The sequence below is a fragment of the Seriola dumerili genome, unplaced genomic scaffold (assembly GCF_002260705.1).
Source record: "Seriola dumerili isolate Sdu_G_001 unplaced genomic scaffold, Sdu_1.0 BDQW01000025.1, whole genome shotgun sequence".
Taxonomy (NCBI): Eukaryota; Metazoa; Chordata; class Actinopteri; order Carangiformes; family Carangidae; genus Seriola; species Seriola dumerili.
The window spans coordinates 9,958,132-10,246,489 of record NW_019174280.1 but is presented as its reverse complement, the minus strand read 5'-3'; the positions used below and the strand labels follow the sequence as shown (position 1 = coordinate 10,246,489).

General features: G+C 40.3%; 17 protein-coding genes across 36 annotated transcripts in view; 7 read left to right on the top strand and 10 right to left on the bottom strand.

Annotated features, from left to right (window-relative positions):
- The window catches only part of LOC111216439 (failed axon connections homolog), an 8,032-nt gene extending 3,562 nt beyond the window's left edge, over positions 1–4,470 (bottom strand). The window contains exons 1-4 of the mRNA XM_022737970.1: positions 4,046–4,470; positions 1,195–1,330; positions 643–839; positions 231–448 (exon numbers count right to left, since the gene is read on the bottom strand). Of these exons, the coding sequence (XP_022593691.1) occupies positions 231–448; positions 643–839; positions 1,195–1,330; positions 4,046–4,305 (811 nt within the window). The 5' untranslated portion in view covers positions 4,306–4,470. The remainder of the gene's footprint in view (positions 1–230; positions 449–642; positions 840–1,194; positions 1,331–4,045) is intronic.
- A 6,530-nt stretch (positions 4,471–11,000) lies between these two features.
- ccnc (cyclin C) lies at positions 11,001–16,979 on the bottom strand. 2 transcript variants are annotated; one of them, XM_022768605.1, is made up of 12 exons: positions 16,851–16,979; positions 16,380–16,486; positions 16,057–16,141; positions 15,291–15,360; positions 15,082–15,133; positions 14,900–14,955; positions 13,657–13,692; positions 13,473–13,564; positions 13,286–13,353; positions 13,095–13,174; positions 12,705–12,834; positions 11,001–12,271 (listed from the first exon to the last, which is right to left on the bottom strand). In XM_022768605.1, the coding sequence occupies exons 1-11, from the start codon at positions 16,880–16,882 to the stop codon at positions 12,712–12,714; spliced, it is 801 nt and encodes a 266-aa protein (XP_022624326.1). In that variant the 5' UTR covers positions 16,883–16,979; the 3' UTR covers positions 11,001–12,271; positions 12,705–12,711. The 2 variants fall into 2 exon arrangements, with proteins under 2 accessions (XP_022624326.1, XP_022624317.1); XM_022768596.1 differs by having other exon boundaries at positions 12,716–12,834.
- A 580-nt stretch (positions 16,980–17,559) lies between these two features.
- LOC111216405 (glial fibrillary acidic protein-like) lies at positions 17,560–21,530 on the top strand. The gene is made up of 11 exons (XM_022737925.1): positions 17,560–17,756; positions 18,156–18,321; positions 18,579–18,728; positions 18,862–18,981; positions 19,121–19,216; positions 19,578–19,712; positions 19,952–20,062; positions 20,143–20,253; positions 20,370–20,494; positions 20,684–20,992; positions 21,103–21,530. The coding sequence occupies exons 1-11, from the start codon at positions 17,566–17,568 to the stop codon at positions 21,194–21,196; spliced, it is 1,608 nt and encodes a 535-aa protein (XP_022593646.1). The 5' UTR covers positions 17,560–17,565; the 3' UTR covers positions 21,197–21,530.
- pgm3 (phosphoglucomutase 3) lies at positions 20,405–27,639 on the bottom strand. Of its 3 annotated transcripts, none has more exons than XM_022737924.1 (13): positions 27,592–27,639; positions 26,041–26,249; positions 25,595–25,779; positions 25,191–25,258; positions 24,921–25,054; positions 24,583–24,778; positions 23,859–24,016; positions 23,685–23,768; positions 23,499–23,597; positions 23,286–23,405; positions 23,020–23,142; positions 22,424–22,597; positions 20,405–20,488 (listed from the first exon to the last, which is right to left on the bottom strand). In XM_022737924.1, the coding sequence occupies exons 2-13, from the start codon at positions 26,245–26,247 to the stop codon at positions 20,441–20,443; spliced, it is 1,596 nt and encodes a 531-aa protein (XP_022593645.1). In that variant the 5' UTR covers positions 26,248–26,249; positions 27,592–27,639; the 3' UTR covers positions 20,405–20,440. The 3 variants fall into 3 exon arrangements, with proteins under 3 accessions (XP_022593645.1, XP_022593643.1, XP_022593644.1); XM_022737922.1 differs by lacking the exon at positions 20,405–20,488 and adding an exon at positions 21,610–22,273; XM_022737923.1 differs by lacking the exons at positions 20,405–20,488; positions 27,592–27,639 and adding exons at positions 21,610–22,273; positions 26,623–26,840.
- Positions 27,640–28,250: 611 nt separating this feature from the next.
- Positions 28,251–51,527, top strand: LOC111238225 (clathrin coat assembly protein AP180-like). Of its 8 annotated transcripts, none has more exons than XM_022767671.1 (23): positions 28,251–28,827; positions 28,944–29,216; positions 35,434–35,576; positions 36,073–36,148; positions 37,292–37,394; positions 37,593–37,686; positions 37,786–37,897; positions 37,984–38,090; positions 38,179–38,220; positions 38,780–38,853; positions 39,093–39,098; positions 39,736–39,748; positions 39,837–39,964; positions 40,572–40,645; positions 40,902–40,916; positions 41,516–41,686; positions 43,181–43,234; positions 46,209–46,280; positions 47,908–47,979; positions 49,142–49,203; positions 50,293–50,376; positions 50,493–50,604; positions 51,350–51,527. In XM_022767671.1, the coding sequence occupies exons 2-22, from the start codon at positions 29,087–29,089 to the stop codon at positions 50,577–50,579; spliced, it is 1,719 nt and encodes a 572-aa protein (XP_022623392.1). In that variant the 5' UTR covers positions 28,251–28,827; positions 28,944–29,086; the 3' UTR covers positions 50,580–50,604; positions 51,350–51,527. The 8 variants fall into 8 exon arrangements, 7 of the variants coding, with proteins under 7 accessions (XP_022623392.1, XP_022623384.1, XP_022623369.1 ...); XM_022767663.1 differs by having other exon boundaries at positions 47,893–47,979; XM_022767648.1 differs by having other exon boundaries at positions 43,181–43,279.
- Positions 51,528–51,627: 100 nt separating this feature from the next.
- LOC111238268 (serine protease 23-like) lies at positions 51,628–57,598 on the bottom strand. Of its 2 annotated transcripts, none has more exons than XM_022767709.1 (2): positions 57,517–57,598; positions 51,628–55,571 (listed from the first exon to the last, which is right to left on the bottom strand). In XM_022767709.1, the coding sequence occupies exon 2, from the start codon at positions 55,565–55,567 to the stop codon at positions 54,134–54,136; it is 1,434 nt and encodes a 477-aa protein (XP_022623430.1). In that variant the 5' UTR covers positions 55,568–55,571; positions 57,517–57,598; the 3' UTR covers positions 51,628–54,133. The 2 variants fall into 2 exon arrangements, with proteins under 2 accessions (XP_022623430.1, XP_022623425.1); XM_022767704.1 differs by lacking the exon at positions 57,517–57,598 and adding an exon at positions 56,233–56,396.
- A 1,823-nt stretch (positions 57,599–59,421) lies between these two features.
- LOC111240467 (leukotriene B4 receptor 1-like) lies at positions 59,422–61,310 on the top strand. Its single transcript, XM_022770493.1, has one exon. The coding sequence runs from the start codon at positions 59,469–59,471 to the stop codon at positions 60,387–60,389; it is 921 nt and encodes a 306-aa protein (XP_022626214.1). The 5' UTR covers positions 59,422–59,468; the 3' UTR covers positions 60,390–61,310.
- Positions 61,311–77,377: 16,067 nt separating this feature from the next.
- On the top strand, positions 77,378–82,101 carry LOC111216343 (protein FAM46A-like). Its single transcript, XM_022737846.1, has 2 exons — positions 77,378–78,490; positions 79,623–82,101. The coding sequence occupies exons 1-2, from the start codon at positions 78,065–78,067 to the stop codon at positions 80,436–80,438; spliced, it is 1,242 nt and encodes a 413-aa protein (XP_022593567.1). The 5' UTR covers positions 77,378–78,064; the 3' UTR covers positions 80,439–82,101.
- Positions 82,102–117,686: 35,585 nt separating this feature from the next.
- Positions 117,687–125,933, top strand: LOC111239212 (elongation of very long chain fatty acids protein 4-like). Its single transcript, XM_022769044.1, has 7 exons — positions 117,687–117,952; positions 119,757–119,848; positions 120,543–120,730; positions 121,548–121,628; positions 122,624–122,795; positions 123,000–123,127; positions 124,585–125,933. Exons 2-7 carry the CDS (start codon positions 119,782–119,784, stop codon positions 124,864–124,866), a joined length of 918 nt encoding a protein of 305 aa, XP_022624765.1. The 5' UTR covers positions 117,687–117,952; positions 119,757–119,781; the 3' UTR covers positions 124,867–125,933.
- A 2,267-nt stretch (positions 125,934–128,200) lies between these two features.
- LOC111236620 (protein SOGA3-like) lies at positions 128,201–136,953 on the top strand. The gene is made up of 10 exons (XM_022765433.1): positions 128,201–128,332; positions 128,663–129,460; positions 130,118–130,342; positions 130,722–130,880; positions 131,280–131,348; positions 131,832–132,101; positions 132,184–132,567; positions 133,049–133,711; positions 133,844–134,173; positions 136,860–136,953. Exons 1-9 carry the CDS (start codon positions 128,201–128,203, stop codon positions 133,952–133,954), a joined length of 2,811 nt encoding a protein of 936 aa, XP_022621154.1. The 3' UTR covers positions 133,955–134,173; positions 136,860–136,953.
- Positions 136,954–150,880: 13,927 nt separating this feature from the next.
- LOC111240317 (E3 ubiquitin-protein ligase rnf146-like) lies at positions 150,881–153,347 on the bottom strand. The gene is made up of 2 exons (XM_022770281.1): positions 153,189–153,347; positions 150,881–152,582 (listed from the first exon to the last, which is right to left on the bottom strand). The coding sequence occupies exons 1-2, from the start codon at positions 153,194–153,196 to the stop codon at positions 151,505–151,507; spliced, it is 1,086 nt and encodes a 361-aa protein (XP_022626002.1). The 5' UTR covers positions 153,197–153,347; the 3' UTR covers positions 150,881–151,504.
- Positions 153,348–154,414: 1,067 nt separating this feature from the next.
- Positions 154,415–156,115, bottom strand: LOC111236610 (R-spondin-3-like). Its single transcript, XM_022765422.1, has 4 exons — positions 156,067–156,115; positions 155,458–155,649; positions 154,720–154,866; positions 154,415–154,611 (listed from the first exon to the last, which is right to left on the bottom strand). Exons 1-4 carry the CDS (start codon positions 156,113–156,115, stop codon positions 154,415–154,417), a joined length of 585 nt encoding a protein of 194 aa, XP_022621143.1.
- Positions 156,116–160,093: 3,978 nt separating this feature from the next.
- cenpw (centromere protein W) lies at positions 160,094–161,785 on the bottom strand. The gene is made up of 3 exons (XM_022737853.1): positions 161,606–161,785; positions 161,388–161,501; positions 160,094–160,301 (listed from the first exon to the last, which is right to left on the bottom strand). The coding sequence occupies exons 1-3, from the start codon at positions 161,690–161,692 to the stop codon at positions 160,275–160,277; spliced, it is 228 nt and encodes a 75-aa protein (XP_022593574.1). The 5' UTR covers positions 161,693–161,785; the 3' UTR covers positions 160,094–160,274.
- Positions 161,786–162,092: 307 nt separating this feature from the next.
- Positions 162,093–165,214, top strand: hddc2 (HD domain containing 2). Its single transcript, XM_022767283.1, has 6 exons — positions 162,093–162,173; positions 162,874–162,995; positions 163,254–163,356; positions 163,456–163,524; positions 163,604–163,742; positions 164,187–165,214. The coding sequence occupies exons 1-6, from the start codon at positions 162,099–162,101 to the stop codon at positions 164,345–164,347; spliced, it is 669 nt and encodes a 222-aa protein (XP_022623004.1). The 5' UTR covers positions 162,093–162,098; the 3' UTR covers positions 164,348–165,214.
- A 97-nt stretch (positions 165,215–165,311) lies between these two features.
- tpd52l1 (tumor protein D52 like 1) lies at positions 165,312–181,573 on the bottom strand. Of its 7 annotated transcripts, XM_022767227.1 has the most exons (10): positions 181,486–181,573; positions 179,309–179,407; positions 175,450–175,470; positions 173,611–173,729; positions 173,347–173,495; positions 171,984–172,085; positions 169,974–169,988; positions 169,146–169,184; positions 168,654–168,714; positions 165,312–167,990 (listed from the first exon to the last, which is right to left on the bottom strand). In XM_022767227.1, exons 1-10 carry the CDS (start codon positions 181,499–181,501, stop codon positions 167,868–167,870), a joined length of 744 nt encoding a protein of 247 aa, XP_022622948.1. In that variant the 5' UTR covers positions 181,502–181,573; the 3' UTR covers positions 165,312–167,867. The 7 variants fall into 7 exon arrangements, with proteins under 7 accessions (XP_022622948.1, XP_022622956.1, XP_022622965.1 ...); XM_022767235.1 differs by lacking the exon at positions 169,974–169,988; XM_022767244.1 differs by lacking the exon at positions 175,450–175,470.
- A 5,012-nt stretch (positions 181,574–186,585) lies between these two features.
- Positions 186,586–195,877, bottom strand: rnf217 (ring finger protein 217). 3 transcript variants are annotated; one of them, XR_002664903.1, is made up of 8 exons: positions 194,881–195,877; positions 191,354–191,575; positions 190,997–191,161; positions 189,901–189,998; positions 189,720–189,823; positions 188,293–188,364; positions 187,313–187,612; positions 186,586–187,223 (listed from the first exon to the last, which is right to left on the bottom strand). XR_002664903.1 is itself a non-coding variant. In XM_022737813.1 (7 exons), the coding sequence occupies exons 1-7, from the start codon at positions 195,847–195,849 to the stop codon at positions 187,533–187,535; spliced, it is 1,710 nt and encodes a 569-aa protein (XP_022593534.1). In that variant the 5' UTR covers positions 195,850–195,877; the 3' UTR covers positions 186,586–187,532. The 3 variants fall into 3 exon arrangements, 1 of the variants encoding a protein (XP_022593534.1); XM_022737813.1 differs by having other exon boundaries at positions 186,586–187,612; XR_002664904.1 differs by lacking the exons at positions 186,586–187,223; positions 189,720–189,823 and having other exon boundaries at positions 187,598–187,612.
- A 4,883-nt stretch (positions 195,878–200,760) lies between these two features.
- On the bottom strand, positions 200,761–277,155 carry nkain2 (sodium/potassium transporting ATPase interacting 2). Its single transcript, XM_022769067.1, has 7 exons — positions 275,674–277,155; positions 236,844–236,981; positions 235,874–235,954; positions 221,244–221,444; positions 210,979–211,039; positions 205,677–205,758; positions 200,761–202,886 (listed from the first exon to the last, which is right to left on the bottom strand). Exons 1-7 carry the CDS (start codon positions 275,725–275,727, stop codon positions 202,877–202,879), a joined length of 627 nt encoding a protein of 208 aa, XP_022624788.1. The 5' UTR covers positions 275,728–277,155; the 3' UTR covers positions 200,761–202,876.
- Positions 277,156–288,358: the final 11,203 nt, after the last annotated feature.

Below are 288,358 nucleotides of genomic sequence, written 5' to 3'. Positions count from 1 at the left end.
TTTATCTGTTTGCAGGTTAAACAATGTGAACACACAGGTGACAGAAATTGTGACAAAGTCCACAAATGTCTTTGGCTAAACAGTGGACTCATAAACACAAAAGAAAATACAACTGTGCTGCACTGACTTTTATATGGCCAAATGTAATATATATATGTAATAGATTCTAACCTTCCAAATCATGAGCATCAGTATTTATGAATTTAAAAAATAACATCTCGATTTCTCACCTAGCAGAGTGGCCAGGGTGCGCATGTCCTTCTCCATCAGGGCGTAAACCTCCTCCCTAGAAAACCGCCCGATCCCGTGCCCGTACATCTCCCTCTTGACAATCCCACCAGTCAGGTGACTCAGGATCCACTTGAGCAGATCACTCAGTGGCCCGCTCATCGACAGCATCTTCTGGGTCTCCTCCAGGTTGTCCACCCACTGACAGTAAGCTATGGTCCTGGGACACAAATACACAGACATATACTACCAGTACTACCGCTGTTACTGCAGCCAAGACTGTTAAGAAGAACCTTTGGCTTGACATTTCTCAGCCAAATAAAATAAATACTGTAAAAGTAAACAAAAAACACACTCTGAATCTATATAAAGAAACAACAATACTGAAAGAAAAAAAAACCACTGGTCCCTTACCAGTAGAAATGTTCCTCCACCATTTTGGTGATGGCACGGGACATGGCCTTCTCCTGTGGCGTCAGGGTCTTGTTGAGGCTCACACCCAGTCTCTCCTCCAGGAAGTCGATGATGAATTCGGTGCCACACACCTGCTCCTGGTTGTACTCAATCCACGGCATCTTTCCCTGCGGTGAAAGCTTCCCATCAAAGTAGTTCTGCAGGAGAAAATGGATTCAGGGAAGGCAGGGGGAGGAAAACCATGATAAAGGAGAAACAGAATAGAGAAAGTGGTTGGTGATAAGTATTAGGTGAATTAAATTGTAATTGGATCAAGAGAAAACATTTAATGGAAATTTTAATTATCCCTTGCAGGAAACTGAGTGATTGCAGACAGCAGCAACTTAGAGTTTTACAATAATTAATCACAGCAAAAGTAATTAACGCAAAAGAACAAACTAAGGATTTTTCCACAAAAAATGGACACTCACTCTCAATTCTAAACATACGCTTTTAAAGAGACAACATAGTAATGTTTTATATTCTGTCACAGACATATAAGCATCGTTTTACCTGGTAGGGCAGGTCAACCATGCGGAGGTAGGTCTCCATCTTAAGGCAGAAAGGGGACAGGGACGGGGCGCCAGTTTTGGGCCTGGAAAACTGGTGGAGTATGATGGCATCTTTAGAGTCCAGCTCTTCCTCCTTTCTGTGTGGAGCAAAGAATGACAAGGCAGCACATCAAGTAGGAAGAAAGGCTTGTAAAAGCAAACTCTTTCTCTCTCTCTTTCTCTCTGTCTCTCTCTGTGTTTTTTTTAAGTTTATTTACTTATTTGATAGGGACAATGCAATTTAACATAAAACAGGGTACTAATGTGTTGCACAAAGAGTTTATAGCTATTGCTAATTCTCGACTCTAGTTGGACTTTTACATGTGTAATGGAATTAAAAGTCAAAAGAAAAAAAAAGTGTGTGTGTGTTTATATACTTGCATTACTACTGCTGTATTTCTGTTCACAGTCACATTATGGGCACTTGCCTCCCATTTGGGGACAACAAGCCAGTTCCCACAATGTTAACCATTCAATTAAAGGCTTAAACTTTAAAGTTGGGGTTCAGGTCAGGTATCTTAAGGTAAAGCTGGATTACCAACAATGCAAAGCAGCTGACCCAGGGGCCACAACATTCTCAGGTTCATTGTTCATTATTTTGGTTAATATTGTATTCAAGTGGTCTGTATATTCCTAAATAAAGTTGTATCTAATCAAATTAACATAAATTAAGTAGTATTCTATTATAGGTGTACCAGTTGCACTGAACTTAATGGGAATTTGAAGACAGCAAAGGACGTACACATTGTAATAAGGCTGATTTTCCTCTGGGCTAACTAACAGTTTAATGCAGCCTGAGGCTTGGGTAAGTCTCTAGGGCATTAATGGAAGTCACACAATATCCTCCTAAGTGACAAAAACGAGTTAGTGTGTGTGGGCTCTCTATGAGAGCCAATTTCAGTTTTAAACCATCGCAGCATAGTGAGGACATTTTGGTTAGTCTTTATTATTTTTCAGACTCATTTTAAAACGAATGGTTAGAATAAGATTTGGGATTGGCTAAATGGACTGCCCTTTTCTAGTCTTATCAACCACTCAAAGCACTTTTCACTCTATCACACACACACACATACACATTGGGGGCAATTTGGGGTTCAGTGTCTTGCCCAAGGACACTTCGACATGCAGAGGAAGCTGGGGATCAACCAACTGACATTTCAAGTAGTGGACTCTACCACCAGAGCCACAGCACTGTAATGATTAAATGAGGGTCCTCACAAGTATAGAAGTGTAGTGTGCCTGTGGGTGTGTGTGGGTAAAATAGGCTATCATATGATAAATCAAGTGATTGTGATTGAGTGAATAAATCAAATGATCTGCAACCAAGGTCCTTTAACTGGCCCTGAGTGACTGTCAGCCCTGGGCCATTTGCACTGGCTGCCTTATTATTTTCACACTGCAGTGTGAAAATAATAAGGCATACCCTTCAGAAAGATTATGGTGCATTCACGTGGATAGTGTTGGAGATGCACAGCTACTTAATGGACAAGCACGGGCCTACAAATGGCAACAAATTCACGTGGGCACAATGCAGAATTACAGGGAGCTGTCCAATGTGAAAGGTGCTGAACCGTAAAAAAACACAAGCAGCAGCCTGAGAGCAGAAGAGCTGTCTGTTCCACTTTGGTGCTGAAATGCCCGCTGACTCAAAGGCAGTTTTTAATAGGGTAACGTAAAGAATGCATTGCTGTTTGATACAAAAGCTAGTATATGTATATATGAATATATCTGCAATATTTCACTGCACAACAAATGGCCTGTATTTCCGCCATGTATAAAAATCGATTAACAACAGCTATAAGGAAACCAGTCTGCTGCGTGTAAGGCCGACACACCAGAATGTCTCTCGTTGTCAGCAGATGTAAAAATCACATAAATATCAGTTTTAATTTTCCTAACGACTCCAAAACTGCACCGCCTCCGTATGACTTTTGTTGTGATATCAAGTGTCCTTCTAAGCTGTGTTGTCGTACAGCTGTAGGCCTGGACTGCAGTTAACCCGAGACAGACTCGCTCTATCAAACCCCCAGTTCTGACAATGAATATTCAATAAAAATGAATGCAAATATAATTATATCTGTCACATAACCTTTTACTTTACAACTACCATACCTGGCTTTGGTGTTTTAATGTTTACATTAGAGGTTGTAAAAGGCTTTTTCCCCATAACTGCAGTGATTTAGACTGAAACCTAACACTGGAACATGTGTATGAAAGCTGGGGGGTCACGATAAAGCAAACAAAAGGTGAACCTACACCATGTCGCCTCGTCCTTGAAATACAGACAAATGAAAGTGACCTGCTGTCACAATCTGTAATGTCAGTTCATGTGAGAAGGGAGCTGTGTGTAATAGGCCCTTGGGCTGGCAGGCTAACCACTCAAACAAACAGCATGGGAAATGAGCCATTATAATGGTTTTATAATCGTTATAATTTTTGAAAGACCGACGCCAAAATAAAAGCCCATGCAGTAGATCAAGCTCACGTCATTAATTCACAAAAATAAGCCAATAAAGATGGAAATCTCCTGATGTGTGTGTTTGGCTGGGGGGTGGGGGGTTCCGTTACATCATAACCCACCCACTCACGATTCCTTATTTTCCACCGACTCCGCTCTCACCCCGCCCAACCTGTCGAGATTAAGTAATATCAAACCCCAGTGAAAATACAGCAGAGCTGGGAGATCTGGAGTGACAATATGAACACAATACGATCCACAGAGTATGCTCTAGCCCAAGAGGCCTGACAGTGGGAAGTGATGAGCTCTGCAGCCTCTACAGTGACTCCTCTGACAGCCTCTGTGTTATTGGTACCTGATGGCCAGCAGTTCGTGCAGCAAATAAGCAGCGGCAGCGAGCAGAGCCCCTCCAGTCAAATACAGCGTTTTCCGCCACCACGAGTCCGAGCCCAAAGCTGACATTATCCCGCCGTAGTCCTGCAGTGGGTAGGCGATAATGTACCCATAAAACGAGAGCTGCTCATCGGAGCCCAGCAGGCCGGAGGAGAAGCTCTGGTTCTGGCCAAGATCAACCACACACGACCGCGTCCAGGCGAACCCGACGCGCCAGTACATGCTCTCTGTCTCCGGCCACTTTCCGCCTCACTCTAGCAGCTCGGGGCTTCATCAGCGGGGGCTTCATGGGTGCCGAGGGCCGCGGGTACTGGGCGACTGGGTGAGCAGAAGCCGACTGGACACAAACATCCCGCCCGGGGCTTGTCCCCGCAGCGGGGTCGACATCCTCCGCAGCCCGCTCGGAGCTCGCTGGTTGTGGCCTCCCTCCTCTCACTGTCAAGGCAGTGAAAAGACACAACACAGCTTCCGGTTACTTCTTACAAAATAAAAGTGGTTTTAAGGATGGCGTTTTGTAACGTTCTTGGACATATGCCAAATAAAAACATACAGATAAATCTGCAAGTGAAAACACCTGTTTCTTGCTTCCTACATGTCCTATTCAGAATTTGTATTAGATATTACGGCAAGGCAGATTTACCCAAGGGTGTATTGGTCTCAACATTGGTAGCGACACAGCAACCCCTCCAGACCTCAAAAAGAAAGTCTGTCAGCTTATAGAGATATGTTACATAAATATATATCCATCCCAAAGCCTGTCAGTATATGTTCATATTATATATGTAAATATAAAAGATAGACATATATGTTAAAATTTAATTAGAGTCATATACAAACATATAGAATTTTAATAACCATGTTTTTTTGATCAACTTTACTATGAGTATTTCACATATGTTAGAAATTATATCTTCATATACCCAGAGAATGTATATATGTCATAATAATATATCCTTTTATAGGTGACATATATGGTAACATCACTTATGATATAGGGACATGTAAGCCTATGTCATATGTCATAGGTCATAGTATAGTAAGCAATGAAGAAAATACCACAGTACAATAAGGCATAAAAACATCAACGTATAGTAAGGGATAAAAAGACATAGTATAATGAGGCATAAAAAATTATAGTATATTAAGGCATAAAAATGACATAGTATAGTAAGACATAAAAACTCAGTAAGGCGTTAGAAGTCATAGGATAATAAGGCATAAAAATGTCATATTATAAGAAGGTATTAGAGTCGCCAATAAACTGAGTGCTCATCATGTCTTTGGATTGGGGGAGGAATCTGGAGTATTCAGAGAAATACCACGCCGGCACCGGTAGGACATGCAAATTCTACGGAAAGGCCCCAGGCCCAGTAGTCAAACCCAGAAGACTCTCACTGTGGGCAACCAGTTTTAACCACTGCATCACCGTGTCGCCACATAAATGAATCATCATATATTAAGGCACGAAAACGTGATAGTACAGTAAGGTATGAAAAAACTCATTGTATAGTGAGGCATAAATTGTAATAGTATAGTAAGGTATAAAAATTTTTTAAAAATGTCATAGTGAGTAAGGCATAAAAATGTGAAACAACGTCATACTATAATAAGGCATAAAAATGTAAAGAAAATGTCATAGTATAGTAAGGCATAAAAACTTCATAGTATAGTATGTCATAAAAATGTCAAATAATTTCATAGTATAGCAAGGCATAAAAATGTCAAAAAATATCATATATAATATAAACTCATTATAATAAGTCATAAAAAGTAATAGTATAGTATGTCATAAAAATGTGAAAAAGTATCATAGTATAGTAAGACATAAAAATGGAAAATAATGTCATAGTATAGTAAGGCATGAACATGTGAAAAAGTGTCATAGTATTATAAGGCATAAAAACATGATAGTATAGTATGTCATAAAAATGTGATAGTATAGTATGTCATAAAATTGTCAAATAATGTCATAATATAGTATGTCATAAAAATGTGAAAACGTGTCATAGTATAATAAGGCATAAAAATTTGATAGTATAGTATGTCATAAAATTGTCAAATAATGTCATAGTATAATAAGGCATAAAAATGTGAAATAATGTCATAGTATAGTAAGGCATAAAAATGTGAAAAAGTGTCATAGTATAATAAGGCATAAAAATGTGATAGTATAGTATGTCATAAAATTATCAAATAATGTCATAGTATAATAAGGCATAAAAATGTGAAAAAGTGTCATAGTATTATAATAAGGCATAAAAATGTGAAAAAATGTCATAGTATAGTAAGGCATAAAAATGTGAAAAAGTGTCATAGTATAGTAAGGCATAAAAATGTGAAAAAGTGTCATAGTATAATAAGGCATGAAAATGTGAAAAAGTGTCATAGTATAATAAGGCATAAAAAGTAATAGTATAGTAAGGCATAAAATTGTCAAATAATGTCATAGTATAGTATGTCATAAAAATGTGAAAAAGTGTCATAGTATAATAAGGCATAAAAATGTGAAAAAGTGTCATAGTATAATAAGGCATAAAAATGTGATAGTATAGTAAGGCATAAAATTGTCAAATAATGTCATAGTATAGTATGTCATAAAAATGTGAAAAAGTGTCATAGTATAGTAAGGCATAAAAATGTGAAAAAGTGTCATAGTATAATAAGGCATAAAAATGTGATAGTATAGTAAGGCATAAAATTGTCAAATAATGTCATAGTATAGTATGTCATAAAAATGTGAAAAAGTGTCATAGTATAGTAAGGCATAAAAATGTGAAAAAGTGTCATAGTATAATAAGGCATAAAAATGTGATAGTATAGTAAGGCATAAAATTGTCAAATAATGTCATAGTATAGTATGTCATAAAAATGTGAAAAAGTGTCATAGTATAGTAAGGCATAAAAATGTGAAAAAGTGTCATAGTATAATAAGGCATAAAAATGTGATAGTATAGTAAGGCATAAAATTGTCAAATAATGTCATAGTATAGTATGTCATAAAAATGTGAAAAAGTGTCATAGTATAGTAAGGCATAAAAATGTGAAAAAGTGTCATAGTATAATAAGGCATAAAAATGTGAAAAAGTGTCATAGTATAATAAGGCATAAAAATGTGAAAAAGTGTCATAGTATAATAAGGCATAAAAATGTGAAAAAGTGTCATAGTATAATAAGGCATAAAAATGTGAAAAAGTGTCATAGTATAATAAGGCATAAAAATGTGAAAAAGTGTCATAGTATAATAAGGCATGAAAATGTGAAAAAGTGTCATAGTATAATAAGGCATAAAAATGTGAAAAAGTGTCATAGTATAATAAGGCATAAAAATGTGAAAAAGTGTCATAGTATAATAAGGCATAAAAATGTGAAAAAGTGTCATAGTATAATAAGGCATAAAAATGTGAAAAAGTGTCATAGTATAATAAGGCATAAAAATGTGAAAAAGTGTCATAGTATAATAAGGCATAAAAATGTGAAAAAGTGTCATAGTATAATAAGGCATAAAAATGTGAAAAAGTGTCATAGTATAATAAGGCATAAAAATGTGAAAAAGTGTCATAGTATAATAAGGCATAAAAATGTGAAAAAGTGTCATAGTATAATAAGGCATAAAAATGTGAAAAAGTGTCATAGTATAATAAGGCATAAAAATGTGATAGTATAGTAAGGCATAAAATTGTCAAATAATGTCATAGTATAGTATGTCATAAAAATGTGAAAAAGTGTCATAGTATAGTAAGGCATAAAAATGTGAAAAAGTGTCATAGTATAATAAGGCATAAAAATGTGATAGTATAGTAAGGCATAAAATTGTCAAATAATGTCATAGTATAGTATGTCATAAAAATGTGAAAAAGTGTCATAGTATAGTAAGGCATAAAAATGTGAAAAAGTGTCATAGTATAATAAGGCATAAAAATGTGAAAAAGTGTCATAGTATAATAAGGCATAAAAATGTGAAAAAGTGTCATAGTATAATAAGGCATAAAAATGTGAAAAAGTGTCATAGTATAATAAGGCATAAAAATGTGAAAAAGTGTCATAGTATAATAAGGCATAAAAATGTGAAAAAGTGTCATAGTATAATAAGGCATAAAAATGTGAAAAAGTGTCATAGTATAATAAGGCATAAAAATGTGAAAAAGTGTCATAGTATAATAAGGCATAAAAATGTGAAAAAGTGTCATAGTATAATAAGGCATAAAAATGTGAAAAAGTGTCATAGTATAATAAGGCATAAAAATGTGAAAAAGTGTCATAGTATAATAAGGCATAAAAATGTGAAAAAGTGTCATAGTATAATAAGGCATAAAAATGTGAAAAAGTGTCATAGTATAATAAGGCATAAAAATGTGAAAAAGTGTCATAGTATAATAAGGCATAAAAATGTGAAAAAGTGTCATAGTATAATAAGGCATAAAAATGTGAAAAAGTGTCATAGTATAATAAGGCATAAAAATGTGAAAAAGTGTCATAGTATAATAAGGCATAAAAATGTGAAAAAGTGTCATAGTATAATAAGGCATAAAAATGTGAAAAAGTGTCATAGTATAATAAGGCATAAAAATGTGAAAAAGTGTCATAGTATAATAAGGCATAAAAATGTGATAGTATAGTAAGGCATAAAATTGTCAAATAATGTCATAGTATAGTATGTCATAAAAATGTGAAAAAGTGTCATAGTATAGTAAGGCATAAAAATGTGAAAAAGTGTCATAGTATAATAAGGCATAAAAATGTGATAGTATAGTAAGGCATAAAATTGTCAAATAATGTCATAGTATAGTATGTCATAAAAATGTGAAAAAGTGTCATAGTATAGTAAGGCATAAAAATGTGAAAAAGTGTCATAGTATAATAAGGCATAAAAATGTGATAGTATAGTAAGGCATAAAATTGTCAAATAATGTCATAGTATAGTATGTCATAAAAATGTGAAAAAGTGTCATAGTATAGTAAGGCATAAAAATGTGAAAAAGTGTCATAGTATAATAAGGCATAAAAATGTGAAAAAGTGTCATAGTATAATAAGGCATAAAAATGTGAAAAAGTGTCATAGTATAATAAGGCATAAAAATGTGAAAAAGTGTCATAGTATAATAAGGCATAAAAATGTGAAAAAGTGTCATAGTATAATAAGGCATAAAAATGTGAAAAAGTGTCATAGTATAATAAGGCATAAAAATGTGAAAAAGTGTCATAGTATAATAAGGCATAAAAATGTGAAAAAGTGTCATAGTATAATAAGGCATAAAAATGTGAAAAAGTGTCATAGTATAATAAGGCATAAAAATGTGAAAAAGTGTCATAGTATAATAAGGCATAAAAATGTGAAAAAGTGTCATAGTATAATAAGGCATAAAAATGTGAAAAAGTGTCATAGTATAATAAGGCATAAAAATGTGAAAAAGTGTCATAGTATAATAAGGCATAAAAATGTGAAAAAGTGTCATAGTATAATAAGGCATAAAAATGTGAAAAAGTGTCATAGTATAATAAGGCATAAAAATGTGAAAAAGTGTCATAGTATAATAAGGCATAAAAATGTGAAAAAGTGTCATAGTATAATAAGGCATAAAAATGTGAAAAAGTGTCATAGTATAATAAGGCATAAAAATGTGATAGTATAGTAAGGCATAAAATTGTCAAATAATGTCATAGTATAGTATGTCATAAAAATGTGAAAAAATGTCATAGTATAGTAAGGCATAAAAATGTGAAAAAGTGTCATAGTATAATAAGGCATAAAAATGTGAAAAAGTGTCATAGTATAATAAGGCATAAAAACATGATAGTAGAACCTTCTTACTGTGAGGAGACAATTTTTACCACTAGACTACTGAGTAAACGCAGTATTCAATGTTTGGAGAATAACCATAAAATGGTCATACTATAGTGAGGCATAAAACATCATAATATAGTAAAGTCACCATTTTTCTGGTGACTTTAGTTACCACTGTGATATTCTCACATGACCTGAGCCTTCAGATAGCCATTCATAAAATGAATGATTGTAGGTTTTATTTTGAAGGACACATAATGTAGCTTGTGGTATTATTTCCGCTGCTCTCTGTGTGCTTCATGCAGCTACAGTGACATCACGGGGACTGACTGTACCTATGGTAGGAACGCCTAGAGGCAACTACTGGTAAATACATCCTCTGATACCATTCAATCATTAAACTTAGAATTTCCCAACCATAAATCCTAAACAAGAGAAAAGTGTGTAATTTTATTATTATTCATTTTATTAGTAGTACAGACTTTTAATATCAAAACTTATGTGTACCATTTTACATATTCTTTGAACTCACCACTAGGGGTCCTACCACAGCCACTGTATTGAAGTGACATTGACGTTAGGTAAAAGGACTGTATAGGACTTCTATAACATGCTGGAAGATTCCCCAAAGTCCTTTACATAATATATGAACATGAAATAACAGCAGTAACCCACTTTGTTTTGCACATCATAAATTTTATTAGCATAATTGATCTTCCAAAAACAATAAACATAAATTTTCAAGTAAAACGATTTTGGGAAATGTTTTCATCAGAACTAGTAGGAATATTTGAGTGGGGTGAAGCCCTTTTATTTTCAGGCCCATTCATGTGAACAGTCATGTAACAGATGGAGCTTGCCAAAGGGGAGTAAAACAATAGAACAAGGCTGTATGGAACCTGCCTCAAAGGATTCAATGTTTCACCTCTGTCTACTCACTCAGTGCAAGAAACTGACACAGGGTGGCGTTTATCACAATGTTTTTATCTCTGTTTTGGGGGTTTTCCTACAGAGAAAAGTGTACAGGAAGCCACTGAGGGAAAAATGACAATGAATCCAACTGATGCAACAACATTAACCCCCTAAAATACATTTTACAGTTCACGTGAATGGGACAATGTGCTATTATGAAAGGTTTTCTCTGTAACCAGCAGCTTTTATTTTGTAAGGCTTTCAAGCACCTTGTTTTTGAGTACAGCCACACACACAGCTCCCACTGCATTACATCACAAAAATATAGAGACATCTACAGGTATATGCACACATATATTGCCACAATTCAATGATTAAATAGATGGCAAGGTAAATAAAAATAAGAATGTACAACCCAAATTAAAAATAATTGAAAAACTGTTTTCCACAAGACATTATTCTACAAAGAAAGCAGAATAAATGAACAAATAATTACATTAAAAAAGAAGAATGAGCTTTGCAGCAGGCAAAACGAATCATGACAGTGAAGCTAAACTAGCTCATGATTTCCATCAGTTTCCTTAATTAAGCAAAAACATGAAAGATACAATAAATGAACAGAATTATAAGGCTATTTACAAGTGCGAGAGGGAATGGGAGAAAGGAGGTGGAGTTGTCATGATTCAAAACAGTAAATTCTTGTGGACAAAGCTCATTTCTGCCTCAAAGAGGAGCCATCAGAGGGCAGGGGCATCCAATCACGTCACAGTTGCACAGGGTGATAGCCAATCAGATACACTCTTTAAACAGCACAGGATCAAATTATTTTACAGAGTAGACTACTGTACTATAGTCCCTGAGGAATGAAAACCCACCCAGACTGACTGCTCACATGTTGTACACACACAGACACACACACGCATACACAGTACTTGTGATCAAGTTTGCTCGAATCCCACGGAGCTCTGCATCAACTGCTGTGCTCATCTGGGCTGTTCAAGGATGTCAGGATCATCACAATGACAACTTTCTACCCCTGCACTTCTCCCATCACTCTACTGCAGTTTACAACATTCTTGGCTTCCCTCTCCCCCTCCCCCCGCAATGTTCCTCAGTTTTAGCTCATTTCAAGTCTATAGCAGAGTAGAGTGGACTCATCGAGACAACAAAGCTGCTGTCACCGACCCGCTGTTCACTGCAGGCATTTCAATCAATGGCTGCTTGCTCAATCCATAAACCCTTATTGATCGGATAAGGGGAAAGTGAAGACATGGGTCTCTGAGTTTGTTGGGGGTGTCAGTCGAAGATGAAGGGACATCTTGGTCAGATGAAAAAGTGATTTTCCAGACTGACATCGCAAAGTTTGTGCTGTGACATTTTAAAAAGGTCCATCCTTCTCTACATCAACATTATGGATCCCCATGGAAACAGACACCACACTAAGACTGGCTGTAGGAGTTGCTTTGGTTCCCGTTGGAGCTCTGGTCGCTCTCACTAGAGACAGGACAGAGAGAAAAATGGAAACACTCTATCATATGTGATACTTTATCTCTTCGAAGACAAAGTGAAGTTAACTGCAGTTGGGAGGAAATATAACTGCAGAAAAAAAGTACAAAAAGCGATGATCTGAAGTTACTTAATTAACTCATTAGCATGTCTGCATTTATTCAAAAACGACATTTCTGTAAATATGACTTAAAAATGTGATATTACGATTAGACAGTGAAGTACACAGAATTATGTTAAGAGTACTTTTTTTCTTTGTTACACATGGGAAAACCCACTCCAGTACATTCAGATTCAACATGACACCAGAAAAATGCAGCTTTATGCTGTTTGCAAATGGTTTATTGTACTCACTCATAAATAAATTAGCCACGCCCCATCAAATAAAAATGTACTGATTACAAAAGCAGGGTTGACATACATCAGATTTACCTGTTAGGAGGAGGTTTGGGCTTAGGCATCTTGTTTAGCACAGCCGCTATCTCCTTCCTGTCGTCAAAATTTTTCCACTGGTCGTATAGCTTCAGAATGACACGAATAATCTCCAGGATCTTGACAGAAAACACAAACACAAGATAACTCATCGTGAACCGCAGTTGACACCCCATGAAGATAAGTAGCACTTCATGGTGTAGAGACATCAAAGCCAGGGGAACTAGGAGATGACTATGACACTTTTGCTGCCTTGAAAGTGAAAAGTTGCATAATGTATATATAAAGGGTGGTAATTGTTTTGATAAAAAATGTTTGATTCTTCCTCATCAAAAATACTAGAGGCAACTTTAAATAATGCAACAGAGGTCAGTCTTACTTTGTCCATGTCAACAGAGAGCTCCGCAAACCACTGTCTGGCATCTTTCTGTTGTACCACACAGGCGACATGCAGACAGGCTGTGGGCGGAAAAGACAAACAACTGATCATGTTACATCTAATAAAGCTTGTTTTAAGTCTGTAACTACATTACATGGCAGCAATGAGAAATGCTTAGGGTCAGATCTTACCCAGGGCAATCATGAAGGGAGGGTAGAGCAGACACAGATCTGTCCTGTATGTGTCATTCACTATTCGCCTGGTACAGACACATTACAGCACAGTGAGTGAGGCTACCAAAAACAGCAAAATCTAGTTCTTTTTGCATTTAAATATCAAAAATTCTATGGCAAAAGCAACAGATAAATGCCCACAGACCAGGCCAGAGGCAGCAGCATGTCCTCCTGTCCCATGTCCTGCACATACTGCAACAGTGGTCTGTAAGGGTGGTACACGATCAGGCAGCAGTCCTGAAACATAAGTTACATCAGTGATAAGTCATCCAGACAACCGCTCAATTAGGCCAAACTCAGTAGCAAAGATAAAGATCTTTTCTACTCACCATCAACTCCAGAAGGTAGAACTCACATTCTAATATCTGTAAAGACACAAATTAAAATTGTATTGTTAGGCCATTAAACCGAATTAGTTAAAAATACAATCCATGTTTCAAATATAAGTGGAACATCAAGCTGGTTTGACGCTGCATGTGTTTTTAAGTAACCACCTGCAGTGATGCTACATTTGACAGCTCACACACACTTCCTCACTGAATGATACTACATTAAATATTAATATAAAGTAAAATCTACATTTTGCCTTTGATTATTTTTTGTATTGCCAGATGAAGCACCACAGATAAACACTTGTGAACAACCCCTATAACCAATGTTATCAACTATTGCAAAAACTATGTGTATATGTCCAGTCTGTCCCTGTGCCACTATCAATCACTTTTACTACATCTGCAGAGTGGACATGAAAATTAATGTGTAGGAGTTGCAGCACCCCGCTAACTTATTCTATACTATGTGAGCCGCTCCCTCCTTTTGTCGCTTCATGGTGGCTCACTATAAATAATAGTTAACACAGCTTTCTGGACAGGCAGTGTGTCAGGACAGCCCTTGTGACGTCCTGGCAACTCGGTGGAAATGATGGATAAATAAAATCCTGCACTTGACACCACAGTGAGAGATGCTGTGCAGAATGAATGCATGCACACTTGTGCACAGGTGGCCATGGTCGAAGCTTTCTCTCACAGCAACAGAGATTTCATCATAGAACTGCGAACATTAGTTGTGGAATCTCACGTATTGATAGACACTAATGTGGCAACACTGTGTTGGTATGCTGTAATGTAGCACAGCAGTGCATAAATAACTTTGCAGAGGAAGCAGGAAAACAACTAGCATACATGATCCACTGGCACATGGCTATTTTAGTGGTTTAACTAGTGAATTATGTCAAGCTTTGTTTTACTGTTTTAGCATTAATTTGAAACACAGTCTATGTCTATATGTAGACCTCCACTCAAACCTGACCCTTGTTCATACATGAATTAATGTCATGCCCATCCTTCAAACACACACAAATATTTCAATACTCTAATTAAGCACTTTATTTGTCAGTGTGTTATTGGGCTGCAGGCAAGGTGATTACTCTACTTTTACTTATTATGTTGTAGCATTTACAGTTTCATGAATGTTATTTAATGCTTATTTGCACATTGCACTTACAGTAATTCGCACTGTTTAACAGCAACTAAATCCGACAAATGTAAACTGTTACAAAGACTTTTTACTTACATGATTCATTCTGTAAGGGAACTCCTTTGGGAAGGCATAGGAGAACCTTGTTTTCACTGTTGGAGAGTAAAAAAAAAACCCAAAATGATTGTAGGGGAAAGCACACTTTGACCGATATGGACTGCAACAGTGGTGCTATACTCACAAGTTTAGGAAATATATTAATGAAAGTTGACACTTACACACAGATGTTGCTGCAGAGATCAGCCTGGTATTAGATACAACTCCAAATTCCTGAAATGTTTAAGATAAATCATGAAAACTCATGTCAAAAATCTAATGCAGGCCATAGACTTGTATTTTGCTCACTCATCATTTCCCATGGTCTAAGACGCTCAAAATGTGTTAATGTAAAATTATCATGTTGCAGGCAACATAGAAACTTCCATACCTCAACTTTGGAAGCCAGGAAAACACAGGTAGGAGCCATGAGCACCGGGTCTATACTTTTCAGGGAATACCTGCAAACAAGAAGAGATAAGTAATGATCAACTTTTCGATCCTAAGAGTAAGACTTAAAGACAAAAACATGAGAAGAGACAAGAAAGATCTTACACTTCAAAAGCTATAATAACCTCACATAAAGGGTTACAGGCAAAGTGCCCACTAGCTTTCAACTATTATATTATATTATTGTGGGTAATGCAGTGGTGCATTTGCGATACTCTATACTACTGCTTCTACGCAACTGCCTCACTGAATAGATGTGTTCAGTTTTCTCTGCTTTGATACTCTATACTAGACACATTACTAATAATTTTGACTCGTCACAGCAGAAAAAGCACAGGTATAGTTTATACTGCTAACAATGGCTTGGATCCATTAAATGTGAGCCAGTAAACCTTGTCAGTGAACCACCATAGACAGTGCCAGGACCCTGTAACTAATAAAGCTAAATGGTGTGCAGCCTTTATTGATTTTATTGAGTATACCTGTGGTTTTCCTGCTGTGTCATGTCAAATGTATGCTGTGAAAAAGGCCTACATGGATATAATGGCCAAGCAGATGATGTCATTCACTGTTTAGATAATGTTGTCTTCTAAATGTTGTTCACCCTAAGGAGACAACATTAGACTGTACCACCTATTACTATAATAAATACATATTATGAGATTTGAGTTCTGAATTGCTATATCCAAGCTCTGCCTACTCCTTACCTGGCATAGAAGCGTTTGAAGTAGACAGTTGCAGTGGCAATGACCTGCTGCCGCAGCTTCAGGTGTTCCCCTAAAGCCTGGATGACTGAAAGAGATGGAGAAAAATGTTACAGTTCTTCTGTTTTTATTGAACAATATGTGAGTGTACAGGGAACATGTCACATACATGCACGTACATACATGTCATTCTCAGTTATGTATATAGGGTATTATCAATACTGTATTAGCAGATGTGGTGCTGTGTTATTAAGTGTAAAAGAATAACAGACATTTAACTAACGCTGACTTCAGGCCAAAACATACGATGACACAAATATAAATACCATTGGCAAAGAAGATCTGCAGCTTCCAGTACTCCTCTTCTGTGAGAAATTTCAAGTCCTTCTGTCGCTCTTTCATCAGGTCCTGTTTATCCAGGACCCACTGCAGACTTTAAAAGATAAAATAAACATCATTATTAAAATGTAATCACACTTACTGTGAGCAACCCAGCTAGCGAGTAGCACAACAACATCAGCACTTACTCCACTGTGCTAGCTAAATACGTTGCGGTCGCGAAGCATGAAAACTATAAAAGGAAGGTAGTCTAATTCAGCTTTTAAAAACGACATATCTGAAAAACGTTTCTCTCTATTTATGTATGTCAGTGTATATTTTTCTTACAATAGCAGGAGTTCAGGAGAGACAGCTAGCGTCGCCGTACGATGCCGCACAAAACACAGCTAGGCCTCACAACAAAGACAGCGATTTACAAAATAAAGACATAACATGTCAAATTGTTAGTAAAAACTTACTAATGGGAACTCTGCCAGAAGTTACCCGCCATGTCGTAGTAGTTGAGGTAGAGAAGAACACTTTAAATTGATATTACTTTCGCACAAAGAAGTGAATACCACAGGCAAAATAGTTACGCTAAGCAGACACTGGAGTAACACGAAAACTCTTTCGGAGCGTCAATAGAATGGTTCCGGAATTTTAGTTCCACCCGCAAAACTTCAACACGAAGGTTTAATTAAAAGTTTATCATTTTCCTTGGTATCATTCTATTCGAAATACACATTTTCGTCAATTTTATTGGAAAAAAACAGATGTGTTTCCCGGTGCAAAATATTTGGATGGAGGCATAAATTAGTGGCTGGATGTATTGACAAATTCATGGAAATGCAACGAAATGAAATACAATATGAACAAAATATCTAATAAAACATTATGAGCGAATGTGCAGTTAATGTGGGTGAAAAACGCATTACATTACATAAAATGGGATAGTGTAGTGGAGAATTTCACGATTATAAAATTGAGATTCTTTCAACCGTCTATAATAAATTAATTTCTTGACGTAACTGTGCTAAATGTTTGTAGCCTGGGGTTAAGAAGGTTCAACATTCCTCTGCAGTGCTGAGGGGAAGGGCTGAGGAGGATATAAAGGCGCCACCACAGCAGCTGAAGGTGTGAGTGACCAGTTTCCAGTCTCTAGTTGAAGTTGCAGCAGTTACAGGAAAAGTCAACATGAGCCGCAGTCCAGAGAGGATGTCATCATATAGACGTCATTTCGAGGGCTCCCTGGCCGCCCCTCCCGCCTACCAGCTCCGGGTGTCCAGTCCCTCTCCCACCCGCAGGGAGACCCGCTCGGCCAGCTTCACTCGAAGTGGTGGAACGATGGGGCGTAGGTCCCTCTCCAGTAAGGCTCGCCTGACCAGGTGGGTCACCTGTACCATTGAACCTCTACAGGCTCTACTCAGATTTTTGTGCTAACTGATATGGATGTTTCAGAAACAATGCAACTATTAAATACTTGAAATTAAATACAAATCACTTGATATTGTGACCTCAGGTTTTCAACATAGCTACAGCAGCTGTAGAAAAAAAAATCATATTGATATCACAGTGTGAATACATAATGAGTGCTAAGCATCTTACCTAGGAGTGCATAAGTGCATGAATATGAAGCAGCTTATAGATCAGTCAATCTTTAAAATAGAAAACATACATACATACATACATACATACATACATACATACATACATACATACATACATACATACAAATCAAAACGATGATTAATCTTTTGGATACTCTCTTCTGCTCCTATCTACAGCAGTGTGAGTATGGGAGCGCTGTGCTTTGGTATGTCCATGGGGCTCGGGCCAAAACTGGACCTGGATGCAGCTGCAGCAGAGAACCAGGCCTTTATGACGACTCGAACTAATGAGAGGCAGGAGATGGTAGCCCTTAATGACCGTCTGGCAGCTTATATTGAAAAGGCAAGAGGCCCCTCACACTATACACAGACACACATTTGTATACTGGTGGTCATGTATACTGGAGATGTCTCACACATCCCAGATATATGTTTTTACTTGTTTGTTTTTCTTTTTTTTTCTTGACATCTTCTTCACCAAATATTCTTAAACCAAGCCAAATAACTAGTAAATGGAAGTGCAATACAATGACAGACAGTATTTTTGCACTTTCAACTTGTGATCATCAAGTTTGTCAGTTTGTTGCTTCCTTCCTGTAGGTGCGAACACTGGAATCGAAGAACATGGTGTTGGAGGCTGAGATTGAGGCCCTGAAGGGTCGCCATGTCAGACCATCAGGCCTCAGGCAGCTGTACGAATCTCAGTTGAGGGAACTCAACAGGGACACTGAGAAGATGAGAGTCCAGAGGGTGAGAGGCTGAACACAACATATGATCATGTCGTGATGAGTGTTGCCGTTCTTTTTGGTAGTCTTATTAGTGCCACCCTATTATCTGCTCCATTTTAAAAACAATTTGACCACTGTATCCCTTGTCTGTACAGGATATGTCTTTGGTAGCCAAGGAGGCAATGTTGGGCCAGTTGGACGCACTGAGGGCCAAATATGATGAAGCTGTGGAGGCCAGGAAAAAGACGGAGCACGACATTGAAGCACTACGTCCTGTAAGACAGTGGAAAGTGTAGCTTTTCCCAGCTTTGAGTTTAGTAAGAATTCAAAGCTGTAATGTAACAGATCATTCATGCACAGATTAACTTTTATTTCCCTCAACCATCCAAAACCTGATGTCTCAATCTTTCCCAGGATGTGGATAAAGCAACCTCAGTCCGGATTGCTCTGGAGAAGCAGCTGGAAAACCTGGAGAGTGAGCTGGCTTTCCTGCAGAGAGTTCACAAGGAGGTATGTGTGCCTGCTCACCCGTCTGTCCCTCCACAGCGTACCGTGTATATGAGTCAGTGTCTGGTGGCTGGTATGCCTTTAATTTTTATCATTGATGGTTTAATGGGCTGGTAATTATTGCTATGAAAGGTTATACTTAAATCAAGAGCTTGTTGATGGATTGAGTGAGTAAGACCATAAACATGGCAATTATCAGTGTGGTGTGAAGGGCTCATAAAGTTAGAGGGGAAAGCTGTAACTAACTTGTAGTATGGAGTGGTGCAATGAACCTTACTTAATGACATTGCTTCATACTTCTGAGTTATATTACTCAAGAAAAGTAATACAGACCAACCCCGGGTTGTTTTTGATCCACTGAAAGGAAATTGAGGAGCTCATGCAGCAGATCTACTCAGCAGCCACCAAGGTGGACCTGACGTTTGGCCTCCCAGACCTCTCCTCTGCTCTAAGACAGATTCAGTCTCAGTATGACAACATCGCCGCCAAAAACCTACAGGTAAGGTGCAACAGTGACGCTGCAGTATGTTCTGACTTTGAAGAGTTTGCCTTTCTTTGTATATTTGGTTACTTTCTATGCACAAAACATCATAAAACATCTAAAGGAACTGTAGAAAATACTGAGATGACGAAGCACATTAGTGTTTTGTATTCAGACACCATGCAAGTAGAAGCGTGTGCAGCTATACAGAGGCTTTGTAACTTATTAAAATTCTTTTCATGTTCGTTGTTCTGCAGGAAATGGACAGCTGGTACCGGACAAAGTTTCAGGACCTGAGTAACATCTCCTGCAAACATGTTCAGAGTGTTCGAAGTGTGAGAGAGGAAATCGCAGGCTATAAAAAGGATGTGAGTGTGGTTTTCTCTTCTTGTTTTTGGCTGGCACTACCACCTCTGTGTGTAAGCTTTGTGCACATGTGTGTGCTTAGATCCTCAACAAGGAACGTGAATTGGAGGCATTGAAGAGCAGGAATGAGTATTTGGAGGCTCAGATCCGTAATGCAGCCGTGAAATACAAAAAGGAGGAGGAGGACCTACAGGTATGATGTGGCATTGTGTTTATTTATATTCATACATTCTCATTATATATTTTCTTGCCATTCTGTCACTCGAAACACCTTAAAATAAAGCTATTCTGTTCTATCTATTGCAACAGGAGCGTATAGAAGCCATTAAACTGGATCTAAGGGTGACCAAGGAGAAGATAGCGCTGCTGCTGAGGGAATATCAGGAACTACTGAATGTCAAGATGGCTCTGGAGATTGAGATCACCACCTACAGGTGAACAAAAACACATTGGCATAGGTTAAGGTAAGGTGGTAAGGTCAACCCGAGCAGAGCAGATCACAATTCCATTTCCTCATATGTAAGAATTTAAAATAAGTATAAGATATAAAATGGAGGAATGTGTATGTATCTCTTTTTGTCAGTGTTTCTTTTTAACATCATTTCCCTCTGTTTATTCGGCAGGAAGCTGATTGAAGGAGAAAACAACCGTCTGAGCACCATGGTCCATAACCTGTCTCTGCATCTCACTTCCGCTGTTAGCATGTGTGCTGCCTCAGCCTCAGCCTCAGCCTCAGCCTCAGCCTCAGCCTCAGCCCCTGCAATGTCTTCAAAGCTGGATGACGCCCCCACTGACAGCAGCAGTAGTGGGGCAGAGAAGGCTCCAGGTGCTGGCACAGCCCGAGTGGAAGTCGCCTCATCAGACACTCAGACAGACGGCAGCTTAGAGGAACAGGCTACAGAGATGTCTGAGAGGAAGACGGTCCTGATCAGGTAGACGGGTCTGCTGCCTCACATCTGTGATAGTTCTCAGTCAAATCTCAAACAATACAGTTATCTTTCTCAATCTTTTTCTTCTACCTGTTGCCCCTTTTTTTTCCCAGAACAGTTAAGACACATGAAGACACTTATGAGAGCAACACACAGGAGTGCACCATCACCATATCTGGAGCAGCTGATGACACAGATGAAGAATAAACCATTTGTCTTTCCCAAATCTTACTATCTGACTATAAGCTGTACGCCATTTCATGTCATGTTAAGTCAGATTTTTTTTAATGCTTTGAAAACCTTCAAATTGTAAATTTAATTCAAGAGAAAACACAAGGTACTGCAGTCAGAGGAATTCCAACTTGTACTCCAACAGCATGTGCCCATTCAAGGGTTGTGTTCATCAAGACTTCACACTGTGTCCTGTCGCTCTGCTCTGCTCTGCCTGCTTCTAACTCTGTCAGCCTCTCTGCTCATTTAACCCTCCTGTGTGTCAGGGACGTGTGTTTGAAAGTAACAAAATAAACAGCAAGAAAGCATAGTTGTGTTTTTTTTTTTAAATATAGATAGATGAGCAGGAGTCGTTGGCATTATTTCACTCATTTACTGAACATTACACTCATTGCAAACTGTTCTCTGTTTTCCCATTGTTTATTTCGACTAGAGCAGCACAGTCTTTCCATAAAATATTCAAGGAAGTACAGCTGATACAATTCCCTCTGTAAACTTTTGATTTCAATGGTTTGAAAAGCAAAGAAATTACAGTGAATGTGCAGTGTTACATCATAACTAAACATTAACTGAAACCCTCTCTCTTAATTTGTTTGTGCAGACAACTGATGTTTTAATTATGGCATACGTATATACAGCTAAGCAAATTACATGGAAACCCATAATTAGGCACATGGCTGCCTGTTGGAGATACAATAACAAGTCGAGAGCAGTGTTATGTAAAATTGCATAAAATCCCTTCATTGTCTCCCCCAGTGTGTTCCATGTTCATAATGACAGAAAAATATCAAGAAATAGAAAAGTAGAGTAAAGTACCTAGTGCAATTCGGAGTACAAAATAATTTTCCCCCTTCCCCAAAAACAGACAATTTTGATAAATCAGAGTTGCATACAATGATGTACAAAAGATTTCATTCAAAAAGCACCAATTTAGACATGGATCAATATCATGTGAATGTGTTTCTAGTGCAATGGTTTGGGTTCATCTCCCACTCCCCCCGCGAGGCGATAAACTACAAGGCTGACCTCATGTGCAAGGGCATCAGCACTCTCCTAAAACACAAATACAGCATGGACAACAACAACATTATTCACAATACAATTGCATCCACTGTGGTTTTTACACAGTGACACCGGCATGAGAGTCAAGGACAGAAAAAAAAATCTCCCAAAAAGGAGGAGAATAAGAGTATGATTTCTCACCTGTGTGTCTGCCTCGGCGTAAACTCTCACCACGTCCTCGGTGCCGGAGGGTCTCACAAACGAGCGCGCCAGTTTGTGCTTCTTCACTAAACTGTCAATGGCCTCCTGCAGCCCTGCTGGGCTCACCGCCCGTCTCTCTGCATCAGTCGTGTCTATCACTCTGCGGTCTGAAACCTACAGAAAATACATCATACACAACCACAGTTATGTATAACTGAATACACACAATGTACTTGTGTGGAACTGGTACTGAGGGGTGCTGATCACACTACTCACAATGTTATGGTTAAGACATGTTGTTCAAATCAGACAAAACATGTCATTTTTCGCTCATAAAATTCTAATCTTGTAATTTGAAAACTGTTAACATTGGAAACCAATATCTAGCAGAAGTAATACTTCTGGATGTTAAGTATTGATACACAGATACAAAATCTTTACAACAAAAAAATAATATATGCATTCATTTTTAAACATTTTCAATAAAATTCAATGACTTTCAAGGCCTGAGATGTAGAAACACTGACACTTCTGAGAGGGGCAAAGGATTAACGATCAGAAATATGAGACATGATAATACATAAATTTGGGTGTACCTTGACTTTAAGCTGCCTGTTAGGCAGGTCAGTGTAGATAGCATCCCACTGCTGGACAGTCATACCCTTGATGGCTAATATAGCTTCAATCAGCAGCATGTCGGAAATGGCGTCACCTACAGTCTGTAGAAGATGAAAACACAAAAATCATCAACATTAATAATATTAGCAAAAAAGTTTTTCTACTGTTAAAAATAGTTCCAGTGTTGGAAAGATATACGCGATACATATCCCAGTCCAATATGTGTGTGTTGGTGTGTGTCTACCTGGTTTATGACGTTGATAGTGTTCTTCAGCAGGCGAGCTGCTCTCTTCCTCTCGTCGTTAGTGTTGGGGTCCTCAGTGAGCTGCTGGATCTTCTCTTCAGCCGCCTTACTGAACAATGTCTACAGTAAAAACAACACAAACACACTATGATGCAGACTTTAACCCTGATCATACACATATTTTAAGACTGTGTCTCTTTCTGATAAACTCACAGTTCCATGGCCATTGGCCTCAAAGTACACACCAACATCAAACTCCTGGGCTGCATGGTGAAGGTGCTTCACTCCAGTCTTAGTACACCTCACTATTACCTAAGGGACAGCAAAATATATAAGCACTAACTTCTCCACAAAAATATAGAAATAACGGGAAAATGCAATTTGTGTGTGTTTGCTCACCTTCATCGTGTCCTCCAGATAGTGTGTGGAGCTGCCGTTAGCATAAGCTGTTTGCACCACCGCTATCTTCAAGTCTAAACCAGCCTGTATGTCCACAAAGAAAAACTATTTATGAAGAGTTTGTGTGGGCGTGTCTGCTTATTTGTTGTAACATGTGTGTATATGAGTATGTACCTGTGTGATCAGCTCTTTAAGGAAAGTGACGATGACAGTAGCTATCTTGTCTCCATCCAGCAGGTGAAATTCTCCCTCGGAGTCAGTGTAGTAATAAACTATTCGGTCGGCGTCACCGTCAAAGGAGCAACAACGCTCCCCTGGGTTGATCTTAATACCTTTGCAGAGAAAGAAGGTGGAAAAGTGGTAAATTAAAAACCGCTTCTTTTCTTTTCTTTTTTTTTCCTTGGTTTCTTTTTTGCAATATAATTTCATCTAGCACCTCTCTAATATAAACTACAATTCTAGAGACACAGAAATAATCACGAGTGGTTTGTCTTGATGGATTTCTAGAAAATTCTGATCATTTTACATCAGTCACGATGCAGACATCAACAAAAGACTTTAATTTTAACAGCAAAATAGTGTGAGTTTAAGGCTAAAAATTTGTCATTATTGTGGTAATTTTCTGATTAACAGTCTCCATTTTGTGGTCAACCACTGCATCTATGATTTCACATGAAATAACAAAACAATACATCATATTGACTGTTTTGCTATCACTCTAGATAGATATCATGCTTAGTAAGAAGGGAAATAGTTGTCTCCAGTGGAGATAATCAAAAACATCTATTAATGTATTGCTCATTTTCATTTGGAGCACCTCATTTAAAAACTTTCTTGAGCGTTCTCTACACTTTTTAACCATATGAAGGACTGACAGACTTTAAAAGCCATGTTTTACCTGTGGGAGGTTTCTGCTGCACTTTGACAAAGTCGGCCCCACACTGGTGGTTGAGCTTTCCTTTGCTGCCGTCGTTGAAGAGAGAAATCTGCAGCTCACTCTTCAGATGACTCTCCATCTCAAGCACCTTCAGAGCCCCGATGCCGTTAGCACCATCCACACACAGGTGCTTCTGGTCGTCTGTACAGTTGGTAGCCTACCATGGTTGAAAAGACGGAGGGAAAGGAGAAAGGAGTGATTGCTTGTTGAGTGGACAAACCGAAAAAAAACACACACACACCCAACAGGATGTGCTCGAATGAAGTCACAAGAACACATGGCACACCCTGTTCTCTTACATTCTTGATGAGCTGGATGAAAGCCTGGCACAGTTTGCGGTAGTATCCTTCCACTGTGGCCTCTCCATATTTGCCCTGTGTGTTCTGACAGCAAACCATGTAGTGGAGCTGTGGGGTGGTCACCAAACCATAGTCTGACAGGACAGAGGGAGAGGATTAAAAGACAGAAAAGGTGTGAGAGGAGAATAAAAAAAAGTTGAGAGGTTAATGAAAACTAAGCAAAGAATCAAACAAATTCATATGAGAATATATGACTTTAATTAACTGTACCTTTACTGTGACCACCGAGAGCAGACACTCCATCCAATACTGCCTGTGACAGGCTGGCACTGCTGCCCCTGAGAATGAAGGACAAATATTTAATTTGAATGAGAAAGATTAATCCAAGCATTACAAGCAGGTTTTTTAGCTCCGCTGTGCCAACTCTGGGGAAAATAGGTAGGTTAAATAGCATATTATGGTCAGGACCTAATATTTCTAGTTGATTTAAAACTCAGTTCATGCAGAAGGAGCTCTCAAATGAACCAGCACAGGATTTTTAATGATTTTATGCTGGGATTTTTTTTAGTTTTGACTTAAAACTTTATATTGTAGATTTGAAAATATCTGCTGGCCCTGTCTCTATGTCGGCACAGTAAAGACTAATACACAACAGAATAGTTAACATCACGTACCTGGTATCTTTGCCCACAAAAACATTAGCCTCCTGGCTCATGTTTACAGCCTCCTTTTCTATAATGTCTTTCAGAACATTGAGTAGATCGTCCTGCTCTGCGTTAGCCAGCTGGGTGGCGTAGCCCTCCCACGACGGTGTCACCATCTCTCCCATGGGGTCAATGAGCTTCACCCCATTGTCTTCCTACACCAGTCCAAATATAAAGGCACAGGAAAGAGGGTGAAGGGGAGAGTTATGATTATGATGTGTTTATAGGATTGCTTAAACTAGGGATATCAAAAAAAAATAGCTAAAAGACACAGAGCAGTAGACAGGCTGAGGTGAAACCTGCCAATTTTCTAATAGCATCAAGGAAAGGAAACAGCATCATGTGGACAAATAAACTATAAACTTAAAAGGTGAATGCCACAATAAAAACTTTAATCCAAATTCTTATTACACGACCTCTGGGTTGTGTGATGCAGTGACCATGACTCCGATGGTGGCTTTGGTCTTTTTCGAGCGGAGCGTGGCCAGCAGTCCCATCCGAAACATGATGTGGTACAACAGTTTGGCGCTGGTCCTGAAGCCAGCGGTTCCATACTGCAAAACCAACCCTGCCGGTTTTGGGTGCTGACTGGACTGCTTTGATACTTCCTGGAACTGGGCCATTACTGAAACACATAATGATGACATGAAACACAGACCAGTCGATGGTGGAAGAAACACTCAGGTCTTTTACTTAAGTAAAAATAGCAATACCTTTGGGCTTAATCTTTCCAATGCTTGTTTTACAGGGTAAATACAATGTAAAACCTTGAACAAAACTTCTTTATCACTAAAGCTGTATTTATGTTTGATACAGCAAGCTTTTTTTCCACAGTAATGTAACCTGGTTCAAAGCATGTGAAATAAGCCTATAAATATCTCCAATAAAAATGTGCACAGAGCTAGCAGTGTTAGTCTTTTTGTCATTACAGTTCCTTAAAAATTGACGAAAACAAGTGGGTACTGCATCACACATATTGAATAAGAATATGATCATGCCTTGTCATTAGTGGCCACTGTACTTTGTCCCTTCAGTGGAAATGCAGATCACAAAGCACTGGAGGAACTTTTACGCCTGTGAAAGTTCTTGGACATCATCTCTTGGGAAATTAAAGTTCCTCGAGCTAATGGTGGAACCTTAAGAAAGACTTGCAGAGAGAGCTTCTTAAAAAATATCTTTTTTTCTGGGATAAGCATTCTGGGATTCTGGGATATATCTGGGAAACAAAATACACCATTTAGTTCTTTTAAGAAAACAGATCAATTAAAATATAACAAACATATGTTTTTCAGGCTAAAATGTGAAAACAACTTAATCATATCGACCTTTATATACGACGTCAAAGGAGAAGGGAGAGGGGCAAAGGTTACAGCAAACTACAGCAGCAACTATCGCCTGCTAAAAAGATAAGCTCAAATAACTGAATCATATGATCTGAATGACTGGACTGACTCAGTCAAACTTGCTGTGATAACGTAACGTGATGCTTTCAGCGATGAACGTAAAAGTAGTTAACGATGTAGTGACTTGGGTTCAACAAAATAAACCTAAGCCACAGTGAGGGGCTGCTACCGGGATATGTAGTTGACGTGTCGTCATGAGGTGGCTCCATTTGATAAATCAAAACATCCGACTTGTGCTTACGATTACGATGTATTTATTTACCGTGTAACAAAACAGCCTTTAATATTTACTCACATAGGTTGTACCAATAACTTGCATGAAAATAAACAAAAAGGCGTAAACATTGAACTCTAAACGGCGCCGGTCAAACACTGTGTGCTTCTCCCCGGTAAGCAGCACACCTGAGGAGTAATTGCCTCTTCTTCTACTTATACGTTTCATGTGTTGCCATTCAATACTCCACCTACTGTGGCAACCAGTGCATTACTTTAACACACACACACACACACACACAAATATACAAATGGCTCTAACACACGAAGTTGTTTTTTAAATTCACTTACTGTGTAGTGTGTCCTACTCATGGGAAGCTTCCTGCTTTTCGGTTCTTCCGCTACGTGGCAACGTGGCAATATCTTGCGTGTAAGTCACGTGACGCAAGTACGCTCAGCGTGCCTGTCAGTGAGCTTCTCTCCACCAGTGACTTTACTCTGATGCAGGGATCCATCCTGAACAACACAACCACGCCAAATGACCGTATCGCACTTAAACACAAATTCACTTTGTTAGTTATACACATGTTCTTAAATAAATAAATAAATGAAAATTTGGTCCCAAAACTGTTTTGAGTGCAAATAAGTCTGGACACATTTTTGTATTGTGGACTGTGGGCCGAAGCACAGTTCAGATCTAATGTCCCCGTAGATCATAACCACAAAGCATTTGGGCAATTAGAGGGTCTGCTTATCTAGAAAACGTTTCACCTTCATCATCTGTCATTCTTCACGCTGTGCGTGCAAACCTGTGTGATGCATAGCCTATATATGCAGCAGCGCATAAGCTACAGTCACGCTCCTATTTTAACCCTTTGGCGCATCGTGACGTGAGTTTCTGCACAGTGACCCCATGTCGACTCCCCTTTAAGAGACTTGGGCTGCGACGTGTGTCATCCAACCCTGTGCAATCACCCGTTGGGGGAGGAGATTCTAGATGGACACATAGATAGGCCAAATAAATAAACAAACGACAGGGGGGGAAGGAGATAAGGAAATTCCTGTCTGTCTTTTCCTCTTCCCGAGCATCTTGCGCTGCGCAGTGTTGGCCACACCACCGGGGAGCGGTGCGCATTTTCTGTCAGTCTGAAGAGAGGACCAGCGCATCTGAAGCGGCATTTCTGAGCCGAAACGGACAGATCAGAGAGGGAAGAAACACCGCAGTCTGACAACCGAGGGGACCATTGCGGGTCCCTCTCTTATTTTGAAAGCTTTTTTTAATGCACTCACGCGGGAGGAACAGCAGCCAAACCTGATGCCCGCTCCAAACAGGATATTTGATCGGCCTATGGAGAGTTGATTTAGGCCGACATTCCGTAATTTTCCAAAAACATTTTTGATGATTAGAGGAGCTTCGCTTGCGCAGCGTTTTCATTTGTCTATTTTCGAAATAATAGCAGGGATTGAGAAAATAGCCTTCACTGCCAGCTGAGTGTTACATAACCGAGTGGCTTTAGCTGTCCGAGGTGCTGAACTGAACGGCCAGAGCCTATAACGGGACAAGCCGTGGGGAATTCACAACCTTGCGTAAGTCTACTCATGTCACCACACATATTATCAACGTGACCGCACGATTTGATGCGAAAATAGCATTTATCTAGTGTTTTGGGCTAATCGTGTGTGTTTTCTTTCCGCCCACACAGAAGGTCACAGGCCTATCAGTCGGGGAAGAGGAAAGCACGGGATCCGCTCACTGAACCACTGGCTGGGTTTTATTCAGATTTCTTTTTTAAATCGTCCCGTGTTGAGATACATTTCCTGAGGTGGTCGATACAGCGGAGAGAAAATGTCGGGGCAAACGCTCACGGATCGCATTGCCGCTGCGCAATACCAGCTAACGGGATCAGATATGGCCCGGGCTGTCTGCAAAGCCACCACTCATGAAGTGATGGCGCCCAAGAAAAAGCACCTGGAGTGTGAGTGTAGTCCTTCATCTTCTTTCCTACTGCATGGGCTGGCTTTATAAGGGGGAGGCAAACAGGCCTCACACACCACACACCAATGCAGACACAGGCCACATGCCATCACAATCTTAAGAGCTAGTATGGCCAGTCACATATAAGTCCCTTTGCTTAAATGGGTGTGGTGCCATAGTGAATTGATGTAGCCATGGCGATGACCCCTCTGGTGACCCTGTGTGTCTGCCCCCAGCAAAGATGATGGAGACTCAGAGAGAGAGCGAAAGTGGGAGACAGAGAGGTAGCGAGAAAAGGTCATATTTTAAGGTAGACTGACAAGTCATCCCATTTAATATATTTCTGTGCTCCTGCAAAGTCATTTCCCTTAACTTCACATTTAAGATTCAATTGTAACGGAAGAGGTCTGCATAGGCTACTGAAGTAAGTTTGTGAATCATGTGCACACACATAATATTAGAATTAAAATTCCAAGTTATAATGCTGTCTAATCAACATGTAAAAAGACTTATTTAGGTTTCATGTTGTCTGTAGGTCAGTATTGGACCATAGAGTTACAGCTGAATAAAATTATCAAACCTCACAGCTTTATTGACACATCTACAGATGACTTATGATAAATCGTGATTAATCACCATCATCTACCACAAATACTGAGTCAGACCAAAGCAGTGGAATGGCATTGAGTACAAATGGTGATGGGTACTCTAGTTAGCCCTACATGTCCTCTGGTTTTATGTCTGTCTGTCTGTCTGTCTGTCTGTGTGTGGTCGCTGGGCAGGTCTGGTCCTGTGTCTTGGGCTGGGACCTTATATCTTGCGATCCGTTCACCTGCTGAATAATTTAATAATCAGCCAATGGCTGCCTTGCATTATTTACACAGCCAAAGGTGACAATGCTAATGCCAGAATGCGCCGGAGACCATTACTTCCCCTTTTTCTACTATTCTTTTGTGTTTTTGTTTTCTGTGTCTTTAACTTTGGACAGCACAGACTTGGACTCGTGTAGCTGCTGAGCAAACATTCATTGGTACAAGTCATGACCTAGGAAAGACCCCTTGTTTCCACAAACTATGCTTGAAAGGATTCCTATATGCATTAATGCCAAACTAGTTCATCAAGATATACAGCACATATGGACATGTTGTCTTCCTAAAGGTTTTTAGTCTTTGAGGTTATGCTGTATCCATTTCTAGGGCAATTCAACAAGCTCCCTGTATGTAGGCCACTGTGCTTCTCTTGCACGTGTATCTTGGCTGGAGGAAATTCCTAACCTCAAAAAACTGAAAAACATTTCCACTGAGACCAAAAAGAGTATATTGGAAACAGACATAACACACTCAAATAATAATAAATTAGTAAGCGTTCATACAGTTGGGCTGAAAATAGTAACAAATAGACTCTACGTCTCTAAGTAACTGCAATTTATTCACTAAAAAGTGCAAGTAAAGGCCACCTACATGATAAGCCTTTCAGGAGGTTTGATTTATTTGACACTTGATATATATGTACCGTATATAACCTGTCATATATATTTCTTTATCATACTGACCACAGTCTCTGACCCTTGGGGTGGATGGATGTGGGTGTGTGTTGGCGGTGGTGCAGTGCAGTTGCCATGGCAACAGATTGAGAGTGCCAGGGGATGGCACTGTAATGACAGAGGGAGATTGTGAGAAGGAAGAGGGCAAATGACAGGCCTGTCTGCTCATGCTGCCTGGAGTGCAGAGACAATCAAAATGAATGTAGAGTTCTTTAACCAAACCAAAACACTGAATGATCGTGTTGTTAAATGTATTTGTACTTGTGCATTACTAAATTTCGTGTGAATTTTTAGGAGGACAAATTATTTTTTATCGCATGTCGACATGTGATGCCTGTGTTTGATTTCTTGTCAAATGAGGCCCACAGTGCAATCAGGGAATAAAACCCAGGTGTCAGAGATGGGTATTTCTTGCCATTGGCTGTAAAACACTAAACACATTGAATTTCATATTCCAATTTATTTAGTCATGTATTTAATGAAATGAATGCTGGAGGGCATGTGTTACAAATGTGAAGAGAACATTTGCTTCACAAGGTCAACTGAAAGTGTACAGTTTGCTCAACACCAAAGGCAGTAGGTTCAAATTCATCTGAGGTCATGTTGTAAATATACTGGATGTAATGGGTGCAAATAATGTATCCAGTATACTACTTTGTGTCTTTGACTCACTGTAGCAGAAGCCAGCACAGATAGCATCTCTAGATGTCAAGTGGAAATTAAACTAATTACTCGGCTGTAGTCTTTAAAAGTATTGTTTAACAAACACTTATTTGCTTTCCTGCTGAGAGTTAGATGAGAAGACTGATACCACTCTCATATCTGCACCCAAAATTTAAGGTTATACAGTTAGCAGCTGGTTAGCTTAGCTTAGCATAAAGCCTAGCCTAGTTCTTTCCAAAAGTAACAAAATCTGCCTACTAGCACAGAAAAAGCTCAGTATTTAACATGCTATATCCTGTTTGTATAATCTGCACAAAAAGCCGAAGTGTAAAAATGAAATCTTGCTGTTTCACAAAGTGTTATGTGCCAGACTGTTTCTTTGCCGGGAGTGAGTTTAGTGAGCTTTGGAGTTGCTGGCAGGCTGATTGTGTTTCCTTCAGACACAGCCAGGCTAGCTATTTCCCTGTGTTTCCAGTCTTTGTGCTAAGCTAAGATAAGCTAAGCTAATGATCTGATAGCTGTAGCCTTATATTTAGCATACGGAAATGAGAGTGGTATCAATCTTCTCATCTATGTATAACCATTTATTTAAGATACCTCATCTGTTCTGCTTAGTGATCGAGTCTCCCCCAGCAAATTCTGAGTGTAAAGTTTATATGGTGGGCTATATTAGCGCCCAAAACAATTCCAACAATGTAGTATTGTGCTTAAAGTTCCACAGTAAAATTTGTCACACTTTATAAATGTGAACATTAACACCTGCATAAGTTTTTGAAATCTAATTTTACTGCTCACAATTGAGTATGTCTGTCTTTTTGAGTGTCTATTATACAGGAAGTAGTGAATGAGGAGTGATTTTGGACACAGCTAAGGTGTAAATTGGTGTGAGACAACCTCAGAAGCTCTGTCAAGATGACACTAGTTGATAGCTGACAGGAGTTAGACCATGTGGACGAATCTACACATTAACACCATGACAACGTGTGTGTCCTGTCTAAGTTTATCTGGAATATTCTGGCTAACGCTAGAGTGACTTGTTGTGTAACTATAAATCACAGTTATAGCAGATAGACTCAGACACTGACTAGAAAAAGACACAGTTAACACAGACACAGTCACACACAAACATACACTCGCACAGTATGAGGCCTCACAGTTCATTCTTAGATCTCTCCTGTAGGCTGTGGATTACCGTAAGAGTCTTTATATAGCTCAGCCAATCCTCATTAGACACACACATACGCATTGCTTGTACATGATTGTGTGTATGTTTCAGGTAATGATAGCACAACTAGATTAAAGCCTATGATATGGCCCATATGGCAACATATTAAACACCGGTAAGCAGATATTATGAAATATCTACATTCACAGTTTATTAGTGGGTATTATGAGGTATACATCTGAGGAAATAGCTGTGGATAACACTGTTCATGACACTAGTATGGATATTAACTTAGTAGCTATGCCAGTGACATGATAATGTTATATAATATAATTATTATATATATTATATATTATAATAATTTCAGCCATTGTTGACCATGTCTCTGTGTGTGTGTGTGTGTCATTAGAAAAGGCTACAGGGGAGTGTAACCTTCAGCCCTTTCACAGAGAAGTGAGGTTAAAAGACAGGAAAAAGAGACTGAAATCAAAGATAGTGGATGGAAATAATCAGATACTTGAAAGAGAGAAAATTAAACTTCAGAATAAAAACTCAAATGTGTTGTAGAACAGATAATTTAATATCTATAGGAGCCACTGTAGGACATCAGATGAATGTTACTGCAGCCATCATTAAACATAGAAGCAACAGACAGGGCTGTTGCTGTGCGGCTGTTACCATCTGGTCAAACTGTACAGATGGATTGCAGCAAAATTAGCTCCACAAAGATCAGACGGAGATCAAGTCTATTACTCTATTCATTTAAAACCAGATAAAAGACATTCACAAATTTCAAAAAATTTTAATTAATTTGCCACTCATCCTCATTTTGATAATTCAAAGTGATAATGTGTATTCCATTTTTAAGATAATTAAATAAACCTGAATCATTATACTCAACAGCACTGGTGACAAAAAAGCAAAAAAACAGAGATGGTGTGAAACAGGTGGTGGGAAAACAGGTGTGTATGTAGGTATACTGTACGGGGGATGGGCAGTGAGGCAGACACCACAGAAAGACTAGAACCGGTGATTAGTAATAATCTGTTTACAACCCCCCAACCACCCTAGCCTTCCCAGCTTGTCACCCTTTTATGACCTTGAACAGCTCTGACTCTCATACCTCTTCATTTCTTACACACTCATGTCAACATAACTGATTCTGAGCAGACTCACTGCCGTTCTCCTGAGTGTCTGCTCTCTCTCTCTCTTGCTCATCACGTAGCTGTTCTGGTCTAGAGTTTGGTATCTACCTAGAGCAAGGCCTGTTCAATATAACGGCCTTCCTCTCCTTCCATTATTAGAGGTGCCTGCCAATATTTGCTGCATTCCTCTCTGGCGCTGTATGGATACACTCAGTCCTGTCCTTGCTCTTTAGTCATCAATGTCAGGCTCGGAAATGAAATTGTTATCCTCTTAGTATTTAACCACCACGGTGCCCATAGCAAATGAACACCTGTTCTTGTATATGTATATTTATATCATGTAAGGCAAACATGTTTTTCTAATGCATATGGCATTGTTAGCAAATATCCTGCAATACTTGATTTAAAAATGCCATCCATCTTCTCTCAAAGCATTGCCTTTCTTTGCTTGATCAAATCCTCTTGCTCTCGCTTCATATTTGGATTTCTGTTTCTGTGGCCATCTGTCTGCCTGACTCTCTCTCTCTCTCTCTCTCCCTCTCTCTCTTCAGAGAAACAGCACCAATAGACACTCCCACATCAGACAAAGACTGAATAAAATGTTAGATATATTAATATTTTAATTGAAAAAAGCAACAAACATTAATGATATAAAGCTGCGAGAGTGCATCAGCTAATCGGGGACCTGTTTAATAAGCCTATTTTGAGCACTGCTTACACACAGATTTCAAATGGCAACAGTGTCACATTTCATTAATCATTTTGATTTGGAGATTTGGTGAAATGGACTCCATGTAGACAAAGTGGCTCATATAACTGTAGTTTAGAGCTGACACAGAAAGTAAATCATTCAATAGTTATCAATTGATATTTTGTTGTATGTCATTTTTCAGGCAAAAATCTCATACATTCGTTGAGTTGAGTTTTGGTATTTTTGTCAGACATTTTTCACTATCTTTAATTATTAAAAATCTATTTGCTGTTCAAATTTTCCCTAAGTAGCCGTTACCAGTGACACAGCAATTGACACATGGAAGGAGAAAAGTAAATTTTTTTTATACTTTCCAGCAGGAAGAGAGTTCAGGAAATAATAAACATATAAGAAAATATACTTGAAATATACTGAGAAATTATCTGTCACACTTTCCTGAAACTTACATCTCTGGGCAATTCCTCAATACAGCTGTGGTTCAGTGTTTGATTTGCAGTCTACACATTTTTCTCTATAATTAATGTCTAAGCAATGTGAGATAGAAGGAGTTATACATATTCACATCCCACCACACCTGCACAGCTTGTATTCGACTTCATGCAACGGTCTGGACACTTCTGAACTGGCAGCCAGGGCAGGGGAGATGACAAGGCATTATTCTCTCTCTGCATTGTCAGCGTGTGTGTGTCTGCATATGTGTGTGTGTGGGCTTGTGCACCAAATTCATTTTGTATTTGCATCAGGTCTCCTTCCTGGATTAATATTCTGATGGGTTTCTCCAGCAGCTCTGAACATTTAGCTTCCACACTTAATCAAAGTTTAATCAGAGCAATTGAAATCATCTAGGTGTTTGTCTAAGGATCCTAACCGGTCTGACTTTCCTCTTACATACCAAACTTATATGAAACTTCCCGAAATGCAAACCTCTGCATGCCATCAGATTTCAAGGGACAGTTTTATCTAACCGTTGTGTGACTGTGCTCTTTGCAGACCTGGTGTCAGCCACCAACACCACCAACGTGAACATCCCTCAGATGGCTGACACGCTGTTTGAGCGAGCCACCAATGCCAGCTGGGTGGTCGTCTTCAAGGCCCTCGTCACCACTCATCACATGTGTGTCCACGGCAATGAGGTGAGCGAGAGCAAATATAGTTCAAGCATGACTCTGTTCCACTTTTATTCAGCAGTACTGGATAAATACGAAAGCCACATTTAATCTGTTACTGTTTCTTTTAGAGTAAGTAAAGGCCCTGACTATGAGTGGATTTGGTAAATAATAAATGTGTTGGTAATTAACATGTGAGGTTACCACTTTGGAGAGCTGAAATTGGTCCTCTGAGTGTAGTAAAGGTTGTGAACGGTGCTGATAGAGCTGATAGACAGATGAATAGGAGGTGTGACCACAAACAAATAAAAGGAGTCCTCTGGGTCCAGTGTACAAGCAGCCGTCCATGGAATCAGATATATAACAGCTGATATATGATACTGCAGAATGAAACATCAGCAAAACAAGTCTTTGTTACAGATCGTAAAGTGTTTGTTCTGTTGTTGGGCTCTGCTTAATATCTTTCCTTCGCTGCATTTGACAGACACAGGAGTGTTTACTGTGTTTTCTGTCTCTTTCTCAGAGGTTCATTCAGTACTTGGCTTCCAGGACCTCCCTGTTCAACCTCAGCAACTTTATCGACAAAACCGGCTCTCACGGTAAGAACACACAAGTCTGATCATTTGGTGTGTGCAGTCTTCATTTTGTATGTGTGTGTGTGTGTGTGTGTGTGTGTGTGTGTGTGTGTGTGTGTGTGTGTGTGTGTGTGTACGTAATGTATGTGCGTAGATCATCTGTTCTCCAGATGAGAACACTGGCACATAACTCAACTTTCTCATTATCTGGGAATGCACAAAGAAACAGGAAGAGATAGCTACAAAGAGAGACATCTGGCTAATAGAAGAAATGACACAAATTACAGGAAGGCCACACATGTAATTGTATATACAGCTATATACACACTCTCATACATCATTCTCTCTCTAATGTCTAATGCCATATATAAAATGAAGCTCTCATATTCAATCATTATATTACTATGATTAAAACAAAAGCAGCAGGTACAGAAAAAAAATTAAAAATGAATGTATGACCTTATTCCAGATGTACTAAAATAAAACTAATTTAAAGGTGTAGCCAAAGAAAACACAGTTTTTCTGAGGGATTTTAAAATGTACAGATAAATGAATCTTAAATGTCAGATTTGCCATATAATTGGGAGTCCATGTTTATGCTTTTCTACCTGTTTTTCTTTTATGCTCACCGTTATTTCATTGACTTTGAGCTAAAACAGAATGCTAATTTTCGAAGGAGCAGTTTAAACAGACTTTTGCCTCAAGCTTCTGTCCCACACTTCCAAAATTTCTTGTTTCTGCAAGAAGACACTGTTCACAGCAGTTTACACTCCTACAAAGTGCTCATGGGCAAATTATTTTCATAAAAAATGAAACTTGGTCAGCAATACATCTCTCTCAGAATGAACTTCTAGAAACCAGGGTTGTCATGATCGAAGGAAATGCTTAGAATATGCATCACATAATTAGCTAAAAATGCAAATGAGATGGTGTTTATAGTACAAGCACATGTAATCAAAACAGATCCTAGTTTTTCAATCAATGGTTCAAGTAGTATTTGCACTAAAGGTGGTATTTTATGAATATGCTATCCACCCAGATTTTAGTTTTTTTCTTTTAAAATCTGATTCACATAATTTTTTCAATTGGTATTTGAAATAATAATTTAAAAAAAAGCTCTGCATGTTTTTGTTGAGCACTCTCTGACATAAACTGAATTCTGTGTAGGCTACGACATGTCTACATTCATCAGACGGTATGGACGGTACCTGAATGAGAAAGCTTTCGCCTACCGTCAGATGGCTTTTGACTTCACCAGAGTCAAGAAGGGGTATGTTGACCATGGTTATCATAGTCTGTGCTGAAAGGCTTTATTGGCTCATCAGTGAGCCCTTGTCATTCACCAGTTCACCTCCTTGGTCGAGGGCAGTTTTTCACTTATTGTCCCTTATCTTGTGCTATGTCCTCCTATATGGCTTGTCTTATCCCTGTGGAGCATCTGATCTTCTGTCCTGTTGTTTCCCCTCAGTGCTGAGGGCGTGATGAGGACCATGACCACTGAGAAGCTGTTGAAAGGCATGCCTGTTCTGCAGACTCAGATTGACACACTCTTGGAGTTCGACGTGAGTCCGACTTTGCTTAATTTCTACTCTTATTTTAATTCAATTGAGTTTTTACAGACGTCTGAAAGGCCTTCTCGTCTCTGTCCGTGATCCTCTCAGGTCCATCCCAAGGAGCTGAACAATGGGATCATCAATGCTGCATTTCTGCTTCTCTTCAAGGACCTTGTCAAACTCTTCGCATCCTACAATGACGGCATCATCAACCTATTAGGTCAGTAGTCCACGAGTACCTCTCGCTTGGCAACTCAAAGATCACAGTGAATCTGAACCTGCAAACCTCTTGTTTTCCACACATAGAGAAATACTTCAAGATGAAGAAGAGTGACTGTAAGGAGGCCCTGGAGATCTACAAGAGGTTCCTGACCAGGGTGACAAAGATTGGGGAATTCATGAAGCTGGCTGAGGTAGGACAGCCCTTAACATTACATTAATGACATATCATGACGAACCAGTGTGGTAATGTGTGATTCTGAACTGTTTTTCAATCAACAGACAGTTGGAGTTGACAAAAATGACATTCCTGACATCAACTATGTAAGTAAACACATCTCATGGCTCCCATATCTTTTTTATTAGTTCAGTGGAAGGACTGGGACCATGAATATGATGCACATGAATGCCACCCACCCCTCCTCTCTCTCTCTCTCTCTCACATACACACACACATGCAAGACACAGAAGCACTCATGTCTCACCCACCACCATCTCCCCAACCCAGTGTCTCCACCCGGGGGTAGTGGTGGATCTAGCAGACTCAGACGACGAAGACTGTCCTTTTAAACCTCTGGAGGACCCGGTAACCACAGAAACACAGGGCGCCCTGGCTGAGTGCCTGTTTGCAGGATGGAGTGTCAGCATGTTGATCCTAATTTAATTTGACAAACACACAAATCTCACTTGTGTGAGTGTGTTTCTACATGCATGTGGGTATTGCAGTGAGATTTTCCAAAGCCCTGCCAATCTCAACGCTTTAACGCTTTTTCTTTTTTTTTCTCTGGAAATTGAAACGTAAACGTGGACTAAGAATGCAACTTGGGAGGCGTTTGGAAAGGATAAATTATTGATTTCTCCAGTTTTTGATTGTTTTTGTCAGGCTCCCAGCAGTATCCTGGAGTCGCTGGAAACACACATGAACGGTCTTGAGGATACAAAGGGTGGAAAGAAGGGGTAAGAAAGTGTTAAATAACATTTTTTATATTTCAGTTTAAGAACTTCTTACTCTCAGTACGACACCCAGTATGAAGCCAGAACTAAAGAATTAGGATCACATAACAACAAAAGTTAATGAGGCTGACATGAGAGAAAGAGAGTTGTTGAACACAGGCCTATATAGGTGCCATATTTCTCTCATTTCCGTTAACCCTTCCTCTCTTTTATCCCCCTTTATGTTCATTTGGAATCACCAGTGAAGGGTGAGCATATACTTTATGTTTTGTTTGGAGTTTACTTACTTTTTAGAAAACTGTGCGGATGTATTTACTGCCGTTTCCCCCTCGCAGGTAAACTAACACATTATTCACATGTGAATCACAGTATGAAGGTCATGTGAATAGAAACATTATGCACATTATACTCCACAGCTACTGTAACAAGGTTCACATGTGGCAATGTGTGTATTGGTGTGATCACATGTGTGAACTCTGAAAGAGACACATGTGTTGATAAACAGTAAGTCACCACATGTGTATTAACGCATCCTGACATGCAATGTGAATCAGTATATGAAGGGTTTTGTTCCAAAGTTAAAATGATTAGTAGCACAAAGTGAAAATATCAGAGTATCAGTAACAATTGGCTGCTTCAGATGATTTCTGTCTTTTTTTTTTAATATTGTGTGTGCATTGTACATGCAATATATCACTTTGGATATCAACTCTTCATATGATCACATATGATACAATCTGTCTTTCATATATGTCTGACTTCTTGAGTTTAGATGTTTAGACATCTGAAAATAGTTCCATCAAATAGTTCCCAGTCTTTACAACACAGATCGCTCCTTTTCAAGCAAAAGTCCTTACGATTCCTTCTCCTCTCTCACTCTTTCAGGTCTCCAACAAAGGTAAGATGCACATTTGATATAGTCTTTTTTTTGTTGTTGTTCCAGTCTGGCACACCACTTAAACAGGGCTTCCCTTTCTGTCTTGCAGGGATCTCCGACAAACAATGTGTCTCCAACATCGACTCCAGCCAAATCTTCTAACGCTGTTCCCACACTGCAGCCTCCTCCCGGGGAGAGTGCTGCTGCTGCCCCGGCTGCTCCTGAACCTGCCGAAGAGTAAGCGATTGTTTCTCTCATGCCTTTCTGTGAACTCAAGTATTTGGAGTGCCTGACATCATTGCATCAAATATTTGGTTGTGGTCCTTTCATTTTGTAGCAGTAGATAATGTATTTGGATCATTTATTTGGTCAGACCACCACTTTGATCTAGACTGAAATATCTCAACAACTATTCAATGCATTGCCATGAAAATGTATACACATATTCGTGGTCCCCAGAGGATGAATTTTACTGACTTTGGTGATCCCCTGACTTTTTCTCTTGTGCCATAGGGTTGATCTTTTTGGTTATAAGTGAAATATGTTGACAAGTATTTGACTGATTTCCCTGAAATTTGCGAAAGATATTCCCTAGAAGATAAATTCTAATAACTTAACTAATAACTAATACTAACAACTGGCAATCCCTTAACTTTTCCAGTTGCACCATCATCAGGTCAAATACTTTGTCCAATACAAAATACTTGTGAAGCTAATGATGAATCAAGCTGAAACTGGGTGCTTAGAACAACAGAGAGTAAAAGCATTACATCCTGCAAAAGTGAACGTTCTCTCTCTCTCTCTCTCTCTCTCTCTCTCACTATGTTTCTGCCCAATTCTGCAGTTCCTTGTTGGATCTGGATCCACTGTCCTCCTCGGGTCCTTCAGCACCATCAGCTGCCCCTACATCTTGGGGAGGTAAGTCTAACTCCTTCAAATCAAATCAGCAAGTGGTTCATCTGAAAGAATGCACATTCACTATCAGCATTTCAGGTACATTGATCCACTGTGAACGCAATACATTTTTTATTTTCTAATTGGTTTGTTTGTAGGAAATTTGATAGCTGAGTTTGTCATTTGAAATTCTTACATTTATATTGATTGTTGAACTAATACATATGAATGACGTTGAATAAAACATGTATTTTCCCTGTCCACATGTCTGCTTCCACAGACCTTCTTGGATCAGGTGAGTGTTACTCTTTTCTTCACTTCACCTCCAGCCTCTAGACTAGACTAGTGTAAGCCTTGAATCATCCTCTGGGTTACCTCAATGTAACTGATGTTCATTTTCAACAAACTCTGATCTGTAATTGAGGTGACCTGGAAACAACATCAATGTCTTATTCCTAACTGAGCTTTCAGATAAACTTTAATGTATCAGTGTCACATGGTTACCTCCCTGTTTGTCTCCTCAAGCTGTTTTCTTTAGGCTGAGTAGTCTCTTTGTTTCTCTCTACCTTCCTTCTCCTCCCTCCCTCCACATACTCCATTGTCTGTTTTTGGTTTTCAATGGGGGCTATTTTGGTTGGTTGTTTTTTATTTGCTGATTATGACCGGATGGTGTTGGATAATTTTGCAACTTTGATTTGGTTAAAATTTGGATTTTGCTTTGGTCGGTCAATTCCAAATTATGTTAATTGGGTTTGATTTGAATTGGACCTTGGTTTTGGCTTTTGTTCACTGTCTTTTTGAACGGTGACTCAACTGGTTATTTTTTATTGCTTTTTGGGGGTTTATTTTGGTGACTTACTTTGGGGATTTCAAACACCCCGTTGGTACTCGCAGAAATGGGCGATTCCTTGCTTTCTGAACCCACCCTCACGGCAGAACCCGCCCCCTCCCCTGCAGCAGCAACGCCCACTCCTGCAGCGGCAGAACCTGGAGTCTCTCTAGCTCCTCCCACTAGCACAGCAGCCGCCACCTCCCCTGGTGCCGCCAATATGGATCTGTTGGGAGGTCAGTGAGCTTCCAGAAAATTCTCTACGAAAGAATCACTCTGGGAAGCTCAACCCTAAAACCATCACACAATATGATAACACAGACATGCATGTCCAAACACCAACAGTATGTAGACAGAACTTTGCTGATTTATAAATGATATTGTCTGTATCTTGCAAGCAAAGTTGCATCATCAAAAAGAAATCTTACCAATGCATTGATGCACACCTCCATCATTTTCAGCTGCCTCAAAATTATGGAGTCCCAACGTATTCAATATGAAATGAACAAATAAGTTATTATGAAATAATATGAATAAGTTGTGTAAAAGAAATACATGAATGAATGAAAATGATTGAATTGTAAAATAATTTCAAAAACTCAAATATGCAACTCAACACATTATTTCCCGGCCAGCCAGACCATTTGCTGCATGTCATTCCCCTACTCTCTTTCCCCAAGTTTCCTGTTTGTCTTCACTATCCCTCTGAAATAAAGGAATAAAAATTCCCAATGAATAAATAAATAATAAAAGTGTTATTTGGAAAAATGTCAATATAGAATAAGTTAAATGTTAAACTAAATGAACTCCAGTAAAAATTTAACTCTTAAAGTAAGAAGATAAATTTCACAATAAAGAGCTGAGTTTAATAATTTCTTCACAAATTATTGGGTTATTTATAAGTTTTATACAATTAATGTATGCGATCACTTACTTATTTAATAATGACAACCTTGGGGTTGTCAAAATAAAGTTGGGTTGTCTATAAGTTTTATACAATTTATTCATGTGATTATTTATTTCATGATGAATTATTTATTTAATATTGACAATATTGGGGCTCCATACAAAATACTGTAGATCCAGCAGGATGATAATATACAACAAATAACACATTATGTAATTTTCTCTCTTACACACACACACACACACACACACACACACACACACACACAAACACATATATGTATGTATATATAGAGAGACACAATATTCCTCTAAAAATACTTAACACAATCACGGGCATTTCTGTAAAATGTAATTATGTACAGCCACGCACTCATGTTCGGCTTGCACATAAACATACTGCAACACCCATTCTCCACGTGCGTCTTGTTTGATAGGCAGACATGCTTTTCTTTGACCTCAGTGAAAAGCAATTCTATCAAACCCTGTCACATGGCTACAGCTACACATGGCAGCTGTAACACTTGTAGATTTCAGTTTTATTCTGCTCATTGTGCAGTAGATTAATCCTTGCTGTAATGCCTCCTGTCTGTATTCCCATTTGTCTATTCACCTGTCAGTCATTAATGTCACATATCAATGCTGTATGCTACTGTTTCTTAGAGTTCAATACTGAATGTAACAAGCACTGATTACTTTCTGTTGTCTACTTAAATCCTGCAACCTTACCTTTATTTTCCTGATGTTCAGTTTTCATCTTTATTTCTTTATCTGTCTCTGTCTCTCTGGGCGTCTCTCTTTGCTGGGGTTTGTGTGAACCTCAGATGCCTTTGCAACACCTGTCCCTGCCACTGAGGCCTCTGCAGCAGCAGCTGAAGGTGGGGCTGCCGCTACGCCTGCCCCAGCCGCCACCGCTGGAGCTGGTGGGTGACTGAGTCTGTCTGTGTGTATGAGTGAGTATGTGTTTGAGTCAGTGGTGGAAAGTAACTAAGTACATGTGTAATTGTAATTACACTATTTCCACGTAATCTACATGGATCATGAACTGGTGAGGATGGTTTTTGCCTGAGATATGCAGCTTTAGCCTCAATCTTTTAGCATGATACCTTGTATGTAGCCATCAAGTGCACATCTAAGACTCAAAAAATCTAAAAATCCAACTGGAAATGGAGGTTTCAGCTCCTTGACCTAACGTTAGATTATAACCTAGTTAGCTAGCTGCAGCAGAAGTGCTGTGCAAAAACAGAAAGCTTTGTTTTTAGGCTACTTTATACTTATGCTCCACCACTGGTTTGAGTGTCATGACCATGAACGAACAGTTTGTGTAAGTGAGAATGCTTGTGTGTGTGTGTGTGTGTGTGTGTGTGAGAGAATGTTTGTGTGAGTGAGTGTGTGTGTGTGTGTGTGTGTGTGTGTGTGTGTGTGTGTGTGTGTGTGTGTGTGTGTGTGTGTGTGTGTGTGTGTGTGTGTGTGTGTGTTTGCTTTTATTGTTGGTCTCAAGTTTTAATCAGGTTTCATCTCAGGGCTTTGTGTAGGGACAGTAGGCGTACAGATTCACTATTCATTACTGCTGGTGTCTGGACAGTGCTATTGTTGTTGCCATGGTGACTGAGGACAATGATCGTACTTGTTTCTTATCTTTTGGCTTCAGAAGATTTGTGCTTTGTCTGTCATGGAGAAGGTTGCCTGTGGCAATTGTTGGTTTTAGTTGTAGTTAAGCTGCGGTTTGTTCCTTAGGATTATATACAGCGAAGGACTCGCTTCAGTTCTTTGTCACTCTTTTTCATCTAAATGCTGTTTTTAGCTGTAACTGTTTCAACTGGCAGCAGGAGTGTGTTGGAGCTCTGCACATTTTCACCTCCCATCACTCCTCCCATGTGCTTTTCCATTTCTCTCTCCTCAGCTTTCATGATTTTAGCAGTATTTTCATCACCACCACATTGAACACACTGTGTGTCTGCCCTGTTTTGTATTAAACTAATTGTCTAACATTCCATCTTCCTCTCCATGTGTTACATCTCCACCTCACCCTCTCCACCCCACCTCTTCTCGAAAGATCCCTTCGCTCCCTCAGATGGTAACATCAGCGCAGCGTCTTCAGGTGTAGACCTCTTCGGCCTGATGACACTGGAGAATAATAACCCCGGTAGTTCACTGGATGCCTGTTTTAGCTCTGTGGTGCCCCAGCCCTCCCCCTCCCCTTCCCCTTCACCGCTCTTCACCTCCACATCCAGCACCATCACCACCATTGCAACCATTTCAGCTCCCATAGCCCCCAGCGCCGCCAACCCAACGACTGACCTTTTCAGCGGTAAATGTTAGAGATTTGTGTGTTTCAATACTAATCTCGCTGTCTTGTCATATTGACTGGCATCTTCCTGGCTCTCTAGTCTGCTTGCCATCCTCTCCGCTCTTCTCTCATCACCCCTCTTTTGTTCTTCTTTATTGATTTCATCAGGCTAATGTGCACATATTGAAGGCCTCTTTCACTTCAGCGTGGCTGCTGTGTGTGAGCATCATCACCATTTTAAACTGTTTGAGAGTTTTAATATTCCTGTCTCTGGGTGCGCATGTGTTTGTAGATCTCTTTGATTCCATGCCAGACAAAAGCTTCACCAAAGCAGACCCCGCTCCCAGTGTTGACTTGTTTACAGCAGGTATACCCTACTGCACCCAGTCTGCCATCTCACGTGTGCTCCTAACTCTCATATCCTGTCTTGCCGTGTCTGTTTTTTTCAGCTTTGTCCTTGGCTTTGATCAGGGAAGGAAAAAAAAGGAAATGAGATTGCTCCCTCATGGGTCAGCTAAAAGCTATTGAGCTGTCTGAAACGTTTACTAAATCACTATTACCCCCTCTGCCATTCCAGCATGTACTGCGTGCACTGCATTTGCAGTTGATAAATGTGCATTATAATGAATCACAGTCAATAGATCGTGTGTATTTGTGTGTATTCGTGTGAGTGTGCTGGGGCTCTAAACACCATCTCCACCTTGCCCTCCCCAGCGGATGTATTCATCTCCCCTGCCCCCACCCTCTCCGCCACAACCCCATCCAAAAGTGACACAGGAGCCTTCATGAGCCTGTTTGGCGGTGGGTGACTCACATGACTGCCTGCTCTCCCTCTGTCTCCCCTGTTCATGAACACATCACCAAGGAAGAGGAGGACAAAAAATGAAACTATTGATATTGATATTGATATCAGTACTGTCAGGATTTTCCTCTACAGTCACAACGGCAGAGTTTTTTGCTGCATATCGTACTTTTCCTATATATTAGCTCCATCATATTGTGTTCCCAATTAGAAATCATAGATTGCCTTCTTTGTGGGTAGATCATGGAAGTATTACAAGCAGATACCTGAAGCTTGGTCATGTTTAATAGTCAAATTATTTATGAGCCACAAGTAATGACTTTGGCTCAGGAGTTTTGTGTTTACTTTGTTTTTTAGTTCTTTATATCTTGCCTTAAAGTGTTTATTCAAGGTTAGAGTCGTTAGACATGTGTCCACTGAAAATGAACTGGTATGAACACGTGTGTTTTGAAAATGCATGGGGATGCTTTTCTGTGACTGCTGAAAGAGTATGACATTATGATAAGACGTGTGTATGTGTTTATGTGTGTGTGTGTAAATTCCAAAAGCAATGTTTACCAGTTTTGTTAAAAATGAATGTGATTCTATATTTATCTCTTCAGCCTTCCTCTCTAATTCTCAACACTTTGGTTTGGCATTACCAGTGTGACGCTGAAGGCTGATTATTACCCCTTCTTTGCCCCTATGCTGCAATGGAAATGGCTCAACCTACTTTGACCTGGCATGGTTTGGTTTGGTATGTGTTGCGTTAACCTGCCAGAGTCCACAGGAGGAGATGCCTCAGCTGCTGCAGCTGCTGCTCCTGCTGCCCCCGGTGCTGAGCTCATGTCAGGTAAAAACCCTTAAATGTGAAGTGCCAGCCTGCATGCATATGCGTACGGTCGAGAGCATACTAACATGTTGCATATTTCCATTTCACTGAAACATGCCGCCTTATTGTCCTTCTTTTCTAATGGGGTATATTGTTAGTTAAAGCCAATTTAATGACATCTTTCATTTAATTGTTAACAAGATGGCTGTTGCGTGGCCACTGTTTCTATTAACTTTGGTAATGGTTAATGAAATAGTTTGCTGTTCTACATTTTATTTGATTTATACACTCATCCTTACACATTAAATTAGATTTCATATTTTTTATTTTGTAAACTTGAGTGTGATTTTTTTTGCTTGACTTCTTGTTGGATCAGTGTCAAAGTAAAGTCACTTTTGAGCCCTAATGATTTGCACTATGACCATATATGGTCATGTTAGCATTATCATTGCATTGCCTGTTTTGCATAGTCCCACTGTTATCAGTCTTTGGGGAAATTCCCCCAGTCTTCCCCACATTACATGAGCGTGCAACTGTTATCTATGCTAACTGTAACCATGGTAACATGGGCCCTGCTCACCTGGTTCCTGGTCATCTCCTGTCCTGTGCCATTGGTCTGCATGTTATGTAACTGATGGTCTGCAATACTACTGCTTTAAGGCTTAACTCTTTCTTTCCCCCCTCTCTCTGTCATTTGCGCAATAACCTCTCATGGTTTCACTGTCACTCCCTCCTTTAAAACCTCATTGCATTTTCTCTCTCTCTCTCTCTCTCTGGCATCTCTCCTTTTTATTTTGCTCTCTTTCTCTCCTCCTTGCTCTCTCTCTCCATCTGGCTCTTGGGCTGGCTCATTGCTTGCTTCCTGCCATTTGATTGGGTGAGTTTCCTTGCTCTTTAACACGCTAATTTCCCACAGTGCACTGCTGCATTGCAGTGGTGAAAGGAAAGCTCAGCTGCACTGTCCCTTCCACCAACAGATGCATGATGGTTGCAAAGTGTGTGTGAAGTAGCAGTATTATTTAGTGCTTCTGTAGCATTTAACCTGGCTTCATTTTAGCTGCAGTGCTTTTGCCCTCATTATAGTTCCTGCTGCACTCACACACATACAGTAAAAACCTCAAGATAAACACTGAAAATATACAGTATTCTTGACACTGTGTATGATGTTATGATGGTAGATGTAGTTTGTCACATGTGGTAATACATTCAGATTTATATTTATCCCACATAATTACACTTAGATTAGACATATTTTCAGACTTGCAATAGTAGTGAGCAACTGACCTGACAGATGTCTCCTGCAGCAGATATGACTATAATATAAACAGATTCTGTCCTAAAATGACAAAACATTTCAGGATATAAATACGCTAAAATTGGCAATTTTAGCGTATTTCACATCTTTTTTATGACATTAACTTACTCTCTAGTATTTCACATTCCAGTGCTCCTCTCTTCTCTCTGTTGTCATGGAGACACCTATTGGTTGTCATGGTAATCCCCAGTAGTAAGGAGGTCTACTACTGAGTGTGAGGATAGCTTGCACTGAAGAATGCTAATATCTCCCTCCGTCTCCCCTCATCTCCTTCCTTGCCCCCACCCCACCCCACCCCCCAACCCCTTCTTCCTGTAGTATTTGATGGACTAGGGGATGTAATGAAGCCCACTGTGACCCCTCAGGCGGGTGATGTTGACACCTCTATGGCTAACATGGCAAGTAGTAAGTAGTCATTTAGATTAACTGAGACAATATCATAGATACTGATTGAAGGGAATAGTTCAGCATTTTGGGACATTCGCTTTCTTGGAAGGAGTAAGATGAGAAGATCAAAACTTCTCTCATGTGTGGGCATTAAATATAGATTTAGAGCAGGGTGGCGCTTAGCTTAGCATAGCATACAGACAGGAAATATGGGGAAACAGCTAGCCTGGCTTTCTCTGAAGTTCTAAAATGCTCCTACAATCACTTCTAAAGATAAGAAATTAACATGTTTGTTTCTCATATGGCTCGATGAATGGTGGTCGGTCACTCTGCCACTTTGATCCAGTCTGAAATGTGTCAGCAGCTATTGCCTGGATATAGCCATGAAATGTTGGTACATAGATTCATGTTTCCCTCATTATATGAACTGTAATAACTTTGGTGATCCATTTACTTTTCATTTCGCACCATCATCAGGTCAAAATTTTTATTTGTCCATTACTTTGGTTTAAGTAGTGGCATTGTCATCAACCTCAGCTGTGCTTTGTATTTAGTGCTAATTAAGATGGTAAACATGTTAAACATTATACCTACTAAGCATCAGCATTGTGGACATGTTAGCCTGCTCATGTTAGCATGTAGCTCAAGTACAAAACATTTGGTGTTTTATGAGGACTTATGTGCTGTAGAATATTTTTTGGCAGCCAGGCAAAGTGACTTCCCAAAGTCTTTTCATCGCACAGCCAGAGACACTGCACAGAAGTGCTAATACGGACATATTGTTGTTCGTCTGGAAATAGATACAATTGAATTGTAGTTTTTACATAACTTTTTTAGAATGAATTAAACAGAGATACAACGTGTTCATCAGTGAGGTTTGGAGGGGTTACTGTGCAAATAATTTGGAGAAAGTCGGGCTAGCTATTTCCCTCTGCTTCCAGTCTTTCTGCTACAGTAAACTAATCGAGCTCGAGCTCCATACTTAACTAACAGATGTGACTGGTATGGATCATCTCCTCTAACTCTCAGAATTAAAGCGAGTAATCCATTTTCCCAAAATGTTGACCTACTGCTTTAATTCAACTTGTAATTTGCAACTTTGTAACAATGTCACTAAGTGAAAACAGTGATTTTGCAGTCTCTTTTTTCCTCTCTCTCTCTCTCTCTTTCTTTGTCTCAGATCTCACAATGGGAACCGCAGCGGCCCCTCAGGTAGCTCCCCCCAGTTGGGGTGCTCCCATGGTAAATGTTGTCTGTGTCTTATAGCATGGAGTGGAGCTGCATGGCAGCGACAGACAGGGCATACCTGTAGCAGCAATCACAAGCATTGCCTTCATCTGGCTCTCCAGGTTCCAGGTCCAAACACAGAGCTAGGAACGTGTTGCAGTGAAGCAAGGAAACAAGACTTATAACAAACCTCAATCGAACTATAACTTACTGGTGGAATTTATTTAAATGACACATGTCATAGGACCTCTAACAGAGCATGTGCAGTGTGAGTAAATATATAGAAAATTGTCAAAAGCAAGGGCAGAAGTTTAGGCAGTTTTAACATGAAGGCTGGTTCAAAACATGTTTTATATTCATGGAATATCTACTGGAGAGTGATGAAGTGGCAAATGATTGAGTGCCAAATTCAGAAGCTGTTGCTTGGGAACAGCTTCTTCTTCTCCTAAGTTTGTATTTTCTTTAAAGCCTGATAGCGTCCAGGCAAGACACCTGGTTTTCCCCCTCATAGCTGAGCTCACTCCTCCATCAACACATTTGCTTCTTATGGATATTTCAGTTGTCTTTTTGGCAACAATAGATCTGACACATCTGAGGACTTACTTCAGCAAGCTTCCCCTCTACTCTCAAACTCCTTGTGCATGTGTAAATAAATTATACAAACTCATAGGTTAAGTTAGGGTTTTTGTTGTGCCATGTCTGTCTTCATTCGGTGTGTGCCAGTCTATGTGTTTTCACCATTACTTTTGTATGTTGCCAGAAAACATTCTAGCATTGTGTACCGTTTCTTTTCCTATGTGTGTACATTGTCTTGCAGTGTGTGTCTGTCTCGTATGTAGTGTAGTAACATCCCAACTCCTCCTCTCCCTCCCCTCCCCTCCACACCTTTAGACCGTACCCATGGGTGTCCCTCCTTTTATGGGGACTCACCCCAGCTTCGGCATGGTAAGACCACCAGTCCACTCCAGTAATGTCCCTAAACCAGTCTGGACATTACTGGACATTGATGGACAATGACTCCCTTTAGGTGGCCCTCACACCCATCAGAAAGCCAACATTGTGTCTTACTGTCTCTTTTTCTTCTTGTCTGTCTGTCTGTGTAAGCCCGGAGCACCAGGTGTTGGAGCTCCCATGATGCCCATGGTGAGGCCAGGGTTCCCTGCAACCGGAGCAACCCCCGGAGCACCGGTAACATACTCATTTTCAAATGGATTATACTCACAAAGTTATGACACATTCATATCTGAAGGTCACATCTGCTCTAACAAAAGTAGTTGAAGTGCTAAAAGTAGATGTGTCTGCAGATGTCTCCTGGAATGGCCCAGAGTCCCAGAAAGCCTCCCCCACCCAGGAACGCTCTGGATGACCTCAATATTAAGGACTTCATGTAGACTGACTGACCCATAAACCCCCAAGGTACGTGTGCTGTAGTGAGGGTTATCTGTTCATCTGGAGCCTGACATAATAACCTCTGATGATTTCATAGTGATGTCATGAGTGATATCTCAGCTTGGGCTTGGAGACTACAAATTATTAACAGGAGGTCTGTGTTACCAACTGTAGGTGTTGAATTTGAAAGACGTGGAGATTTGCCATACTATTTGTTTTATTATGGAAATGTATCTCACCATCTACTGCTTTAGTTCTCACCATTCCTGTCCCCGTGCTTCATGGAAGTGCAACAATGAATTGCTGCCCCTTTAAAGAATCACAAACCAAAAAGCCTGGGAACCACTGCATTAGAGTTGTTGATGTTAAGGACAGTTTTGAAAACTGATTTTGTGAGCAGCTAGACTGACACACCACTTCAGAAATGTTATTTGCATTAAGATATCTGACCATTTTGGAATGTAGCTCCTTGTAGATTTTTGACTACAATAAAGTCTGACAAGAGTCTGAGCATGGTTTTTGTTTTAGTGTATCTGAATCTTTGTGTCTGTCTGTAGTGGGCCAACAGGTGTAGGGTGGAAGTTGAGGATACTTCTTTTCTTCTTCTTTTTTTACTTTTTGAGTAATCTAAGTAATATTTAGTGTGTTGGGTGGGGCTGGTAGCTGGTGTTCCCATTGGGACCCCAACTTTATTAGACCTGACCTATTTCTCTTGAGAGCACTTGCTTTAATCAAGTCTCCATCCCTTATCTCTCTGTGTCCCTCTCTGTAGGTTTGTCATTGTGTCTGGAGCTCCGTGGATGTGGATGTCTGCACTTTCCCACTGCCTCTCCTCAGTCATGCCCCAGCCCCTCAGCCAACCAGCCATCACATCTATGATCTTTGCCCTCTGACCTCCTACCAGCCACGACCGCCCTAAAAAAAAAAAAACCCTGCCCCCCCTTATCTAATGTTGTAGCACAACTGTGAATGTGAACCCTAGATACAGAAAACAAAATTCCGTTTATGTGTGTGTGGGTGTGGGTGTAATTCAGTGTTAACCTTTACTTAATATACTTCTGAAAAATGAAAAAAAAAAAAGATAAATGTGTATTTAGATTCACTCTGGATTTCTGCGTATCAGCTGACTTGGAATGGTGGATATATGTTGGTTTCTTTGCGCATCTCCCCGACGAGGACTGTGTTGTTAAATGTGGACTGTGTTCGGTGTGTGTAACTTCACTGGCCAACCCCCACTCCAACTCCTTTACCCCTGTCGTCCCAACTAATACTGAGCTATGTTTATGTCATTAAAGACTTGGTTGTTCCTATATCTGCTTGGCCATCCATCCTCCCACCTGTCTACTTCAAGTTTTTGGAGATCGATTCTTAATCAAAATGTACCTGAAAACCACTTGCACTGCAAATCGGGACTTATCATCGAACACATCACGTAGTGTTCAGTTTCATTTTTACTTTATCTTTTTGTAGGGATTGTATGAACATGCAAAAATTTGTGAAATGTGTTCAAATTGACATATGCATTTTAGACTATTTTAAATGATAGATTATACATATTTTCTTTAATCTTTATTTTGAGAGAATAAAAGTGTATCATATATTTTTAGTTACATCAAATTATATCGTTGAAAAAGAAGCAAGTAGACTCAAAAACGTCCCTCCTTTGTACATACATCTGTAATCAGAGGCAGTATTGAATGGAAACTTTGCTCTGAGTGTTAACTGTTGCGCCCTCTGCTGGTGTGGAGTGATACTGCATTGTAGCATGCAACACAGGTCAATTTGAGATGCAATCTGCATAATATTCTCTAAGAGCTCCTTTCTTTGTCTCAGTCTCCACACGAAATGACGTCATGTTAAAGTGGAAATCAAAGAGACAAGGAAGCATCTGTGTACGTGATTGGAATGTGGCCTCAGTACTCTTTGGGTCATTTGTGACGCAGCAGCGGTCAGTACATTTGTTCATGTACTGTCACTGGAAGTCTTGGGGACTCTCACCGTAAAGTACTCAAGTATACGCTGGATGTTCTGTGTGTTGTTTATTTCCAAAAGTGACTGTATCTTAATCCATTGTGGCATTAACAAAGTGTTGAAAGAAAAATAAAGATGACTATGATACATAAAAACAAAAAGAATGTGGATAAATAATGTTTGCTAAGTATTCATATGAAGGCTGTGATGTTTTTTTTTTCTTTCTTTTTTTTTCTTTTTTTGGGTTATTATCGATGGCATCGCCCTCCCTCCCTCACCCCCACCTGCATGTGAGTCCAAATGAGATGCAATAAAAGACAAATACACTGATCCAAACAATCCTCACGGCTCATCACTTATCTCTGGTCTGCTTTCGTCAGCTTGTTTTGTCAACATGAATTATTTGCGTTAAAAGAAAATGTGTGGCCAGGTCAATAACAGGCAGAATTACAATACAACACAATATGACACACACACACACACACACACATATATATATATATATATATATACACTGTATGTGTGTGTATGTGGTGTGTGTACACTCAGATTTTTCTTGAAGTGTAGTGAATAAGGACCAACAGGCTATCACCAGTACTGCAAAAACAAACAAGAACAAGCAAGAAGTTTACACTGTTCAACATGTGAGAAGATAATAATATTTTGTCTTTCCCTTTACATAATTACAGTTTCAGTTAATTACAGTGATATAAATTAAGTGTTTCAAAGACAGACAAACAATTGTGGTCTTTAGAAAAGGTAACAATGAAATTCTGTCAAAAAACCAACTCAAATTTAGACACTTTGCATGTTTTTAGCCATTTTTGAGTCATTCATAAGCATGTGATTTCGACAGTCTCTAAATGAACTGATAAATGACTGAACAGGTTGCAGATCCAGAATCAGGGACATTTGCAACAGTCATGGATTACAGGTTTGCTGATACGGCCTGACACTGAAGAGGTGAGCTGGTTTCACATCAGGTCGGCACTCCTGGGCTGGTATGTATAAAGCTGCTCAGAGTGAAATTTTGGTTTAAAGGCATCAGATTTTTTAAGAAGACCAAAAGGTCATTTTGCTTTCATTTTACTGCTCTCTTTTAAGCAATAGTTCATTTTTAGGTCAACGCCTACTATGACTACTTTGGGCTCATTTAAGATTTGTATGATAAATATCCCATATATTGCATATCGATATCGTAACTATAACTGCACAAAAAAATCTTTTATGTGCTTTCTTCTTGTATGTTGCAATATACTGAAACATATAATGTTGGTTACAGTGAATGATGTGACAAGATATGCATGGGGGCCTCTCTATTGGCTGTTTCAGTGCTTGAGGGCATTTTGGGAGGGAGGACATGATTGTAGTCCTTGTTTTACAACAATTAGGAATCACTGCAGTCAGCATTTAAGCAAAGCATCTAAGTCCTACTTTTTTACCAAAAACGTTCTGACTCAGAAGTCAGAGCTTTGACCATCTTAAGACCAGTTCTTTGATGTTTTATACACACCAGCCCTGATCTTTGAGTCTAGTAGAAAGTGACAACGGATTTATTCTCTTGGAGATCCATTGCTCTGTAAGTTCAGACCTCTTCACAAAAACTTGGATCTCCGTGGATCCAGTGACAGATCTGGGCATACTTGGGAGGAGTGATCCTCACAGCAACATTAAAGTCCCTCAGCTCACCTCCGTCCGCCTCCACCAACTGATGGCCTGAGAAAACCCCGATTACCCTCCTCTGCCACTTCCCTTTCCTGTCTACATCTCCCGCTTCCTGTCTCAGACGAATGTAAACACCTGCACCTGTCGCGCCGGACTGCGCGTCACAGTGCTGGTACAACAAATCGTCAGACTCCTTTGCCACAGAGCAAAAACGATAAACCACCTTCTCGTCTCCACGCCCGTCCAGCAGGCTTTTGTCAGCATCATAGCCTGAGAAGTGGATCCGTGCCAGGGAAGCATCAGAGGGAGCCACTCCGAGCCTCATGTACTTTTGTTTGATTTGTCGTTTCAGCTCCAGAAGGGCGTAATTGTAGTCAGACGAAACTGAGTTGGTGGAGCTCTTGGCTTGGATCCATCCTTGAGGGATTCGGGTTTGTTTAACCCGCGTCCAACGGAAGACCGGCTGCCTTCTGGGTTCAACACTGCGCCGAACACGGCTGAGACGCTTTCGTTTCCTTCCTCTTTCAAACTCATCTATATTTCCATCATCAGCCAACACATGATTTTTCTCTCTTCTTCCTCTGGGTCTCCTACCTTTGCCTCCATTTCTTCCTCTCACTACATCTCCATCTATACTATTCTGCTCCTCACCTTCCTCCATTATCTGCTCTTCTTTCCCCTCACCTGTCTCCACCTCTCCTCTCCTCCCACCCCTCCGCCGCCCTCCTCTCCTCCTTCCTCCTCTTCTTTTTTTGGTTTTGAGCTGCAGCACTCCTACTTTAAGCCTGCTGGCACTCTCTAGGTAGTCACTCCCATCGTGGATGCAGTGTGCTGCCGTCAGCACATGTTTCGGAGACACCAGGACTCCGGAGCAGCCTGTGGAGAGGCGAACTGCAGTCGAGAACGGGTAGTTGGTGATAAAATGCGTATCAGAGATCACAAAGCGTCCATCTGCTCCGTAAATCTGTCGTTTCCTCCGGGTACTTGTTTGTGAATGGGCTGGTGTTCTTGCAGACGTCTTATTAAAACCCTGCAAACTGATATTTGTGTGTGTGCGCGTGCCGTTCTCATACATCGTCTCATATCCCAGAAGCCTCTCTTGCTCAGTCTGGTCGATAGGTGTTAGGCCGCCCTGACACTCTATCCCACAGAGTGTCTTTGCCCTTCCTTTCTCCTCATCCTCCTCCTGCCCTCTGAACAAAGGGGTGTTTAAAAGCTGCGTGTGTGTGTCCAGCAGCACCGGGACGCTCTGCCTGGTCCACACGTACGCCTCGCTGTTCCCATCTTTACCAAAACCTCCAGAAACTGTCAGGGAAGCTGCACAGAGCAGCAGACACATGTGTTTGAGGCCCATTCCACTAAAAAGAAAGAGACAAAGACAGAAATACTTAGGTGTTGGAGAGAATTGACCTCCTTCCGGACCTCATGGATCCTTCTAGAGATGGAAAAGATTGAAATGGTGAAGAGAAAGTGAAATGGTATAGAGTGTCAAGTTTGAGAGAGAGAGCCTCCACACTTCTCTCTCAAGTAGCATTCACGTTGAGTTTCCATATTATTTTGGCAGCAGAGGGCGCACATGCTCAAATTCTAAATAAGTCTCTTGGCAGAAAAGTGAGTGATGTCTGTGATATTTTTGTTTTATATTGACACGAGGCGTCTGCAGTTGAATTAATAGGATCAAAACAGAGGCAATGCTATGATTAGCAGATGCAACAGTCTAAGTTAACTGTCATTTAGTTGCACAAACAGTTGAAGCGTGTATAATATTATCTATGTATAATATTATTCTATTAGACTATATAAACATCTTAGAAAAGAACTTAGACAAGTCTGTAGCGCAGGATAATTAGGACATATTATGTGAAAATAGGAGATACACACAAAAAAACATAGCTTTTGTAAGTATCAAGAGGAAAGCTAGTGATGTGAGATTTAATTTTTTGTACTTCGTGCCTAATTGATACAAAAATGCCGCTTGAAAAAGAGACGCAAAGAATACAAATTCAAAAATGTTCCTACCTGCAAAACATCCAAAAACACTTCAACAACTTCCAGTCAATGTTCTCCTTCTCATTAATAAAAAATCCCCTCTATCCAAACGGCTTCCAGCAGACTGGGATCCATCATTTCCTGGGCTCAAAAAAAAGTGGAACGCAAATAGAAGCTGCGGAGCAAGATCCTACTGGAAACCTAGATCCCACTCTGATGCAGAAAAAAGTGACCGCCAGACAGGCAGAACGTGGGTGGGAGTCGGCCAGGAGGATGAAAGCATGAATGAGGTTTTTTATCATGTGATGACATTGCACTCAAAAGTCAAAAGTGGAGCCATGTGGACATGAATTCTGCAGTATTTTTCTCTGGATTCCGCAAATATTTTTATTAGGCAGGGAATACGCGGGGAACACTGACGCTTTCAAGTGTAGAGAAATGCTGACAAAATGTTGCTTTTGAGTGCGTGTTTATGCGCTGCTTTTGCGGTTAAAAATGTAAGTTTAGATTTACGTCAGGTGATCGTTTGAAGTTTGTCCAGACACACACACACAAACACACACACAGAGATACACATGCACACAACTCTACACCTCTCAGATCTGAAGAACCTGTGCATTAACCCATGTTGGTTTATTTTGACAAGTATGTCTCTGCTCAGTGCAACAAGAGTTCATTCAGTGCAGGATGCCTCCTTTTTCCTTGATTATCTGTTTTAACACCAACACACACATGCACCTACAGGGACACACACACACACCAATCAAAGGCCCACTAACTACTGATGTCATACTGACAGGTGATGTTTGTGCATTTGCAAGAATATTGCAGGATTTGGTTTGAATAAATCGTGTACCGCTCACACTGTATTAGAACATCAGCTGTTTACTTACAGGAGTCTAGAGGACACATCGCAAGTTCAGCATCACACTTAATTCCTTTACTCGCCGAGAGCTGTCTCCAGGGACACGCTGATGTTAACTCTTGTCTCTATCAAGTATTTTCTCCCGCTGAAGTTAGCAAACTAACAAGCTAGCCCCGGCCCGTCTCATCACTTTCCGATAACGACTCAGTAGTGTAGCCTCCAATCTGCCCTGAAGACATAGTGTTGCTCAGAGGACGCACTATAACCTCTTTTCTTGTAAACGCAACGACGGCAGAAGGTTTTGTCCGGCGACAATCATCACCACCCGCTCCCAGCGATACGCCATGTTCAGCAGTACAGAAAACATACAAAGCCATAGCCACTTTCATAAAACTACTGTTCCTTTATAATGTTGAGGTACTTAAAATAACTATGGGGCACATCTCTACCTTTACTTCAGAACAAAGGTCCAGGGGACAGTGTGTTGTCATGGATACTGTCAGCCTCTGAAGACTGTCTCAGCTGTCATTCACTCAACATCAAACTTCATCACTGGATGCTCATTTATAGCCATGTCACAATTTTGAAGTCGTTAAAATGTTTAAAGTCTTCTCCCTGACAGTTATGTTGGACCAACACCGCAGCTCCTCAAGGTGCAAGCTTAGGCTTTTTTCAGTTCTGTGCACTGCAGCCTCCTTTCACATATGGTGAAAATATTCTTCGGAATCACATCTGAACTTATTTTTAACCGGCAAAGGCCTGTTTGCCCTCTTCATATCCTCTGTTGTCTTCTTTCAGTAGCCTACTGAGTCTGACTGCTCTGGTTGAGTGGAGAGAAAGGACTCACTTCACGGAATTTCTCTGTGCAATTTCTCTGCCATACCACAGCGACAGAAACTGTGAAGAAATGTGACATTCACAGGGTTTCATCACATTTTGGCCACAACTAAAACGATAGTACAAATGGCAGTGACTGAACACCCTCCCCAAGGAAAGGCCCCAAACAAAGCGGAAGTAAAGTCACCAGAAATGAAGCAAGTGCAAAAAATTTCAAATCAATCAAGTCCAATTGTAAATGAACATACAGATACAGACATATCAGCAGCACTTAAAGAATCTAGGAAACGTGATACTGTAAATGCTAACCCACATCCTTCAAAATAAAAGTCTGTGTTTGGGTTTGATCAATACAAAATTCCTCCAAAATGTACAATGTCCTATATAGCGCAACAACATCACACTACTATATTTACATTACCCCCTAATAACAGGTACCCAGTAGTTAAATAATATCTACAGTAAAAATTATCTCTTAGTTGCATGCATAGGCTACCCTGTGGTTATACTTCTACAGTATAAATTCTTTGTAAGATTCCAAATTGTTACCTCATTTTTCCATAATTTTACAGCTTGTTCCTCAGTACCTACATAAATACTGGTATACCATTAGGACAAAAGAATACACCATAACTCTTCTCACATTGCAGGATGCAATCTAGAGCGTTGAAAAGCATGAAAAATGGTGTTACCAACAGGGGTTAAACTAGAGCCCACCGGAGCTGATCTGTGTCCTTCAACATCATATCAAACTTCTATTTTTTAAAATGTCCCACTAAACATAATAGCATATTGGCCTCAATGAGTAATTCTCTCGACTCCAAAGCGAGATATATGAGGTGATTTCTACAACCAAACCAATGTTAACAAGGAGCTTTATAGGTTTCGACGGACAGAAAATAGTGCAAACAGCACCATTTGATATTCAAATAGTCAAATAGTTTTGCTAAGTAGTTTTCAAAAGAAACTGTCTGAGTTAGCTAACATTTTATGTGTATATACTAAGCTGTGTTGCCTTGGTGAACTAGACATAAGTTTCTCTAGTAGCATTCTTTAGCTTCCAAATAGGACTCAATAGCAAGACTCTGCTGTCTTTCCTATCTATCTGCAGACTACATGTTCTGCTGAACTCTAGTCATGATGTGGTCATGACCCACGTCTTGACAAATTTTTGAAGATAACAAATATTATATTGTATTATAAATGATATGTTGAAAAGATAACTCTCTTTCTCTCTCTCACACATACACATAGACACACACACACACACACACACACACACACACACACACACACACACACAATGCTATTTGGAAGCTAAAGGAAAATTAATAGCTAATATGTGAACTGATGGCCAGATGCTTTGAAAGAAGTTGACTATTTACAGTAAAATGTAAAACAAAGGGCTCCCACTCCTTACGAAACCCAATTTAACCCCTGGTTACTATTTCTTATTCCTTCCTCTTTGACGCTGTTAAAGGGGAACATCGTGTTCCTCTGAGTGCCTTCACATTTACTATCATCACCTGCTTGGTGCAAAACATTAACATTTTCTGCCAGCAGTATGGAACAACTCAACTCCACTGAGGTCACATCTAACAACTCCTCCTCTCCTGGACCGTCACCTCTCGTCTCCTGGGACTCCAGCACTCTGGCTCCTGTGGTGGTGCTGTCTTTCTGCTTCCTGGTGGGAGTTCCTGGAAACATTGCTGTGATCATCCTCAAACCAAACTGGCAGCACTTGTCTAGTCTGAGCCAAAATTTGATGCTGAATCTGGCTATATCAGACATGGTCTGCCTGCTGCCCCTGCCCCTGTGGATTTATTCTTTCCTCTACAACTGGATCTTCGGACTGGTGGCCTGTAAGCTTCTAGCGTACCTCGTGTACTGCTGCCTTTACAGCAGCCTGCTGACTGTGACGGTGCTGAGCGTCCAGCGGTACCTGCAGGTGGTCTACCTACATAAGAGTTTACATGATGTAGGAAACAAGAGGCTGCTGGTTCTGCTCTGGCTGGTTGGGATGATCCTCTCCATCCCTGCGTTACTGGTTCGACAGCCAATTGAAGAGAAGCACATGACACTCTGCCAAGCTAAGTACTCTTCCCATGCCCAGTGGGTGGCTGTGCTGCTGTCAGAGTCCCTGGTGGGATTAGTTTCATTTTCTGTAGTGGCATTTGCATACATCTGCCTCCACAGAAGGGTGAACCAGACAGCTTTTTTCAACCACCCAAAGACGACCAGACTGGTAACCAGTATCATCGTGACCCTTTTCGCCCTATGGATGCCACATCATATCATAAATTTGTTGGGTGTGGCAGCTATTTCTGTCAAAAACGAGGGTCTGTTGAGCTTTTGTATCGACAGCTGGAACATTGTTGGAGCGCTGACATTTGTGAATAGCTGCCTGAATCCTCTTCTGTACGCATTTGCTTCTCGCAGCATGTGCACTGTGTGCCAAAAACCTGAAAATAAATACTGTTGTTAACACAGAACCTCGTCATTTGCAGGAAGTCTGTCTCGTCGGTGTATTACCAAATGCCAGCAGATATCAGTACAGATGCAGAACCGTGCGGATGATAATGCTGAGAGATGTTATTTTTGCTCTTGTGGAACCAAACAAAGCTGTTTTCAGTCAAAAGATCTCATCTCCCTTGTGTTACTCAGCTTGATGGTGTGATACTATATTTGTCAAGAGAGGGAGAGATGGGAGAGACCCGGTCAGAGGAAACAATTAATGAAAAGATTGAATAAATGTTTGTGCTGGAGTTCATCCAACTAGATGAGTGACCATTTGTCTCCATTGTTTAGGAACAGACACAGAGACAGACGAGGAAAGATAAAGATAGTGGGAGTGATGTACTGATATATAAGAAGATATGTAAACCCATTCATTTATTCATTCCTTTGTCTATGATCAGTAGAATCGACACAGACTATTTCAGCTCTACCTGTAAGATGAATATTGTTTATATTTTTGCCTATACAATAAACTGTGCTTATACATCAACTGTATGATAAAATATGATGTATTATCTCTAATTAAATGATGACCACTCTTGTGTCTGAATGATGAATATAGTCTGAAGCTTCTTAGCTCAGCTTAGCACAAAGACTGCAAACAGAGGAAAACAGCTAGCCTGGCTCTGTGAAAAAAGAATAAGTAAATAAAAAAAATCTGCCCTAAGGCACCTCTAAAACTCATGTATCTTGTTTTATTCCATACAAAAACCAGTGTTTTTTTCGTTCGGGACCAATTGCTCATGAAAAATGAGCACAAACTAAACAACTAACATTTGTACTTGAGTACTTAAACTTCACGTATCCACTTTGTAATTTGTTTGAGTTCACATCATAATCACTTGATAGTGGTGAATGTACAGTGCTCCAGCAAAGTAGCAGCGTTATTCCAAAGACAACTGCAACAGAACTTCTCTGTTATTATTAAAGGTTTCATTTAATTTTCTCTGTGATTAAATTTAGTCATTGTATAAATAGTTCTCAATAAAGCTCAGTGGTGTTCTTCTTCTGCTGATGTGTCTCGTGATAGTTGTGTCATTCATCCAAGCACCATTTTATTTTTCTTTCTGCTCTGTGCGGTCTTCACCTTTTGAGCTTTGTTTTCACTAATTTCGGACAGGAGTGGAACTGACACCAGCTTGATATGTTTGGTGAACCAGGAGGTCCAGGGGGTCTTCCTCTGTGTGCGGGGCTTTTTCCTGGGGTAACTTTGCTGCCCTCACCATCTTTTATGTTCACTTCAGGCTGTGAGGACAGCAGTCTAGATTGACTCGTGTCCGTTTTTGTCTAGACACCACTGTTAATAATAATTGAAAAAAAGCAATCCAGCCAAAAGGTCAGGACTGCTGTGGGAGAGTGTGCACTTTTATGTATGTGTGTGTGCTGTTTGTGACTCAGTATTTCCCCCAGCTGCTCCTTTGGGCCCAGGCAGGGTTTTCTCTGGCCGGTTCTCAACAAAGAAAGCATCCTTTTCTCATGCAAGGATGTCTTCTCCTCTAAATTCAGTGTATGTACTCATGCCAAGATGCTCGCCTACAGTTCATTTTTTGTAACACACACTTTTGGTCTTCAAAAGGGGGGTTATCTTGACCAGTGGCTGACAAAGGAAGAAACCATCTGAAGCTGAATCACTTTCAAATGAATACGTGTGTTAAAATGACCTTCAAGTGAATTCTTTTTGTTTTATCCTTCCTCTGCCAGTGCACCACATGAAGCTTGCTGAAAAGATTCAGTGTTAAGTCATACAAAGTGTAAATTCTGGTGTAATTACGGTTATGATGTCTATAAATCACACCCAGTGTGCAGATTGCACCATGATAAATTCCAGCTTGCTGCCAATTTAGGGAGTATAACACAAAGCTTCTGTTTTTGCTCAACATGGATAGTTTGACATTTTGAGAAATATGCTTATTTGCGTACTTGATGAGAATTAGATGAGAAGATTGGTACGATTCTCATACCTGTACACTATAACTTAGCTACTCCAAGCACAAAGACTAGTAAAACAGCTAACCCAACTAAGTTATTAACACATATTTCATTTGTTCAGTATCAAGTTATTGTAAGCCACCAGTCAGCTTAGCTAAGCACAAAAAAAAAGGAAAAAGGGCCAAACAGCTAGCTAGCTACAAGTTACTGTTCCCAGCCAAGAAATAGTCATAGCAAGGTGACATTTTAATGCTTCACTTGTATAGCTCAAACAAACATGTTTAAAGGTGTTGGTAGGTGGATTTTGTTACCTTTGGACTGAGCTAGATTGGCTGTTTCCCTTGTTTCAGATCCTAGTGCTAACTAAGCCAACTAACTGCTAGCTGTAGCATGATGGTATCAATCTTCTCTTGGTAATAAATCAAATATGGGTATTTATCAGTATGGTGAACAATTGCTTTAAGTGAAAATGTACTGTAGCTTTTGAACTTTTAAAACATAATTAGTTCAGTCTATTTAGGCTACAAATAAAAAAAAATTTAATCAAAGATAACTTAATAACTGAAGATTTGTTAAGCAAGCTGTGGGAAAGAAGTTGATATTTGGGCATGATGAGAATTTTTTTAATTAGCTGGGTCAAGTCTGTGGAGAACTAAAGATAACAGTAACATTATTACCCTGGGATGGTAGATGACTCATTTTGCCTGCTCATTCTTCTTTTCTCATGCATCTAGGATTTACTGTCCTTTCCCCCTCCCCTCATCCTTCAATTACTAATCTGCCCTGTTCTGTCCTGCCCTTCCTTTCACTCCATCTAGTCTATACTTTCTTTCTATTAAAGTGCATGTTTTAATAAAGGAAAAAAAAATCTTTGCTTCTTTGTTTCTTTCTTTGTTTCTTTGTTTCTCTTTCTTTCTTTCTTTCTTTCTTTCTTTCCACACTGGCAGTATACACACAGAATCCAGGTGCAGAGACATCAGCAAGGACACAGAAAAAAGAGGAAGCAGGTTTATGTTGGCTCTCTACACCTCCCCATGTCTTGTAAAAGAGCTTTACTGGTTCCCGTCCAACCATAATATTGAGTTTCATTTGAATTCTGCAGTTAAGTGGAAAGTTACCCCTCAGCACCAAACTAATTAGAATATTCAGACCTGCTGAGTCGGGGTTGTGACATTTTTGATAATGTGACCTTAGGATGCTCTGATACCTCCAGCTGCAAGTATGAGTCATCAAACATATGTAAATACAATAACTTGCTGTAAATCAGCAGTGTTGAGATCATGATTGATCCTCTTTTCATTTCAAAAGACTGTTTGCAGAGAAATATTTGTGAGATGTAACAATCTGTATGCCTGTTTGATTAATTCTTCATGTGCATACATGTTTTTGGATGAGATGTATTATTTAGACAGAGCATTCCAAGTGATTTGCTTAAGAGTCATAGAAGCAGTAAGGTATTAAAGTGCAAGCACTAAAAGTTATAATTACACCATAAAATTAAGTAACACCATAACACCGGTTGAGATACAGTTACAACATTCAGTATTGCACCACTTGCTTTTGAAAAAGATTGGAGAAAGTGATTACGGACTCTTCCTCATTCCAGGATGTAAACTCATGTAACCAGTGAAGCTCACTGACACAGACACGAAGCAAACTCATGTTGATGCACTCGTCAGTGCTGCAGTTGGTGGCTACAAGCAGGTGACAATGCAAGTGACTGAAGTATGCAGGGATGACACATGCACAACGACAGGATGCAGCACATCACATGCAGGCAGATCAAACTTTTCTCATTTAGAAATGATTAAAGGCATCTGTGTGCTTAAATTAGGAAAATACATGTGATGCACAGAATGCATATGTATACATTTACATGGGGTTTATTTACAGTCACATGCACAGACAGTCACACACACAGCACCAAGTGTGAAACATAAGCTCATTAGACCTGTGCATTCATATTTAGAAACTAAATCAACTCAAATTGATTATTCAACCTGTTTTATGCTTTAAGCTTAAATTAGCTGACTGACCCTTTTTTTATACTACAGTGTAAAAGGCTTGCAAGAATGCATGAGACTGAAATAGTCCAGATAACAGAAACTTGCCAAGACCTCTCATTTGAATGTGAGCTGAAATTCCTCAAATGTCAGTTCAGTAACATTTAACTTGACTTTGTCAGTAATACAAAACAGGGAAATTCCCTGTTCATTTCAGAGAGAGACAAACAAATCAACCACAGCTCTGAAATGAATGAAAAACATTGGTGTTATGGACAATTTGAACTCACTGTGTTCTTCTGCTTTCTGCAGTCTCAGTGGATGATTTATTCTGCAAGCCAAAGGAATGGCTGTTCTCTAGAAAAAGCTCCATTCTTTTTCTATTTAATAGTTCTCATATTTTATAGTTTTAAACTTTCCGAATAAAGTTGTGCTGTTCAATAAACAAGGATGGAACAGTTCTCTGAAGGAGACTGTAATCCATCAGCAGTTCTGTTGAACAAAGAGTTAAAGACGTTACAACTCAATATAATGTAATCATACTGTAATTAAAAACCCCTGATTATTGTAAATGAGGTTGGGTACATGGATTCCAAATATGTGCCAAAGTTTTATTTGTAGGAGTTTTACTTGTTGACCACTACAGCAGATACCAAGTATCCCATGACTAGATATTTCAGGCGTTTGTTGGTTTTGCATTGTTGTGTTGTATTTAACCAATATTCAAGGCGAGTAGGAGGTTCAATGTACTTGAAGTGTCATTAATGAAGATGCAATGGGATTATTTTCAGTAAAGTTATTTTTTAGTGTAGATTTCAATTCATTTAGGAAATGACAGTGATTTTACAAAACAGTGTCTCGTAAGGGTGATTTTACATGAGGACAGCTGGTATAAAATACCCCCCCCCCCCCAAAAAAAAAGACAAAAAAGAAGAAAAACCCTGCAGCTGTTGGCAGGATGTTAAAGGGATGTAAGTTAGATGGACCTTGGCTGGGAAACATAAAAATCAACTGATGAATGTGTTTATTAAGTTATGTTGTCAACTTTATTTCTTTTTTCTTTTGCTTTATAGACTTTGCACACATTGCAACTGCCTTTTTATATACTAGTTTCATTATGATCATTAATATAATGTAACATTAGTGGTAACATTGAAAGTTATTTTAGTGGTCACACACACACTTGAAGGTGACCTTAAAGTCTAAATACAAACAATGAAAATATGTGATGTCAGTGTCTCACTGCTATAATAAACAAAGTCTGTGATAAACACGCTGACGTGTGCGCTGACTGTCATCATGCCATCACTGCAGCAGGAGCAGGAGGTTTTGTTGTTCTGTTTTTCCAAATCAAAACAGATGTGTGTCTGTGGAGGCGGGTGTTTGTGGGACTTGGATGTCTGTCCTGCTAATGGTATGTTTGTTGGTGTGTCCTCTGTTCGACTATATGTGTGTGTGGTCCATACTTTCTGTTTACAGACTCTCCACCGTGATAAGGGTCAGTTGTTTGTGCTGTTGTTGTATTTACCCTTCCCTCACTCAGCGCTACGCATCACGAGTCTGACTCGGACCACCATGTGTTTACCAGTTGAAGACCTGTAATCCTTGAATGAACCTGGACATTGTTGCGTGGCATGACAGTCCATTCCTCCCTCAGAGGAGCCAGGTTTAAGGCTGTTGTGAGTGACAAAGTGTCTATGAATAAAGCACTGAATTCCTATCAGTTCCAGGGGCGTATGTGTTTGAAACTTCACTGAGATTTCCCCATATTTAGCAAAACACTGCTTCCCAACCTTTTGTATTGTGTCCCTTTATAGCCGTGTAATGCATATGCACAAGCAGTTATAACAAAATGCATATAGACACCACCACTGCCCTAAAGTGAAAATGAGCAAATTACAGCAATTAAGCTAATATGAGTCCAGTATGTTTTTAATCTACACTGCGTGGCTAGAAATATGTAGAGCCACATTTTTGAAAATATTTCGAGCTTGGGCATTTTTTCATGGTGCGAGCCTTTAATTCTAATTATCGAAATCTTGATATGATACTATGATGACGTGACAACATGACAATAGACCAGTGCATAAAGTGAGATCCATAAAGAAAATATTTTCCCAGTTTGTGTGGTGGAAGAACTTGACCGGCCTGCCCTCATCCAGTACCCTTGGGATTTACTGGAACGCAGGCTATGAGTCAAGACTTACAGTATCATCCACCGTCAGTGTTGGACCTCACTAATGCTGTTGTGGCTATAAGGAAAGTTTTTTCCCAGATGAGTGGAGGCTGTTTCACCTGCATATTCCATTGTTTTTGAATGATTTGCTCACAGGTGTAATATGCAGGTATCTGTATACTTTTGGCCATGTACTGTACGTCCCTCCCTCTCCCCTTCCTTGTGGAGTAATGGCTCTGTGAGTGTTTGCTAAAAGGTGAAAAAAGCTGATTATGCCTTCATCACTATGAAGACTGGAGTCATGGGCAATTTACTAACTCCTGCCCTAAAATTCAAAGTTAATTAAATCCATATTTGTCTGTAGCTTAAATTCATCAGCCGAGGAGTTGTAGTCTTGGTATAATTACAACATCTGACATCTTGGAAAATGAATCAGTGCATTATATTAATACCATCTGTGGTAAATGTGTTCAATAAGTCAAATTTTGGGTAAAAAGAAGAGTCTGTCAGGAGCTTTCCTTAGAAACTAATCTGGGCTGAAAACTGCTTACTTTTTGTTTTTGGCTTTTCGGACATAAGATACAGGCCAATATTTTTTCTTGGACTGTGTAAAAGAAAGACTTTTCTAAACTTGGTTTGGTCTTCAGGGTGGGGTGCAAAATAACGTGTTGTGAGCACGATTATGAGGATTTAGTACGCAGAAAAGTGTCACTACCTTATATCATGTGTGCTAAGCCAGCATCAGTGTAAATTAAGTGCAATTTAGCTGCATAGTCATCTCAGCTCAGACACAACGCCCTTAAGGTAGTGACACTCTCGGGTCAGGAAGTGATTTAGCAGAAGTTCGACACATCCACTTCACATTTCCACTGAATGTTGCTCCTGTTTCACTTCTACACAAAGAACAATGACGTCCATGAATTAAGAAAGGTAGAAATGAAAAAAAGATGGTTACCGTGAACTTTCTTTACCAACACACAATCTGCGCAAGTTGAATCCATGGCAGTGACTGAACATGCTGCATGGTCACATTTATGTGCAAAAATGAAATAAAACAATTTGAGTGCAATCTACCTGGTTTGAAATATGACTACAAACATGCTGGTTAACTGTGAGAAGATACTGTACAGTCATTCTCTTTTGTTATTTTTACTTCCTCCTTTCCCCCACGTCTTTGTTTCTCTCTAATGTTTTTTTTTTTAGCTGTTGTCAGCCATTTTTTTCCATTTCAAGCCATTTCATTCATCTTTACATACAAGCAAAACAATACAGAAACATAAATATGCTGTTTTCATTTTCATTACAGTAGCTTAAACTAATAGACATAAAAACAGCCTCTGACATCTTATGACTAAACCCTGTGAGGAAAAGGTGACACATTTGTTCACCCATTCAAGACTTACTTGTGTAACGTGTGTTAAAATTATTTATGTACAGTTTTTTACCCATTTCTATTTTTTATTTAAATGATGTGATTGCTTCATTTTATTATCTTGTGTTTGTTTCACTGCTGGGCAACCAGTTTCTCTCTGGGAATGAATCAGTCATTACTGGACTGGACAAAGGAAGGAGAAAGAATTAAAAAGGAAGGAAAAGACAGCGATGGAGAGAACAAAACGCCATGTTCTTTACGCTGCTGACACAGATCTTTGAACTGTAGCTGGCACAGGCTTTTTAGGAAGAATAATAATAAATAGAAATAACATGCAGCTGTTGATCTTAATCTAGCTTTTCACAGACAAGCCTTTCGAACATTCCTATGGCTGGGTTGCACAAAACCACAAAAGAAACCCTCATCAGCCAGCTGGCAGGAATTTTGAAAAGCTGATACTCTTCAGAGTGACCCAAACTCCAACAAACTAACGTGCTGTCCTTTGCTTTAATATTCTGGGGCTTGACAAAGATAAGATGGCCTAATTGCTTGCTGAGTGATGACTAAAGTTAGGCTTAAAAATAACAGGGAGGATCACTGAGTTTGCATTCAATTCAGCTGTTGGAACAGAAAGTGAAGGTATCGGTTCAACTCTGCATGTCCAGGCTACATGCCGAAGTCTTCTACTAATTATTTTTGATGAAAGATATTCCATCTGGTGTAATTCTTCCCATTTCTTTCCCACTGCACACATGCCACCAGAACACGCGTACACTCTTTTCTCTGACCAAATGAGCCTTTAAGTGGCCTCTGTTCCAAACAGGAAAAGCTGTGATTATAAACACACAGCAATCATTTATGGAGGCAACAGCAAAGTTGTTGCACATTGGAATCCAGCCCGTTGAATACATCTGATAAAACACAGTCCAGGAATGAATGTGATCAGAGATAGAAATAGTTGAAGTAAGAGCTCATCATGAAAAGCAAGTAACCAGTGGAAGCTGTTGATGGTCCCTTGGCAATGTCAGATTTTGCAAATGATATGAATGTAAAGAAGGAATGTAGTCACACAAAAAGAAACACACACACACACACGCGCGTGCTTTGAAATGAAAAATAACAACACAAACCTGCTAGCATGACAAACTACAGAGGCGTTCCAGAGCTCCAGTTTGTGCCTAACATGTGAGACCATTATATCAAAGTCACTGAACTGAGCCTCCAACTTTATGAAAAACACCAAACACCTGGTGATATTTGGAAAACCCACATTAGGCAATGTCTTCCAAAGTTTGCCATGTGGTAAAGAAATGCCACATACAAATTACATCTAAAGCCATTTTTGTGGTTTCCAGCAAGTTGCTATTTCTAAATACGGAAAATATCTGTATATAATAAGAGTTTTCTAACCCCCTGAAGCACATCCTGGATATTTTGGACTATTATTTTATAGAACACCTGCCTATAGACCTTAGTAGTAGACAATATACTGGACACTGTTTCCCATAAGCCCAAGATGGTCCTGGACTAAATGAGAGACAGAGAATGAAATGCTTAACTGTGTGACTCAAATCTAATGCTATTATATGAGATGCACAAAATGAGGCTGTAGAATACCAGTCTTCATCAGGTCTCTCAGGTGTTTGGGAAGCTCCTTTAACAACATTATTTACTGATGCAATAAATATTTTTCTTAAATGAAAGACATGAGCATGTTGGCTTGGCAGAAAGAGAAAAAAAAAAAAAAAAAAGGTAGAGAAAGATCAAAATGGCAAACAAAGTAAAGAGGAAGCACGGGCCAGTGTGAGAAGTAGGTCGTGGAAGGAAAGCACTTTCGGGAGAGGTAAATAGAGAAAGCTGTGGTAGTGACATCAGGCTTGGATGGGTCCAGCTGGCTGGATGCTGAATGTGAGGCGCTGACGTGGTCCTGGGGGACTTGAGTTGGCAATTTTATTTCAGGCGCTCCATCATCTATCCTCCTCTGCTCTGCTCTAATGTTTTGTTTATGCCTTCTAACCCCCTTCCCACACTTCCCTGATGTCCAACTCATCATCGCTCCATGCAGTCTTCACTCTCTTCCCCCAGAACCTCAATTATATACCCAAAAGTATTTTTCTCTTTTCATCTCTTATTCACTTTCCTCTTCCCTCCCATCAGCCACCACTGTTCTGCTCGGTGGGAGTGCAAGAACACCTCACCCTAAATCACTGAGGTCATACTCTAAAAGACGTCGAGACAGACAAGCAGAGGAGGAGGGCTCCACCCTAAACCTTTCATGACAGAGCAAAGCGCCAAATGGCTGACCAAGGCGCAAAATTACTGCCACATCACCTGCAGCTGCAGCTCATGCAGGGCTTCACCAAACCAAGCTCTTACCGCTGAGATCCGGTGTTCCTCTGGAGCACAACACGTCTCCATGAAACCAGTCATCAACCTGATCTGAGCTGTGAGCTGTCATATGTTGATCCTAAGAGCAGATTGACTTCTGTTACCAAGAGGGTGTGACTGCATGTGTGTGTTTGTTGTTCTGTGCCATTTCAACATACCGTATGACTGAGGCAGCAGAATATGTTTTCTCACTCGTTATGGTAGCTAACAGGGCGCAGATGCTTTTAAAGGAAGCACAGTGGAAATGTCATCTTTCATGCTGTTTACATGTGCACATGCAAAAGATATCAATAATCAATCCCCCTTATAGTGGTTTCAGAATTGTGCACGCACACACACACACACACACACACACACACACACACATACACACACACACACACACAACTTTGTCAGACGCCTAAAAGGCATTAGTTTCTGCTTTTGCATTGTTTGTGGCCATAAATCATTCCGCAGCGTCAAAACAAAGCTGAGCCTGTGCATTCGCCGCTGCTGCATATGCAACCAGTCATTTGTCATCTGCCTCACAGACAAAGTTGTGATGCGTTGCTGGGGAAACATAATAATGCTGACATGGATCTCAACAACAACAAACTAAAAAAAAAAATGCAGAAATCAATAATAATGTTCATCATCAGTCACGCCAATCCAGATCTGACTCTCACACAGATTTCCCATAGCAAACACTTACTGGCAGCATTATTTTAAACAGAACAGGGGCTCAGTCTCATTGTAAATCACTCTACATATATGACTGTAGGTGATTTGCATGATTGATAACTAATGTGGCTGATTTTGTCACAGTTGCATGTATTTGATTAGTGCATTTTTACTCGTTCAGCTTTTAATAACAGAATCATAATGCACCCCATTAAAGGATGAAATGACCTAACTTGGCTTTTGGATGACACTGTTTACCCAACACAGCTGTACAAATACATGTGTTTGCATTTCAGTGCAGTCTAAAGTGTGGGAAACTGCGAATAGCAGAGAGGAGAAAAGGGTAAAACACTGTACTGTATAAGCAGTATGAAAAGAGTGCCATCTAGTGATGTTTCAACAGAGTCAGTACGTCTCTGGTGAGTCTGGTACAACATGGGCCCGTTGCAGTAATGCAGCAGATGGCACTGTAGTACCTTCATGCTGTGTGAGTGTGACCTTTGGTGAAACTATTCAGGGGTTTTCCAGTTTCTCCATGAAAGTGGAAGAATGATGTAAAGGAACATGAAAGTAAATCTAACGAAATTAAGTTTACTTGCCATTTTAGTTTTTGAGACGTTTCAGGAGGAGGCAGAAAACTGATATCAGTGACATGAATACAGGTTGTAGACTTTCAGGAAATAAAGTAAGTTTCTTTGGTTTAGTGCAGTGGTTGCAAACCTTTTTGGCTTGTGATCCTTTGAAACAAACCAGTCTCTACTTGTGACTTGTGACCAGCTTCATACGGAGTATGAACAGCCAGATTGATCTGCTATGGGGAACTCAGATTTACTGTGGGATCATTTGATTAAATACATTACCATGCAACATATACACACTAAACTGACATAACAAAATATACACACTAAAAAAATCACTGGATCACAAATTACCTAGTACCCATGTGTAGAAAACCACCCAAGACAATAAAAAAAAATATGTTGAGTTATATTTTAGGATTACTAAACTATGTGCAAATGACATTTAAAACGACATATTATTGACAATAATTAACAAGTGGTGACATGGAAGTTTTAAACACTAGATTATAACAGTTCACAACAATATCATATTTTAGTTTAGGAAAATAACTTGACCCACTGGTGTCGGGTAAAGGTCTTCTAGTCTGTTGTTGTTATTCTAACTCAAACTGGATCAACCTTGTCCCTGTGGTTTTTAGTGTGAATTAAAAATAGATTCTGACACAGGAAACTGAAACAGATACTCTCACAATTATAATAAAGCAGGACTCAACTTAAAACTCTTATTGTGCTTTACAGGCACATATTTCCAAACATTTTAACTAAAGTAGAACAAACCAAGAACACAGACAACCTGGAGATTTTGGGTTGGTTTTGGATTTTGTATATGTATATGTTGTAACCAGTTTAGAAAAAGGATTTTTTTTTTCACCTTGTTAGTTTGAATAGCTTTTGAATTGTTAAGTAATTCATAAGGGAAAAAACATTAAAAAATTGCATAATTCTGTGTTGCAAAAACATGTTGTTCATTCTGTTTTATTTCCTGTTAATCTCAGATCCATTCTGATTTATCTTGCTGCAAAACCCTGTCTTATAAAACTAATTTTTAGTCAGATTTGAGAGTCAGGAATGAATTTTCAGTGCAGCTACTAACAATCTCTATTTCAATTTCATTTTAAGTTACTGGACCAGCAGGGAGGCATGTTTGTGCATGTGTGAATCTGCCTCTATCTTTTTTTCATGACAATTATCATGACAGAATATCAATGTGGTCTTGACATCTCTGACCACAGTATCAAAGAGGAAGCTGAGTCACAGATAGAGAAATTCACTTCCTGTTTGTTTTGTCACAGCAGTTTGCAGTCTTCAGTCATGACAGGTCAGCAAAGTCTGTTAAAAAATGGAGAAAATATTGACTTAAAAAACAGGAGACTGAATGAATCCGTGGGGCTGCATTAAAAGACTGTGTCTGTGTCTGTGCATGTGTTTGCTTTTGTTTGAGCAGCACATGTCTGTGAACCTGTTGGCATGGCCAAGTAGTAAGACAATCAAGTGTGTTCATTCGACATAAACTCAGACGCAACATCCTGCACAAGTTAAATTCAGAAGATTTCTGCAACAAGTGTGTATTTTCTTGTAACTTCTGCCTCAAGTTCTGAGGAAGGCTGTTGCAAAATAAACCATTGTATAATTTCAATTTCACTGCTCTGTCTCCTTTCCTTTTTACAGTATCGGTCAATAACATACTCATACTTGGAGCACCTTCTAGGAGCGCTACAGCTTGGCTTACAGTGCAGGGCACGTCAGCGAATCTCATTAGAGGCTGTGGAAGAGTTTAGTGGGGGCTTACACTACTGAGCGCACTCTTCAAGGTTGATTCGGGTCAGCAAAGGTCCCTTTCTGAGGTCAGGGTTAAAACTGATCAGAAATACTGTTGAAGTTAGTCTTTGCCTGGATACACTGCCAGGAGCTACATTACCCACCATGTGCTGTACATCTATTGTACTATAGCCTATATGGGTCAAAGGGCTGTGGGCCGGAGTGTGAATTTCATGCACACTAGCAGGAACAGGAAGGTTGGTAATTGTTTGCAGCTGATTCAGTAGTTGTGCTAAAGTGTAACATCACAATTTCAACACTTATTATGGGACAGCCAGCATGAACCAGTATGATTACAATTACTTCTGCAACCATGATGAACTACTTCTGCAGATTCTGATACTGGAACGGGCTTACTCGAGATAGATGAGAATTGTAGGTTTCCAGCTTAAAACACAAACACAACATGTTCATGTTTTACGGTTCCTGATAATAAAATACACAAGAATATTGTAGGATACAGTCATGCAAAGAAAATGATAGTTTAGTGGCAAATTGAATACTTCTTGCTGTTGCTGTTCATTAAGAGCAGCAGACCTGGGAATATAGTGTTAGTTATAGTGTTTAGTTTAGGATGGAAGACAGGAAGAGGGCAGGTATCTTGGTTCTCAGTCATACCGTGAATATTAGCATCCTTCAGCCTTTTCTTAAGGTGCTGTAGTTAGAAAATACAGATATCCGGTTGTGCTAATGCTAAAACTGTCTATGCTACCGCCAGACCAAACCACACACAGTGAACGAGGTCCAAGCTAACCAAACAGTTGATGCTAATGGTGCTAGCTGGCTACTTTCTTTACAAGTCAATAGCAACCTGTGAAGATGGTGAGGATATGTTTTTTTTTCCAGAAAGTGGCTATCCTCCTCTCTTAAAATAAAATTTGACAGTTCATGCATTTGAACTCAACATTAACGCCAAATGCTGAAATGCAATAATTTACTTCCTGTACACCAACTGACCTTATAACATTTAGGTTTAAAAATACAAGAGATTTTTCCGGGTCGTGGGTTTGCCAGGTTGTGATAACAGATGGGTTGAAATTGTGTGTATGTGTGTGGATTGTGTGTTCCCGAGAGAAATAAAACGGGAGGGTGCCGGGATATTTCCTTGAAATACAGGAGACTCCCTGGAAAAATGGGTATGACCCCAACCAGCTCATATTTTCTTCACTACACCCTCTGCTGTCATGTGGACTGAAAAAAACCCCAAATTAGCTCCCCAAATAACTACTAAATCAGACAGCATTAGCTTAAGTCAGCTAAGGTTAGCTAAGAGTAGATAGCCACAGTGTGTTTATGGTAACTGGCCATTAAAATAGTCATACCATAACAGCTGTCAGCAGCTTTGTGCGCCAACCCCAAGACAATAGAGGTTTAAAATTTGAAAATAATAATAGAAAAGATGTGTTTTGTTGTTTTTTCCAAACAAGTCAACTTTTAGTCAACTATTAGCCTCCACCAACACAAACAAACACCGATTATATTCCCTTTTATCAGTCACGAAAGACTTCTTTTACTCTCCAGTCCACAACAATAGAGAAATGAGGGAGTAGTACTTGGTAAGTGAAGTAAAGAGTGCATGTTGGGACAACATTGTATCAAATGAAAACTAATGAAAATCCAAAGAATAAAAATAGTAGAGGGTGTTAAGGGAGTGATGTGGGAAAAGGAAGGAGGAAGAACGTGGAGGCACGTTCGGCTAACGGGCTCACTGTAATCTCTTAATGAACTTTTACGTGTAGGAATGGTGGAAAAGGGGATGGAAAAGAAGATGAGCAAAAAAACGGGAAGAGCGGAATAGGATGGAGGGAGGGAATAAAGGATTAATAGTGAAAGATGCAGAGTGAAGGTGGGGAAAGAGATACTTTAGATGTGATCAGCAAGCAGGACGCCCATGTTGCCCTGTGTCCATGTCTGACTTTTTGAATGAAGCTCTTGGTTTCAGTTACTCTTTCCTGGACATAACCGCCTAAGTGTGAGCTGTATACACATTAATCCTCACAGACATAACACACGCATGGGGAGATGCACGTATGCACACACAAATTTGTTTCCATATGTGGCAATTGGTTTGACAGCCTGGCAAAGGGGTCTATCGGAAATCCCCTCGCCAATCCTCTGATGTCGTCAGACACTGGAAATCAATCCGGTGTCATCCACTTGACAAGTCAGAGGTCAGGTAAGTAGCTGCTTCATGGTAAGTATCCACGGCTGTAAGCCTGACATTGAGCCAGTTGGTGAATGGGGAAAGTGACGATTGAGACTGACCTGCTGTCTTTGTGTGAACCTGCGGAGCTGCACTGTCTGCAATCTGGAAATGTCGATACAGTTTTGTCTGTAACTCAGCTCTAATAACGTTTCAAGTCTGCATTGCTCTGAAGTGTATTGTCATTTTAAATTTTCCATAATCTGACGTTTGTTTATTGTTACACTTAGTGGCCACTGTTTAACCAAACGCAGACGGATAAGAAGCAATACCTAGAAGTGAAAACAGCTACCACACACTTCAAATGAATCCCTGTTATACTGAAACTTGTTACAGTAAACATGAACTGCATGCTTCGTGCCATATTGTGAAATGATGCAGTTCATTTATAGGAATGCATGTGATATCTGAGCCTTTGTCGCTCAGAAGATTGACGGATAAAGTGTTTTCACATACAGAACACAAATATCCAGATATCTTGAAACGATATGTGAAAGTGTGAAGGTTTTTTTTTTCTTTTCAAAAATAGCCCTTCAGTTTGGTTTTTGTGCAACTCAGTTATTCAACCAGATTGCTCAAATGTTTATAACACATTTGTTTGGCAGTTCTGGTTTTGTGTTACATTGCTTAAAAACCTGCTGTAGCTTGTGACACACATTACATTTTACTGTCTGCTTTCAATGTACTCATTAAGCACTCATTAATACCTTAAAATTGCAGAAGGGGTGCATTATCTACAGAGGTGTGTGTACATGCACAACTCTCTTCGTACATGCCTGTGTGCGTCTGAGTGTGTGTGTGTGTGTGTGTGTGTGTGTGTGTGTGTGTGTCTCCGCACATACAGGGTAATCTGTGGTAAGCTGGTTTATGGGCTCGTCTGCAGTGACGCAGATATACGCGCCAAGCTCTGTTCTTATAGATTCGCCATGACAACTAGCCTGCGAGGCTCTATGGCCTCTACCCTACTTACTGACAGACTGACAGCTTATTGAACATCTTACATATTAGGAAGGATATCCTTTTAAATAGACGATGAGATATACTATCCAGGTTATGCACTTGCACAAATTTACTGCAATTTTTCAAAGTAACCCAGATTGAAGAGTTGCTGCAAACAACAAATACCTGAGGGGGCCAAATGATGAATGGGTGAGAAACCACCTCTAGAGGGCGTTCAGAATGTGTGCACTCCCCAGTCTCACCCGTGAATGATGAGACCTCTGAGAAACTCTAGTTTAAGACTCAAATGATTTACATTTGTAACGTCTGTGATGCTGTTACTCAAAGTGAACTGCAATAGATTTACTGCTCAGTAGTCATGACTTTAACAAGGACATTGTGTAGCAATCATGTGATTGTCAGATAAGATAAAAGCCTTTTCTCCACTTCAAAATATTAGGAAATAAAGGGGCATCTTCTGTAGTGTTAAATAAGTTACACACCTTTCTGAGTGAGTGTATCCTCACTGCAGTGGTCAAACACAACTGATACTGGATCGGTCTTGTTTGGTACTTCTATTGATAAAAGACAATGCAGGAAGAATGGGGGGTGGCTGCTTCTCTGGAGTGATACGAGTGATGGCAGAAGTGTGCATTTCAGGAGAAGGAGTGCAAAAGAAGTCGAACCTAAGCGAGAAAGGGTTTTGGTCGAGGGTCAGCGTCCAGCCGGACTCTTTCTCTTCATGTGTAACGCCCATTCTCCAGATCCGCCTCAGTCTCCGGGACTGCAGCCACTCAAAGTAGCTCAAGCGTAGGAAGTGGCGGCAGCTATTAGTAAGTGGGGGTTGTCAATCAAACCGACCCGCCCCAGTGCTTGACAGACTGGAAGCACACTGTTCACAACTTCTCCAGCAGCTGTGGAGTGGGACCTCTGTGGCATCACGCAGTATCACCGAGCGACAATCGGCCAAAATGTAAAGGATAAGCAACCATACACCACTTTCTGAAAGTAGGTGTGGATTTGAGAAGTGCGACAGTCTTAAAACGACGCGTAAAGTTGTTGTTGCGCAGCAGGGACGCGCTACAATCTGTGCGTAAAGTGAGCCAAAGAGGACAGAAGTAAAAAAAAAAAAAAAAAATCTGCGGTGGATCAAACGTTTTCCCGGATGCGATGGATGCGTCAGTGAGCCTTTGGGACGGAATGAAAAACTGACGCTGTGAGGAACAATCGTTTCAACAGTTGGTGTCTTCTTCCTAGAGTTTGGCGGCAGAGCCGGAGCGGAGCGCGCAGCAGGGCAGCAGATGCCGGACAGTGACTAAGCCTTATGGCTGGAAAGCTCATGAATTGAATTTGTCTGGAGCGCAGACTTTATGTAAGAAGTAGGACAAGAATTAGGCTTCACCGCCCAACTAGTTCTTTCCGCCATGCGTAGAGATGCCGTGTCGTCCAGCATCTTGATGTTATGATAGAGTTTAGTTCCAGAGGGGCAGTTTTACAAAAAGTTGCAGCTAGCTGATGCCACTGCTCCAACAGGAGTTAGTGGAAAGTTTTGTCGTTTACTACCTCTGATCATCATGGACGAGAGTGTGGAGTGTGCTGCGGCCGACAGCTGCTCGGACGGGGAGAGCATCAATCTCAGCGTGCTCAACTGGGAGCAAGTGCAGAGGCTTGACACTATCCTCACCGGCTCCATCCCCATCCACGGCCGATGGAGCTTCCCGACTCTGGAGATGAAGCCACGAGATATCGTCAAGGTGGTCCGGAGCCGCATGGAGGAGAAGCGGATACATGTCCGGGAGGTGCGCCTGAACGGCTCCGCGGCCAGCTACGTCCTGCACGAGGACAGCGGTCTGGGATGGAAAGATCTTGACTTAATATTCTGCGCCGAGCTGAAAGGAGAGATGGAGTTTCAGATAGTGAAAGATATAGTTCTGGACTCTCTTCTAGACTTCCTGCCCGAGGGCGTGAATAAAGAAAAGCTCACACCAGTGACCTTAAAGGTAGTGTATGTCATTATAACTCATTTACAGAGTATTGGTCATATGATTTGCAAAGCAGAATTGACATTTCGCCTTTCAAACCTGCCAGGAAATATTGCACGTTGCTGTAGACCTCCTTTTCCCTCTCTGTCTTATTTCCATCTGCACTCACTGTAATTACAACGGCTGAAGTTCTTTGTATTTCCCAGTCAATGCACGTCTTTTTGCAAATGCTCTTAAATTTAATTTAACTAAATCTTAAAAAACCTAGATTGAGATTTGCCATGAATCCATCCAACCACCACAGAGATATAAGCCTTCAAATAGTAAAAAGGGTTGGTTTCCAATTCAAAGAGGATTCTGTCTAATCCAATTGGAGTGAGATCCACATCAATCAGTCGGCCCTCAGTTACCTGGATACCGAGGACTACCCAGGCTACTAATGGCTCACCAACAGATGTGATCAGCAAAACATAACTAACAGACCAAATGTAGATTTTTATCTGCTGCAAATAGCATTAATCTCTGGTGGTTGGAGCCTGCTCAAACAAAGGCTGGTTTGTAATATTTTTTTTATCCAGACAATCTCTATTTAAGACCCACAGTGCAATCTTTACTAAACCTAATAATGAAACCAAACGACTGTCTGATGATTTTCAGAGGAATAGGACTACTGCTGGAACTAAGGCTGTATTACAGGTGTGAGAGGAAGGAAAAGACAAGGAGGAGGAAGTGGACATCTGGGTGACTGGAAAACAAGTCTGACATATATTCTAAATATGACTTGATGCTGAAGAATCAAAAATATTTCTGGCCCAGTTTAGCCTGTAGCTCATATTCTGCTGCAGTGTCTTTTGAGTGTTCTGCAAATGACAGATAGAGTATAAAAAACAAAACTTGATCAATTTTCTGGATGTGTAATGGATAAAATGCTGTAAACATTTAATGGTTTTCATGATTTTAGGCCTGTGTGTTCTATGGTTTCAAGTATGAATATAAAGGGGGTAAATCTAGCTGTGAACTCCCTTTGTTCCAACAGTGTCTTCACTTTTGTGACTTCAGTTTTCACTCATGGATTCACTGACTTAAACTCTGCAAAAACATGAGATGCATTCGGTGATGACACCTAATTCTTCACTTGTGTGTTTTTTAGGAGGCCTATGTGCAAAAGATGGTGAAGGTGTGTAATGACTCTGACCGCTGGAGTCTCATCTCCCTCTCCAACAATCGTGGTAAAAATGTGGAGCTAAAGTTTGTGGACTCTCTTCGTCGGCAGTTTGAGTTCAGCGTGGACTCCTTCCAGATCCGGCTGGACTCACTTCTCCTCTTCTATGAGTGCTCAGAGCACCCAATGGCCGCCACTTTCCACCCCACCATCCTAGGGGAGAGCGTCTACGGCGACTTCCCCACCGCCCTCGACCACCTGCGCAAGCGCCTCATCTGTACGCGGAGTCCTGAGGAGATCCGAGGCGGGGGCTTGCTGAAGTACTGCCACCTCCTGGTGCGGGGTTTCCGTGCAGCTCGTGATGACGAGATGAAACAGCTGCAGCGCTACATGTGCTCCCGCTTCTTCATAGACTTTCCTGATGTGAGCGAGCAGAGGAGGAAGCTGGAGTCCTACCTGCAGAACCACTTTGTAGACCTAGAGGACAGGAAGTATGAGTATCTGGCCACGCTGTACGGCGTGGTGCAGGAGAGCACGGTGTGCCTGATGGGCCACGAGAGGCGTCAGACGCTCAGCCTCATCTCGTCGCTGGCGCTGCGGGTCCTGGCAGAGCAGAACGCCATTCCCAACGCTGCCAACGTCACCTGCTTCTACCAGCCGGCTCCTTATGTCTCAGATGGCAACTTCAGCAACTATTACATAGCGCAGGTTCAGCCTGTCTACCCCTGTCCTCCTTCGCCTCCTCAGCAGTACCTTACTCCTCCGCAACATCCCATGTATGCCACCTGGTTGCCCTGTAACTAAACCTTGTGTACATTCATGCACTTTTGTGTAACTGGTGGAACACATGCCCACTTATAAGGGATGAAAGATCTATTTATCTCTGCCTATCTGATGGGAAAAAAATCAAAATCAGACAAAGAGCGCAGATAAAAGATGAGAATGAAGGAAGGAAGGGAAATGAGGACAAAGAACCTGGATCATGGCAGTGGGCCAGAGAAAGGCTTTTCCCCAGTGTAGGGTGCCACAGCATGGAGGAGCTGAGCACACAGGGAGAGATGCCAATGAAAGAGGCTGACCCATCAGTTTTATGGTTCTTTCATCAGGGCTAAGATCGATTGGGTAGAGCAAACCACAAGTTGAGCTCAGCCTCGGAGTCTTTAACAGCCTGGATGTGATGACATTTTCCCCCTGTGTTGAGTTAGGGCTCACAGGAACTCAAATTTCAAACGGTGAACATGTACACTATAATATCCACATCCGCTTCACATGATAAACCAAAACAGACACTCGCATACAGCACGGTCACGGAGAGGAACAGAAGACACATGATGCAATGAAGATATTGATTCATGGTCAAACAGCAGCAGCCCTCCAACCTTTTACATGTGCTGTGTTGTGTGTGTGCATGCATGCGTGTGTGTGTGTGTGTGTGTGTGTGTGTGTGTGCGTGCATGTGTGTGCGCGTGTCACAGACAATGCAAAAAGAGGAACTGGATACTGTTTACAAATCCAAAGATCTACTTTGATACTCAAGTTTATCCGAACTCTGAAAAAAAAAAAAAAAGAAACAAAACAATGCATGCTTTATTTCTGTACAGGAATAATTTTCTTTAAGTGCCTAGATAAAGCCTAAAGGGAAGAGATATTTTTGTGATTCTTTATCGTAGAGAACTGTTGAGTTGTCTCATTGACATTTTCAAGGTGATAATGAATGTACAGAGGATCAGAGAGTTTACCAATGCTGAGTAAGGTCTTTTACACCGAGGGAGCTGTAGGACCAATATTTGACAGTGTTTAGTTAAAGACTCTGCTCTTATCTGCAGTCCTGCTGGACGAATGCACATCCTGATTACCAAAGAGGAAGTAACAACGTAATCTCATCATCTGTAGAAAGAGAAAAGCTTTTCCCAAAGCGCATTTCAAAATGCGATTTCACCACATGTAATTCTTTTGAAGTATATCAAAATGCATACATGCTGAAATGTTCTACTGGTCTTTGGTAGACATGAGTTAAAATGCATATTAATTAACCAATTTATGCTACTCAAGCTTACTTAAAGATGCCCTGTGGAGTTTTCTTGTAAACAAAAAAAAACTAAAGTTAAGTTATATTCAGTTTTTGAACATTTTAAACCATGCATTATTTACATCCGTGTTTGTGCTCTTCTTCTTTACTGCCGTTTTAGTGGGATACAACACACCCTGCCCGTATGGTTGCATGTGCACCCATATATGCAGGCACCATACAAACAAAACAAGGACCCACTCATGAAAACACTGCTTCATAGCGCTACTAGTGGTCATAAACTCTACAGGGTATCTTTAAGTTTCAAATTTATTTTATACAAAGTAAATCAGATATGAAATGTGTTTGGAATTTTGAAAATTACACTGGAAAGTTTTAATACAATTAAAATATTTATACCTTCCTTCTTTCAAATATATAAAATGTCCCCCACCCCCCCGAAGACATTTTGACAGTGTGTGTACTAAAAGAAAAATGTTCTCTCCATGTGCAAAAAAAAAAAAAAAACAGACACCAGAAGGTTCAGGATATGCATCCCATGTATTGGTGTCTGCAAATATCTGCAGACCTCACACTGACACAACAAGCTGTGTGTTTGTCAGAGGGGTGGAGGTTGGATTGTGCACGCAGGGATGTTGCAGCAATTTACAAGCACAAGTGTGCAACTGATAGAGTCAGAGACCCGGCAGTATGCATGAAGCCAGAAAAGCTTCAGAGATGATGTAAGCTCAATGAACATTGGCCAATGTACAGTATTTCATCCTCACTTTTATAAAAAAAAAAAAAAAAAGAAAAAAAAAAAAGTAAAAGTTGGAGATGTCAGGAAATTTGACTGCATTTATCAAAAAAAATAGAGTACACGATAAAGACAATCACATGAATATTTGAATGGCAATAAGGCAAATTGGCTCAGCTATGATGATTTTGTGATGATCATGAAAATAACAGGTGTAAATTTTCAGCTTTACAAGTGCAAGAGACTCAGTATATTCTCTCAAACATGTCAGAGCTATTTTTCTATCAATCTCTATTTTTGTACAGTCTGTGTTTGGCTGGTGTAGCAGGCAGATTCAAAGCTGTGTCTTTGAGTCAGAGTTTTTTTTTTTTTTTTTTGTGGTGTATGCAAATTTGTGTGTTGTTTTGGCCGATGTGCAGCAGTGCAGTTGGACGCAGTGGCTACAATGATTTAACATGGGTTCATTGGATGTGTGTGATGAGCTGTTACATATGGATTTGTGTTGCTCCAAAGAGATTTTTTCACTGTTCCACATGTGTGTTTAACTGCCGTCCTGTATGGACATAAAAGTAATGATCTGATAATTGTGTTCAAGTTTACTGACTTGATAATTAAAAACAAAAAAAGACAATCTGATAAGAGTTTTTCAGTTCACTTTTGTCATCACTTGTCTCACACTCACTACCAACCACAAAAACAACCTACATGATGTTTCTCAGACGCTTTACCTTACTGAGTTACTACAGTTTAGCTGAGGTGAAAGAGCTTTGGCATTTAGACTTTGGTGCCAACTCTTTAACAGACAGAGGAAAAGTCTTCATCAGGTCAACGTCCTGAGGTGCCCACATGATCCCAGCTGGCACTGTCGTTGCTGCCAGCAAGTGACAGCTGAACGTGACGGATTTCCCCTCCAAGAGACGTCACCGACGAGCGTCAACAACCGTCAGCGACCGTCAGCGACCGTCATCGTGCCGTTTGCCAGACCTCATTAGGTGTGTGCTTGCAACAGCAGGTAGATCATGAATACACACAGACCTTACTACCAGCAGAGCCTTAGTCTCCAGGGACACATGGTAACTGACTGAGTAGACTGGCTCCAGGTCTGCATCACTCTAATGCCCGTAGGCCTCAGCCTCCAGATGTCACTTTCCCTGCTGACACTGAGAATAAATATTTTACTTCGTCTCTCTCTCTCTCTCATGATCTCTTTCATCTTTTTTTCTTTCTTCTGTCTGTCTCTTTGTCACCCTACCATTTTCTCTCCTCTTTATCTTTGCCTTCAACCTTATTTCTCTGACCAAAACACTGCTTTTAGTAAGCTTTTGATCTGTGCAGCTCTATTGTTACTTGTATCTGGTTAGTCTGTTTACTGACTGTCACTGTGAGTACACAGATCAAGGCCCTCTATATTTTTTGTCCTCATTTATTTCCCCTTCATCTCTGCCTGTATTGGCTTCTTGATGAATTTAAGCAGAGAGAGAGATGAGCTATGGAGTGGAAAACAGGGCCAATGTTATCCCTTGTTAAGAGGGAGAGAGTGGACACTAAATATAGGCCCCCCCCTCTCAGCCAGTGTAAGGACATTAACCCATCTGCAGAAAGCTGATTAGCCTCCCTCCATAAGCATGTGCTCAGTGCTCTGGTGTGGTTACTGTGGAGAGATTTACCAGCTATTGTACTGTAACATATACCTCCCCCATCTCCCTTTTTAGGTCACTCTCGCTGGAAAGGACAAAAAAAAAATTCAGTTCACTTCCTTATCAGGGGCTTAAAGGGAACTGAGAACAAGGGATTGAGGCGTTTAGTGTGTTGCACAACAAGGAAAAGAGCTAACCCAATAACACAGGCCGCTTAGGAAGTGTGTTACTATGGTGCTTTAAGTAGTGTAGCGTCTGAACAGGTGGGCTGAGCCCAGGAAGTGTGTTACTGCAGTTCTTGGGGTGACTTGCAAATTGAAAAACCGCTGGACACCTTCACCATCTATTGGGGTTACAATTTCTTGTCCAATATGGCTCAAAAAACAAGCTTATTAATGTCGATATACAGTATGTCCATTTTGTTTTTCTTCTCTATTTGCTAACTGATAGTGTTCAGTCTCAATTCACCCTATATTCAGCTAAAGAGTGATGCAGTAGAAATTTAAAAACTTAGTTCGACATATTTGCTTTCTTGCAGAGAGTTAGATGAGAAGATTGATGTCACTCTCGTGTGTGCGCGCTAATTATGAAGTTGCAGCTAGCAGCCCATTAGCTTAGCTTTGCACAAAGACTGGAAACAGAAAGAAACTGCGAGCCTGGCACTATCTGCTCACTTATTAACACGTCATATCTAGTTTTTTGTTTGTGAGCTTAAGATGTAATGGTTGGCAAATTTTGTTACATTTGGACACAGCCAGGCCAGCCGTTTCCCCTCGTCTCCAGTCTGGTCTACGCTAACTGCTTGCCAACTGCCACATATTTACCATTCAGATTTGAGAGCAGTATCAATCTTCTCATGTAACTTGCTTCAAGAAGTTGGTAAGCAACATTGTATGTATTTATTCAATATTTTGAGACTGTATGTGTGAAGCATAACTAAAATGGAGGGAAGCCAACATCTGTTTAAAAACTCAAAGCTATGGACTGCCTTCAAAGATGGACTTGAAGGCTTATGTTTAGCAAAATACCACAGATATGACTTTAAGAAAAGCCATCAAAGAAATATAAAGAAAAAAGATTCCTCTCTGACTTATCTGTTCAAAGAAGTGCTGACAGATTTATTTACTACAGATTAACTTATTTCTTAAAGTGCAGGAGGATATAAAATCTATAGCCACATTGTTTTGTTTTAGCCTTTCATGCACTGGTTCAGATTGGAGACAGACACCCTGATAGACCAATATCATGCTGAAGTTTCTGTTGATGCACAAAATTAGAAATAATGGAACAGTTTTGTATTGAAAGTTAAAATGTGAGGTAAATATAAGTACTCAGAGGATATGATCTTTTAAATGAAACGATAGTCAAAATTGCAAGGGCCACCAAGAAGAAGCATCTCCATAATCTAACATAAGATAGATGGCGTCTGAGAACAAAGTCTCAACAAATTCAAGACACTTTATTTACATTATTCACTTTTTTGGTTTAAAAAGAATCATATGATGAAATAAATTAACTAGTTAATGCAATACTCCTTCTGTGTAAGGTAGTTTTTTATCATCTGGTGTTTTGTGAACAAAAGTCTCTCCTTTCTCACCGTTGTGCTCTAAGGCTCATGTGTGGGTATTTTCACAGGCCAAGGTCGGATGGAGTCACATCACTGTTGCCATCTTTAATTGATTTGGGCTTCACTACAACAGGAAATGAATAACACCAAAAGGTCATTTAGCAGCTTGTAAAACACTGGAATTATGGGTGTGGTGCTGACAAGAGGTTTTCATTTGTGTTCATGAAGACTTTGTTTAGTTTAACTTTTATTTAGAAGCAGCAGGGAGCTCAGGCATGAGCAGACAGAAGCCCAGTCAATAATACAAAAAATATGATAGTATAAAAGCAGGTTTGTTATAATCATACAATTTTGGATGACAGAGTGACATGAAATATTTTACATACCTTGATTATCAGTTAGAATTCATTCAATGTGAAGATGTCTGTCTAAATGGTAAATGGTCTGGTCTATAGCTGTTCTCATCTCAGAGACCATTCATAGCCTTTTACGATACATGTCACATTCACCCATTCACACACACATCCCATTCATACACTGATGGAACAGCCATCAGGGGAAATTTGGGGTTTAGTATCTTGTTTAACGACATTTCGACAGACGGATGGACGGACGGATGGACACACACACAGAAGTCCAGTGGGGTTATGTTGGAGATGAACCAGTTGGCGCAGCAGCAGGGCCAAGAGTCCATCCAGCTTAGCCCAGCCAGGGTCAGAGGTCACAGAGTAAATCAAACAACCGCAAGACGAGACTGTGAGAAACAGCGATTTGTGTGTGTGTGTCTGTGTGTAAGAGAGCAAGAGATAAAGTGAGATGGAGGGGGAAATAAAAAAACCATGTGGGCATGCATGTCCACATTTGTGTATTTATACTGTCTGTGTATTTGTGTTACAGGAAAACTTGAGTGAGTGTCTACTTTTCATCGTGAGACATCTGCAGACCTTGTTGCTTTTAGAGATTATGAATAGCGGCCATAAGCAAAACTCAAGCCTCTTGATTATTAGACAACACAATAATAATAATAATTCATACTTGTGGTACAAACCAATCACAGAGAGAGTTTTTGTGACATCAGATGCCAAACAACTGGCTGGCTGGAGAAATAAATCAGATTCATCCCTAATCTTAAGTGTTTGTGCCTGGTAGAGTAAATAGTTTGGCCAGCTGGACCCGGGCCGGCGCTGGAATACCGACTGGCTTGTTGCAGAGTAGAAACCAGCAACTAACAGAAAAGGAGAGACTGAGTGGTAATTTGACACATAAGCTGTGAAAATTATTGGCTTGTTATACTCAATAGAAACAGGAGTCACCCTGGTATAAATCCATGCATAGATCTGCAGTCTCTCACATGACTGCACGTTTGTATTCATGCATGTAGCTGCAAAAAATGTTGCAAATACATTTCAGTTTGATGCTGTTAGTTAGTGGTTCTGAGTAGCTCAGTTTGGGACTGTCTCCTCCACTGCGTGGGAGACAGCCCTGGAAGTTCCCATAAAAAAGCTCTGGGAAGCGGCTGCATTCTTCTCTTTAACTGAGGTGGGGCAGTTAACCAGACATACATTTGCCAAAACAACCATTTAGTCCTACAATAAATGTCACCTTTGTATCACTTGTCAAATTTTACCCCGTCACACAGTTGTTGTTACCATCGTCAAAGCTTATCTGTTTACCCTGATTACACATATGTGGGTACCTTGTAAATGACAGTCAAAGGGCCGACGTGACCTAACCCAACCTGAACAGCAGTTCAGAATTTTTGTCCGAACCCAGCCTGACTCGTCGGCTCCTGGTGGGTCCCTTACAGTCCCACTGGGTCCCATTGGGCTTGGGTCAGGTAACCAACCTCCACTGCAGACCTGTATAACCTAATATCGTTCACTGAATTTCTTCACAGTGTCCACTAGATTTGGTAAATTTGCCCTATTTCTGGTTTCTGTAATAATGCAGTTTCACAGGAGATGATTGTCAGCCCACAGCCAAACCCCAAAGTGGAGGACCAGGGGCTCACAAGTTGTCTGCTCCCTACCCTTTGACCAAGCTGCAACTTAAACAAGCAGGGAAATAGGACAAAGACAGGAAGTACAAACATCAAGAGACACACAAGGACACTAACTACAAAATGAAACAGAAAATGACAAACGTCCAAACAAAATCTCAAACATAAAGTGTCCGCCATGCCAACCCATGACTCACTTCTTCGAATGGCCACTTGAGAATGGCTCCAAACTGAGTCAGTCCCCATAGACTCCCTTGTTTAAATGCCAAACTTTAAAACAGAAACAAACATGTTTACAGCCTGGTACAAAAAAACAGATGTGGTCTCTATATTGTTATATATTGATATATATACGTGTATATATATAAAATTCACCTGTTTAAACGCTATTAACACATTCTTCATAAACCTATGGGTGAAATCACAGAATCATCTTTATATACAGTCGATGCCTTTGACCTGTTCAGCATGGGTGTCCCTTCAAAGGAGTACAAGACTCAAACCTACAAAGATCAAGGGGTCATAAAGACTCGCGAACCACCCCACACACAATAAGGTGGTCCTCCCTTCGATATGAGATTTGGTAATAATTCAGTTGAAAATCTTAGTAATCATAAATCACAATCATGAATGCTTATGGGTTTCTCACTTTCTCGTAAGCCATATAAATGATTCATTACAGCTACTCTTCATGAAGAGTACTTTCTCAGACAATCCTTGACTGCTGTAGCCTCAGAGATAGTTCTATTTTACCACATCTATGTTGTTACAATTCTCCTTTTTACAACAGGCCATGAGAGGCTCATCTGCTGTCTCCTGCAAAATAACATCTGGTACATTGCTCTCCAACACACACACATACACCAACACGCACCAACCCACGTAATCCCACTAAATTAGCACTTAGCTAGCACAAAGAGCGAGAAGAGAGGAAAAGACAGAGCATAATGGAAGTAGATGGGACAAGCCCTTAAATTGTCACATTGTGTGTTAAAGTATTCGATGTATTACCATTTAAGTGCATGACTTTGAAAACATTATAGCTACAAAATACACAAAACAAGCTAGTTAAAGTGCAAAAAGTCAGTAATAATACTCACCTAAAATATGCCTGCCAAGCCAATCGGGATTCAAATCATCGCAATTATTATCATCATTACCATAAATTAGATAAAAACAAACATTTCTGGTGTTATGAGAGCAGTCAGTGCTTATCATTCCATATCATTTGCCTTGGCACCAGAGTCTGGTCATTAAAACATCACTTTAATAATAATGCTTTCTTTGGAGCAGTAAACTGGCTGCAATACACCCAGGTCGCAAAGAGCGTGCGTGCGTGCGTGCGTGCGTGTGTGTGTGTGTGTGTTCCAAATTAATGAAAAATAAACGTGTTAGCCCAATCATAGAAAACCAAGCAAAAATTGCATTTTGCCGATCCTTACTTTTTGGAAACTGTTAAAACCTTGATTTATTTTTGAAGACAGGATTAGAATTAGTTTGAAGGGTTAAAGGTGGTGTGGAGTAAGGAAGTAAGCATAGCTTAATGTAATGACTCAAAGATGTGTGCTTTTGTGTGTATGTGGACGTGTGAACACATCTGCTGGTTTCTGTTGACAGCACCCGAGAAGGTACTGAAAAGCCATGATGGATTTGCCCCAGATGGCGAGGCAGCAGAAATAAAGAGCAAGCTTGAGAAAATATCTGTTTGTTTTCTACAGTTACCTGGATCTGTGTGTGATTGTGTGTGATTGTGTGGGGATTGTGTGGGGATTAGTCATAACTCAGTTTGATTTGGGAAGACATGTTAATCCATGTCATGTAAACATAAAAACTTTCTTCTAGTTTTACACAGATTGCTGATTTTAAATGGAAAATTGTGTTTTGTACTAAGGTCAAAAAATAAAAAGATTATTTAAGACTTATAATAACAGTAATAATAGAACTTTATCAGGTGTAAAATGGCTCTGAAACATCACATGTATAGGTTCAGCCTTCCATAACATATGCACATTATATACAAGTAATTATAGTGTAAAACACTAACTTGCACTTTATCTTCAATTAAATAATGGTAATCTGTAATTGGCATTTATTATCAGCACTGATAACCACTGAAAGGGTTCATTTGGAGCTAAATTTAAAACACCAAGGTGCTAATTTGTGTGATTTTCTGTTTGTGTATCTCTTTCTCACTGTTGTGTGCACTTCTGCAAATGTGTGTTTATGGCTATGCATGTAGGGTGTTGAAATGCCAGTTGTGCACTCACATCCTGGTAAAAGCATTATTGCTTCCCTCTCTTCTCCATCCCGGCCTCCTGCTAACATGCCTGTTCTTACCTGGGCTGTAATGATAGTCATTATCACTTTGTAATAGCAAGCACACCTGCCAGCTCGCTGCTCGTGCCAAAAACACACCTGTATGTGGTTAAGTATAGCTCTGCCACTATATAGGGAAACGGAAAGTTATAACTGGCCTCAAGAAATGACTGTGCATTCTGTATGTGGGCATGTTTAGTATTCAGCTTTATAGCATCGTATATCATCAGATCTATCACTCTGTACGGCATTGATAATTTATGTGTTAGCACTTCCTGAAGGCTCTATGACATCAGTAATGTCTGTCCCTCTTTGTAGAAAAAAATATGTTTTAGTGACTGTTTTCTGGACTTTTGCGTAATTAATCACAGAAACTGTCTTAGTCAAAACAGCTTGTCTCCAAAGAGAAACTGGGGCAAATGTTTAGAGGAGTTATGCATTATTAGAGCTGCTGGTCAGAAAAACATGAGCAGACTGTGCTAAGTCTGCAGACTGAGTTTGTTGGTTCCAGCTTCACAGCAATGTTCCCAGCTCGTCAAAGGCAAAACAAACTTATCCACAGTTTCACACAGCTGCTCATTTTTCATGAAATTCAGCTGCTGCAACAACATGACACATTTATAATACAAACAGACACAGAAGCCAGACACATTTAATAAGATAAATCACAGTTAACCAATACAACTTTTAAAACCTGTTAAACCGGTGTAAAGACTGATACTACTAAGCTCATGCTTCAATTTCATATACAGTGATAATGTGAAATGCGTGACAACCAACAAAAGATGAGTCGACACAAAGATGACAGTTGTCAGTGTCTTCCAATACAATCCACTGACCATCACAAAAATGAATCACATTATAATTTTCACATCTGCCACCCCTATGGTTAGGGTTTGGCACCTAAAACGACTGGGTAATAGTCAAGGAAAGATCATGGTCATGGTTTAAAGAACCCAATAATGTTGGGAAGAGATGGGAAACAAACTGTGGTCTCTGGCGTCAAAGTCAGACACTTTAGTACAATCAACCATCCACCCAAACCTAAGAGGTTTAGCGACTCTGTCTGTCCGTGATTGCTGGTTGGTCAGTCGACCACTTTGCTCCAGGCTGAACTATCTAAAAAAAATGCTGGATGAGTTGCCATAAAACAAAATTGTGCAGACATTTATGGTCCCCAGAAGATAAATCCTGCTGACTTTGGTGATCCTTTGACATTACCCGTGGTGGCACCACAAGGTTGACATTTTTGGTTTTTAGTAAAATATCTTCACATCTAATGGATGGCTTGCCATGCAATTTCAGTATGAACATCCATGGTTTTGAGAGGATGGATAACATTGGTGATTCCTTGATTTTTCATCTAGCAGGACAAAATTATGATACCTAATACTTTAATTTATGACCAAATACCTGTAAAACTAATGACATTGACATCAGTTTAAGCTATTGTTAGCTATTGCTAATGTTAGCATGCTAACATGCTAAAATAAGATTTTAACAAACCAAGATTTTTTAATTTTTCTGGTTTTGTTTTGAACAGATTTTACTGCTGCTGGCAAACAAAAGCTGCAACCTGAAAAGCTATATCCAGTGGATTCATGGATATTTCTTTATAGGAGAGTATGTGACCCGTTTGTGTATTTCGCTACACCACACAGGTAGATATAGATTTAAATAATTTTTACGGTGACTCTGATATACCGAACATTTCCTCTTAGTTATACATAGGCAATCTTGGAAGTGATGCATCAAAGTCCTGCCTCTGACCGAGAGCTAGCACATGTGGGCATGTCAGTGTGAGCCTCATGAACTTTGAACTCTATCAATCACAAACTGGAAGGGAGCTTGGATCATCTTTAGCCTCCTTGGCTCCGTGTCTCTTTTGCTGCCTCAACAGCTCTGTGGATGTATATGGAAGTGTTCAAGAGAGGTTTTGTCTGCCACCATTGAGCCAATAGCAGGATGATGATTTACTCTGCAGACACACAATGTTAATTGCTTCATGAGCTGCCAACATCAGCCAAAAGCACTGTTCTTAATCCAACTCTTGCTAGTCTACCATTAGTCAAATGTACTGGCTAATCTCAAACCCATCAATAAGAAAGTGAAATGACAAGCCACTTTATTAAAATCATTAGCTAATGAGAGGAGAGGAGAGGAGAGAAGAGAAGAGGTTATATTTTTCCTTCAGAGAACAGAGGAAGAAGTACCTCCCACTTCCTGGTCTTCGGCAAGCACCAGCATACATGGAAAGCGTGTAGCGTGCATGACCATGTCTGTGTATGATTGTGAGCTGGGTATGCTCAGGTTGCTGCCGCCGCATGTTTGCACAGCGAGCAAAGTGATTATCTTAAGTTGGAGATGATGTCCCTACTCATTAATCAAAAGCAACTACTTGACTTCCAACATTCAAAATACAGTGCACAGATAATCACCATGCTGATAGATGAATTTAATGGGTACATACATCAGTAATCTGTATTAGTCACACTAACAGGTCGTAGTTGAGAGCCAAAGTGATTCTACTGTAGTAAAAAATGTCTATTCCTGATTCAGTATACTCAGTATATTAAAGCCGTTTCTTCCTGTTTCTCTTCATTCTTTGGCTCATATCATTCCAAAACAATTACTGACTCTACATTCATGAAGTTTCTCAGACCATTCATTTGTTACAGATGGTTCAAGTGCCAATATCAACATACCCTTTCTAACTTGTTAGACAAGCCTGTGATTCCAATCCAACCATTACCAATCGGCACAAAACATACTTCCTTCTCCGATTGTCTGCTCTGACGTTTGCTGTATTCAGTGCCTTTCCTTTGAAAATATACCTAAGTGCTTGTTTGCAGAGCGTTTACAAAAGCAACATCTTTGAAAACAGACAACTAATTGCATGGTAATGTGTATTTTAATTGCAGTCAAGGAAACCATAGCCAAGGTATGACCACAAGGGTCAGATGATATGCAGTCAGCCATAGCCTGCTAACCAAGTTCACCAGCGTGTTTGCATTTCTATGAAGAAATAACAAAATTTACCCAGACTGTGAAATTTCAGCCCCTGTCTTTTTCTCTCACTCTTACATTTTCTCCAATGCTTTAATTTTTCTGGTTCCTTTTCCCACTTTCTACATTATATTTCACTCTTTTGGTGTTCCTCTTTTTCTCTCGCTTTCTCCTCTGCTTTCCCGCTGTCATTTAATGGGTGGTAATGGCTAATGACGGGTAGTTTTAGATTCTACCAAGAAGTTATTTTTTTGCTTTGATTTGTTTTGGTTCGTATATTTTTAACACACACATATGGCATGGATGCCTCAAGGAGAAAGAAGTGTATGGGTTTTTTTGTGCTCATCAAGTGTTCCTTTCTTTAAATTGGCTTGTTAGATGTGCAGAGAGGAAACTATGTTTCGTGGTTCATACTTGTTAGAAGGTAAATGTCAAGAACAATTGGCCTGATGTTGAAATTGCTGCACAGATTTAAAAGGACTTGTTTTGTGGGGTTTTTACTGAAAGTTTGTACCCAAACACAAAGGATATGAAAATTCTCTGTTCAAAATAACACGCTGTGAATTCTAACAAGGACTCGTAACTTTTCACTAAATCACTCCAGTGTTTGTCTCCCTGCACTGGCTTCCCAACGTACTCCTTAATAAATGAAACTGTAAATGGTTTTTGCATGTCTTCATGTCATTATGAGCTAAATAAAATGACTTGACTTGAATTCCAGATGTATATGTGTGAGTGAATTGAATGTTCATAGAAAATGAGGATATCAGTTTTTCAATTCCCATTGAGGGGAGTATTGGCAAGGTTGAAGGAAAGTTTCTGCATGAAAATTAAGTGCACATCCCACAACTCATCCTTCATAATTATCCTTTTCATAACACAAACATCATTTATTCATTCTCTCGTGCAGGACAAATGCCTCTCTGGTTTCCACCAGCTGATGGATGCTACTGTTTAAAAACTGAGGTGTCCAGTGTCAGTGAAGGTGAAGTAAACTCACTGCTCTACTTGTCTTCCAAGCGACAGATTTATGTCCTTCCACTGTGGGCTCTCAAATGACCCCACCAAGGGCTTTGAGGTCAAAGGTCAGGGGTGAGGGTGGAACAAAGTGAGACACGGCTGAGAGGAGGGCATGAAGTAAAGACCAATGTGTCAGCAAAAAGCTGTAGATCTGACCAAACACTTTGTTCTTTCATGTCTGGATTAATTCTCTCGTGTCCTGATTGATGAAGTGACCAGACTGTTTCTCGTCTCAAACTTGGGAAAGCCAGGGAGATTGTCAGGAGGAGCTGGACTGGAGTACTATGGGAAAGTAATCCTAATGTGCACTCACACACGGTCTCTCTCACACACACATCGAAGTATTCTCTCATCTCACGCTATAGCTATGTTTACTCATGAGGCCCACCATCTTTCACATCCTGTGAAACCTGTTCAGTCCATCCGCTCCATGACCCCCCTTTCACCTTTTTTTTTTTCCCCTTCAACCCCTCCTTTGCGAGGAACTCAACTCTCATACACACACACACAAACACTCACACACCCGCTGACCCCAGTAGTTATGTCACCATCAAAAGTCAATCAGAGGGAAACCCAGCAGAAGGTCTGGTCACAGTTTACTCAGGGTCAGAGGGGCTGGCAACACACCGTCCTCCCTGTCACCATGGCAACAACACAGTCTGGAAACACAAATTGCCATTTTAGCAGTAAAATGTGACAACTGAAGCCAACTGACAATCTGCTAAACTCCTCCCCTAAACAGTCATGTCCTAGCAACCGTAACTAGGCATGTCAGACCCATCCAACTTTAAATTTCTCCACATGTTGCAGTGGTGCGCTCGGGGCTCTGGTCAGAGTCATACAGCATTTAAAGCTGCACACATTAGCATATCTGGATAACCAGCTCCAGTAGAAACCCAGCATTACTACCAAGGTCAAGAAGCATTTCATAATTTGTTGGATTACATTTAAAAAGCTGTGATCACTATAGCACACCCTGTGTAGGAGCCCATTCTGGATGCTACTACATTAGAGTGAAGGCTAACATTAGTGACTGTCCTATTCTACCTGGAGAAGTTAACTGTCCAGCACCTCTGCCTGCGAAGCCCCCTGCTATGTCATCAAAAGATTCAATCTGAAACAGCTTTTGAATCGTGGAAGATTTATATAAAAAAAATACATCAAGCACACATTTCTCAAACATAAACTTATAAATCAGATCTAATTCTACAAATAGAAAGAAAATACTGATTGAACTTTAATAAAGGGTATTTAGCCAACCCTGTTTTTACCACAAACTTTCCTCATTCTCTGGGCCAAAAGCTGCAGTTTAATCACTTTCATATTAGTCACAAAAAAAAAAAGAGAAAGAAACACTAATCCGATTAGAGCACAGAAACAGCCAAATTCCTGACCTTCTCTGACCATAACCCATGTTTGTCTGCAGTCACTCGTGAGTTAGGGGCATCTGTTTCATATTGATGTGGTCGCAGTGAGTGAAAAAGATGTGGAAAAACGAGAACAGAGAGAAATCTTTAAACCCGGGGACAAAAGTCCCGGATCCCTGCTGCAGCAGGTCACTCAGCGACACTCCATGCATGTATGTTTGCATGCGCATCTGTGCGGGTGTTTGTGTGCGCGCACACTCTATAAAAACCCATCCTGTCTGCTCCTCTCAGCCATCTGAGCGCAGCTGGTGAGCAGACATCTGGGAAGAGAGAGAGAAGAAAGAGCAGGACAAAGAAAGTTAGACAGAGGGAAAAATAGAAGAGGGGGTGATTGCCAGGACAAAGGTAATTCTGGGTGAGACAGACTGAACTTATAGAGAGAAACATTATGGATGTGTAAATTTGAGTTCAAGCATGGCCGTGACATCTGGAAATGATTACAGCTGTGTTTGGTTTTCTTTCAAGCTTCCTTGATCGCATGCTCATTGCTTAAAGAATGATATATTTTGTGCTTATTGTCCTCAGTTCCTCTCAGCTTTTGGTCTACGGGGATTAGAAGAGAGCACATATTCAGGTTTTTGTCTATCATTGTTTTTCCCCCCGGATAATTTTTGAGTTCTAGTTTGTTTAGTTTCAATAATTAAAGGTTTGCTCCATGTCATGTAAAAATGCTCTGCTATGATTAATATTTTGTTTAACATGGTTTTCCCCACATAAAAATTGAAAAAAAAAAAAAAAAAAATTGAAAACATCTATGCCTACTTCCTCACTGAAAAATTCTGGCTCAGGCCTTGTGCCCCGCCCACCACTGCTGCTGGCCAGGGTTGACTAATGAAAGAGTCTCAGCCACACATTTGAGCCTCATTCAGGCCCAGACTCAGATGAGGAGTTTGCTGTGCACCAAAATTGGCGACTAGCAGACGTATCAGAATGGTAAGCATAGTTAGCATCTTTCAATCATTTATGTTGTTTGTTAGCTTGTAACTGGAAGTGGCTGAAACTGCATTAGTGGTTGTGCCAATGCAAACTCTCCCACAGGTTTCAGGTTTCTTTCTTTTACCCTCACCCTGTCTGTCTCTTCTCCTGACAGTTTTGTTTATGTTGACATTATTTTAACTGGAGGATAAAGTGAGCAGCAATGGCTGCGGCCTAAATTCTTAACAATAATCCCCACAGATATGCAACAGCAAAAAGCTCATCTAAGGTCTAGACCAAAAGCCATTATAGAACCATTATCAATGGTCATAATGCTTAATTTAATGAATTCACAACCCACACACACACACACACACACACACACACACACACACACACACACACACACACACACACACACACACACACACACACACACACACACACAGATAACACACACCTCAGCCAGTGAAAAGCTGCTGGCTATACTGGGTTTGTTATGGATTTAGTGTGCACGCTGTGCGGTTACTGCCATGGAAAACTTCAAACTGAGATCCAATCCAAAGTCTCGAAAAAGGCAAAAATAACAGAAAGAGGATTCAAAAAGATGGAAAGAGAAGGAAATGAGCTCCTGTCTCTGGAGTTAACTGATTACTGTCCTACAGCGGGAGGGAAGGAGAAAGAGGAAGAAATCACCAGAGACAACTGAAGAAGATGAGCAGAGTTTAGCTTCTAGAGATGCCAGCTTTGTTTATCAGAAGAAAAGGAGAGACTATAAAGGATGATTCATGGTCTGAAAAGGCAGAGACAGTTCTTTCCATTTTAATGGTTGAAGCAGTAAAAACAAACCATCGGAACTACACCATTTTCCTCTTGCAAAGACAGACTGTGTCAAAAATGCATGACAACACTGCAAATAATAAAACTTATGAGGCGAGATGAAAATTCTTGTTTACAGTACATTCTGTAACACAATACAGTTATTTACATCTTGTTTACAGTCACTTATTTTTAAGACCATTTGAAATCAAATAAAATGGTTTTCAAAATAGAAGGCCCCATTAAGATGAATATAATTTCTAATTTACACTGACATTTTTTGAAAACAGCAGTATTGAAAACAGCAGTACATTTCTTAAGTACTCTGGAAGCCACTGATTTTTCATGTTTTGTTTTTCTACTTCACCCTGAATGGTCATGAAACTCAGTTACCCATACAACACGCTGCTATTCCCGGGTTTATGTTTAACTGGTTTAATGCTCACAATATCTCAAGCTACTCAGATAAAAGCCTCCGCTTTGGAAACTAATTCCACCTGAATATGGTGAATTTATGCAGCACTCAGCTTGTGTAGCATCTTCCACAAACAATAAGCAGAACATAATTTAAGTGTGTCTAAGAGGGAAACTTCCTTCATTTACAGGACATAGGGGTAGTGAACAACATGCACATAAACTGAACTGACATTTGACCTATAAAAGTAAAGTATTTGCAGCTATTCCACTAAGCCCGATACCCCCACACAGATGAGTGCATAAATAAAAAGGTTGAAAGTTTGTAAATAAATCATAATATGATAACCAGTTCAATACACAGAATCATTTTTGTTTCATATATTATATGGAACAAAAATGATTCTGTGTATTGAACTGGTTGATGTAAAAAAGGGGAAACTATTTATTTCTTTGTGGAGATTTAAAACAATGGACTCAGGTGAAATTTTGAACAGTCTAAGATAACAAATTAACAATTTACATTTATTTCATTTCATTATAATTAATTACGGATAAGGGTGGTGATATTCTATATTTCTCTTATAGTCAACATATCCCATGAAAAGACCAAAACCAGCAACATTTTGTGAAATGATCCTACTAACAAGTGTTGTCTGTGTAACCAAAACCCAACTGATTGTATTCATTTATGCCAAAAACTATCAAAATCACAATGAACATGGCGTCTGTGGTGTGCTTCGAGTCAATCTCACACGCACCATCCTGCTGCCAGAAAGAAACTCTCTAACTCACAAAATGTGTATTCATCTGCAGCTGAAAATAGTCCCCCAACAAATGCACTGTTTACTTCTATATGAGTAGTGTTTGCAAAAAATTACAGTGCTCAGCTATTTTAGAAATCTTCTGAGCCTTCGCAATAGAAAAAAAAAAAATGTCACAAAAGATATTTGTCTTTGATAGGAATGATTGGGTACTGAGAGATAGAATACAATATGTTAGTTTTGGTCCTTTCATGGGATTGCTTAACATTTAGAAACATCAACAGTCTTATCTTTTAACCGTTTCCATCTTTCTCTCTAGCCGTGAGGCTCATCCAGATTGTGATATACAGTGGCTCATCCCATTCCTACTGATGAACACTTCCAAATTTCATTTTACATCCCTGACAAAAATATCCTGACCCCTCCCATGTGCCCTACTCTGACAGAACCATAAATAATAGTGATGGCTGTTGTGAAGGGCCATAAAAATATAGCAGTGATTCCTCTGCTCTTCCAAATTACAGCCTTTACCTTCCCTCAGCACATGGTCACAATTTGTGCTGTTGTCTGTCAGTGTAACACACATAATCTATTGCTTCAGAGAAGTTAGCCTTTCTTCCTTGCTTTGATGAGGATACTGGGAAATCAGACAGGTGTCTTGATGTGATTACCTGAGGGTGAAAGACAACACTACAACAGAACACGAATCACTTTAACCATTTGTTATATATATTTGCAGCTAGGGGCTACATCTTTTTAATCCTGGATAATCTCATTTGTGTAAGCAAAACTGACACATCCAAAACCAAAATGGTTGCCCCAGGTGGAGCATATGCCGAGGACCACCACAAATCTGTGACTTTGGGCAACTGTAGTGAGCCAGTTCACCACAAAACACAAGATCTACATATAATAACAGATTCTTTCTTTTATTTGCTTAGTCTGCTTCATCTGGTTCTCATTTAGAGATAAGTGATGTGGCTCAAACACGTGACCTGATGTTACTGGAGGAGCCCGGACCTGTATCCCTATCTGACTTTTCGTCATATGCGAAGCTTTACATCTTGCAGAAGGTCTTAGAAGATTTTGAATATTCTGATGCCAAAATGACTTTGTGCAAACTCACCCAAAACTATGAGACAGGGGATATGAGGTGAAATTTGAAGTGCTTAGCAAAGTTACTGATGTGGAAAGGCTGCTGATTATATTGCTCCAAAGGATTTTTACTTATTTATTTACATGTCTCACTAAATAGAAAATGACTGCAAGACATTTCATGCATTTTACTAAATTGTTTTAACAGGCCCAGAATTACCGTCTGTCCCCATGCTCTAGCGGCTGATCAAACAAACAGACATACTGTATCTCTAGTTAGGATCTTTAATGTGTTTTAAAAATGCATATTTGATGAAAATTTTTTTTTTTTTCACACAGGCTCAAGTTTGTTTGTTTAAAACTCACAGTCCTAACTGCACATACCACCACTTGTCTGGTAAATTATCAGAAAGAAGAAAGGAGTTTCAGTGATGAGAGACATCTGCAATTCAATCATCTCTTATTTTAGCACAGGCTCTTCCAGATGAGAGAGAGTGCGTGTGTGTGTGGTTTTGTGCATGTGTGGGTGAGAGAGACACACACACGACCATGCACACACATGGGGAGAGAGAGAGAGAGAGAGAGAGAGAGAGAGAGAGAGAGAGAGAGAAAAATATAATGGGTAGAGAAGTATACTTGTGTGGAATATGCACAGAATATACAGAATACTTGAGACTAACAGTGTTATTTGTAACTTAAATATTCTTTGTGTGTATTACTAAAGTTGAACAACAAAATGCAACAAGGTTTCCGGATATGACAAGTGTAATTCTCTGATTTGAGTGCATTCAAATTCAGTATTTCACTTTTTAATCCATTCTCGTTGGCTTACACTATTTGTCTCAGTAGACTTTATAGTTACTATTCATGTTAGTTTATATAGTATTTGTTGTCGTGTACTTTAATTATTTCCACATCTTATATAGGTTCATAATGTATATGTATATTTTATCTATGCAACTGCTCTTGCACTATTGACACTTAAATCTCCCTGTGTGAGATAACTAAGGTTTATCAACTGGTCAAAAGGTTTGTCCCAATTTAATAGAAAATTGGATTGTGAGTATGCATCAACGAAGCAAAATAGCCTCTACTCTTTTACCTGATCCTGAGGCCCTGTCATTCATTTTATTTTGTGCTGATATGTTGCATATTACTAAATTAATGTGTTTAATCAAATAACCACACAGCAAATCTTGGGAAAGTTGGTATTCCAGCATTAAAAAAGAAGGAACAGTTTGACACTTTTGGGGAAGCTTATTCACATACTTGACAAGAAGATTGATAACACCTGGAGATGGTTAGCCTGTAGCATAAAGAGTGGAAGGAGCTAGCCTTCCTATGTTTGGTTATAATAATATATTATTTTGGTTAAATAGCATACAAGCACCTCTACAGCTCACCAATTAACACATTATATTGTATCTTTCTTTTTAATTCACACAAAAACTAGCTAGCTAGCTGTTTTCATCTGCTTCTAGTTTTTATGATAAGCTAAGCTAACTTTCTCCTGGCTGTAGCTTTATATGTACAAAATGTCCAAGATATGAATCCAGTATTCAGTTATGCATCTTTGGGACAGGGATAAAGAGTACAAGTACACAGTACAAGATTTGCTCAAACAGTAAGGAGTTGTTTACAGTTAAAACTCAAAGTCTGCTTACACGTTTCAGAAAGTAGGCTACCCCTACATGTGAAATAAAGTTTTATAAAAAAAAAAAGGAAGCAAGCTTCGGGCACTCTGATCAAGTGATGTCACTCGGGTCAGCGTGGGTTGGGGCTGAAGACTACAAGTTGAAAACAAATCTGAGGGTGAGGATGTAGAAAGAGCTCAGCAGAGCTTACCAGACCTCTGTAGCTCACTCCTCATTACATCTTGAGGTAGTAGATGGGGGTTTTGACAAGGAAGAAGAGCACATGGAATAAAAACCAAAAGATATCTCTGGTTCTACAGCATCAGTTTTGATATTGGTTTTAAACTGGCCTGTCCAACAATGTGTAATGGTAAATCAGGTAATCTTTTATAGATGAGATCTGTAATTTATATCCAGGCATAATGCAGCTGCTGAGTCACTGTAAATATGTTTTAATGTCACATATGACATTAAGAAGTCCAGTATTGTTTCACTAGAGAAAGAAACCTTTCACTGACTTTGCAACCACAGGGAAAAATTGTGGGAATGAAGGAAACTTTGTGATGACTCAGCTAAACGCAGCTCCTTAACCTATCAAGTCCCATGTGGCTATGAGGATGGAATCTGAGCAAACACAGAAACACTGGTCACCATTAACCACATCAGCCCCCGGCTGATTCATCCCCTCAGAGGCATGTCTGGATGGTGTGCATGTGCATCTGCATCTGCATGTGTGGGCATGCGGTTTCTGCGTCTTCCTCCGTTACAGGAATCCCTGTCTCTTTGGTGTTTTGGTCAGATCTTAAGGGCATTTTTATGTCGCTGGCGGAGTCGTCTGAATCTTGGCATTTGTGAAATTTCACTAAAAGCGATGAAATACTCGAACAGTACTGCCAACTATCTCCCTTTAGACATATTAATCTCAGTTGTCTGCCCAATATGTTCTGACATTTTACACACTCATTTAGAAAACAACCAAATCCAGCATTTTTGTACTTTACATTTGGTAAGAAAAACATTTTCTTGGGATTAAAATGAGAAATTTAATTCAAAAACACGGCCAAGTCTTCAAACTGTCCATCTGTGCAAGTTTTTCTCTTTTCCTAAGTCACCAAGCAAGAATGTTTATTTCACAACACCAACCATTCTAATGGCCCACAGTGTCTTCCAAAGGTCTCATACCCAAATCAATAATCCATCAGGAAGGGTATTGGCTGATGTTGTGACAGCCAGATTGAGTGTTTGGGACATCAATCGCAACAAGTTTCCAGTTCAGAGTTTGTTTACTTATTGCACCAATACTGAGGAGCACAGGTTTTAGGAATGACTGGTAATTTACATTTCAATATTTTACATAAAACATATTGTTGTTTTGTGAAACCGATAGAAAATTAAACACTCCGGAACTGCATTAGTGTTTTTTCTTTCCAATTATAAGACCGATCATGGGAAATAACCTATCATGTGTCATTATGAAAACATATCAACAAATCAAAATCAGCCCTAAACCCAAAGAAGCACACTCTTCATCCTTTTCAAAACCTATTTAGGTTTCAAAGAAAGTACATTTACGGTATTTGGCTTAAAGTATTTTCATACAACAAAACGTCACATGCCTCACATTTAGGATAAACCAATCTTCAACTCCTAATCACCAATTACTCTGCAACATATGTAAATATTATGCATATACTGTATATTCAACATTTTAGATTCTAAATAAACTAAAGAAACTTCATAATTATGTTTTTATGGAAACGGGGAAACAGCCTACCAGCACCTGACAGAACCACGAACCTTCCAAGTGTTTATGCTAAACTAAGCTGGCTTCATAATTGACATGAGGGAGATGTCAATCACCTAAATATGCAAGAAAACAAATAAGTGTATTTCTCACAATTCCTCAGATGTTGCTTTGCAGGGCTGTGTAGGCTGACTCTCGCATGATCTACACTCTCCCACGTAGAGCAACTTTTTTTTGCTAAATAAAACCCATGGGACTCAGTCCCACAAAAGAATGCTCATCATGTTTTTTACCCAACCACAATCGCACAACCATAACAGAGGTTCTGGTTAAATGGTCAGGAAAGGATCAATTAACATACATATATGGTGTAATTGAAATGAACAATTAGTGGTACCTAGTCTTTCATTAAACGTTACAAGACAGATTTACTGTACGTAGGTAAGATTAATGGTAGAGTGGGGTTAGTCGACCAGCTGGTGACAAGCTACAAAATATGCAACAAACAACTTTATACACAACGAACATGCATGAAGAAGCACGCATACACCACACACGCTCTTCTTTTTATGTCTCTCACTTTGCCTTTTATTCACTGGCAGTGTACAGTGGGAGAAATAAGTATTCAAAATGTCAACCTTTTTTTTTTTTTTTTTTTTTAATTACTGTTAAAGAGTTCCAATGCAGCAATTCACATGAAACCTGTACAAGACATTGGCATTAACTTCAGTAATTCACACACAAAGAAATCATAATATTACAATCCATAAATAAAGGTATGTTTAATAAAGTAAATTACAACACAACACGACACTCAGAAAAAGCAGTACACAAAAGGCAAAGTACCTGCACAAATTAGAACCAGACGAGTTACTTCATGTTGCTGAGTTAGAAAAAAGGCTTATCCACCTCTGAATGCAATTAAATAAATTATTTGTTAACAAGCCATCACACAAGAAACATCATGATGTGTAGCGGCAAAGACCATTCCCAGGACCATCGCAACAAGATTGTTGTGCTACATAACAGCACGCTGGATTTTGCAACTCCTAATTGTTCCTGAAAGCACCATTGGGGCCATTATCCATAAGTGGAAGGAACATCACTCTGCCATCAACTGGTCACGCACAGGAGCTCCTTGCGAGATTTCTGACCAGGGAGTCAGAGGGTTAGTCAGAAAAGTAGCCCAAGAGACAATGACGACTCAGAAAGATCTCCAGAAAGACCTGGAGGCAGTAGGTGAAGTGGTCACAGGGGAAACAATAAGCAATGCACTGCACAGCCACGGCCTCCATGCAGGCTCGACCCGTAAGACTTCCTTATCGAAGAAAAGGCACTTTGAAACTCATTTAAGTTTAAACAAACATTTGGAAAAGTCTGCTAATTATTGTTAGAATGTAGTTTGGTCAGAGGACACAAAAATAAAAAATAAAATCAATACCACGTGCCAAGTTTGGAGGAGAAGTGGCTCTGCATATGACTGTAAAAATATAGTCAGGTTTGGAGGTGGGAGCATTAGTGGTATGGGACTGTTTCTCTTCTCATGGTACTGGCATGGTACATTATTGAAGCAAAGATGAACGGAGCCATGTACAGGAAAACCTATGAGATGAATCTATCCACCAGGATGATGTGAATGAGATGCGGGTGGACCTCCCAGTGGGACAACGATCTAAACTTACTGCAATGGACCAAAACCCCATCTGAGCACTGTGAGTGATTTTTTTCAAACAGGAAGTGTTTTGAAGCTGTCGTATTGTTTTGTTTGTATTGTTCAATACTCATTCCACTTTATTAAACTTCATTTTATTTATGGATTGTAATACTATGATTTCTTTATTTGTGTGAATTTCTGGAGTTAATGGTCAAAATTGCTGCATGGGAACTGTTATTTAAAAAAAAAAAAAAAAAAAGTTCACATGTTAAATATTTATTTCCCACACTGTACATAAGTGAAACTGCAAACAGATCATAATGTGACTCATCCAACAATGTCAGTGTGTTTGTGGAACATCCAATAGTTCTAAGGACAACTGGAAATAACTAAACAAACAAAATATAAAAAGCATGGTTAGAGAGTAAACAAATTAAAGTCCTTTTTATCTATTCAAAGACAAACCCCTAATGATGTCTGCTTAAATGCAAAGCTTTTAAAATTACATCACAGGCCACAGACTACAAAGACTTCCTTTAAGATGGTATGCAAAAGCAGCAATACAGCCAGTTTTGTGTTGATCCATTACAAGTGAAAACCATGGCTGTATAACAGGCCACTTCCTTTGAAAAGAAACCCCAGTTTGAACTGCACATCTAAGACTGAAAGGCCAAACACCAATCACTATACTCTACTGAGCCATTGTCTTTGTTGATCAATCATTTCTACATTAAATGAAATAATCCCTTGGTGATTAATGCTCAGTGTATTTTTGGCTTTACCTGCATTTATGGATCAGAATCTAGATTTTTTATTTATTTTTTCTTTTAAAAAGAAGCACAGTAATGAAATATGGACACTTTTGTGTGTACTCATAATGTTCATATGGCATCTTACCAGCTGAAAACGTATCATTATGAATGATAAGAAATGTTTCAAATCAGTGCAGGCTGACATATGGTATGTAGTATTAGATGTGTGAAATCCTTCCAGACGTGTCTAAGATCAGATCCTACAGGGGAAAGTTTTGGGGATTTTTTCGTTCTGTTCTACAATCTCGGAGTAATCGCTCATTTGGGAAAAGTACTGGGATTCAAACACAGTTTTCTCATGCAGGGGTTGGATGTTAAAAGACTCATTACTATAGCTGTTTCAAAGCCAATGCAGTAAATATGCTAACATTCACCTCAGATAACATCACCATTATCCTATTATCCATATAACACATGATTAAACATGTAAAAAATGTTTGTTATAATAATTTATTAAAGCATGGAATATGTTGTGCAAATTTTATTAGACTTTTTAGGTTAATACAAGGCTTAGTCAATAGCCATGCTCGTGGCTAATTGAGTCTGTAAATTGGCACAACAATGCTTTGAGCTAAATGCTAATGTCAGTAGGCTAACATGCTCATTATTGAGTGTTAACAGGTATGATGCTCATCATGGTTGTAGTTTGTTAGCATGCTAACAAAGTAGCACTGAAGTACATCTGAAGCTGAAGATGAGAATGCCATTAGTTTTGCAGGAATTTTGTCATGAAGCAAAGTATTGGACAGTATTAAAATAGGTGCTAACAAACCAAAAAAGTCAACCTCATGATGGTCAGGTGATCAACGCAGTCATTGGGATACATTATCTGTGAATTATGAACGTCTGTACCAAATTTTTTGCCAATCCATTGAGTCAGATGTTGAAATATTTCAAAAGGTAAGAGGAAAACATTGAACTAGTGGTCATGCTAGCTGAAAAGTCAGGGCTTCACCAAATTCATTTGGATTCATCCTTGAGGTTTTATGGACATATGCACAAAAGTTGCATGGACCAACAGACTGACACTGCTGTCCCTGAAGCCACGCCACTAGCAAGGCTGTATGGGTGGCGCTGAGATAAAAGTGTTGAGTTGAAAGCAAGTGCAGATGGCCAGCTTGGCCTATTTCTAAGTACTACAAGACACATCTAAGACACAACAAAAGGCATGGTAAGATGGTGAGTTAATTGGTAATGACAAGATTAGCTAAACAACTTTTGGACTTTTATGTCTTAATCAATCCAGAGAACAATGCTGAAGCTGTCAGACATTAAATCCAAAGCAGACAAGCCTTTAAAGTGGTTCCAAATTTACAGCCATTATTTAGAATGATATTCTTTATCTGATCTAACACAACCAGAGTTTAGACCCATTGTTGAATCGAACATTCAAAAGAAAAGCTAGAGCCTGCTTTAAATGCCAATAGTCAGACGTGTGCTCTCAAACACACGTGCAAAGACATATACAAATACGCACATAAGCAAATGCAAACACATTAACAGGACACTGATGTACTGCTCCCTCATTAACTCTCAAACTGTCACATAAGGATTGCAGATGTAATGTGTCAGACATGCAGCAGGTAAGATAAGTATCCCAGGTATATTTAGAAGGTGGGGTTTGTGATGAGTGAGCAGAGAGACAGCACAGGCTTAACTGTAAGAAGACCAGCTGCTGCAGTATATCCTCTCACATTTGCATTTAGCAGCAGGAAAAAAAATAATACTGCAGCAGCTGTGATTTAAGGGAGCCAAAGAAACAGCCTTGATTGTGTGGTAATGACAGTATTATTTTGCAAGATTTTCTGCATGGTATTTTACTTTTAATAGCATGCAAATCACAGGAGTAACAAATAACATTAATCGTGGCTCTGTTCCATTTAGGTGTGCCAGAAAGATAGTGAGCCAGCACACACAGTATCAAGGCCCTGGAACTGGCAAACCTAGCTGGAATAGAGCCATTTTTAATGTTATTACTTACACCTGTGTTTGACATGTCAGATTGACAAATGTCTATTGGCCATAACAGAAGCCAGGGGTGAAAAATATTTTTAAAAAGCCCCCAATGGTCTTTAGAGGGCCAGGCTTTGGACACTGGGTGCCAAATGGTTCAAGAAAGATGGAGTATGGGGTGCACAAACTGCATAAATCTGTCCCAAAAGTTTTTTCTTTCTTGCTAAACTCATATATTGCATGGTACTCCTTCTGATAAACAATATATATAGTCACTTAATGCTGCCTTGGTAAAGGGCACGGAGGGATGTGGGGTTCGGTCCCCTTCACTGCCTTCGTGCTTTCCACTCCTGTATTTCTCTGTTACTATGCAGCTTTGGCATTATCATAAACAAACCACTGTTAACCAAAGCTGACACATTAAACATGAGTAGAACGTGTGTCTGAGTCACTACAACAACACACTAGCAGAAGAACTCTCCAGTTAACCCATTATCTCTCTCCGTGCTGACTGACGGGCAATTTGTACGTTTTCTTTGCCTGCCGAACGTGGTTTCTTGTCAGGAGCAGGTGGTTGTGATTGTGGCTTGGCAAGAGCTTCAGCCATCATTGTTTTTATAATACAACAGGTCATAATACGCCCTCTGAGCAACGCTACGTCTTCTGAGATTGGAGGCAATGACTCGCTATGGGAAAGTGACGAGACGCGCTGATACAAGCCAAGGCTAACTATTTAGCATGCTAACTTCAGTAGAGCAAAGGAGTTAACATTGGCAGTGGAGACAGTTCTAGGACAGTAAAGGAATCAAGTTTGATGCTGAATTTGCATTTCTTATAGACTGGTAACTACACAGCTGTTGAATGTCTAAAAGGTCAATTAATTTAATTAGATTAAAAACAGAATATTTAATAAAATATGTATTGTGTCCCCAACTGACAGCAACTCTCAGCAGTTTTAGGGAAATATTTGGCAACCTCAGTGTGTGGGGGAAGTGTAACTGCTGAGTTAAGTTTGGTTTAGTTATTAAAATTTATATCAGGCTATATGACGGATGTTTCAGACACAAAGTAAACCTGGTTTGTTAATACAAATACAAACAAAGATCTGCAAATTGTGCATTATGAGATACAATGTGATATAAAGTTATGCATTGCACCCCTAGTTCTATGAGCCCAGAAAGTGTCATGTCATTTACCACGGTATCAGCCCTGTTTTTATGGGCACAAAGTCAGTGGAAGTCAGATACAACCTATAAGGTTTACTGTACTTCAAAATGGGCCCATAGACTTGTAATTTATGTAAAAAGAACCACTGTTTGTCCTATTTGAGTAAAGCCTCTTCACGTACTGTATATAGTAAGTTTGGCAATTAGTCACAAGAGATATTCAAAGTCAGCCTTAATTCAAGCCATAACTCCAAGGTACAGTACAGTTAACCCTTACTTTTACAATTAAGGGGTTATACAAAATTTGCTGCTACATACAAGCACACAAAAAGGTTAAGGATTGTGGATTATGATGCTCATCCTTGGTCATGACAACACAGCAGCACAGTGGTGAACTAAGGAAAGTATGGTCTGTTCAGTGTAAACCACATTTTATTTAGCGGCATGTAAAGCTAACAAATACCTACATGCCTGGTTGATCTTGGTCATACACAGGCTATACTGTAAGCACACATAATTCTGAGTGGCAGTAATTTGCTGAATTGAAAACCCACTCAAACAACTGAATTCCTTCCTGGAAACAACAACTGTTTCCGATTTGCCTCCTTGATGCAGCCATTTAATCGACCGGCTGCCTGTTTGGTACAAAGTGGTAGTGGCTGCATATGTCCTGAATTAAAGTGCTTCCCTCTGTTCCATGTATCCTTTCTGCCAGGCTGCCCATGAGTTGGCCGATCTTGTGCAGCAGCACACAGAGCAGCGGATGTCTGCGTTCCTTCCGAATTGAAAACCCACCTCAGTGGGTCTATCAAAGACAATTTCTTTTAGAAGTTATATTTCTGTTTTCATCATCTGTTAACCAAGTCAAATTAAGCCCATACTGCGTGAATACACGCGAACACCAACATTTAATACTTATATACTCTCCCTTCTTTTTTGCAATGAGCAAACAAAGTTATACACCAACCAACTCCAAAACTTGCAGTTTTGAAATGTTATCAGATGTTGTTGGCATTTTAAACCCAGGTTCTTGGCGGTAATTATCACAGGGCAGCATACTGGCACAGGTCACCCCTGCCTCTCTGAGTGACGTCAGACACTGACCTCAGAGGTGGCAGGGTCGCAGGCAGTGGGTCAGCCCCTTGGCAGTGCATCCAGTTCAGATTAACATTAACAGAACGTGACAGTGCTGAGAAGCTTTGAGCTCTCTGGGGCAAGGGATTAACTACCGACTGCTATACCTGCAGAGTCTACCTAGAACTACTGCTGTCCCAGTTCCATACTACACACCAATATGAGAGGGGTTAAAGTATACTCAGGTATGTCAGTATGCATACTAAATTTGCTGCACAGGGAGGGTACTGTTGATTTACTCACATCTGTGAATTCCAGGTGGTTCTTGACAGGGGTGCTTCAGCTCCAGAAACATCTCTGAAAACCAGAAAAATAAAATATTGAGTGTTTGGGAAAACAATCAGTTTGTGTTTAAGATAGGACACTGTACCAATTTTACACATAAAGGCCAGTTTATCTGTCATGACAAATACTACTCAGCCTTTGAAAACACTTGTATAATGTCCCATGTAGCTTTGGAGGAAGCTCTTTAATGTCTGCGAAAATAACCATAATGATGTCATCAGGGTGGTCTTGATGAATGGAGCTTGAAAGATTGTTAATTGTGAGATCCATCATTTGAATTTGATTTGTCTGTCTTTGAAAGAGATTAGGTTTGTATTGCACTTATTCATTATCTAGTTTAGCTATAAAATTGATAAATGCTAATACGCTCAACAATTGCACTTTAGCTTCGAGAATGTAGTTTTTAATTTGTATCTTACGCTGGATAAAGGTTTGGCCTCTTATTTCTTCCCTGAGCATGACTGAAAGGTTTGTTGGAACGAGAAATAGGCCAGATAGGACAGCTCAAGTGAATTTAAATTGGTAGTGTAGCCTATCTGCCCATTAACTATGTCCCCATTACGGGCTTATTGGCATTGCTTGTCCTGAAGCAGCTGTAAATATAATTAGTGACCACATTGAGCTGGAAGTGCCTCATGTTGACTCCTGCTTTCCAGGCCACAGTTGCAGACCCCCTCTACTGGCTACACTTCAAACTTCTTGTAACACTAAAACTGATCCAATAACTCTTGTTTCGTGCAGCAGTATTTAACTTTTTTTTATGGATTTGCATTACACCACTGGGTGTACTGGCTGCACTGGGTGCCAGTGAGAAAAAGTCCTGGGAATCAGGTTTCCTGTTGCAATGCCACTTCAGTGAACAAAGAGTACCTGCTTGCAGCTAGCCTTAGTATTGAGGAAAATGATTTCCCCAAAAATATTATCGTACTCTTACAGACAGACACATCAAGAATGCAAAGTCACCACATTCTCTGTAAACAGCCACAAAGTGGTTCATGAGGAACCTTTAACGGTGTTTTTTTATAGTATGCAAATACACTGTTAATATAATGTATGTAGCCAAATAAGAAGTCAATTTTTACAAGTGGAGTTTGGTCAGAGAGGTTATTGGGGTCCATTCACTGCTGTGTCTGCGGTGTATTTAAATGTGCTGTGAAGCATGCCGACATCATCATAGGGTTACAGAAAATGTATTGGAGCTTCATAATACTAAATGGTAACAGTAAAATACAAAAAATTGACTTTTGAGAACTATAGAACTAATGCAAGTCTTCATAATACTGTCACCTTCTCACTGGCAGAATAACTAATGTGTAGCAGTTATTTTACAAGTCCAGTTTTCATTAAGTGCATGAAACAACCGCTTTTTAGGATCGTTGCATAGGTTACAGTATGACTGAAGCCAGGACAAAGAATGTCATTCCTTATTAACAGAGACAGCAGCTTAGAGCCGAGACTCAGATTTCATCAGAGGAGAACGAGAGCGAGCCAAGCAGCCCAGCACAGTCCAGCCCCCACCCTCAGCCACAGAGCCACCACCCTGAGATCTCCTACTGTATTATGTCTGTGGTTTGCACACAGCAGTGACTGACAGGCTGTACTACAGGTAATGAAAATATTATAAAAGACCACATAGCGCTATCCTACAGCAATAATCTTGCAACCAGATGAAACTCACTTTGGTTACAGAGTATCTTTTCAATATACAGTGAGAGAGATGAACATTTCTTGCATTTCTTCACAGCAGCATAGACTTTACTTTCACAAAAATGGTGAACACACATACACACATGCCCTTAAATGAAAGATCCACATTCCTACATAATGCACCCTGTTGTTAATCGCAGGATGTGCCAATCTGCATTTGTACATGTGTGTTTTGCAGCCTTTTTGAAATGCTTGGACCCATTTGTATAAAACAGAGACATTTAATGAAATAAACTGCAACACTTCAAGCTTATACTGCAACATAGTCCTTGTGATGTGCTCTGCAAACACCTGAAATGTTGCAGGCCTAGTGCAAAAAAAAAAAAAAGATTTTCAGACTCTTACAACACCTGCGCTTAGCAATGTGATTGACCCTCCATCTGTTGTGAATGATAACACGTGAAGTCTAGTCTATTCAGCCGTCTAGGATTCATGTGTCTAGAATTACACAGATTAATTACTAAATACCTTAAGTGGTTTTCACTTTTTTTCTTTTCAAAATTGTATTACTCATTTTTCAGACATCAGTGTGTGAGAACATCCAGATTTGAATTCTAGCCCGTAACTAAGGGTGCAAACCACACGGTTTCATTCTGGGTCCTGCAGTTCACCATGTATATACATGATGGAGTCTCTTATCTCTTAACATGTTAACCCAGGCATGCAGTTGATGATTACCCAAGCTGCTAGCTATTAGATGTAGCTGAATGATTTTAAAGTTGACTGGACAATATCTGGAGATAATTACAATACTCAGCATTTTAAATGATATGGTGGGTTGACCTTCCCTGCATGCAAGATTTCATAATTACTGGTATTTTTTAAGAGGCCATTATCAGAAAATCATCATCTTATAACTCATCTTTGCTTCTCTGGAAATGTGGTTTATATTTAACTTGCTGCAATGATAAACTGATGTTTAAGGAAGAATATACCAGAAGTTATTCAGTTAAGATTGTTTTATCTTGAATTATTTGCAAAGACACCCAAAAATGAAAGCAAGTAAATGTGAAATAGTAACCTCACACTTGTGTCTAACTTTTTGAGACGGATTTTCTTTCTTTTTTATCGTGTGTTTTTGTGTTCCCAGAATCATGTTTCATTTTCAGTACAAGTGTAAACAGAGCATTAATGCAGCGATTGAGCTTTAATAAAAGAAAACTGGCTTACTGGCAGACAGAAATCAGTTCACAGGCACAGGCTCAGGGACAGGTCACCAAACTCAAGTAACAGGAACACAATGAAAACTCTTGGGAACAAAACAAGAAAATTCGACAAAGGCAGGTCTAAATAGTGATTGGAGTGATTAGGAAACTGGGAGCAGGTGTGTCGGTGGGCGGAGAAACTCAGGTGATTGCAAATGAAAAACAGGTGAGCAGATGGATATTGGGACAGGAAGGATGTCCAGGGACATCTTGTGGGCGGATGAAAAATGGCAGGACTGGGGGAAATGAGGGGGAGAACATGTCCTGGAAGAAGTGAGCAGGGGTGGGGGACCGAGGCTGAGGGCAACTAACTGGGAAGCAGACACAGATGCAGACACAGTGACACAGCCAATGTACCCTGTATAAATAAAAGGTTAAAACAGTGTGTATGTGAATGCGTGCAAATGTGGACTAACGTGGATGGACATGTGACATGTGGAAGCAAATGAGAGGAAAAAGAGAAGAGAAACTGTCTGTACGAGTTTAGAGAAGGGAAGAATAAGAGAGTGAATGTGTGAAAAAATGAAGAAGGAAGGAAGAAAATCTAGTGCAATGGGCGGAAAGAAAGAAAGAAAGAAAGAAAGAAAGACAGAAAGAAAGAAAGAAAGAAAGAAAAGAGAGGAGCAGTACAATGTAACAGGAAAATTGTTGCTCCATCATCAGCCCTGTGTTGAGATACTTTCTGCATGTTGGCCCTGGGCACTTCTGGCCACACACTACAACAGGGGAGGGGTTCCCCTTAACACTGAGGCCAAATGAGGACAAGAGACTGTGTGTGCGCGCGTCGAGTACATATATATGTGTGGAGCTCAAATCGTGTTTTTATGGGAAGCAGTAAAAAAAGCACAGTTATCCTCAAAATGGCACAAGCTGTGACCTAATGCCACATCTAGTGAGCCACTATAGACAGAGAGGGATCAGCTACTGAGTGAAGCCAGTTAAGCCAGCCTGATGCATATGCCTTTCAAATTAAAACCATGTGAAAAGACTCTAATGGAACGGACACAGAAACTGTGAAAGAAAACGACTCGCGGCAATTAGATGCAATTGGACAAACTGTAGTTAGGGCAATGGCACTAATTAAAGCAACATGAATTTAGTAGTCTATGGAAAATTGTTGCACTTTGCTGTGTATGAGAATGATATAATCAACTGTGTTTAACTTGAAACCAAGATACTGCAGTGATTAAGTCCTGCTCTAGGATGCACATGCAGTGTGCAGAGATTTGTCAGTCGTCACACACCTACAGTAAGAACACAGAGGAACCATTGAGAAAAGTAAGCATATATACACACTCTAAGAACCAAATCTCCCTAAGCCTGTAATTTCCTGGCCGCACGTGCTGAAACACAGGCTGGCCTCGAGAATACATCTTGACTGAGTTATTCCTATCTGCTCTACCCCACTAACACATCATCAGAAATCACACAAATCTCTGCCAGTGGTGGTGACGATGATGATCCGCTGATGTGTCTTCCAGTGCTGTATGACTTTTCCTGCATGTATGAATACGTACAAATAGATAACTTCGTGTTGCAAGATTTTGACCTCCCATCTATCTCAGTTACAGGAGCCCCGTGTGAAAGAAATTACCCCCTTAGTACTGCAGGAGAATGTTTTGGAAAAGTGGTATTTCCCAATAGACTTTTTTAAAGCTGTGAGCTGCTCCAGAGGTATGTGGAAAATGGTTCGTCCCAGGTGGTTGGCTGTGAATGTGCCCTACAGAAGGAAATTTCCCTTACAGAGATTTTGGTGGTTTGTGCACAGCGTGTTCCAGCATAAATCATAAGCTAATTTATCTCTGATGGATGCTTCGGGGGCTAGAAAAGAGATGGCTACACTCTGGCATTTGCTGGGTTGGGTTCTGTGAAATGTTTACCCTTTTGAAAATGGTACCGCAAGATGTAAAAAGGAATATGAATACCATAAATAGTGATAAAAGTGTGTAAGGGTAACAGACAGCAATTTTATGAGCCATGACAGCAAACTGTATAGGCCAAGAGTGAATTTAAAAGAAGGAAAGAGCAAACTTGACAAGAATGAACAAAAGAGAAAGAAAGACGTTAGAGGAAGAAAACAGGAAGTTCAGTCTCTAACACATGACACTTGAACTAAAGAGTGACTTACACACACACACACACATACACACAAAGAGCTCATCAGATAGAAAAAGTCAAACAGGCAGTTGAAGAAGGAATAGATGGCTTTGTTGTAACCACCATTTTATAAGGTCTGCAAATGTTGCCAGTTCTTTCCAACATGAGAATCAAAACTGTGTGGTAATACAACACACATGCTTCCCTAACGACAATATTGAAAACCGATGCAGCCCTTGTTTACCTTTACCAAATTCAAATGGAACATTTTACAAAAAAAAAAAAAAAAAATTGTCTGGTGAACTTCTCTTTAATGATGGGAATTTCTATTTGGCTTTGTGTTGTTTGGTGCTCTTCCTATTCTAGGGTGGATGTGGTAAAATTCATCTGAATATGAGTAATTACTTTCTGTTACTGTCTTTTTGCCTCTCTTTCACTCTCCAGTCCTCGATGTCTTCTTTTGTCTTTTTAAGTTTTATCTTGTTTTTATATTTTCACCATCAACCTGAATTTCTTCAGAATGTATATGTTATTATTATCTTATCATTATTCAGAACTCATTTCATTTCACATTGTACAGCACTGGATATAACTAAGATAATAACCACTTTATGAACTCATGGTTCCATATCTTTACTTTCCAATAACCAATATTCCAATAACTTGAAATATAATAAGAACATTATTTTAATACCACAAAGCTGAACAACCACAACTGAATGGGACTCACAGATGGAATATCACATGAGCCATACCACTCACAGAAAATCTGCCTTACTGTAATGAAGCCAAGAGTATTTAGTGCACTATTCAGGGCTGTTCTAATATTAAGTGTATTTATTCAGCCTGCAATCTGCAGCCTGCCCAGCCTTCCAGGTTACACTCATGTGGTTGGTAGAACTACAGACCAGCACTCATGACATTTCTTATTATAGGACCGCCGACGTGCCTCCTTCACATTCTGCATATGCCACATTCTCACGTGCCAAACCTAATCTGTGCAAGGACCACACGGATATGAATGTGTGTGTGCAAGGGAGGTAAGACCAATAGTGTCCAGTCAGGCAGGTGAATGGCGTAACACTATTGAGGTAAATTTCTCTGTCTACGCTCATGTTAAGAAGGCTGCAAACTCTCCTCATGGAGGATGTGTTCGGTCATTGTCAGACCAGTTCTACACATGCCAACCTGCACCACCTAAAGGATGGGAAGGTGATACCAGAAGCAGGTTAACCTTCAGATATACACATGTCAATGTTCACATCTACAGCCAAAGAAAGTTATAGCTATTAAAATATCTACACATGTACAACCTTCAGACGAGTGAAGAGGCTGCAGTTGGCCTGTAGATGGCACATATTATATTGATTTCTTTACATTTGCAGGCCTAAAGAAGAACTCCGGACTTCAGTAAGTTAGTTTGTCAACTTAATTCAGTGAAATAGACCCCTTTGGTTATTGTGTAACCATGAAAGTTATTAACCTACAAAACACTGCACCTGTGAGACAGCCTGAATGACAAATATCTTTCTGCAACTACCTTATCCTAAATCAACCGATTTCTTACTCATCCTCAGGCAAGAATGGGGAGGATGCTTATGAGACGGCCAAAGTTAGAAATGAGAGGTTTTCTGTTGCCTGAACAAATAACTACAAGTACCATAATTACGGTGCAATTGCAGTCATGAAATGAACCATCAAGGCGAATGTAGAATAAATTGTGCTAGAAGAAACAACATTTCTTGTGCATTTTTGTAGTGTGCAAATAGAAATGACCATTCAATTTATACATAATAATCCATGCTAAATTAAGTGTAGATTTCTTTGCAGGTCTTTATTCTGTTTATATATAAACTGTAAATTTACCATAAATGTGTATATGCAATCTTTCATTCGCAAGATATTTAAGTGTTTTACCACACTGCAGCCAAGAGGAAAGGAATAGACAGAGAACAGTGAGAAAGCAGCAAGTTTTATACCAGTAAAAATATGATGTTATATTACAGAATTGTGCAGGTTATTGTTACTGTGCCCACACCCTGTATTCTCTGAAATATACCAGTGTTTTTGTTATTTATTTTGAAACATTATACTTATGTGATTTGATTCTGAGTTATGAGCACATAGCCTTATGGTGACCATGCACACATGCACACACACACACACACACACACACACACACACAGGTTACCGTCCAGCTGGATCTTTCACTGGAGCTCATGGAAAAGCAAAGTAACAGGGCAAATCCATAAATGACACTGGGAAAGGACAGAGCAATGGAGCCTTTATAAATGAACCAGTGGCTCAGAGATGGGACAGTCCACGCCTTGCTGTAACCTTGGTGCCCAAGAAAAGACACTGGATGCCACATGAGCAACCCCAGGCACTATACCTATTCACTTGTAATGTCCAGTGTTTGTACATTTATGCCTTTGCCTGATGACTGACACAAAAGGAACTTTGCAGTTTACTTACTGTTGCAGAATAAGTCAGAGAAACCTGAGGCTGTGCCAGAGCAGGAGAGATGGTGTTTGCAGACAACAGGTGACATTGGGATCCAATGATAGCTTGACAGCACCATCTGGTGGGATAAACCAGGCAGGCACGACAAGATGCTACAACCAGCTACCTGCTGAGAAAAGTATATGGATGTAGACAGTTTTTTTATGATAGGACAACAATACGTATCCACAGTGTATCAGTTTATTTAGATCAATAACGTTATTTCGTTGTTTAGTTAACAAGTTACTTTGTTGGCTAATTAGTTTTTTAGACATACATTGCTAAAAGCATTAAATACCGAGAATGGATAGAAGAAAGTAGGGCCACTAGCTGAGCTGCCAAGGTCCGCCGCGTGCGCGCGCGAGGCACGAGAGTGAAGTCCCGCATGCGCATTACCAACTGGCTTCTCTGTGTTCAGGAGGTTGGGAGAAGATGAGGCTGAGCATGCACGGACCGGATGCATAATTGGCCTACCTTAGTCATAGATTTCCATTTGCCTTGTCTAGTTTCTTGCCAAATTACTGTTTAATGTCGAACTACAGCCGGAGCGGCGTAGAAAGTGATTAACGGTGACGGCAGAAGAAAAAGAAAAAGAAGAAGAAGAGGCAGAAGAGGAGCGCTGAGAGGAGCACGGCATCAAATTGCACCGGATGTCATTACACGCTCTTAAATATCGTGGACGTGAGTAGCTGCGTCTTTTTCCAACATTCGTGTGTGTTATATTTGATAGGGAAACACTTTTTTTTGTATATATATATATATATATATATATATATATATGTATATATATATATATTTATATATATTTGTTAGAGTTTGGTAGCTAATCTTATTCTCGTCTTCATCCGCTCTCAGACCAGTTCAGCCACCCACCTGTTAGTCTGGGCATAAACGCATATTTGAATTAACCTAAAATCCCTAAGATAAAACAAGTGTAAATGATTTTATTGGCCATTGAAGGGTTGGGCCTTTTTTAAAACAAACTGTGCTATCTGTGAGGTATCTTTCATTGTTTTATTATTATTGCAAAATTACAAAAAAACAATGTTAATCTTGCAGTGTGCAGGTTTTATTCTCATATTTTTGTCATGAACAAGGCTTTTGTAGCGTGCCATAGCACATGAAGGCAGATAACCATCAAACAGGCTTGTGGGTCGTTGGGCATTTGTACTTACAGGCCTACATCTAAGCTCGTTGATCAATTGAATTTAAGCCTCTTGAGCGGTCCGAGCGAAACCTGCTGACACATGCGCCCCTGTCTTTTTGTGTGCGCACAAACCCAGTTAACCCTCTCTAGCTGATCTCCCTCCGCAACTGAACTGTGGCTCTGTTATTATATGAAGTCCTGCAAAAAAAATGTCCACACCCATGTGCAATATTGCTCTGAGATACTCTCCTCTCAGGGAGCACTCAGCACTGGACTGGACAGTAGTTACTGTATCCTTATGCAATTAAATATTTAAAGGGCAGCTGATCTGACGCATCGGATTAATTATAGATTAATATGGAGACACCTGCTCTCAGGTGGATAAGAAGTTTTTGTTATGCAATGATGCTTAAATAGAATCAATGAGCTGCACACCTCTCTCTCTCTCCCTCTCTCTCTCTCTCTCTCTCTCTCTGTCTCTCTGTCTCTCTCTCTCTCTCTCTCTCTTGATGTAAAATGTACCATTACTACTAACTTTCAGTCAGGTTTTTTCTATATTTGTCCTGTTGAAAGTGAGTTAAAGGATGTTAACAGGTTAATAAAGGAATTATCTATCTATCTATCTATCTATCTATCTATCTATCTATCTATCTATCTATCTATCTATCCATCTGTCTATCTGTGAGAGAAAAAACAACTGTCAGAAACAGAGAAAAAGGAATTTCCCAATATCCTCCATTCTGCTTCCTACAATTATGTAAAGTGTTGTGACTGACCAGCAATCATAAGAATCATTGGAAAGTGCATTATCATCTTGTGGAGGTTAATGTTACCATACTGTTCCAAATGAGGGCCAGTGATGAGAGGCCTAATGTGCTCTTTTAGGATGTTTACAGCAGTGCTGAAAAGAGCGTAATTGAAAAGCTTTATCCATGCATTTATTATGAGCTGAGTATGACACAGTGTCATACCTATCCCAGACTAAATGGCTCTTACTTTCTGTTTTCAACGTATTATCTGGAAAGAAGAAGTCAATTTAACAGGGTGGGTGTTGAAAGATGTTATCCTGGTGTGCAGTCCAGACAACACAGGCATGATAAATATGTGCACACCAACAATTGTAAGCTTGTCATGGTAGCAATGTTTTTCAGTAGTTTACAAGAGTACGTGGACAGACTAATGCACACTGAGAACACAAAATGAGTCAAGAATGTAGCTCCTCATGCTCTTTGTTAACGTGATAGGACACGTATGGCCTGTAATTTAATTTGGGTGGTCCTGACTGACTTTGACTCTTTTGCCTCCCTCACTCTCTCTCTCTCTCTTTCCCTGCTGCAGTATAATCAAGACCAAAGGCAGAGCCATGGAGGTTGTAACACATTTTGTGAATGACACTGTAGAATTTTACAAATGGAGCCTTACTATAGCAGGTAAGATCTTTACAATCACTCGTTTCTAAAATTCACAAGAGCAGTGTGCCGCTTCAGCATGCATGACGGTTACAAACTAATCTACCACTGTTTTCATTGTCATTTATCCATATTGTGGACTATGATAAGGTTTTAGTCACCAGCTTACTTGTAGAGATGTTATAAATGCAATGCAAAGTCTGACAGGTCAACGTTGAACCAGGAAGCAGCCCCTGGTAGTATGTGCAGTAATTTTTGAATTCAGTTTGTTTTCACCTCCAAATACACGGTTTAGATAATATGGTCAAACTGGGCACTTAGTTAAAAAAAAAAAACTGCTCAGTTACTCATGTGGTGATGTCTTTTGCACTCTCCCTGTGTCTTTGCAATAAGGCTGAAAAGTAATTTGTCATTGTTACTTATATGGATAATGTCAACAGAAAGGGCAAAAGCTCTGGATTAAATTTATTGTTTAAGTGATTGTTTGAATACCACAATGCAACATATCTAGCATATGGCTCACCTGATACACTTGTGTCACACCGAAGTGACGGAGATAAAGATAAAGGTTGCGGAAGTGTGTGTCAGGTTAATTGTAGAAAGCGAGCTGACTGCGCGCGCTAGATTTGTGATAACTTTTACAGTTGTCGATCTGTTACTTCAACTTTACTACTCACATTTTCCCACCACTGACATTAACCTGTTTTTCCTCCAGACAAGAGGGTGGAGAGCTGGCCGATGATGGCATCCCCCCTCCCCACACTGGCCATCAGCTGCCTGTACCTGCTCTTCCTGTGGGCGGGGCCTAGATACATGCAGGACCGCCAGCCCTACACACTGAGGAGGACCCTCATAGTCTACAACTTCAGCATGGTGGTCCTCAACTTCTACATCGCCAAAGAGGTCAGCGCCACTGTGGACTATGTGTTAACATGTAGATGATTAAATACACCTGCCCATAAATGCAACATGTATGACTGGCTGGCATGACATGACTCTTGTGATTCTAAAGGGCAACTACTTAATAAGCACAAGACAAACTCTGCAGAGTGAGTTCAGTGTCTGACCCTGTAGACTACAGCTTCTCTGCCACAATGTACTGAAATAACAGCATCTGCCCCACAAGTCACAAGGTGTTAAAATTTAATCCTTCCCAAAAAACTTTTTGTGGCCATTTCTTTTGTTTCGTGTCATTAATCATTCACATTTAGCATGGTGCATATTTGCAGTGAGCTTCACAATGTTCATTGAGGATTCTATACAGAAAATTATATTGGTGGAGGCACCGTGCGCCACCAGTGAACCTGTCCAGAGTCACTCACCTACTACTTAACATAAAGAGAGAAAAGCTTCCTCATTTGGTCACTCTAATAGCATTTTAAGTGGTTGAACCCATTGTTCTGGAAGCAGCTGTAGCAGTTGCTGCTGAGCAGAAGATAGATTCGAGCAATGATCTGTGATCCTCGAAACTCGAAAATAGTGGGCCTTAGTTTGCAATTCCTAAAAAAAAAAAAAAAAAAAAAAAAAAGGACTTGAATATTTTACACGAAGTAACTTGTTTAGTCATGGTGTCATGTCTGTGTTTTCACTCTGCTTGTTTGAAAAAAAAATTATGGAGGCAACCAGGATTTATTTGTGTTCACTGCAGTAGTTAATGGCTTTTTCAAGTCAGTTTTTTTTTTCCTCTTACCCTTCTTCTGACATTGTGGTTTCTCATCAGCTCCTAATAGCCACTAGAGCAGCCGGGTACAGCTACCTCTGTCAGCCTGTCAACTACTCCAATGATGTCAATGAAGTCAGGGTAAGCCCACCCCACACACACACACACACACACACACACACACACACACACATCACAAGACAAAGCTGTACACATCCCATGCCAGTGCACAAACAAAAATAGCATTAATTCAACAAAAACGTTTTAACCTTCACTAATCACATATGAAGCAACAGGGTTTTCAAGGTCTATCAAGTGGAATGATGCTGTAATCTCACTGTTGAAGTTCAGAAGATGACTTCGTCTATCAGTGTATATGAGTGTATGAGGCAAGAAGCAGAGGGAGGATTTAGAGGTAAAAGTTTATATCTCTAGTGATTCCAGGACAAAGAGGGTGTGGCCCTGCACTCAGAGAGGCGGGAGTAATTGGTCTCGCCACCCTAAAACTCCACCCCCCATCTCAGGCCTTGCTCTTCCATGATGGCATCACTAAGCGAGAACAGATGTCACCGTGCCATGGCTTAGAGATCAACCTTGTCTACTATGTGCACATGTGTAGCAGACGCGGAGGAATATGGCAGAGTCAAACAGGACAACATAGAGAGATGGTTTGTGATGGTATATCTTAAAGTGGAAAGATCTACATGTTTGCTCTCCAGATCTCCACACATCATTTTAGAATTAAACTCGGAACTGAAAATTTCCTCTCTGAGATCAATAAATTGTTGGCCTATCCTATCTTACATAAGTTATCTCTGTTGTTTGTGTTACTGTACAATTGAAATATGACAGGCAGCAGATTTCCTTCATTGGTTGTTGCCTGACTCTACTTTTTCCCTTCTTTCTGTTTTAGTATTTTATTCTTTCCTGTTAGACCTTGTTCACAGTTGTAATCCTGGAAATAGCTCTCTGCAGTGGAGTAATTATTAGCAGTACTTCACTTTACAGGACGTGGAAATGTCTGCAAATTGTATCCAGAGACAAGCTGTCATCTATTAAAGATGCTGTCGTGTTAGTGTTTAAGATCCACCACAGCGCACAGCAATTATTCACTCTGCCCCGTTTGATGTCTTTAGATAGCATCTGCTCTTTGGTGGTACTACATCTCCAAAGGAGTGGAATTCTTGGATACAGTCTTTTTCATCCTGAGGAAGAAGTTCAACCAGGTCAGCTTCCTCCACGTCTACCATCACTGCACCATGTTCATCCTCTGGTGGATTGGCATCAAGTGGGTTCCCGGCGGACAAGGTGAGTAAACAGGATTTTCCTTTTTTTTTTTTTTTTTTTTTTTTTTTTAATATCCTGCTGATAAATTAATCAGATTGCTTTCGTCTTTGTTCTTAAATCTTCCCACTTCTGGCTTATGAAGAACTAGTTTTCAGTCGCATGCTAACCATTCATAAACATCGTGACCACCATCGCATCTGATACAATTGTCACACTTTTCCACAGCGTTTTTTGGTGCAACCATCAACTCTTCCATCCACGTCGTCATGTACGGTTACTATGGCCTGGCAGCATTGGGACCTCAGATGCAAAAGTACCTCTGGTGGAAGAAATACCTCACCATTATTCAGATGGTTGGTATTATGCCTTTTTTTTTTTTTGCATTGTACATGTGCAGATGTTAAAAATTTGGTGGGATATATATAATATTGCAATTAAGCCTTTGAAACAATTGGAAGCACTAGAAGAAGATAAATGAGTTATATCAATATCATAGTATTAAAGGCTTTGAGAAAAAAAAAGTTTTATAGAGAAGCAGTTGAGATATGTGACAGTTCTTAGTTTGCCACTGTCTTTCTGTCCATTTTTAAATGATTATTCCTATATAAAATATTATTTTATGTACATACATCATAAGGAATGTTTTTACAAAAACAACATACAGACGGGTGACAAATTAAAGGAAAAACCAACATAGCATGTCTTAGTAGTGTTGGGCCACCTTGTGCCGCTTCACCGCTCCTTGGCATTGATTCTACAAGTGTCTGAACTCTGCTGGAGGGATTTGGTGATTTGATGGTGATGATGGAGACCATTCTAACATCAGCACAACTGAAAACCCACAGGAGATGGGAGATCTGGTCACCGCGACAGCTATAGCATATGATTCACTTCATTTTCGTACTCATTGAACCATTCAGTGCCTCGTGCATGGGGTCATTACCATCCTGGAAAACACCACTCCCATCAGAACAGAAATGTTTCATCGTAGTATAAAGGCAATCACTCAGAACAAATATGTATTGGTTTGCAGTGACTCCTCCCTCAAAGGGAACAAGTAGATCCAGACCGTGGCAGCAAAATGCATAACAGAGCCACCGGATCCCCTCACTGTAAGGGTCAAGCATTCAGGCCTGTACCGTTCTCTTGGTGTACCCCTCACATGCACTCGCCCACTTGTTGAGAGCACGGTGAAGGACGAAATCTCAGATGTGCATTCATCTTTCTAATGAGGAGCTTATGCACTGCACCCCTCCTCTAATATCTCTCTCTATTTAGCTGTCGACAGACTGTTCTTGCTGACAGTCTGATCACGTCCTGTATTGACCTTCTCTTTCACCTAAGGAAGAGTTTCTCTTCTCTTTTTCCTTACATGCAAACTAATGCATCACAGTGCATCAAATATCCCACAATGTCTGACACTGTTTACTGACGTCCCATAGATCCAAATACACATATCAGTGAAGTCACTGTTCCTATGGAAACACGAGCCAGTTTAGCATCTTTGTGACTGAAGCACCTGCCATCCATACCCCAACAATGATCCCTCTTCCAAAGTCACTTAGATCTTTTCCTCTTGCCATCTGGATACAGAATCAGAATGAACTGGGCCACAGAGCATGACTGGACAGGCTTTTCCTTTAATTTGTCACCCATCTCTGAGAAGGGAGCTGCTGTAATTAACACATGGTCACACCAATGCTTTGTTGTTTCATTAGGTATGTTCTGCAAGTCCATTGCATATTTACTGTGTTTCAGGCTGTTTTTCATTGTGAAATGATTATGTGTCTACATTTTGTGTGTTCAACAGATCCAGTTTCACGTGACCATCGGCCACGCCGGCCACTCCCTCTACACTGGATGTCCGTTCCCCTGCTGGATGCAGTGGGCTCTGATTGGCTACGCCGTCACCTTCATCATCCTCTTCGCTAACTTCTACTACCACGCTTACAGAGGCAAACCTTCCTCCTCGCAGAAAGGAGGCAAACCCGTCGCAAACGGCACTTCCGTGGTGACTAACGGTCATAGCAAAGTGGAGGAAGTGGAGGATAACGGAAAAAGGCAAAGGAAAGGAAGAGCAAAAAGGGAGTAAAGAAGGAAGTGGGGCTTGCTTGGTGATAAACAGAAAAGGTTGTTTTAAGGGCCAGAGAAGGAGGTAGGGTAGGGAAGGAACAGAGAGTTCAAACCAGACGACCATCCCTGCAAATTATGTAGACGGATGGGATTTGTGACCAACTTGAGAGGGAGAATGGGTAGCACTGTGTATTTGTGGGTGTGTCTGTAATGGGTTCTGGTTTTGAAAAGAAGAGAGGGGTGTTGGTTTTCTCCATAACAATTTATTTTTTTTGAAAGTGCTGACCACGTAGGCTCTGTGCTCTTCTGTCCAACTGTGTTTTGGACCATAATAGGACCAATATATTAAAGGACCTACAACCTGCTCAGCATCCACTATCTTATCAACCAAAATTCACCTCCAACTTTTGTACTCTGGATACCAGTATTGTTTTAACTGAAAGCTTAAATAGTCTTTAATATGCTGATTTATTTTATAGTGCTCTAAAAGATCGTTAAAGGTTTTAACTATTACCAACAAAGGAACATGCAGAGGTTTATACCAAAGGATTTTTTTCCTGGTTTCAGGGGAAATTTTTGTTTACGAATAGTTAGAATTACGTGAGGTTAGCAAATAAAAAAAAAAATAAAAAAATCACATTATAAATTTCTCACATCTGCCATCTGCTGGATTCAATTACTTCTACCAATCCAACACGTCATGGACTTTACATTTCATTCCTGTCTCAAACTGATATAACTGTGCTGCATTTACGTAATGACTTGCTATTTTCTTTGTGTTCATTGTGAATTTAAAACATTTAAGGGGAAGGGGTTGTAGTTTCTTTTAGAATTTATGCAAATTTGTGGGTGTCTTTGTTATAATACATATTTTTTTGTGGGTCCTCATGATTTTTTTTTTTTTTTTTTTTTTTTTGCTGTGCGATGTAGCGGAGGTGCAAGAATAAGAGCTTGAAGTTCAGCTCAGTATTATCTCACTGCCACTTAGGACTGAAGGGAAACTCATCCTGATCCTTTTTTTTAAAAATGAAAAACAAATGGTAATTTCATTGTCTCATTAAAATGAAAGTGAATCAGCTTCTGGCTGCACATAAAATGAAATAAAGACCAGCACCCCATAAACTGTTTGTGTGTCTTTGTGTTAGTTTTTGGTGTGAGCATGTGAGCACAAACTGAATTTGCAAATTACTAAATCAGCTACTTTACTGATAAAGCAAGTGTTGTACTCAAAATGTCACCCATTATGAACCTAATCTCAAACTAAATTATTCCCATTTTCCTCATGATGTAAAGAGCTATTATAGGTGTGTGTGAGAGAGAGAGGGAGAGGTAAGGCTGTGTCTTTGCCCTGTCCAGACAGATCTGCCCTAATCTTTGGGGGTAAATTGGCTTTAGCTCCAAAAGAGCTTATTTCCACGTCACTCCATGAGTTACCCAGGAAAGCAGGTCACTGGAAGAGAAGCCTCCACTAATCTGCCATCAGGTCGCTACTGCTCTCAAACTGTATGGATTAGTTAACATTTGGCTTTTGTATAGTGCTGATTTACATTACTATACAATATATGTACTTTTTATTTTTAAGAAACAACCCTCCCTCTTATCCACATCTTCTTTTTCCACATACTTGTCATGTTCATTCTCCTGTGACAAACACCATAACCCACTGCTCTTTGACCACGTGCTGGATTCACTAATGGCATCTATTAAATTATTCATCCACTATCGCATTTATTCTGTTATTCTTGCTACATCATGTTTCAGACTGCAGAATCTTTTTCATGCCCAGCAACTGCGTTTAGTATGTATTTTCTGATTTATGTATTTTTGTGTTTTTGAATGGTTTCCTCCTCAGTTACTTAACACACATATTCCTTGCTCCGTCCTACTGTACATGCACCACTTAACACGCCTCTGACTTATCCTGGTGCACCACCACCTGTCTCTTTCCATCCATGGCATCACAATGGAGATGGAGGGAGGAGATGTGAATGACTGACTGGATGAGATGAGTGAGATGAGGTGTATTCGTCCTCCTCAGGGACACAGAGGGATCTAAGCCAGGGACTAAGAGGATTGCAAAAGGCTGAGGCTTTTCTATCAAAGACGTTTGGCACAGGTCACTATAACCTGCATCCCTGCTGCTGCAGGTACATGTGCACACAAACCTATATGCACACACAGACCTAGACTTTGGGCATATACTGTATTTGTTTATTTAACTAGCAAGTGCACTTTGATATAGGATTGTAAGTGAATATATCCCTATGCAATACTCAATATTGTAGCGTAAAACAAATTGCTGATTCCTAAACACATCATTCAGCCCTTGTGTTTTATAATGTGGCACAAACTTAAAGGGCCAGAGTTTTATTAGCTGACTGACAGTCGACAGACCCACCCAGTCTTTTGAGAGGACCAGCCTGTTGGAGGGTGAGGGGTCAGTTTGCAGGGGTTAAATCCTCACAAACCCGACCTGTCACTCACTCATCTCATTAGCAATTATATGACTAAGGAGCTCATTCTAGTCCAACAGAGTGGAAACAGTCAGCATTTTACTGGCTCTCCGTCTGTGTTGGGCAGATTGCCTTCAGGGTGCTGAGGCAAGTTATATGTGTGGAGAGCACCCTCTGCTGGACTGGAACTTAGTTACTGTAATACAGCTTGTGAGTGACATACAGACAAAACGAGGGGCCATATAATGTGATGTCTGGAAAAAGTGAGTGAGACATGCTGTATGTGCATCCCGAGAGCAATATTGTCAAGAAACAAGAAGGCTAATAATACTGTAAAAACACTGCAGTTTAATCCAACCTTCTGCAGACAGTAAAAGTAGGTCATTTGTAATGTTTTCAAGTGAGTATGCAGTTTTTTTCTGATATTTTGAATTATTATCCTCACGCGCGAAACCTAGCACAAACTTAAGCTCAAACATCTTTGTTGTCATGAAAACCACACCAACTGAAGTCCATATACTACTAATGAAAGCCACAAAGTGTGGCTGAGAGCTCCAGTAACTTGACTTTTTTGTGGATAGTGTTTTATTTAGTCTGAAATTATTACAACAGAATATGGTGAATATAATAATAGTAAATTAAAATTATTTATTGATCAATTCATTTAAGCAATCTGTCATAGTCCGTTCTAAAACATTTTTAACATTAATAATATCCAAAGTATCAAATGTGTAGAAGTATCAGAAAACGTGTAAAAGATCTAAATTGATGTTTATTGTCCTTTTTTTGGTGAAACTTATATGCAACAACCTGCTTTAGCAATTCAGTACTACATTATTGAGTGGGGGTGGGGGGTTTTGGGGGAGTCGCTTCCTGGTTTGACGTACAACCCTACGTCATATGGCCTGTGCCCCTGCAGTGCCTGGTGGTGCCCTGTGTCAGCGACTCTTCACAGTGATGCGGCAAGGATTCACCCATTCTGAGGAGCTCTCTGTGAAAATGCATTTGTTTGGACTTTTTGTGTTCCTGCCGGTCAGTGGCTGCATTCGCTCCAGTAAGATACAGCTCACCCTTAATGGTCCCGGCCTAAATAAGCAGGCCTGCACCTCTCTTTTAAAGTTGGGCCCTGGGTCAGCAGATGAGGGCTTCGAGAAAGTCTTGGAGAAAAGCGGCATCTAGTGGCTCACCTCCTTCAAATTAAAGTTGTTGTTTTTTTTATCTATTTGAATGGTGGAGCATAATCTACATCAATCCAAGCTGTGTAATTAAGGCCTGCACCTTTTTCACAGATTATTATTATTTGTATTTTTCATTCCTCTCTATTCGAAACTATATGTTTTGGAGTTCATTTTAACGGAGCAGAGGATGAAGCCTGCCGCCAGCGGCGCTGCAGATCCTCCATCATCGTCAACATCATCAGCAGACAATAACGCAGGGAGGAGGAGGCAGCACCGGGCTCCCTCGCCGGCCAGAGCCCAGGAAGGGACGAGCAAGCGAGCATCCAGACACCCAGGCAGGTGCAGACCTCCGCTTGTCGCAGGAAGGAGCAGAAACGTCGGGGTGAAGCAGAGTCTGAGGTCCGCAGACGGAAGGGAGAGGGAGCCCGAGAGCCGCGGAGGAGCAGCTGTTCACCCGGATGGTGCTGAAGCTGATCTAGTCAGACCAAACAGGGCGGATGCTGTCGCGGAAGATCCGACAGATTCGTCAGCAGCGGCCCGTCGCTCCACTTTACGCTTACCCTGCTTTAGTGGTGACTCTAACCAGCGTTTGCTGTCCGGCAGAGCCTCGTCTACCTTTTCGGTGAAAGCGAAAGAGAAGAAACCCGGAGAGGAAGAGACGAGGGAGGAGGAGGAGGAGGAGGAGGAGCGCAGATACAGGGAGAGAACCGGCGTTCCCGTGGGCTGCGGAGCGGGCCTCGGTTTGGGTTTGTGGAGAGGGGGATGCTTACAGGCTGAACTGATCCACTACCATCTGCAGAAGAGACTCAAGAAAAGCGGTGCGAAGATGCAAACCAAGGCAACCAACATGGGCACAGAGGAGGCCGCTCAGGGAGAGCTGGAGCCGGCTGCAGAGGCGACAGAGGCGGGGTCCGTGACACAGCAGGACCAGGCCCTACAGGACGAGATGGAGAGACTGCTGGAGGAAAATGAAGATCTCAAGGTTTGATACATATTACTTTTTACTCCACGCTGGTGCTCTGTCATCACTGTGGAGCTTTCTCAGATACAGTAGATAAAAACAAAGTGTCACCTCACCGGAATTAGTTGCAAAACAGACATTTGCTTTTGCACATAGGTTTGTATTTTCCCTCTGGAGCCATAAAACCGGATTGTATCTCGTGTTTGAGGTGTCATTACTGACCGAAAGACATAAATACACACCAGTTGATTTGTCTGTTCATCCTTCATGTCCTTGCCAAGAATAGAAAGCTCGGACCTAAACTGAAAACAGGCAGACTACAGATAACTAATTGGACTGGTATCGATCTGGTGTGATCAATGGTATCTAGTGTCCAGAAGGGATTTGCATTGCATGTATGTGACATGTTGGCATTTGCAGGAAATAGGCCTATATGTGGAATACAATTTGTAAAAAATAAAAAATAAAAACGATGCAGCTGACATCTAGAAATAAGTACAATGCCGATTATTGTGTGCTTTTTTTTCTATGACTATATTTGACTCATGTCCAAAAACATCCAGAATCTGTGGAGTTGAAAGTGAGATTTAAATATAAAAGCATAGAGATTATACATAGCTACTCCTCATCCAAACTATATACATCACATACAGTAATCTTTGCTTCTGGTTCCACTAGTGTGAGATTGAAGAGATGAGGACAGAGATGGACGAGATGAGAGACACTTTCTACGAGGAAGACACTTGTCAGCTGCAGGAGATGAGGCGTGAGCTAGAGAGAGCCAATAAAAACTGCCGGATCCTGCAGTACCGTCTGAGGAAGGCTGAGAGGAAGAGGCTGCGCTACGCCCAGACGGGAGAGATCGATGAGGAGCTGCTCAGGAGTCTGGAGCAGGACCTGAAGGTGTAGAGGGGAGGGGAAGCTGCTCGACTGTGTGTGTGTGTGTGTGTGTGTGTGTGTGTGTGTGTGTGTGTGTGTGTGTGTGTGTGTGTCCGATTTGATGCAGTTTGCAAAACATTTGGGTCGAGGAGGGGTCTCTGCCACAGGAGAAAACATTGCATTTCTACAATACAACTTTTCACAAGACAAACTAGAATTGTTGTAGCTTAACTGCTACACATTTTAATGGTGTATTAATTGTTTTGGGAAGGTGTGCGAAAAGCTTAAAGCCCGTATGACCTTTTTAAAAGTGAAGATAACATATGAATATCACAAAAGGGCAGGGAACATATAGTATATACTAAGTGCAGTTTTCAGTTTCATCACACTACAATCCCTGCAGGTAGCGAAGGATGTGTCTGTGAGGCTGCACCATGAGCTGGAAAAGGTGGAGGAGAAACGCACAAAGACAGAAGAGGAGAATGAAAAACTGAGACAGAAACTCATCGAGGTGGAAGTGACCAAACAAGCTCTGCAGAATGAACTGGACAAAACCAAAGAGGTAAGTAAACACTTACCCACATCCGTCTACATCACACCCATTAATGAGAACGAGGTAATTGAATTTGAAGCACTGCTGAAGCTACAACCGAGAAACGAAATGTAATGTGACATGGATGTCTGCTTTAAAAAATTGAATTATAGCCTTATTTTAGTCTTAAAAAAAGCTGTAAACCGGGGCGCCCAATGGCTCACCTGGTGGAGTGTGTACGATTTATGCTTAGTCCTTACCACAGCGGCCCAGGTTTGACTCAGGCCTGTGGCCCTTTGCTGTATGTCATCCCTCTAATTAAGGCATAAAAGCCCCAAAAAACCATAACAAATCAGACACATTGAAAATATATGAGAAATTCATCAATTCAGAAAAACATTAACTTTTCAACTTACTGTCCTCCAATAGTCTCAAAAGAGAAGAGGAAGCAAGGACATCCAGAAAACCGATAAGAAAGCAGCACAGACTCCTACTGAGGTGAGATGTCAAACCATGTTTTTTTTTTTCTTTCTTTTTCTTGCATAAAAAAAAAAAAAATCACATTGTCCAAAGTAATGAAAAAAATAATTCTGTAATTATCTCTCAGTCGTCTTTGTGAAGTCTTGCCATGGATATGTATGAATAAGACTTTCAAGGTTCCTGCAGGTTTAACTCACATCCTTATGTAATGTACTCAAGTCACACAGTTTGCTTTTGACCTCCAGTCACTTGAAAGAGAAGTATATGTAAATGAAAGCAGAGTTTGCAGAGCTCCAGCACTTTGGACTTAGTAGACGTCAAGCATCGTCTTGGTCCAGTGATGGATAACGTTTGGCTTAGAAATGCTGTGGTACAAAATCTTCCCTCTAATCTTAAGTCCCTCTGTGTTTATGTCTTATTGCAAAGAGGAACTCACTGAACTTTGGGATTAAGTTTTACCCTTTTCTACTCGCCTATCACTACTTTCTCTCTGTGCTGCAGGAGGACAATGAGGACCTTAAGTGCCAGCTAGCCTTCATCAAAGAGGAAGCTGTGCTAATGAGAAAGAAGACAGCCAAGATTGACAAAGAGAAGGACCGACTGGAGCAAGAGCTGCAGAAGTACCGCTCCTTCTATGGAGAACTGGACAGCACCCATCCTAAAGGAGAGGCCGGGGGACCGCCCACCACCCGCGAGTCAGAGCTGAAGCTACGGCTCCGCCTGGTGGAAGAGGAGGCCAACATCCTGGGGAGGAAGATAGTTGAGTTGGAGGTAAGAGCAGACAGTGCGACGTGGGGTTTTTTTTGGAGTGGAAGTGATGTGATTTTTGAGCTGGTCTCCCTCTTTCCCACAGGTTGAGAACCGAGGCCTGAGGGCTGAGCTTGATGACCTCCGCGGTGAAGGAGAAGGAGCTGGGAGCTCTGGGTGTGGAGCGATGGGTGGGCCAGGCTCAGGGCGAGGCCTGGGGGAGGATCTGACGGAGCTCCGACAGCAGCTGCAGTTGGTGGAGGACGAGGCAGAGCTTCTGAGGAGGAACCTAGCTGATGCTGAGGAACAGAACACGAGGGTGACTGCAGAGCTGAACAAGTTACGGTTCAAAGCCGGCACCCACGAGGGAGGCGGCAGGCATGGAGGAGGAGGGGTCACAGGAGGTTCAGGGATTGATGTAGCAAAGGCAGAAGCCCTGCAGGAGGAGCTGAAGGCAGCAAGGCTACAGATTAATGACCTAAGTGGAAAGGTATGCAAGGCTGCTTAATTGTATTGACACTGATTTAATCATTTCCTTTTGATTATGAGCCAACAACGCTTAAAATATTCTGCTGTAACCACAAAGTAAATCTGAGGCTGATGTGAATGTCATTAGATTTGCAGGTATTTGGTCATAAACCGAAATATTGGATAAATTTCAAGATTTCAATTAAGACATTTCACTCAAAATCACAAATGTGAACCTCATGGTGGCGCTAGATGAAAAGTCATGGGATAACCAAAGGCATTAGGATAGTCCTCTGGGGAACATGAACAGCTGTGAAAAATGTCATCCAATAGGACCAGAGTGGTGGGCTGTCCAACCGAGAGACACATCCACAGAGCCATGTCGCTGACGTGGCTAAAAAGTATCTTGACTCATTTTGAAATCTTTTTCCTCATGATGTTCTATTTTTGTAAAAGTCTGATTAAAAAATGTTTTTACCGTACCTCTCTTTGTGTTTCCTCAGGTAATGCAGCTGCAGTACGAGAACCGTGTGCTCCTCTCCAACATGCAGCGTTATGACCTGGCCTCCCATCTGTCCCTGCGGCCCAGCCCACGTGACAGCGACGCTGAGAGTGATGCCGGTGGTGCGACAAGCGGCCGTCGTGAGAGCGACGAAGACTCCACCTCTTCCCGTCTCGTCCCACCTCACCGCAAACGTGAGGGCCCTGTAGGTGGAGAAAGTGACTCAGACGAGGTCAGAAACAATAACGGCAGCAGCCGTTGCCTGACGCCCACACGGGGCCTCTACACCCCCACCGGACCCGAGGGTGCCGCCTCTTCTGCCTTGTCCCGCTTCCTACCCGGTGGCCGGTGCAGTTTGCGCGACAGGCAACAAATGATTGACATCCGCGTGGAGGCAGAGAGGCTTGTTCGGACCATCGACCGGCTCATCGCTGACACGGCCACCATCATCTCAGAGGCAAGGGTCTACGTTTCCAATGGCGACCTGATGCTTGGGATAGGAGGGGAGGATGGTGGAGAGGAAGATGGGGGCAGGATAAGGGAACATGAGCTACTGTATCGCATTAACGCCCAGATGAAGGCCTTCAGAAAAGAGCTACAGGCCTTTATAGACAGACTGGAAGTGCCAAGGCTGGAGGACAGGGACACAGAGGAGCCACTGTCGGTGAGACAACACTAAAAACGTTTATGAGTTTCGTGGTGGCATATGAAATGTCTCACAATGCTAACTCTGTTTCTTCCTTTTTCTCACTTAATCCAACCTCTTGTTTCTCATCTGTTATGGTTGGTCACCCAGATGTTCCAGCCCATCATTTTGCTCATCCTCATCCTCGTGTTATTCTCATCCCTCTCTTACGCCACCATCTTTAAACTCGTCTTTCTTTTTACTCTTTTCTTTGTTCTGTGATGTACGCCTCCCTTAATCACATCATCCCTCGTTTGTTTCTTTTGCTCTGTTGATTTTCTTTCCTCCCCACATCATTTGTTGCCAAGGTAACCGAAAGCACAGAAAAAAAACTCAGCACTTGCCACGGCTGCACTCACATTCAGCGAACTGTGGCTAGATTCAACACTGGAGTCTACAATACCCATAAAACATCACTGTCTGCATCGGTCCCTTGAGAAGGTGAGAAGAAAAGCTTGTTTACACTAGAGTTGATACAGTGTGAACAAGGACATAGCTACTCAATTTATAGAAATGGAGGGTTATACAGGGTTAACATTGAGCTATAAGGTCACAAGACTGTAGTGAAGGAAGCCTAAATCACCTTTCCATGCTGCTTTATGTCCTGGTTTAACCTTGCTGCTAAATATATTTCCTCTTGTAACAGGTTATGACAGCATTCTTGTCCTCTTTGTTGTTCAGAACAACACTTCCTGTGCCATCCTGCTGTTGTTCCCTCAAGGTAATGTAAGGATAAAGTTTGTTTTTATCCCTTTCCTTAAATCCTGAAGGATTTGCCATGTATTAGGGAACACAACAGGTGGAGGAATGATGCTGATGATCCACAGGCTTCAAAACTGGAAGGAATTCTGACAATCATGTCGAGTGCCAAATGTCAGGTGTGCTCTTGGGGCCCCAAAATTCCCAACAGGGCCCCTGATTTGCAGCAGGCATTAGTAAATGATGGCGCGGCAGATGAACAGTAGCAACTGTCTTTGGATGTCACTGCAGCAGGATGAGTCAAGAAGACAGTCGCAGGTTCAGGTTACTCCAGAACATTGTATGAGATTTCACACAATTTGCTCTTTTGCACTTTTGCAACATACAATATGCAAAGCCTGCCATGATTGTATAACCTCAGTATCATTTTCCAATATAATATTGTCAAACATTAAAAGATGAGACTATATGGAGCTTACCACAAATTACATTAAAAACTGAAAAATAAAGAATGATATGCCAGGCATCCACCTGGCAGCCTCTTTTTTCCTGACTACCTTCAATAAAGATATTATTTACTGTGACACATTATTACACACTGTGTCACCCACACCCATTTGGCATCTCACGGAAAAATAATTTACAGCAGAGCATGGTCACAAGACAAAATCTGCCCAAGCATCCTAAACGAGAGTAGCAACAGAGAAGCCTATTGGCCGAGAGATCGAAGCAGCTGAAATAGCTATGTAAACACTTTCCCTCTCTCCGTGAGCCCCAGTAATTATAGCCACGATGCTGGTGACGACAGTTGTCCCATCGAGACTTCAAATGCTGGAACAAATTTGACATTATGATATTTGATCCCGGCTCCAATGGCGAGCCCACGTAAACACTAGGGAGCGGTATAAAGGCTGGGCACCCCGGCTGGAAGCTGTTTACCCTTTAGCCCGACGCTCCGGACTTAACCTCGATAATAGAGGCGTGACTAGGAGAAGGGGTCCCTTTAAATCCAGGCGGCGGGGTTTTACGTAACACAGCGGAGGAACAAGCGAGAGGGAAGCACCGGAGAGAGTGGACTTTATCAGTTGGAGAGGCCAGAGCGCAAAGCGCACAGGAAATAGACCAGGCTGAGGATTTATACTGGAGGGCAGAGAAAGCTTCTGTGTAGAGCAAGGTAAGGACAGCTGTTTATTATCGAGGTGCCGGTGACAGCTGTAATATTAATGCTGTATGGTTTGGTGCCTAAGGGGGTGATTTCATTTTAAATTAACTATATTAAATTAAAACAGCATGAATGGAAAACCCTGATACTGTCTAAACCCACTGCTTTGTTTTTATTTTATTGTACTTATTTGTGATGTTTAGAGTGTAAAGTGTTTTACTTGTCTTTGCCTCTGACATATATTCACTCTTTCTGTCCTTGTCACATGCACACTGGCAGTGAAGCCAGGTTACTATGCATAGTTACAAGATTATTAATATCTCCACTCTTACATCAAAGGTGGGAGGGAGGTGACCGGTACATTCGGGCACTTTAGAGACGGATTCTTGTATTATTCAACGATGGCAACAACAACAACAACAACAAGCCTGGCTCTCTTAAGTTTACTTGATAGGAGGTACAACAATAGTTACGCAGTTAATATGAAGTGAATGTTGACCAGACCACCCAGCATCTTAAGCAGATGTCAGTTTCTTGAGGGCAAAAAAATAAAAAAATAAATGCAGGTTTATTTTGAAACCAAAGCTTTTAAGTCATCCGTTGTTAGTCTGCTGCTCCTCAAAGCAAAGACAAGATAAGTGGGTCTGAAATTCTGGTGGTAAACGGTATTAGATGCAGCTACAGAACCACGCGCCTTCATGCATACCCAACTGACGACGTGTGTGCACCGCTGGGTTAGGTTCCAAGAAAATGGCCACCTCTGTGCATGCTTGACATTTTTTTCCTTCGCATGTCGCGAGGCACACAGAGGCAGGCTGGAGGTCAGAGTGACCAAGAGTCTAAACACTTGCAATGCTGTCACGCAACACTTGTCCACACGTGCTGCACAGGTAGGCTTACATGCCTGTGAATTTTGGACAAGAATGTCAAAGGAGAGGGCCGTAAATATCTTAACTCTGTGAGGGCAGAAAGTGTCCAACATAACAAGTGATTTAAGCAGTTGAGACGTGTGGAAAAACTCAAATTCGATGCGATAAAAAGGTTGGGCAAGTGTCATTGCCATTGGTGTAGTAGAATGTTTAATTCTACTTTGTTTGAAGAGGTTGAAGCAAATTGAGCAGGACTGGGGAAAAAAAAAATTGGTATAAGTGAGAATTCAGAATCAGATTTGTTCTTCAGTGATACAGAAATACAGAGAAAAGAAACTGGATGCAGGATTTGTTTGCCAACCATTTTTATCTCTTGTCCACGTGTTTGTCTTTCTAGTGTTTCAAGGTCATCGATCATTCCCGCCCCTCATCGTTAACCCTAGGGTGACCTCTGACAGAAAAGTGAAAGGGGAAATTGCCATTTGAAGAGACCTCTGGGTATTGAGTGGCCTGCGTCATGGCAGCCATTGATCTGGAGCGTGGGCTGGAGCACAGCGGCCGGGGCTGGGGGAAAGAGAGGCCAGAGCTGATGGACAACTTTGACTCAGAGATGCAGGAGTGGGAGGACCAGCTGCAGGACATCCAGAGGAAAATCGAAGAGGTAAAGATGGAAACATGATCTCAAAATGCAATTTGATCTGAAATCTCTGACAACACACATTAAAGACAGAAGCTGGAGCAATGCAGAGGAAAGTTATTTTGGATCAGTGGATAGTTTGGGACAGTGAAGGGGGATTTGACTTTAAAAAAATAGGTTTTCAATCTATATTTACTGATGTAGAAATTATGGGAATAAACTCATAGGATAAAATTCCCTAGCCTGTGTTTATAGTTAATCATTTTCTCCATCTTCAACTATATAATGATTATATTATTCTGGTCTTTACCAAAAGGATAAAGAAATCCAGCTGCATATAATCACTTTGGTTTAACACAGATCCTCAAACGTGACACTGTTTTGTCTCACACGTGTGATACTGGAGTGCGTCAGCATGTTAATTGTTTTGTTTCCAGGTTATGAAGTGCTTCCGTCTTCCGGGCTTAGAGTGTGTGTTAATTTGTGTAATTGGTGTGTATGTGCGCTGCATGCGTATGCGTGTGTGTGTGTGTGTGTGTGTGTGTGTGCTCCATAATAAACTGCTGCCAGCACACGGACTGACTCAACCTCTTGGCCTTGTCGGAGCAATGATACAGACAAATGTTAACAAGCTAATTAAACTGTGATGTGCTGACAGACATGCTGGACACACAGGCACACACACAGTTTCGCTCTCGCTCACACACACACACAGGGTTTGAAAGTGGATACTATTGGAAGTATTAAAGGTTGTTATGGCAAACAGATGCTTGAGCAAAGTGGAACAACATGTGCTGATCATAAATATAGGTTAGATTGTGCAACAGTTTTGTGATAATTATAAGACGTGTTTGCTGTGTAAACATAGTTCCTCTCGTTGAGCTGTGGTTTCCATATGGTTAGGTGGAATATGCTCATGAAGAAGTACAGCTAATTAGGAAGAATACAGGAAAATCAGCAGGAAGTTGCCAATCTTTTCTTCTGTTTTCATTTTCCAGTTGTACAATGAAGTTCAGGCCCGCAGAGGAGCAAACGATATGACTGCTGACAACCAGAAAAATGGCGGCGAGTCGGAGTGTGGCGTGGGGCACCACGGGAATGGCCTCTTTGCACCCGGCCATCACAGCAAGAATCACCCTGGAGCTATAACTGTGCCACATCACTATAGTAAAGGCTATGACTATGACCCCAACGGGTACAGCTACCCTGTGAGTCATCAGAATGGCTACGGTTATTGCCACACCAACGGCGTCTCGGAGATTGGAGACTTGTTGCAGGATTATTTGGGACAGGGGAAACAAATGAGCCGGAAGAGCAATGGAGCTCGCCACGTGGTGAGTAGAGGAAAAGCACTTTTTTTTTTATCATTTCCCTGTTATTGCCTCATCCTGTTGGCATTTGCACATCTCAGGAAACCAGATAGGTGGACATGATATGAGTCAAAGCTGTGGTTCCAGTATTATATAACATATTGATTACAGTAAGCTGGTTCCTTCAAGTCTGCTTACACCAACAGGTTACCAGATCGGAGTTAGTTTCAGATACTTTCACCCAAATGTTGCACTTTCGTAACTCCTGACAGAGCAGTCGAGAAGAAAGCCAAGACGTTAAACTGTTTCCTCGTCCACATGAAACGCCGCGTGTCCCTGCAACTTTAAAATACAGTAGATGAGAATAGTTTTAGATGAGCTATATCAAGCAATGATCAAGGGGTCAGTCGAGGTTGAGTTTTGGTAAGGTACAGTAAAGGGAACCTTGCCAGTGATCTTAAAGTAGCACACTCTAATTTAAAGCTATTAAATATAGTATGCAGTGGTTGATATGGACTTTTAAAAAAATATATTTTCCCATCTCTCTTAGCACTTCAGTGACACAATCAAGGTGAGTCAGGCTGTCCCCGAGATCAGAGGAAGATCTGGAAACGACAGGTAAGAGGTTTCTCACCTGAGCCACATCCAGGAACATTTTATGAAATGACACATCAAGCTTATTTTGTGTGTGTCTGATTTGCTTTAATGTTTATGTTTGACTAGGCTCGGTCAAGAGCGGTTTCTGGGCAGTTTTGAGGAGACTGAAAACTGGAAGAACAGAGTATCTCACATGAAGAGCTCCCCCCGCAGAGAGAGTTCCCCTAACAAAGAAAACACAGGTGCCAAGCCCCCTCTTGGACAAAGGGATGCTCCTGCTGTACAGCCACGCTCCCAGCTCCCAGTTACGACCGCCGACTCTCCCGCTCTGGACAGGAAGTCTTTTGGTCCAGGCGTCCTGGGAGATAGAAAGTGCGGCAGCCCCTCCGTTCTCAGGAAGTTCGGAGCCATGCTGCAGGAAAACGAGGGCAAAATGCTCACAGAATTAGGGGTGGTGACCCATCAGGGACCGGCCCCGGAGCCAAAGTGCCCCACCCCGGGCTGTCAGCGCAGAGCTCTGGGAGCCGCCGCAGTTGCCGGCAGGGCTCCTGCGCGTGTGTCTACCCAGAAATGCCAAGCAGATTCTGACGTGATGACAGCAGAGATAGAGCCCGGCCAAGACTGGCGGTTAGTATCAGACTCTCCCAGACAGAGCCACAGGGATCACAGAGGAGGCTACAGTGGTTCTAAAGGCTCTCACGCCAGTCCCCAGCAATCCCAGAGGAGATCACAGGTGGTGGGGAGCCCAAAGGTTAGACCCAGGGCGAACAGTGGGGCGGACAGAGATGGAGGAAGGAAGCCTGCACCCCAACACGTGGAGCCCAAAATGGACTACAGGGTGTCAAGTGCTTCCTCTGGAGCTCAGAGGATTCACAGGGGTGGCTTAGTGGGACAGGAGTCACCAGGTTGCGGCCGAGTGAGGGATGAAGGACTTATTGAGCTGCTGGACATGCTGGACATCCAACATGAGTACAGCTCCAGTCCCAGAACAGGACACACAGCTTTCAGACAGGAGCCGCAGCAGGTAGGTTCTTCTCTGTCCAGTTTCCAAATCCAATATCAGGAGCTTCATTTCCAAATTTTTATAAAAGCAACCAATGAAGCTCATATAAATGCTGACATGTGTCTCTCCAGGTAAACCCAGCCGAGCTGTCACCAGTAAAACCTAAGAGGAGCTTCTCTCGTCCCGCACGGCCAGCCAACCAGCGACCTCCATCCAGATGGGCAAGCCTCACCCCGACTGCCAGGATCACAGCCCCATCAGGCCCAATGTACCGCCCCCCAAGCCCCCTTACTCGCCCCCCAAGCCCCATGACAAGAACCCCGAGTCCGGCCCTGAAGCATCGGCCTCTCATCTCTTACTCTCTTCAGACTGAGACTGTCATTATGTGATACTTTCCCACTTCAATAGAGCTTGATCCCCTCCCAGGGAAACCCTTCCCGTGGTTCCCACCCTCCCACCCTCTCTCTGTGTAAATAGTAAGGACTGTTCTGGTAAAGTGCTTTAAGAGAGTTGCTGAGAAATGCTTCATTTCATCACAATGCCATGTTCAAGATAAAAAAACAAAACAAAAAAACAAAAACATCCACGACATTCTCCAGTGTTGCTGTGGCTTTCTGCTTCTTCTGTGCCCGACATTTGCCAACACATCAACATATTGCTTTGTTGTTGTCCCAACCCCCCGTAACACTTCCCTCTTTTTTGTATTGAATTTCAGGTGTTTTCTGTATAAAGAGATTTAGCATGCAGCCCTAGTTTGAGGGTGCATGCTCATGTGTTTAATCCTCACGGTTGCCAGGTTGAATCAAATTCAACCTGGCCACCAGTGGGAGTGGATTAAGTTGCAACTGTGCTCCCAGCAGCAACCTGCTAACTGTCAACAACAGTGTGTTTTACTGTATCATATTGTTAAAGTAATATATTTAAGATGTTCAAATAACAGCTGTGACAAATGACTATGATATGCCTTTAATGTATTTTTTTCTTGTTAATAAATATGACAGTGCTTTGACATAAAGACTCTGTCTCTCTCTATTGCAGCGTTGCATTGTTCTTTTCCATTAACGACGGCTCATGTTTCAGGGTGTTGATGATTTACTGCATCTCATACCTATGGATATCTGATACCAGCTGCTCCCTGCATGCCAGTGCAGTGGCAGCTTAAGTAGCGTTAGCTGGCGTTACAAATGAGCGAACTGTCCACCAACTTTAACACATGAGCTGGTGCAAACACCTGAGGACCTGCATGATTAAATATGTGACACCTTGATTTTTGTCATACTTAATATGCTGTGAAGTGACACAGGACAGCACAGTGTTGGTCCAGGAGCAGTTACAGTATGTTCAGGATATCCAGCATGCAGCACAGACAGAGGGATTGTGGGGGAATCAGTTTGCACATTCTGTGTGTCTCGCCTCATAAGATTGCACCGACAACCTCTGGCTTCCCTGACACCTCTGCCTCTGTGGAGGGTGAGGAAACACACACACACACACACACACACACACACACACACAAACACAAAGAACAAAATTTCACTTATACCAGCACACATAGCTTGCAGTTTCCTCACCAAGTAACAATTTTCTGTGCACATGTCCACACACAGCCGCACATATACACACACTCTCTCTCTCTCTCTGTCCTGGCAGAGGTAGTTAAATTGTGATGTGAAGTCATGTAAAGACTGGGCGGGTGTGCGGAAGTCCCTTGGCCCCATAATGCCTCAGCCCTGTCACCCAACCTCTCAGTGCTATGTTGCACCTCAGACAGAAATAGCAAGCGTGACGTATGTTTTGGTGCCAGAAATCTTAGCCTGCTGTCTTTGGGGGTATAAATAAAGAGGGGGGGGGGGGTCTTCTCTCTGTCTCTCTAGCTCTGTTTCTTTATCTTGCTCATGGCTATTACTGTCTCCCAATCAATCATCAAATATGTTATAGCAAATGAAAGAGGATTGGGGATTTAAGTTGGTTGCTCAAGGATAGACCTTTGTCCTCCCATCACCTCTATCCAGTGTCTTAAACTTTTTTATTTTGTGTCAAAGTGTAATTATTTCATTTTTACTCCTACTCAGACTTGATTGCAAGACTGTTCTTTTCTCTATATGCGAACCCATTTTTTTCGATCTCTTCTTGCCTCCCACTGTCTCTACTCACTGCTTGTGTGTGTAAATGAGAGCCCGTCTTACAGATTGGCACCTCCTTGGGCTGCATGAGGATATTTTAACAAGGCATACTGTTGGCCATCACTCCTCTTTCCTCATCAGGCCCTCTGCTAACTCTTGCAAAGCTGCCTCCTGTATGATCTGTTCCACAGGAGATCTACTGTATAAAGTATAAAAAAAGATACATTCTTTGGTGTGTGTGTGTGTCCCATGTTACTTCCCTGCTTGACTGAGGACACTCCTAGCTGACAGACACAGCATGGCAGAGCTTGGCACGGCATGTTCTCCACTGGACAGGCTATTCATGAGAGCAGAGACACACAGATGATTGAGACAGAAAGAAAGGGAACACACGAACAGACAGCTGAACTGTAGTCATGGCTCCCCTGACGTCAGCAGGCCACTCCAGCCCCAGAGGAGGTGACACCCATCAAAAAATAGTTTTGCATCACAGCACGGAAGACTTCTAGGAGTGTTTCTACTAAGTTACACAACTTTCATTATATGCTTTTGTGTGCCTGTGCTTTAATGAACTGTTCTGCACAAGTATGTACACACATACACATCCTAGATGACCAACCATCTGTACGTACTGCTGTAGCCTTATTTATCACATCTGGGTACAAGCTGCATGAGTTTACATGGCTTTTATCATATCATGCTAAGGGTGCTGATCTGCCCTTTTGAGTGTGTTACTATAGTTTGTACATAAGCATGTGTGTGCATGTGTGTATGTAACATGTGCACGATAGTGTGCTGCCATCCTGGGACTAGCCCCGGCATACCCACATGCATGCGTTTCCCATAAAGTCAGCAAAGACTTCAACCAATAAGAGTGATGTTCAACATTTAAATCTAACCTCCCCTCTGCTTAGACAAAAATAACTTATTCATGTTTATTTTACAGAAACCAAAGTGTAACATGTGCCTGATTTTAGATCATATTAGCTGAATGCAAGTCACTATGGGAGATGCAGATTTGGTTTATTTACGCATTAAGAATTAAGCTAACAGGCACATTTATTTAGCTGTATTGTATTGAAATTTAACAGAAGTCTCTTGTAAAGATGTTGATAAAATGTTCAAAATTAGCTCGCAGCAACATGATTTAAAACCATTACTTTATTGTAAAATTTTGTAAATACTTTTCAGAGGCAATCTGATGTATTGCATCAGTTGTGTATGCTGAATTAATGTTAGACTGAATTAGGACCACTGCTGACACAATGAAAATATCTAATTTGAGTTAACAAATATTGAGAATTCGGGAAAATACCCAGTTGTTTCCACGGCATGACAAGAAATTTTACCCATTACCATGACAAAACAACTCTGTAATTGTATGATATTGAGATAATCAACTTGTGATCTCAAGGTAACATTACAAAACTAATTTTTGCAAACATGTCCTTTTTGGGCTTCTGTAGCTATGTGTGTTTTTATTGCAATTTTTCCAAAAAATACCATGAATTTTATTCTAACTTTTTATATAACATCACAAAGGCCTGCAGGTAATTATCACTGCGATGAAATGGCATGGGAGAAACATGATGATCTATGTGTTTAGTAAATGAAAACATAAGTGTTTAAATATGTTATGTGGCATTTTTTGATTCTTTGATGAGATACAAATATTCTCTCATCAATATTAAATACACCAACTTATTTCGTTATGTATGATATTATTGCATGTGGATATATGATTTAGCTGGGTTTATTTAGCTCTGAAAATTGAAAGTTCCCTGATGGAGACAGACTGTCTGCCCTAGTTGCTAGGCAGACTTCATGTTGGATATACTGTATCTTCTATACATGCGTGATTATGAGTTTTACATGTGTCTGAATGAGCCTCTAGTGGCTGACATAATGTCTTCTTGGCTGTCTGAGGCACGTGTGAATCTCACACTCCTTCCTGCCTCTTCTCGCCCACACACCTGTCCCCTGTCCTGTGCCCTCTGCCCCTGTGCTGCATCTCTGCCCTGACAAGTCTCTCATTCATTGGATCTGGGCTTGGGGGTCCTCACTGAAATCTTCAGCATGTGTCAGTTGCTACTGCGACAGACTCAAAATAGATGGTTAACAGCCACTTGTATGAGTTTGTATGAGTGTGTATGTGAGTGTATGTGTGTGTGTGTGTGTCTCAGAAAAATGTGAATGGAAGAGTGACAGGACCACCCTGCTGAAGAGGTTAAACATAAAGGGGAACCATACGACCTGAAACTGAGCTGTTTTACAGGGTTCTCCGGTCCTTCTCTTTGCATTATATATTACGTTTTCTCTTGTTAAATCTTAACAGACCAAAGATATTTGCATGTCTCAAACAACATGCATTTTAGTGCACTTTCAAGTTCTACAGTGTTTGCATTTTTCTTCTTCTTTAAAAGGATGTCCCCCTGTTGGCATCCACCTGCAGCAGACATGTGAGCACATGGTTTCATAAACAAGCTGGGGAGATGGACACCTGCTTTGCAGTCTTGTGATGGTCTTTTGGTGTTGAATATACTTTTTGTACTTTCAGATGCTTAGGGCTCAACTTTGATGCAGACAGACAACAATTTAAGGCACATCAGAAACTATGACAATCGAGTCCTGTCTTTTTGCATCTCACAGAATTAAGACATTAAATAAAACCTAAGGTATATAAGATATTAAATAAGATATATAAGAAAGTTAAACTCCTGTTAAATTCACATAGTTGCCCAGTACTTGCTGATCCTACTTCTCTTAAACACCAGTATCAATAACGTGCACAACATGGATAAGCTGTTGCTCATCTCCTGGGAGTGTTGCAACTTAAATTATGAATTCAGGGGTCAACCCTGTTAGACCGGAGGTGTAATTTTAAATCCCACCACTCTACACTTCCATTTTTCACCCACTTTATCTATAAAGTACAAAACGTCCCATCTGCTGGACCAGAGGTAATGTCACGATCCAGCTAGCTCTGTCTTCGTCCACCTGTCCGAACTGTCAGTGTGTCTGCGTCCGTCCATTGAAACGGCCATCTCAAATGCCTGATGATGAGTGTTGCAGTACAAGACATGGGACCATCAAGGACAGCCAGGAGGGCCCTAAAGGGTTCTTGAGAATTTCAGACCTCTCCATTAAAATAGAATGGGGCCCAAATATCTCCCCTTTGAAAGACAACCCGTGAGGCTTGCCTTTCAAAACAAGAGAGGGGTGCTCTCGTGGGATTAGCTGGTGTTGCCCGGCAGAGGTGACTATAGTGGTCTATTTATCTTGTGACGAATGACCAATTTTAATTTGGATTCAGTGGAGTGGTCAGCTGGGAGCAACTATGTGGCCTACCGTTTGGCCTGTGGCCCATTCACACATGATCAGAGGAATAAACTGCATTCAAGACTAAAAGAGGCAAGAGCCACACCAGCAGCTCTGTGAGGCAACAATGCTAATATCAGCATGCTAACAGGTTCACAATGACAGTGCAAACAAGCTGAATTTCAGCAGGCAATTTTTACCATGTTCACTATCTCAGTTTAGTGCATTAGCATGCTCACATTTGCTAATTAGCATTGAACACTAAGCCGAGGCTGAGGCCGAACGTCAAACCAAAGTATTGGACAAAGTGAAATCTTGACCTGATGATGGGGCTGAATGAAAAGTCATGTTATAGAAATTCATCCTCTGGGTGCTATGAATGCTATGCCATTAGTTGTTGAGACTTTTCAGTCTGGACCAAAGAGGTGAACCAGAAGAATAATTAACACTAGCACTGCTAGTGTGACTAAAATGCCAGACATTCACTTCAGAGTAGCCACGAACCATGTTACACACACACACATTTGCTTTCAATGGTCAAAGAAGCACAAACACACATCTATCTGTATTCTATGCTCAGTCATTGTCTGGACAAGAATGAGGCAGACCAGATATAAAAGATTCAAGATAAAAGGTAAAGTGAAGCTGCAGTCACTGGGTTGCTTTCACTGTGGCAGACTTGAGGAACAGCACACACAAAAACACACAGATGATACTCGGGCGTCTTCAATCTACAGGAGGGACTAACAGAGTGGAATAAGGTCCTGAGCTAAGAGAGATGGTTCCACCCTTCTAATATGTGCGAGTGGTTAACAAATCTTCTGAAATATCAGTGATGTGACTGACTTAAGGATCCTGCTGGGTTTACTATGTTGATCTGAGGTGACAATAAGCATGATAATGTTATTGGAATCACTGAAGCCCACTTACCATAAAAGAAGTCCATCACTCATCTACACTACACTACTCAGTTTAATGCCAGGTAGCTACACTTGGCTAAAAGTAATGCGGTCTAATGTACAGCCCTGCAATGAATATTACCTTCAAGAGGAATACTGTAGTTCTGCAAGCAAGTTTGGATCACATCATTAAAGAGTCAAAGTACTCTTTTGCAACATTTTTTAATACTCAGATTTGTACTTAAGTTATTGTTTTTGACTTTTATAAGTATTAATATTCAGATCTTGATACAGATTAATACACGCATACGTGAGTACTCCTGCAGGGCTCCAGACAACAATATAACTCTCAATCTAATTTTGCTGTTACTTTTTTCCGTATCCATTTTATAGTCTCGTAGTCGTCTCATCACCAGCCATAAATCCATCATTCCACCTACAGAATTACATTTGGGTAACTATATATCATACCCATAATATTGTACATGACAAGGTGCATGCATTTATAGCCTCCCTTTCTTCAAATAGACACAGCATGATGAAACACATCATTTGAATATTGTAATAGCAAAATTACACTAACTCACTAGTTCAGTGGAAAATGACATTTGCAGCATGACTGAGCCACTGACAAATCTGACACTTATAGGCCAGACAGCACTCAGATTCCTGCAGAACATTATTGTCCTTGTATAATAAACACTGTTAACTCAGTAATAAAAGGCCTCTTAGGGTACTCTTCCTTTTCCACATCTTACATTTCAGTTTTTAAGAGCAAAAATGACAGAATACAAACCAAAAACAGACAATGTGCAATCATATGTTACTGTATTTAGAAATGGAGAACACCCAGAATATAAACTTTATGATTTCAGAAGTCATCATAGTAATGACGTGACGCATCGCGCTGTTATAAATGGCTCAGTAGCACCGTGCTTAGCGAGGTGTGTCACTCGATAGGCTCTAATGGTGTTAGGTCGATGATGGTTATAGTAGGAGTGAAGTCACTCCTGGCTCCTGTATGAGTGAGATACCCTGTCTGTGAATCTCATCATTATGCTTTGAAATACTGATGACATACTGTACATAAATGTGTAAACACAACATATGCAGCTGCACAATAGAACCCAAAAACTAATAGTTTTTGTAACAATATAACAATGGCAATATTACACCTACACAGATACTGTATGTATATGTCAGACAAGGGGCAACAACTATCAATACTAGCATGTACATTTTTATTTTCTTACACAAAAACCTTTTGAGATTTCAAAACAGCAGTTTTATAAGAACACATATACTTGATGGACACCACCAGTCAACCTTGCTCAACAAAAACAAGGTCATAAATAATCCACACAAGAACAATGCTCTTCTGTGGGCCTCGGGGTGGCGAGAGATGTGGGTATGACGGGACTATTTGTGGAGGGATGGGAGACAGCATGTGTATTTTCTGTAGTGTGAAGAGTTAGGCTACAGAAGGCATTTCACCAGGATATGATAGCATGTATGAGGGAGTTAAAGTGCAGCTATGTGTCTGAAAACATATAGAAGTGTTGTCTCCTGTCCGTCTGTCTGTCTGTCTGCGGGGAAACTATGTCTGGCCATATCATATATTGGATGCCCAGACCAAAAGTTGTCATGACCTCTTATCATGCACACAGAGAAAGAGACGCACGCACGCACACAAGCACACACACACACACGCACACACACACACACACACACACACACACACACACACACACACACACACAGTTCTTTCCAGTTTTAACTCATAAACAATGTCATTGTTTCTTTGTCAACATCATCTACTCTGCAGTATCTTTGTACGCTGTTGTCCTTCACACTGGCACATGTCTCATGTCTCTGTATGTCCCCCACCAGATGCTGCTATATACATTTTCAATCTAAATACAGACTGTGTTTCCATGACATATAAATCTGTCTCTCAGGATCTTATAGCACACCATCTAAAGCCATAACCTACACAATATATAACATGTTCCTGATGTATCTGTATACAATCCAGCATGTAAGTACCACTGCTGAATTTCATACCACCATTGCAATGATGAACCATGTCAGCTTGATCGCCAATAAACAGCCATAAACCAGGTCTGGAGGTTTGTTTCGTCGATGTCGTGTATATATCACCATTATTGCATTAATTTGATTTTCCTCGGTTGGTATAAAAACGAGTGAGTGTTAATGTTGACTTTTGTTTTGTTTTTTTTTCTCTAAGGACAGCCTGTAGGTCAGTCCACCACTTTGGTCTGGACTGAAATGTCTCAACAACCATTGGATGGCTTGCTATGACATTTTGTACAAACATTCAGGGTCCTTTATTCAAGTACTCATGAGCACCCAGTAAAATGATTTTCTAACAGTGGAAGCTGTGAAGCACCCTGGCATAATTGTTCATGTGGGTGCCACATACAACAGCTTAGTGATGGTCTGATACACACTATGGGTCAAATTAGGACAACCAAGAGAACCATAGAAATTTCCAGACTCCATATAATTTCCACAAATGTCTGCCCATGTGGCTCTCTAATGCTAGCAACAAGTAACACATGCAGAATATTTGTTGGTTACTTTATGGGTTAAACTTGGGTTGCCATGTAAATAAGAATAAAAAAAACGTGTGGATATACAGTGTGAAGTGTTAACTGGGATCCCAACAGAGTTTTTTGCAGTAAAATTAAATACACCCTTTGTAATATTGCATTCGTGTTTGCACTATGAAATTAAAACCAAAAGTTATTTCATTTGCTGCTTATCCCCATTTTTTACTCTGATAAAAGAAATTAAATGTGAACACTGAAATGAATGATCAAGAAATGGAAGACATATACAATACATTTGAACTGAATGGATACCGTCACCATGGCTTTGTTGATGAGGCCCTGTCATGAGGACAAGACATGAATTTAAATGAGTAGCAATGACGGTTGTGGTGTTTATGGAGGGGGCTAAGAACATTTTATAGTTGTAAATTATACCCAAAGTATCCAAAAGCAGAAACACATTTTTTGCCAGTCTACATTTGGGCAACGTCATCATTGAAGTTTCAGTTTTACACAGTTCTGTGGAAGCTCTGAAAAGACACCAGCCAAAGCCTGGCCCATTAAACCTTGTTTCTCATTCAAATCACAGTCGGATTGAACACAATGAGCCTGTGGTTTTCTTCAGTTGGCAAATGCTGCAGCTCAGCTGCATTGGTGGCAGGGGTCTTGTTTTTGGCAACATCTCATCATTGCACAAACCAGAAACAAACCTGTACATTCAGAAATGTATACTATAATCAGTCACTGTGTAGCGAGTAGTCAGGGCCCAACAGTCCCTCACATTACTATGAGAGTAAGAGCAAAACCACAAGGCTGAAAAAATTGTTCACATTGTCAGAAGATAAATTAGTTTAGAAAAGTAACTGATTTCTCTGTAGAGAATTACAAAACTACATTATGTGGTTTGTTGAAACAAATTTGTGTATAATAAAGGAGACATTGGCCCTCAGCCTAAGTTTCTGATGTTTTATATCCAGTACCTGCCATACCCAGTACCCAATATATTAACAAATCAACTGGTGGTACATCCAGGATTATTGTAAAACACACAACATAAAGTTTAGCTCAGGTTTCAAACTATCAATCATCTCCCATCATGTCTCAGGAAAACAACATTGCAGGTAATTACTAAATAAATAATTTGACATTTTGGCATTAGGGTTTGCATTTAACTTCAGCAATTCCTTTCTTATCTAACTTCAGCTGAAATGTATGGTTATGCACTGTGAACACAATATCTAACTGTTAGAACCACAACAGCCTGTTTGTTTTGACTTGAGTTATCAGTCTCTGTTTGGGAGGTTTTCACAGCTGCTCAACCTCTCTGGAGGTTCTCAAATGGTCCTAAACAACAGGTGGGGTAAAGGGCTTCTTAATTTGTGCAACAGCTCCATCCTGTGGACTCTTAATGTACACTGCCTTTAGACTAAAGTCTAGACATACATTCCAAATAGGCTTGTGGATCAGTGCCACCTCCGTTTTCAGCCCACTTCTCTCCCCATAATTCAGTAATACTGCCCTCTGTGTATTATAAGAAAATCGGCCAACATGTGATGTTAAATCATACATAAACACTTTAATAACATGACGAAAACACCACAGGGGTTACACCACACAGAAGGTTTTAGGTCATTCAGACAGTAAGATACCAACTATGAAAAGTTGACAGTTAAAATAGCAGCTGGAGCAAAAGGAGAAAAAAACCGCATGAGAGGAGCTCAAAGCTCGTCCAAGTACATGTCAATGCCAGTGCTTCAATAGTAGCCCTATCCAGAGTACTATGACAAGAAATAGACATCCAAATGTCTGTCTACATATATAGCCTCATACTTTCCAGTGGTTCTGCCAGTATGTTTTCAGCACCCAACACCGCTCACAACACAAACACACATCATTACTAAAACAAAACTTTCACACTAAAACAAAGAAAAACAAAGAAAATAAAAGAAAATACACACACACACACACACACACACACACACAAACACACACACAAAATTTTAAATATTTAATAATTAGGTCCTGATTAAAACTTCATTACTTCAAAAAACCTATCAGCAAAGCAGGAAAAGCAGCTTTAACTATCTGTAACGGGTACATAAGGTGCTACATTTAAGCTTGATTTTTATATCATCACTTCAAAAGAGAAAAAAATTAAAATTAACAATGAGTTCAAAAGATTAGAGAACAAAGAGGGATTAGTTTGAATTTCAAAGACGTTGTATTGCGCTGTCACAAACTGATGTAAAGGCAGTGACAGATGGTTGTTTTTCGACAACATTGTTTAATATTTTGCTACAGTTCGTCACATTTCTTTTGGCCTGGAAGAAGGCTGTTGCTGAGAGCGATGCATGACTACCATTTAAAGGCTGAAACTAGTCTTTAAGAAAAAGCACAAAGACATTTTAAAGGTCCTTTGAAATGGCTAGAATATTGTACATTTTTTAACAGTTTTTGGTATTTCTACATTTTTAGTTTCAAGGGACCTTTAAAAGATGCATACTAGTTTTCACACTTTTTTGCTGAACCGATAAGAGTTAACATCTGTCATCTAGAGGACAGATACCACTGTCCATTTGCAGTCACACTTCTGTCACAGTGCACTGTCCATCGGGACTACGTGAGCGGAGACTGAGTGCCGAGTTGGAGGGCCTGCCCCTCGGAGGCATTCTGGTCGGCTGACTCTCTCTTAGTAGTCTTGGTCTATGTCTTCTCTGTGGCATCGATTCTGCTCTTCCTCTCTCACTCTCATTTTCCTCCTCACTCTCACTGTTGCCAGATGCATACTCATAAATCTGGAGCTCATTGTCTCCTTCCACCTCTTCCCCCTCTGGCTGGCTGATTAGCAGCTGGGAGAGAGACTCTTCAAGGGTTGAGGGTGAGGGAGACAAAGGATTGGTGAGATGGTGCCCCAGGAGTGTTGGAGGTCTAACAGGGGGAAGAGACAAAATCCCAAATGATGAAGACTGTGATTGACCTGCAGTGTCCGATCCATCGGCTGAGCTGACACGTTCTGTTGCAGCTGGGGCGACAACTGGTAAAGCAGGGGTGGGCGCTGGTTCAGGGTCTAATCTCAGTCCTGCCACTCCCTTCTTGGGGATATCTACAGCGTCCCGCTTTATCTTGCGCCTGCGGCCATGCTCATTCCGGCGATACTGCACTAAGTTCTCCAGGTCTGCCACATAAAGAAATCCTGCAATCAGCATCTCTGTGCTCTTCCTGCCCTTGGCAAAGGCCTCCTCCAGCTCACGACTGGTCCTTTCATCATACTGCCACCAGCCGTTGTGCCCCTCATAGTACCATGCATAGTCTCCACGGGAACCGCCCCCTGTCTCTCCACTTCGGCTCACCCCTGCAGCTGCTGCCTTCAGTTCTTCAAGTGAGAGGAGAACTGGCCGCTCAAGGAAGTCCTCTGGGACCTCTTGTCGGCAAAGAGCACAACGCTTGCTGTGCCAGGAGGCACCTTTCACACACAGGAAACAGAAGACATGGCAACATGGGAGACGTACTGGGTGGACGCAGATCTGCAGGCAGATGGCACACTCTGGGGTGGTGGTGGGGCTGGAGGAGTCTGTGGCACAAGTATCTCCAACTTCCTCCGTCAGCTTGGAGGGAGCCAGGGCAATCACTGAACAGTCCACTTCTCCACAGCCTGCCATGCTGCAGAGAGAAACAGTACTGTTACAATTGATCTGGCTGGCAACATGTATGTGCTGTATTAGATAGATGTGTACTTGCATTAATTTACTGTATCACTGTCTATAACACGAAAATGCTTTTGGTGTTGTTCCCACTTGCCATGCACTACTCTGTTGACAGTTTTGGAAACGCCCTCGTACACACACCGCACAAAGTTGTTTTCTGCTAATATCGATTAGCGCTAATGAAATAAATATTACAAATTACTCTCGTATGTCAGGATTAAGTATCTGAAACAAACAAACAGCATAACAAACCCCCCCCCCCCCGTTTGACAGTTAATGTTACCCACGCAACTAGGTTACTGCTAAGCTAACGCTAGCTAACTCGGCAATTTGCTAGCTGAACTAGCTGTTATCTTAACAAAGTTTATATTCCTAACAGTGATATTAGAAGCTGGTCTGTTTGATGTGAAGTAACACTGTAGCCAATATTCTTCACAGTTAAGGTCGAGCATTCATCTAATGTTGGTCTAACGTTAACTTGACAGCTACATAGCATATGTAGCTAGCCTGTTAGCTGTCAGTGCGTTTCCTGGCTATTTCATTTCTCTGTTAATACACTCACCTGAGCATATGGTGCCTCTAGAAGCTTTCTTTGAAGAAGTGCAGACGAAGATATTTATAAAGCTGCATTTATATTTAGTTACAAAGTTTTGTACGCCAAGTAATGACTGCGTTGCTGCTGGAGCACAACTCTGGCCAAGCCCATCTGACTTCAATGTGCCTGGATCGGCCTCACATCGTTTCCAGTGCCAATCGACATGTTCTGTAGATCTAGTGTGTTTATGACTCATGAGAAGAGCCGAATAGAAAAGAGAAAGTTTCGCTCGTTTACAAAAAGGACAGTGTTTCAGACTAAAGCAGAGCTTTCTTTTCCTCCCAGTATATAGATTTGTTCTGGTATATGTCATAAAGTGGATAAAAGTCTGTGAATTAGATTACTTAATTTTTTATTCATTCTTGCCAAGCGTCGTATATTTCACCCATTTCTTTGCATAGTGCCCAGACTATAAGCATACAACATATTCTAAAATATGCATATATATAATCAATATTATATAATCAATATTATTATTACAGGTTTGTACAATTTCTATATTGATTTTTTATGTATACATATACCCATATTTCCTATATTACCGAATTAATTCTATTCAAATTAGTAGCTTACATTCAGAGGTATATACCTCAAGTTCTGTTATACAGGGGAGCTTTGACATTATATAGTAATTAATATATCCTATGTCATTTGTTTACTATATACTCTTACTGTATGGTCTGTACAGAAATACACAGGTGTTACTAATAACATGAACAATGGCTCTACTCTATTGAAGTGTCTCAGTAAGCCATGACAGTGTAACAGTGAGTCAGCATGCACTGTGCCAGAACCCTGAAACTGAATGAGCTAAATGGAATTCAGTTATAACTAATTTTATCATTTTCACCCTTTCCTTAATTGTTGTTTACAGCTGTTTATTTTGTCCACTTTTTTCATGAGGAGCTAAGGACAATACATTTTTTCTTAATAAATTTTATTGTAAACAAGAAAACAATGTGCAGGAGTTGTCAAAATAAGTGAACCACAATCACATAAGGCAATCAGTATGTGAAACAAAAAGTTTACCATGGCTGGCCACCAGTCGTATCATTGATTGCTGTTCATATGTCCTTATGTTGAATTGCAATTTTTACTTTTACATTTTTATAATTTACAATAAATGTATACGTTTTCATTACTAGCCAATGTTAGAGTTAAATGTGTCTGAAATGTCAGCAAATGTCAACTCATTACAACCTACTTGGACTCTGTCTCATTTTGATGACACACCTCCTGAACTCTGACACATGTGGGCAGGGGTCACCGAAGACACTAGGGGACTGCAGAACTTGTCGGGTACGTGTCTCCTCTCCCCTCCTGTAGGCCTGCATTCTCCTTTTCCGAATACATGGACCCCACTCTGTCCATTCCCCGACCTCGCAGTGCACTAGAGGAGACAGCAGATGATTAATATGACACATGTTGGTGGGAGGAGATAAAAACATAAGACAGCAGAAATGCATGGTGGACGTTAGAGAAAGGGAATGTCTCTCACCTTGGGGGATGCACTGCATGAGCTGTACGTCAGGCTCAGATCCACTTGGGCAAGTAGGGTGGCACTGCCCATGGAGGAAGTAGAAATCTGCTCTGCACTTCACACACACGTTCCTCCTCACACACACCTCACAGCCCACAGGGCACTCTGAGACAGAGGGACATAAACATTTTTCAATGTGCTGTAGTGTAGTTTCCTGAGATCATGGGAAAGCGGATACATGCGCACCACATGCGCTACAGCACTACATGAATAACATGCAGCAGTGACAGTGTCTCACCCGTGCATTCACGCAGTGCTGTGTTTGCCGTCAGCCCATTTGGACAGCTATTGTCACATTTTCCTCGCAACAGAAAGTGGCCCTGATGACAACGAGTGCAGAAATTGTCACTGAAGCAGAAAGCGCAATCCTCTTTGCACCCTGAAATGGGAGTGAACCTCGGTCAGTGCAAAGTGACCACAGTGTCAGGACACCAAAAGATGTTGCTCTTTTTTCCTTTTCCTTAGCACAGACAGAAGGTATTTCAAGCTTCACACAGTGCTCTGAAGAAGGTGAACCAGCAAGAGTTGTTTGCTCATCTAAATACAATGTCAAGCTAATCAGCAATAAAGTCATCTACCATTGTTATACGAAGTGTTGCTCCATTAAAATCAGACCTACTTAATTCAGTCTTGTCACTCAAAATAATAACATTAAACATTATTCCACCACTCCTATATGTGTTCATTGGTACCTACTGGTACAGGTGTTGATCTGTGGCGAGCGCATGCCGTAGTGACCCTGGGGACAGGACGACAGGCAGGTGCCCTTCTGCCTTATCCCATCCAGCTCCAGGTGGAAGAAGAGGCGAGGTTTACAGGACAGACATCCATTCAGGGCCGAGCATGATGCACAACCTGCTGGACAGAGTCTGCTCACTGAAGAACTACCTGTTATATGGGTTAGAGACAAATAAGTAATAAGTAATTGTGTATGTGTGTGTGTGGGAGTCTGACAACAATAACACTGAGTGAGTTTTATATTCTTCCTATGCTTGTACAAGCGAAATACTCCATGCTCCATCTACAGAACAAAATTATACAGGCGACTTGGTTTATGAGAGCAGAGCCAATAGACAGAGCCATGGTTTGAAATTTGCAGCGTGCAAGTGGGTAAAACCAATGGAAATCTGTGACCACATTGTTCCCTGAAAGCTGAAGGAACACACTTATTGTCTCCACATGTCCACATGTAGTGTCTGTCTACTGTCTTCTACAAGAAGAATAGGGAAGAGTAAGGCACATTTCACAACAGCCGTATCAAAGTAGTATTGGCGAAGTGGAGAAGAATTATGCTTGAATACTTACGTCTGTGTCGCAGGATCTTTGCGTTGTCTAGGCCTTTTGGAAGATTCATGAAGTGCAGAATCCAAATGAATATTGGTATCTGCATTTTCCTTCACCGTCAGCACAACATTGAATCGGCAAAGACACCTCACATCACATCCCAAATCCCTTGGTGTACACTTAAAAATATAAAAATAAAATAAACTAGTGAATTTCTCCACAAAATTCATTCAACTGGACCCATGTAGAGACTGTAGTCTGGGTAAGACAGCAGTCGAGTGCAGAAATGTTTTCTTGAGGAAAATCCCCATGTGCATTCCATGAGATCACTCAAGCCGGCAGAATGCCATGAAGAATGCAAACAGAAGAGAAACCATCATATGACAGTCGCGACCCAGAGCTGATGTAAAGTTTGGGCAAGCTGCTGTGAGCTTGCCTGTTTCCCCACAGACTCACACACACTCACTCACACCCTCCTCTCCTGTGTTACACTTCTTTCTCGGCCCTCCTCCTGATCCATTATCACATCCACAGTGTCTCTTGCTCTTAACCAGCACACACACACTGTGACTGATAATACTGCATTTTCTGCATGATGATATATGACTCATTGAAAACCATGTACTCTGTATCTATTGGTTTACCAATCTTCACTCTCCACTCAGAACAGTGTTTTTCTTATCGTTATATCACTTGGATGTTTGACCTTCTCTGCGCTCACCTGAAATCTGAGTTTAACGTACGAGCAGGATTTTGTGACGTCACAGCTGGAAGACAATATTGGTCCAATCAGCAACTTACACAAATGTGATGTGGAAACTTGTAGATTCCACTATAAATACATAAAGATCAGACTTTTTATGTGAGAGACATTTTGTGCAGCAGGGAAACATTTGAAATGACAAATATTTGCATGTTTATAGTTTCTGGATTTTCATTGCAGGAGATGTCATTTAAAGAATTTTTTTGCAAGGTAATGGAACTTTTTTTTTACCAAATCAATATTAGACTCAAATTATTCAAAGCAACATATCTTTTACATGTGTTAAAGCATACTCTAAAGATGATCTTAAATCTTTTTAATGGCATAATAATACAGACTGTAGATCAAAATTCTCAAAAAGAAATGCGTGGCTATTTTGGCAAACAAAATTAATAAATCATTTTTTCATTATCTGAAAAAGTTCACTACTTTACCAACTAATTTTATTTTGAAATGACACATTTTGTGCTGTCCACTAAAATACGCAAACCTCAAAGAACAACAACAGGTGGTTGGGTTCATTGTGCATGTTTAGAGGTGAGTGAGCGTAGCACATTAACTGCACAAACCTCCCTCATCCTGTCATGTCGCATCTTTAAATAACTGGCAGATGTAACGGCACAGAGGGTGAGTGTGTGACTGTGAAAACAAAATTTCTCATTCGGTTCTATTTAAAATAAAAAGTCACGACTACTTTTTTGAAGCATGTCATCACAACATCAACACCAACTTTTTAAATTCTTCTCACACGGGCCGGATGAAATGATGGAACAGCTTTAAAAAAGCAAAAACATCCACTGTAGAAAAACTGCAATTCCTATGTACCAAAACTTTTCAAACTTAAGCCAAGAATGGGCACTGCATGTTTTCAATTAAGACATGAGTTCAGGAAATGAAAACCAAAAATACTGGGGGATTTCACTACCTCTGAATGAGAAAACAAAAACTAGAGAACTGTAGGTGTCAGAAAGGATCGGTAATTCCCACAGAATCACCAGAAGGTGTTGAAAGCTTCAGTCCTCCAGAGGATTTGTTGTTTGGCATCCTGGTGCGTATTATCGCCTGTTTTGGGAACTCTGCGGTTCTTCATCCACTTCTCCAAAACACATTTGAACTCTCCAGTGTTCCCCTTCATGCAGAGAGCTTTTCTTGGAACTGGTTTTCTTATGCGATTCATGAATCTGTGGTCCATCATCTTTTCAGATCCTGTCATTTCTTATGGCATCAAAAATCCCCCGATTTGCAAAAAGACCAACTTAGTGATATTCCTTGAGTTTATTTCTAAATGACTAGTCATTTTGTTTTTAGGCTGTATGATTCTATTTTTGCAGAAAAATATGAACAGAAACAACAACACACTTGAACACATGAAACCATGTGCTCCTTATTAAGAAAGGCACAGCAAGTTATCAAAATAACATCTCTGCAAAAATGGACTGCCATGCTCTCTTACTTCTTGGCTTGTCTGGAAAAATGTCAAAAGAGGAATCAGCAGGAGCTTCGCAGTGGGATTTTACACTGGAGTTGATTTATCTGAGAGAGAGACAAGAGTTAAAAGACGCACTGCCAGACAGAGGAGCTGGACAGGGCTGCGCTGGCTGGATTAGATTGTCAACAGGTGCTCAGACATGAGCACACGCGGACCGGACAGGCGAGGCAAAGCGAAGGCTAGGGAAGAAGAAGGGTGTGTTTCTCAAATCCCTCAAGAACAAAAGCAAACCTAGAGACGATAAAACAACACCTCAGAGGAGCCTGTGGATGTGTAGCCAGCTGCTACAGAACAATATCATCCATCAATCCACACGCAATAGATTTATAGATAAGACTGTGCCAGCAAAGCACATATCTTCAACAGGAGAGTGTGAAGAAGTTTAACTCTCTCGTCACTAGAAAGGACTGCCGGCCAGCTGGAGATGCGAGAGGGAACAGTTTTAACTCTTTGCTTGAGATTTGAAAGTATATGAAGATGCATTATCAAATGTTACAGGGCTCTGTGATAACAACATGTGAATCAAGCAGAGAATGGCTGGATAGAGACTGCTGAAAGAGAGGTGCGGGGGGGTTCAAAGGTCAATGGGGAGGGGCTCCACAAACCCAGTAACATCCCCTCAAACTGACTGGGAACATAAATATGTCAAAGCTACGCTCGCTGGGGTGCCAGATCACATTCTTGAAGAAAATAACCATTGTAGGCCGTGGAATGTCTTAACCTCCAAAAACAGAGAAAACGTAAAATGATTTAAGGGGCGAACACCGAGCAAAGGAGTGAGAGCACAAAATGAATACTGACCAATAGGCATATGGACATGTAGCTGTAATCATGCTAACATTAACCTGTCTAAAATTCAAACTCCAGCACTGAAATCATTCCTTTTGTATTTTCATAGTAAAGCACTTGTTTTTATACTCACCAAGACTCCAAAAAGATAAATCCATAACAGGTCATTAAAAGGTGAGTCCACTATAAAACAAACCAGAAACCACCTGCTATCACAGTTTTGGTGGAGAAGAAAATTTAGCATGTACAGTATGATCAAGCAATTTAACAATCTAACTTTGACCTTTTCACCACTCACACACCTAAACCTTTTGGCTTTTTTTTTTTTTAAAAACATACTTATGCTAACACACTTATCCACAGACATCAAAAGACAACACTGCATAACAAAACCACAACAACAACAGGACAGGGGTAGGGTAGACTCCCAGAACCCACACCAACATATGTACCCAGTTAGGGTTTACATGATCAAAGGAACTTGCAACAATGTCCCAGTGTCCCTCAAGTCCCTTCTCAAAATCTTTTAACAGGCGAGCTGCTCGTTACATGTTCATTAAGTCCATGTATTCCTCCAGCCACGCATCTCTAGAGAAGCAGCCTGAGTAGTAGTGATAAGGAATGAACAGGATAGCATCAGAGTGCACGGATAATCTATATACTGTGAAGAAGTGAGGAATTTGGAAGGAGGGTGAGCCCACCCACTGATAGAACGATCCAGGAGGTGAAGAGATCTGAAAGTACAAATGTAGCCTGAACCATCCACAACTTGGAGTTTAAAGCTTTTTACACTCAACATCATTGAAAAATAAGTCTACTTTTCTATTTCTTTGATAAAAGTAGTTCAGTCCAATATAGAAAACACAGGTTTTTATGTTGGGTTTCTGATGTGAAGGTCGAGCTGATGGTTGCAGCAGTCATAATAGTGTTAATATGAGAAACCACTATTTGTAGCACATAAAATATGGCACATTATAAGATTCATTATAAAATTCACAAGAATTTAATAAACAAAAAAAATGTATGGCAGTCATATAAAAACAGTACTTGCTTGCACAAGGAAAAGAATAACGAACACAGAAAAGTAAATTTCATAAGAAAACAAATATATATATCATTAAAAAACAAACATATTGCTGCTGTCATTCAAAAAAATGTTCATAAAATCAACAATGATGCGCTCAGTCTTCATCCTCTTGCTTTTTTCAGCACTTTCTATAAAGAAAGGAAAAAAACTCTTTGTTAATCTACTTCTTGTTCAAAATACTCAAGATATAAACACTATTACTAAGCACAAATTCTTCATCTCAATCAAAAATTGTCAACTCCAATAACATATCATATAAATACTAGTTAGGGCTAGATGATATGCAAAAAATAATAATTTTTGGCAGATATTGCCATACGAGTTGTTTAAATGGTATTTTTGTTTTTGCATTTCTTTTTCAATCAATATTTTTTTTAAATGATGATGTGATTTTTGTTGGGCCTTGTACCATCAAGCATGTTCCATTACGTCCTGAGAATATGATTTGTAGTCGGGCATTTCTCACCACTATGGTGCCAACAACACTCAATGCTGTGACATATTTTACCTTTTTCAAAAAAAGATTGCAGCTCCTTCGATTTGGATATCGCACTTGGCCATACTGCGACTTTGATTAATAGTGCAGTCCTAATACTAGTATTTAAATATGGTAAATGTGTATGTTTCAGTCCTGTAATGTTTACCTTATATTTGATTAAATTTAAACAAATGTACTCAATATAAAATTATCTTTTTTAGGTACATAAATGGGTAAAGTGACAAAATGTTTGACTTTTATTTTAATTGAAAAAGAGGAAGAGATCCTGATATATATTAAGCACCTCTAGCGGACAACATGCAGTTATTGATTCTTTTGAGTCTGACACTTTCCATAATTTCTTTTAAACACTTTTACAATCTTAATTAGTTAGTCTATATCCCATTCTAATTACAATATAAGAAACTTGCTAATTACTGCACCCTCTAAATATAGAGGGATATTGAGCACGGTGGCTCAAGGACATCAGAGGTAGGGTGAAAAGATTAAATTCTGATAATCCATAAATCACTTTATAAACTGAACCGTTACCTTTATAGTAAACTGAATCTGGTTTTTGACAGTTGAACGGACACAATAAGCATTTAAAGACATCACATAAGATCATGGAAACAGTTAATGGCATTTTTACACACATGAGGCCATTTGAGGCAACATCTTCGAGCTGTTTAACGTTTGATGCCATTTTAAAGTATTTTTTTGTCTTTGAACTAACCTTGGAGACTGCTCTCAAATGCTGAGCTCTGATCGTTGCAGATTTTTCTTCGAAAGCTTTGGCTTTCGCCTCCTCTGCCAGGCTGTTCAGGAACAACAATGTCAGCAGTTCAATCTGTAAAAACAGGGAGGAATCCGCTTGTTATTTAAGTTGGCTAGCTTGGCAAAGTTAGCCGCAAACAAAGCGAACAGTCAGAATTAATATCAACGGTTTCCTACCATCGCCTCTGACGCCGGTCCCATATTAATGTTACTCTTCGCTTTCGTCTTAATAGTATATTTCAATTTTGGTGCCTTGTTAAGCATTTTGGCAAATCTTCGGCGTGGAGCAAATGTTGACGGAAATGTTATTCCTCTTCTACTGAACCAAAGGTTTGTTGACGTTTTCCAATTTCCCGCTTCTCTTACTTCCGGTTTAAGTGCTTCTTCTTCGAGGATTTTCTTGCCGCTTACATCGTCACTTGTTGCATTACTGCCATCTACAGTTTTTCTTATTTCTATACTTTTCGTAAAGAAATTAAAATATCGTGTGCACATCGAGGACAAAAGACTATAAAATGAAATATTCTTTCGATGCACACATAAAAAACAAGACAAAAACAATTCCACTGACCAGGATTTAAGTGCAGTATCTCTTTTCACTCTGGCTTATTAAGTTGTTTATACTGCCACATAGTGGCCGGAGAAGCTGTTACACTAGCGGCGGACAGCAATGGCGACCATGATGCAGACAGCAGCCGGCACGAACAATATGCTGCAATTTATGAAACTTATCGGACAACTTAAAGTAAGACTTTTCTTCAAACTCAGGCGACTTTTATGGGGATTGTGTGCCTATGCAAAAATGAACAATAATTTAACTCTGGGGCTGGGTGTAATGGGGCTCAGTCTGTTCGTTCAAACTGTTATGCTGGTGCTGGTTAGTGTTAATACAGTAAGACGTTTCCTTTTGGCTTAACAAAAGTGAAGCTCATCATTCTCTCTCTCTCTCTCTCTCTCTCACACCACTCATACATATACACACACACACACACACACACACACACACACATTACAACTTAACTCATTACAGCTTGACAGCATGACAGCAAGAAAAAGCACTCTATTACTGTAGTGTGGAAACCTGTGATGTGGATTAAACAATATGACGAGAAATTTGACAAGGTTCTTGTGGGGTCAAGAAATGCTGCCTGAACAAAATAATTTATAATTTTCTTTCACATTTTTTCCTGGCAGTGGAAGTGTTCAAGACCTTTCAAATGTCTTGTTTTGTTCAACCAACAGTGCATAACATGAAGAAATTCAGTTTACTATAATAAAAGCCAAAGAAAATCAGAAAACAGAAAATTGTTTTGATGGATTTCTGCAGTGGAGTGAGTGTATACAAATGCGGATTCACTAAGATTGTGAAATTAGTCATGAGATCTTTTCCTCCCTCTCCCCTGTGCCACTGATGACTTGTATGTTGTGGTTGATGTTACCTGTAGAGGGTCCCACGGACCGGCTGGGTGTACAGGAATGTGAAGAAACCAGAGAGTGTGTCAGACCACATGTACCGCATGGCGATGATGTCACTGACCATCACCGACCCCACAGTGGACAAGGACAGGTGAGTCATACACACAGCTGGGCAACAACATCGGTGTTGATGCACCTTTGATTGATGGAAAACATATTATATAATGTAAAGATTAAAGCATTGAACATTTAAATATCAATTAAAGTTGTTGTCTGCAAAATGAAAAAGAAGTTATTATCTACTGACACCGAACAGCAACTTGCTCTGTATTTATTAACATCCTCCATAAAGCTGTGACACACTGTCCTGTCTGATTAGTTACCTGTCTGCACACCTGTTTGTCCTCAGGTGTATAAAGCTGGCTCTGGTTCACGACATGGCAGAGTGCATTGTGGGAGATATTGCTCCGTCAGACAACGTCAGTAAAGCAGAGAAACACAGGAGAGAAGAGGCAAGAGACTAGCAGCACTGGCATTATATCCACACACAAGAGACTGTTCAAAGCCATTCTGTTGTTGACTTTTATAATATCTCCTTGAATCTCTTTTAGGAAGCGATGAGACATCTATCAGGTCTTCTGCCAGAGGGGCTTAAACAGGAGATTTATGGACTGTGGGAGGTAAATAATTAAACTAATAGTGGGCTCAGCAGAACTAAACTGGATGTTTATGTGTAACACACACTTGTCTTATCTTCAGGAATATGAAACCCAGAGCAGTCCGGAGGCCAGGCTGGTGAAACAGTTTGACCTCCTGGAGATGATCCTGCAGGCTCATGAGTATGAAGAGTTAGAAGAAATGCCCGGAAGACTTCAGGAATTCTTTGACTCCACCGACGGTAAGTTTGTGGTCTGTCGTGCTTTTTGCCTTTGTCATCAGTAACCATCTGCTTCTCCATTTCACATCTGTTTCCCTCTTCTTCACTGAACATGTTAGTGAAGGCCTCCGGGATAGCCTGTGTGCAGACGATGGTTCAGAGCTGTTCTGTAAACATCGTAAATACACATTTCTGAAAGAGTGATTTGATAAGACAGTCAATAATGTGTGGTTGTAATTCAAAATGAGAAGCCCTTTTACATTCGTTTACTATCTCGAAATACTATAGTTTGATTTAATGGGTTGTCATTTCAGGCCTCAGCCAATTAAAAACACATTGTGTAGACGTTTTATTCATTGTGTGTGTTAGTCAACAGACCAAACGGGTACATGAAAATTTATATTTCTCATATTTTGAAGCAAAATTCCATTATAATTTTCTTTTTATACTTTTATTGGTTCTCAGGTCGTTTCCACCACCCAGATGTGCTCCAGCTGGTCAGCTCTTTGAATGAAGAAAGAGGACGTCACATGACTAAAACTGATGGCACAAAGAATTCTGGGAACTCGCAGACCACTGGCGCAGTATCTTCGCAGCCGCCACACACGACTTCACACACATCCTGACTATAACACACACACCAGCACCTCTTTAGTGGAGGGACAGAAATACTGGACTGCGCACGCAAGACTGCGTCATAAGACCAGACACGTGAGAGGATATGGAAAAACTGTATTTTGGGAATTTCGATTGCCATTGACAGTTGTCTTTTCTGTTTTACCTCAGTGTGTCTGAGCTTGGTTCAGCTGTAATGAAGGACTTTCAGTTCACCGCTGCAAGGTTTAATCCATGCTGTCCTGGAAGGAACAGTATCACTATCTATCATCATCTGTAATAAATACACTCTGCCCGGTACTAATGCAAAAACTGCCGGATAATATATCAACACAATATAGTGAAATGTTTCTGTAAATGGATTGAAAGTGTAAAAACCTATATAAATTTCAAGATGATGTTCTGACATTATCACATTATTTACTGTTAATGTCAAGAGAAATTTGGGGAACTATGCCCAACATGTTCTATACATCAAAAGGCTTTATTGCATGTTTCAAATCCACTGACAGACATTTTGTTTTTTTAAATATATATTATCTGGCAGCTATGACATAAAAGAGGTTTCCATAAAAAAAAATGACAATGTTGCTTCAGCATTATTCCACTTATGCTGCTAGTGTTAATGCATTTTCTCATTCTACGATATACAGAACATGTTAGAAATCTACATTGTTGGTAGCCGTAACATCAACAACATCCTCAGGAACTTGAAGCTTTGCTGACAAAAGAAAACTGATTATTTTAAGTCAATCATTTTTTAAACTACCATATTAAGATGTTGCATAGAGCTTCAGTTGCAAGTTGTTACATTTATTACTGTTTGTTTTCAACAGGTTCAGTCACAGTTCTCAGTGTTTATTGTAAAAACAGTCATCTGTGATATTTGGTTTAAACAATCTTTAATATCAACACATCAGCCATAAAAACAGTTATTTATAACGGTGTGTAATTAATTGTATGAATACAGCTGAATATGTTAAACACAGCAATTTTATTTGAATGTCACAGTTTATGTCTTTGGGTTTTAGTTTTAGTGAAAGCTTTTGTAAAAAGGTCTTTAAACTAGTGATGAGTGCAATTTGATTTCAAGCCAACATTAATGTACAAATATAAACTATAAATTGTAATTCATTTTCCAATGACAGAACATGCATTACCTCAGTTATTTGGTAACAGGTCAGAGCCGACAATCCTCTCTTGCTAAAATCTTTCAGTTCTTTGAATGCTGACATTAATTCAATAAATACATTTCATGGACAGACTGAATTAAACATGAAGTGATTCTGGGCATATTCTCAAACCACAACAAAGAAAATAAAAGTCTAGCAGGAGAAAGAAAGTATGAGAAAAATGACAAAACAGATTATATATTGAAAGCAGAATGCTACTTTGATGGCAGGTTATGCAGTGGCCACCGAGACCAAAAGGACACGTGATAAGATTTTTTTTTTATCTTGTGTGGCACCAACCTTCTCATGGTACAATAACAGCATGTGCTGGACTTCAGGGTCACATTACAGCCAAGGATTGTATTACAGCTTCTCTACGCAGCAGTTACAGTATGATGTTGTATTAATGTTATATATTGTGTATCAGTGACATAGCAATAGGCATCAGATTTTCTATCCTGTGAGTCAGCAGGTGACAGAAAAACTTTTGAGTTTTCTGGACCATCTCAGGTTAAAATCTGTTCAATTACAGCTGTAATCATTCTTTGCTAAATCAGGGTTTTCAAAATAAAGTTCCCTTGTCTAGGCTGTCTTATCTGCAGAGAATAGTGTGCATTTGCTAGATCCAGCATCAGATTACATTTTCCAAAGTGATTAGTCAGATTGTTTTTTAGTAGACAGTCATGAGAAAACCAAACCTGTATGTCATCATTACAGTTACACATGAAATACAAAATGTAGTATTTGTCCATATTTCACTGCACATGGCACATTCACAGTGTTTCATTGCTTCCTATAGACTAGTTTGTCCTATAGTGTGAATGAACAGACTAAAAATAAGTGCCATTAGTATGATCCAGCGTGCAAACAGGCCCCAGCAGATGTGTGATTTTCAGAAAGTTGTATGACTGGATGGATTTGTGACGATCACAAAATATAGTTTTAGGTGCTATAATAAAATCTTAAGACAGGGTTTCTGCAGGGTTCACTGAGTTCCATCACGTTTTATGGTGCTTCCAAGCAATATGTATTTATAAAATAATTAATTTAATTAATTTAACCTGGGCAAGCAGAAAGTATGGATGATTAACCAATTAAAAATAATGAATTATTTTTAGAGTTGCAACAATTAGTCGCATTTAATCTATTAGTTCATTGAAATAAAATAAATTATCTTCGTAATCAATAATTGTCAACATTTTTCAAGCAAAAATGTCAAACTTTCTGTTTTTAGCAACAAAATGTTGAGATTTTGTTTGTTTGTTTTTTGTAATATATTATAGTAATGATTTTTGGACTGATGGATGGACAAAACAAGAAAAGAAGCCTTAAATTTAAGACTTTTTAATACCTTCTAAGACCCCTGTTTCTTTTTTTTTTCTTTGGAAACTGAATGCAATGCTTTTCAAAACCTGCAGATTCCCTGCAAGAGCAAGAAGTCCCGTCTTAGTGTAAAATCATTTATACAACTTTTTCACCCAGGAGTTCTGGGTTGATGACATCAGCTTGGGTTATACACATTTTGTTAAAAGTACTAAAATGTAACATAAAATGATATATATATGTATATATATATATATTTTTTTTTTTATCAAACACATATTTCTAATAATAACCTAAAAATGCAGTTTTGTATTTTTTGGTATGAAGGTTAAGAGTGGTAGTGATATTGTGGAGCAGCACTGTAAAATGTGTTGAATATCTACCAAAGTTCCACATCTGAAGAGTTTACATAGCAAAAGAAGGAATCAATAACCTCTTGTTTTGTGTCTGAGGGATTCCAGCTGAGCTTTTCACTTGTGCTGACAGGGTAATGAGATGAGCCAGAGCCAAACCATGCAACGTTCAACTAAAGTGACAGAAATACAGACCAGAAACCCTGGGTTATGGTTCTTTCTGCCTCCTGGGGGCTGATTTTGAACCTGTTCATCCTTGCTTGTCATTGTTTTTTTAACTAAGGCTTCACTGATTTACCACTTCAACCTCATCTGTTCACATGGTTTGGAGCCACAGGAGGGCAGGTGACATTCGTCTTTGATGAAAAAATCCACTACACTGAAGTATGACAAGAGCCGTTCAACAACAGATCACCCAGCTCTAAACCTGGTCAAAACATGACATGGTGTCAATTTTCTATCAAGGCTAAGCTTTTTAGGGTTGCAGGAAATTCCATCCAAGTGTTAGGAGACTTTACAACATATGTGGGATTGTTTGGAAAAACATCAACACTGTTCAAATGAAAGTATTCTGTAATATCTCAGTCAGAGCTTTGGGTAGATACGTGATAAAGTGCTGTGATACAGCAGTGATAAGAGTTCCTGTATTTTTTTTAGTCCTGCCTGGTGGTTTGGATGCACCTCTAACACGGCCTCTCAGAGCTGTCCGTCAAGTTGTTAGTGGGCGTGTCCTGAGAGCTGGCATTTGCTGCAGATGAGAGGACTTCTTCAAAGCTTCCTCCAGTCGCTGTACCACCAACCTTTGTCTGGTATAAGAAAAAGAAAATGCAAAAAACTTCATCAGAAAATAAATCTCTGTCCTTGCTGTACTACCATTGTTGTGCTGCGAATGGGCTCAAGGTGGCAGAGTTTTATAAAAACCAACACTGTCAGGCATTTGAAGGGAGTGTAAAAGTGTTTTTGGATAGATAACTGAGCCTATATGTGAACTTTTCAGCAACAACTTCTGTTTTAACACTGTCTTTGAGAAGCTTTCATGAACTCAAGCAGTGTGTACATTTTTAAAGATGACCCTGTTGTCACTGGCATGATATTAAAACTGAAAGTCTCAAAATAGGAATGAAGTAAGCAGCAATACCAGTGTAAGGTTCTTGGAGAAAGAGATCTATGAGGACACTTTTTTAACCTTTTTCTACACTGTAGGCCCATAAAGAATAAGGATCACTGTGAGTATAAATCACCAGCAGGATCACTGCAAGAGTCAGAGTGTAAACTAGCAATTACACACAGATGATAGTGTTTTGCTCTTTGATACGAGATTTATTACTAAAAGTTGTAGGTGGTTTAGAGATATGGCATCGATGATTTTTAAAATAAAAAAAAAGTTTCAGTCTTTCATCACTTCCTAAAGCAGTTGCAATCTCTCTCTCTCTCTCTCTCTCTCTCTCTCACACACACACACTGTTTACCTTGATAGTGGACACTGTGGTCTCAACTTTCTCCTCAAAAGACTTGAAGCTGGGAGAGTTTCTGTGAAGACGAAACAGAGAACAGTGTTTACTATATTAGAACGTCTCAGTTACTTATAATAAATCACTAATGTGCTGTCTGTTAAAAATGACCATGTAAGGTACTGAATTGTGAATGAGTTTATAAACTGATTAATACTCGATATAACTGTTTTTTTTTCTGAATTGGCATACATGTAAACTTCGGTGACCTGAGCTAGTGAAGGCAACTGAAAACAATATGAAAGCAGGGGCGTAAAGAGGTGTCAGGTATTTTAGCTTTCACAGCCAAAATACTCGCCATATCATTCTGACACTGACAAACAGCCATTAATTAAATAAATATCAATGGAAGCAGCACATTAATGTATATAAGCACTGTAATATTAAGTCAACATAAATTTAGATAAAAGTTCAGTAAATTATTGCATAAAAATTACACAGACTGGTTACCTCATGGTGGGCATGCTCATAGACTGTCTGATAGAGTAGCTGTCCCCAGAGAGCGTGGTGAGAGAGGAGTTAATGATTAGCACAGGCTACAAATTTCCCCCGTGGGATTAATGAAGTTCATCTTATCTTATCTTACGTACATACAAACACACACATACACAAAGCCAGAGTAGAGCTGGCCGACAGAGCTAGCAAGAGAAAGCATTGTTTTGTACGTTTCCTTTTGATATTGTGCACATGCAGAGTTAAGTCCCACATCTTCTTCTCATACAGATGATGGAATGAAAGACAAGGCTGAAGGGGAAAGATACACCTGCAAGGTACAAACTGGTTTTGTGGGGAAACTGACTGTCGGTAACAGCTCCGACCTCGTCACAGACAAACGGATATTACATCTTTGGTATGACTTCATACAAGGCTGCAACTCACAGTTAAGTTCATCGATCTATCTTCTTCTCAGCATTAAAACAATCAATATTTCAAAAGTAAAAAACAAAAGTCTGCATCAGTCTCAGCCTGTGTTAGCTTAGCTTTAGCACTTTCCTGCAACTTACAAGGATGTGCTGGAGAGTTCATGACACCTTGTTCACATGATTCATTGAGACAATTTATTTTGGTTTATCAGAGACCAAAATCAATTTGATCTGATTCTGTGCTGAGACAAGCACCTGACTGAGAACTGCAGTCCAGCATGGCAGTAGCATTTACTCAACAGGACTCAGCTGACTGTCTGAGTCCATACTGTACCAAACAGTTAGCGATCTATTGAGTTAAGACTGCTTTGTTAGGGAACAACTAATGAGGCATAATCAGCTGTGTGACTCTTACCCTATGGAGTTGGACCTTGGGAAGCATGGAGGAAGATGGAAAACATTTAAAGATGCTTTGACAGCTTCACAGTTACACTTTCAAATTCACTTTGAAAGAGTTCATCTAATTTATCTTATTGATACAAACTAGTTCGCTATGAAAGGTAAACTGCCACTGGTATTAATATTATTTTCATTTCAGTCTAGGTCACCACAAGGAAGCAGACACATCTGTTTGGGGGAAGTTAACTAGAAGAAGTGAACAACATTTCTGTGGACCTGTGGGGAACCTGATTGTACTGAAATGTACTTGTTCTACTGAAGTTAAACACATTTGAAGAAAACTCTAAACCAATCTCTGTTTACACACACACACACACACACACACACACACACACTGCAAAGACAGGAATAAAGAGTTAAGTTGTTGCAAGAAAATCACACAGAATTAACAACAGTGGCACAGACACACTGTGCAAAGAGGAAAATCTGACCTTTAACTGCACAAAAATGACAAATATGTGATGTTTGTGGTTGATTTGAGGTGGAAACAAAGCAGCAGAATTGGATTTTTCAAGGATGAAAAACAGCTTCTGTGTTACTTTGTCCAATGGTAAATTTTACACTGTAGGAAACTCACCTTTCAGAATCAGTGAGCTTTAATTACATGTATGTTACATTAGAGAGATAACTAAATACAGTATTAAAAGCGATTTGTTGCACATATAATGGGAATTACTATTACAGTGAATTATTTATTAATGCAACAGGACACAATGTCAATAAAAACTAAATGCATGACAGGTTAGTGGGATAAACAGATATATAAGCAAACTGATGGGACAAAATTACATGCAAGAACACACTTTGAGCATATCCACGGCAGGAATTTCAAACATGCTTACTCGCACACAACATACCTCCGTGGGAACAGTAACTCTAGACCAACCATGCTGGAATACACCAAAGATAATACACTGTGTTTCCTTTTTGTAATTTGTATCCCAAAAAACACATCAAACTGCAGTTCATCAAGAACTCAATCAACCAGTCACAGAGTCTCTACAGGTCAACACTAAAAGCAGCAATGTCACTATAAATGACAGCCTTGAAGAAACTTTTAAATTACACATCATGACTCATTTGTCAAACATCACAGAAATAAAATCTCTCTCTGCTTAAATCTGCCGGCATTCCCAGTATGTTGACATGTTGCCGTTTCTCCGATCAGCTTTGTTCCCTGACCTTCGAACGCTTTCCTCGTGTTTTCTCCTGCACATACTGGACACACTCCCTGCAACACGCACGCCCACATTCTGCAGCTTTCGCTCATCATATAACACAAATGCTCTTTTCATTTCACACACACAATAATACAGACAGAGCAACACAGAGCGTCAGAGAGAGACAACAAGGGAAAGAAAGTGACTGAGGGAGACAGACTTGGCTTCTAGTCCTCCAGCTCCCACAGAAAGCAGCTTAAAGTGGTCTTACATAATCTCAGCTTCGTCTCAACTGGACAGAGCAAGAGTCAAAACTCAGAGATGGAAAGCACAAATAAAAACATGGCTGTGAGCTGGATAAAAGTGGGGATTCATTAGTGGTGGATGGGTGGATTGGGTTATACTGGGTTGGTTTGTGCAGATGAGTCTATCATGGACCGTTTATGATGAGCAAATGCACAGCCAGGGCTGCAAAAGACACACGAGCAGGGTGACGCGTGGTGTTTGAAAGAGACTGGGACTCTAGCCACAAGGACACAGGATGATGCAGAGATTCAAAAAGCATTTATCGTATGTGTGTGAAGGAGAAGAATTCAAAAACTGATGTAATTAGTGTGTTATGGAAATTGGGTTTGCTTTAGATTCATCGTCAGAATCTGAAGTAAGTCCAGTTGAGATTTCCCAGTGACTGTGTGTTTGCATGATAGATCAATCAACACAGGCAAGCTGCTGACGTCAGTAAAAGGTCGGTGACAGGTGAGCACTGGGAGATTTTAATCTGTGATGAAATGAGAGATATTCTGTACCTCATGTCTCCAAACTTCCTGGTGATGGCGGTGCCGAGGGTGCTGAAGGCTGCTGTGGTTTTCTGCCCCGCTGTGGACAGCGTCTCTGAAGTCTTCTTGTAGCTGACACACACACACACACACACACACACACACACACTTTTATTTATCATCAGCCTCATCAAAGTCCCAGGCAACTTGTTTCATAATGCTGAGCCATCCTCTTAATTATCATGCACAGCCTTGAAATCATCCACTACACACTGTTTTAATGCAGGAAGTCACTACTTCTCATTTACTCTGTGTTGTTACTCATCACTATCACTCATCATTGCCCTTTATCACTCATATCATCAGCTTTTTTTACACATATAAACTCGTCTTTTAAATTTTGGTGGCGTGTGGACCCTTTAGTTTGCATCTGGATTATAAATTGCAACTTTAACCAATCAGGCATCTGTGTCTCTCCAGCTTCTTACACTCCTGTGGTCACACTGGTTCATTATAGATGAGGATGGAGGCTGTGTGTGTAAAGTGATCCTCAGGCTCAAATGTAACTGGATAAGAAGGGAGGCGTGTAGAGACGATCCTCTTGCTTTTCTCTCGTCTCCATGTGTCCAGACAAGAGCTCAGCACAGACTGTCTAATGAGGAAATTTGATTATTTCTCTTCACAATAAAAGACTAAACATGTTAACTCTTCAAACCAGTCCTATCCTGAAATATGCCTCCATGATAAAATACGGTATATCATAATTAAGTGATTTTTTATCATTTTATTCAATTTTTTAGTAGATATGAAAGCATGTCTTTTGAATTTAACATTAAAAAGGAAAAGCTGTTCACTAAAATGTTGCTCTGTTTGGTTTGCAAATGAAAACGCAGAGCAAAGACTGGAGAGGGCATATAAAGCTAATTGTGCTGTGAGGTCAAAAGTAGCCTTTAGCACTGTTTGATGTGTTTTTAATCAGATTCATGATGTCTGTTACAGTGAACACAGCAGTGATAGCAAGTCACTCGCATGCTGTGCTGCTTATGTCCTTTTAATTGGGTTTTCTGATACCTCTGATGCTCAGTTTGGAGGATGATTTAAAAGATGAATAAATACCTGCTCTTTGTGTTTACTCTCCTTGTGTGTGTCCTGTAAAGGGCATCTATGTTGACAGCAAACAGAAAAGCCATTCTGTCATGTGCTGCTGCCTTTACCACCACTGCCATAAGAATGGACACACACACACACTCAAACACACACTTCCATCCCTGCACTTAAACCTACAAACTCTTCCTCTGTCTTGAAGTCTCTCTCTCTCTCTCACACACCCTCTCTCTCTCTCTCTCTCTCTCTCTCTCTTTCTCTCTCACATACACACACATATTAAACTTACGCCGTGGAGCTCTGCATGTCATGCCAGCCTCTGCTGAAGTTGTTTTTGAGCTCGCTCAGAGGGGTGATGCCCAGTTTCTGTTTGAGCTCTGCGTGCTGCTTCTCTTTGGACGACAAAACCTGCCTCAATGTATTGATCTCCTCTTCCAGCTGGACACACACAAACACAAAGAGCTACTTAACAGGCACTCATCCTTTTACTGTATATTACTGTCTTTGTACAATCAAATTGTGTGTGTATATGTGTGTGTGTGTGTGTTCATACTTTAGCCAGTTCTTGCTGGATCTCCTCTCTCTCCTCCTCTGTCATCATGGAGTTGTTTAAGTTGACTTCTGATACCAAATCCTCATCGGCCTCTCTCAGTGGCTCAGAGTCCAGAAAACCTGCATTAAATATTCACACACATGGTGAAATGTTCATTAACGCACCTGGAAGACAGTGAAGGAGACACACACATATATAAAAAAAAGAATGAAAATACTAATTTGATTTAAAAAAAAAAGAAAAAAAGAAAAAGACGGTCTCTCTGGAGATATACAGATTTGATGTTCACAGAGAGAGAGCTGTGGAGTCAGTCAAGTCAAACACTTCCTACAATTAAGCATCAGTCCATTATTCACCAGTATGAAAATAATAATCTACAGTATTTTCCTCTATCCTGCAGATTTCTGTTCTCTCCTGCAACAAATCATTGGGTTTAAGCAGATACCCACAACAGAAAAACGAACAGGATTGTTTCGCTCTAATATACTAATTGATGTGTCTATTCAAAACATTTTGTATTACCATCTTTTGTAACAAGAAACTATAACCCCCCCCCCCAAAAAAAGTCAACGTCATAGAAGTGCCACGTATTTCTGGAGGAAACGCTGCTCATCTGTGCTTTTCTTTCAGCTACTTTACCTCCCTGTATTTTAGTGTGTGTGTGTGTGTATCTCTGTTCTTTTCCCTGTTTTATTTTGTCTGTGCGAGTGTGTGTGTGTGTGTGTGTGTCCATATATCTGTCTGCGCCTCTGTCTGATGGTTATGTAATCTGTGGCTGCAGCCTGTAGAGCTCTAATCTGGATTAACTGATGTGGATTATCTTGCTTTAACTCTACTGACTGACACTACAGACTGCCGCACACATACACACTAACACATACACACACACACACACATACAAATAAACAAGATGCTTTCAGATGTCGGCAGACTGAATTTCATTTCTGCAATAACTGATTTAAGTTGTTTACTGTGTGAGTAACGGGAAATACGAGGAATTTGAAGTCTTGAACCAAAATGAAAGACATTATGTAAAACCCAAGTTTGTTTACGCGAGGAGCATGAGGATTTAGGGAATCACAGAGATCAAATCCAATCTATCCAAACAAGATACAACAAATAAAATAAATTTTGGGAGTGGAAGAAATTCTGCAAGACAGTTTCATGAAGAAAATGTTTTCTTTCAAACATTTAGAAAACAGTCTTTAGAAGAGATTGCCTGTTTCTGCCTCTTACTGAAACACCTAATTATACGACTTGCACACTATACTTATATCTCCTGCAGACAAGACTGCGTCTCATAAACACAATTACACTGCCACACCCACAAACACCAGCGCGCAGTATAGATGATGATCCTGCACTAAACCACTAATTCAAAGAGAAAGAAATCATTTCCAGTGTCTCTATGAATGAAACTGAACAATGAAGCTGGTACACGGTGTCAGCTGATCAGCCTCAGGTGACTGATTCTTATATTAGATGCAGTAGAAGTATAGTGAGCCTGTCATGAAGTTTAACACCTGAGACTTAGAGATACTGACTAAATAAAGACCCAGACACAACCAACACAAGATAGCAGGAGCTTTACACATTGCGACTGCTTCTGTCTGATTAGCCTGATATTGTTGCAGGCTAATCCTGACCAGACAGGTACCACCCAGCAACAGGCAAGGCAATGGCAGGACGACTGCGCGCACACAACCCGATAAATGCAAATACAAGTAGGTCATAATATCAGCGTATTTGTTCTGGACCTGTAAAAGTTTTGCATGTAAACTAAAATATATATATAAAAAAACACCATTTTGACAGAATGGAGATGAACTACTACCGTACCTGCAGTGAGGTGTCCTCTCTCTTGATGTGGCCGCATTATAAGACAGGAGAGGACAGAGTGAGGTTAGTAAAGACAATTCTGCTGTTACCAAAACAGTTACTGCTTGAAAGTCTATGGTTAAAAAGGGCTCAGCAGCACCACATGCAGCAAAGACGCACAATTCAAACAACTGCAGCTAGCAGCACTAAACTCAAGCACAACATGCACCAGCACAAGTCAGACTTTTCTATAGCAGGGAGCTATTTCTGCCTACATTGCACAGGAGCAGGACAATCAGATTTTTTAAAACCCCTGTGGCTCAGATGGAAGCTTTTCATGTCTAAGTGCACTGAGAAATCTGATTATTTGTCCCTGCTCACACAGCCATGAGAAGACCTCGGAAATACCACGAAGAGCACTGATTTATATATTTCCTACCAGTGGAAGTTCTGTGTTCAGTTTCTGTTGCATGTCAGACAGATGCATGTTTGTGAGAGTCACATGTGTTACAGTTTGTCATTTATGGAAACAAAAGGCACAGTGTGTGAGCGAACGTACAACACGTCATGGTTAGTTTTAAAATAAAATTAGTGAAAAATCTGATGATCTGTTTTAGAATTTCGCCTCTGTCATTTGTCCTCTGCTGTGATAGACTGTGGCCATGTCACTGGTATGAGAAGAATGCTGATACTTGTAAGTTAATATGGTTCACTGTGTAAAATTGGTTAGATCAACCGTCAAAGCAGGATTCAAAGTAAGCTTGGGTCCTGCGAAAACTTGTTCTGACACTTTTTACGCCACAACCACATATAACAGCTCTTTACTAAACTGCAGGGACGGGGTCAATCGAGGTTTCATTTTAAAGCATTGTGGACATGCGACATACAACTATTTTTTATGATATTTTTGTTCCTTTACACTTCAGATTTATATTTGGACAGTTACACATTCTCTTTTTCAGCACATTCAATTTGAAATAAAATAATATATACTTAAGTGCCAAGTTTCAGCTTTAATTTGAGTAGGTTAACATCAGTATATATTAACTGCGTGGGAGATACAGTGCTTTTAAATCATGGTGCCCAAAGTTTAGGGGTTCAAAAGTGACTGGCTACTAAATGTTTCTTGGGCAGCTGCATGTTGTTTCAACATTAGCTCTCACGCGACTCGGAGTTGATTGAGAGAGTTGCCATTCAGACTGAGGTAAGGTTGTCCGTCATGAGGAGTGAAGAGGTGATTGTGCAGGTGAAGATCAATCATCAGAGAGATATCGACCGTTGGGTTCACTCTAAAAAAAAAAAAAAAGCAGGTGCACAGGAAAACTAGAAAATGACTAATGAGCTGGTAGACGAAGGAGCACAAGTCTTGTGGATGGGCACTTTATTTCAAAATGATTGTGTTTAAGTTTAGAGCCTAGAGAACAAATATGTGTAATTGTCCACTATGTCCAAATAGTTATGGTCTGGACTATACATTGGTTCAAAACTTGCACACGCATATCACCAGCATACACCTTCTGCTAATAGTGTTCTGGGACAGTAAGGGTCAAAACTACATTTTAAGGAAACATTACACTTTGGTTGAACATTTAACATAGACCCAAAGAGATGAATTAATGGAACATTCAAGTTAACTGACCCAGAACGTGAAACCAACAACAATTTTAGTTCCCCCCCCCCCCCCCCCCCCCCCCCCCCCGGGTAGTAATTACGGGACTTTAACACATCTGACCATGGTGCTTTCAATTTCACAGCCTATTATTAAAGATCAGAACCTTAAATTTTGGTGGAATTGATATCTGCTGTGCTTTAATATGTTGACTCATTGACATGAGTCATGGTAAAATGTGTAATTTCATCATTTTAAATTTTTAAAAAATGATTAGGTGATGAAGAACCGCCCCCTGAAACCTTATCAATTCAGTCGGCACTGATCATGTACATTATACATACACATGGATTATAATTAAGATACATCTGTCTTACATTTAAAAATTAAACTAGAAAATGCGCTACAGTGCAGACCTCCGCCATGGCCAGTGTCAAACAACTTACACCACACTAATTCATAGTAAATGATATGGATCTGCTCCAAAATTTAGTGGATCGTTTCCTGGCCCATGCCCCCTACCATAAATTTGGCGCAAATTGGCTCAGCACTTTTTGCATAATCCTGCTGACAAACAATTGAAGAAACCAACCAACAAACAGACAGGTGAAAACATAGCCTCTTTGGCGGAGGTAACTATAATGCAGGACTTTAGATATATTAAAGTCGCCTCCACTACATTCTACCCCTCTCAGAATATATTGACTATACACCAAAAATAAAGTCTCTAAAATGCTTTCATTGTTTTGATTAGTCAACTTTTAATTATTTAATTGACAGTTTAATTATATTATCTTGTTGTTGTTGTTTTATTTAGGCTCAATGTGATCTATCTACACTGCCAAGATTAAAATACTGGTGGGGGAATAACAAATCCTTTTTACTTATTTATTAGTTGGCCTTAAAATAGTCAAATTAAAAACATCAAGTCTAACATTACCAACATCTGCCTATAATATACCCACAATGTGTTTGTTGTTTCTTTAATTGCTGCATTTCATGTCTCTAGGTTAGACTTGACCTCAGGATCCTCAGTGGGTCTGGTGTGACTTTAAATTCCCAAAGAGGTCAAGCATGCTGACAAGTAAATGTTCAACCAGAGTGAAAGATTGTCTACTCTACGGCCTCTAATCTACATCCCTTTTCACCTGTGCTGTCCAGTTGCATATCCCAAGTAGTGGACATGACCCAGTCGTCAGAGAGGGACATTGATGTCTGACCCCACTGATCCTCCCCTGGTGGTGAAGCTTTACCCCATTCTGTCAGGTTTTCACCGTTTTGGACCCCAGGAGTCGAGTCTTCCCCGTATGAGTTCTGTCTAACCGATTTCTCAACGGAGGGGAAAAACCTACCCCGATTCAAACCTGAGCAAAGTAACATTTTCAGTGACTTACACAAAACAGAAATGGCTTGATTCAGCTTAGTTCTCATGTAATGATGTGTCCATAATCTATAACATACAAGCCTGGTCTCATTTATACCTGTTATATATTTGATGACTAGCAAACTGATTTAATGACTTCAAGCTGCACTAAGTGATTTTTTTGGCCAGTTAAACAAGCTGTAAACACGACCCTGACACACAGCGCTGCATTATCACCTTACAGAGCTGATGTGGTGAACATGCAAATTGTTATTGTCATGCAAAAATATTCACTCTACTGTATATCAACTCTGATCTGATCTCTAAATGGTTTACTGTTCACTAGCTAGCTGCTAACTTTGTCTGCCTTTGTCATTTATCTATTGTCCTAGGGGCAACAAATACATTTGGTGCTGGGCAGGTAATGTACAGTGGGTGTAACAGGGCTGTTTCACTGATGACAGCAGTTCACTGCAGCTGGAAACTTGGATGAGAACAGAGAACTTATGTGTCAGTCAAGGTATCAAATGTCACATACCCTGATCTTTTGTCGCAGACAGTCCTACAAAAAAATCTCACAGAAATGAATCAAGTATAGTTCCTGTTTTTTTTTTAAAAGTGATATGATCCCTGCCTTGTTGTCAGTTTACCCACTCAGACCACACTCACCGACTCTCCTGACTATTGGTAGGTAAATCAACACTCAATCACATGAAATAGAAAGGTACTGCTGCACTGATTTTTCTGAATACAAACTTTCCAACATGTTGCACCTCAGTCACCGTCACTTCAGGTGTTTCGCCCTCGATAACACACACCTGCTAATGTGGTCAGTGTGCCGCAGTGGTTTTCTGCTTCGTGTGATTCAGTGCGGATTTATGTTTTCATCTGGGAGAGTTGAGTCTTACCCTGCTCTCCCTCGCGTGTGGCTGAGTTAACCCATTCCTCTCCAGGACCCATGCTGCCCCAGTCCACCACTGCTTCACTCAGAACACTAGAGTACAGCTCTGCAGCAGAGCAAGGCAGCAGGGTGAGAGGAGACAAGAACACTGGTTACAATATACACAGACACGGGGATGTGGTGCTTCTCCACTCTCCACTCCAGCTTTGCCATTAAATGGATAATAGTTAGGTCTGTTTCGTTACAGGAGCTGGTGCAGGCAGCTTATGTGAATTTGCATTTGCACAGGAACAGGAAATCTGATGTTTGACCCTTTGTGGCACAGATCTGAACTTCTTTGAGCTCTTCAAAAAGGATACGTTCAATTCTTGCAATGTAAAGAGAATTGCAGCAAATCTGTGCTTGTGTGAGTTAACAATGAGATCTTTTGCACAACTAAGCAAGAATAACCAAGGTTATTGAGCAATCTAAATATTTTGGAAACTGATGACATCTCATTACACCATACTGCAGCACTACAGGAGGAAGCAGTCCAGAATATGGCCAGTGTTGTTTCAGTCATAGTCATTTCCTTCTAGTTCCACAGTTTAACTTGTGGTAAAACTGACTAGTAAACTGGTAAACAGATTTCAGTGTAAAACATAAGCATGATATCATTCACTCAATATCATTCAAGTCTAAAGTTTACATTACATTAATTTCAAAGACTCCACATCAAAGCCACAGACACTCATTAGGCCGCTCTGGTGTATTTCATAGGCTGTCTGGTTTGCTTTGCTTGCTTTGGAAGATATATTTAACAAATATCATGTACATTTCAACACTCCCCTTCTTTTACTCTCCTTTCTGTGTCTTCCCCCCTTCTTTTTGTCCAGGGTGAAATACCTTTGGTCACAAGATTCCCATCTGGCCCAGTGGTCATGTGGCTATGCTAAATCAGAGGCCTGGGGATGGTCATATGGCTACAAAATCAATTGGAGCTAAACCGGAGGCCAAGTTGCCCGCAGTATGGCCCAACAGCAGCAATACTGTACATACTATATATAAACCATATATATTTAATCCAAGACTGAACTTTGTTATCCCAGCTGCATTTACATGGGAGAGTTATAAAGAGTAGTTCACAGGCCTTAGCTGTTATAACACAAATAGATGGATTACAATGTTAACAAAGTTTTCCCATAATAAATGAAAATTATCCTGTAGTTTCACAGACAATAAGAGTCTTTTTGCCCTGCTCCATCTCTGGCCCCAAAGCCTCACCGCCCCCCCCCCGCCCCCCCTTGGCTTTAACAGGTACCCATTCAGACTTGGAATGCAATAGAAAGCAATTAATTACCTGTACAACCAAACACTTATCCCACTGACTGCACAGATGTAGAGCCATTTAAATCATCAGTAGTTAACCATTCTTAGTAAAAAAAAAAAAAAAAAATGGTTGCACCAAACAGCAATAGGCCTAAACAAGAATACAACTTACTGCCTTTACAGCACCATTTAGTAATTCTGAACATCATAGACTACATTGGCACTTAAAGCAATTTCACACATAATCATGCATGCATGGATAACAGGGCAATTTAATTGATTTCAGAGTGGTGGAAAATTGTGGGAAAACTGGCACTTAGCTGAACCACCACTAAATACCAGAAATACCTGAAGACTCATGTATTAAACCACCAGACAGCCTCTGAGTCAGGAAACAGTATCCTGCCACAGAACTTCATTTGGTGTGGAGTTTCCGTGTTGTCTTGAATAAACAGTAACACAAGCCAACTGCACACTGGACCACTGTGTATGTGTTGACTCTTCATGTCTGTTTATTTGCTTCTTTAACGTGGCCTAATGGACGAGAAATCTCTTCAGCTCAATAAATGACACATGCCCAGTTTTAAGAATCGTAAGAGGCTATATGAGAGAACATTCAGCAACAGCAAACTGAAATAATCTATGCTAGAAGTCATCACTCCAAACCTGCATTTTTTAACCTTTCCAGTATTTTCTGATTTATGCTATTTTCTTTCCACACTCCTCCAACCTCCGTACAGTGACGTGTGCAGCCTACATTCAACTTCAGCTCATTATCAGATCAACAGCAAACAAACAAGCACTACACTGACCGCAAATAACGTCTGTCTGCCAAATAAAAAGTTTCGTCTTTCACGTTAGCCGACAATGACTCACCTTGTCTGGTTTCCATCAGCGGCAGCCAGGTGAGCTTCCCAAACAAGCTTGTGAGACACGCCGGGTACAACAGCACGCGCAGCACCGGTCGTTGGGTCCGTGAGTATTTACTCGGGTTTCCTTCGGATGTCACGCGCCTGTTCATCACTGAGGCGGAGCTTAGAGCACGAGCCAATGAGCTTGCGCTGGTTTGATTTACTTAATCAATTTACATATTGAACATATACGTATACAAAATAAATACCAGGCTCTGATCCTCCAAACACGATATACAGCATACCGTATGTTTTTGTGGTGGAGGTGAAGTATTCCAGCAATTTATTACTTCTTCTTCTTACTACTATCTTAAGTAAAATGCTTCAATATTACAATATTCCATTACAAGTAAAATTTTAATTTTAATTCAAACGCTTCAGGAGTATTATCATTAAAATGTATTTAAAGTGCCAAAAGCAAAAGGAAGTTAAACCTTAATGTGGAATAAGTTCCTTCAGAAATGTAGTAGAGCTGAAGTATAAAGTAGCATGAAACTGAAATATTCCAGTAAAATACAAGAACTTCAGAAATTACACTGAAATGGTATCATAATTATCAAGCACAGTAATTGGGCAGCGGACATTTCACAAGGCTGTCTGAATGTTGCCTTTTAAACCTAATATCCTTAACACTACTGCTACTACTACTACTATTATTAATGATAATAATAATAATAATAATAATAATAATAATAATAATATAGTTCAATAAGAAAGGAAGGAAAGAAAGGATTTCAGTTAGCAATATTTTAATTACTGATTTGTTATTCAATCGTTATTTTTTATATTAAATAATCCTCCATGTAATCTTAATTAATGTGGTGATATATTTTAGTTACACTGACTATGTTTGTAATATGCTGCATTTGCATTGTTCAATGTAAAAACCAAGGTTATGGGGACTGGGTTGCTGTGGCACTCTCATGACCCCTGCTGACATCAAACAGTAGTCACCACTGTGTAAGCAGATAAAAAAGAGGTTGATGTTGCTGTAACACACCAACAGACATTTATACAGAATGTCACAGAGTCAGTACTTCAAAAAGTATTAGATAAATCAGAGAAGAAAGAGTGTCAACGGAAAGGTAGTGGTGTCATATATTAATATCAAATAAGTCAAACCATGACGTTTTGGCATTTGACCCAGTTGAATTTATTCTCCATCAGATCCTCAGATGAAAACAGTGTTTGTGGCTAAGTGAGCAATGATAATATCAGCAGACATTTTAAACAGTGGCAGCAGGCGGAAGAGTATGTTCCTGGATTGTTGGCAAACAAGGAGCACTCGAATCAAGTAAAAGACTTAAGATTTCTTTGAATAGAAATACCATTGAAAACAAAGTGGTGTATACATAATAAATATGCTGCTGTTTTCCCAGCAAGTGTATGTTTAGATAAGGAAAACCCTTTCTGATGTTACAGATAATACACTGTACTGCAAACTGAATATCCACAGACCTCCTGAGTTGAAAGTAACCTATATGTATCATCCCTAACAATACATTTGATTTGCTGCAATTGACACATCTTTTTGGTATAAACATCTTCCTCCTGTCAGTTCCACAGCAGCCTTATGAAAGTCATCTAATGTTGGAAACAGGGACCACTGTGCTACTGTTTCCTCATGTTAATCTACAGAATCAGATGAGTGAGGTTAGCATGAGCCAGAATAACGTGACAGTTTTACTTTTGCAAAAATATTGTATCTAATATAGTATCTGGGATGTAGCTGACACACTGAATTGTGGTACCTGTAAATATTTAGATGTTTGGTTTAATTTATTAATTTCTACTAAAAACAAAGGCATGACTGTACTGGACACTGGGGTAACAGACCCACAGCTATATTCAACTGTCGTTCCATGTACTTTTCTCTTACATGAGGAGTTCTATCTTATCTTTGCTTGAGCTCTTCTAAGACATCCGCACCTTGGTGAGGCTGTGATAGATTTTACCCCCATTTGTAATCTTTGGAGTCACACAGGGGGCTTGAACCACAGGCTGGCAAACCCTGATCTATAGTGGCTGTGAAGGCACCATTGCATATTTTAAGCCAGTATCACTGGGACTGTTACACAAACTAAAAGGCCAGGGGCATCAGCCAGCCAATACACCACAGCAAAAGAAAATCACTGGCTAAAACAACTCTCATGTCACTGACTGAATTAATATAGATTTTTTTTGTGCATGTAAAGCTTGAACCAAAGAGTTGTCTAGGGTTTTGATAAATATCAGTGATGAAGTCAGTAATATGTAGTAATACAATAATAAAACAGCAGTGATGGCATTTTGACATGGAATATTTACATTGCATCACATGAATAAAAGGGTAAGGAATCAGATATGGGTGGATATCTGTGACAAATACCAACCTTTTAGAAAACCTTATTCATTTACGTTTGTCCTGTAGCTAGACAGATGGAAGCAATTCATATTTGCAATGACTGTCTGACAGCCAAATTGCCAAATAAATCTGACTATAAACTCTCGCTTCTAAGAAGCTCCTTGCCTCATCTGAACAAATGTTAGTTACCTGATAAATTATGTGTATGATTAATCAATTATCAAAGATGCCATATGTTATTTTCTGACGATAATCAATAGATCAGTAATTTCAGCAGTGGTACATTATACACTACAGGGCAGCTTTTTTGGTAATATATTGTGGAAACTGTTTCAAATATGTGTTCATATCACGAAGAAAAACAGCCCCTAGTGAATAAATTTTCAGTTCACTCTGCTGATACATTTCTCTGTGCTGATGACAAGTTAAAATACAAATATCCATCATACTCTGTCAGTCAGTCTTATGTCAATCAAAAAAAAAAAAAAAAAAGTAGAAATTTAATATGTCAGTGTAGTACTAGCCGAGCAGTTAGATTAAACATGTATACGATAAAACATTGCAAGTCAACAATGGTTTCAGTATTTTGTGTTTGGCGCATAACTTACACATTCAATTTCCCAGTGCTGACTCACTAACACACATTTTTTCTTCCCAGCTTCAACCCCTGATCTCCACAGAGGGTTCACAACGCAGCTGAGTGAGGCTGGGAAACACAGACAGTGTTTGCAACACTGAGATATTTGGATCTCTTTTGACACTCGAGTGTCCTTTATTTCCTGGAATTAAATATGGTTGCTAAGCAGCTCTAGGCGAACGTATCAGGAAGCATTTTGAATCTGCAGTGCTGTTCAGAGATTTCTGTGGCACAGCTCATGTAGATGAAGAGCTCTGGGTACAGTGAACAGAAAACAGACTCCCTGAGAGTGCATTTAAACCCAGATTCAGGACCTCTTATGGCTGCTGAAATCAGTGTGTAACAATATATTCTGTGTGTCCTTTAGGAACTTTGTCTGTACAGTTTGACTGCACTTGACAGTTGTTTTTTTTTTTTAATTAAATCCCAGATGTAGAAAATGTTTCAGATCCCTGGGATAAAGCCAAGCTAATGGCATTGCTCTGTAAAAATGTCCCACATGCATGAACATCAACGCTGCTTTTCCTTCATGCCTTAAATCCTGGATTTAGTGAAGATTCAGTGATGAAACGTGCTGTAACAATCAGGTTATATTCCACTGTTAACCACTACGGATTTGAAAATGCACTTATAAAAAACAAACTATAGTTTCCCCCTCAACCTTTCATTGTTGTATCTTTCCATATCTTTTTCTCACTGTGCTGTAACATCCCTTATGTGCAGACGTATTGTGCTTTTCCTCCTCTTCTTGTTTTCCTACAGTCTCTCCTTCGTAAGCCTCTCATGAAAGAGCAACATAGCGAAAAGCAGGTAGCTCGCTCCATGAAGTGGTGGGAAAAAAACACACAAAAAACAATCTGTGACTGGTGTACTTGACCGCAGCGTGCACCACTGGTAGCTCTGTGTTATTTTCACATATCAGAGGCTCAAAAGCATCCAGTTTGGATGGCTTTTTGTGGGTGAACAGCAGCTACAGCTCCAGTGGGTGTGCACCCCCTGTTTTCCCAACTGAGCCTTTTTTGTACTGTAACTGTCACCTCCACTCACAGCTGAGGTCAGAGGGATGTAAATCCAGTTACACCTGCATGGACAAGAGATGTTAGAAAAGTGACAGATCATAGGGGTAAAAAAAAGAAGCAGTAACACAAAAGTTGAGGAATGACAGCAGGGAGGAGAAAAGAGGGATAAGTGAAGGACAGCAAGCTGGCTGCTGCCAGGTGACGACCTTTAAAGCTCTTGAAAATCTCCTGTTTCCTGGCAGCACCCTACGTGTGGGCTTTCGTATATGCCAGTGTGAATGAGTTAAGAGGGTGTGTGTATGTGTCTATGTTAAAAACCACTATGCAAACTCTCAGACAGACAGAAATCCTCCTTTCACTGCAAAAAAACTGAAACAATACCAAACATTTTCATATCAATTCTTGAAAAGCTTGAAAACCTGATCATTTTATAACTTACATCCACGTAATTTACCATATATTCAGTGCACAGCAACCTGATCTAGCGTCTATACTCATATTTTAAAAATCTAGCATCCTGTTTACCTTTTTGGCAAACCGCCATCCACACTACAACAAAAAGCAAAGTCAAACCTTCTGTTTATCTGCTGGGACCATTTGCAACAGTATGTTCAGTCTTAGCCTTTGCATAAGCACTTCTGAACGGTTTCCAAACGTCTTATGCATAATTATGCCAACAACCTGTGTGACCTTGTGCAGACTCCACAATACACTGACAGCATCACCACCTAAACCTCTGCAAAAGGCAACCCCTAAAAAACAAAAAAAAACAACAACAAAGGAGCAGGGTCAACTGTCTGTCCTGCCACATTCAGCGTTTTGTTTTGGCACAATTACCATACAGCAGACTTTCTTTTTTTTTTTGATGATGCAGATACTGGCATAGAGTATGTGGGCACAGCAGAGAAGAGCTGCCAGCCAGGGAGGGTGCATGTGTGTGTGTGTGTGTGTGTGTGTGTGTGTGTGTGTGTGTGTGTGTGTGAGCCACCATCCAGCCAGGCAGTGAGGAGGGGGTGAAAGGAGAGTGAGGAAGACAGAGACAGATAGAAGGAGGAGTTGATGGAAAACCACAACGGAAAACAATGGAGGCTCACTAAAATTCTATCGGTGTTTTCCAATATTTCATTCAGAGGTCACTTTCAGTCACCTTCAAGCCTTATAGCAAGAACTTAGGATCAGGCAGAGTCAGTATTATTCAGGGTAGCCAAGAATAGCAGTGTCTGAGTAGTATCATCCTTCAAGTTTAGTCCTTTTATTTTCCACAGTGTGCGCTTGTCAGAAACACAAATTGCAATGGAAATTGTCAATATCCGATGAAAACTGCATTTCCAACAGAGGAAGAAGAACAAAGTCAATGTCCAGTTCTTGTTGCATCAGTGAGAACTCATTTCTCCTCCATGGCTTGTTCTGAATTCAGCTTCCATCTTACACTTTTTCCTCGCTACCTGCAGCGCAAGCAACTTTTGCAATTAAGGACGATATCATTTCCTCGTATTTCCGCGTTGTTCACCTGTGAATTCCTCCAGTGAGCGTTCCTTGTAACATTTTTCTGGTAATCAACATTATCAAATCCTCTCGTCTACAAAATCCATAATTCGTAACATATCAGCAATGGGCTTCCAGCTTCTTCTTTTAATGTATTCTCACAAGTGCGGGTGTAAACGAAACTGACTCCGTCCGCAAATGTGCACTGCTGAAACTTTCTGTAATGTGTGTGGGACAAGGGTTGATCAGTAGGAAAGTCCTAACAGTTATGAAAGTTTGTTACATTTTAAGGGATTCAAACACTTACTATCCATTATGTGAGCAGCACTGTACAAAACAGCAGTTCCTCCAGGATTCAGATGGGGTTTTATGTCTGTTTCAGCTTGAATATCCAAGTCAGGTTCATTTTCTGATGTTCCTCTCACACTTTTGCGATGACTCAGGCTGGCATGTCTGTCCCTGAGGATATGTGGGTGTTGTCGATTCAAGCTGTGTGAGCGTGGTCTTGATGTAGTGCAGGGCAGGTGTCAGATCCACCGTCCAGAGCCCTGAGTGCGCTGCTTCTTCTTCCTCTTACACACATAGTAGACCGGGAAAACTACCAAACCTGCAGACAAGGAAGGTGTTTGTTGAGATAAAGACACAACAAAGTGGGAGAGATATGGATTAAAGCAAAAAAAAAATTGTTTCTGATGATACTGATTGAGTAATATCTAATGACATTTCCACATGGATTTGATTTGATTATTCCATTTTACAGTACACTGTGAACAGAATTGGTATATATGAAATTAATTGAGCTGAAAAAGAAAGGATTGGAGGCGCTGATTCTATTCATGATGGAAATAAATATGAATCTGCCATCACGGCATGTTAGCCTGCAGCGGATCATCTGTCAGACATACAGACACGGGAAAGAGATTAACTCTAATTACAGTTCAGCTGAGGCATCAATAGTTCACAATACTGTCTGACAGGCGGCTCAGAGAGTCTGCAGTTGGATGATGATACTAGTAAATGTAGTTCCAGGAAGTAAAAGTCAGTCATCCAGAGAGTCAAAATCTGTATCTACAACTTTGCATTTTTTTAAAAAATCAGGAACAGTTTCCTTGTCTTTCACATGAAACTCAGAGATGCCCATAATGTCATTGGCAGTGGAGCTGTTTTGCTGTGGAAGAAAGTATCCATAATAGAGCCAAACCATTTAGCTGTTATCTGTTTACGGCTCTCCTCTGGAGCTTCACCCTGATTAATGTGCATGTGTGTTCATGTGTGTAATTATGTTACCTATCACCAGTGCAAGAGCTCCAAGCACCACGACCAGTAGAATGACCACTGGAGCTATCAGCACCTTAGTGGCTGCAGAGAGAAACGGAGAGCGAGGAGAACAAGAATCATCCATAATGAATAACTGCTCTTTCAGATGGGATGGAAATTACATGGTTCAAATTTAATGGTTTGTTTTGTTACATTGTAAATAAAACTTCAATGCATCCCTGCAGAAATGTTAAGGTGTTCAGACACCAGTGTGTAGTTATGCAAATTACTTAATGCAGAACAGATTTCAGTGAAAATGATCAGCTCCATCTACAGTTAAATGTTTCATATTAAATGCAAAATCTGTGGCGCTAACAGGCCATGGCATGAGAACAGTGATGAGAGCTGTAATGAGTAAATGGTTCTTGTTAAGGGACAAATTAGCTCCCAGTCCGACAGGCTCCCTGCTGATATAACGAGCTGTAGCTGTCATGGAGAGCAGAGTCAAACAGATCTATCAGAGGAGTTCAACTTCCTGGAGGCTTACTAGTGAATAAGTGTGAATGGATAATTACGGCTAACATAATCTGATATGTGATGCTTTCACACTTCATTAGAAAGCTTTTCTCAGTGGCATCTGCAAGTTCAGTCAGATACAAATGCATTCCCTCGTGTCTCAGTGATAAGATACAGCATGTTGCATTTTGCAGAGCCTTTCCAGAGTTGTGGCTCTATGGGTAGCCAGTCCACCACTTTGGTGCAGAATGAAGGTATTAATGACTAACTACCTTCATTCCCACCAGCCTCAGCTCTACTTTGTGTTTTCTGCAAATTAGCAGATGTCAGCATGCTAACATGCTAAACTTAAACATGTTAAAAATTCTATCAGCCTGTTAACATTGTCATTGTGAATGTATTAGCACAATGCTGTTAGCATTCAGCTGAAAGCCCTGCTGTACCTTAGCCTCACAGAGCTGCTAGCATTAGTAGTAACAAGCAGCAGACTGTTGTTATCTAACACATGAAGAGAGAAAAAAAACTACTCCACTGCAATTTATATCAGTATTACTCACTCTCACTCTAATTCACAATTATAATCCCCTGCTGAGTGCAAAGTGTTCTCACCGGTTCATTTTGAGTCATGGAGAACAGAATTACAGTATATAAAGCAGTTTGAGAGAAGGTACATACACCGGAAAGAAAAGCTGTTTATCATCAACACCGGTTTATTGCCACATCAACTGCATCAGCTACACTGAATCTGGTGCTTTGTTAAAACCCTCAACTACTCCAACAAAACAACAGAAGACACAGTAGCTGTATTAGTGTAAATCTCTATTTTTTGGACAGCATGCTGGGAAAAAAACAATCCTCAATCAATCGGAATTAAAAAGCTCATCAGGTCCAGATTCAGGATTCTCTTTCCCCCCGCCACATATTCATACACATCAACATACCACAGACAGAGCCTCTAATGAGCCGTCTAAGATGAGGTTTATCGGGCAGATAGCGATACTTGCAGCCAAACACGCTGAGGTTGGATGTATGGTCCCCAAAAAACCTGCCAACAAAGATGGTGAAAGATGAAGTCAGAGCTGCAGGAAAAAAGACAGCTGCAGAAAAAAAAAAGACACTAACCTTAGGTGTCGATAGCGTTCTCCACAGCGGTAGCAGAAGTTTGTGTTACACTGTGTACAAGTCATATGGTCACATCCCTCTGTACGCTGAATATGGATCTAAATACAGGAAGAGGCAAAAACGGGGGACAGACAGAAACATTTAACAGTTTTCAGCCACCACATTCTATATTCATTGCACTGACAAAGAGCTGTGTGCATTATCTCAAAAGCCTGTCATCCAATTGGAATACATCCTTATAATGACCAAGTCGAGTCAGCTCAGTTTATTCTGAAAGACATACAATTCCCCGATGTTACTCACATTTAAAAGCAATACTGGCAGAGGTTTCTCTTATTTTCACACTAAAATCTATAAGAATGTGGTTCAGCATCCACTGAATGGCACAGCAATGTGCATGCAGCAGTGCAGTTAATGGATCTTCACTTCTGGCTGCTGTAGCAGTGAGCAGTCTTCCTATAAACTAGGCATTAAGTTCAGCTGCTTTCAGCTTCTTTTCTAGCTACACACAGCATGACACCAATTTGTTGGCTTCACAGTCACCCTGCTCCCAGAGCAGAGCAGAAATTCAGAGACATGGAGCAGCAGTGTGACAAACACAGATGGTGAGCATTTGCTGCTGTGAGCAAACATTTCCCATATACCGGTAATTAGCTTAATTTACGTCTTCCTTTAGTCATCTTCTGACAGTCAAATTAGATACTGTGTAGACTAACTTGGTTGTAATGAGACTGAGAGATAAGACCAGCCTGGTTTGATGACTGCGAGAGTCCACCAGATATGGTTTTGCTCTAGCAGAGACATCATTATTTTTTTCAATATGTTCACTGTCTATGCATCTCTGATCTGTTGTAACACATGCACTTTAAATCTGTGCGTCCATCTAGTTCTCTATAGCTCCCCATCCATCATCCATCCCTGCTTTAATGCTTCTTTACCTTCATTGATTTATTCTTCTACATTGATTCCATGCTCCATCAGTCAACTCCCTTTCCATTTACCCACACCCACCTTACACTGCAGCCGCAGCCAGCAATCCTCACACACACTAAGATGCTCTACAGTTTGTGTCCTCTCTACTATCCCCAGTTCTTACCTTGCACTGTGGACATTTCTGGGCGTTTCTTTGTCCATGTTCAATGACACTTGCCCATGTTCGTAGCAGCTTGTCTCCTTTCCTGTAGTCGCGGCATTTGAGGCCATTGTGCCAGGGCGCATGGCATTTAAAGCACCACACAAACTGACAATTGCTACACTGGATCTACAGTAGGGACAGGAGACAGTAGATCCATGCTCAGATCACTTTTTTATTACTTTAGTAGTTGGTATATATCAGCAATATGTGGAATTTAATTTCACGTATTTCACTGAATATTGCTGTAAAATTTTTTATATTTTTCTTATGTTCTCTGTGCAGCAGCTGAGAGCATGTGTATTCTAACTGTCATCTTACCTTGTACTTGTGCTCGGAGTGGTTGGGGTTGTGCTTCTTCAGAGAGGTGAACTGACTGCACTGGGGGCAGGGCTTCGTGCTCGAATCCAGCTGATTCAGCTCCAAAAAGTAACGATATTTTGCCACATCCTCATTGGCCAAATGGGAAATCACCACTCCCTCCTCCAGGTTGCCACTGCACTCCGTGATCGGACAGCTGATGTAAGGTTTGGCCACTCGCACCTGGGAAACATGACAGACAGGAGATTGATAGTATTGTGCAAGACCAGCAGGAAAGTCACAACAACAATTTGTATGTGAACTAACGATTCAATATCAACTAAATTTCACATTTGGAATCTGTGTGCTTCAAGCAACACTGCTGCATAGTGTGTTTTTATGGTGGGTCTCTCTGTTAAAGCGATGGACTACCACTATCAAATCTACATATGGAATATATTCACATCACTGATGGGAAATAGTTAATAATTTACCACAGAATAGAGGAAGGGATAGGTAGCTGAGTGGAAGACTGAAGGAGGCAGTGGAGAGAGTGGAAGTTAATATGTATCAAGACACATGCACACACACGCACGCAGGCACGCAGGCACGCAGGCACGCGCACACACACACACACACACACACACACACACACACACACACACACGCACACTTTAATCCAAACCAAGTGCCTGGCAGTCAGTTACAGCAAGTGGACCTTATCCACACACTAATTACATGGTCAGGTCATTCAGTCACACACTAAATTTAAAATCACAGACACTGACAGAAATGATGGGGAAAACACACTTCCCAAAGATAGATTAAATTGAACAATGTTAAGAGGTTTGCACAAACTAAACACTGAACTACATTTTGAGACAATGATTTACACCATGGCCATCTTGATACCTGCACCCAGCGGAGTAGTGATGCTCTCAGTTTAGTGTGCACTATTTCATAATCTAAAAATAAAACATTAATTTAGGGTACTCAAGTCAGTGTATGTTTTATAGTGTCACATAAGTTAGTAATACTTTGTTAGGGAAGAAGACACATTTTCTGGGTTCAGTGAAACACCAAAACAATACAAGTGTGTTTTCAGATCTCATCTAACTGTGATATAGTAAGCATCAAAGGTAAGACTAGAGAAACACTGAACTTCCTCTTCTCATTCTCTCACATCTTTTTTCCTCCCAGGGCATCTCCTCCTCTCCAGTTCCCTCTCTCTTTCTCTTCCTCATTTCATATTTTCTTTCTGTCTTATTCTCTCTCTCCACACTTTCAGTCCATCAAAGCCAGTGAGACCTGTTGTGCTGACACATGATAAGGTATTTTGTCAGTGTGTGTGTGTGTGTGTATGTGTGTGTGACTCTGTGAGAGAGCATGTGAAATGACGGCAGACAGAAAGGAAAGAACAATAGCATAGGCCTCTGACAGTGTTACACCTAATATCCCCTAAAGCACGTGTACACACCCCAACACATGCACACACACACAGACTAAAAACCTATTACATGATTATGAAAATGTATCCTCTGCAGGCATGAGAGCTGATGTGTTAGGATTGTTGCCACAACACTAACCCCTGCCAGACTGGTTGAGCAGGTTTGGACTGCTGCCACTTTCTGTCTCTCACGTACACACACACACACACGTCACTAAGTGTAGAGTGTTTAAAATGTGGGTTAATTTTTTCTGCATTTTCACTGTAATGGGGTGAAACATAACTCAGCATAAAGACATACACATGATGAAAACAGTAAAACAATTAAGCTTAAAATGTGCACGAGGCTGTGGTGACTGTTAGCTCAGCCAGAGCTAAAGCTAGTACCACTTAGTGTCAGTATGCAGTGACATTATAGTTTGGCATGTCTGAGGTTTGTGCACATTGTGGTGTTGTAAAGTAATTTACAGTAAAATTATAATTTGATCAAAAACATGCCAGTTAATAATCCTAATCATAACAATATATTTGGTACATAATGTCTGACAAAAAAGGCTGGTATGTTATGGTAGAGTGAATTCTAGTTTGTCACTTCAAACAGGCAAGATCCACAGCTACTATATCCCTGTTTATAAATCTAAAAATAAGTCCAACAATATTGCCTTAATCTAAAGAGGCTGATATATAACAAGTAAGTTGCTGGTTTAATCCCTGGCACATGATTAGAACCAAACCAGTGCAAACCAGCCTCCTACTGCATCCACCTACCCTGACTGCCCACGTGCCCTGAAGAAAGGTACAAAATCCCCTCCCAGGGTCCTTTTTAAGATCATAAACTGTGATCTCTATGACTTAATGCTCACTGTACCTATTGAGGGTTAACACCAAGCATGTGTTCTTAACTAAGAGTGCAGTAGCTTAACAGAAAAAAATCCACCCTCACAGGATAGTTTACATGACCCTTATCTCATTCTCAGTGAGATTATCAAAATATGATATGAGTCAGCGTGCGTCTGTGTTTATGATTATCATGCCTTGTTATCAAAGAAAGATAATTACAGATACAAAGTAGTCTATAGAACTGATAAAAACTGTTTCATCAGATTTAAGCAGATTATCACTCCAGTAGCAATGTCCTAAGATCGTTATGTATCCCCAACTTGTAAACTTTACAATAACAGAAGCCAACAAAGGCTTTATCAAGGCTGGAGTTATATTTTGAAGGTTGCTGACTGGCACCAGCTCACGAACAAGGCACTTAAAGAAAAAAAAAATCCATCATGAGACACTTTAGCTTTGGTAGGAGGCAGTCCCTATTTCCATGGCAGCAACATTGTAGATTAATGGAAGTAAATGTTTCATCTATCAATTATTCATGTTCTTGATGAATCACTGTAAATCACCATCAGGATCAATGAATAAGATCTCTGACTAGACTCTTTATTTTTGCATAAATATTCAAAGGTCATACAGGGAGAAGTCCTTTGTACAAAAACCTCCTAAGTGCCTCAGTGAGACATGCTGTGTCCTCATTAGGACTTTGTTTTGACCGACTTCAACCATTACATTGCACGATGCACAACAGAATACAAATATTGTATCTGAGGGTGGAATCTTACTAAAATAGGTGAGCGTTAGATGAGGAAGTTCTGCTGAATAAGCCCAACAATGCACAAAGTCTGCTATTGTGAAAAGAAATCCTTCCCAAGTCCTAGTTTTAGTGCAGAATGTGTCAGTGACCCAGATTCACAGAAAAATAGTTATCACAAGATAAGGAGACCTGCAGATGTTGAGCTTTGACACTTTCGTAATAATTACATAAAACTTTATCCTAATTAACAATGGAGAGTCCCTTTAGAGCTAATCCAGATATTTTTATGAAATATTTGAAACATGTGGGGTCAGGTCGTTAAGGATGAATCAGAGTATTTTTCCACAGTTCCCAGAATTTATAGCAATGCCCCTGCAGTGGGGCAAGTAAGCTGCCATAACATTAAAAGTGACAGAGAAGATAGTTTGTGTGTGTTATTGATGCTGAAGTACACTTAAACCAGCTGCTGAGTGACCCTGCGATCCCTGCCTCCCCCAGCCCCCCACCAACCTGAGAGCTGACGTAGAGCTTCAGACACTCGTCACACACGGCCTTCCTGCAGCAGGGCAGAGGTGCGATGGTTTTGTCTTCCAGGCACACCCGGCAACTCTGTATCGCACTCTCTGCACTGGCCTGCGCCCTGTACAGCTGATGGGAGATATCCCCGAACGGATCCACCAGGTCTTCCAGAGTATACAATGCCGGTTCGGGACTCGAACCTCCTTCCTGTCCTGTCTCCAAGTCCATTTCTGGTGCGTCAGACGTGACCGTTTCATCGTAGCGGTTTGTGATATTAGCGTCTTTTTGATGACTGTCGTTGGCGATGCAGTAAACAGTGCAGTAGACGTGTTCTTTGACACTGAAAGACTCGTCTAAACTTACTGTGTTGTTGTCACTGGCACATATATGATGGCACTGAACTACATGTGCATCCGAAGTCGTTAACTCGCTCGAGGTTGGCTCGTTTTTCGTCGCAGCTTCGTCCGTTTCTCGGTCCGACTTTTTACAGTCGCCACATTCACTTCCATGACCGTTCGTAACGTCGTTGTTAACGTTTCCTAGATGGTTTTCAAGCTCGGCGCCGCACTGCATCCGACCGCTTGTGTTCAAACGGAGAGAGGGAGACTTTGACACCCCGAAATTCCTCCTCAAAATCTCGACAGCGCTCGCCCTCCTCCTCTCTCCTCCGCCGTTGCAGTTGTTGTTGTTATTGCCCTCCGCATCCTTCTCCTCCTCGCTGCTCCTCTCCTCCGACTCCCTCTCTCCTCCGTCGAGTGATAACCGAGAGTTTGATCTGGTGACACGTCGGTTTAAATCTCTGACCTGCCGCTCAACTTTACCGTCCGTGAGGGAAGTTTCTGTCGGGAGGTTGCGGGACAATTTCACCCTCCCCTCCTCGAAACTGCTGATAAAACTCGGCATTTTACAGGCGTCAGCTATCGGTCCGTCATCTTCCATCCCCGGTTTGGCTCTCCCCATCTGGTGAGCGGCTCTCTCCCGGACGGACCTCCGCCTGTCGCTCTCTTACACAACTCCAACCAAAACAAAACAAAGCAGGCAGCTCGATGCTTCCGGGTCTCGTCGTCAGCATGCTGGAGAGCAACGATAGGCCGAGGGGAAGCCTAGTGGTGGACTGCAGCCCTGGCAGATCCAATACACAGTTGTAGTATGGCCAATGCTGGATTAGACTGGAACCGGGCACAGCATGCAGCCGACCTGGGTCTTCAGAACCCCAGGGCCCCAAAATGTAACTGAAACTTTGTTTGACAATATCAGCTGAGATGATAAGGGCCTTAAAGTGGATCCTGCTTCTTTACCTAATCTTGAGGCCCTGTCTTGATAAAAGTCCATGTGTCAAAAGTTTAGAGACAAATTGTGCCAGTTTTGTACATATGTTGCATATTCCTACATTAATGAGTTAAACTGTCACACAGTAAATCTGGGAACAACAGAAAAAACTGTTCACACTGCACTGGGAATATGGCAAAGGGACTGAGAGCCAGCAGTCCCTTTCCATCCCAGGGTGCCTGGAGGTTAACCCAGCTATATTGGTGGCAAATTGATGATTGTCACTGTCTGTGGTGAAGACAGCTGTCTCATACATAAAAGACATACAATATGTGTGTTATTAATAATTCAAATCATGTTATCATGGAGGAGATACATTCAAGGCAGCAACCTACAGTAGTATAGCTACTGTTCGTAGTTTTCATCAGTGGATGGCATTGACTGCTCAGTTGTCATGGTGATGGCTCATTTACATGCCAGAGTGAAGTCATATCTTTGACAGCTGAACGTGTCCACTGATGAAGACCTTGAGATGCAGTTGTAAGTTCTAAGTAATGCTGCTAAGTGGACCTTGACTTAGTATTGCTTTTACTTTTTCCAAGATCAAGAATGAAACTTCATGCTCAAATAAAATCTAACCCTAACCCTGCAGAGAAAACTTGTTTACAAGTATAAAGAGTGCATAAACTATGATTTTCCTTGCTTGTAGATTGTGCACATCTAGATATGAAATTCCAAACTACTGCTGCTTTTCTGCCAATAGGTGGTGCAGGTAGGACTGGAACTGCAGGTACATAACTCAACTTCTGCATTTAGGTGATACAGTATTTGCTGCTTCACATCAATGAAATACACAGTATACTGTATATGAGGGTATAACTGAGAGGGGCAAACCATCAAGCTCACATATGCACATCCACCCAGCCATTGACCTTGAGCAAGACACGTTTTGCTTTTATTATTCCCACTATTATTATTATTACCAGTGGTGATAGTCCCAGCTGGTTAGTTTCAGGCTACATAGTATTTGAAAGGTTGTAGACCTATTACCGTTCCTTACATCACACACACAATTCTCATCTCCACAAAGTCCCCCTGTAACCAGAACTCCATGGGGAAAGTGACACTTGAACACTGAAGAATGAATGTAATTTGGACAGGCACCTTTTTAGTTCAGCGTTGTTGGCACAACTTTCAAATAAACCTAACTGGGGCGCTTGTAAAATGGGTTGTTAGCTCTGTTACAATTTCTCATTAATGCCATAGGGCCCAAGCCACACGGTAATTAGTTTGCTTGTCCTGGCTGTGCCCAATTGGTTTTAGGGGAGAATGCCAACAACGTTAAAAAGCTTTTACAAGTGCCAGTCTCAGTTTATTACATAAAGCCAGAGAACCCATCAGACGTTTTCAGGAGTGTGCAGCTCCACACTATGCAGGTCCAAAAGTGGGGACGGTGTGCAGTCGAATAAATATTTAAACTACTTCTAAACCTGAGCGGTTACTCTACCAGAAACTCAGCTGAATGCATCTGTAAAGAGGGTTTTTCTAACACACTCAAGAGGTTTTCAGGCTTAATTGGGTATTTGTTTCATGTTTTACTTAAACACTACTATTCTCAAGGATTTAAACATTGAATTTGCACTGGTATACTTCCTTGGCAAAGGAATAGTAGTGCTTCCTGGCAATGGGTTTGTGTTTGAGTAAGTAAAGGTGATACTGATGTACTCTATGACTGAAAAGGTTGTATGAACTGAACTTAAAATAGTGATCAGGGTTTGTATTTTTCCCTAAGTTGTCTTTTAGGAACCTGTTTGAGCGGCTTTATTTCAATAACCTAGGCTGTGAATACTTTGTCATTTGCATGTATAATGTAGCAGATATAAATAATTTGAGTACAAAAAAATGTCTGAAACGTGTCAGAGAACAGAGGACACATAATAGACTTTCTTCACTGTCTACTTTATTCCCAACTGTCTAGTTTATGTACAGTCAGTCTCCTGTGGGAAAACCATCAGAAAAAGAGGAGTTAAACCAACATAGATGGTTTTAGTCATTGGTGAACATTAACAAATCAACCCAGAGCCACAGAGAAAGATTAGAGTATTTTTCCACCTGCAGTTAGTGGCGTATTCCTGCATTGAAGTATTGACAGTGTGGTGTTTGTTAATGTAATACGATTATGTGTTATTGCACTCTCTGAGCTCTCTTAAATTAATTTCAGATTAAATGAAAGCAAAGGGAGTCTCGGAGAATTAGACAAATACACTTACATTTTTTTACTGTCTACAATACACAGTGGCCTGCTACATAAAGTAGCTGAGCTAGGTGGCGGAGTACCTCAGGGTTCTGTCATGGGTCCTACACTTTTCTCTTGCTTGATAATCTTCTCTGAACATCTGTCCGTGCTGTTCTCACTAGTTTGAAGTGAATGAGGTCAGTTGGCAACAGGGGATGTCACATACGTCTGAGCACTCATCACAGTTTAGCAATATTAGAAGAATTTTTTCCTTGTTAAACTCTAAATAAATGATAACTAAAGATGTTATTTCAACTTTAACTTTGATCGTTGCTTATTTAGTCATAAATATTTTAGACTATAGAGAATTCCTTAAGATTTGGAATTCTTTGGAGACTTTAAACTGTAAAAACACTAAAACACTATTTCTATAAAGCTGACAATGCTGAATTCAGCTTATCAAATGCAAATTTTCTTTTCAGATTCTGTGAAAAACTTGCCAAATGCAGACTTTGTCTTTCCTTTTTATTCTGACATTTACTCAATACCATATTAATAACTGTAACTGTATGCTCCACAACTGTAAAGAATGGAGTAGTTAAATATCAGGAGAGACCATGTAACTTTACAATGGTTAGATGTTTGGCTCAATGGCTTGGCTCCAGCTTCTTCTTCACATTTTTAATTCTCTTTGTATGGAAGTGCATTTTTAGATCTACAGACAAAAGCTCTATTGACTGTTCCAAAGTCTAAATGAGATCAAGCAACTCTGAAGATAAATAATGGATTATCTAGATTGTGTCTATTATTAATGTTATTATTACTTTACAATATATTATTACTGTTGTTATTGCTGTTAATTAACAATCTTTGATGAGTTCTTCCTCTACTTGAAATTTCTGTTAAGTTCGGAGCAGGTTGTGGCTTTGCAGGTTGTGGGTAAAAAGCTGTTCAGTTCACCATGACACAGAAAACAACATATCGCGGTACAAAGTCTCTCTCAGACACACTCACATGCATACGCACGCACACACACACACACGCGCGCACACACACGTGCACACACACACACATGTGCACACACACACACAAACACATACACACATATTTGGGTCACATTAGATATCTGGAATTCTTTCTGTTTCTGTGTATATTTGCTTCAGTCTGTTAAATCTGGTGTTTAGGTTGATATTGATTCCACATTGCCAGGTAATATTCAATTTATCTAAGTCCTTAAGACAAATAAATTAACAAATGAATTCACTTTCAGTTCAAATGATAACATTTGCTAATGACATAACCAACTATCTTTTTCAATGAAGCTTCAAAATAATGGATATGTGACCTTTTTTACAGTTCCTAATTAGAATTTACCAAAAAGACACTTTATCTGCAGTGAATTTGTTTATCACAAAGCAATGCGTAGTGTTGTTTGACAATTCAAATATAAATTAATAATGTAAAGTTAATTATGTGCTGAAGTGAAAGTGAATTTCCAGTCTTTACAGAAGGTTTAATGAAAGAATTATAGACTATAGTGCAACTAATTCTCTTTCCCCCCTTTCTCCTCTTACTCTCTCATTTCACATACACTGTACAATTAGAAGAAATAAAACATAGTAGTCCCACTTGTACACAACATCATACATTAGTAGTCAACTAGAAAAAACAGTAAACACGGCCACATGTGATTAAAAAACGTCAAGAAGTTCAAAGTTACATTTCATCGTTTTACATTGTAGTAGCTATTTTTCTCCTTTACTTGGCAGACATTTCAGACTGTGTTATTTATAGAAAAATCACAAACTTCACATTTAGGACTCTTTGAAGAGAGTTGAGGAGCATTCAACAAACCAAACAGTTCCCATTTTAAGTAGCTAGTTAGTCACACGCAGCATGAGATTAAATACGCAATAGTTTGGAAACACCTCATGCAAACACATAAAATGTTGTTTCTGTCCTCCAGAGTGACAGTGGAGCCACGTGGGGCAGTGACTCTGAACATAACCCACGGAGTTTTGTTAAAAAAACAGATAAACTGCTGAAGATAACTGGCCGAGGGGGAGTGAGGGGGCGGACGGTGGACTTTGAGATCAGTTTGTAGAGCGAAACGGTCTGTGAGTCCATCCTCATGTCAAGAGAAGCCACTGTTTTTCCCCTAAAAAATGTTTCTTAATATACGGAGAAGGCCTCAAACTTTTGGTCCACTGATTGCAACACAAATGCAACACGTTTAGCCACATTTCCAGAAGGAATCAGTTGGTTTTCTGAACATAAAAAAAATAAAAATAAAAAAAATAAAAATAAATAAAAGCAGAAAACCTGCTGGTCGTCTGGAATGCCAATGTGATTTTTTTTTTTTTTTTTTTTTTTTTTTTTTTAAATATTTGTGATATCCTTGCTATTTTTCTTACATGGGAACCAGAGAACAGTGAACCTGAGACCCATTATTTTTGGTCCCAGTCTGTGGTGTTCAGAAACCAGGCTTTACAGATGTCCATGTGGTGATTCGGTTGGCACTTTCAACATTAAGATTTGAGTAGTGAGGTGAGAGGGGGCAGCTGCTAAGTCTCTGGCATTCCTCTGGTATCATTTTCTCCTCGTAGGTCTGCAGGCGAAGGTGGATGCTTACAGTGTCAGCCTCTGTTGTTTTCTTTTTCTTTCTTTCACCAAGCTTTGTTATCCACTAGCGGTTTGAGTTGCAATATATGAACATTAATAAAAAAACTCATCAAATAATTGTCTAACTTAGAGGCTTCTCTGCTCCCACATGATGATGACGCCACTTTTCAGCTTTCCGTCACTTTTTTTATGATACAAAAATGCCAATCTGTGACAAGATTCAGGCCACTTTGACTGTGATTGTCATTTCTGTAAAGGGTGTGTCTTTTTCCTCTGTGTAAGCATTGCCTGTGGAAGAGTTTGACTGCTTTTGAACTATTTCTGTTATTAAAAAGAGCTGGATGCTGCAGACGATAAGGCTGATTGGGCACTTTATCTGGCTTCCAGCATTTTTTCCTAAATATAATTTTCTTTTTTTTTTTTTTAAAAAAAAGGGTAAAACTTGCCTGCTGAGAGAGATGGGTGTGGGGTTGCCAAGAGGACTGAGGGTGATGGGATACTGTTGCCCGACCTCAATCGCTCTTCTGTGGTTGTTTTCTCTGTCATGTTCTATCTGTCTCTATCTCCCTTTACCTGTCTGTCTTGGATGGAAGACAAAATATTTAGACAGCAAGGGACCAAAGAAATACATCTGGAACAACTGTCCTGTCTGTATTAATATGGAAGAAAACATCCCATGGTGTTTGGGATGCTGCAGCTAAAAAGTGTCTCTCTTGAGTCTCCTGTCTGCCTCCATGTCTGCCTGTCTATCTACCTGTTGCCCCTGTCAGTCAAATGTTCAGTCTTTCTGTCTGACAGACAGAATTCCTGTTGTAAACATTGTTAAGATTCACATTAGTAGTAAAAAAGTTAAGTGGTAGGTCTGTTATAAGTATGTGTGTGCATGCATGTGTGTATTCACATATGCATTTCTTAATGCCTGTCTGTGTGTATGACTGTGTCTGCTTCCTGTACAAATGTACATATGTGATGACAATATGTAAATCTACGCGTCACACTGTTATTTAACATTCAGAGTTTTTGATGAAACAACAGGGTAAAATGTGTAGCATGTAGTCGTGCTTGAGTCCAGTCTATACTTATATCAAGCCTCCATCTTTGCACTCGCTCTTACCCAAATGCACCATAAAGAAATCTTAGAAAAATGAAGTCTGACATTCCTTGATCGGTAGTCTTGTTCGGAGATGCTTGGTCAGTTTGGTTAAAGTCCGGTGTCTAATCTGTCAGGCACAATGAGCAAAAGAGTTCCAGAGATGGTGAAACAGGCTCCATTGTGTACACACGGATGCATCTCTGTTTTTTTTTTTTTTTAACTCTTTGGTCAGGCATATCTGCAATTGGGAGCTGTTAGATACCACAACACTTGAGAAAGCAAATGATTTCTGCAGTAGCGTGAAGGAACAAGGCTCCCTGTTAACATTTCTCTGACGGCAGGAATCCATAAGTTCTCACTGGAAGAAACACGTCACCAATGAGTCTTTGCATCCCTTTGCTTTCCTTCACAATGTAGATAGCAAACAGCACAGGAGGAGGCGAGTCACTGGCGCCAGATTGTGTCCCTCAGAGTCAGACAAAAGCATATGTCCTGCAGTTACCATGTTCAACCACACGAGGCCAGTGTTTCATCAGGAACACACCTAACTGCATTTAAAAACAACAGACATGCAGATCAGGGAAGCCTTCTGACAAAGTACTAAGGGTAATTGTAGGTCAAGTCGCAGAATATCTTAGAGTCTTCTGCATCTCGTCTACCTGTCTGTGTTTCAGTTGTTGTTAATAAAAAAGACAGTTGGAGTAGTAAAAGCAGGATGTTAAGCAGTGGTGGTTGGTAAGGCAGCACTCCTGGAGTATATCCTGGGTTTACTTTGACCTGGAGAGGAGAAGAGAGGAGAGAGGAGAGGGTTATACAAAATAGTGACAGAATCCCTTTCATTGCTCCAGTATAGATTTAAAGATTGGCAAGTCATTATTTAAAGGCATGTCGAGCATCCAGTTTAATGAACATACAGTATATGTGACGCTGTCATTCAGTAGACTATGAAGAATATCTTTCATGTAACTTTAAAGCTACTTGAAAAATATGGGGAAGAAGGTTCAGAGGTTAATGATGAAATGCAAAGCGGTGCATTTGCTTAGTATTGTCCTTGATAAAATAATTCACTAAAAAACATAATGTTGCTTGATGAGAACATCAGAAGCACTTGTCTGGTGTATTTTATGAAAGATAATAACACTCAAGAGACAGATTAACACTCTCATGGGTATACTGTCTCTCTGGTACTTTCCCCCCAAAATATTAAACATGCATGAGAATAAAAAAAATAAAAAAAAAAAAATAAATAAAAATCAGGAAAAATAGGAAAAGATGCTAACTATTTGCTCGGTTGCTAACACAATCAAAATCAAAAAAGTGTTGACACAGTAAAGTGAGACTATGTACCTTTTTAGAGAGGAAAAAGCACACTCTCCCTCTTACAAATCAAAGGTACATTCATACGTGATGGTCTAGTATGACCAGTAAATTGTGGTGGCTAATGTTAGCTAACATTAGCAAAGTATAAGTAATTAATGCCTCATAATGGGCATTTTTGGGTGAGTTTGCTGACTTCATGACTCTTCTCCACTTACACTACCGTTACAGTGGTTAAGCATTTTAGCTAAATGCTTAAGTAGTAGTATAGTATATATAGTATATACAGTAGCATAATCTTGTTTTAGGGGAATTATTCATTAACACAGCTTTAATACACCTTTATTAAATACAATTCTTAGATGAAACCTCCTGCTATAGAACTGATACCAATCTGCAATGTTTTCTCAGTGTCCTGGGTTCCTATGGAAAATTTCCTATATTTATGATATAAAGCTTTTGATCGTTGAACTAAATGAACTCTCTAACAATCCAATCAGCCACAGGGTTGTAACAAAAGCTTCAGAAATAAAACATAAATTATAGGAAATGTATTATTACAATCCGGTGTTTGTTGTAGTAGTTATATTTTATTTGTATGTGTTATAATGCTTTTGAAATTATGGTTAACTCCCTTTCTCTCATTTGAATGTACAGAATTAACTCATTTGTATAAAAGATAAAGGAGTCAAAAGTCTGGAGATGGTAATTGTTGTGAAGCTACTTGTGTGTATGTGTGGGTGTGTGTGTATGTGTGGCGGACGGAGGTGGGGGGCGGGTTTCCTTTGGGATGGTACAGCTGATGCTGTTTTATTGGCCCCTCTGGCCAGAGCCAATAAAAACCACCAAAGTGAAGGGACAACAGCTGGGGAACAATGATAGCATATTGATGATGTTTGTGTACGTGTGTGCGCACATATACATCTGTGTGTACATTAATGTGTGTTGAAGCACAAGCTGTCCATCAGCACATTTGATGTGTGTGCTTAGATGTTTGTGAGGCCAGCACAACGTGTTTGTATGTTCTTGAGTGCTTGCCTCTGTGTGTGTAGCAGATATGTGTAGTCGTAGTCCAGCTTTTGTGTGTGTGTGTGTGTGTGTGTGTGTGTGTGTGTGTGTGTGTTTGTGTTTGTAGCCATTATCTTGGGGGTCGATGATTTATGATCTGTGTTATGGCTTCCACAGGGGACATATAAAACTACAGAATGGCCCTTTATTGCCTTTCTTCTTTGTTTAGTCCTATGTTTCATCCATCACTGTGTTTCTCATCTTCCCGTCTCTCTCTCTCTCTCTCTCTGTCTCCACTACTCTCTCGCCCATCTTGATCTCAATTTCTCTTTGTCCATCTCTCCCTCTCCGTTCGTCTGCATCTCTCTCTAATTCGCTCCAGCTCTTCTCTCTAATAAAAACAATTATTGATAACCTGTCGGCTGCACATCAGTGGAAGCACCATTATTCTGCCTTGTTGTTTGTTAAAGTGGTGTAGCTTTTGTTGTATTGCTTGGTGCTTTCTACTGAACAAAGTGAGACCATGCGATTGATGCAGGGCTGTCTGAGGGTTGTTGTGTTATTCCATTGGCTCTTCGACCTAAGAATAGCTTAAGATCTTGTTGAAGCTGGAATCCACAGTCTCAGGAAAATAATACTCAGTCTCAGGAAATCACCATAGAGACACAAAATAAAAGCTTCCAAAACAACAAAAATCCATTTCACAACACTACAATAATACTCGAGGGGATACCTTTTCCATTCACCGTAGGTAAAATGGTTGGCAAGCAATTATGAAAACCAGCTTCAGCATGAATGACATCAAGGATACAACAGTTTTCATCACATACCCCTCCTTCAGTTGCAGCGTGTGAGGGGAGTGATAAAAGTGCTACAACAGTGACAACTGATGAGACCTTGTGCTGATAAATGCTAAGACCTTATGCTGATGCAGCGAGAATGTGCTCATATCATCCCATGCAGACCTCAAGATATCAAACACAGATGAAAATTACTCCCTAAACACAGTTTGCTGTCTACGGCAAGGTTGAATTTAAGAGGGTGAGACCTGTCAGCCTCCCACTTGCAAATCTAAAACCTATTTCCTTGCTTTTACGAAGATCCAAGAAAGCCAGGAATACAAACTTTTTTTGTGAACATTAAGCCCAATAAATGGTATTCCATCCTATATTTGTGATTACATAATGTTGTGTGTATGTACTTATAGACAGACATAGATAAATGGAGTTTAACTATACTTACATGTACATGGGCTGTAGTTGAAGGTGGGAGGTCTTCTGGGGGCCCTGGTAACCGTACGAGTCGAACCCTCCTATAAAATCAACTGCACAAAAAAACATCAATTAGAGAGAGTGTATGCCCAACTGGGAACCTTCCCACCACAGATGATTCATTGTATTAAGCGTCCTACACCTACAGATTCCTCAACAGTACATTTTGTACAAGAAACACCACCACCATCACTGCTCTTAGTGCCAATCGGAGTTGTGGGCATAAAACTGCTTTGAGTGAAAATTCGGTCTCAACTGTATGAAAATCCTGCGATTCAAATCTAAATCTATTTTTAGCTAGAAGACTAAGACTTATGCAGCGATATATTTATGACTTGAGAATACTCTTAACGCCTAAATTATCTAGGATAGCTCCGCAGATTCCCAGGCTGAGGAGCTGCCAGCAGGTGGTTGCTTTCCTCAGACTGAGGCAGAGAGCCTGGACTTTTGAAGAGGAAGCAACGATATTTTTTCTACTTTGATGTTGTAGAGCTCATAAAAGGGTCTTCCTTGCCTTGATCAGCAGCATACTTTCTTATTCATTCAGAGAGATTTCCTAACATTAAGTACAATGTGGAATCTGGCTGTCACTGCAGAGATGAAAGTAGCTATGAGTTCACCTCAAGTCTGCAATAAGGAGGGATATACAGTAAGTCCAAATATGTTGGAACCAACACATTCAGCCGGGTTTGATTTCCAACAAATGCACCGACTACTAGGGCTGACCTGGATGCCTCGAAGCTTTGAAGCTTCGACTGTTGCCATGGCAATCGACATCTAAATCAGTATGAATGCTGTGTTTTTTTATATGCATCACAACAAAAAACCAAAATAGCCCACGAGGGAAGAAATAGTCATCCAATTATTCATTATGCATCAACATTAATTATTATTATTAGTTATTCTCAGACATGGACATTTAATCCTAATGATAAGTTTTGTGCATTATAGCTCTGAGCTAATGTTACCAGCGTCCCAATACTGGGACAGTGACACATGACCACGTGACATTCTGACAAGTTGCAATAACGCCGGCAGGATGTCGAAAAGGTCAAGCGTCTGGGATAACTTCCAAATTTGTGAAGACGAACCCAAAAAGTCGAGTGGCAGATATGCCAAAGAAAACGGGCATATCACAAATTGACGAGTTTGGCAAATCACCTGAAATCTTATCAGCTTAGCCGTGTCTGATGTTAGTGCGACCTTCATGGTAACAAAGTATAGCGGTCAGAGTTATATCCTCGTCTCTTCTGCCCCCTCCCCCACATCGTACCACTCCACTGTACAACTTGTCATTTTCACATTTTGGTTTTTATACAGATTTAACAAGCAAGAGATAACACATTATTAAGTCAAATTTAGAGATGCTAGTATAAGGGTTTTTAACCTTGGACTGAGCCAGGCTAGCTGTTTCCGAAACCATTTGTCTTGTTATATGGCAGCATTGGAGTTTTTAAGAGCTGTTCAAGTCTGTGAGGGTATCTGTCCTCACATAGCCTACCTTCCTTGTTCTTTCAATCTGATGGATTTTTGTAAAAAAAAAAAAATCATTATAAGTCACCACATCTTTTTCACACTTCCATCCCTTAATCCTCCTAATGTATGCATGTGAAATTTTGATTATACCACGCAACGGGACAACAGATGATCTTCTTTGTCTATCAGCAGTTTCCCAGGACTGCTGCAATATGGTGATATTTTATGATCATTCAGCTCATTATTGTTGTTCCGACAGACAATGCAGAGCCATTGCCTGTGCTTGATGCACTCCTTCTTTGTGTGGATCCTTTTGTGGAGGAATGGCCTGGTGTGAACGGTAAGGTTTTCCTGCTGATTCATGCTGCAGTCAAATAGTCTCAGCAGACTTTCTGCCATGCACGACCCTTTGAACACAAGAGGAAATGGAGCCCCTAACCTTGTCACTGTGCAGCCTATCAAGCTGTAGTGGCCCAATTTAAAAATTCAGATATGTTATTCAAAAGGCTCAGGACTGTCAAATGAGCACGTGAAAAGATGAACAAGCCTATCATGAAGCCAGAAACTGTAAACGGATCAGTAAAGATTTTACTGGACAAACATTAAACAGCAGTAACAAACTGAGATTTCCTGAATTTCTACAGTCAAATTATTGCGGTTATTTTTCAGTTGTTAATGTTTGCTACTGACTGAAGAGCCAAAACACATCTTACATAAAGACTGATCATACAAAGACTGCTTCAGTAATCTTAAGGTGTGTGTGTGTGTGTGTGTGTGTGTGTGTGTGTGTGTGTGTGTGTTATTCCTGTTTACAAGTGTGTTTGATAAGAATCTGTCTGACACATTTGAGTAGCTGTGAGACAGATAAGACTGACTATAATGATTAATCTCCCCACACAGACACAACCACACACACACAAATACTCACACATGCACAGAATAATTATCAGAGTAATTAGCTTTCTCAGCAACTCAAAATCTTCATTGGTCCTCTGTGAGTATTAGCGTCTTCACCCAAGGCGCTTTTCCCTACTAAGCTCCCTGATTATAGTTTAGTCTCCCAGACTGCATTATTGCGCAGCGCTTTCCACAGCCACATTCAGGACTTAAGGCTTGGCAACATGATTATTACAATGGATCCTAGAATTATTATGGAGAAAAATTATCTTTTTCTTATGTGAAAATGTAGCAAGTGGCATGATGCTGCCATAGTGTACATATTCATTAAGCCCTATTAGTGGCCTGAAACCTCAATTTGAGTCCCGATTCCTTCTGATAACATTTGTCCCATGAGAAGCAGTGTGAAAATGACTCATGTAGCTTATTATTGTTCCTCTGTGTGGAGTGTGAATGTCTTCCCCAGGTCTGTGTGGGTTCCCTCGATGTGTTCTTGTTTCCTCCCACAGTCCAAAGACACACAGTTTAGGTGGGTGGGATCTCTTGTCCGTACATGTTAATGTGAGTGTGAATGTGTTGGTCAGCATGTGTTAGCCCCATGATAGACTGGCGACCTGTACAGGGTGTACTCTGCAGATAGGCTCCAGCTCCACTCTACTTTTAAAAGTATAAGCGCTTTAGAAAATGGATGAACAGATGGTCAGCTGATTTTGTATAGAGCTGAAACATGCCTGAAAACTTGTTTTTACATTTTAGGTTTTTCTCTAAGACATTAAATATTCAGAACTACATAAGAAAAAATCAGGTTCTCAGTTACTATTTATTAGCAGTTTGACAGTGCTGGCAACATATGCAAACACAACTGCCCCAAAACTGCAACTATGTTCTAATTCAAATGTTGCTACACTGACTGGTGCACGGAAATACTGCACATCGTGTCATTACATTTTTCCAACTGAGCTCTGCTGACATCAAATTAGTGAAAAAATGAAGGAAAAAAAAAAAGTGACATAACCAAAGCACAATAGTAAAACAGAAAGCCAAATAATAACTGTAAGACATCAATTATTTAGACTCAAAACAAGTGGCATTTTTAAATTTCCTGTCATCACAAAGCTCATTAAAATGCGCTGTTGAAAATTAATCTCAAAATAACCTCTGAAATTTAATTATACTCCATAAAAATGGGACTCTGAACTTTGATTTTAACAATCAGATGATTCAATATTTAACTGTGACCTCACTGAACCCAGACGTTTTTTATCACAAAAGGAGTCTAAAAACAGTAGCAGGTCTTGTATCCAGTGCTCACCTAGTTTCATAACAGCCGCTGTTTCAGAAAAAACATTCCTCCGTCAATCTCAATCCTCAGTCTGCTTAAGGCAGGAAGAAAAGCAGGACAACTTGTCTACACTCAGCGATTTTAACTATTTCCACTGATGCAGCCTGCATTTATTACCTATCAATATTTATGTGTTAGCAAACAGCATCCTCAATCCAGTGTTGAATAAGACATGCCTGGGTATTGATCCTCCTGCAGAACAGCTGCGTCTACTTTAATGGAATAACTAAATTGATGGGCTCAGGTAAATGGGCTCATTCAAGTTAATGCTCACAGAGACACACGGCATTTAAAATGCAACAATCACAGAATTAACATACTGATTTGCCTCATTTTCCTCACTCTTACTGGTATTGCACTTCAAATGCAATTCATTTAGACTGTCAAAATGCTTACTAAATGATAGTCAATGTTACCTTTTACTGTACAAATTGCACATTTCCCAATCAACATGGTTGTATTGATGAACTGATGTACTGATAAAAGACTGAATAAAGATAAATAATGTGTGAATGGATGAGCAATTATCTTTCCTCGCTCTTTGAGTCTCTACTCTTTGTTTTTCGTAATGACTGTTTCCTGGTTTTGGTGGCTAAGTTTGTGGGGTGGGGGCGTATGAATGAAAGACTTTGATCTAGCATGAATCTACCTAGCTCTCTTAATCCTCCGCTCTCTCATTCTCGTCTGTCTCCCTTCATGTGTTACTGTAAATAAATGAGCCCAGCTGTGACACTTGGAAACTACAGGTTTCACACAAATTTCTGTCCAAGCATCAGTAAAAGCAGTCCAAGAAGACCTCATTCAAACCTGTTGCTTTCTGAACTCATGTTTTTTTAACACAATCTGCAACTGTTAGCATGCTGTGCTAACTAATGATCACCATGGAACAAATTATTAACCAAGCCAAACAGGGTTACATTAAAATGAAATAAGACTCTGAGCTTACATTTTCCTCATACTTATAATACTAGGACTAACTAATTCTACACTACTATACAGAAACATTCTTGTGTTTTTATTTCATGGTCTTTTAATGTTTCAGGTGAGGATGCTAACCTTTTGCCTGGGACATGTAACTTTAGCACAATATCATTGGGTAGCCATCAAACACATATGCAAGACACTTTAACAAGATTCTTTTTATAAAAACAAGTCAGATGGAAATATGAAAAAGTCAGCCAAGACATGGAGCTAATGTTAGCTTAATCAGCTAGCTAGCTACAACTGATAAAATCTGCCAGCGACAGTTGTTATTTCAGCCAACAAATCAACGGTCTTTGGCTAGAAATGAGACACTGGCTTTTTTCTACCTGTCTGAAATCAAGGACCCATTGTTTAAAAAATAACTGAGATGGTAAACATTATGTGCCTGGCGGGAACAGAAAGCTTGACAGGCACAGCAACAGTGACACAGCTTAGCAAACACTCATTTGATGTGAGAAACTTTTACCACAGGGTAAATATAAACACCTTTATTATTATTATTATTATTGGATAATTTGCTAAATGTAAGTGTACATTCCTGAATGAAAGTCATTGTGTATGACTGTGTACTTACAGCTATCCTCTTCTTCAGAAATGAGCTTGACCACGTAGCAGGCGTAGATAAACCCCACCAACTAGAGACAAAGAGAGCATAGATAAAGTATAAATGAAGCATAAATGAAGTGTAGACAGACAGACAACATAGACAGATAGACAGATAGACAGATAGATAGATAGATAGATAGATAGATAGATAGATAGATAGCTGAGAAAACAGACAGAGAGAGACATCAGGTGTTGGTGTAAGTGGAGCAGAGCAGCACTGTGGTATTTGGCTCCAAAATAGAGCACTTGAATCACTGGCCACACACACACACACAGTTTCACTATCCCTGTGCGGACAACTCATTGACATAATGCATTCCCTCGACCCTTATCCTAACCTTGACCATCAAAATAAAGTGACTCTAATCTAACCCAAAAAAAGAGTCTTAACCCTCAAAATGCAGTCTCTACCCATGGGGACTGCAATTTTTGTTACCACAGTGACACAAGTCCCCTTGGGTTAGTGTGTATTAAGGTTTAAATCCCCACCAGGATATTAAAACAATCCCATACACACACTGAATGTCTGGTGTCTTCAATGACAACCACAAGGTTATGCTTACAGAGTCGCACTTATATTGTTTTAATATATATAATACAAACACAAAAGACAGAATTGTCACAACCTGTGGGTATTCTCACATAACTGAGACTGAAATTGAATTTTCATCTCCTTCCATTTCTTTGGTGTTGAAATGTCAGGGCAGATAGTTTTACATTTGTCGCCATCGTCAAAATGAAAACCTCACACCACCACCCACTCTGACAGGGTATTGTTGTTTGGAGCTTGTAGCAAAATACAGAAGTGTACCTCACATTGTTCTACCTCATCTGTTTGAGGCCATTCATAAACCTGAAAAACAATAACGCCTGCAGACTGAACTATCCAAGGGGGGGTTACAGTGCTCTTCTTTTGTGTGCTGTGATTGATACCAAAAAAAGATAGTATTAAATGTGTGTGTGCAGTGTTTAGACAGGAATACAGCAGTCCACATTAGCGGAACACCTTTGCTCTCTGATCTGCTACCTCACTGGCTGTCTGTTTCCAAGGCAACCGATAGGAGGTAATTCATTGGAGCAAAGATATGAGAGGGTGTGGTCAACTTAGGGTCAGCATTTTCGTGACCTTATTACCCTGCAATGATACAAGAGGAAAGAGACACAGAGAGAGAAAAGAAATGTGGGAAGATACAGGCAGACGGGGGTGGAGGTATAGCTACAATATGTGTTTTTATGAGATATTAAACCAACATATTATGCTGAATAAGGCAGCCTTATTGTTCAAATCAGCGTAGGAAAAAGGACATTGACCTGGTTGGTATTCTATTGACTACATGGGCGCGCGCACCACACACACACACACACACACACACACACACACACACACACACACAGCCATACAGAAGCACATAAACACACAGCAAGCTGCAAATGTGAGCAACTGCATTTGAAATTCAGTGTATATCTCAAGGTCTTGACCTCATTTAGTCTAAATAATGTTCAGCTCCCAGAGCTCCTCTCTCCTTCATCCTTTTCTCATACACTCTCCCCTCACTCACCGTTTCCTTCCCGCTTCCTGCTTCTCTTCTTTGTCTCTTTCCCCCTACATCCCTACTTCCTTCCTCCACCTTTTCTGTATTTCTCCCAGTCTCTCCTGGTTCTGACAAGTAAATGAGTCATACAAATATAGTGTTTTGCTCAGTTGGGGATGAATTTACTTTAAGCTGAGCCAAATACTGGAAGTAGACAATGCTGCCAGTATCAGCATGGGGATCAACGGTGATGGGAAAATCAATTTGGATAACATAGGAGGCTTTATGTAGCAGGAATGCCTTGAAAAATTACCACTGCTCAAAGACTTTACTGGCTGCAAAATCTCAGTTGTCACTACCACTGACAGGAGTTAAGCAGAATTCCTTTATTTTGAAAGATTAACACGACCTCGCCCGTGCCACTGACTGCCTCCCCTGTCTACTGCCACTCCAGCTACGATGATTTATTATTAGTATTCATTTCAAAGGAGACTTTAAATGTTACAAAGTCAAAATGTTGTTTAAAAGACTTTCAAGAGTGCCGGGACTTTTCTGTCACATGGCGTAAACGCTGATCCAGAACCCGTTCTGTCGTCTGCAGGCTCATTGCCTCTGAAAATGACTTTTGGGTGCAGTTTTGTTAGCACCACTGAACAGAGTGCAGAGAGCCGTGCTCACGCTGCAATGGAGAACATTTGATCAGCTGTGACAGAGTGCGTTTCTCTGCACATCAATATCCTGTTAATATTCTGGATAGTCAAGTACTCTGTTTTGGTGTTGCTGCATGTAAACATAATATCCTGTTTACAATAACCCTGATTATATCTTCTACCGATAACCAGGGTGCACCAATATTAGCTATGATGTGTTTGCTTCTTATCGTATTTATTGTTGGAGTTCTGGGTCCTAACTGGGTTCGTGTATGGAGTTATATTTGGACTATCCTGTTCATGAACATTGAAAAGTTATGTATTTAGCATTTTGAGTTTTGCAGGGATAAAAAGTTAGCAAAAACATATTTTATATCTAATGTACATAACAGAATTTCCCGGAACAGGTGTTGTTATGACTAAAGATGTAGATCAAAATACTTCGAAACAATCATCCACATCTCTTAGCCCACAGTGCTGTGTTCATATGACACTGACATTCTCCTTCAAGGTAACTTTATTTATTTCTTTTCTATTTTACTCACAGTGACTCATACATTGAAGGTCGCAGCATTCAGATTATTATATTGCTGCCAAGTGAAATCAGAAAACAAGCATGGGGTTTTACAGAGGTTTATTTTTGGGGAAAAAGTAAGATGTGAAATTTAACTGAATAGCTGATCTGCTTTCAGAGATTAGACTTGAGCTTCAGGTGTATCTCAACGGACTTCAATATCGTTCAATATTTTAACTATTTAAAGTGACTGAACTGCAAATTTTCATTTCTAGTTTCACCATTTTTGAGGAGTTAATGAACGGTTAACAACTACAGAGTGGTAATAATGGTGACTGACAGTTTGAGTGCGGGAGAAATAAAAAAAACAGATTTGTTGTACTAAATATTTCTCCCCTGTGTTGCAGCTTCTGTCTGCATTTAGATGGACTGAATTAAAGTGAGCTGCTCCCAGGTTCTTCAGGCAGAAGACGTCGGCCCCTTTTTTCATTTTGTCTGTGTAAAACTGAAGGATGTTCGGTGTGACGAGTGAAAATGAAAACAGCGCCACTTCAGCATGGACTCAGGCAGGATCCCTGACCTGATAGGCCTAACAAGCAATAACTTGTACAACTTTGCCACTTCACCTCACAGAGGCATGTACCTCATTCAGAGCAGAAACCACCTCTATGGGGTTTTGTGTGCACGGTGTCACACACTATTCCAGGAGGCAGCAAGGCAGTCTTTATTCCATTTCTCAACCATACTGTTCAGCAGGGGCTTGTTGCCATGGTAAACACAGCAAATGTAGATAAGTATGCAAGAGTAAGTCAGCAAAACCAAGTGACATTATCTTAAGGGGAAGGGAGAGTAATGGTTTGGGTAATAAACTGTCAAATGTACATGTTCTTGCCTCTCCACAATAGTTGACTGTAAAATCTTTCCCCTTCAGAGCTTGAACAGAATGTTCTGAACAAGTGTTTGCAATGATGATGACTGCGAAGCGGGCTTCTTGCACTGCAGATACACCCTCAAGTTTCCCCATTTATGGCCATTTTATGCAGAGGCACAGAGCTGCATGGTTTCAACGTTTTACCCTGAAGTTTATCTACAGCTTCTTGGGAAGTGTGATCCTAGCTCCCATTTTGCCTTATTATCAGGTTTGTCTGTGAAAAACACTAATTAGGGCATTTAAGAGAATGAAATTAAAATGAGGGTGTTGCAGTGGTTAGCACTGTCACATCAAAGCAACACTGTCCTGGGTTTGAACCTGCCAGCCAGCTATGACCTCAGAAGTCATTTGAATTGGCAACTGTGCATAGGTGTGATTGTAATTGTAAACGGCTCTCTGTGTTTATTTGTCAGCCATGTAATAGACTTCTGCTCTGTCCAGGGTGTCTCCTGCCTCTTATGACTCTGGGTCATAAAGAACTACCTCCCTGATGGTACTGGTCTTTGTTTCTCCAGGCATACTCCCTAGACATACGACACACTGAGTGGAAAGATAATGTGGTGGCTGTGGCTGATGCACTTCATCATACATTACATGCCAGTGATTGTGTTCTCATCATCTTTGAGGTCTGTCTCTCATAGCTTCTAGGTACCAGTGGCTGAGGTGGGATGTGTGTGTGTGTGTGTGTGTGTGTGTGGTGTGTGTGTGTGTGTGTGTGTGTGTGTGTGTGTGTGTATGTGTTCATGCAGGTTCCTGGTTGGGTGGAGCTGAAAGCCATCAGGGACGTGGAGGCAGCTGGCCACTGTCCTCCACCTAGATTATATAAACCTCTCCATCCTGGCACTAAGGAGGCTCCCTCTTTGCACCACATCATCTTCTGTTGGAGTTTTAATTTTCTGTTTAGTTAATTTCTTTTGTTAGTCCGCCACTTGCTCAATCTGCCAACCTCATTTGTTGAATTTACCATTTTTGTTATCTTTGTTAAAAAAAAACCCCCACCAATTTCTGTTTAATAAAATTCCTTTGTTTTACTTACATCCATGCACGCCTTCTCTCATTTGCTATGGTCTCAGAGCTGGGCCATAACAATATACACATATATACATATGAGACAGTACTTATAGGCACAGAGGTGATTAGAGCTAAATGCTAATGTCAGCATGCCAACATGCTTACAGTTACAACATTAATATGCTAATGTTTAGCAGGTGTAATGTTAACCATCTTTGCTTATTAGCACTAAACACAAAGTACATCAGAGACTGATGGGAATGTCATTAGTTTTGCAGGTATTTTGTTATAAACCAAAGACCAAAGTGGTGGAGCGACTGACTAACAGACATTGCTAGGAGGGCTAAAAATCCACAATGTAAAATACTCGCACTTTGAAAATTTGAAAAGTTCAAGAGGTTACTGTAAATAACTTAATCCTAATGTTTTTCTATTGCATTTAATAACAAAAAAGGATTTAAAAAATGTTTTTAAGTAAGGATTTAGCTTATAATGCCAGGATTCTTATACATTAGCAGATTTATTAGTAGATTCTTCTGTCATCCTATAGATAAAAGCTCTCTAAAAACCTTACAGATAACACTGTGCCCAAAATGACCAAGAGTCCCATAAAAGTGTAGGGCTGTATTACCCACGTGGAAATAAAATGTCATCAAACTAGAAAAAGATGACTGAATCATCATTCTCTCCTACAATAATCAAGTCCTAAAAGCTCCCATAGCAGAGATTCTGAGAACACCTGGAAGTTTTGAAAGGAGCTCAGGGAGAAATTAGTTGAATGTCAAACAGCTGGTGTTCAATAAGGAAAGGAAAACCTGCGCTATGTGTTCTGCATAGCCTGAGACCACATATCCAGGGGAAGCATCATGGGAGAAGACCTTTTAGAAGAGCAAGGACAGATGCCAGGGGAAGGCGACTATAGGTCAGTCACCCACTGACGCAGACTGTCCTCCACCAAGGAGGAAGATGAGGTTGCATTTTGCCAAAACAATCAAAGTGGGAAGTGCTGACGCCACTGAATCGGCTCCCTCAAGGTCTGTAAAACTTGTAAACCTGAATCAGCTCACAGGTTGATATACGACTAACATTTCAGCAGATGATGACGTTATTTAGATCCATGATGAATTCTGTCCCATTGTCTACTTCTTTAGCCCCACAACCTTCTTTGCTGATGAAGACTTGTAGAGTTGTTGTCTATCTGTCTGATAATCTTGCTTTGTATTGAATGAATTGCCCTGTGATGAAAACGTATTCATCTCAAATGAAAGAATCCATTACTGCTGCATCATCGTCCTGCAGATAAATTGTGCTGTGATGAAGGTGTCACATCCATTGGATTAAATCTGTTTATGTGCTGTTGATGACTGTTTATAGTCAAACTAATGTTTTGCACCAGTTTCTTCCCCCAGTGCTCTCTGTAAATCATTTTTGATGAAAATATTTTGTCAGTGAATCAGAGCTGCATTGAAAAAAATCACTGTAATATCACAATCAACAATTTTGTCTAATCACTTTCACCTAAATTTGTTTGTGCCATTTGATGCTGGTATAAAACTCCACAACTATTACAGCAACAATCAATGAAGCACAAATGAAGTAAACTGCACCATCAACCTTGCTCACCCAAGAAGGAAGCTTGTTTTCATCTCACGTCACAGCTCTTATGTGCAACAATTTTGCAGCTGCCATCTACCATCCCTTGTTGCACACTTTTGTTTAATTGATTTAAGAATTTCAGTGTTACCTGTCTTAATTTGAAAAAACAAAGACAAAAGAGGAAAGGTTTTACTTATTCAGCAAATATGGGATTAGCGCTGCAGAGCACAGCGGTTGCCTTGGTTGACTGACATTCAATTCTCATGCCATTGTTCTTTCTCTTTCCCTTCTCTTCTCTGATCTTTGAATAACAACGGCTATGAAAACCAATCTGGTCCCAGTGCTGCTTCCATGAATACAATTTGACCCTGACATGACATCATTGTCTGGTGTCAACGACAACAATGTCACATTCAATCCAGTCAATAAAAATGAAAATAAAAACAACACTTCATATGCTAATGACTCAATTTCCTGCTTTCCCAATGATGAACGAGGAGAGCTTGGGATGTCTACAGCTTCTCCCTGGATTCCTCTGTATGAACATTACAGCTGATCGTTCACAGATGTCTTTGGTTTTTAAAAATGTATCTTAACATTTCATTTCTATTTCATGTGATGCATTGTATGTGATAGAAATCGTTACAAGTCAACATTTCATCTTATTTTTTTTTTTTTTTCATTTTAAGCGACCTAATAACAGAGACCTAATAAAGTTTATACTGGCAGCTGGTTACAGGCTATTTTTGCAGAACTATCTCAACATTTTCGATTTTACACCAGAAATATGTCAAGGACATGAGCCAATTTAGAGCACAATCTATTTGACTATGGGTTTTGATAGTGTTGGGTATTTGGTTTAAAGTGATGCTAATTAGTACACGTTCTCTCAGTCAGCTTTGCTCAATGTTGATAAAAAGGTGTAGCATGCAAACAAGCAGGCATAGCTAATGACAATTTTCTTCATGTGAAACCATTACGCGTCATAGTCAAGGTTATTTGACTGTGTGCAGTGAAAGGCTGAGTGTATGGAGGTTTTCCATCCTACCAAAAACAACAGTGATTTTGCTGATTAGTTCCTCCACTCTGGCGGAGGTTATGTTAATCACTTAAATTACTTGCTGGCATGAACTCTAGACCACTGAGCCAACAGGAAGCCTCATTTTAGATGTTTTTTTCATGACGTATCATTTAATTATCACTAACTGTGGTATTAGCAAAAAACCTGTAATCACAGAACTCATACATGTTGCTACAGTTTGGCAGTGATGGCGATACATTTCACTGAGGACTCTGAGTGTCCCTGGAGAATACCTATGCTCAGTTTCAGCTCAGATATTCATACTGTGCACCAGATTGTAAGGGGGTGAGACTCTGTTGATTTTTCAAAAACAGTCAAACCAGTCAAACCAGTGACTGCAAGACAAGTCAGTTAATCAGTTAACAATTCAACATGTAAACCGTATGAAATATATGAACCATGATCAATGCCTGAAGGAGCTGGGTGTGAAAGGTCATTTTCTTTTCATATAAATGCTCTTATAAGATGCGGAAATAAAAAATAAAAAAACTTGGCAAGACTTGGTGTGTGTTCAGATCTGAACTTCTACAAAATATGAGTTTGTAACTCTGTAAGCCGTAAACAAAATCCAACTCACAGTCAGTGAGCCAGTTAGACCAGTCCATCACATACCCAACTGACCACCCAGCCAAACAAAAACATTTTCTGCCAAAGAAGACTGCATATGCCTCAATGGCTGTTCTGGCTGTTTTTTTTCTTTGTACCTTGATTTCCGGAAAACATCTGCCCAAACAGTCACAACTCCTAGTTTTCCCCTGCAGGAAATCTGTAAGCCAGCCAGCTAACCAGTAAATTATGCACACAGCCAGTCACTTTACAGCCCAACCCAACCATACCCTAACCCCTCACTTAGTCACCCAGTCGACTGGTTGAACGTATGTTATTAAGCACCTTGACAGTGTTTCCACCAATTACAGTAAACCAGCCAGCCCATCAGCCAGCGGACCAGTTACACTGTTGAGTGTGTGCTCATGAAGCATGACAGTTTTCCACACACCAATTACAGCTAGACAGTGGTACAGCTGTGTGGTGGCTTGGCACTCAGCCACACTATAAGTACCCCTATCGATTGACAGAGAGACACAGAGAGTGCATGTGGAGAGCGGGTGAGAGAGACAGTCATGCTAAGTGAGGGAGGAAGATGCAGAATGAAAAATAAAAGAGGCAGGCAGACTGAAACTCCCAATCTCTGTCTCTCTGTCTGTAATGGTGTAATCATGCATGCAGTCACATTCAAGTGTTGGTTTGTTTATCGCATGTGCGTCTGTATTCATATGTATGTGTAAACCCAGAAAAAACAGAGCAGCAGTACAGAGAAGACTCGGATGAAAAGTGACAGGCCTCCCTCATTCCCGCTCTTTATTTCTCTCTCTGCTGTCTCTTTTGATCCTGCTAATTATCGCAGTTTGACAGTGCAGTAGAGGAAGAAATACAGAGGGCGAGGGTAAGAAACAAGCAGAGGAAAACAGAAAGAACAAAATCGTTTTTGCAACAATGAAATAAGACAGAGAAAGCAAGAGAAAGAGACACAAAAATACTGAGACAGAGAGGGAGAGTCTCTAAAGCAGCTATCCAGCCCATTCTGTGTTAATGAGGGCATGAAGTTATTAACTTAATGGAGCCTCAATGCTTTATTTAACTCTAAAACAGATACCACAAAGTTGCCCACCATTCGCTGACCAATTGCAACAGACAAAGGAGTTGGCATGGTCGTAATACACTTTAGAATCCATTAAATATAATGTACTAGTGAGTGTAACTGTATAAAACATCAGTTGAATAATAATTCATTTCAAAGGACTATGTCATTACTGTGTATTACTTCTCTACACACAAAAACATTCACAGTAACTTACATATTTATGCACTAGACTGCTAACTAGCTTTTGAACATAGTGTTTGTTTGGCAGTTGAAGAGCGTGATATTTTTCTCTGTAGTTGGTAGAAAAAAAACAAAAACACCTATAAGTAGTATGAATGTTGGACTTTGGAGATTTGTTTTGTAGAAAGAGCGTTGATTACAAATGAAAGCTAATGTCACCTGGTGTCTTGTAGATGTACGGTTTGCTAACCCATTCGCCCAGTTTATAAGGGGATAATATTTTTATGTCATGTTGCAGCTTGTTTCACTACCGCTAACTGGCCCATAAAACAAAGAATGCTTGTTCTTTTATTTACAGTGCTGGAGTCCCTATATGTTTAGCCTAATGAAGCATAAATACTTGAAGCAAGGGGAAGTCCAACTCTATCTGACTCTGTCCAAAAGTTTAAGATAACATGCCTATAAGTACAAGCTACAAAACAAGTACAAGCTAACTAGCATCTTGTTTGTTTAACTCAAACAAGAAATGTAAAAACAACAGTTTGTTTATTTTTTAAGGGGTTACAAGTTTTTTTGTCACAGATTTTATCAGCTGCAGCTAGCTAGCTAATCAGCCCCCATTTTTTCATAATAGTGGTCCAGTAGGCCACAAAATGCTCAGAGTGGACCCATTTAAAAACCTGTCTGTTGCTCTCAGTACTAATTTGCTAATGCTAATGCTGTGCTCACCAACCATCATTGGACAGAGCCAGGCTACTGTAGCTGTTTCCCCCTGCCTCTATTCTTTATGCTAGCTAGGCTAAATACGTGCTGACTCTAGCTACACAGGTTAAAAATTGACTATCTCTTATCAGAAAGAAAGCAAAAAAAAAAAAAAGAGTATTTTGGAAAATGTTAAACATTTTTTTCAAACAAATGTCTACGTTTTGAACTGCCACATATTTGCAGTAGCCCCCACTGTGAGCAACAGGTGCTACTATTAGTTGGAAGGACATTTAAAGCCATAAACCCAGAACAGCATGTCTACTACATTCAGGTACTTGAGTTTGAAATTACAGTGCATACTAGACAGTACTTATTTAGCTCAAGTACTTACAGCCAGGAGTATCTGCAGCGAGGAGTGAGCCACCTCTATGAACTGAAAATCCATCAGACAGCCAGATATAGATATATATCGGTGGTCCTCGGGTGCCCAGGAAGGGGGAGGGGTGATGGGTGTCACCCTGCACCCCGGGCCATTCTCCATCCACCAGGAGCGATGCATGGACAGGTTGAAAGTCAGCACAAGGTCAGAGTCCTGGCAAGGCAGAGAGAGAGAGATAGACAGACAGAAAGTGAGTTGAATTACATCCTCTGACAGAAGACAGATCGGGAACAAGGCCGAGGCAGGCTGAATGTCATGGCAGGTTCTAACCAAGTTTTAATTAAAACCAAACTGTTTATCATATCTAAGTCTGATAGATAGATAGACCGAAAGAAAGAGGGGAGAGGGTTTGGCTAGAGCTAAAAATAGATCTCAGATGTATAATTTTGATGATCTGGGATCACTCAGATTAGATCAGAATCGTACACATGCAGGGTAATGATGAGGACAATAAATGAGGGAGAGAGAAGAACGATGGGAGGAGGCTTGAGAGAGAAAAGAAAAGAGAGAGGAAAAAAAGGAGAGATTGAAAGAAGCTTGGTTTTAATTTGGTGTTTCTGCATGCTCTTGTATGATGCCTCCAGCTTGAGAGAAAGAGGGGTATGTATTTTGGTGTCATGGAAAGGTCAGTCACTAAAATGTTACTGTTATTTTAGGTTGTTTTAGGCAGCACAGTTATGATTTGTTCTCTTGATTTATTTCTCCTTGAGCAGGACGATCTCAAAACAGTGAGAGACATTAAAGTTGATCGGTTCATAACCATGCTAGCAAGTCAGTTAGCATAGCACTTTGGAGACTGAGATTGAAATATCTCATCAAATACTAAATGGATTGGCATGAAATTCTGTAAAGTAAGTCCTTGTTCCCAGAGCATGAATCTTACTCTTTGTTAATCCACTGACTTTTCCTTTAGTTCTGACATTTCCAGCCCAGAGTGCAACTATTCTCCACTAACCATTGAATGAAATGATATGAAATTTAGTTCAGAAATTCATGTTCAAAATGAATTGTACTAACTCTGGTGATCAGGAGATTCATACTCAGCTCTACATTAATACAGACTCTATCTCCTCTTCAATTGCTCTGTCCACCACAGCATGAACAGCCCCATCGCAGCCAGAGATAAATTAATATTACAGCTAAAGTATAGCTCAGCTGACAACCAGTAAATAAATAAACATTTTCTGTCCCCCACTGTTTCAGTTCTACTTCACAGCAGCACAGAAAGACCACACACCGTAGCAATGGCCCCTGCAGTTACATTGCAAACTGTCTGCTTAGGTACCTCTTCAATCCTTTTCATTCTAAGAGCCTAAAAGATGCACGATAAATCAGTTACGATGGTCGTCTTGGTTTAAATAATGCACATATTAACGACTCCACTTAGCAAGGAGTGACATAGATCATTCATCAGACAGCCATGCAAACCGCTCTGACACACACAGACACACACACGTCCACAAACGCAAACACACACGTGGTGGCTCTTGTGCTGCCTTTGCCATTAGTCAAATGAAAAGCTCTTTAAAAGCAGGCTGAAAGCAAAAATAACTTTCACATCATTTGCTAATTTTCTGTGGTGATAAATTTTTTTACAAAGATATTAACAAATGTATAAACTTTGATTTTGTCTGTCAAAATCATATTAGTTTTCATTCTTAGAAAGCTATGTATCCTTGTGGTTATCTTACTGAAATGGCAGTCAAACAATGAACATTAAAGAAAGTACATTTTCAAGGGGACTGCCAGATTTAACAACAGCTTACTAGAATGGATAGGCGAATAGCCCCGTAAAGGTAGGGAAGCTCACTCATTTTCAACAGGAAGCAAATTGTCAGTATTTAAAGTAACTTATTTTTGTGAAGAACACAAATCTTTAAATAGAGACTCTGCTCTTCCATCAACACCTGAGTCAAGATTGTCTGTTTCTACACTGTATATCCCACTTTGTCTTTATCTGGCCCACTTTTCCTCCCCCCACATCCACACTGACTCTGTCACCTGTCTCCGTACTGTTACTTCATTTTTTCCTGTTCTCCTCTCTATTAATTTATATTGAGGTCTCTCTTACCTCTCTCTACCCCCCCCCTTTTCTCCCCTCTTTTTCTTCCTTGGCCCCTCTCTATTTCAGTGTAATGAGTAAATGCCTCATTAGCGCAGAGCTCTGATTAATGCCATCTCCCCTTGTTGTGCTCCTCTTTTTAATGAGTAAAATCTCTCTAAATTTCTCTCTTGCTCCCTCTCTGCCATCACTCTCCCTCCGTCTGTCTCTGCCTGTCGCAGCCTTACTCCAAATCTTTCTCCCTTTCTTCCTCTCTCTTTCCTTCACCACTCTTCTTTATTGCTTTTGTTTCTTTGTCTTTCACTGTTCTCAGCCTTTCTGTCTTACTGTTGGGAGAGAGGGAGAGAGAGAGAAATGGGGTTGGGTTGGCATGATAATTATTTCAGTACAGTCTGTATCAGTACTTTACTAATGAGCCTCTCAAACACAAACACACACACACACACACACACACACACACACACACACACACACACACACACACACACACACACACAAAAGTAATTATCAGTGAAAAGCTGAATCTGGCAAAATGTCATCCAAGACCAAGCAGGATGCAACGCTACTAATTCTGCTACTAATACTCTCTTTCTTTGTGAATGCAACAAAAGGGACATAACATGAAGAAGAATGTGCCTGAACTCCACCGAGCTGTTAGTTTGGCTAAGTTAGTTTTGCTAACCACTTGCAGATTATGGGAACAAAAGAAGCTGCAACTTAACTCAACTTGAGAAGAAAAAAAACAAGCAGCACTAATGAATGTATACAAGGCTTGTTTGGGAACAGCAGAAAGATTTTTAACAACAAAATATATGCAATATTACTGACAAAAAGTTTAGGCTGGGAGAGAAAAAGCAATAGAAAGTTGAAAAAGTGAATCTCATCTCCTCTAAAAACTGTGTAACAGTTGGTAATCTTGCTAGCAAGATTAAATATGCCTGCTTAAAGGAAATAGTTTGACATATTGGAAAATAAGAGTTTGGCTAGATGAGAAGCTTCCACTCTGGTATCTGTACGGTTAATATGAAGCTAGAGCCAGGCGACTGTTAGCAAACTTAGCACAAAAAAGTTAGCTTGGCTCTGTCCAAAGCTAACGAAATCCTCCTGCTAGCACCGCTAAAACTCAGAGTAAGACGTTATATCTTCTCTGTTAACTTGGCCAAAGTGTAAAAACTACACAATGTGGGTTTTGGGGGAGTTATGTGCTTGACAATAATCAGTGAGCTTTAGTAGTATTGGTAGGTGGATGTTTGTTTTTTTTACCTTTGGAAAAAGCCAAGCCCTTTCCCAGTCTGTATGCTTATCTAAGATAATTGTCTCCTCTAAGCTCCATTGTACCTGCACTGAAGCAATGACAATGTCAATGTCAATGTCATATTGTCTTTGTGGTTACACTTTTCAACATCAATACAAAAACTACCACACCTAACAACAAAGAGACCTAGAAAAGCAAGGTAGACCTTTATGTTTTCCTTTTCTATTGCCCTGTGTCTGAAGATCCTGCGCCTGTGCATGAGTTTATTGAGGTTACAGGGTCTGTAAAATAGCTTGAAACTAGACTGGTAATAAAAAAAACTTTCATCTCCTTTCTATTCATCCAGCAGCAGTGAGCTACCACAACAAGCCTCGCTCTACACAGATGGAGAATATGTGATATCAAAAAAACACATTAGAAATTAATCTTATTTTCTGAAGAAAGTATAGCACAAGTGTTTTGGAGATAATGCCTTTATAATAACAAATGATCCAAACATCCTGCACAGAGGATCTGGAGGCAAAACTCAAATTACTCCATACTCACCAGTGGAATACAAAACAATTAAATTGCAGTTGTGTCCATTGATGTATTGATTTTAAATGGTGGAATTCATCTAGCATCGCAGCATCTAATCCACAAGGATGACGAAACCATAGCTCCAAAATCATTTTGATACATATTAATCGTCATTGAGATATTAATCTGTCTGGGGATGAAAGTCCTGTTTGGCTTAATAAAAAAATATCAGCTAGACTTGTATTAATATTTCTGTGTGTATGTGTGTGTACATAGGTGTGAGTTTATTACAAAGCACCATTTTTGACTGTTAGTCTCAAGTCTTCACATATTTCCTCCCCTCTTGTCGTGTCTCTCACCTCTCTTGTTATCCCCCTCTCTGCCTCTCACACACACATATACACACAATAACACACACAGTCTATAATTTCCAGTGTGCTAGTTGAGGATCATGCACTCACGCTCTCAGGTCTTTGTCTCTGACTGTGGGCTAGTGCCGCTTCAATGAACCACATCTGTTTTTCCTCTGCCTTTCTCTACATCCCTCCCTCTCATTCTGCCTCCGCCCTTCTCTCTCTCTCTCTCCTCTCCCTCTCGATTTCCCCTCAATTTCCCACCTCTCTATTTTCCTTTGTCTTCCACTCTCATGAAGTGTAGGGGTGGAGTGGGAAAAGACCACTGAGAACGGACTTTCCTCTGATGGTCTGGTCAAAGGAGGAATGATGCCATTTTAATGTTACCTGGGGCTAAATTTGAGACTAGTTTAAGAGTTAAAATAAAAACTCTCTCTCTCTCTCTCTCTCTCTCTCTCGATTTTCCCTCTATTTCCCACCTCTCTATTTTCCTTTGTCTTCCACTCCCATGAGGTGTAGGGGTGGAGTGGGAAAAGACCACTGAGAACGGCCTTTCCTCTGATGGTCTGGTCAAAGGAGGAATGATGCCATTTTAATGTTACCTGGGGCTAAATTTGAGACTAGTTTAAGAGTTAAAATAAAAACTCTCTCTCTCTCTCTCTCTCTCTCTCTCGATTTTCCCTCTATTTCCCACCTCTCTATTTTCCTTTGTCTTCCACTCCCATGAGGTGTAGGGGTGGAGTGGGAAAAGACCACTGAGAACGGCCTTTCCTCTGATGGTCTGGTCAAAGGAGGAATGATGCCATTTTAATGTTACCTGGGGCTAAATTTGAGACTAGTTTAAGAGTTAAAATAAAAACACAGTCAGTCTGGGAAAAAAAAACAACAAACAACAAAAATTAAGATCTAAACCTTAAATAACTTGTTAAATAACAGAGCAACGTGGCATCTAAATCTGATTAGAGCAGATGTGACATTGATAAAAAAAACTTGTTTTTTCAGTTCAAGTTGATTTTGAAGGACTGAAATGGATGAATGGATGGATGGATTGATGGATGGCATAAGGGAAGGAGTGCTGGTTTTTCCCCATGAGCGCTTCAGCATCTGCTGCCTGGACAAACACATGCCATGGCCACATCCTATAACACATTAACACTCGCAGAATCTAACACCATTTTTACAAACATTAAACATTCAAGCTCCATCAGTCATTTAGTCAAACAGACAGACAATACTTAAAACATTGAGACTGATAGTCTGACAGACAACAACAGCCAATCAGACATTCAGCCTGTCCAGTAGGCAGCTACAAAGATCAGATCATCAAACTAAAGGGCAGAAAATCGGGGAGGGGACAATATTAGCTCTATTCTCTCTAAAGTCAATTTTTCACTCTATTTAACTAAACCTCCATCTCTATCTGTGGCTTCATCTCCTTTTCTATTATTTTCTCTCTCTCTGCTTTCTCTCTCTATGTCACTCTGTCTGTGTTATTTCACACCAATATCATCAGTCACGGTGCATCTCCCTACATTGTTTTGCTGTGATTTCCCATGGGTGTTAGATGAGGCCTTAACCCATAATGCCTAAAGCACTTTTCTCCTATCAGATTGGTCGGGGGTGTTAGGGAATTGTTTGCGTGTGTGTGTTTGTGTGTGTGTGTATGTGCTGTGGGGAGTGGTGGGTGGTGCGTAGAGATGAAGTCCAGATCCTAACCCTGACCTTAACTACACCAAACTCATTACCAATTCTAAGCAAATGCCTCAACATAACCAATTTAACCCGTTTGATCTTTCTGATAGGGGGGCCAATTACAATGCTCCCCTCCATACCCCAGATGGGATCCACATTTGCACAGAGAAGAGGGGGGATGTTAATTCAAGCTTTCAACGGGTTAATTGGCTTTTTGTCAACCCTGCAGCCACACCTTATGCAATAAATCAGAACTCTAAAAATCAGGGCTGGTGTACATGGACTTTGATGCTTAGGGGAGTTTCTCATCTCAACTGTCACCAAGTCATGTCGCCAAGTTATAATTTGGCGCTATACAAATAAAACTGAATTGAAATGAAATTGTTAAAGCTGCAATAATCAATGCTTATATCAACAATGATTCCAATAAGGAAGTCCAATAAGATAATAAAATAAATAAATAATGTGAACAGTAATCTATTGTAACATCCATCAGCTTACACCGAATTTACTTGTGAATCTTGAGTGAGGCTGCCATCTTCCCAGATTTCAGTACTTATTTTAGTGAGCACAAACTTATCATGACCAATGCCAATGACAGCAAAAACTACAAAATAAGACCCAAGTCGTAATAAACCAGAATTATCCTTTAATGTTTCAATCAAAGGGAACTTCTTCAAACCCTATTCTTCCTCAGTTCTGAGGAAACTCATTAGAAATTCAGTACATATTAAACAGGTTTTATAGGCAGTTTCGTAGTTTCCTTTAACATGTACAATAAAAACAAACATTACTGATATCATAGCCAGGCTAAATCCATTACAATCAAGGCTTGAAATTAATGCCAGCCAGCATCCAGACCCTGGAGCAAGTTTGACTTTGGCAGTCATGTCAATCAAATCCATTATCTACTACAGCATAAAGCCGGTGTCTGTTCAATCAGCTTGTTCCATTTGAACAAGTCAAAACTAACTCTTGTCGTTGCACAAGAAACTATAGAGTAACAATGAATAATCAAAACGAATCACCAGTAATAATAGCTCAGGGCTCAAATGATAAAATTGGTTGGTAAGAATGTCCCACTAGAGACATGCTGATGGAAAAAAAGGCAATTTCATGCCACGATTTCAACAAATGCATCCATTGATCAAACACAGTCAGAGTTGATGCATTAACTCAGAGAAACGGGGTGGAGGTTTTAACTAGAACGTCTATGATTAAAAGTGCGGGATCCTCTCATTCATCATCTCAATCGGTGGTGAATGAATACTGAGGGAAGTAAAATTAAGTGACTATTAGCATTCAAACTGGCCCAGGCAATCTGTTTTTTTTTACTTTCTTTGGGGATGTATTTGGTGGTTTGCAGTTTGATTTACTGTCACATTTCTTCCACAATTTATCCTGCAGTTAAAAGCTCGCCCTGCACTGACAACTATTGATGTTGATATGAGATGTATACAAAAGGGACATAGTTGATTTTTTCCCTCTAACATAGGTGATCCTATCTTCCTCAGAGGTTTTGTTGCTCTAACTCTCTTTTTCTACTTCTTTTTTTTTCTCTTCTCTCTTTCCTCTCTCGAAGGCAACACTGATTCACATGTGGCTTCATCTCATCGCACGTCATCTTCTATAGCTCCTATCGTACCTTCGCCTGTCGAAACCTCTCTGTCTCTCTGTCTGCCCCTGATGCCTCACTTCTCTACACCCAATCTTTCAGTATTCTTTAGTTTCTCCCCCTTTCTCTTCTCTCTCTTTCATTTCCATCTCTCATTCTACCACTTCCCCTGCGGTCACTTCTTTTTCCCTCTGTCAGGGCTCCATTGTGCGTTTGCGGACCGAGAATTGATGCCTGGACAGACATGGGATTTGAAATGGCACTGTTTTGAGTGTCTGTCTGTCTGTCTGCATTTGGTGCACGCACATACTGTATGCAAGTGTGAGTCCCCCATGTTTTCTTGTGACTGATATAATGAATGACAGGTTCTCCAACTACTGGCAGAGCAAACAAACACTAACACATGCACACTCACACACTGCCAGACATATTTTCACACATACAATATGCAAAAATGCATGCGGGATATCCCTCCCACACAGCACCCCACCTCCTCAGTAAATGACTGACAGCTGAGCACGACGCATGTGTGCATCTATGTGTCTGTATCTGTGTGTCATCTGACGCCCAGAGGGTGGCTGCATCTTTTATATGACACAGTGGACTACTGACAGTTAACTGTCTAAGACTGTGTGAGAGTAGATGCGAACATGCAAGAAAGTATGTGTGTGTGTGTGTGTGTGTGTGTGTGTTTGCAACATGGTGACAGTTCTCTCTCCACAGGCTCTTCTCCAAATCTGTCAGGATTGCCACATCAGAAATCTTTTTAAAGATTAATTTTATGGCATCGCTGCTACATTAGATAGTGCAGTAGCGAGTGACAGGAAGGATGGGAGTGTGACAGACTGATATATGGTATGAATCTTGGGCTTAAACTCAAATTACTGTCAAGACAGGATGTACACCTTATCTTGCCTCTGGGGCTCTACAGGGGCCTTATGGGAGGCAAAGATACTCATTTGATAGAAAGTTCTATCAAACACAAACAGTTGAAAGGGCAAACATGTCACAACAAGAGCGGTGTTTTTTAGTTGAAATTTAACTTATCATTATTCTTTAATTCAATCTAACTTACCTAACCCTGTGGTAAGGTAAAATACCAGTTTGTTGGTTAAAGCTTCACACAAAAAGAATTGCAGATCTTTTTCTTTATATCATCATAAAATCTAAACGGTCACACCACATCAGCAATTCTAATGGCTGGGGTATGCTTGAAACAAACTAGTTCATACAATGTGTAGTCTGAATACAGCTGCTTCGAATGGCCACATTCGAAGGTGTGGTGAAAAGCTTTCTTGATCGAATGAGGATTAGCAGTGCAGGCTTTAGGTCTCTTCTCAACATTTGGTTGTTCAAACAAAAAGCGAAGTCGGTAAAAAGAGAGGTTCACACCTCCACACACCTGGCCGATCTCTGCCTGAAGTGGGTGTGTTTGTTGGATTGTCAGTTTCAGAGAGTTACAAAGATTTTCAGACACAGCCAGTCCAATTTAAATGCTGAGAAGGTGGACGACTTCTCACATGCTGTTCGACCATCTGATGCGCATTTCAGTACTGTTCATTCCCGCACTACCATACTGTGTACATTTCAAGTACACAGTATGGTAGTGCAGGAGGCTTAAGACATCATTTTGGTCTATCTCACTTGTAATTATCATTATTTGAGACATTTTAGACACAAATAATTAACTGTCAACTGCTGTTTCCAAGGTCAATGATCTTCTGTTCACAATCACACAATACAAAGTGATGAATTGTATGAATGCGAACATTAGGTTTGTGTCAGTGATAATGCAAAATTATGATGATTTATAAATGATCGCAATCTTAATCCACTTCTCTGACTATCAAGTGTCTATTACAGAGGGAGCAGTGAATGACTGAACAGACACTCAGAATTATGGGAAGTCTGAACATCTGCATGTTTATGAGCACATGCAATCTTCTGATGAGAACCATGTGATACGGTTGAGGACTGGTTGAGATTGCTTTGACAACTGCTGTGTCCGATCTCAAGAACAAACTGTCCAGCTCAAAATAATCGATGTATGAAAAAAGTGAGTTCCATCCAACTTGGAGTTAGAGCCCTACTGTATGCGTGGGACAATGTCAGTGACTCATCACTGACATGCAACATTGCTTCTTGCAATGTCCTGTTAACACAGTGAGATGATGTCTCATCGAACCCACTTTACCATTATCTCAACCATGTCTTCCTCCAACGTCCGTCCAATCTGCCCACCTGACTTCTGGACTTCAACCTGCGCTGACAAACCCTGATGCATTTCCCCTCCTTGCTGTCTTTCCCACCTTTCCACTCACTGTCTCGGGTCTCCTTTCCTTATTAAGAAGAAATGTCATAGGTGTTTGGCAAACCTTTAGAGCCCTAATCTTTCTGACTGTCCTGCTGCTGTGCTACGAAACAACAGGAATATTTGCAGTTCACCTGCTGAACATGAACTAGTCTGTGAGGAGTGTTCTGCACACTTAAACTGATGCATTGCAACAAACCACAAACATGTCTGTCACAATGCATTGAATTGGATTTGTTGTCTTCGCCTGCAAAATTTCCAGTTCTTCAATACGATGGAAATGTTATTACATTAATTTATAGTGTGAGGCCAGGCCTCATATCCATTTACCTCCCTGACAGTCTGATCATTCTTCTAATAAAGCAACACTTCTGGCACTGGGGATGCACCATCTGGATATTAGGTCTATTCATGGATAAAACAGGGTGTTAGCACTGTAAAATTACATCAAAGCTGCAGTACAGAGTCACTGATAACATGGCATGAATCAAAGCGAGGGTGATTCTCTGTCGCTTTCACACACAGAAAGATGTCAGATCTTTGTAATGAAGAAAAATGGAGTCTGTTGCAATCACTCTTGTCCTGTGACCCCAAAGTAATGCTCTGAGTATATAAAGTAATGTATTAAATTGGCACTGTGCTGTGTGATACATACAGCCCTGCACTATGAATTCATATTGACCATAAATAGCAGTGGCTTCTTGACATAAGAACATTTCCCCAAGTCTTGACATTGGAAGTTTAGAGGAAGAGAGTGAATAAAAAGGAGGCGAGAAGGTGAAGACGACAAGAACGGAAGAGGAGCAGGGGACAGATCTGCGTTGCACTTTGTAAAACAACATGAAAAAGACTTGATTATAGGGTGAGCAGAGGGAGAGGAGGGATGAATTACATGGAGATGAAGAGAGTGAGGCATAGGAGGGAGGGAGGCAGAGGTACCAAGAAGGAGGGAGGCGGCTTCAGAAAGCAAAAGAGAGGGAGATTCAGAGATTTTCATTTCTATCACAGTGCTCTTAAAGCACACCATCATTACATTCACCAAATACCTACAAGTTATTCTGATCCAGTGTGCAAGATATACAAAAAGAGGTGAGGCTAAGCAGGAAAAACATGTCACTATGGTGTATACTCGTCTCACTCTTTGATATCCATACAAACCATGTATTTCTGATCCACTGTGACCCAATTCTAAAAGTTGATTTTAACTTTGAGCCTATTTGGTTTGCTCTGATGTTAATAGTACTAGTACTAGTAATAGTACTAATTAGTACAGTGTTAATTCGACATTTTTAAGTTTAGTCTTCATTTTACAACAAAAAGGTGTATCAGTTTTAGTCACATTCTAGTTATTTGATTGATTTGTCTAGTTTTAGTCAAGAAAAAATTCAGTGCAGCTTTTCATCAGTTTTCATGTATTTTTTAATTCTTGAGTCTGCTAAGATGTCTGAGGTTTGTCACCATCTTACAGTTGTATAGTTACCGTGGAGACAAATGTTCTCGTCTAATGCATTGTTTAGTGTTAACTAAAATACTACCCACTACATAGGTACAGCTTGAGATGAGTTGAGACGTTGGACAACGTTAGCGCAGCAATATCCCTTTGGCGAACATTTAGAGATTTGACTGGTTGACAGGCTTCATTAATCCTGCACTCATTGCTATGGATATGGACAGTCAGCATGAAAATTAGCCAGCTTACATGTTAGTGTTCCAGCCGCATCCACAGCCCTTGATGATGCTTCATGAGCTTACTTTTTCAAAAATAAATATTAGCTTGATGACTTGCCTGTTTTCATGGTTTGTTCCAGCTGCTTTTTTTTGACATGTTTTGGTGTATTTTGAGAAGGATTGTGGATTCTGTTACATTTTTCCTTCCAAAACCCACTTACGTTAGCTGATGCTAACTAATAAAATGCTGCGTATTAGCACAAGTCATGTAGCTAATTAACCCTTGAATTAATTTCAAAGTATCATTTACACTTCACTTACACTGTTTTTTTTTTATTTAATTTTTCTTGTGAAAAAAAGGTTGTCAGTGCTTTACAGCATAGTTTTCGATGGTAAAATTAATGCTGCAATAGTAAATGGTGCCCTTAGTTAAGCTAACCAAAATGAATAAAGACACTATACTAACAGCAGCATAGCAAAGTTTTTTATTTGGCACTGTGCAACAGAGTTTAAATCTAGTTTTATCATTTTTTGAAGAGTTTCTATGTTTTTGAATTGAGTGGCAACAATCATAGCCATACCTGCATTACATGTGGTCTAGTGTAATAATAGCCCTCAGGTCAGTAAACAAGCCGTGGAACGGCAGGTGATGGATTCGTATCTCACACAACAGCTGGTGAATCCATGGAGGGGGGGTGGGGTGGGGTGGCGCGTTTGTAGCTCCCCGCTCCCTCAGTAACTGGGTCAAGGTTAATATATCCTTGAGTGAGGCGCACGCAAACTGGTTTGGTCATAAAAACAGGCTGTTCAGCGTCTGGTTTGAGCGTGCTTCTCCCTGATTGGTCAGGAGGTAATTGATAAAGGTGTCGCTAATTAAGTGGCTGCTTCCCCGTCGTTAGAAACCAGATGTGTTGATTTTGGTCAGGAAAGCTGGGGCCTTTAAAAAAAAAAGGATTTTTCTCATAAAATGAGGAAAAATATTAGTTTCATATGGTTTTATATTAAACTCTAAATGTGGTGATATAATTCATTTCATCCTATTTAATTAACCCTTGACCAATTTATATGCTGCTTTTCCTTTTTTGTGTTAGATAAAATAAAACAGCCCTTCCCAGCTGTAGTAGCTGCTGTAACTGTTAAAACTAGGCCTCAGGGGCAGTGAAAGGTGTAAATATCATTAATATCAGAGATCAATGAAGGTACAGGTTTCTCGACAGAATGTGGAGGGATTTTATACAACTGTTGACTTACTGTAAAACTTGTGGCCATAATTTGGATGGCAACAAAATTTAACAAGGCTCATGGTGTGTGTGTGTGTGCACACGCAGAGCAGACAGACAGGGGATGAGTCTATGGAACAGTAGGTGAGTACCAGAGGAGACAGGGAAACTATAGCTGAAGATGATGCGCCAGTTACGCTTGGTATAAACTAGCACTAATTAAGATTGAAAAGCTGGCAGTACTAATAAGATGCGGATATGTGGGGCTATAACTGCAATTTTATGTGATTTATCAAATGCAGACGTGTTACATAACTGTCCAATAGAATGAGTAATTTACTGCAAATTGTGGTGGGAAAACTACAATTTTTTTCAACACCACACCACAGAGTATAATCAGCCACAATCAGCACACCCGTCAACTGATTTCTTCTGTTTATGGAACCACTGATTGGCCCTAATTAATTTTCCAAGTTGATAATCTGTATTTAAAATTGAAAAATTTTAATGCAGAAAACCTAAACTTTTGCGACAGAAACTTTTATGTCTCACATCTATGTCAGCGTATAACACCAACGCAAAGCCCTGACATGCTCTCATACATCACCGCAAACCAGATGCTGAGAATTTACATAAAGACGCTTCACGCAACTTGGATGAATCATACAGGTATCTGTATGTGTGTAAACTGTAAATGCCAACGAGACACTCTAGAGAAGGACAGTTAGCCAGTTGCTCAAACCACTGTTTTCCCATTCAAGCTAGCTGTTGAAAAGGTGTAAAGGAATCCATCTGTCCGAGCTGCTTATCCAATCTTTACTCCACTCGAGTGTAACTGCGTCGGTAAGTGGTCGGTGGAAGTTGCCACTGACAGGGTCTTGCCCTCGTGATTATGGGACCTGAAGTTACACTAAAATTACACTGGAATTATGCGACCCTTCCTGTCAGAAGAGACAGGGAGAAAGTACTTTCAGAGAGTTCAGTGCTTGTGGTCCAAGTAGGGACATCATTCCACAGACTTTTATACAGAAAGCTGTAATGGTGAAGTACGCGAACACACGTTGCACTTGCAATCATAGAGTGATGCTAAGCATATCAAAAAGACAACAGACTCGTTTCAGAGTGCAGTGATCACACAAAATCTGTCTCACATTTGGTCTCTGGACTGGAGTGAGATGCACCCAGATCTACATCGCGCACAGAAAAACCAAGGCAAATGCATGATAAGTGAATGAAAGTGTATTAAATTAAATGGCCAGTGTTATTCTACATATTCTTATTGTGACCAAATCCCATTAAAAGAGAAAAACCAACAGAAACCCACAAAAGACGTAAATAAAACAAAGATATAGTTTTAAAGGCTAAAACAGCTGGGCTCTGTAGTTTTTAACTAACGTATTTCAGCTGCGGCATAATACACATTGGGCGCGCTAGTCAGTATTAATAGCTGCAGGACGGTGTGTGTGAGATTGACTCAAAATAGACTACACTTCCCATATATATGGTAATGAGGGAACAAGTCACTCACACTGCAACACTGTGGCTTATTGGAGTGTTTTTAATAGTTTTTGGACAACAATGGTGGCCATACGAACAGAGGAGTGAGCTATATTAGGCTCTAGCCACACAGACAACACTTAGTAGGGCGCATTCATTGCTGGTTTTTTGTCTTTTCATGGGATTTGTAGACTATAAGGCAATTATAGAATACTGCCGGTCTTATTATTGCATCTGGATTTTGAGATGTGACACTGGAAATGCAAGTGTAAATGGGGGCCTTGGAGATCAGTGCTAACTCCAGAAATCCAGCCAGTGATTGTTTGTCTGGACATATACGAAAGAGATTCGACAAGGGTGCAGAAATAGTACAAGAAAATGTTTTCTTACTCTGGACAGATCCCCAACCTCCAGGTAAAAACAGATGATGAAAACATTCCAGGTCATCCACACTACGAGCCAGGCTGCGTACTGCCGAGAGAGAGACAGGGGGGGGGGGGGCAGTGAGAGGCAATCACGATTTGACAGGCCTTTGCTGGAGAATTAAAAAAGCACATTCATGTCTTACTTTCAGAGTGAGCAAGATGTTTGATGTCTTTTGATGTTGTTAAGATGAAGAGAAACTTCTTCATTTCATTATCATTTATTATCTGAATCTTCTTACTAAATATTCTGTGTGTGTGTGTGTGTGTGTATGTATATGTGTGTGTGTGTGTGTGTGTGTGTGTATATGTGTGTGTGTGTGTGTGTGTGTGTGTGTGTGTGTGTGTGAAGGTCTTTGGCAGGGGTCAGCGGGCTGCATGGAGCCCTGCAGCCACGATGCGAACCTCTGCAAGTTTTCTGAAATATAAATTATTTTATCGACAGCTGCTAGAAACAGACAAGTGGAACACATAATTCCACTTGGCAAGATATTCTTCCTCCCACACCATATCACTGTTCTAACCTCTTATTTACTATATACATAATATATTCAAATTGACATTGTCTTCTGGAGCCAGCGTTAGAAAATAATTCAATAATTAAGGACGAGTGGGTCATATTTCTTGTTATATATGAACAGTTTGCTCTAGCTATGAATGAAATGTATTGAACATAGTAGATAGGATCAGTTAAGATGTTAAACATTATATCTAACATTGTTCTGTTCACACAGTGAAGTTATGATACAATTTTCATGGATGGCAGCGCTATGAAATCTAAAAATCACAAATTAAACTAAATTCCAGTGAGACAGACAAGAGGCTGTCGCTGAAAGGGTGTGTAAAATGGCTGTTTCCAAAGAATGAGTGTATATGTGTATATATCTGTGTGTGTGTGTGTGTGTGTGTGTGTGTGTGTGTGTGTATGTTAAACTCACCCCTGTGACATATCTTGGCCTGAACTGGATCGTGCCAAACAGACCCAGGATGACGACAATGATGTGGAGGAAGTTGGTCAGGATGGGAGCCCACTGGTAGCCAAGGAAATCTATCACCTGACGCTCCAACACACTGACCTGAGAGGAGGAGGAGGAAGAAGAGGAAGAGGAGGAGGAAGAGAGAGGAGAGTTTCAGTACATTTTCAAGCAAAAATGTCAAACATATAAAGGTTTCACCCGCTTAAAAGTGAGAATTAGCTGCTGTTCTTTCCCATATATGATATTTACCTAAACATTTATATGTTTATGATTGTTGGTTGGACAAAAACAGACACTCTGAAGACATCAACCTGGGCTCTGGGATCTGGGAAATGGGACCACACCAGCCACAACTACCATCAACATGTTGATATTCCGACCCACGAGTAATCATTACCACAAAATCCCTACATTACTAGATGAGTAGCCTACTCGGTACTCAGTACTCAGTACTATGCCTGGGTTGGACCACAGCTGTCTTAGAACTCAGACTTCATTTTGTCTTAACTACACACCTGTAAAGTTTTGTGACTGTATCTTGCAGGTTGTGACACTATCACATTGAAAAAAATCCATCCACAGACAACACATAAACACCTGCCACAGTATACTCAAAACTGCCTGTGCTAGTTCCCGCTACGGCACGTCTCTGTGGGATCACATTTTGTCACAATGACACACACACACACACACACACACACAGACACACACACACAGACTCACAGGGTGACAACAGTACCACCACATGCTGTCACAGCTGTAAATGGTTTTATATCATCTTATATTGAGCCTGTTTAGGATCTTTGGGAAACTTATGGTTAATGAGAATTCAAACGATGACCAAGTCTAGTCCCTAACAATGGACTTACTGAGCACATGGGGGTTGTATTTACAATTAGCGTCTTGATCATAGCGAAGTAAACCGTAATCAGTTATCTATGCATTTGGGTTAGGTTCCCAGGGCTGCGTGTGAGTGTGCGAGAGGTTATTATCGCTCAGTCACTGGAGCTTCATGCTGAGATACGTAGTTAATGAAGTCAGCAGAGTATGATATGGCTCTGCTAAATATATTAACACAGACACACACACACACACATATATGTACAGAGTGAGAGAGAGAGAGAGAGAGAGAGAGGGGAAAAGAGAAAGCAAGAGAAAAAGAAAAATGTACATTAATAGATAGATAGGAAGATAGATAGAAAGACAAGGATAGCATTATTAGCCTCATTTAGAAAAGAGACATTAACTGTTGTACACGATCAGCTATAGGTGTTTAAAGACCAAAAGCTTCATCTCAAATCAAGGGCCTTATATTCTGTTATTCTCCCCCTTTTCTCCAAACACACACAAACACACACACACACACACACACACACACACACACACACACTTCTGGATGGCTGAGTTTAGAGTGCCCTAATGTGAGACCATATGGCAACACTACAGCCTTTCACAGCCAGATAGCAGGTACACAAATACACAGACACACACATAAATACACACACTTAATAAAAACTCACATAAACTGTAACCTTGTATAAACTGCACCTCTCCAACATTAGTTCTAAATGTGAGAATGTTTATTTGATGTGAGATTTACATGAGGAAGCTGTATGAAAGAGTGTGCGGTGTGCCGGCAAATGTGCGTCCACCCGTTTGTGTGCGTGCGTGTGTGTGTGTGTGTGTGTGTGTGTATGTGTGTTTCCATGTCAGGGCAGGTCTGCTGTGCTTGCACTTGACAGCACCTGCTGTTATTGGACACACTGGGCTCAGCTGGCACCACAATGTGTGAGAGTGAGCGTGTGTGAATGTGTGTGTGTGTGTGTGTGTGAGAGAGAGACATTGCTTCTTTGTCTTTGACAGACTCCGTCTCTGTGTGTTTCTTTGTGTATCGGCTTCGTTTTATTATGTAAAAGTGTGTCCTCCCATTGACAATTATATAGTGCTGCGGTTGTGCCTCTCTCACAAACGCACACATACACATACAGAGGCTATTATAAGAAGTCAGAGGCCTCCCAGCCCATTACTGAGGCCCCTGGGGGCCTCTCTTTCATCGCCAATAATATAAACAGTCTTCACTCCAGCTGGGACACACACGCAGTCCCCAAAAAGACACACGATCAATCACACAAACAGAGGAGAGAGAATTTGATAGGAGGGATAAAGAATTTGTTTGTACACTATAGGTAACATCCACATTGGTTTGTCCTGGTTATTACAACACTCATCCTTTACGGTCAGTGAGCAAAAACTAATTTTTAAAAAAAAATTTTTTATGGATCTTTATTGTCCAAACATAGTTAATATGGAAGCCAATAAAGAGCAATATTCAAAACCAGACCATCTGTTCCTTCACACCACACCCACCTTTTGATGTCAAATTCTCATTACATGGCTCAGCTGCAAAACAACTAACTTCTCCTGACATGCAAAAGACAAAGCATGTATAGAAGCCCTCACTGCCGTAATCCCAGCATCCTTTGCATGTGTCAAATGACAGAAGCTACAAAATAAGGTGTGAAATCACCCGGCCTTTCAACAGCTATTACTCTGGGGGGGGAGAGATGCAGAGAGATATGAACAGAGCATAGTCACTAGCAGCATCTATGTTAGCAGATATGGCAGTTTTGTGATATGTGCAGCTGATGAAAGCTTCAGCGTTGTACAGGTGGAGCTTCAAGCTGGCTAGCCGGGTCCTTTGGGATCTGCTGCGACAGGCTTTGATGCTGCCGACAGAGATGTTTATTTCAGTTCTGCTGCTTAAAGCACAAGGGCAGAGGCATGTTCACATTCAGCTGCTCTATCTTGGTATATACTGCACTGTGCATCCACCTGTGGACACAGCAAATTAGTCATATTAGTTCTATTTTACAGAGCGTTTTCTTTGTCCATCATAAAGCTGATAATGCTGGGCAGTGGCTATTTAAAACTATTTTTTTTTAGAGCTAAACAAACACTGAAGTTCACAGAGAATGTCTTTAAAGAATCAATGAATGCACATGCTGCACAGTATCTATCTGTGTGTGTGTGCTTCATAAAATATAGACAACAATTTGGTATGCAGCCTTCTGTCAATCTGTGTAATACTAGCACAGAATCCCTCAGGGACCAAGAATGTTTATTCCTCCTACTGCTTTGTTAGCATACACTGATGCTCGTGCTCTTCTCTGCATGAGTTTCCCAAATGCAGCAGCATTTAGCTGAGTGACTAACTAAAGAGCTACAGTGGATCCATCACTGTCCGGTTGTCCATTCTCACAGCCTCCTTGTATAATGTGGCCAAAACGGTTTAGTTTTGTAGTGGCACTGAAAAAAACATTTCTGTGCTTCAGTTAAAGAAAAAGTTAACTGACTGTAAAAGAGCTTGTTACCATTTGCTTTGCCTGTACTGCTGGACAATTAATTGTTTTTACATAAAATGCGCAATCTTCTTATTTGAAGTGCTGCCATTTTATATAATTAACAATGTATTAACAAGCTTAACAGATTTTTTTAGCAGCTGCAATGACATTGACACTGGCTTTACCCAGCTGTTGCTAATTAACACTGATTCTGTATGTGACTGGTTAACATACCGTCTAAATGCTGCAGTCATACATGTTTGACAGAAACAGACAGTGGACTTGTGGAGTGGAGTCTTTTTACTGTTCAAAAACACCGACACAGCGGTGGTCTTGACAGACAGACACCTGGCTAGAATGGAGGTCAATAGCTGTCAAGTGTAACTCACGGACATAACTGTCAAATTGTTTTTTAAGGACATCATATTATTTTAAGCTAATCACCTTAAAAAGCTCTGACTCAAGATCTCCAGAATTCAGGGCTATGAAGCAGTAAGCTAATGTTAGCTTAAGCAGCTACAGAGAAAAGCTATGCTGCACAAACCTGTCCAAAACCAGCAGCCTGTCTGTCATTGTTACCTTAGCTGGACAACAACATAAGGGTATTCAATAAATACAACACCACATTTGATTGTCATATATTTAAATGTTATTGAGTAATGTTAAGAATACCACTGACACTGATGCTACTGCAGTATCTCAATAAATGTAATAAATGTGGGCTAAAGTTTTTCCACAGAGTACGAGCCAAGTTTACTTTGATGTTGAACTTGGAATGGTTTAAACCTTGGAACCTTGGAATCCTTCCAAGTTTCAAAAACAAAACAACTGTTCCGTGTAAAATTATGTATGTAGAAAAATTACAAGATATTTTCCTCAAATCGACCTTCCCTAGTTTTGACTAGATGGTATAATTCACTATGAGGATTTAATTGTTTCTGTTTTCAGAAATGTTTCCGGTTGAAAGTTTCACCCAGACTGTCAATAGTGCCGCACCCAACAGCGATGTCACCGTGTACTGACACACCCTGGAGTACACGTCTACATCACTGCATCAAAACGAGAGGGTGAAGCACTGGAGCTCAGCAAAAACAAGATTTTCCAGCGGGTGTTTAAATTGCTCTTTAAAACAGCAGAGAGAGCCAGAAATTGGTCATTTACAGTGGTAGAGGCAGGATTTCAAAAAACAAAAATAAGTACCTGTGCATGTGTACCATTTCTATACACCACGGGCGAACACATTCTGCCACAGGCACCACAGACAAGCAGCTGAAGTGATAAAGAAAGACACTCACACTCAAACACTTAGGGAATAGATTGGCAGCAGAAAGATGGGGGTGATGAAAGGGACAGTAGAGAGAAGCAGAGGAGAAAATCTTCAGTGAGTTTGGGAAAGATTTTGGTCTATTTGATAATGAAAGATAGAATGATATCAAAGAATTATTATTGCTCCAGACAGGGAGACAGCTGCACTCTGTGACCATTACGAGACACTGCAGAGCGATAAAAGTGTCTTTTATCTTAACAGAAGAAGAGGACAGAGGAGAGAGGAGAGAGAATAAGAAGACGAGGGACAGAGAGAGACAGGCCGAGAGATCTGATGAGAGGGCCTGAAGGGATGGAGAGGTGATTAAGATCTGACGGTTACTCATGGAAGAGAAGAAAATGACAGAGAGACAGTGGGTGAGAGAAGTGAAAATGTCTCATCTTCTGTCCCTCTGCCACTCCATTCCTCCCTCCTTACCTTCTTCCCTCTCCCGCCCACTCTTTCCTAACTCTGCTAATCTTCTCTCATTTTCTCATTTCCTGCCTACCTCTTTCTTCTTTCCTCCTCTTATTGTCACCCCCTGCTCTCAATCCTCTTCTTCCTCTCCTACATATTTAATATGCATTCATCTGTTACCAGATCTGTTGTGTCATAAAACAGCAAATTACCTCATCTGCCTCTTCCCTCTTCCCTTCCATCTCTTTCCTCCATTACCGCACTACCTTCCCCTTCTTGTCTCTTTTTTCCTCTCTTTCTTCGCCATCTCCATTGTCTCCATTGCCTCCATTTCCACCTTCTGTCCTCTCTCCATGTGGCGTTTCCCTCTCTAGCTCTTCTTCCCTCTGCTCCCTCGGCTCTGCCAGCCTGTTATCTCTCTCGCTTGCCTCCTCCCTTCCTCAATCTCGTCCTTCCCTCCCTCGTTCCCTCGGCGCTTTGGCTGAGAGTTTTCGCTTGGTTCTGTGACCTTTAAAAAACTGCTGATCAAATTCTGCTGCTCATCCCATTATAGACGACAGAGAGGGAGGGAAAGGGGGGAGGGATGAAGGGAAGGAGCTGAGGTCAGACAGGGTAGGGTGGGATAGGTAGTGAGAAGACTCTGGAGAAAGAGATGGTGGAGGAGAGAAGGTATGGAAAGCTGCAGGGATGGAGAGGAGAGAAAAACAGGCAGAGGAAGTGAGAAAACATCCAACAAACACTTATGAGTCAGACAGGGAGCATCACGACTTGAGTAGCAACATCCAAGCAAATCAGACACACATCGAGGTAAATATATGCCCTTGTTTTTCCCTCCTTGGCTTCCATTCCAAAACCATAACTTTTTTTTCTCTCTGTAATCATCATAAACTTTATTCTCCTAATAAAACTCCGAAGCAATCGTGGTTTACTGTTAACTTAATTAAGGCCGCCTGCCTGCAGAGTATCCCACTGTGTACAGCAAAAGCAATCTCCTATCGATTCAGTTCACAAAACGATCAATTCATCTCCATTGGAGGCTATTAGGGACCATTTGTGGCTACTTAGGGGCTTGGAGAGAGAGGAAAGACGGCAGGGAAGATGGGGGAAGCAAAGCGAGAGGGGGGGAAAGATAAAAGGATGTAGGGAAAAGAAGGGAGGGAGGGAGGAAGGAAGAATAAAGGAGTGGGAGCAAATGGTAGAGAAGGAAAGAGTAAGACACAAGAAGGACAGTGATGGAAAGAGACAATGATGATCAAAGGTGAAAATCTCCCCATTAAATATCCAATTTCCTCCATTCAGGCCCACTCACTGTCATCACAACTATTCAGTTATATCTGTAATAGCCATAATGCCCTCAGTCACTCAGCTATAGATAGACTGTACACAACTCCAACTGAGAGTCCCATTTAAATGAACATCACAGGAAGGCCATTAGGCTGTTGTAGTCAAGGTTGTGGTCTCAAATGTCACAACAGTGCTTTCATGGGAATAGGTGCCGGTACCTGTGACTGATATAGCCGATGTTACCTTTGTATGAGTTGGTTGAACTTTCCAGAGAGTTGTGTTAAGCTCCTTCTGAGCCCTGAGGTGCACCTTTCAAATTTCCTGATCTTAGGGGCTTTTCTATGCAGGTGAAGGAGATTATCAAGATACGGCTTAATATTTATTTCTGTGCTAGCATTTCATCATATGGCTCCACAGCTTGACATGCTGAGGCTAAAAAAAAAACAACAAAAAAGAAAAACACCCACACTAAAAAAAAGGTGTTTGAAACTACACTCTTTTTTTTTTTTTTTACCGTTTTCATAACACACGTTTCAAAACATTTACACAATAATTTTATTTTGCTTTTTTTTCTTTTTTTTTTAAATGCCCACAGTGTTCAGATATTTACTCCAGACTTTAAAGGCACAGTCTCACACGGTTGGGAGTTGTGGTGGTGGGAGGGGGGTACAGTACAGACCACACGGCTGTTCACACCAGAAGCGCATTTCTCTCCGCCGGTCAACAAGCGATTAGCGACAAGATTTCCGCATACTTTATGAACAGTTTCATCATAAGTGAATGATGAATGATGGGATGTTTTCTGTCTTTTCATTTTTCATCAAGAGAATGTATACTGTCACCCAACCAGAGTGTTTCAGCTATTAAAAACAGCTATACTGGAAGAGGGGGTGAAAAGCTGTCAATTAATATGTAGGTTTCATTAAAAAAAATATTGCAAAAACATTTTTATGCTTGGCTGAGGTAGAAAAGTTGCAAGTTTTGCAAGTATCAATAAAAAGGAAAATGTAAGAAAAAGCAATGGAAACAGACTTCAAGATGTGCATAAAGCATGTGACTTAATGAATGACACAAACATCAGATCTGTGTGAAGTGAGATTGTAACTCTCCATAAGTCATAAATTAATACATTGAACAAACATAAATGTCACATTTCAATCATGTTTCCTACATTGTTTCATTTGCATTTTCTTTTGCAGATTTTCTTCAAAGCCGGTGAAAATTTGTGATACATTTGAATGGACATCTGCCTACTGAGACGTGCAAGAAGCGATGATTGTTTAAGTGTGTGGATAATGGTGCACATCTTCAGACGGTTTCTCCTTTCGCAGCGTTGCACCAAGGTGTACACACAAAAGTGACAGATAGTTCAAAGAACCAAGAAGTTCAAAGCCTGCTTCCTCTCTCTCCTCCACACTGCTGGTCAATCACTGCGCGAAGTGGGTGTGAATGTCAGCCTGTTGGTTTTGGAAAGTTACAGAAACTGTTGAACATAGCCCCCCCCCCTAAGAGGGAAGGGGTTTCTATAGCTGTGTAACCATCAACAAACACTGATGGTGTGTACTGGCCCATTAAGAGGATCTGATACTTTACACTACAAGCCACTTTCACCCATGCATTTTTTTTTCTATATATAATATCTATATACACAGCACTTCTTTATCACACACACTCACACCCATGATAAATTGGGGGCAATTTTTGGGGGTCAGCATCTTGCCCAAGGACACTTCCACATGTGAACTGGAGGAGCCTGGAATCGAACCACCGACCTTCCGATTTTTGGACGACCCGCTTTACCTGAGCCATGGCGGCCCCTGATCAAAAGCTTTGCAGCAGCATTTTTGATCACTTGTAAACAAGCTGGCCCAGAGGTGAAAAGGGATTTACAGTTGTCTAGACATGACACAATAAGCCGAAGTATTCAATATTCCTCAGCTGGAGAAAACAGGCATGAATCGAACTCTTCACATGCTGGTAACGAGAGAGTGCCTGTATCACATACTTTGCACCTTTTCTGTTCATTGTTTACACCACCTTCTTGGCAATTAACTACAGGTTGTTATCATACAACACTGTGTGGTTTTATCCCACCCCGTTTCTATTCATGACTTAGGTTTCAATGAACTTCTCTGACAGTCTCCGACTGAAACTGGACATCATGTATTTAAGACACCAAAGAAAGACTGCTGGAAGCAGAAGGAGACATACATTCTACTGTATACTACGATGTGATCTAGGAAATTAACAGTGATGATCAGTTTAGCTCATGAATTCTCACAAAACCAAAAAAAAAAACAAAACACACTAAATAACTGATCTGATTAGCTCAAGGGATCAAAAGTTGCTTGGTATGTTTAACAATGATGTTTAAAAAAACATGGTTCAGTCAAGGTGGAAGGTAGCGGCCACAAGCACCTCGGACCATTGGAAAAGGTTCAAGAACAGTGACTTCAGGCAGTTGCTGCACCAGAGTTCAAAGGGCACTGATCTGGCCTGCCCAAACAAACTTAAGTAGTACTCTACATGCTCCAGGGTTCAAATAACTTGAAGCTCAGTGTTAATGTTCCCAGATCATGCAGATGAAATTCAAACTTGAGAAATTATTTATACTAGATAACCTCTTATAGCAGCTGAATACAGTTACCCATCCATCATTTCAGTGATACAGGACACATTATTGCCTTTACATTAAAAAGAGCCAATGTAAAAAAAATGTAATTTAACAATCCATATAATGAATACAATGTGTAAGAATATAGAAGACCATTGTCTCTATGACCTGTTTTATGTAGCCGTCAAGAAAGGCAATCAGTCATAATTACAGAACAATGCATGAGTGGCCAACAGCTGATATCGAAAGTCTTGGCCCAACAAATCAGTCTAACCCAACACTTGTCCTACTCATAGATCCCTGTCCAGATTCTACGAGTTTGGTTCATCTGTTTTGCACTTTTGTTGGCCCAGCAGAATGTCAGTTTTTATATATCTGGCTGCCATGGCTTATCAACAGATGGAAAGAGCGGATGGAGGCAGTGTTAGCCAGTTAGCAACACCCTGTAAGTACCCTGATGTGTCATGTGGAACAACTGAGATGGATCGAGATGGCAGTGTGTTAATGAAAGCTGTGCTGTAGAGATGATGAGCAACTGCTGGCCCACAGGCAAAATCCAGTTTCTCGCCTAATTTGCAATAATAAGCCCCAGCACCTGAACAAATTGTAACTACAATTTAGGTCCCATGGATGTCCCACATACTTAACTGGAATGTCACCAGAAAGACAGACAGATAGACCTTACGTAAGTCTCATTTCTACTGCCTCACCAGAAATGCGACAGAGGGAAATCCCTCTCTCAGCTATTGTGTCTGCTTGTCTTCCCCTTGTCCTTTTGTCATTTTTTTTTTGTTCTCAGCTTGAAACTGGAATGGCACTGACAAAGTGCTTCAGTGCTGGAATACGCTCAGTTCTTTCTCACCTCCAACAAGTACAAGAGCATCACGGCGCCGCATGTTGAGGAGTTTTTTCAGCCCAGCAGCCGAGATGAAGATGTTTCAAGGTAGACAACATGATTTCACCTATTAACTCAATGGACTGTGTTCCTGTTCGGACCATTGACTTAAAAGATGACGGAGTTGCCGGAGGTTTCATTTTACACTGAAATAACCTACTGTATGCTGAAACATTTGCATTCCCACGACTTTACGCTACTTTGGATAAAAGCCATTAAATAAATGGAATTTCTTTATGTATTGCTTGTCCCATCATGGTTTGTTGAACACCACTGGGTTTTGAGGGTCGTTATCATACCTGCATCTTTGCTGGATAATAAAGAAAGCAAAGACTTGTAGCGGAATAATAATAACTCAACTAACAATACATATATATGCACTGGTTCCTATTTTTGTGACATTCTCATTAATACCAATAGCACACCATTCTGCCAGTGCTCCCTCTGTATTTGTCCTTCACTGCCTCATCCCTCTGTCCCTCTATCCCGCCAGGAGCACTATGGATCCATTTCACATCTCCTTGTGAATTAACTACAGTGATTAATATTCTTAGGAAACATTTCTTTATGTAAACGTGGCATTTAAATGTCAGAAACACCGACTAATCAGTTTGGTATTTCAACAGATCTTCCCTCTCTGTCTGTGACTGTCCACCCCTCTGTCTCTATCTATTTCTGCCATGGCTCTTTTGTTTTCTGTCAGCTGGATTCTGCTCCCTATGCCTGGAAACAACAATGAAAAACAAGTCTGGCTGAAGTCTGTTTTTGTAACCGTAAATCCTGGTACTGTCATTTTAGTTTCTTTGTTCAAATTTTTCTTCCTTGTTTTCCTAATGCAAGACTTACATTTGGTTTTGATTGACATTTGTCAAGTCAAAATGGAGCATGTTCAACAGGACCAAAATGCTTTACAGAAAACATTTTAAAACAAAAGCAAAAAAGATAAATAACTGTAAAAGAAAAAATTTCAGAACAATTTCATCATGACATTAAAATTTAAGGAGACTCAAAGGGAATTTGAGGAAGTTTTTTAAAGTGGTGGAAGTAACCGATCGTAACCAAAGCAATCGATCGGATGATGTGAGTGGTCTGGATGTAGAATATGGACTGAGGAGATTGGAGGCTGGTGCTAAACCATGCAGAGCGACAAAACTCAAAACTTAAAATCAATTGTATGTTTGACTTGTGACCAGTGGAGGGAGACCAAGACAGGGGAGATACAGTCTCTCTTCTTGGTACCAGTGAGGAGTCTCGCAGCTTCACTTTGAACCACCTGCAGGTGAGACAGGGAGGGACTCACAGACTCCCACATAAAGGGAGTTGCAGTAGTTGATACACGAGGTAATTAAAGAATGTAAAAAGAAAGAAAAGGTTTTATCTTTGCTATCGCCATTGTGTGGAAAAAGCTACTGCGAATGACAGAATTGAATTGGTTGTCAAATTTTAAAGCAGAGTCAAAGATGACACCTAGATTTTTGGCATGTGAACTGAGATTTGAGGACAGAGACCCCAGAGAATTACAAAGGAAATTGTCAGAACCAATGATAAAAAAATTCTGTCATTTAGCTGAAGGAAACGTTTGGCCATCCAGCATTTAATATCCTCAAAACAACTTAAACGGGACTGAGTATCACTCAGTTTCAATAAGAACTACAGCTGCATATCATCAGCACAGCAGTGATAAGGAGCATTGAATTTCCTAAAGACAGACACACGGCGGAAGAATATACAATACATACCACTGAATGACAAGTGACAAAAGTTGATGATAAAGCCAGACATAGAGGATATTTATACTGATTTCTGAGCATGAATTTCCTTATTCAGCCGGTAACATGACGGACTAAAGGATCATTCATCCAATCAAATTATCTGTAGCTTGTCAAAGAAGATCTGAGCATAACCTCAAACTGCGAAGCACAATTAATGACATGTCCCCATTTCAAAACACAGACGGAGGGTTATTTATAGCAGTGGCATCTGAATGGTGCGCACACAATAGTACACCCACACGCATTCACATCTTTCACAAATCCAAATACACACAGATAAGCACGCGCACAAAACAAAGCCAGACAACATGGATACGTAGAAAGACGCACACGCGCACACACAGAGCTGGAGGACATTCTCTCTCTGCAGACTATCAATCAGATAACGTTAGACTCCCTCAAACAAGAACGTGTGTGTGTGTGTGTGTGTGTGTGTGTGTGTGTGTGTGTGTGTGTAGCCCTGTGCTGATACTGGGCTGAATGTGTCATTAGCAATAATTGCGAGCTGCAGAAGAAGCTCTTTACAGTTATTTAGCATGATTGACCAACTGATTATGATTAATATCATACACATTATCCAAAGATATGCACCTGTCTTCTTCTCACTGCCCCATTTTTTCCACCTCTTCCCCTCCTCTCTCTCTCTCTCCTTCTGTTCCTCTGTCTCCCCTGCCTGGTCGGTCACTCGCTCTCTGATGCTCTGTCTCTGCCTTATTAATCAAACTATGTGGTTGCAAATTTAAGAGTCTTTGATGGTGAGCTTGTCCATCTGTTTGTCTGCCTTTAAAATCTTCCTTTATCTGTCTGTCTGTTTTTTTCCAGCCTGACCAAAGAAACGCTGACATTATCAGAGGAAAGCAGAAAAAGTGAAATGCTCAGCTTTGTCTCAATATGTTTTATTTGCTCTGCCGCTTTGATCTACACTGGACCAATCCTGACAAAAGCACATAAGAGATGAGAAGACAACAGAGATGGACAAAACCCGTGGAAGCTATTGTTCGGGGTGGGGCTCTTTCAATTTCATATTTCTCATACATAAATCAAAAGCTCATGATAGATTTTTCAGCTGTTAGGGGGTAAAACCTTGTTACGCCCGTGGTTGTACATCCAAAACTTTGCAGTGAAGCTACAATGATTTCAAACAGATATTACGAGTTATGCAATTTGTGCAAACGGATTTGTTCTTTTTGCTCTTCCTCTCCTGGCTCCTTAATGGCTCAGGCTCCCTACGCTTGTTGCCTTTTCCCTCCTTCTTTTTCTCCCCCCCCCCCGTGCCATTCCCTTTCTCTCATCTCACTTTTTGCTTTCCTTTATCACAAACCGCTCCCTTCTATCTCACCTTTCTCGTGTCTTTTTTTTTGCTTTATTCTCCTTTCTCTCATCTTTGATTTTGATCTTTCCTCATCCCTTTCTCCTCCATCATTTCTTCTCCTCCTCTCCCTTTTCTGTTGCTATCAGCCTTTTTTTCTCTCCCTTCTTCTTCCCTCCGCTCCAATTATCGTTCCTTCCTCGTCTCTCCCCCTCTCACCCCGCGCCTCCCTCACTTAATCGGTTTCCGTGTTACTATGCACCACACACACACACACACACAAACTAAATCATCCCTCCTCAGTCAGTCTGTAAATGAATTATCAGCCCACCAATGGTTTTCTGTTCGTACACTCTTATATCTTAATGGCCAATCTATGCAGGCAGTGCATTTATGAGAATAAAATGTGTGTGTGTTAGAGAGAGAGAGAGAGAGAGAGAGAGAGAGAGAGAGGCGTGGGTTCTGTAGAATAGAGGGGGTTCAACTGCAGCATGATAAATAGGAAGTATTAGGAGGCACCTCTATTGTACCCAGGGGCTCTTGCTTTGTGTGTGTGTGTGTGTGTGTGTGTGTTAAGCGCATGTGTCTGTGTGAGGGGATGCATGTGATGTGTGGTTAGTTTAGCTAGTATTTTAAGTCTCTGTGTGTGTGTGTGTGTGTGTGTGTGTGTGTGTGTGTGTGTATGTGTGTGTGTGTGTGTGTGTAGTAGTGGGATATGTAGAGTGGAAATGACACCAGACAAACCCACAGATGGACGCCCAGCGGGCTAAGAAACATTAAGACTGCACAAAACACATTAACACACATTAATACACACATACACAGACACACACACACACACACACAGACACACACACACACACACACAGACACACACACACACACACAAAATTGTAAGTTGATATTAGCCTCTCCCTCTCTCTGAACAACCTCATGGGAACCAAATGAAATCAACCACATCATTAGTGGTTGTGGTGTGTGCATCTGTGTATATACACATGTACAAGAGCAGAATGTAAGAGAGTGTGTGTTGCATAATTTGAGATTTTTGAAAAAAAAAGGATTACTTTGACTCAATAAATGATATAAAACACGAAAAGGTGTGATTCTTTTGTTCATTTATTGAATCTTAGAACTGACTGCAGCATGAAAACAGCCAGGTAGACTTTCTGAACACAAGCTGTTTCCCGAAATGTTTCAGCTCCTTCAGTAAGTCAGGAGACAATAGCATCAGTGCGGTTTATTGTGTCTGGGTCGCGGGCCAAGATTAAATTAACTTTGTGTCCTGGGCTGAATGGGAGACATGAAAAGAACCTGTGGTGTCCCAGCTGACAATGAACTGCCGGCCAACTTTGTCACCTTATTTAAATGAGCTTCATTGTGCTCGCAGCGCTCATAGCATCAATGGGCGCTGGGCGCTTTATTTCCTCCTGCTCCCTGTTATGAAGCAGAAAATGTGGCCATATTTCCATAATATTACTCTGGGTGCTATCACTGAGGCCACATTGCTGATCGCCCATTCACTGTGAGTGGAGCACATCCAGCCAGCACTTGCTCCCAGTGCATGTGGACATGAAGGCTCGTCCGTGTGTTTACTGTACAAAAACGCCCACAAGCAGATTGCACGTAAGCCAATTATGATGCTGTAAATCTGGAAGCCACTGCAGCTTCTCCATCAGCGTCAGTAGCTACCTGCTACTACACACCAAACACACAGCGTTTTCCAATAAGGCCAAACATGTTTTTCGTTCAAGGCTAAGCTGCACCAGCCTTATCTCTGCTTCCTGGGTCTTCTGGGTCACCTGTAACTCACTCCTTATGACTACTCATCCTTAAGTTACCTGTGATTTGTTTTGTACATGTTTCTCATAGCGTCACGAAAACATATTTATTTGTAGGACTAAGTGTGGCTGCAGGTGCTTACTGAGTCACGACAAGATGAAATCTGAGCACTAACAAATAAAAAAGGACACTGATCAATAAACTGATATTCTATACTGGGGCTGCAACTTTCGATTATTTACATTATTGATTAATCTGTCGGTCATTTTTTGGATTTATTGAATAGTCATTTTGTCCATTAAATGCCTGTAAATAGTGAAACATCATGTTTTCCAGAACCCAAGGTGACACCTTTATGTTGTTGTTTTGTCTGACCAACAGTCTATAACACACACAGATATTCATTCATTTCCAAAGACATAAAATAGAGAGACAATAAAAAGTTTTTATTACTTATATATTAATAAAAATTAAATGAAAATGTATCAGTGTTCTTGGCAACTAGTTTTCCCTCACTTGACTAAATAAAATAAATATATGAGTGTGTGTAAGAGTGTGTGTGTTTATGTGCACATTGCCAGAGTTGCTGCCTAGAATACTGTTCGTTTGGTCCTCCAAATGCTCTTACTGTAATGTGATTTATCAGCCACTTCAATCCATCAAGTCTGTGTGTGAGTGAGTGTGCATGTGTGTGTGCATGTGTGTGCGTGTGTGTGTGTGTGCGTGTGCGTTTCAAAGTCTGTGCCTGTGTCCATCCTCTCAAAGCCAACTTGCCACTGTGACTGTCACACTACTTAAAGATATTGCAAAAACAAAAATCCCAGCTTCAGCATTGTCCGCCTGCGCCAAAAACAAAAGCTCTTACAAAGTCTCCACTGATTTTTTTTCTCTCTCTCTACACAGAAAAAAACACAAAGGACCAGTGTGTGTCAGCATGTGTGTGTTTGTGTCTCTACATGTTTGTTTTTCATTAAGTTAATGGCATGACAAGCGAGTCAGCACTTCAGTTTGGAGGCCATTTGGGATAAGAACTGTGGGAATGATGTGGTGGTAAACTTTACTGATTTAAAATTAATGTACTTATCATTAATATTAAAATCTTCGCTCATGGGGGGTGAGTAAGTTTTGCATAATCTTTGTTACTACACTCTCACTGCTATCTTTGCCATCATGGTGATCCCTATGCCTGCTAACTGCTCAGTTTCCTCTATTAATAATCCTAATAAGATTGAATCACTTACATGTAATATCACTCAGCAATAGGGCAAAACGTTTATTAAATGAAAATGTCATTAACACTAAACAGCATGTGCATAGAACACAGATCTGAGAGTTATAATAGGCTCAGAGGAAATCTTTTAAGTTCTCCATTAGACTGTTTGTTGGACTCATTTTTCCCTTTCTGTATCTAATAAAAATTAAACTATCACAGCCAATAAAAACTCACACCAGCTTGCAGCCGTATAAAATGCATTACAAGGAGTGTTTAGCACTGAAAAATGAGAGGCAATCTCTAGCCTGATAGCCACATGAGTGTTCAGTAAAGTTACACAAATGTAATATTACAAAGAGTCTAGACCTGCTTTACATGAAACATACCCTCAGATAACTTAAATTATGATTTGGCACTATATAAATAAAACTGACTTGACAAATCACATAAAAAAGACACACATATCACTTTTGGTGCACTAAGATAGTTTTGTGCAGCTGGTTGTCAGCCAGACACTGTGATGGGCACATGAAGTGCTCATGGGTGAATTTTATCTTGTTGAGCCATAAACTATGGATGCAGTATTATTAGTGGGCCAGATAAACTCTGCTGTGCAATGCCAAAATGGTTCCCAAATCACCAAAGATGAAGATAACTGTACAGCAAAGCAAACTACAGCAAAGTTACTTTGGTATCGATATTTCATTTTAAGATGCAGTATGGGGATCTCCTTTTGTGCTTGGAAAGTTACAAGGATGCAATTTATTTCTCCTGAAAATTGGGAGCTAAAAACAAGCGCTGTTGATTTTGTGGAGATGCTTGAGCCCGGCCACACCAATGCTGTTAGAGCAAACACACAAAACAAAACACATTACAAAATCTTTCTCTTCCCAACATGCCTTGCTTCCAGATTTGTTGCAACTATAGGGAATTACACTCTGTACTTAGGCGTGGATTTCCTCTTATTGAAACTATTATTAGCATTACTTACAATACAAAGAATTATACAGAACTTTGATCTAAAGTAGCCATGGTTAGTGTGATCACTTTGCTCCTGATGAAATTCAAGTAACAACAGCACACCTCCTTCGACCAGTGATGTAGCCAGGAAAAATAAAAGAATAGTTCTGGTTAATTTGCACCATTGACCAATACCAAGATGTCTTTACAGCGCCAACGTTTGAGGAGCTGGAGAGCTGGACTGTCCAAAGTGAATTAAGCTTACTAGCTGTGTTGTTTTTTCTTTAACCTCCTCCCAAAAGAACAGTGGTTTGTAGAGCGTTAATGAGACAGGATTCAAGGGTACAAATATGTCTTTTGAACAAACTGGAACCACTTATTGCTGCGTAAGTGAATGAGATAAGCTAACAAGCTAACCATATTACTAACTGGCCACTCGTTAGCAAGCTTGTTCGAAAAATGGTGTACGCTGGTGAACAAAATGCCAGTGCAAAGTGAACAGAAAAGCAAAAAGTAGATAATAGAAAATAGAGAGAATTTCCAAAAACTATTGCGACTGACTAGCACTAGCTAGCGAGTAAGCAGTTAGCTGGTTCAGTTACCAACACGAATAAAAAAGCAACACACCCACAACTCTGCACCAGCAATGTGATGCCCGCCACTAGGACCTGGGGAGTCATTGACCTGACAGGCATACTTACTCACACACACAGATACACATTAGTCAACTGCCATCTCACCTATCCTGCTGTGTCCTCTTGACTCTGCTGAAAACCACACACATACACACACAAGTCTCCATTAGTCAGCTGTTTGCCCTGTCACTGACCCTACATCTGAAAACACACTCAGGGACACAGACACACAAAAATTTGCATGCACGCACGCACGCACACACACACACACATTCAGAAACAGGCACTGTGCATGTCAGTACAAAGAAGCAGTTGTACACAGTTACTGGATAAGTGCGTACACACACACGCATGCACACACACACACCTCCAGATGATTTATTCCTCACAATCACTTTGAGGGTCACCATCTGCATTTTTAATAATAATAATAAAAAAATACTTGTGTGCTTGAGTGTTTGTAAAAACAAACCGGTAATTTTGCCACTCTCATTATTCAAAGAGACAGCTGTAATGACAGACAAGAACAATGTGAGAACAACTTTACAAAAAGAGAATTCGGACCTTGAATTATTAAATATGCAAAATAGTTTGACAGGAATTAAGTTCAAGAACTATACTATGTACTAACTTGAAATAAAACGGGATAAAACAGGACTCCAACTGAATAATAATCAGTGGATAAGCATTGTTTGGAAGTATGCAGAGACCTGTCATGTTTCATAACTTTTCAACTTTTTCAGCTGAGCCACATGATAACGTTTCTCCCTGTGTTCTTGTTGGAAACAAAGTAAGTAAGTCTGTGCCAGGCCATTGTGCATTTAATACAGCATCTGTTGACACTCTGAGCCATTAGATTAAGAGCTAAAGCAGCTACACTTCTTCACAGACGTTTCTGTGATTAGAGAGGGCTACTGCAAGGAAGTTCAAAGGAATAGTTTGACATTTTGGAAAATATGCGTATTCACTTTCTTGTCGAGAGTTATATGAGAAGATTAAACCAACTCTTATATCTGTCTGTTCCGTATGAGGCTGGAGTCATCATCCGGGGCTATGTGCACAACTATTTCTTGGCTGAGCAAAAAGCAGCAACTTGTTTTTACACTTGTCAGTGTTACTGACATATTAATAAGTGAGTTTTAGAGTTGCTGGTAGGTGAGTACTTTACTGCACATAGTAGTTTTGGTGGGGTGGATGGACAGGAACCAAAACCTTAACCACATGTTTTTTTATTGTAACCATGACGACAACAAAGGTCCCTTGACAACGTACTTGTTTTAAACCCAACCTATGATCTTTCCAAAACCTAACCAGGTTGTTTTTGTGCCTTAAATGAACCTAATGTTAACCGTAGTGGTGTCACATCATAAACTGGATTTATGTATCAACGGGGATTTGTAATTGGTTTCAAAAGGCACAGAAAAATGCTGACCTCTTGACAGTGCCCCCTCTCAGATGATGTATTTTGTGTCAGTAAAAATGCCACTAAATTGTGATCGATCAAAAGAAGCCAAACCTTTAAAACCACCACAACTAAAAATGATGTCTTCACATTCAGCAGATAATTTTCTCACTTTTTGTGTGTGGCAAAACAAGTGGTAACTCGCACTTAACACGTCTCTAAAGTTGTCCACCCATCAGCACATCTCCTCCCCTCCTCCCCCGTCTCCGTCTCACCTTTTTATTCCCCTCTGCCACACCTTAATGTGTCCTTCACTCCTTTCTGTACATCCATCTACGTGACCCATCTTTCTACAGCTCTGCTCAAACATCACTCCTTCTCTCTCCATCCCTCTCTTTCGAATCCATCCTTTCCCTCCTCCCTACAGCTTTCTGTCCTTATCCATTCCTTCCTCCCCTTCACACCACCTTGTCTCGCTGTCACCATCTGCTGAGGCTTTATTTAACCATCCATCCATCCTCAACACCTTCCATTTCTTCCTCTGACTTTTGTCTTGTGCACTTTTGTCTGGTGCACATTTATTTGTCTTCTCCTACGTATGCATCCCTCAATCCCCAACTCACTCCTCCCTCCATCTATCCCTTTCTGCTACATCCTCTCTTGTCCTTCACTGCTTCCCTCCCTGCTTCAGTCCCACATTTACACCACTAGCACTCAGGTTTCCACAGCAACACACACACACACACACACACACACACAATCACATGTGGACAGACTGCACCTTCACCTTTACACACACACACTCACACACACAGAAATACATGCAAGCAGGCAAATGTTCGCCACCGTAATCAACCCCACACATGCAGCCTCACACACAAACACCACTGCTCTCGTTCTCCTTTTCCTGCATCTCTCACACACACTAACTCTGACATACACACACACACACACACACACACACACACACACACACACACACACACACACACACACACACACCCTCTCAGATGTAATCACGGTGAGTGCTGAGAGTGCAGTGCAGAGGTGTGAGACTTCTAAATGCTACTGCCTGCCATCAATCATAAAATCCTTTCTGGGGATTGGACAGCTGACACTGTCGGCATTACGCATCGTCTCCCTTTATTTCAATCAATCATGTCCTCCGCACTGCAAAAGGCCTACAGATTGCAAAATGATATTGGCCTGCTTTCATCAGACTCGGTGAATGATTATATCCGATTCAGAGGAGAGACTCACTTTGTGTTAATATTTGTTCAGGTTATGCGTTTCTGTGGGTTTTTTTTATTTTATTTGCAGTTTTCAAATTTGCTGCTTCTATGAGGACAGTATAATAACTTCTGCAAACAGGTAGAGATGTGTCCTGCTATGATATGGATTTTACCAATATAGCATGGACTTTAAATGTCACACCGTAAAGTGCAGCTGCTAATATAAGCGATGTCACTGATAAGCCAACAAAAACAGGCAGTGATACAGACACAGTGTGGCCTCGCTTTGGTTTTAAAAACTTGAATGTGCAATTATCTGCAGACTACAAAGCAACAATTGTTGCTAGAGGCAGGAACACAAGCAACCTCTTCTATCCCCTCAAAAGGAAATGTTGCCGCGAGTGTGAGCAAAGTGTAAGAAAGCTCCAACACACGTGCTTCTAGCAAATGTAAAAAAGAAAATCCACAATGCAGAGTCACTGACTAGGCACTGCTAAGAAATGCCAGCAGGGAACGTCTATATATATATATATATATATATATACACATATATATACACACATATATAATTTTAAATACTTTAATTTGAGCCATTTTGGATGCTGTTCTTGTGGACTCTGATGGGTAGGATGGCTGAAAATGTGAATCTAGATGCAACTAGAGTCTGTGAGTCGGGCTGGGCAATTAACCGAAAAAAGTATCTTAAACAACCTTTGAACCTCTCGCACCAACTTAATATCACTCATGTTGGTTATTTCGGTTTATAATCTCCCCAATGCGTGCGTTCATGAACTGTCCCCTTAACAAAATACTACCTCGTGTTCAGTCACGTGTCTCCGGCCCGTCCTACTACAGTCAGTCCACGTTCACTCAGTGCGAAACTGGCAACATGGATGACACGAGCGTAAACACTGAGGCTCAGCCCCAGCAGCTTCTACCTAAAAAGAATGGCGTTGTCCACCGTTTGGGCACATTTTGACTTCAGTGAAGACGATGCTGAACAAGGAGTCACATGCACACACTGCAGATAAACTATTTCAGCAACTACAAGTAACACCACCAATTTGTTTAATCACTTGGAACACAATCACTTCGCCGAATGTGAAGAGCGCATGGATGAAAACAAGAGAGACCGATAAGCGCCAAAGTAATTGTTCAGTAACCATAATCGTTATTGATTTGAAGTCATATCGCCAGACCTATCTCTGCGGGTATTATTTTGAATGCTGACATTTGATTATTGTGTTAACATTTGAAAACAAGAAATGTCTGTCGTCAACTTTGTCTTCTCTGTGACAAGGTTGGACGTAGCATGTAGTTGTTATTTCACCTCCAAAAGTATTCAAGTAGGTCAAAAAGCTGGGTGGGCGGAGGTATTGACAACACGGCTGATCAGATGAGTCATTTTTCAATCTTATACGGTACACGGGCCACTTTGAAGGCACTGAAAATTTTTGGTTTACAGTAGGTGTAGTGAGTGGTATAGTACTATCACAAGGTCTTGTGCTGCATTTAAACCACATTCTATTGCTATAATAGAATAGGTATTATACAGTGCGATATATCTATAGGACACATCAACTCACAAAAGTTCACTGCTCTATACAGTATTTTCAATATATTGTATATATTCATAGATTCTAATCTGTGCTATTTTTACCCTAGGTGTTGCATAATGACATGAATGTGCCCGGTTTTCATGCAGGTTTCATACAGGTGGATCATACTTGAGCACAGTGTTGCTCTACACACACACACACACACGCTCTGCCACCACCATGTCTCCTACATTCAAAAACATACTGTGTTTCTATTTTGGTGCTACGTGACCACAGTTAGGCTGATATGCTGATATGGAGCCGAGCTGAAAGCTGAGACTGCATCCGTATCTCACTTTCGCTGCTGTATTCAAAAATACAAGAGATTGCTGGATCTGATTACTGTGTCTGTGTGTGTTTGTGTATGCGTGAGTATGGGAGAGGGAGCCGGAGGGGGGGGGGGGCAGTAGTTGGTATATGTGTGTCTATGTGGGAGAGGGAGATAAGAGTGGAGCCAAACCAGAGGGCAGGTGTGTAAGGTAATAAGACTAAATCAATTCATACTGAGAGGGAGAAGGAGGAGAGGAGGGGAGAGGACAGGGGGCATGAGAGAGGGATGAGTGGTAGAGGAAAAATGATTACAGGTAAAGATGAAAGTGTAATGTTGAGCTCTTTCTGCTCTCACACATCAACCAATATCTTCACTAGCCCTTAAAGGGATTCAAAAATGAAACAAAACTCTTCTTCATTGGTGCCTTCAGGGACCATGTAAGGAGAAGAGGATTCTCTGGATTCATTTTTCAAGACTTCAGAGTAAAGAACAGCATGGCTGCATCTTTATGTCGACGTGCACACGCCTGGCAGTGCATGGATAAGAATTTGTGCATTGCATTACATTCATTTGTGTGTGTTTGTGTGTGAGAGAGAGAGAGTGAGAGAGAGAGCGAGAGAACAAATACCCAAGTAATATATTTATAGATCAAAATAATGACAGCTTTTGGAGGAGCGACAGGAGACCTTGGCAGGCAGCAGTGAAAATGTGACCCATCACAGATGAAAAAGCTCCTGTCAAAACACACTTTTGTGCCTTTACTTTTTCATACGCAGAGGCTAACGAGTATCAGCGCTCTAGAATTACGTGCTTAATCCCCTGTTTTCAAAACACAAATGCACTCAAAATGGGAGCAATCTACATGCCTCATATTCAAGTGTCTTATAAATATAAGAAACAGACAGACTTTTCGTGACTCTGGGATTTTTTGTGTTGTTTGAATAAAGGACAAGATTAGTGCTAAAACAATTAGATGATTAATTAACAATTACATTAATAATGAATTTGGTTTTAATTTTTTTTTTTTATAATTGTTTCATTATTTAGGTCATTTATCAAGCAAAACTGGATGATTTTTTTCCATTTGCCAAGAGTTAGATGAGAAGATCAATACTAGTCTCACGTCTGTATGTTAAGTATGAAGATAATGCCAGCAATTAGCTTAGCTTAGCATAAAGGCTGGAAGCAGAGGGAAACAGGTAGCCTGGCTTCCTCCAAAATTTTAAATATGCCTACCAGCAGCTTCTCCAGGATGTCACTGCACCTGGCTGCTGTTGACCCAGAAACAGTTACAGCATTTAACTCCCCATAAAACCATAACTTGTTTTTTTTTTTTATATATAAGCCAATGTGTGTGTGTGTGTGTGTGTGTATGTGTGTGTGTGTGTGTGTGTGTGTGTGTGTATATATATATATATATTCCTGCTTCTGCTTCCAGTCTGTATGATAAGCTAAGCTAATCACTTGCTGGCTCTTGATTTATTCATAGCACACAGATATGAGAGAGGTATCTTATCTAACTCTCTGGGAAGGAGGAAAATAATAAGCGTAATTCCAGTTGTGTTGAACTGTTTCTGTTTAACTGAGCTACTTATCTACTTGTATTGCTTGAAACAAAACCTATTACACTGAGCAGGGGACGGTGTGGTCAACAGAGCAGACAACGGAGGAAAAGGGTTTAAAATGGAGAAGATGATGACCAGGCTGTGGGTGAAGGGCACACAGGGGGAAATTGGATTCTTATCCCTCATAAAAGTGTAAAAGAAAAACTGTAGGGAGTAAAAGAAAAATTGCTGTTTTCACAGAAAAAGGTTTCTGTATGTAACAATGAAAGGGCAACATGTCTTTCTGTGGGTATTCCTATAAACACATTGAGCCAGCCACTTATTGTGCCAGCAGACCAAACAGTCTCAGCATTTATAATTTATTCTGTAGTCCCACTTGAGGGTCTTTTGGCCTAATTATGACAAGTTCAGTTATACAGTAAAAACTTGAGCAGACTCTGGGCCAGATGTTCTGAGGCTTTAGGAGCAGTTTTTGACGTACTCTGGCCCAGAAACATGTGACATAGATATCAAACCATCTTGGAAGCTGGAAGCACCTTTTCTGTCATGTAGGAGGAATTTTATGAGGGGTATGGTAATATCATGAAATAAATAGGTAGTCGAAATATAGCCTACTGATACTCCCACATTTGCAAGTGTCTGTTTTTGTGCAGAATCTAAAGGCTCTAAAATGAACCTTTAGAAAACTTTTTTCTCACCGCAGCTTGAAATTAGAGGGTCCATGTCCAATTCCCTAATCTGCAGCTGTTGCAAATATGATTTTGTCCTACAATTTGCAGCCTCAATACAGAGTAAAATGCGATGTTCAGTACATGTTTCTAAATTGTCCTGCCAAATATTACAAATCACGATCATAACTTTTAAGCATGAATTATTTTCAAAAGAATAGAAGAAGTAAAAAGAGCCGATGAGTTGGGTATTATCAGATTTGGGGTGGTGCTATACACTACCTTGTAATTGCAGGCAAAATATATATATCATATGTTGTGTTGCTGCATTGAAGCCCAAAGAAGAGCCAGAAATAAAGAAACTTACACTGCCTGACATTTCAAGTGAATGTAAGAGACAGATATGACTTTATTGTGTAAAACTGCCTGTCAAAGGTGTCTTCTTATTTAGTCTCAAAATGAATTTGAAGTGAGATCTTATTTCTTGGTGTGATAGTGGCTTAAGGATTCCCTCCTGTTGCCTAAAGCAAAAACCTGTTCATCACCGTGCTTATCGGCACTAGATACACTCAGTATTTTGAAAATGTCTTATGAGGTTTGAAATGATGAATACTTCATTTGCACAAGAACAGAAAGATCTGCATCACCACAGGTTCTGGGCTCCAGTGACCAGAATCAGACAGCATGCAGTTTCTTCTTGTTTCAGCAGCCACGGATGGACGGACTCGAGGTTCAAAATTAGATCTTTTATCCTTGTGTGAATTGAAACCTCTGGACCCGAGGAGGAGGCCGTATTGACCGACTGACGGTAAATCTTTAGTAGATATATCAATAAAGGTCACATACCATATTGGCCAGTAACTTTTCCATACAATAACGTTTGGTCTTGGCCTGTTCTGAAAACTTTGTCGCTTTCTGGCTACCATCCACTTCCCCTGACTGTGAGCCAATCACATCAAAGCAAAGGAAATGCTCAATATCAAATGAGAGACTTTTGAGAAAGGGAGATGAGAGAGTCATGTGAATGAAAGACACAGCTGGAGGCATGAGTAGGATACTTCCGGTAGCATAGCTATCTTGTCTTGGATTATAGAAGTGCTATCAGTGAAGTATTTAACATAAATGTCTGTGGAAAAATCCCTATAACGCTCTACAACAAGGAGGAAAATTAGGTGAAGTTTTTTAATCAATGAGATGTGTTTCTCTCTTCTTTCACCTCTATTCAGTTTTGACACAGCAGTATTCATTTCATTTCATTCATTTTAAAAATATAATAAGATGACTATAAGAGAAACAAACCATATCCCTTCAATGCAAGTTACTCTCCGATTTATTACAGTGCTACAATCATAGAATTTTCTCTCAAATTGTTTAATATACGAGTCTGTGACTGAGCAAAAGACTTCTACCAGCTCTATTCACAGTGTCTTTCTGCATCACATAATGAAGAGGACACTGCTCAATGGAAGCAAAGACAGCAACTGTAATTTTCAATAACCATTTCCTACAGAAATGTATCCATTGTAATATTTTCTAATAAAATCTCATAATGCAACATAGTCAAACCCACAGCGTGGATCTATTAAGGCCAATTGGGTCTATAAGATAAGATAAGATAAAATGGTGTGTGCAACTGCTTAACAAGAATAGCACCAAGAATTGGGAAAATGTGAAAGTGAGAGTGCCATCGGCATGCTTGTTTTGCCTAAAGTCCCTGTGGTCACAAATCTTGGGTTGGCGCAGACCTTCGCAGATATGGGTAGAAGACGAAATTTACTTCCCACGATCCCTCACAGCCATGTGGATGGACCATAAAGTCTGTTTCTCCGTCGATTTGTGTTTTCCCTTACATTAACCTGAACCCAAACACAACCTGAACCCCAACCAGTTGTTTTCTTCAGTGTTAAACCTCAAAACACCCTTACCCCAGCCCCAAGCAGGTATCTCTACAGTACATTACCAGTCTAGTTGTGTGTCAAGAGCATCATGGCCTCTAGTGGCCGCTAATGCCTTTTTGAATTTATTTACTCAGTAAGTCTGCCAAAACTCCCGCCGTACAGCACCTACACATTATTTGTCCACTGCCATAAAGTCAACACCCAACATATTTGGCTCTCTCCACTGCCCGACATCTATGGTCATTACTGATAACTTTTCAGTGTTAAACGACCCATTCATCCATTAATCATCTGTTCATCCATACATCTTGGGTATCTATCCATCATCGATCCATCCTCTCTTGTTATCATCTGCTCCTCCCCTGCTTCCCCAACTCATCTTCTCCAGTCCTCTCTCCATTTATTCATCCAAATCTCGATCCCTCCATCCCAATATCGATCCACGCACAGACATTCATCTATTCTCTGAGAATATATCTATCCAACCATCCATTCTTCCCTTCCTCCCTTGGCTCCTTATCCCAGTCGAAGGGCTTCTGCAGCGAGACTTAACACGCTCCACTACCTCCGCTGTCCCTGCACGTGAACACACACGCACACACACGCACGCACACGCACACGCACACACACACACACACACACACACACACACACACACACACACACACACACACACACACACACAAAAAGGCACTCCCAACAGGATGCAGACGCAAAGACACACAGACATCGTTTTCACGGCTCTTCACAGCTCCCTGAGCAACTCAAATGGCCCGGGAGTGACTGTGCAGAGCAGCGAAAGAGAGAATAAAAGAGCGAGCGAGCCTGAGAGAAAGATTGAGAGACACAGAGAGAGAAAAATTACAAGGCAACAAGGGTGACAATCACAGACAGAGAAAAATATGGTGGAACAGCGTAAGAAACCAAAGACGAGAAAGATGGTGAACAGAATAACACAAGACATGAGAGAAATTTACAAGTTTCTAACCATGTTTATGTAACTGTTGACAATATGATAAACTTTATAGACTGTCTGAGAAGATATTTCATCAGGAGTAAGTTTACTGCTGATGGGAGAATGGTTACATCGTTAGTAGAAATAAAATTTATTTCTGTACGTAACTGCAAAATGAAATGTTATGACTGCCCACATGAGAACCATATAACTCACTTTTCTTGCTTTTTCAGCTAAAAGTGTTGATAACTTTATACCCTTTTCTGTGATAAGTCAACTGTCCCACACCCCCCCCCCCCCCCCAAAAAAAAAAACCTATTCAACTCAACCACACATCAGTGTCATTTTGAAAATACAGTTGTTTCCTTTCCAGATAGGAGGTGCTCGTCTGACAACAGTCATATCTCAAATCTCATAATTATGTGTAATGAAGCTTGAGGCATTGCTCTGCAGTCGCTCGCCATTATAATTCAAGCACTCCTTTGATGTTATAAGATCAAAACGACTGCGCAGGCGGAATATCAGGATTCACGGCAACAACAACAATAGCAACAACTACATCAACAGGATATGAGTTCTCAGAGAACAATAGAGGAGTGTTTCACCTTGAGGGGTAAATAACAATACAACAGCAGCAAGCGACGGAGAGTCAGCACCACAACAGTCCCTAAAATAAAGGAAAGCCAGGATGTCTGTCTGTCTGTCCACCTTTTATGTCAGACTGCCTGTCTACCTGTGTGTAAATACTGAAGCAGTAGTATTTGGCCAAACACCATCTCAGCTCATCCATCAGCGGTGGTCACGCACAAGGTCAGCTTCCAGCACCGTCGCTACACATCTTAGCAGCTCAGTGGGCACACACACACACACACACACACACACGCTCTGCGATATGACCTTTGTTGCATGTCGTCGCCTCACTTTTCTCTCACTCTCGGCTGCCGCGTGTCGATACGAAACCGGCGGCGATTTTCAAAGATGGGGTCAGGGCTTCGGGAATATGATGCAGGAAGATTGAAATTGGCCACCAGATTGTTCTGAAGAAACAAGCCTGTTGGAATGTGACTGAGCACAGTAGTTTATTCGGTGCCCTTCACAGGCGCAGTTTGAGAAGTAAGGTTTTGAACATTTTGGGGACGTAGTGAAGATGACTTAAAAAATTTAGATCTATAAAAACGCTCACATATGACAGAAACTAAAGAAGGCTTTGAAGGATTCAAAACATTGTTAGGGGTAATTTTTTCATCGTTTGGTTGTTTGTTTTTCCTCATACTCAGTGTGTTTGCTGCTTGGTACATTGCCTCTTTGTGTCTTGCATCACAGATAAAATAACTGCCATTTCTGCAAAGGATATAAACGTCATATGACTGAAATGCAGAATCACGGGAGGCCGTGGGCACTGATGAATTGCAATTTCAGGCAAGTCCCATTCATTTTCTCTATAGACATTAAGAGGTGACTCACATCAGAACACATGAAACTCTCCCAGTTGACTCATCCATACAAAAGAGAAGCAATTACATCAGAAAACATAAGGTTCTTTGATAACAAAGGTTAAATGTATAAGTCTGTATACATGAAAACAATAATGCGAGTTGTTAACGACAACTCCCGAGGTGCATGTTCCTCCTGTTCACTAAACTCTTACAATACAAATCAAACCTTTTATCTTTCCTCATTTTTCATGAGCAAAAAGCAGTGGAACACATCAAACATTAGATCAGCTGTAGCTAATTAACATTCATTCTACAATGACCATAATGATTGTGTATGATGAAAAGACACATGACTCTGTAGCACCACTCCATGACCATGAGTGTGGAATGCACTGTATGTTTGTCATTTTTGCATTCTCAGCCAACAAAAGGTAGTTAGATGTCTTTGAGTTGTAGTTATTGTAGCCTTTAGTTAGCTGCAAATGTTGAAGCGTAATCCGAACAAGATTCTATAAGGGAATTAAAACGATTCAAACTTGATAAGTGGATTCAATATTCAAAGGCCTAAGTGTGACAAGTTAAAATGGAAGTGTTTTAAAACTAGTTAGATCCATCCACTTTGTCAAACATGAAAAGAATTTAAATTGATGGCCATCTGGGAGACTTGTGTAATCTTCTGTTTAGTGATTGAGGATATCAGTGAGGAACATTTTGGAGCAGGGAAAAACATTTTCAAAACCAGCTGCTTCTCCAACTTATAACCCGTAAGCAGAGACTGTAGCAGCTGTGGTTTGAAAGCATATCTGGACAAAGTAGCACATAAAATGCCTGGCCTGCCCCGAAACCAGTACCTTGTCTAATTAAGTATTGCATTCACACTATTCAGTGATAATTAACAGTATTTGCTGTTAGATAACATTGTGTGCTACAGTCCAGTGTTTGTGCAACATAGAGTCACAACAGTGGTCTCAACAGTGGATGTGATTTCACACTATGTGTGTAAGCATCACTGAGACTATAGAACAAATAATCCAACTGTGTAAGGGTTCGATTTAAAGCCTCCACTGAGCTCTGGAGGAATATAGATTGAGTCAGCTTTTCCAACTCAAATAAAAAGATTTCATTTTTTACTGATTCCACTTTGCCACAGTTCCACAGACTGTTTTATGATGACAGTGTGACTTGATACAGTATCATGGTTTTGCACCCTTTCTGGGAGCCTCTGAATGTTTTTACAAGACAAGCCACAATCTCGACTTGGAGAAAAACTCGTGTTGTTTTTACAATAAAAAAACATCTAGGGTGGAAAATTGCAGTTTATGAGAAAGCCTCCCAAAAGAATAAAAAGTAGAACAGTGGTGTTGCAGTGAGCTTGCTGCTAGTGAATCAGTCTTGTGGGAACAGATTACATTTAAAAAGTTCTTCAACTTTGCACCCAACAGGAACATTATCTTTAACTAAGGAGTCAAACTGTATGAAAATATCCTGCATCTGTTGTCATCTGAAAGTGTGTCACGAGAGAATGTGTGCCCTCTTTTCAGTTCTGGTTATAATTCAAGAAGTAATTATAGCCAAGGACCTCCATACAGATAGACATGTGGACAGAGAACCCAATCTACAAACATCTTGTTTTTGGGGCAGCAAGCGGAGCCAAGATTTCTTTTTTTTATTTTATGGCTGCAAACAAGCCATTACGATAGGAAGCTGAAACTGACTGAGGTAATGACTAAATTTTAAGCCAGTATTAGCTGGTCCACCACTTTGGTGTGGACTAAAATACAGTGTCTACATAACAATTTTTACAGATTGCCATCAAATTTTATACAAACATTCATGATTCCCAGAAGATGAATCCTAATGACTTAGGTGATCTCCCGGTTACCCAGGAGATAAACCCCATGAAATACCTTAATCTATGATTAAATAGATTGTCATGACATTTTACGCAGACATTCATTGCTTCTCATCAGAACTATAATATCTTTGTTGATTCTTTGATGAGCCCAGTGATTTTTAACATTGTCACTGTGACATTTTAGCAAGCTGTTGTAAGCTCAAAGCAATGCTGTTCCTAAATACAGCCTCCCAGAGCCACTAGCATAACTGTAGAATCTCTTTGCCCTGGGAGATGATGAACCCATATGGTCATCTACTGACTTGACAAACATATGAAATTTCATGAAATAAGCATTTCTTAAAAAGCAAATAACATGAGCATTGATGTAAAAAAAGAAATTATTGTTAAAAATGTTGCATCCATTAAAGTAGTAGATACATATTTATCTTACAATGTAGACAGAAAACTCAGGCACATGTTTTAGCCTTTAAGAAAATGCTAATGTAAGGAAATCTCTGTGTGACGAAACATATTGAATAACAGATGCTAATGGCACACACGATAGGTAAGACAGGGGGAGGGTCTGCTACTCTCAGTAACACAAACGACTAATTGACTTAAATATGATACCAGGAGCTAAGAGTAGGAGCTGAAATACCTAGACAACTACACACTTCCGTTACTCTATCTGAGGCATCAGAGATCAATTGGTGAAGGGTCATGGGAGAAAAGCTCTGTCACCTCCAGATGTTTTGGGATGCACCTTGTCATTGGGCAGCAACAGCCAAGCATCCCAACTGGGAGACCCTAACAGCCTTCTGCTCAGTCCTTGAACATGTTCCAGCGTAAAAAAAAAAAAAAAAAAAAACCCCACAATTCTTACTACATATTTTTCATTTCAAAAGTTGGTCATTTTCCAAATCTTAATGTAATTGGCTAAATTTGAAGAGTCAAGGTTGTGAAACATTCTGTTTGGGGAAACTTTCTGATGTACTTCTTTGGCTGACGGATTTAGTTTTTTCAGCTAGCTGATGATATACTAACCTGTAACCTCACATAATGATATACTGCTAAGTATACTAAGTATACTGCTAAGCATGCTAAGCATATGTGGTGTTACAGGTTAGGAGTGTTCAGGAGTTTACGCCAACAACTCCAGCCAAACTTGCATTAGATAGCGTTATGTTCTCCGAATATTTATTCCTCATCTTCTAAAAAGTGCAGCAACCACTGTGTTGCTTGTCCAGGTATGTTTTTTTTCTATAGCTAGCACCAAATCTATTCAACGGTTATGTTAAAATTTATAGAATAATAATGTTACATGTTAATGTTACAGATAATACTGTACTAATTAGCTCTACCATGCATTGCAGTAACAATGCTGTTTCTTTATTTCCATGTTTTCAATGGATCCTCAGCTGCCTCAATCTGTTGGCACAATATCATGTGCGTAGCCATCATTAACATACTCAAAACTCTTTTACAAGCTTTTTGTTTTAAAACGTATCCTCTGAAAACATTAAAAAGTCAGCTGGAAAGGGAGTTTCAACCCATTCAAGGAGTCTTACCATTAGCTTAAGCTAACTAGCTACAACTAATAAAGCTAGAGTCATGATTTCAGCTGCCAAATGCAAAACCTGCTTTTGATCACTTCGTTGTGAAATTAAGGACCCACTGTGTAAAGAAAAATCACAGCACAATTTTGACAATTCTTGGCAGGCATTACAACAGTATCTAGAAGGGTACTCTGAGTGCAGGCCTCCACCAAGGCCAATGCCAAACAACATACACCAGACTCCTGAGAAAAAAATTCAAACTCATTGTTAATGATCCAGATTTGCCCCAAAATGTGATGGGTTCTTCCCTGGCCCATGCCCCATCCCTCCATTTGGTGCAAATTGGTTCTATACTTTTTGCATAGTCCTACGTAAACAGACACAGGTGAAAAGATAACCTCCTTGGCACAGTTAACTAGGGGGGTTGCAATTTAGGAAACAGTGGTTCTCTTGAAATCAGAGGCAGTCAAAAATGTAAAAATGTGTCCTCAATAAGTACAAAATTCATCAACAATAGCAAGGCTACTACTACAGTAACAAGGCAGGAAAGTTCCTTTTCCCAGTTTTTAGTGCCCCCTGCCTCCAAACCACATTACCTACATTCACCAGCAATTTCCCAAAAAGCCAGCATTTTTCAAGACACTATGTTTTATTGACAGCTGAAAGGCAGAAAAGTACAATCCCTCTTATTCACCAAGAACAATCTGAACAATATGAATGCAGCTTGCACTGATCTACAAGGTTCAAAGTCTGATGTCAGACTTATTTGGCACAATGGGACCACCTTAACAGGTCCAGAAGGTGAAAGCTTGTTTTGTGCACGGACTCTATTGAACGCACTGAATTGCCAGTCAAGTCAGTGGCCAAGGTGTGATGGCTGCATTCCTCCGAGCAAAGACGAGGAGAGGAGATGGAGGCCTATAAATGAAAAAGGCCGAACAGACATATATAGAGAGAGTGGGCATATATAAAAAGACAGAGACCAGGGGGTAGAGAGACTGACAAATTAGAGACTGCGAAAAAGAAAGAGCGACAGAAAATCCATAGACTTGGAGCTGAGATTGTGTGTGGCCCTTGTTGAAAGCAGCATTGTATATAAAGGATAGGAAAGCCTTTTTATCTCAGTGTTGTGGCGACGAGGAAGGAAGTCTGAAGATTATGTTTGTTGCCAGAGTGCAGGAGCTGCATTCGCTTTCAACTCAAAGTACACTCAAAGTGGATTTGTTTCAAAATGCTTTAAAAAAAAAAAGAAAAAGAAAAAAAAAAAAAAAAAAAAAAAAAAAAAAAAAAAGACGACGACGTGAGGTGGATGCATCCTGCAAAATAACTGTGACTGAATATTGCTAATAAAATGATATGGGAGTTGAGCAAGAATCAGACTGAGTGGGAGAACCTTTATGCAAAACTGCAATATCTGAATGTAAATAGACAATTTGTCCCAATCTGTAAACCAATTCACTAGAAATGATTAAACAAATGTCACCAGTAAGTGTTTTCGGTCTCATTTTAAGTTGTGAAAATTGATGTTTTGCCAATAAAACAGTCACTGTTTTGCAATCAGGCACAACACATGCGGCGGTACTATTTCTGCATTCATGTTGCAGCTTCCACGTGGTAAATTATTCATTATGTCATAGTGGTGGAAATGTCACAGGGATGCACTGCCACAGACAGACAAACACTGTGTCTCAGATAGTCTATGGCTGCTATACATGTCCCACATTGTTGCATGTATACAATCTTTGTCTTGTACACCTGTGCAAAAATTAGCATTTTTCAACAATTTTGGTGACAGATGTTTCAGAAATTCTTTCAAGAAATTTACCACAGTGGTTTTAGCACTTCCAGCTAAAATAATTCTGACAGTCGCTCCTATTCTTTGGTGTTTATGTGTTTGAAAGATCAATTATTCTATTGCATTAAGAATCATTATCGCATTGTGACTGTGCACTACATTGAATTACAAAGCTATAATTCAGCTCCATTCACTCCATTCAATTAACTTACACACCAACAACGTAATTAACGTTTCATCGACATTAACACCCACCAACCATCTGCACAGAATCCGCTGAACCAGCCAATGGAGCGAGGCCACCAGTTGCCGTCCTGTTACCTATCACACCATTGGATGATTTAGTCATCATCTTTGTCACAGCAGCTGGTGGGTGTGTGGACTCATATAGCAACAAGGACCACAACCATCGCCACAGTGAATGAGTCACTAGTGGCATATGTATGTATGTGTGTGTGTGTGTGTGTGTGTGTGTGCATGCGTGTGTGTGTGTGTGTGTGTGTGTGTGCATGCGTGCGCGTGTGGGTGTGTGCAAAGGTGTTGGTAAAAACAACTGATCTGCTACGACCTGTTTGCTCTGTTCTGTTTTGCACGATCTCACTTAATAATCTTCCTTTCTGTTCTGCTCACCGCACAATGACACACATTTTTCATGTTGCATGTGTTTGATCTTCCTCACCATAATATCACTGTTGCCATGTGAAAACCTTTTAAGTTGAACTGAAATGAACTGAATAATAAAGAAAATTGTCACTGCTATTTTCCAACTCTAAAGGAATTAAATATCCTTTTTCAAACAGGGAAATAACCTTATTCACTTGTTTGCCGAGAGTTAATGTTGATAATAAGATTGATACAACTCTCATGTCTGTCATATCTTTTTAGTTTAACGTTGTAGGACTATTTCTTGGCCAGACACAGTGATTTATTGCCATTTCCTCTGGTTGCCTGGCAACCTCACAACTACAACAAGACTGCAGAAAGTGACTGCGTCCACCCAAAAAGTAGTGTAGCACATATCCGCCCATAAAACTGCAACATCTTGTTTTGACACTTTGGTTTTTGTCCTGTTTTAACCCTAACCTTCAGACAGAGCCAGGCTAGCTGTTTCCCCTTGTTTCAAGGCTTTATGCTAGCTAAGATAACTAGCTGTATTTTTATTATTATTATTTTTTTATATTTTCGATATTATTCTCTTTCAGCAAATGTATCTATGGGTATACAGTTACAGTCAAGCTGCAAGAACTATGGAAATTCAGAAACTTTTAACATCAGCTTAAAATACTTATCTTAAAAAGCAGTATTTTCAAAATAAATCTCTTCCAAACATTTATATATCTGCAAAAAAACAAATAAATATCTAAAACAAATCATATGATTACCGTACTTGAGCTAATCCACCAATCAGAGGGAAGTACTGAATCTGACACACCTCAGTTGAGGATCAGGATCTTACAGCCTTTCAAATACAGCTGAAACACTTGAGAAAAAAATATATCGTTAACAATGATGTGATAGGAGACCAAACCATCCCTGGTTCTAGCCTCTCGATTGTGACGATTTGTTTCCTGTTTTTCCATTGTGTGATAGTAAACTGATTATCTTTGATTCTTTTAGATTGTCAGAAAAAATTAAAAAGGATGTCACCTTAAGCTTTAGGAATTTTTGATTAGCATTTGTAAGTATTGTCTGACATATAGATTAAATGATCAATTAATTTAGAAAACTAATCAATAATGAAAACAAATAATTGTTAGTTTCAGCACTACTTTCAAATGTCTAAAGAAACTTTCAAAAGGACATGGGACAAAAAAAAAAAAAAAAAGTGTCGAAGTCTCTGTAGATTCATCACACTTAAGTTAATAAACACCAATAGCTACTGCTGGAAAGCAGAAAACAATTCTTTTAAATTGACTGTTGACCTTAAAGGAAACTGATAAGCCTAGTACACTGGAATTTAGTCTAATTTGGATTACAAACTGGCATAATTTCACCTGGAAGGACTGATTGTTTGGTACATGGCGACGTCAGCTGTGAAGTAGACATATCTCCAACCTGCATCATTGATCTCTACTCAGCTATAGTGACATCAGCAATTAACCTAGCTAATGAAGCAGGAGAAAACAGCTGTTAAGAGTTACATAAGATATCAGTTCCACTACATAAGACACACTGACCAGCATTGTTTTTTTTCCTCTGCGAGGTCAACTATTAGGTGCAAGCTCACATAGCACCTCCATAGTTACCTCAGACAGGGGGTCTCAAGCAGAAGGGAGAAAAAAAGGCTGTCTTTTTATTTGTGGTCAAGTAAGTGGCTTTTAACAATGAGAACTGTGGGCTGTGTGGTTTCCTGTGAGTAACTACAACATGTATCGTTGCATCTTTATAATATGGAGAATTTGTGCTTTTTGTGCAGACAGGGATTTCACCATCAGGCGGCTTGTGTCTGAATGGTTCCAACTATAACTGAGCTAACTGTGCGTGGCCAAACTCTAACATACAGTAGTTCTAGACCTCCAGCTCAGCTAGTGGTGGTATCAGCCAGCTTAGCTATTACAACAGTTAGCAGAGCAAAACATGTTGTTGACTATGGCATAGCATTAGTTCCACCGCATTAGACACAATGACTATCACTGTGACAGCATCTCATTCTCTCACACACACACACACACACACGCTGTGTATTTCACCTACAGAATCAAGCATCATCCCAATTTACAGCACAATGGTGTGTTTGATGGATGTACAGCACATGTGGCAATCTCATTGGCATTCTACTGTAGACATGTTGACTTAAACAGCCGTTGTTCCTTTTCTGAATGAAATCATGCACAGCAATGTCCCATTTCACAGCACAATAGGCCTTCTACAACCACACACTCACACAAAAAGGGTCATTCACATTAATATCCTATGGTAAATTAGGTGGTTTTCATATATCTTTTGTACTGAATAGAAAGAAAAAAAGCGCATGCATGCCGACACACATAGGGTATTATGTCAGTAACAGTGCCCTATTCAACATGACAATAGGTCTTAGGTTTGCACATGCTTACTGTACATGACTCCATGAGCTGAGAATGCTACAGCACAAGCACTTCTGCTCATGTTTATGCATCTGTCTACATTATATACAGTGTCGCGTTTATGTCACAACATGCCTTCAGTTTTTATACACACTTGCAGGAAAAACTCCACCCTAAAATCCTCTTACACTGTTACATATCATCAGCCTGTGAGGTTTAAAGAAATTCAGGATATTTTTTGAGATGACTGGCACCACTTTGCCTAAACCTTTCTCCTCTGCTTCTACTTGAGGCAGTTATTTCCTTCATTTCCCTGGGTAGCCTCCAGAGGATCCTGCCTGGACTTATTACTCCGCTCTAGCTGTCAGTCTGGCTGAAACAATGTACAGTAATAATCCACCTTTGGTTTTACAAGTAGCCAAGATGAAGAGCTTTGCCATGATCGCAGTAGTAACAGCAAGCAACCGACTTTTTCAACCGACCAGTCATGCATCTCAGTCAAAATGTCTTCTAGGTCCTTTGTATTATGGTTTATTAAAGCTTCATTAATTCATTTTTTTTTATATGAATAACAGGTCAAATTACTGTGTGTAATGTGAAAGATGTTTCTCGTAGCAACAAACCCACAGGTATTTATCACGCAATTCTGCAATTCCCTCCAAATATAATCAAAAATTTCAGCTATTTACGGAGAAAAAGTTCTGATAAATTCACTGCACATTACCTGCCCAGCACCAGACAACAAAAAGACTAGGTCAGCACTAGCCGGTGAGCATTGTAAAGCATTTAGCAGCTGAAGAGCCCAATATTTTTCCTAAGGAGTTGGTGGAGACCAAAAACAAAGCTAAAAAGAACCTCAAATATTAGAATTACATTTGTACACTGACCAAGGACATGATTTTAAATAGATAGATGGAATCGATGGAAATGTTGCTATGGTTCTGTAAATAGGCAACTGTTTGCAAACATGTTTGGATGTTAGCTTTATAAGGCCATATGTCACTGTTAAGTTTGTGGCTTCGTCCACTTGCCCTAGCCAAAATGACTAACACTGCTTCAAGTTTCTCTCCCCTTTTTCTATGATGGATTTCTTTCTGTATGATTGTTGAACACTGAAGAAAAATGTTTCAGATGAAAAATTCTCTGCTAATAAAATCCAATGTACTGCAGCTCTCCTTGAAATATATTGAACCGACAGAAGATTACCTATATTTGTCCATTTTTCGGTAGGAAAACAAAGGGACCCACCAGCAGAAGGTTTGCTGCTTCATATCATTGTTAGTGTGTTAGGGTGGATTTTCATTTTAGTATTCAGAATTTACAAGACTGAACTAATGTAATAATTTGTGTTCCTTCTCGCACATCCTCACATGCATGCACACATACACACCTACAGACCCATCCCTCCCTCCCTGTTGTCTTGCCTGGCACCAGTTTCCATTGACACAGATGGTGAAGGGAGAAAGAGAGATACAAAGAGACAGGCACATAGAGAGAATGGCAGAAGCTGATACCATGAGTTTATATCATGTCTATTCCTCCTATTCCCTAAATCCATACATTTTTCTCCATAAATCACACGTACCTGCTCCATACATCTATCTATCTGCCATCCATCCACCCATAACTCCTTTTTCTTCAGTGTCTCCATTTATCACTCCCTGCCTCTGTCTATCCATCAGGACTCTTAGTACAGTCTTAGAGCTCCCACCAGCAGCCATTCATCCAGTCAGTCCACCTATTCCTCAATCTGTCCCTCAACTCAGATCCTACCTTGTATCATGACCTTTTACACTCCTATTAACTTGTGAAATCTGACCTCTCAATCATCCATTTTTTCCATGCATCTACCCATCCATCCCCTCTTTGTGTCTATTAAAGATGTGTTTATTGCTGATTCCCCAACATGACTTGTTTGTTGTTGTTGTTGTTCTTACAAGATTTTAAAAAACCTTTTCTTTCTCCTGATTGATCCTTCCATTCAGCCACCCCCTTACAGGATCAATAGCAATCTTAACACTTACCAGCTGCATGCCACAGATGAAGGCCAAGGTACATCTGCCACTACAGCACCCCATGGTGTCCTCCTCCCTCTCTCCTGTGGTCCACGTGGTGAAGAAACTCTGGGTAACTCCCAAATCTCCAGCTGGCCCTTCAAAATCCAAAAGCCCCCCGAGGGCCGTCTGGCTGGCTGGCAGCCCAGGTAGAGGCGCTCGCTGCCCGGCCTAAGAGAACAGAGCACAGCCCCTGTACTCGCTGGAGCTCAGGGGAATGAAAGGCTACTACTTCATTCAAATGGAGGAGCTGCTGACAGGTTAAGAGCCTGAAATGTGGTCCCCTGGATTTCCAACACGCAGGGGGTCAGGGATCAAAGATGGAAGGTGGGCCTTGGGGATGATTCAAGTCCACAAATTGTTCTCAATGTATCCACGGAGTTCAGTCATGAAAGCAGACCCTTTCCAAGCCTCTGCAACTGAAGGCAATTTAGTAGCTCAAAAAAATCAGGTAGTGTGGTGCATTTTGATTAATTGGCAAAAAACACTGAACTGATTCAGATTTTTGATAATGTGGGTCTTAAGTAAAACTATTGTGTTTTAAGACTGGACTCCTGTATTAAACAAAGGTTACAGTGACTCTACAGTTACGTCCACAAAGGGTCCAGTTGTCCAGTTATCACCTACTAGGCTACAAACTCCGGATTGCCTCGATAAGTACCATCTTTGACACGGTCCTGTACTGTAGCCACTTACTGAAAGACTGAAAAAAGCAGAGAGATGGCGAGATTAGGAGATTAAATCGATATATTCAACAGATTAGCTACTCTCTTGTTTAATAATCCGATTAAGCGCCACTTGGATTTGGCTGATTGAAACAGCCTAATTTGTTTTAGGGTGGAGAAAACAAGTGAAAGTGGTCCCTGCCTCCTTACACAGACCAGCTCCTCTCCTCTCAGGGGAAGTCACGGGCATGTAGCGGCAACATCCTCTACTGTTCATTCACACCGTAACCAAACACAACGTTTTTATCTCCAAACCTGCAGTTGAAATCCAGTGTCTTAGTTTTTTTCCCTGATTTTTTTTTTTTTATCCCCTCGAAAAATGGTGAGTCAAATTGTTGCTAGGATGTTGTGATATGTCAACAGCCACTAGAAGCTGATTTCGGTGTCTCTGTTTGGCTAGTAAGTCCTCCTCCTCCGGTTCATCTTCCCATCAGCTCCACAACACAACCGCCGTTTTGTCAGTCCCCGTCAGCCGTTAGTCGGTTCATTCACTGCCTCCTCCGGTACAGCGAATAAATCTCTACAATGTTAAAAAAAAAAAGAGAGAGACACAAAAAACACAGAAAGCATGTCCACGTTTCGTACGGAGAGGGACAGGGTGAAATTTCAGGTCGAGGTAAGTCTCTAAACGTAACGTTATAAAGGCGATATGGACGGAATAAGGGCTAAGTTTAGTTTTGTCGTCTCGGGGTTGTCTTCAAAGAGTGAAAAGGGGAGACAATGGGAACCGGGATAGACCAACGGACCGAGAGAGAGACAGCCGAGAGGAGCGTCTCTCGCCTGCCATCTGTCAAGTCAAACACCACGCAATAACATAGCTTTTCCGGTCGTGATTTCCAAAATAAAAGCGTATTCTCAACAAGGGAATAGTGAAAAATCACAGCAGTAGTGGCAAACGTTTACTCAGTGTCTTTTCTGATTATGTCACCCGGGGCGTCAATGTTTTAGAAATAAAAACAGCGTTCAATAGCATACTGTTTTTGAACAAGCGGCAACATTTAGGGCTGAAAAGTGAAGCCGACACGGTGACAACATTTTTTTTATATCACTTACCCATATAAGTTTTTAAGGCTTAAACTTATACGTCATTGAAAGTATGGCTGCTTTGGGTGACAAATGGGTGCCGTCACAGTTGGTTAGCCGCTCGTGGCAAACATTTTATGTCGAGCAAGTAGCTGCCTGCTAGGTGCCCTGTCAGCTAATCCGAGTCACTGAACATAACCGCCCACATAACTTGTGGTGTTTGGTGCCTTTTGGAGGATTTTTCATGCAAATGTCGGACAAATAATATGGCTTGTTGTGCGGTTAAAGAGAACGTGAGGAACGTCTGTGCTCCTGTTTTCGGAGGTGAGTGAAATTCTAGTGTTACTTTACGTTAGCACTAATTAGCAGGTATCAGTGCTCACCATACCTGACTTTTTGGATTAGCTCGTTTACTAATTAACTAGCTAATTAACCAGCAAATGAATTAGCTCTGGAATAGTCATTGAGGAAGACGCCAAGATACTCAACTGTGGTAAAGACGCTAATTAGGTTCATGTCACAGAACTGGCAGTGCCCCACTTGACCTGCAAGCTTAACAGGGATAACCGATACTTTGGCTAACGTTTGTGAGACTGTTGCCCTGTAAACATGTGACCATTGTATGCAAACAGATTCCTAAGGCCCACTTTGAACTTAGCCTTATTATCCCAGAGATGTTTCAAATTGGGTCTAACTGTCTTTGTGTAATTAAAATATATCCAGTGGGGTCCGAAAGTCTGGCCACTTTCCCATTCACTTGAATGAAAAAATGATAAATAAAAAAAAAAACCCAAAAAAACTGGACAGCCTCATTTGCGTGTTTCAGTTGTGCACCAAGTCTGGGCTAGCTTGTACATGCACTTTGCTAGAAATCATTGGCCTTCAGTTTTGATTGAGTGAGAGATACAACAGAAAGCACGTTTTTTTCATGCAAATGAATAAAACGAATGCAAAAAAAGTTTTGAAAATTTACGCATTGTTTTCACTTCCATAAACATACTTCTCGCTAATGTTTGATACTTTGGAGTAGTAGTTGGTCAGAGGTAGAGTCTGCGCTTTTATTCTGAAGGCAAAGGTGCCCGACACCCATCCCTGTTGTAGCTGTCTCTAGTTGACTTGATGAAGCTGATGTTCCGCTCGGCAGGGGAGCGGCGGGGCTCTTTTCACTCTCTGAAACACACAAACATAGACAGAAGGAGATGTAGCTTTGGTCGGAGTGCAGCTGCTCAAGAACATGGCCTTCAACCATCATCAAGCATTGTAATGAATGCGACTATGCTCTCGCTCTCGCTCTCGCTCTCGCTCTCTCTCTCTCTTTCTCTCTTTCTCTCTCTCTCTCTCTCTTTTTCTTCCAGTGGGGTGTCCTGTCTGGGTTGTCAAGATAATCATTTTATCCTCATTTCTCATTCACTTAATTGAAGGCTGAAGGGTTTCCTGATAACCTGCTATTAAGGCTGAATATTTAAATAAAAAGGGGGGTGTTTAAAAATTTCATTTAGCATATTAAAATTGCTCACAACTATCCACCAATTATTGGAAAGAGCCTTGGGTTAACACTTCAGAGGGTGATTGCCTCATTTGTGAATGACACTTAATTTAGCTCGGTGGCCTCTGTGTTGTTCACACAGTGACTGGACTTCTGCGAAGGCATCACAGCAGCAGACTACTGCCAAATGAAGCAACAAAATCCTGCCGAAAACTAGCAGCTTCCCTCCAATTAAAGGTGGAGTAATCTGTGTGCGTGTTTATGTGTGTGTGTGTATTATGGGGTCACTTGTGCCACGCCTATAAAATGGCCAGCAGTTTAAACAGACACAGAGGTGTAGAGGCTATCACTGCTTTAGCTATACAACATAATGGCCTGCTTTCCCCTCACCATCAATCTCTGTCACAGCCTACCCCTCCCACACACACCCAGGAAAACAACACGCGCACTCAGATTCACACACGGGTGCACAAACAAATGCACATGCACGTACACACACACATTCGGAACCACACGCAGTGCGACAGGAGTTTAATTATGCCGCTAATCTTGAGTGACAGTGTCATGTATAATGGCTGATTCCCCGGGGCCATGTGTCAAAGCACCCACCCATTCATCCATCCATCTCTTCTTCTATTTATCATCTTACCTACTTAGTCATCCATCCATCGCCCTATCCGCCCAGCTTTCCACTCAACTTCTTCCTTTTTTATCTTAAACATCCTCCACCTTTCTTTTTATGTCACTCCCTGATTCTCTCCTTCCTTTCAGTCCTCTTCTTTGTCATTTATGTGCCCTTTTCTAATATTCACTCAAAAATTCAGCCTCTCTAATTTCCCCTTTGTCACATATCATCTGCTCTTTCACAAAGGTCACTGACTGGGGCAGTTGGGCCTGTGCCCAGGGGCCTCTGACCACTTGGACCTTGGCCTTTGTTCACCTGAGGGTGAGGCCCCCGCTGGTGAGAGGCTTGTCAGCTCATAGGTGAATATCACAAATTTCAACTGTGTGTGTATATGTGAATCTGACGGATCATAAGAGTTAATAGCACAGTATAAAATAGGTACTGAAATGATTAGTTGATTAATATGAAGGTAAATCAAAAAAAATTTACAAATCAATTAAACATTAAGGCATTTTAAAAGCAAATATTCACAGGTCTCAGCTTCCTAAATGTGAATATTTTGTGCTTTTGTTTTGTTCTCTATCTGTGGATCTGCTAGCATTTTATGTTGTCATCTTGAGGCTGTGCAAACATGCAATGAGCATTTTTGTTCAATCAAGGAAATAATCAGGTGATTGATTTTTCATGATAGTAATTGTTAGCTGCAGCATTAGGTCACTAAGTTTAAAAGAAAAAAAGATCAATTTAACCACAGGATGTGCCAACTGTCTCAAATGACACAAGCCCAAAAGCATGACTGACGATTCCCGATCAATCAATAAGGTGGCTGTGCTCATTGCCTCTGAAATTGACAAGCAAGGAATGTCTGTTATGAAGAGCTAGTATGTCAATTTTGTCAGTCCCCTGCCTGCCTGTCCCCTTGCACTTGTGATATTTCCATTTTTCATTTTAGAATATTTTTATCCGTAATGTCCTTTTTTCCCCAAATACCAATTTTTTTAGACAAGACAAAGACTGAATAGCAATTACAATTAAAAAGCAAATTCTAGGCCTCAGAAACAGCAAAACATCTCACCACAAGGTCCAATCAGTAGAGGTACTGCAGCTTTCATTTGTATAATGTTATCTTCCTAAGCAGTTGTCTGGAAAATGTACAGTATATGTTCAAATTTCCATTAAGTAAAATTTTAATTTTAAATTCAGTTATAAAAAAATAAAGATTTAACTGGACTGTGAAAAGAAAAAGAAAATCAAATGAGAAAAGCCCATAAGCAAGGAAAAATGAAAAGAGAAACAACAAACATCAGAAAGAAGTGAAGACAAATAGGCAGAAAGGAAAGACAACACAGTGTATTCTTGCCAATATACATGTTAGTATTTATCCATTATTAGTTACTGTTCTAGCCACTGACCTAATTTGAAACATTGTGCTGCTTTGCCAACATGTGCTGCTTTCCTGTCATGTCAATAAAGCATATTTGAATTTGATTTCAACAGAGAAAAAAGTGACAGAGAGCGAGGAGTGAAAAACAGACAGATAGAGAGAGAGAGAGAGAGAGAGAGAGGCTGCACCTCTTTCCAGATAGTGAGATAGTATGTGTTTATTACTTTATCTGTCTGGACCAGATGTCACCAGATGCCTGCTGCTGCCAGCCTATCTCAGCCCACACACACACACACATACACAAAGAAAACACACAGACCTTCTGCCACTCTGACATGCTATACCTCCTACACCTTGTCCTATCTGAAAACAATCTAACTGCATGGCCAGATAGTTGAAAATAGCCTATATGAATGTGGAATATCGGTTACAGTGACTGAACCACTGAAGACTCATATGCACCGTTTACCCCTTGTAAAATTGAGGATAGACAGAATTTAGATAGAGGTTGACAAGGACAGAGAAAGAGAGGGAAAGTAAGAGACAGAAAGAAATTGGAGGAGAGGCACAATGACAGAGAAAAGAATGGTAAGGAGGGGAAGTGAAGCACAAGGGGATAATGTGCTGTTGAGAAAATGGAACCTCTGTGTTAAGGGTTTTGTTGTAAAAATAGAAGAAACACCAATCATAGCAGCATTAAAGTGCAGACTGAGTAATGTTAAAGTGACTAAGGAGTTGTGGGCAGATAACTGGTAAAGAGAAAAAGATAAAACATTGTAGGACAGACAGACTGTCACACACATTTTGTGTTATTGAGAAACAATGAAAACAATGACTATATTATCTAAGTGGTGTGGAGAGCATGAGCATATAAGACTAAACTAGTACTTTGTTTGACTTAATACTATTTGCGTAGAAGTGAGCAATTTGAACAAGCTATTTGTAAGTTCTACTATTGCTACACAGCCAACGTTAGCATTACCAGCCGTTTACTTACTAGTCTTGCCAAGAGCAAGAGGTTATAATACTCGTTCTAAGAAACGCTATTTCTTGCTGAGCAACCTTGATGCTACAGTGACTCACTATCGGAAAGTAATGAGACAGGCCAACCGGGCCAGATCTAGCTGGTTAGCATGCTAACTTCAGTAGAAGGAAAGAAGTGATAGAAATAGAAGCAAAAACAAGAGTGTTGCTTTCCACCACTGGAGACAGCTCTTGGCAAGTAAAGGAATGAAGTTTGTTGCTGAACTTACAAAATTTTTTCTGGACTGATATATAAACAGCTGATAATGCTAACATTCGCGATGTAGCATTAACAAAATTACAAATAGCTCCTTTTCTTGAAAATACCCTTAAATCAGCAATAATTGGGGTTTTTTTCCAGACACCTGGGGGCAGTAGAAACAAGCTGACAACAACAGACATACTACCACCTTTTGTGGCAACCTTGTTAGCAAACAGGTGCTTATTTACACATACAGCAGACACAGAGCAACATTATCATTTATTTGGAGTGGTTTTTCTGGACCCCTATCAAATATTCACTCTCCTTTTAGTTTTGGTCTTGTTACTCTGTAGCTGCTAAATGCTCCACTAAACGTTAGTGGCTAGCTCAACTAGTTTCTAGCTATGTCTGTTGTTTGGTGCTGAGCAGGTACAACCCTGTTTCCTAGAAATGACATGTTGTGAGTCCTTAACACAACTATAAAAAAGTTTAATGATGCTGTAGTCACTATAAGTGGATATTGTACTGCAAGATCAGATGTTGTGGCTGAAAATGACGCTATGAGAGAGGTGATACTGAAATGAAATAGTAAAGTTGTCAGTTTGGAAACCAAAACATTGAGCTGAAATAAGCTATAGGGGAACTGCTGTTGGGTGATAATACTCTCATTCATCATTAATAAAGATACCTTTAATTTGATCCACTCTTACTATAAACAGGAATATATTTGCTTTAAGTAAATATGCATAATTAAGTATTTCACAGGCTGTTCTGAATACCACTTGCATATAGTGAGGTCATTGTGGGCATTTCCATATATCAACCAGATCCTATCCAATTAATTGATGCTTTCCAGAGTGGAAATCATTTCTACCTAACACAGATTTCCTTATGCGAGAAAAACGTGGTTCAGAGAATTTAAGTGACACATCCTGCTGAGTGGCTGATTGTGGCATAACGGCATAACTGTAGGGTATTCTGTAGCTCCTGACTGTTTCTAAGTGGTTCAACAATTGAGCACAAATCAACTTAGCTAAAGGAGAATTACTGTTTGTGGTTAAAAAATAAAATGTGTTCATTGAAAAGGCTTCTCCTTGACTTACAGGCATTAAGAATCATGGGTATTATGATGGGATCTCAGGTTTAGACCTAATGCTTATTGGCTTTCTTGCCAGGAGTTAGATGAGAAGATCAGTACCACTCACATAATGTTTTTGTTCGAATTAAACAAACCAGATAGAGCTGACCATTTAATCTTATTTTCATTGTCATCGTGATATGAACATGTGCAATAAACACATCGCCAAAGACAGACTGAAACGCGATGAATTAGAAAAAATTATTTTATTTACACACACCAAGCAATCACAGGGTTTTGAAGGCGCAGCACCAGAGCCAAATGAACCGGAAAAAACTACACACACACACACACACACACAGCAGACAGCAGACAGCACAGAGGCGTGGTGTAGACCAGTGAGGAGTGAACTTTTTACTTGAGCTGACAACTACACTGATTTGTCATCACAACCTTTGCAAGTAAAAAAAACAATTAGCATCCTTCATCACACCACCTGTTCACATTGTAGACAAACATGTAAACAAGATACATTTTCAACTTCTCTACCCATGCGGTTTGTTTTACACGAGCGTAGTGCACTAACGTTAAGCTAATAGTGAACAAGCTAAAAGGAAAACTTTCTCTGTGTAGCCTGCAGCTTCATTTGCCACAAACTTTAGTAAACTTTTAACTGCGGAGTGTGGGTGTGCTCATGTGTTGTGTATATATGTTAAACTGTGGCAGGCACATTCAATTTAGTATTAATTTATTACTAGAAATAATAAGTAACTACATTAATGGGAAAACAAGTCAAATATTGTCTTGACATTTGCAAAGGCATGAGCAATCGGCGATAGTTTTAACGATTGTCGGTAGCTGATACCATCGTCCATCGGCACAACCCTAATGTGGACGCACCCAAGATGCATTGAGGATGCATTTGAGATCTGATCACTCAGACCACATTCTTTTAGGAGTGTGAACGCAAAATGGTCCTGGGCCACATTGAAGGACCTCCTACTCTACTGACATCCTCTGACACAGTTTCATAGGTCCTGTTCAGACCTGATATCAACATCCCTCTTCAGTGATGCGATCACAAGTGGACAGCTCTCAGTTCGTCAGTTCACACCTGGATTTAAAATGCGTCTCCACATGCGCCTCGATTGACCACTTGTGATCGGATCTCACTTTCGTGCTTTATAGGCAAATAAACAGGTATGCGTTTTTGTTTTTAGCCAATCAACGGACGGGTCCGTTGTTAATTTGCTTGCTGGCTCCAAAAGCGAGTCAGTCCCCATAGACTCCCATAATAAAATACCCAACATTTACTTGGTGCAAAAAATAGTTTTTGTCACTAAGGCTAATTTCCTCCTTCATGATAACTGTGCGAGGGGTGAATTTCTATATAACTAACTAGTTTAAATTTGCCTCTGTTTGGCAGAGTCAGGTACTGGCAAGATGGCGATGAGGGAACGGCCCACTCTGAGCTTCAAAACCACTCTTCAGAATGCTATGGGTGATGTCACGGAGGCTAAGTCCATCTTTATTTACAGTCTATGTTTTGTGTGAGAGCAAGAGAGTGAGAGAGAGCGAGTGGGGTACGGAGGGGTTATTTGCATATAAAGCGGGGAAGAGAGATCCGATCACAAGTGGTCAATCAAGACGCATGTGGAGACGCATTTTAAAGTCAGTTGTGAACTGATGTACTGAGAGCTGTCCACTTGTGATCGGATCACTGAAGACGCATGTTAATACTAGTGCTTACCGAGTAAGTTTATTGTCATCGTCATCGCAATACGAACATGTGCAATAAACACATTGCAAAAGACTGACTGAAACGCATGCAGAGTTCTCAAGATGCAGCGCCTGAGCCAACACACACACACCCACACACACACACACACAGCACAGAGGCGGCAGTGTAGACCAGTGAGGAGTGAACTTGGAGCTAGAGCTGACAACAACTGCAGTTGTCATCGCCACCCTTTGCGAGTAAAAAAGCAATTAGCATCCTTCATCACGCCACCTGTTCAACAAGATTTAAACATGAAGGAAAGCACCATTATCTCCCTTCACCACAGTTTGTTTTACACGAGCGCCTCGCACTAACATTAACCTAATAGTGAACAGTTATAAACAAGCTAAAAGGAAAACCTTGTGTGCGGACTGCAGCTTCATCTGCCACTAACATTTGTGCAATGTTACCTGCAGCAGAGGGAGGACGACGGAGGAGAGGTGTTCTTCATTCAAAACTGTGTATGCAGACATTAATATTTATCACAAGTAATATCATCATCGCAAAATTTCACTGTGTCATCGCACATCGCAAATTTTCCTCATATCGTGCAGGCCTAAAACCAGACATAACGTGTTAATTAGCTTGAGCTTTACAGATGCTGGTAGATGGCTTCTGTTACCACTGGACACAGCAAGGCTAACTGTTTCCGTCTGTTTACAGTCTTTATGCTAAGGTAGGTTGAACGGATGTTCGTGGTAGCTTCATATTCACCATCCAGACATCAGCAAGAAAGATAAATTGATGCTGGCACAGTTGATGGTAGTTTCACAGCATTCGTAAATAACATGATGATGTCCTTGAAGTCACCTGTTGCAGCAGCTCCCACATTTTCCAGTTTTTGTTAGGTACTTTTAGTGGCCTTTTAGTTATTTATAGGGAGTGTTGTAAGGGCAAGAAAGCACAGTTAAGTCAAGTGGAGAGCCTTATTGTCTGGTGAAAGCTGAACCATTTGCAGCTCAGTGTCAGCAAGATGAAGAAAAAGATTTCAGACAGAGCAGGGAGATACAGATGCCTGTCACCATCCAGGGTGAGGAGGTGGAGACGGCACAGACACATTTTTTTAGATTCATATCAACAGTACGGACAGATCTGACAACATGAATTCACTCTGGAGGAAAAGACAGTTTCAGCATTCAATGTGTGCAAGAAATAATAGTCTTACATTGTGGCTGGTTCACTGTTCTGCTGTTGTGTACAGAGAGGAAACATCAATATAAAGACTTATGTAATTCATACAAATTTTGCTTTATTATAACTGAGCTTTGACTAATGTGGAAGTGACGGCAGAAAGGAAGATAAAGTCCAAACTGAGCAACACCTTGGCAAATATCTACTAATCTCTTGATATGCTTTTGCAGCAAGAGAGCAGCTTTTAGCTTCTCCAAGGTGTTTCATAAAGACACTCAGTTTTCTTCATTCTGACGGAGTCACAGGCACTGACAGCAGCAACCCTTAAGGTTCATCATGCTTCCCAACAGAGTATGCTAAAGCCATAATGTTGTCACTCAAGAAATCACTCTACACCTGAATTACATTTCACACCATGGCTGAGGCTTATTGAACACACCTTACAATGTGTTTCTGACTTTGTATGCCCTTGGGATTGAAGACAGTTCAGTGGCTGATAAAGATTCTGTTCACCCTTTATTACTTTGCTCTTATTTCATTTGCAGTCAAAAGAAAGTGAGATCACGAGTTCACAGATTTTTCAATGTCATCCAAGGAGCATTTTAAAAGGTCAGATAAATCAATTTTTGTTTTCATACTTTGCAATTTTTTGAAACGTTGTTAGCCTGTACAGACCTTAATAAGTTGATACAGATCCATGTTAACTGGAAAATTTCCCTGCAACAACAGTGATGACAGTATGAGTAACCATGACCGCAAAATAAAAGTCCTCCTTGAAAAAGAAAAGTATTTTCTATGAACATGTTCTGATCTGAATAAGTACAGAAAAGTCTCAAGCTCCCAGCAGATACTGTACACATGTAAGAATATCCAATGCATCAGCGTGATTTTAATTAAAAATTTCTGTTGATTTCTCCAACTAATGCCGAGACCAGTTGCTTTAACAAAGCACACAGCAAATATAAAACAGTGCTGTAATGGAACAATATTTCCTTTAATCATTTGTAATGCAAGCAATGCACTGCACATCTTTGCCTTTTCAGGGTAGGGAAAGATGTTGAAAAGAAATATATAAATATTTCCCATCTTTGAGTTCCACACTTGAAATGCAATCTGATTAACATCCCATTTAAATCATCATTTTAATGAATTCAATCTACAGTCATGGTGAGGCATCGCTTCAGGTTTTGCGACATGATTGTCATTCATTTCACAATTGGGATGATTTCATTAGCCTTCAAGCATATTCCTGATTGATCCAACGACCAAGGTATATTTACCCCTATAATTGTTATAGCCAGGTGATTACAGTAAGCACCAATTGTGCTTAAAGACTATGAGATGAAAAGTCATTTTTAGTTCCAGCAATCAGACAAGTTATTTATTCCTTTGAAAACATTGTGTCCACTTACACAATGGCCTTCAACATTTGATTCAGTTTACCTTGTACAAGGACATGGAAGTACAACAGCAGTCACAACACAACTGACCCCACTAAACACCACTAGAAGTATCCTAGAGAAATCCATAGTTAGAAAACACAGTTTAAATGTGGATCCTTCGCAGATATACAAAAAAAATCATGGCTTTGTAAAATGCTCCCACAGGTTACCATACATATATAAGGTGGCCTCTGTGACAGTTTTTCTCCTTTGTGTGGCTATGGACATTTATGCAATGAATCACACACTAATTCAGGTTTATTTGTGCTCCTCGTCAGAAGAAACATTTTACCTTCTTAAGAGGCTGGCCTCGTGTGTGTGTGTGTGTGTGTGTGTGTGTGTGTGTGTGTGTGTGTGTGTGTGTGTGTGTGTGTGTGTGGTGAGTGAGTGAGTGCATGTATTCAGTCATGTATGTGTGTTTGCCTGAAGGCAGAACTGTAGATGCTATTAGACCTGGATATTGCAGCAGTAGCTCACAGGAACTCAATACAATTCAAAGCATTTGTCATTTTTATCATGAGCAGAGTCTAAGTGGATTATGTAAATCACAACAAGCTTTAAGTCCTATTATCCAATCCAGCCCTGGGTCAATTTCTATTCAATGAATTTAGATCTACAGATTCTGCTTTCTCTTTAACGACACAAAATATTCTCAAGGACGGACTTCCCTCACATTTACATTTGTTACCTACTGTATCTCCACTTTATATCAAAGCAGACCAACACACCACCATACTTCCTGCTTTTCCTTTTTTT

Excerpts from the sequence above, each read along its gene's own strand:
- ccnc (XM_022768596.1), bottom strand. The coding sequence starts at position 16,882 with ATGGCGGGTAACTTCTGGCAGAGTTCCCATTA. Across the intron at positions 16,487-16,850 it reads TTCTGGCAGAGTTCCCATTA|TCTGCAGTGGGTCCTGGATA; the intron begins GTAAGTTTTTAC and ends TATCTTTTAAAG. Across the intron at positions 14,956-15,081 it reads CTCTGCAGCAACATCTGTGT|TGAAAACAAGGTTCTCCTAT; the intron begins GTAAGTGTCAAC and ends ACTCTCCAACAG.
- LOC111216405 (XM_022737925.1), top strand. The coding sequence starts at position 17,566 with ATGAGCCGCAGTCCAGAGAGGATGTCATCATATAGACGTCATTTCGAG. Across the intron at positions 17,757-18,155 it reads AGTAAGGCTCGCCTGACCAG|CAGTGTGAGTATGGGAGCGC; the intron begins GTGGGTCACCTG and ends TCCTATCTACAG. Across the intron at positions 18,322-18,578 it reads TGGCAGCTTATATTGAAAAG|GTGCGAACACTGGAATCGAA; the intron begins GCAAGAGGCCCC and ends TCCTTCCTGTAG.
- pgm3 (XM_022737922.1), bottom strand. The coding sequence starts at position 26,247 with ATGGCCCAGTTCCAGGAAGTATCAAAGCAGTCCAGTCAGCACCCAAAA. Across the intron at positions 25,055-25,190 it reads TCTCGGTGGTCACAGTAAAG|ACTATGGTTTGGTGACCACC; the intron begins GTACAGTTAATT and ends CTGTCCTGTCAG. Across the intron at positions 23,598-23,684 it reads ATCTGGAGGACACGATGAAG|GTAATAGTGAGGTGTACTAA; the intron begins GTGAGCAAACAC and ends GCTGTCCCTTAG.
- LOC111238225 (XM_022767640.1), top strand. The coding sequence starts at position 29,087 with ATGTCGGGGCAAACGCTCACGGATCGCATTGCCGCTGCGCAATACCAG. Across the intron at positions 37,395-37,592 it reads TTCACCAGAGTCAAGAAGGG|TGCTGAGGGCGTGATGAGGA; the intron begins GTATGTTGACCA and ends GTTTCCCCTCAG. Across the intron at positions 43,280-46,208 it reads AGCCGCCACCGCTGGAGCTG|AGTCCACAGGAGGAGATGCC; the intron begins GTGGGTGACTGA and ends TTAACCTGCCAG.
- LOC111240467 (XM_022770493.1), top strand. The coding sequence starts at position 59,469 with ATGGAACAACTCAACTCCACTGAGGTCACATCTAACAACTCCTCCTCT.
- LOC111216343 (XM_022737846.1), top strand. The coding sequence starts at position 78,065 with ATGGACGAGAGTGTGGAGTGTGCTGCGGCCGACAGCTGCTCGGACGGG. Across the intron at positions 78,491-79,622 it reads TCACACCAGTGACCTTAAAG|GAGGCCTATGTGCAAAAGAT; the intron begins GTAGTGTATGTC and ends TGTGTTTTTTAG.
- LOC111239212 (XM_022769044.1), top strand. The coding sequence starts at position 119,782 with ATGGAGGTTGTAACACATTTTGTGAATGACACTGTAGAATTTTACAAA. Across the intron at positions 120,731-121,547 it reads ACTTCTACATCGCCAAAGAG|CTCCTAATAGCCACTAGAGC; the intron begins GTCAGCGCCACT and ends GTTTCTCATCAG. Across the intron at positions 121,629-122,623 it reads ATGATGTCAATGAAGTCAGG|ATAGCATCTGCTCTTTGGTG; the intron begins GTAAGCCCACCC and ends TGATGTCTTTAG.
- LOC111236620 (XM_022765433.1), top strand. The coding sequence starts at position 128,201 with ATGGCCTGTGCCCCTGCAGTGCCTGGTGGTGCCCTGTGTCAGCGACTC. Across the intron at positions 129,461-130,117 it reads AGGAAAATGAAGATCTCAAG|TGTGAGATTGAAGAGATGAG; the intron begins GTTTGATACATA and ends TGGTTCCACTAG. Across the intron at positions 132,568-133,048 it reads TTAATGACCTAAGTGGAAAG|GTAATGCAGCTGCAGTACGA; the intron begins GTATGCAAGGCT and ends GTGTTTCCTCAG.
- LOC111236610 (XM_022765422.1), bottom strand. The coding sequence starts at position 156,115 with ATGAATCTTCCAAAAGGCCTAGACAACGCAAAGATCCTGCGACACAGA. Across the intron at positions 155,650-156,066 it reads AAAGATCCTGCGACACAGAC|GTAGTTCTTCAGTGAGCAGA; the intron begins GTAAGTATTCAA and ends CCCATATAACAG. Across the intron at positions 154,867-155,457 it reads ACAGATCAACACCTGTACCA|AGTGCCCTGTGGGCTGTGAG; the intron begins GTAGGTACCAAT and ends CCTCTGTCTCAG.
- cenpw (XM_022737853.1), bottom strand. The coding sequence starts at position 161,692 with ATGCTTAACAAGGCACCAAAATTGAAATATACTATTAAGACGAAAGCG. Across the intron at positions 161,502-161,605 it reads GACCGGCGTCAGAGGCGATG|ATTGAACTGCTGACATTGTT; the intron begins GTAGGAAACCGT and ends CTGTTTTTACAG. Across the intron at positions 160,302-161,387 it reads ATTTGAGAGCAGTCTCCAAG|AAAGTGCTGAAAAAAGCAAG; the intron begins GTTAGTTCAAAG and ends CTTTCTTTATAG.
- hddc2 (XM_022767283.1), top strand. The coding sequence starts at position 162,099 with ATGGCGACCATGATGCAGACAGCAGCCGGCACGAACAATATGCTGCAA. Across the intron at positions 162,174-162,873 it reads AACTTATCGGACAACTTAAA|AGGGTCCCACGGACCGGCTG; the intron begins GTAAGACTTTTC and ends TGTTACCTGTAG. Across the intron at positions 163,743-164,186 it reads ATTCTTTGACTCCACCGACG|GTCGTTTCCACCACCCAGAT; the intron begins GTAAGTTTGTGG and ends ATTGGTTCTCAG.
- tpd52l1 (XM_022767227.1), bottom strand. Across the intron at positions 173,496-173,610 it reads TCCAGCAAGAACTGGCTAAA|CTGGAAGAGGAGATCAATAC; the intron begins GTATGAACACAC and ends GTGTGTGTCCAG. Across the intron at positions 168,715-169,145 it reads ATGAGCATGCCCACCATGAG|AAACTCTCCCAGCTTCAAGT; the intron begins GTAACCAGTCTG and ends TCGTCTTCACAG.
- rnf217 (XM_022737813.1), bottom strand. The coding sequence starts at position 195,849 with ATGGGGAGAGCCAAACCGGGGATGGAAGATGACGGACCGATAGCTGAC. Across the intron at positions 191,162-191,353 it reads ACTCCGAGCACAAGTACAAG|ATCCAGTGTAGCAATTGTCA; the intron begins GTAAGATGACAG and ends TCCCTACTGTAG. Across the intron at positions 188,365-189,719 it reads CATTAGAGGCTCTGTCTGTG|CCACTAAGGTGCTGATAGCT; the intron begins GTATGTTGATGT and ends TTCTCTCTGCAG.
- nkain2 (XM_022769067.1), bottom strand. The coding sequence starts at position 275,727 with ATGGGGTGCTGTAGTGGCAGATGTACCTTGGCCTTCATCTGTGGCATG. Across the intron at positions 221,445-235,873 it reads AGGTTGGGGATCTGTCCAGA|GACTCTGACCTTGTGCTGAC; the intron begins GTAAGAAAACAT and ends CTGCCTTGCCAG. Across the intron at positions 205,759-210,978 it reads TTCTGAAGAAGAGGATAGCT|TTGATTTTATAGGAGGGTTC; the intron begins GTAAGTACACAG and ends TTTTTTGTGCAG.